Source organism: Crocodylus siamensis, chromosome 9 (genome assembly GCF_052110815.1).
Source record: "Crocodylus siamensis isolate JL-2025a chromosome 9, ASM5211081v1, whole genome shotgun sequence".
Classification (NCBI taxonomy): Eukaryota; Metazoa; Chordata; order Crocodylia; family Crocodylidae; genus Crocodylus; species Crocodylus siamensis.
In genome coordinates this window covers 28,320,532-28,564,324 of record NC_143403.1, presented here as the reverse complement: position 1 = coordinate 28,564,324, position 243,793 = coordinate 28,320,532, and the positions used below count along the sequence as shown (strand labels likewise).

At 42.7% G+C, this 243,793-nt stretch overlaps 1 protein-coding gene across 14 annotated transcripts; it reads right to left on the bottom strand.

The window, feature by feature from the left end:
* Positions 1-2,158: 2,158 nt before the first annotated feature.
* On the bottom strand, positions 2,159-207,138 carry CHD9 (chromodomain helicase DNA binding protein 9). 14 transcript variants are annotated; one of them, XM_090061866.1, is made up of 41 exons: positions 206,997-207,138; positions 197,969-198,151; positions 194,902-194,993; positions 184,065-185,666; positions 138,433-138,770; positions 124,210-124,321; positions 107,307-107,453; positions 95,515-95,583; positions 95,359-95,414; positions 87,661-87,778; positions 87,044-87,130; positions 85,648-85,785; positions 81,406-81,527; positions 77,661-77,904; positions 75,940-76,116; positions 73,023-73,166; positions 71,012-71,267; positions 67,144-67,354; positions 62,661-62,856; positions 57,661-57,828; positions 56,538-56,717; positions 50,684-50,794; positions 49,005-49,201; positions 47,553-47,752; positions 46,942-47,101; positions 44,976-45,065; positions 44,105-44,208; positions 43,911-44,028; positions 43,391-43,448; positions 43,044-43,086; positions 41,904-42,123; positions 41,540-41,742; positions 40,382-41,287; positions 33,074-33,237; positions 26,059-26,331; positions 25,132-25,300; positions 18,531-18,670; positions 17,711-17,932; positions 13,882-14,010; positions 7,551-7,655; positions 2,159-5,597 (listed from the first exon to the last, which is right to left on the bottom strand). In XM_090061866.1, exons 4-41 carry the CDS (start codon positions 185,499-185,501, stop codon positions 4,728-4,730), a joined length of 8,682 nt encoding a protein of 2,893 aa, XP_089917992.1. In that variant the 5' UTR covers positions 185,502-185,666; positions 194,902-194,993; positions 197,969-198,151; positions 206,997-207,138; the 3' UTR covers positions 2,159-4,727. The 14 variants fall into 14 exon arrangements, with proteins under 14 accessions (XP_089917992.1, XP_089917997.1, XP_089917998.1 ...); XM_090061871.1 differs by having other exon boundaries at positions 25,132-25,273; XM_090061872.1 differs by having other exon boundaries at positions 26,107-26,331.
* Between the last annotated feature and the right edge of the window lie 36,655 nt (positions 207,139-243,793).

The following is a 243,793-nucleotide window of genomic DNA, read 5'->3' as shown; positions in this document are numbered from 1 at the left end:
TCTCTGACTCCAACTCTTTCTTCCTACTCTGCCATTGTAACCCACCCAGTGAAAGGCATATACCACATAATATTTCTCCATGTGGCTTTATTTTGTCTTCTTATCCAAGTTATTATCCCTTTTGACTCAAGTATGCTAAATTCCAAGACTGTCTCAAGAAGAATGTCTTTGCAAACTTCTGTGAGGTTTTGTCCTGGTAATTCTTGCATTTCCATTGAAGACTTAACATCAGCATATCATCCTATACTTCAAAGTAGATATAAACTATACTTGTATCCATTTGTGTTTGAGGCTGGAATATACTAGTTTATGGTTCCCAAGATAAACTTTCATTGACACCTGTTTCACTAGAAACATTTGAATACCAGGAATCTCTTACTGGTATCTGAAATTTACCCAGAATAATACTTTATTTACAGTTTAAGCAAAATTAGAGAAGTTATAAAATTCTGATTGGAGAATACATTTTAATCTGATACTACTACTATTTTGAGATATCCAATATCTTTTTTATTGCCCTTTGTCTTGAAGAGTGCTATAAAGGACATCTACTTGCTATAATACTGTCACTAAGTTTGCAACAAATCTGAAGTACAAATCTGATTTTCCCACATAGCAAAATCTCACCCACAATTAGGGATTATTTTTCTGCATAGCTAACACTGTTGAAATCATCAGTGTACAAGGGTGTTTCAGAAAGTTAAGGCAATTTTGATGGAAAACCATTTTGTGTGTGATGATCATTTACTGCATCACATCACTTCTCTAGAGACATAAATGATGGGTATATATTTAGCAATGCTGCCATCAGCATTCCCTGCTACTGTTTAGTTTCCTCATTCAACGCACACAAAACAGTTATTTTAAAAAAAATGCCATTACTTTATGAAACACCCTCGCACATACTGAGTAAAAAATGAGATAGTCAGTAAAGAGCGCACTTTATCTATACTGTGGTCTACTATTGGCATAGCCTTACCAGTTCAAATATTCCTAATGTAGACAAACGTTTAATACTCACCATCATCTTTACAGTACAAAAACTTGTATCATGCATTACATTTCACAATTCTAAACAGAGTTAAAAGCTGTATACAGATAGTGTTTCATCTTTTAAGTGCAACCAACAGCAAGGTCTTTTTTTGACAAGTGTACAATGCTGCTGCTACATGATAGTTTAGAGCAAAATATGAAGAGTACTGTAACCAATACTACAGGAGAAACTTAGCTAGGTAGAATAGAACATCTTATGTTGAAAGCAGAATTCAGGGCAGTAGGTTTAGAACCTCATCTTTTATTAAGAAAGTACTATTGAATCTTTAATGCCACTAATATTAATGTCATCTTACTCACATTACTTCTTAGAAATTAACACCATACCTAGATATTGGTTCAGTTCAGGTCTCAAACACTAACACTATTCCCTATAGCACCTCTATTTTTTTAATTATTATTATTTTTTTTAGAAATAATCTCGTTTTCTTTACTTTGTGAGATGTAATAGGATTATATCCCAAGATGCTAAGGCTAAAATCATGTAAGATTTTCCTTTTTTTTTGGTCTACCTTTTAAATATCTGTTTTCTAACAAGAACCTTTGAAACAAACATAAAACTATTAGAACTGCAGTGAGATCTCCACGATGAAAACATGACAAGGAGAAGTTAAGTAAATTTGGTATGTACAGATGCATTTACAAGAGAAGAAACTGAAAATGCACTATCAAGTTCTGAAGACAGAATTCAAATGCGGAGGGCTAAGAGGAATGCTACTGATCTATACAAGTGATTAACAGACTCAAACAAGGCAGCACCAAGCAACTAGGGATGTTCAGAAGAACAGACTTAAATAAGCATTTAAAAGGTTATGTAGTATTTGAAAAGGAAACAGTTTGGCAAACACATAGATGTATCCCAGTCACGTAAATCTTCTGTCCTAATATCTTACTATGAAACAATATTATAAGTAGTTTTATTAACAATTTAAATGTCAAAGCGAGTCAATTTTCCAGTCACACTAGAAAAATTGTTATCCTGACTTCTTAACAACTTCAGTCTTCCTATGTATTGGTAATTTCGTTATAGCTTTACTTACCCTGATCAAAGGTTTAAATTTAATCTGTGTACAAATAAAATTATTTTCATACATCAAGGCTGACATCGTGGGTAGTCAAAGAATATGTTTAATAAAAAATAATTAAACTTCCATTTGCTCTATAGAACATCATAGAAAGTAATTCAATAAATTACAAATGACTTTTTAAGACGCTTGTTCAACTACAGAAAGCAAATTCAGACTACACAGAAAACAACTGGCAAATATTGCAAATGTCCAAAAGAAAACCTGGACTGAGACTTGGATCATGAAGCGTGAAACAAGGGATAGAAATACAAGGCAATAACAGCTAAAGTTCTTTTAATAACTACCAACACACACTTTATCATCACCTTGGATATCCTTTCAACTGTAACTTCAGTATTAGTGTAGTTCTACTGAGGTTTCCTTATAACCCTTAACTTTATACAACCATATTCCCATATTGTTTAGTTCACTGTGGGATGTATTTTCCTCTTCCAATTGATATTGATTAAAAATAAACCCGATATATTATGTTCAAGTCTATACCAGCCTTATTTGGAACTGTAATTGCCTTATTACATAGAAAGAGCATCACTAGAATGGTAACCAAACGCACTTGACCATGATTAGGAAAATACTTTATTTCATAAATCTGATATAAATTAGGTTTTAGCCACAAGATTAAGGATTTATTTTGTGGGGTAAGGGTGGGAAATGATGGTGTTGCTGAAATGCTCCATCAACAAACTAAGTTAATAATTGTGTTTGCAAAACTTTGGCTATCTTGTATATGCATTCTAGTTAAACAAAAGTGCTATATTACAAAAGGGCAAAAATATTAAATATGCAATACATCCTTCCATGATGAAGAACTGCTACCCCCTTCTCTTGGCAGGTTTTAATTTTCACTATTGCTAAGACACTGTATGAAGGGCCAAAAAAATCAAAATAGTATTTGTGGGAAAATACAGTAACCAGCACAATTCAAATGGTATTTGTATAATTGTAATACTGCTTCTATTCATGGGGTTATTTATTTTGCACACAGAAACTTATATTTTATTGGTAAAGTTCTTGGTAAAAAAACAACACAGTTTTGTTTACTGTACAAGCAAGCAACAGAACTATATCAAAATATACAGTTTTTTAAAATTCATCCCTTTGAAAAGCTTCTTCCATTATTCTAGTACCTGTATCTATTCTCTCTGAACACTTGTCTGTCCTTGACTACAAATGAAATAAACTAGAGTAAACTGAAATCTCAGTCAGTTTAAAACATACATAAGAAAGAATCTAGGCGTCTACCATGTCAGAGTAATAGCAGCTTCAGAAGAAGGAGGAATTGTATCACACATCAAATATTACATAGATTTGATATAGTAAAGTGTTCTAAGGATTTGGATTTAAACAGACGTCTTATGCGCCGTTATTATGGTTTCCATGAATAACTTGTCTTTCTTTACTATTCAAAGTGCTTTTTCTTAGTGGGCAACTCAGCATAATATATGAACTGATACCCTACCAATGATTTTGGGTTATATTTTATATTTAGTCAGATTTTAATCTGTAAAGATGTTAAAACTCAAAAAGAGTTAAAAACCATCTATATTTTTCTTTACCATTATCATCTGGTAATTTGAGGAGGTTTTATGACATAAAACACAAATAGAAATCTACAAAAACAAAGCAAACAAACAATTTTTACATGAATTATGCAGTGTTGAAAGGTCTTTTCAGTGGCACTTTACAATAGTTTGCCTTTTCTGAGTCTTGGGGATACTACTCCTCAACTGGGACATTTTGTTTCTGTGGAGGGAGCCCAAAACTTTGCAAGGTATAAACTAAATAGATCTATATGGTGCCAAGTAGGAAGAGATAGGACCATTTTTGTGTTAACTTCCCTTTACTGTTATCAAGAGAACACTAGTAATGAACAAAAATGGTCATCTCTCTCACCAGATTAACATGATCTCTTACAGGATGTGTTTAAAAACGAAACAAAACCTGAAAACAAGTATAGAAACCAATGTAAACTTCCTAAACTAACTCAGCTGAGGTAACAGGTAGCCAGTTTAATTGGCTGATTGGGAAAAAATTTCTCTCTTTTTTTTTTTTAAAAACACACTTGTACCTGAATTTGAAACAGCAGTGCATCACAACACTAGAGCATTTTCATGTAATTAAAGCAATGGATGGTGATGTAGATTCTACAGCTTTCATGACATTCATTAGCTGCCCAAATTATTGCTGAGTTTTGATCTGTAAATTATAAGTGTCAAGGAGGCTGTAAAACTATATTCAAATTAAATCAATAATATGCATAAAGTATTCTGTGTTCACTGCAAATATATTAAATATACAGCTCTTACTGAGCATTATTTTCATAAAATTAACCCCCCAACAAAATTATAATGCCTTTTGTTGTAATTTTACACCATTGTGTATTTGATAGTACATACAAGTTCAGAAACTTATGAACTTCAAGAAATATTACATGCAAAATGTCTCTGAAAGCAATTTGCACTTCTAAACAAATACTGAAATGTTCGGTCAGCAAATCATTGATGCACTCAACACTGGGTTATTTACAATGAAATAATTAAAGAATAAATTCAAAATCAGTTCATAATTTAAGTGCAGAGTCTGGGGTCAGTCTTCATCACTAGAATCCGAATCCTCAGATGAAGACGATGTACTATCAGATCCAGATGAAGCATCTGCTTTCTCTGAACCCTCATCTGTGCTGTTTTCATTATGAGAGTTTGGCTCTGTTCCCCCTTTGTCTTCCTGATCTCTAATCCTAGAATTTTCCTCCTTTTCCTCTGTAGGCTTGGCTGAGCCTGTGTCATTGTTTTCACTGTTCTGTACATCAAAAATATTAGATTGGGACAAAGCTGGGATATGGAGATTAAGGCCTGGAGTGAGAAGCATCCCTGGATAAAGTATATTGGACAAAAGTAAGGGGTTAAGAGCTAATGGGTTGGCAGCTGCAGCAGCAGAGGATGTTGAAGGAGAGCTTGATACAGAGTTTTCTCCACAATTGTCTTTGTTTTGGCTTTCTGTCCTTTCTTTCTTGCCATCTGCCTCCTTTGAGTCACTTCCCTTTTTATCCTCTGACACAGATTCTGTAGATTTAGTTAGAAGTCCTCCCATACCCAGCAAATTTGGTAATCCAGCCATCCCTGACAGTAGCATGGGGAACATAGCAGCCATATTCTTAGCTTCTCCTCCAGTAGTTAGGCCAGCAGGCATTCCCATTAATCCTGCAGTTACTTGCAGTGATTGTAAGTTTTGCAGGTTTTGTTGCAAGGCCTGAAGAGTAGGTAGATCCACTCCTGGAAGTAATCCATTGGCTAGGAAAGGGTTGACAGATATATTTGTTGCTGTTGTAGCTGCTGCTGCTGCTGTTGCTGTTGCCTTGGCAATCTCGCTTTTAGGCCGCCTTCCCCTCCTGCTTACTTCTTCTCGCACTACAGGCCCAGTGAGAATACGATCGAACATACCTTCCGGAAGAAACCCCTGAAACACAAACATTCTAAATTAATCTGAAAATTTAATGCCATAACACAAAGATAAAGATACAATGGTAAAAAAATAAAATAAATAAAAACTGTTCCAAGAACTTTTCTATTAACTGAATTTAGCACAGTAGTATAATTTATTAGGTAGATTTGCAACTGGTATGTGCTCCCAAAGTTATTCATAGCCCAAATCCTGCAATGAGACCTCACAGCCAGTCCCCTCTGCTCCCATGTAGAGCCTTACTGACTTGATGGGTACTTTCTGAAAGCACAGAGGATCATGTTTCCAGGCCTACAGGAAAATACAGAAGCCATCAAAATTCAAGATTTAATATGTAGTTTCATTCTGGAAATTTTCAATAAATGTTACTGTAATTTCCATATTACAATTATTTACTTACAAGTATACTTGTAATTGATTACAAAGATAACAGCTTGACTGACTAATGGGAAAAAATGTGAGTTGTGCGTAGAACAATAACATGTAACACTTGATTAAAACTTGTTAGTGTCTATTTTGCCTTGTTTTATCAAGCTGAATTTTATCTTGTTATATTCTCACGAGATACCAGAGACAAGCCCAAATAAACTGAAATGTTAGGGGAGGGTTTTGCTATAACTCTCTAAGTTCTGTCTAGTGATAATAAAGAACTCTAACTGCACGTTAATGTTCCCTTTAAAATTCAGTTCTACCTTGAAATTACCATAAAGACAACAAAAAATCACTTCTATTACGTCTCAGGTGATGTAAGTGAAGTGGGCTCATAGCACTGTCTTCAGAGCTTTTTGTGCAAAATAACTTCTCTCAAAACATCTAAAATGGCAGAAACGTCAGTAATATAGTAACTTTAATAATGAAAATCCAAACTTCTTGAGTCTTAAGGTAAGAACTGTATTAAGTGAGTGACACTTTCCATATCGATGTAGTGAAGAGAAGCCCTCAAATTTTGTTATTTTAATCTAAATTTTAACAGTCATTTTTTGTAAATTACAGAATTTGTGGTTTTGTTGTTGAAACAAACACATCTTAGATTATTCTTTTCTACCAGTCTGCTTACACAAATGGGCAAAGTTTAAATGGCTGCTTAAATCATTATCACGAATCTGTGTGTTTTACGTAAGAATTTGAAATATAGTCTTGAAGTTAATTAATCCTAGCCTAGAGAAAAACTATCCAATTGAGTCACTGGAAAAGGGGAATCCAGTTCCTTCCGTCACACTTTTGGCTGGTATCTCATACAGCAGAGCACCAAACAGGATTGCAATAATGATACTGAAGCAGGACAAACTTCTCCAAAACAGCACACACAGGAGACAGAAGCCATAAAAAACAGTAAAGTTTTAAAATTGGTTTATGTGATTTAGAAATCTATGATATATTTTGCAAAACATACAAGTGTCATTTTTGAAAAGCAGACTTTGGTGTTTTTGAAAACTTTGCTATCCCTACTTTTAAAGTCAGGCAGCTCTATAATAGTATTATATTCATTTAACTGAACAAGGGAAGATACCTGATCACAATTTTTCAATACATTAATGTCATCCCCCTACTGGAATCTCCCTAACAGTATAAAATTTTGGCCTAAAATATTATTAAAAATTAATCAAATAATACTATATAACTACAACACCACCACAGCTATTTTAATATTTTGTTTGCAAGTTTGACCAGTAGCCCTTAAATCAAATTTTCCATTGTTCTTGGGCAAGTAACTTTATTTTGAAAGTGCAATTAAAATCATCATTGTAGTATAAGAAGAATAAATCTGATTTTTCACTATTAGCTGATCGAGAGAAGCTTTTCTGAGAGCCTCAAAATCTGCATGAAACAGCTGCCAAACTGTAAAACTGAAACTGATATCTGTCTCTCCCACTGTATTTATATTATATTTTAAAAACCACAAGACTTCATATCATAGATCATGATAATTTGAACTCTGTAAATACTCACAGATTGTTTTACAACCTCTCCCCACTCAGGAGCTACTCCATATTCTGGATTTTCTTTTAAGAATCTGCATAAATCCTTCAATGGTGGGGCAAAAGCACCTCCCACCTAAAAGTTAAAAGGTTACATTTGTCAAGAAACGCACCTTGGGTTATGCTGGATTCTCCTGCTTTTATACCATAATTTCATTAGCATTTTTTCAAAAAAATTAAAATATCATCTAACAGCATTAAAAAGCAAAGCAGCAAGTCACATTTATCATTTCTTTCTGTCATAATATACTAAAATACATACTTTTAATTTGTACACATCAGTGGCCATCACACTTTCATACAGCAACTTCAATATCTGACAATCTGAATAATGTAAGATTTAGTATAAATGCCAGGATTCATTTTGCGTGACTGCTGAAATGGAATAGTGTTGTCCTGATAAAGAGCATATGAATAATAGCAGTCAGAGCTTTTAAAAGACAGTTCAAATTCTAGTTTTGTTTTTTTAAAATGTTTATTTTTTGCTGGGTGAATCAATGCTATTCTGTCATTCCTGCTGCTTGCTAAAGCCTGAATACTCTTTTCAGCACACACTACTTACTGTCTAAAAAGAAGTGCCATTTCTGGCAAAATGAACTTTCTCTTCTTGTATTTTCTCACAAAATAAGACTGAGTTAAGTTTGCTAGACAGCATGTACTTGAAAGATTTCCACCAATGCAAAAAGCAAAGGAATATGCATATAAGTCTCCCCAAATTCCTATCATCATCTCCCCTCCCCTGTTTTAACTCTATGCAATAGAGAGGGGTAGAAGCATCAGAACTTGGCCTTGGCCAGGCCTGAATGGAAGCAGCAGAGAGAAGAGATGTTCCATGTACCTTCCAATACAAGCCCCATTTTAAAATTCTTACTTCCCTAACCTCCACATAACTCTTAACCCTCTAACACAGGTCATCATCTCTTACTTGGCTCCCAGTTTTGCTGCTGAATGGAGACCTAAGAGAATCAGAAAGGGGATGAAGAGAAAAGCTGGAATAGTCAGGTCCCTGTCTCACTGTACCCTTGCACTCCACCTCTCTCTGGGCTCAACAATAGCTCAGGCCTTAAGCCTGCTTCTGGCAGGGCTCATGGCTATCGTGTGCCCCATAGGCGCTAATGGGATCTCCATAAACTGCTCTTTATAGTCCCAACCCAAACCACAGGCTTAAACGTAGTGTAAACATAATCCCCTGGGCTACAACATAACATAAAGGGATAACAGCCCACTGTCCCTTTCAGACTATAAACCGTCACTCATTAATATGGCATCCTAGGCTGCTGGTGAGTTCCCAGAGCCCCACTATTCCTGCAGGCAGCAAAATGGTCATATTTTTAAGGCGCTGGTCACCCTCCCCAGTGGTGCTCCCCCTCCCCCGCGGTTTTAAGCTTTTAAACTTTTAGCCTTTTAACTGCAAAGAAGACCGGTGAGTGCCAAGCATCAAGAAGACTTCTCTATCCATGTTTTATTAGTTGATGTCATCATCAGCAGCAGCAGAAGCGGCCAGCCTGGACCCGCCCCCTGCCAGGGCAGCTACTTCTGGACTGTCTCTGGAACCCCACATGGGGTCTGGAGGCCTTCATGCACTGCTGGCTGCTGTCTGATGGCGGCCCACAGCTATCAGCGGGCACCACCACGTACCTGAGGACATCAAATAGTCCCCTGCAGCTGCCAAGGGGAGACTCCCTTGCTAGCCCCAGCCTTGGGCTTGTATGTTCCCAGGGCCCTGCCTACTTCTGGTCAGCTGATTGCCTATAGGTGCCTGCTAATTATTCCATTAAGCTTGTTGCCCTGGAGACCTGCAGCTGCCCCTTAGCCTGTAGTGTTCCCTGGCTGAGCTATTATCTTAAAGAAACAACGCGCCCCAGGCTCTCTGTTGCAACATGTTTTGACATAAAATCTCTTAAAAGGTCTCCCTACAGAACTGAGGTACACAGCTGAATCTCAGATCCACAGCAATGCTCATCACTGCTCTGACCCCAAGGTCTCATTATAGTCACCTTGCATATTGTCATTTGCTTTCCCAAAAGCCCAGTTTAGTTTCTTCATACCTTTCCCAGGCTCTGATTAATCTTCTTACACAGCTACATTTTTGTTTGGCTCTCCCCAGTACAGTCTCCTGTTACTCTACTACACAGCTTTAAACACTTCACTTGTAGGGAATATAATGGTAAACCAGAAATGAATGTGGCAGTTTGAAAGCAAATCACATCCCGTTTAAGCTACTGCAGCAGTCAACGTTGTATTGGTGCACAACAACCTGTTGATTAATGAAGTTTTTTTCAAAGTGTGCCTGAAATGGAACCAGGAATTATTTACCATATCTAGAGTGTGGGGGGGACCATGGGTGCCGACTGAGAACTATTAAAAAAATGTGTGTAAAACCAGGCAAAGTTTCAAGGGGAATATTATTTTAAAGTGTTTCTTTTGCAAAACTGTGCAATCTTTTTGCTAAGACAGACTTAGAGAATGAAACCTTCTGAAAAAATGTGACAAATTAGGAGAGCAAAACAAAAGGATATGTCATGCTGTAAATTTGCATCTCACCACAGTTATAATTATAGAATCAACTGCTGACTAACACACTTCTCTATTTTGCTGAATCTTCCTCTCGGACTTAGCTGTCTTTGATTAAAGTACACACTTTATAAGAGATATTAAAAGAGCTATGATGGGTTATTCTTTTGACAGGTGACACCCAAAGGGCTAGTGAATGGTGCTCCTTGGTCTCTCCCAGGCAGCACTGAAGCAGCAACAACGTAGGGGGTCTCCTAATGCTAAACGATTACAACTTTCAGATGAAGTGATATTTAAAATTAGCATCTTGACCAGTCATGCTCTAGCAATATTTATAGAAGTAGAACTGTAAACTGGTTCTGGCCAAATTCTACTTGGGTAACCACAGTCTACCTCAAATTGATTTCAGTCAGGTAGGGCATTCTTTTTCTATCTTAAGAACAGCTGATCAATGCTTCTAGTAACTTTAGGCAGTTGTTAGACTGCAGTGTTAGGAGAAAAGGTTTCTATACATAGTCTATGATATCCTTGAGTTTCTTCTACAGGAAAAGGGCAATGTAACTGCAGTTGTACATAAATATTTTAATTTTAAAAATAGAAACCACTAATTGAAAGCACCCCAAAACTTAAAAAGCATTGGTTCTTGAGAAGGGGTCATATGATTTTACAATTTTAAAATTGCCTTGTGCCTTCTCTTTTATACCCTTCTAGAGTAAGAAGACCATTCACCAGCTAAAAGAAATCTTTAATTACTAGCAAATTGCCTGTCAAGAATGATGGGTGAGGATGTAGCCCTGTGTCCACTCCATCCTCGTCTGGGCAGGTTCCCCGCTTTCCCCCCTGCCACTTGGGGTTTGGCCCTGCTCCCCGCTTCGTTGGGCCTAGGCCTGCTCCTCCCCTCCCCCCCTGCCTGATGCGTCAGCCCTGGCTGGGCCCACTCCTCCTTGCCCCTGGCTGTTGCCATTGCTTCCAGGCAGCAGGGCCAAGGGGAAGCAAGGCCAGTAGCACTGGCCTTGCCTTGCCCCCCCCCGCTCTGCCACCACCACCCCCTGTCTGGAATGCTTATGGAGCACTCCGATTGCTTGTTTCAGATAACCAATCAGAGTGCGAATAAAGCCTTACAGACAGACAAAGGCTTTTATAATACTAGAATACTGTAAAATGTCTAGCTGGGCAAGAGGAGAACGTGTTGTGCTGGAATAGGCAGAGCTGCCCTGGGGCAGCTGCAAAAGCACCACTGACTGGAGAATGGATACTTTCACCTCTTGAGTTGGAGTGGGCTTTTTTCGCCAACCCCAGTTCTTGCAGTTGCTTGCTGCCTCATTCAGCCCATTCCAGCCCAGCATACTGCTCAAGTCTAACAGTTTCCCCTATATGCTCCTAGAAGTCTGTAACCATCTCAAATTCTACCTACATTTTTTTGTGCGAGTGACATGGCCTGTTTAATGATAGGCTGTTCAAATCACAAGGATGTTTGCATACAGACAGGAAGGAGTACTTGGATCTAGGGAGCCTACACAAAAACTATTTTCTCTTACTTTTAACCAAAGCAGGAGACAGCAGGACTAGACAAGCTTCTAAAAAATTCATTTTATGGAAATGTGCATGTTTTCCTTAAAAGTATAAGCATTAAATATTTGTGATTTGAAAACTTTTCCAACTTGACTCAATCCATTTTGAAAGCATTATATTTGTCTTTGTTAAGTCATGTGTGGCAGGGATGACATACCACCTTTCCAGAAAGGGTAATTCATTGTTCTAATATTAAAAAACCCTTACTCTGTCTGTCTGTAATACTTCACTTGCATTCTGATTGGTTGTCTGAAACAACTTATCAGAGTGCTCCAAGAGCATTCTGGACAGAAGGCGGTGATGCCGGTGTGGCAGAATGCCACCATGATGGCAGGGATGGAGCGACTACCAGTGGACTCACCCTCCCTGCAGGCAGTGGCACAGGGCGCTGGCCAAGGAAGATGGAGGGGACAGCGGGGCAAGGTGGAGGTCCCCTCCCCTCCCCCCTGGGAGACGGCAGTGGTGCAGGGTGGTGGTGCTCTGTACCCACCCACCCCTCCCCCTCATCATTTTTGACAGGCAATTGGCTAGTTCTTTAATAAAAAGGCTTTCACTGATCTGTAAAAGAACTATTGCATTAAATCATATTATTAAGAACATTCCCCTAACACATGTAAAAATATCCAGAGTATCTCCCACTTGGGACAGAATCAATCATACATACTCACTGTATTTACTCAAATATAAGACAAGGTCCCCCCAGATGGCATGGGGAAAAAAAGCCCCTTGTTTTATAGTCACATACTAGGAAACCTGTGGAGCCGTGTGGCTAGGTGGCAGGCAACCCCAGTACTTTAGCACCCCTGTACCCCAGTCAGCACCCTGTCACTGTCTCCACATACACTGTGTCACACCTAATTACTCTGCTGTAAGACAGTACTGTCCCTGATGGTACTATTTCACAGCAGAGTTAATTAATTTACTGTGCCCCAGTACCAGCGCACATGTAGACTATGACGCTTTACTGCAAAGCTAATACACCAACTCCACAGTAAAGCGCATGTTTACATGCACCCACTTTGTACTATATTTAAGTAGATGCTAAAGTGCCACTTAAAAGTGTTTAGGAATACCTGTGCTGAAACTTACAGCAGTTTAAAAAAAAAAAGTATAATGTAACAATTCTGCATGAGCTAAGTGTTTGGGTACTGTATGCAAACAGCTACAGTAACATTGAATTTCAAGGATATTATTTTCAAATTTGTTCTCACTTCCATGTGCTCAAGGAGATCATGCTCTGACAGTAAGGGGGTGGGGAAAGGCGCTACCTGACCCCCCCAGATGCATTTTTCCCTGTCATAGCAGTGGGAGGGAGACAAATTCAAGGCAAAACTTCCAATAATTATATTCTATACTTGGAAAATTATAACAAATTTATAAATTTTCCATGAATAGAATCTAATTTTTTTTTTGGGGGGTGGGAAATCATCTTGTATCAGAATCATCTTCTAATCAAGTAAATATGGTACTGCTTACAGAATACTTGGATGGTACATCCGGTAAAACAAAAAGATCCTAACAATTTGGGGGCATTAGCAGGACAAATATTTTTGGATGCCATTCATTCTATTGCACAGAACCATAACACAAGCCATGAATCATATGAATCACCTGAACCCTCAAAAAGGGACCACTTAAAGTTATTTCCAAATAATGAAAGTATAAAATGTAATGTAATTATAACACCTGCTATGCAGTAATAACCCACTAATGAAACTCATTTGACCCTTGATTCTGTTCAAGTACGTTTTCCAGTAAGTAAAACATGGCTCCAGTCTTTTTTTCTGCCTTTCCAAAATGCTTTGATCATTTAGAACACACTTGCTCAGGAATTACTACTATCTTCTGAAATCTCAGCTTAAAACTCAACTATTCATGAAATTAATCTCAGTCTAGACTGGTTGTATTTCAACTGTTTCTCCCCTTTGAACATGGAATTGAAGTAGTTAGTATTGAATAGGTCTTGTATCAGGGAGAATTTCACATAGTAGGGAACATATGATACAGTATATATGCAAGACAATTTCCACAGCATTTCTAGAATAATTCTGCAGCAACTTACTAAAATATTCCTATTATCCTTCATGCCCTATATATAAAAACTTAATATAGTAACATGCAATTGTATATGAAAGCTCTTTTAGAGAGACTAGTTCTTCGTATCACATAACTTATGTAATTGGACAACATAATGGCAGGCACAGAAAAGTGAATACCTTTCTAGCATTTCTTCTATTGATCAGCTGAACACGTTCTTCACCAGTGAGACTGTTAACATCCAATTTATTAGGGTTTCGACAACGATGTCTCTTTTGTTTGGGCCTCCCATCATGAAGCTGCATTCGCTGTCATAGAAGAATTTTTAAAAAATATTATTTTTAGACCTTTATTTAAAACTACTTCCAAAAGTAGTTTTGCAAGCACCTGCTTGTTTCTTCTTCTAAGACACCCTCTCATTTTCAGCTAATGCTTCATATTTTCAATAGTACACATAAGTTTAAGTTGCACAGCTAAACAAGATATATACTTTTTCCAAATAGTGTATAGATAAATCCTGTGGAATTTCTGTGTTCTATTTTTAGAATTTTAGTCATGTTCTTTCTAAATTAGTACAGTTAGAGTGTTATTTGGAGTAGTGATATTTATTGGGACGTAATGAGTACAAAACACTAGGTTTTAAGGGAGTTTAACTTACAGCAGACTCCAACATACCCCTACAGGCTGCACTACAATCCAGAAATTCTTTAGGGCCAAGTACTATAGATACTCGCTTGCTTTACGTGCACTTTCCTGTAGTGATTTGTAGGAGAGGTCTGTGCAGAGATACCCATATTGAGTCTATGGTACTCTTGTGGTAGAGAAATTCTTTCCCATTCCCTTCACATTAGGGGTGTTCAACCCCTGGCCAGTGGACCAGATCTCCAGTGCCTTGTCATCTGGCCTGTGAGGAGTGCCATGGACCACAGTCCTGCACACTGAATCTGGTATACAAGGCAACACAGGGTCCAATTCTGGTGTGCAGGGTCAGGCAGAGGTAGTCTGGGGGGCCTGATATCCATGTGCAGGTTCAGGTGGAGGTGGGTCAGCGTCTGATCCCAATGGAGGTGAGTTAGGGTTCTGGGGCCCCATTCCCCGTGTACAGGACCAGGCAAAGAAGGTACAAGGTCTCAGGCCCTTGATCCCCACATGCAGGGCTGCGCAAGGGTGTTGTGGTTCAGATCCAGGCAAGCAGGCCTGATTCCGGGTTGCAGGGTCCAGCCTTGCACCACTCATTTGGCCCAGAAGACCAAAAGGTTGAGTACCACTGTGTTGCAGGGCACTTCCGCGCCCCGCTCCTAGCAAGGTTATGAATTTAAGGGGGGAGGTGTGTCGCAGGGCACTGAAGTGCCTGCTTCTAAAGAAGGACAGGTGTGGGTTGCCGGGGCAACCACAGGGGTCAGCTGACCGGAAGAGGGCAGGGCATGGCCTATATAAACAGCCTAGGCTGAGGCCAAGCGGGCAGTTCCCCTCTGGCAGCTGAGAAAGAGCTCTGCGGGAGTAGAAGCTAGATGGCCTGACCAGCTTCAGTAGAGGACTCGGGGAGCAAGCTCTGGTAGGGTTTTGAAGGATGATTAGCCAGAGGGCTTAGAAATTGTGTTTTAGCCAATTTGGCGTGAAGTTTATGCGGTAGCCCAAGGGTGGGAGTTTTCTGTTTTGGTTGTTGTATAAGACTGGAGGACTAGGTGAGGTTGTAGGGGTAGGAGGAGGCCTCATGGGAGCTCCCCAGTAGCGTGGGGGTTCCTGGCGCTGGAGAGGGTGCCGCGTTTTGGGGGTTGCATAGACCCTGGCCCAGCGGGGCAGTGAAGTGTGGGGTGAGGAGCCCCAGTGCGAGTGAGCGACCCGGGAAGGCGGGTCTGGGGGCCAGGCATGGCTACGGCCACCTGAGCCTCGGTGGGGGTTGTAGACCCCGAGAAGGGTGTGCAATGACCCGAGCCCTGAGAAGGGGCACAGTGCATTGGGGGCCAGGCATGGCTATGGCCACCTGAGCCCCAAGGGTGAGAAGCCCCAGGGAGGGCGCACACAGGCCCCAGTGTGGGCGGGAATCACATGAGCAAGGCCCAGGGAGGGCGTGAGCGCAAGAATAGAAGCCCCAGGGAGGGCGATCGTATCGGGATAAGCCCCAAGGAGGGCATAACGGAAATAAGAAGCCCCGGAGAGGGCGAGAGCTCAGAGGCGAGCCCCAGAGAGGGCGAGCGTGACAAGACTACTCAACAACGTCCGGGACATCTGAGAGGCTTGGGGAGTGGTATTAGGGGTGGTAGGAGCCACACATAGCCCTGTGGCGGGAGTACACAGCATCACTGGTAGACAGGGTACCGGTGAGAGTACGCTAAGGGGTACCGTGTCCAAGGGGGTAAAAGGCAGCATCCCTTAATACTTTTGTCAACAAAGACGTGGTGGGTGAGAACGAGGGTGCAAGAGCACCCACTTGGCACGGTAGGGGGTGCCAGGAGAGATCATGGCCGCTCCTGGGACCCCGCACCGTGACACACTGCTTTACACCATCAGAGCAGTTAACGAACACAAGAAGTGGCAGACCAGCTGTTATGGGGGTTTTGCTACCTTGACACTTCTCAATTACTGACCACTTATTAATATTAGCTTGTTATACAAGTATAAAAACTGGAAGGTGTACGTGTACTGACTTCAATTTTACTACTTCTAGTTGGTTGGCCAAAATGTACATTCAGGGAAATGCTATTGAAGCAGAATGGCTGCTAAGTCACCACCACAAAAGGCCATGCATTCATGTTTACTGTAATGTAGTTAAATATTAGCATAACAGCAATTCCATAGTTAGTTAAACTGACAATTATAAAAGAGAACAACTTTCTCTGATACTACTTTCCCTATTACACAGTGTAAAGTGCAAAGTATACACAGCTTGGTACTGCAGGAAAGTGTGCAGTTAAAGAAGCTTTCTTTTCATTGTTCACCAGCCTACTGGCATGTAGTTTTTTGACAAAACTGAAAACTAAGCTAATTGACACATAGTTCAAGGACAGAACAGCTGTTGAAATAAATAGTAATTATAACATGTATTTAGCCAAGTTGAGAAGTAGAACATCCTAACCCAGAGCCCAGCAACTCTTGTTTCAAACAAACAGCATAATACCTGAAAAGTACAGATGTGGGACAAGAAAAACTATTCACAAATTCTGGTTGAATCAGCATAGCCTTGGTTAAAAAAAAAAAAAAAAGCCACAAAAAAACAACCCCACCTCCCAAACCCCTCCCAACAGATATATCTACTAAAATGTTTTGACTTTTTATTTTGAAACAAAGTTCAAATAACATATTCAGCTAAATAAGTAAAAAAGATTAAATCAAATGTGTTTAATTCAGAACAGTGTTATTTTTTCCTTGGGTGCTTCGTATTTGTTAAGAAAACTAACTTTTTTGCTATGGATCAATCGAACATTTTTTTCTTTTGGCCACCATTTCCTTTCAGAAAATTAATTATTCTAGCAGATTTGCTGTAAGTTTCTTCAACTTGTACAGGTTTATAAGCATGACAGGGTTAAAAAGGATTGGCCTGAGATAAACCAGTCATGCAAAAGAGGAACAGAACCAAGGGCTGATGGAAGTGGAATAGAGTGAAGATTAATTATTTCAAATTCTTCTGAAAATGAAATATTAGCATTTCATTGAAAGTTTACCAGATCTATAGGTGTCCATGAAGAGATAAAAGGAACAACAAAAGTCTGCTGTGATGCTTCTATTTCCTGCTTTTTTTGGATTAATAAAGCTTCAAAAAAGGGTAATGCATCTTGCCACTGATTACTTTTTCTTTTTTATAATATACTATACCTAGGAATTAGGTAAAGCATACAAATTGTATGTGAAGGGGTTGAGAGAGAAACCAGGAGATCCCACCCTTATTATTTGAGAACAAGTTGAGCAAAAGAAATTATATATAGTGTATATTACAAATTTAAAATATAACATACTAACATAGAATGAGACCTGCCATTGAATTAACCCGGAATTAAAAAGAATACTCACAGGAATAAAAGCTCCTAAATCTTCAACATAGCTAGGATGTTCCTTGAGCCATTTTTCTAAATCCTTCCTTTTTGGTGCATCATCACCTGCAAGCCTTGTCCCATCCTTCAGGTTAATAACAGGAACTGGACTTTCTTCATCAAGTAAACTTTGGGACTGGGCAAATGTAAGTGTTGGGTTTATTCCTGGAGCAATTTGAGAGGTGTTAATTCCTGGACTAACCTGTAGAAAGAAAAAGGGTTCTGAGAAATATTCAAGGTACTGCAATAAATCTCAATGAATTCATGAAGCAAGTGAAAATTAGTACTGTTTTATATGTATTACTCTGCTAAATATGAAAGTCCAGATCCTGCAAAGACTTATTATTTAGGCATGTTAAGTCAAGCATGTGAATATTTGATACCTACAGGAAATTTTTTTAAACAAAATCCACAAGCCTTAAACTGTGCCACTGTGTAATACACAGTATGATCAGATTCAGTAACTAATGTGTGCAGTAAATAAGTGGAAGGAAATGCTATTTTTAAGAGTTGCTAAGAAGTTTTTAGTTTGTTAAAACATACTACTAATTCAATTTTGAAAAAGAACCACATGCATTTTGTTTCTTTAGGGATATTACAAATATAAATTTTGCATTTATTTTCAAATTTTACCAGTTATATTTAAATTATTATCATCTTAGAGTGACCAATTTCAGCTGAATCACTTATAAAATAAAATATAACAAACGTTTGGCCATACTGAACAACAACTATACTGAACTAAGACATTCACAGTTAAATGGAGCTTATATTTTGGATATAGAATGAGATTTACTTACGTGATTAGGTTGTTTATTTCTGTTTATAAAGAGGATATCAACGCCCTCCACATTCTTCCTCCTTCCTCTCCTCTTTTTCACTACAGGCTGGCTGTCAGCTATTACTCCATTAGCACTAGCTGTTAACAGATTGGAAGTACCTAATCAAATATAAGATGCAATAAAATTAACAAGTCAAAAGCTTGTTTTTCTATATATAATCAGAAACACATTCAGTTAAATAAAAGTTCATAAAAACTTTGGAATTCAGGCTAGTTTATAGATTTTTATATGTAGAAATTATCCAATGGACAGAGGAAAAGTCTAACAAGTACTGAAAAATAAGAGAAATCCATTCACTATAGTAGCAACTAAAACAGCAAAACATAATATTTAATATAACTTCCCCCCACACTGTTACATGGAAAGAAATTTAATTTGAATGGATTTATTTTTGTTTTTAGAACAGAACCAACCAAAGTGGCCCGGATCTGTGAAAATTATCATTCAGCTCGTAGCAGGATCATGATTAGCTAACAGCAGTTTTTAATTTTCATGAAAAAAATACAGTAAAACCTGTGCTAACCAGCATGTTAGTAACTGCCATTTCTATTAACTGGAATTTCTGGCCAGCCAGCTGGATGTGGTGGCGGGGGGACGACGACATGACAGGGGACGGGGAGGAAGCTTGCACGCTGTTGCCACCCACCACTGCTACCAATCCATGTCCGGCTGCCCCCACCTGCACCACATCCAGCTGAAAACCCTTGCCTCAGGTAACCAGGATTTTTATATAACCAGCGTGCCACGTTCCCCACTTATGCTGGTTAACACATCTTTTACTGTATTTTCATTTTTTTGCCCTTTGATATTTTTTTCCTTTTTAATATCCTTAGGGGAACAACCTGCCTCCCCATAGTTTGAGAGAGAGATCAACACATGGTAAAATGTTACCTTTTATGCACACAGAAATGCAGTCTCCTTGTTCTATGATCGGAGACAACACCATTCATCTGACACTGGTGTAGAGGCAGGTTGTTAGCCTCTTGTTCTTTGTCAGGCCCTCACAGATTGACTATGGGGACACTGGGCAATTTTACACGTGTTCCCAGGTGCTTTAATTAGCAAGCTGTGCTAATTAAAAGCACCTGTGCACCACATGCATCAGTGTTGCTGTGCATCCCTGCACTGAAAAGGGTGGCAGGGCACCTTGAACTGAAGTTAATCAGATGTGTTTTATTTCAAAGCACCCCGCCACGATTTTGTCAGCACAGAGACACACGGTGACACTGATACACATGACATGCAAGGTTGCCAATGGGCCATTTTTCCAGCATGGGTATTCCCCTGAAACAAGTAGTAGTGGCACAACTGTGTGCCGCTGCTATTTGTCCTCAGGGAAAGGTATGTGCACACTCATCTGGATGCTCTCTAAGGATGCGTCCAGACGAGCACACACGTGCCTCTAGCAACAGCTCAAAGCCCTGAGACACTGCAAGAGGCACGTGCGGGAACAAAAAAGTGTTCCTCATGCTGCAAAATTAGACGCTTGGATATCCAGGGGTCAGAAAATACCCCGGGCAAAAAAAGTGGGGCAGGGCATGATCCAGGACTGTGCCCTGAGCCAACCAGAGGCTCGGGTCTTCTACAGCCAGCCAGAGCATCTCTGTGGCTGGTCCTCACCCTGGTCCTGAAGCACACTGGCTGCCCATGCAGCATGCCAGCTACAGGGAGCTGGACCCAGGCTTCATGGTAAATAGGGGAGTCTGGAGGGGGGGAGGGGACCACAGGGGGACTCCCAAGCCCCCTCGACTGCTGCTCCGCTCAGCCCCAGCTCCAGCTGATTCCTGCAGTGCCCCCGATCACTGTCTTGCCCAGCCCTAGCATCCCTGCAATTAAAAAAAAAAAAGCCCCATACTCACCAGCAGTAGCAGCTGCCATAGGGGTCACCGGGGCGTCCTGGCAGAGCCCTCCCCACCCCCCCCCAGCACAGGGCAGCAGGGACTGGCCCTGGCCACCTGGCACCCACACTGCCACATTGCATGAGTGCAGCCCAGGTTGGCAGGGGGCTGTGTGGCTCCATGCACTGTCAGGCAGCTGGGGCCACTCAGGATGAGCGGTGCCGGGCCCTGGGTGACAGCCAGTGGCCCCAGCTCCCTGACAGTGTGCAGATCCATGGGACAGCGATTTGGCGGGCTTGGGGAACAAGTGGAGCCACAACTGGGGGGCCCACCCCGCTCCTCCAGTGACTGCTACTGCCAATGAGTGCAGGTTCTTTTGTTTGTTTTAAGTGCCAGGAGGCTGAGACTGGGTGGGGCAGCCATCAGGAGCCTGGGGGTGCAAGCAGGGGGTGGGGCTAGGCAGGGCAGCAATCGAGGGGGCTGGAGGAAGAAGTGGGGGTGGGGTATGTCAGCCCTGCAGGGGGGATAGCCCCTCTGGGGGCCATGTGGCCCCTGTTGGGGGGGCTGTAGCCCGTTGGGGGGGCAGCCCGTTAGCTGTGTGGGGGACAGGGGATCCATCCCTCCTGAGCAGCTCCCCTCACAGTCCCCTTATGATCCACCCATACCTACTCATGCACCCCAAGGCCCCCCATAGCCACCTACATTCCTCCACCCCTCTTCCTACCCCGCTCATGCAAACCCCATATCCCCCCAGCACACACCCTGTATGCCCAGGTGCCAGACAGGATGAGACCTGCTGGCAGGAGCTGTGGCTGCAGGGACAGCTGTCCCCACATCCTGGTTAGTGAAGGGGTTCTGAGAGAGCTCTAACTGCTCTACGGTAAGAAAAGCAAAAGGCAAACAGCAAAATATATACATATTTAGAAGTCATTTTATTATGATGATAGAGACACTAGTAGGTTTCCAAATTGTTTTAACACTGTAGATATATCAATAAAACACTGCCCAACTGATCGCTGTCTCTCTCTATATAGTGTTCTTTTGTTTTAATTGTGGAGGAACATGGATTTCGGGGTATTTTACAGTGTGACTTTGGGATTTTTTTTATTACAGATTTTTCAGTTTTCAAACAGGGAAGACCAGAATTCCTGCCAGGGAGGCAAGTGGCAGGACTCAAGCAGAGGAGCCTGCTCAGAGCTGGCACCTTGGACCCAGCTGGAGGTGGCTGACCTCCTGGCCAACTGGAGCCCGGAGGACATGCTTTGACAGTTCAAAGCAAGCCACCACACTGGGAATATCTTCCAAGCGACAGCTGCCCAGATGGCCAGGCAGGGGAACACATGGCAGTAGTGCCACACAAAGGCCAACTCTGCAACCACAGTCCACTGGCAGCTGACCCAGGGGGGCAAATGTCTCTACTGGCTATGCAGTCCCCATCTGGCAGATGCATATGCCTGCATATATAGATGCACCTTACGTGTTTATTTCAGTGATTCTCAAACAGGGTGTGGCAATATTGGCACTGTTATGAGCGTAAACACCTAGGCTGGAGCAGACATTACACAAACTGGTTTAAGTAATCAGAAACTGGTTTAAATCTGTAACAGAACAGAACTTCACTGCACATAAACCAGTCTGAAAGTGGCTGAAACCAGTTCAGATAAACCTGGTTGAATGCAGTATCAGACTTAATTGATTTGGCTCAAGCTGGTTTATGCAATGTCTGTCCTAGAACTTTTCCTGGTTTGACTTAAACCAGAGTCCCCCAGCACCCTGGCATGCTTTCTGGGCCGGGCAGCGCCCTCTTCCAGAGAGCTGGGCTGGCCCCTCCCCTGTGCTCCCTGGCTGCAGCTCTGGCAGAGACTGCACGTACAGCGGGGTCTGCCTGGCTTCCTTCTGCTCCCCCTCTTCTCCCTTACCACCGCCTGCTGAAGCAGGGACTCCCTCTCCCCTCTGGCTTACATAGACACCTCACAGCATTGGCTAGCATACCACATGCTGTCTACAGTCTGTGCTGTAGGAAATGGGACAAAGGCAAATAGCAGTGCCTGCTTAGGGCTTTTTGGAGCTTTTAGGGCTGGTAATGTCCCTCTGTTCCTTCCTTGGAAAAGCTGTTTAAGAAGAGCTTGAACTAATGAAGAGAGGCTGCTGTTTTCTAAATGAGCTGACAAACACTGGATTAGGGGTGATAAACACCGTGTTAGCAACTCCCTCCTGGGCTGTTGGGGGAAGGGGAGGAAGGAAACCCTTCCCTAATCAGAGCATTTTGCTGGGGCCTGGCCACACCCCACCTCTGCTCAGCACTGTGAAAGGGTGGGAGGGCTGCTCTAGCACCCCCGGGCTTCTAGCCTGAGCCACTACTGGCATGTGCCTGCACTTTTTCAATCCAGGGGGGATGCTCATGCAGTTACAAACCGGTTTAGCCTAGCCAGGTTAGATTAACCTGCAAAGATTGAAACAATTCAGGCTTAGCCTTTTTGAATGTCTGTCCCTAGCCCTAAACATGATTCAGAAGATAAACTCAGAGATTTCAAGTAGGAATCCAGAGTGTCAAAGCCATTCTGACCTACTGTGCTTCCCAGTTTTTTGCAACTAAGAACTGCTCTATTATTTTTTGTAATCAAGAACTGAGTAAATGCCTAAAGTTGGCATTTTCTGAGTGCCTTAAGTCCAATAAAGGTGAGAACTACTTGTCTATTTTATGCTTACTTTTCATAAGGACTACTGCCTAATAGATTACAAAGTCTCCATAAAACCCATTAATAACTGAAACACAGGAGACTATAAACACAGTTTTAGTAGGTTTTTAAACAAATTATAATGTGGGGGGTAAATCGTATCATTTTAGAAATAACCAAATGAATACATATTCAGAGCAAATATCTCCATTCTTGATGCATCTATTAATAAGTATATTTCAGAACATTCAATTTACAATTAATATTTCAATTTATTAATAAACCTTTTAAAGACTGCACAGATGCACGCGGATCTCAAAATGCATTTATGATCATGAGATCATAGTGATGCCAAAACAGTTGTGACAACTGAGCAAGAAGAACAAGATGACAATAGAATATAAATGTATAAAAATGTTTTTACTCTAGCACAGAATCGTAGTATAATAGGGCTGGCAGGGACCATAGGTCATTTAATCCACCACCCCCTTTTCAAATTAGGATCATTAGTGGGTAAAATATCCCAGACAAAAGTTCATCCACTTGCAGTGGAAGAAAAGTTCATCCACTGCCACAAAAGATTTCACAACCTTTGTATGTAATCAGTACCAGTGCTTAATCACCCTCATTGTTAGAAATTTTTTCATAACAGCTCATCAGAATTTATTTATTGTAATTTATTCTTATTAAGTCCCTTTGAAAAATGAATCAGTCTCCCCCATCATCTTTTTAATAACCTTTTTTGTACTGGAAGACTGTTATCAAAGACTCCCTCCCTCAGTCTTGCCTTCTCTTAAATTTTCTAGAACTCTAATAATTTTTGTTGTTCTGCTCTAGACTCTGACTTTTCCATATCTTTCCTGAAGTGCAGAGCCTGCAAATGGACACAATACTTCATGAGGTGTGACTTGTGCTGAACAGCATGGAAGAATCGTTTCTTGTGACTTACATGTAACACTCCTGTTAACACATTCTAGCATGCTGTTTGAGTTTTGGTTTTTATTTTTAATAAACTGTATATTAAGTAACAGTCTGATTATGGCCCACTATGACCCCCATTCCCTACAGTCCTGCCATCTAGTTAGCTGTTCCCCAATTTATATTTGTGCATTTGTTCTCCTTTAAGTATATTACTTCATATTTTCCTTTATTGAATTTCATCCTATTTACGACTTTTTCCAAATGATTGGTCATTTTAATAGAATCCTAATCCTGTCCAAAAAAGTTCTGGCTACCACACGCAGCTTTGTCATCTGCAAATTTAAAGGTACATTTAATTCTATCTTCCATATTATTAATGAAGATATTGAAGTGTAGTGGACTCAGAACAAATCCCCTTGTTTGTCCTCCCCATTTGACAATTAGATGCTGTTGAGGTCTGTTTGAGCACCAGTATACAATCGGCTATGCATCCATCTTAACATGATTATGTCTAGATTGTATTTCTTTATCTTACCAATGAATGTTGTGGGAGACAGCATCAAAAGACTTACTAAAATTGCAGTATATCACATATATGGTTCTCCACACATCCACAAAACTTATCAACCTAATTTGCTTCTGTGACAAGGTAAGGCATGACTTGGACTTGACAAAACAATGTTTGTCATTACATACCTCCTTGTTATTTTCTAGATGCTACCTAATTGATTGATTATGCATGTACTCCGCAGAATGTACAAATAACCTTTGATATTAAATGGCTTTCAAAACTATCATTAAAAACAGGCCCCTAAACAAATATCTGAATCTAAATTTCAAATATTTGGATTAAAATCTGAAATGTTAATCTAAAATTAATCTCTATAATTATTATATGCATACTCTGTGTGACGCATACGATTTTGTTCATTAAGTTTGTTATTAAAATTAAACTATCAAAGCATAAATCTTTCTAGGCTACCATCCTTTATAATAGATCACAAAGATAGTACATGGTAGACAAAAGTATAATAGTTTTTGGTTTGCGTTGACTTGCAACATACAATGTCTTTTGATCAGTGATCATTAAAGTAAACTATTACTTTTATAAATTACATTTACCTGAATCTGGCAAGGATTTAGGGAAATTGACAAGGCTGGTCTCTGACGCATTCTGGAGTTCACGAAGCCGAGCCAGGTATTGCTGCTGTCCTAACGTGCCTTCTTCGCTCTCAAATGGCCTTTTCTGAGAAAGCCCCTGCTTCTGAAAAGTCAATTTCAAACCACCTTCCTGTTAAATAAATCCCAGGGTTAGAAGATCCGCTTCTGAAACAGATAAGGCCACTTCATAATTCAGGATTCTCTCACTCACAGTTACTCCAGAAGGGTTGAGACAGAATAAGACCACACAAGACCTTAATCAAGCCTTGCTTTTCTTTCAAGATACCAATCTAGCTGAAAATTGTATGGGACCACTTCTATTAATATAGATTTTTCAACAAATGTGACATCTTAACTGAAAAATCTAGGCATTGAACAATATGCCTGTTTCCCTAAACTCATTCTTTGTGAATCCAAGATCCATTTAGTAGAGTTTTCATCCATTTGTATGTGTTACCAATATGTTTTAAATGTCACATATACTTTGAAGTTTCTGTTTTGTATGTGAAACTGGGAAACTAGTTTTTTTTATGCCTCATGATTTTATACAGTGCTAATTAGAGTTGGGAATGTTCTAATGTTCAAAAAAGCCAACCATAATGGAGATAACCATTGCTGTTACCCAGTTAGAAACTGCACACAACAGTGTTGGAGGAAGCATCTGAACAGCAAAATTTCAGCAGGGCAGAGGGAAAAAAAAAAAGTAATGGTGGTCCCCCTAGTAGGATAGGCAAATTTAGAGTAATAAATGCCCAAAAGAAACAGATCCAAATACCCACAAACAAGTGTGTAAAGGAAGTAAGAGTGAGAGCAGGCAGCCACTTGCAGATAAAGCATGCTGCACCCCGCAATCGCAATCAGGTCCTAGGGCAATAAAAATAAACATACGTCATTGATTTTCACTGTAAACTCCTTTTCTCGTACATGCTTCTTCACCTTTGACATCTGTGGTGACTGATCACGTTCTTCTTTAACACCTGCACTTGGAGGTGTAGGTACACTGGGTTCACTGTAGTCTGCAGCTGCACCCGGGCTGTCCAGAAGTTTGGTTGTATAGAAAGATGCCACCGTATTGTTGTCATAACTTCTTCTTGCTGAAGGCCATTTACCTTTCAATACTGTTTGACAAATACTGTCTAGCCGGTTAATCATAACTCGATCCTAAAAAAACAAGGAAAAGATTTTACAAGGGTATTGCTTATGACATGCGAATATGCTGCCATTCAAAATGAAAAGAAATCTTATTTTTCTCAAAATCTGAGAAGGGACAATGTCAATATTATTGGCACTGTACTTGGATTCAAGGAGGTGAGGATTCCATTCTTGGCTGACCACAGACCTATTGTTTTGATTTAAAGTAAGCCACCTAATCTGTATGTCCCACTCAGACATTTAACAAAACACATTTCTCGCACATACAAGCCCTCACACCCTGTAAATACATAAGACACATACTCCCATTGATTTTACTGGGCCTACACAGAATTGTAAACAATGCAGAACTGTTCGTAGGGTTTGGCCGTAATTCTTTAAAACTGTTGCTCGCTATATATTTTCAGAATACCTAGCATAATATGCCTCTGACATGGGCTGAGGTGTTCTAGGTTCTATTTGTAACACATTCAAAAATAAGGATGCTTTTCACAATTTTTTAAGTGACTGAATCTTTAATATTTCTGATTCAGATATTTCAGGAGCCAACCCAGCAAAGCACCAAGCACATCCTTAACTTTACACACCATTGATCCTACTGAAGTCAAGCTAATACATAAACACTGTATACTGAATCACTCTGATAACATGTCTGGGAATCTTTTAAATCTTCATCATTTAAAAAAACAATAACATTTACTAATAAAGTTTAGGAAAAAAAGCAAAACTGCCCAATAGGTAATGTACATTTCATACATTTTACAGTTTTCCTTTATCTTACGCAATTCCATCTTATAAAATGCTTAGAAATGTTGTTTCTGTTGCTATCTTCTGGCTGTCTAATTTGACACTATGAATGAGGCTGATTTTTCAATCTTCCAAGCAACTTCCTATGAAAGTTAGTTTTAAGATGTCTCTAGTTGAGCTCTCAAAAACTAAACACTGTGAAAATAAATTCCTGATTTTAATGTACTGCAAATTAAAAGACCCTGAACTTCAGATACTAAGTTCTTCTTTTCCTGTGCTCTCCCAACCTTGTCTCCTTTCAGAAGTTCCCTGTCAGGCTCTCCTAAGCTGCTTAACTTCTGAAATCTCTGCCTTCATTAGGAGCTTCCAATCTGGTCTCAGCCCAATCCTTGCCTGCTTCCAGTTAATCAGATCCTTACCACTGCAAATTTGGGATGTAAATATTCTTTTAAAAAAAGGTATCCGTTTAACTTCCACTAATTATACTGGTTAAACAGTTAAGTGATAACACATACCTAGTCCCGGCTTGGAGGTGTGGAGCTGTAGGCTGGCACCTGCATACCCCACCCACACCACCACAGGGGAGGGGCCACAGCCACCTGCCCAGAGCAATCTGGGGAGCCAGGAGCTGCACACACACCTGTTCGGACATAGCTGCTCCCCAGAGCCGTTGATGGAGGGCAAGGTGGTGGCAGCAAACTCTGTCAGACAATACAGCTTACCTGAAGTGGCAGCTGGGAGGGAAGAAGCAGACTAGCTATGAGTACTAGTCCTCCCCCTCACTCTTCCCTGCTCCCTCCTGCCTGCCCTGCCACCTTCCTGTTCTTGGAGTACTGTGCCATGCCCTGTGCTAAACATTAACTGGTAATACATTACCAGTAATTACACTTATTGTTTAAATGTTTAACCTTTCACATCCCTACTGCAAATTAAGACATTAAGTAGCTATTTTTTCTTTGACACATAGCATGTCTCAGAATCTTTATAAATAAACTAAAAGGGATATTGAGACACTATTTTCTCCACACCCCTAAATGCAAGGTGAGCTATATTTAAATCATTCCTTACAGATATTTGCAGACAGTTCTTAAAAACTTCCATGGAAAATGCTTTTAATAAGTTATTTCAAAGCTAAACTCTTTTTATGGTTAGAAAGTTTTTCTGAATGTCAAAATAAAAAACCCTTGTCACAGTTTAAGCCTGTTACTTCTTATCCCATTTATAATACACAGGGGAGGAAATGTACTGCCTTCTTCTTTACAGCAACCTTTTGTAGAGACTTATCCTGCTGCCACTCTGTCTTTTCCAGCCTAAATGAACCCAATTCTTCAAATCTTTCCATGTTTTCTGAGAACTAATACATTCTCAGCCTTTTTTGATCTCAAAGCCCATTTGCCTACCTCCTCCCAGCCTATATATACCCGAAATCCTCCTGCCATGCATAGATCTGCTTGTACTAACTCTAAAAAGAGGGTAGTATGGCTATATTTGTGAGATACTGAACTCAAGGGTCTGGGACAGACACTGTATGAACTGGTTTGACCTAAATCAATTAAGTCTGATGCTACATTCAACCAGGTTTATCTTAAACAAGTTTCAGCCATTTTGAACTTATGTACTGTTACAGGTTTAAACCAGTTTCTGATCACTTAAACCAATTTGCGTGTAATATAATAAAAGTCAATCTGTTCTTGATTGTTAGTCCCTCGCTCGGGCGCTTTGTATTTCCATCTCAGCTTTGTCATCTTTTTTCTGGATTCCCCATCCAAAACATCTACTAATAAAAGTCAATCTGTTCCTAGCCAAGGAGAACTAATCAGCCTGTCGCTTCAGAATGAGGGTGAGTGGTTCTGCATGAACGTTTTGGGGGAAAAGAAAGAGAAGTTAGATGACCAAGCCTTCACATGTATATCTTCATAGCCTACCAGTTGAGAACTGTAGTTCTCGACTACAGTTCTAGACTAGTGATCATTTTATTGCTCTCCTTTGAAATCTTTCCAATCAATTTGCATCTTTTCTGAAGGCTAGGAAAAGATGTTGCAATTGTCCCTGTGTGTTGTCCCAGAAAGAAAATATCCTAAGATCAGCATATGCACATAACACCTTCTAATTAGGATGTAGTGAGCAGCTGAATGCACTGCTACTTCTCTGCCAATGATTTGATGATACAGTTGTGAGATAATCACTCAGACATTTTGCAATATCCAGGGATAAACTGTTAGTACTTCTTAACCTGTGAACCTGGGCATCTGAATGATTGTATAAACTCTACCACCTAAAGGTGGGTACACATGTATTCCAGCTGAGCCCTTACCCATACCAGAGTGGAAGAATTGCTTTACATCTTACATACATCACTCCCAGTATGCTTTACTTTGCAACACACACACACACACGCACACACAGTGGCTTCATGTTTAGTTTTGAAATTCACTATAATATTCTATATCCCTGTTGTGAAACACTGTTGCCTAGCTAGTTGTTATACTTTTTTGTATTGAAGCACACATTTGTTCCACTTATCTGTATTGCACTGTATCCTATTATAGGCCATAACTCAAATATGTCATGATTATTTTGAATTCAAACTCTACCCTCTAAACACTCCTGACTTGGTAGTTTCTGTAAACTTAAATATATTCTCTTTTCTATCACCCAAATGACGACTAGGAAAATACCACATAAGTAATAAACTAAGGACAGACCTCTGCAGAACCCCACTTCATATACTTTTCCATTTTAACAGTGAACCACCAGTAATCACTCTGAGTAGTTTTTCCAACAATAAGGCTCCATCAGTTAGGCACCTTACAGCAGCTTCATCTAGATGAGTGGTACCCAACCTCCCCCCCCCCCCCACAGCCAAATTGGCTGTACAGTGGAAGGCTGGGGGGCAGGCTAGCCCCAACAGCCCTGCAGGGGAGAGGAGCTTGATCTGGCTCTGAGGATGGGAGGGTGCATTGCCCAGCACAACCCACCCTGCAGAGAGGAACGGGGGAGAGTCAGGCTTCACTGGCCATGCAGGGAGGGAAGGAAGGGGACATGGCTACCATCCAGAAGGAGGGAAATGGGTGGTGCATGGCCTGACCCCACGGGGAAAGGCGTGTTAGCTTGGCTCTGGCAGGCCGCACAGGGACTGGAGTTTGGTGATTTGGCAGGAGGGAAGATGACCATTATTAATGACCACCAGTCACTTTTTGCCAAATTTCTGGGCCCATGGGAAACCCTGTGGGCCAGATGCAATGGCTTTGTGGGCTGCATTGGCCTGCAGGTTAGAAGTTGAGCACCCCTGATCTAGATCATACCTCCCTAGCTTGTTTATGACAATGTCATGTAAACCAGTGTCAAAATACTTACTAGATCATAATATATCAAGTCTAACTACAAGGTTGGTTACCTTGCCATAGAAGGAAATTTGGTTGGTTTGACATGTTCTTCTAACAATGAAAATGTATTCTTAGACTATTTCACGTACATATCTATCTAATTTTAAAACCTATTATAACAATGACATGAGTATAAAAACAAAACTAGTTTTGGGAGCCCATAAAAATGAATCAGAACTCCTATCCCTTTCCTTGTGAAGGCAGCTGTCGCAAACAAATCAATCACTGGGGTTATAGTTTATATTTTAAGCTTGTACTTTAATAAATTGCAAATTTGTTTCTTAATCTTCTACTAGTGCGGTTAGGAAGAAGCCACTGAAGCAAGAGAAAGCCATATTTATGGGATTCCAAACTGGTGAGGAATCCAGAGGATCCTCTCATTGACAATCCAAAAGCAACAAAGGCTGGTCATGGGTGAATTTCTTTTTTAACATTCTGATGTTAATATACTTTCAGTATAGTTAAATCAATTCACATAAATACAATGAGGTCTACATAAATGTCCATTATTTAAACAAATGAACGTAAAACACAGATGTAAAAAAAACCAACATGGAATGATGGAAGGGAAACCTGACAAACAATAAATTTTGAATTGTGTGTCTACGAGTTAAACTCAGATAGAAGCAGAGGCTAACATGTATATTTACTTAATAGAAGACAGTTCCTGTAACTCAAAACTATGACTCCACTTCAAAAAATTGTGGACTTTTGACTCAGATGCCCACATGCTAATAATTTTGGCCAACAAATTATACAATTCAGGAAAAGATAGCTCAATTTTGCAAGATAAAAGATTCCTACTTTTATGAAGGAAAACTTTAATCATCAGAATAAAGGAATGTTAAATTTGCAAACTAGTTATAGAGATGATAAACTAATAAGTAGGAACTAGCTACCATTTCTCCCGCAAATGTAAAATAATTTACAGGTTTCCCTTGATTTATGCTATACGTGCATTTCTGGAGAAGAGTACATAAACTGAATTAGCATAAAGCGAACCCACTTTACCACGTTATAAATAGGGATAGGTTCCCATGATGGTGAGGGTGAGAGGGAATAAGGCTGGGACTAGGGAACAGGTGGGGGGAGAGGTGCCGCTCCTGGGGCTGCGCAAAGCAGAGGAAATGGAGTGGCATTCACCCTAGCCCTGGCTCCAGTGGTCCTGGGAGTGGCCAGTACTAGCTGCTTGCAGCCGCTGGGCTGCATTGTGCTCCGCCTGTCCCCATTCACCTCTGCCCCTGGGCTGTGCTGTGCCCTGGTATAGGCAGCTAGTGTTGGCTGCTCCTGGGGCCACTGCAGCCACGACTAAGGTGTGCTGCACCCCACATCGCCTGGGGCTCCTCTTGTCCACACTCACCCCAGCTTGGACAGCCGACACCAGCTTCCTGCACCAAGGCATGGCACAGCTCAGAAGCTGGGGTGAGCCCAAGTGCAGGGGAACAGGTGGAGCACGGTACAGTCCAGTAACTACAGGCAGCTGGTACCGGCTGCTCCTGAGGCCGCTGCAGCCAGGGCTGGGGTGAGTGGGGCCATGGCCTTTTCCCCTCCTTCCACAGACTTACCTGCCTGGGCAGAGGAGCATCTATGCTAATCACATAAGACTGAATTTACCTTGCATATAATGAATATTATGAATTTACCTTGCATATTATGCATCTAAATATGCTCATTGCATAAGAGCGAATTTGGATATGAAGAACCTGCATAAATGGAGGGAAACCTGTACTACAGTATGAGATTGTCAGTTTGAAGGAACCTTGCTTAAAATAATTTTTTTCTGATATTTAGCCTAAATTTTCCTTTGCTTACCTTCACTATAATTATTCTAGTTAAATCCTCTTGGACTCACCCGTTTCTGGTTTTGATCAAAATACTGTTGTAAATTTATCGTCTATCTACCTTGTCCAATATCTCTTAATTATTGTGGCTTTCATAAGAATCCTCTTTTTATGGGCATCTTTTTGAAGCCCAAGAAAATGTCTAAAAAAAGTATTCAGGTGTGATTTCATTGCAATTTTCAGTATAACTTAGATCTTTTTCAAGATCTTAGAAATGACACAGAATTTAACAAAATGAGAATGCAGATTATTCACTTGCTCCTATTACAGATGTTATGGAGGATGAAGGAATATAACCAACTTTTGGTTAATCAATCATTTTGTTTAGAAAACTAGAATTCTACTGTAGACTTTTCTCCACAACTTTCCTGGTCCCTGATCTAATCTTTTTATGTATGCAGTCCAAAAATTATTTAGTTATTTGTACTATTTATAAAGCAAATATAACCAAGCTATTTAAAAAACAAATATCTAATTTGCAGTCCAGATTATTACCCAAGGTCTCTTACAGTTACAATGAGCCAAAATACTCCCTTGGATTGAATAAATTTCATGTATAAATTTAAGATCCCAAGATTTTATTCTAAGGAAAACACTAAAATAGAGGAATTTCTCTAATCTGTCAATAATACAGATTAGAGAAATTAACTATTTTCTCAATTTTAGAGGCTCAAATTATTTTATGGTACTTAACAAGTTTAATAAAATATTAATGTTGCAAGAAAAAGGACTCAGATCTACATACACCTGGGCTTCAAGAAAGCATTGCAAACTTACCTTTGGCCAATAGGAGGCAGCCAACATGTATCCACCTTGCAAGAGATAAGTGGAATTTTGTGTCCCATTGTTCAACTGGAAACTGTCCTGGGTCTCATCTTGTGTAGTGCTCAGAGACGCTACACTCTCTTCATCATATGCTTTCATGTGAGGGGTTCCTTCTGCTAAATAAAAGCACTACATATAACTTGCAGTTACTTAGAAAATATGCAATATTTGCTCTGTTCCTATAGGATGCTCATACAAAGTCTATAAAGGATTAGAAAGAAACATTTAAACAGAAAGATAAAATGGAAAATGAAGTTGTCATTTTGGGTGCGTGCACAGATTTTTAATTTAAAGGGCCACATTTTACCAGGTATGTATATTCTGAACTACTCTGCTCTCTGTGCAACTATTTACTTTTTAAGAGCTTAATATGTGAAGTAGTCAAATATTTTAAAACTGCTATTTTCAGTGAAGTCAGGTATGAAAATGGTTAATAATTTTTTTTTAACATAACTTTTTCATGTAGAAGTGAAATGAAATGTAATTTGAATTTTAGGTAGAAAATTAGGCATGAAAAGAAGGGTAAGAGTTACCCAGAGGAGATGCTACTTGTGTGTGACCTGCTACATTTGTTTATGAGAGGTAAGTGGCTCCAAGCTTCTCTCGAAAAATTTAAAATGTTGTCTAAGTACCATATTTACTCCAGCAGGAGATGACCCTGATTAGAAGATGATCCCCACAAAACTAGATTCTGTACACAGAAAACTTATAAATGTGTATAATGTTCCAAGTATAGAATCTAATTATTGACAGTATGGATTTGTCCCCTTCCCACTGCTACAGCAGGGAAAATAAGTCTGGGGGTCAGGTAGCCCCTTTGCTCTTTGCTTTTCCCCAACTGTTTCCCTTGGCAGCCCCTTCCCTCTCTCCTGTCAGAGTGCTGTCTCTGAACACATGGAAGCAAGGAGCAAATTTGAAAACAATAACTCTTAAGTTAAACATAGCTATAGTAATTTGTTCATAGTATTCATACACTTAGTTCATTCAGAATTGATGCACGCTTCCTTTTTGAAACTGCTGCAAGTTTTAGCACAGGTATTCCATAAACACACTTTTGAACAGCACTTTGGCAGTTATGTATATAAAGTATAAGACTGCTCATAAAGTCAGAGGCTTATGATTTAACACATAATTCATTGGGCCGGGTCCCACCAGAGTCAACAGCATTTTAAGCCATGCTAACCCCACAGTAGAGCTGTGTGAAATTTCAACGGGTGTTTAATTCCAAAGCTGTTTCAACGCGTTTCGAGCTCGAAACAGCAAAATCAAAATGAAACTAAAGGCTTCGAAACAGCTTTGAAATGAAACAAGGGCACTTGAAACGTTTTGAAAGTTTTGAAACATTTCGAGTTTCGAAGCCAGGCTTGCTTACAGCTAAACAGAAACTAAGGAAGAGGAAGGAGAGGAAGAGGGGGGAAGGACTGCTCTGATATTGACATCTAGCTCCTGGTTCGACTCCCCAGCTTTCTGATCTTTTCCCCCAGCTCTTCCTGGGGGGGCGCTGGCCCCTGGATCTGCATGCGGGGTTTCTGCAGGCTGCTGCTGCAGGCTGGGGCCAGAGACAGCCGCTTCGGCACAGCCCACACTGAGTGACGGGCAGACTGTGGTGCTACCACTGGCCCCAGCCTGTTGAAACTCAGTGTGCAAATCCAGGGGCCGGCACCCTCCCACCCCAAAACTGCTGGGGGAATGATCAGAGAGCTGGGAAATCGAACCAGGAGCTCTGGCTGACAGGTGGCTCCACCCCAGCTCTGGGACAGTGTTTGGTGCCCTGTCGAGCCACCCTGCACCCATGCAGTGGTACAGCTGCCAATCCCTGTTGCCCTGCAGGCTCTGCCACGAGTGCCCAGAGGCCCCAGTCACCACTGCCAGAGCTGGTGAGTGTGGGACTTTTTTTTTTTTAAAGCCCTGCACTCACCAGCTGTGAAGCATGTGGATGACAGCATGCTGCCACTGCCAGCTGGGGCCAGCGCCAGCACCCAAGTCTGCCTGGTGCAGCCCACGCCAAGTGCTGGGAAGAACCCAGTGCTGGCGCTAGCCCCAGCTGACAGCGGCAGCCTGCTGGCATCCTGCATGTAGGTTCGGGGGCTTGCACCCCTTGGGAGGGCTGCAGGGCTGTGCCAGACTCCTCCTGGGGGGGAGCGGGTGCCCAGATCTTTGTGTGGGATGACACCATGCTGCTGGCAAGTGATACTAGTTTTACTTGGAACAGTTTGAGGTGCAGTTTCACAAAAACTCCTGCACCCATTTCCTTGAAACTTGGCAAGCCTCATGCACTCAGAAGAGGCTAGTAGCCTTGCACTTTTCATCCTAATCAGGCAAGAACTAACAAAGTTATAGGTATTTTCATGATTCCCCATTATAGCTTATGGGCAAAATGTCAAAATGCCTCGAAACAGCATTGAAACAATGAAAGTTTTGATGAACTGAAACAGAACAGTGCTTTGAAACAGTGAAACAAAACACTGTCCTGTCGAAACAGCAAAATGGAAGTTGAAATGAAACTATGCTGTTTCGCGCAGTTCTACCCCACAGCGCTGCACTGTTGAGTATGTGTGTGTACTTTAGACATGCCCCCACAGAGGATCCATGTGCTAATTACCCCCCCCACTCATGACTGGAAATAGGTGTTCTTTGTCATGAGTCCTGGATTGCTCCAAAAATTTATATGCAGATGAGGTGTTGGGCAACGTGGTCTTGTTCCACCTCATTGATGGGTCCAAACTAATTATATACACCAGGCTGAGAGGGAGTGACAGAGGGATTCTGGGTGAACTGTTTGGGGCCCTGTTTCATGATGTTTGCCAGGCATTTAAGATTGTTTGAATAAACGGGAATCATTGGAAATGGAAAAGAAAGGCACAGCTCAGCTGTGGGAGTAAGGAGGAAATAAAAATGTATCCAATATGATGGCTCACCAAGACTTGAAAAAGAGTTGGCAATGAGGGGGATTGTGCTTAATGGGCACTACCACATATCTTTTTCAAATAGGCTGCACTAACCTGTCCTTTTGGTAGGTTCTCATCACTTCTTTTGGCACCAGGGGAGAGTATCAGAGCTTGCTCCTGCCTTGCTGAGTACTGGCTTCTGGGCCCAGTGTGTGTTCCCTCCTGGGGAAGCACTTACCACCCCCCCCCCTTTTTTCTTTTAAGGGACATGCACATACCACACACACAGTTCCCATCAGTATTTTTGCCCAATATGAGCTAAGTGTTTTATAGTCATGCTCAGTGTTGGCTGCATTTAATCAACTTCATAGCTGATTTCGAGAGCTGAGCATGTGCTGCTTTAATGACAGACAATGTATTTGTATGCAGTAGGACAAAGGGGTCCTTTTCAACTAACATACTGATGTTTCTTTCCCTGGCTTTCATAAGTTTCTCCTCACACTCCTATTTCTATAATTTAATTTGTATCTTCCCCACTTTTAACCGTCATCAAAAGGATTAAAAATATAAATCGGCATTGTGCAAGAGTGCTTACACAACAGACATTTCCCTTCAGCAAGGAAAGAGATCATTTTAAACAAACAGTTGGAAAAAAGATCACAACTGTGTAAGAGTCCTGGTGCAAGAGCAAAGGCAGATAAACTTGTGGGGTACAAACCAGTGTAACAAAAATACCTATTAACATAGAAAATGCAAAAAAAAACAAAAACAAAAAAACAACAACAAAAAAAGCATATAATAGTATTTTTAAGTGCTATCTGTATATTCAAATATCAGTTACAGATGACTTTTTCATTGCTTTCATTACTTTTAAGTCGGGAAAATACCGTACATTTTAGCTGTGTTTTATGATTAAGTTTTTTATTTTTTCTTGTTCTCTCTTTTCCCCTCCCCTTAAGAAATATATCTTAACAGTTAAATGTCTATAAAAATGCCTCCATTTTCACTGTAATAATAAAATCCTAATAAAAACACTCCCAAGTTTTCCATATTAGAGGACCACAGAGGCCAGTGGAGGTAGCAGAAGTTGCCTTTTTCTTTTAATTCTTCTGTCCCATCCCTATCCTCCAACTGCTCCCCAGCCCAGAACAGTAATGCAGTGATTTTCAACACTTTTCATTTGCAGACCCCAAAACAAATGTGAATGGAGGTGCAGACCCCTTTAAGTTTAAGTATGGGTATTCACATAACTTCTGATTGATCATAGTTATCTTTCCTGCACCCCTTAGACATGGTCTGTGGACCCCCAGGGGTCTGAGGACCACAGGTTGAAAACCACTGGTCTAAAGGATTCGGTCTAAAGTCTAAAGAATTCTGCACATCTGTGTTGTTGACCAACAGCCCACTATAGTGCAGTTCTTGCAATTCCTCTTTTCTTTAAACGTGAAGAATCACTATGCTGGCTTTACAAGTAACAAGAGACCCACATGTATGAAGCAGGTAAGAGGAGAAAACGTTCTATAATGTCTGTATCAGCTTTGCACCTAGAATCTGTGCGGTAAAGGAAAAAGTCACTAAAATGAAGGCAAAATCAGGCCCTACAGAAGAAAGATACTCATTGAGCACATCAGAAAACCAAGCTCTACTGGACACCCTCCCACTGTTTTGCTATGGTACATAATGTTAACACTGCATCTCCTGTAACCTAGTTGTGTTCCCCTCCTCACCCCCATCCCTCTAATGTTAGTCCCTCGCTCAGGCGATATGTATTTCCCTACCGGCTCTGTCATCTTTTTTGGATTCATAATCCTAAACATCTACTAATAAAAGTCAATCTGTTCTTGTATTGGCTTGCCCCTGGATAACATTAGATAAAGTTCTTTCCTTAATATGTGCATATTAAAAAAAATATATTACCTGGTTGGAACTAAACTCATAACCCTGAAGAATAAAGACTAGGTCCATGAAACTTTAACTTTTAACATATAGAGGCTGATCCTACCAAAGATCACGGCAGACATTTTTGTCCATGTTTTATATCAACTACAGAACTGTTTTCATGGACAGCTGCAAGACAATTACTAAGCAGGGAAGTCCTGAGATTTCAATCACTATGGCTGAGCTTCTGGTGATAAACATTAATGTTTGTGTACTTTGACATTTGTTACAAATGTTTTAGAGCTTTCCCTTAAAGCACTTTGAAATAATAAAGTATCTATCAAGCATGCAATTTACAGGACAGTTGCACAAAATTTTCCGTGACTGTTGTTCAAACAAAACTTAAGCTTAATAATGACTATGCAAAATGAAGTTAAGAGAGCTTTCCAGCAGTTACTAAATTTTTCAATGCAAATTTAGAACAAGAGAGCCAAAGAAAGACAGATGGACTGATTTATACACACTACAATTTTACAACTAAATGTAGCAGACTTTGTTACTGGTATATAGTGAATATAGTCTCCACATATCTGTACTTGTCACATGTCTATACCTCACTGCACCTCATCCTAGTTTTATTCTTAACTCATTTAAGCCTCTTCTCTTTTTTTATAAATTTAATTCAGAGCCCACCTGATATCTGCTGCCTGGCAAGAAGCCTAAGCAGTATCATTACAAGTTCTTAGTCAGTCATTACCACTTTCCTCCACTACACGTTATTGCATTGCATCCTGCCTTAGCCAGTTCTTCCTTCAACAATGCTTATCTAGTGCTGAAGATGTTCTGACAGAGACAACGCGGCCAGACACTCGTTCTTTCCAACAGCCCTACTCAAATGCTACTGCCTGATTTCACTCCAGCTGTGTCCATATGATGCTGCAAGCAGTGACTAGTTGAACCAAACGAATAGTTGGCATAAATTAGTTGAACAAAAGAATTGGATGGATAATGGCAAAATGGTCTCGCCTTGAGCCAGGTATAATGTAGAAGGAGCCAGAATGTAAACCTCCAGTTTCTTTCCTACTCAGTGGATGAACAGAGAAATGCCATGTGGATAAGTGCTGGCCAAGTGAAGCAAGAGATCACTATGGACAAAAATCAACATTATTCAAATATAAAATATAGTGATATGTTTACTAGGGATGGGATTTTCAAAACTACCTAAGCCACATAGAAGTACAAGCCCTGCTGATGGTAAGACTATTACGCCTGTACATTTGATTTTTAAAATTATATACTGTGGGTGCCTGTACTTGAGCCTGGAGGCTGTTCCAATGTTGATTAATCAAGCCTGCTGGACTGCAGTAATTATCATGCTCCAGCCAGCCTCTGCATCTTGTGTACCAGCGTCCCCATGCTTCACAATGGTGGTGGGGAGACGTCAACTAAAGATCATTCCACGAGCTTTTGAAAAAGCACCACCACCACCATTGTGAAGCATAGGGACACTGATACATGAGACGCTCTGGTATAAAAATGCTATGTGTTCCCAAATTCAGAACCTCGCTTATCATTACCAAGTAATTTTGGAGTCTGAATGTCAGAGTGCTTGAAAATTTTCTGATTAACACGAGAACACTGTGTTGAATTGGCCATATATAAAACTTTAGTATATTAAACACTCAATAATAAATTGCATATTTCAACATACTTTCATAGCCAACCCTTTGACCTTGCAGCCTAAAACTTTACCTTTAGAGATATAAAATGCCCCTTTAAACTCCACAACCCAAATGCATTGCCAAAAAAGTAGTCATTACTATTTTATAGCATTCACTCTATTGATCCTTGAAAGCAGTTCAAGGCAGCTACTGAATACAATAGAATTTTTGCACAATTTTTCTTCTTTGTCACAGAAAATGGAGTAGTTAATAATAAAGAAAAAACTAAATGCAAGAAATTTGGGCTTGTACTGTGTCAGAAAAGGAATGGACTTATATAATGGTGGTGCAGCAATCTAGGTATCTGTGTTTGGTACCCAGGTTTGGTTCTTTCATGACTACAGGTGGTTTGCTCAGACAGCACCTCAGATTACTCTGTAATGATCTTTTAACTTTGGCAAACAGAAGGGTGGTGGGTTTCCTAAAAACAGTGACAGAGGAGTTAAAAAGCAGGAGGGACAGCAAAAGAACCTATATAGGGGAGCAAAAAGAATCACAGGAAGGAAGCACAACATATACCCCCATCAGAAAATGTATACTCCTCCCATGCCACAGCTGAATGCTGAGAAAAACTGGATACAGAATCAGTCAGTAAAACTATAGAACATTATAGCTTTTTAAACACTTACATATCAAATAACACTATTTTTTATTGTGTGTGCTTTTCTTTTTACTATGCACTTTCTTATTGCCCTACTGACACATTTATTGTTATTTTTCTGTTCACAGGGTGGTTCAACAGTTACAATATAGCAATAAGACTCTGCACATACCTCTCTTTTGTGCTTCTTCATCACTGTCACTCTCTTCAGAGGAAGATGATGAGGATGACGAAGAGGAAGAAGAGGATGATGATGACGACGATGATGCTGAGGAACAAGATGATGACGATGAAGAGCTGGATCCTGATCGAGAGTGTGAACAAGATGAAGACGAGGAAGAGGAGGATGAAGATGACCTGGAAGAACAGGATGATCGGTCTGAATCAGAGTCTGAATCAGAACTAGTTTCTGATCCTCTTTTGTTGAGTCTCTGTTTTTTGGAAGAAGGGTTTGGAGTTAGGGGCTCTGTCCTTGCTGCGACCATGCGCCTATCAGTTTCAGCCTTCGCACTAGGTTTATGGTTTGTAATCTGTGATGGTGTGCCATTCTTTGGGCTCAAAGATTCAGATTTCATCCCTGTCCGTGTCTCCTCTGTAGACATAGATTCCTCTTCAGAAGAGTGAGGTTCTTCTTTCAGGTTTTCATTTTTAGCTTTTGTATCCTCAAGAGCATTCCCTTTAGCATCTGGTAATCTTGCCTGAGATGCAAGAGGAGAAGCTGACAATGCCATCTGATACTGATGCAAAAGTGGAGTAGAAGTCCTCGATAATACCACTTTGTTCTGACTGTAGTTCCTCTGGGCAGACATAAATGAGAGTTCAGGATCACGAAGAATGTGATAGTCTGTCCTGCTAACCCCGTGCTTAGCAGCTCCAATAAGTAAATCCCGGTCATGAGTCCCACACTCCCACCAGACTGGTAAATCTGGATTTGGCTGGCAAAGTTTTAATCGTTCAAACAACTGTGGATGTCGGAGCGCCTGTTCTCGTACTTTCCTTAGAAGCTCAATGCGATATAAGGTTCGTGAAGCACGTTCCTCTGTAATGGGCTGGATAAAAATGCCTGGATCTACCAGTTCTATATAAAAAGAAACATTAAGTGTGAGTATTTGGCAAAGGAACAACTTGTAATGCAGATAATATACAGATTGCATCACTTAACATCTCCCTGGCTCATAGCAAAACATTAACCACATACTCCATATTTGATCTTTCCGCACTTTGGAAAGCAAGAAGCATGGCATTCAGGAAGATCAATCCTGAATGCCATTGTTAAAGGATACTTTAAACACACAGTATAATATAATTTTCTCTGATATACCATACACACCTTCTTTTGAGGGGAGACGACAGACTCTTCTGCACATAGACATAAATGCATATAAGTACTTTTCCAAACTCTCATCAGTTTTCTTATGTAGCCTAGCCATAGCTCTAAATTTTGTCCAATCGAATCGGCCTCTGTCAGGATCAAACACCACTCCAAATGTAGACACAACTCTGTAAAAATCAGCTTCTTCTCTTCTTGTCCATCTTGATGGGCAACAGAAAGGAAGGGGGAGAAAAATCATATTCAGAAGCTCAGTTATTTTATTAATATTATTTCCTGGTGCAAAGAGAACATGTTAAAAGTGTTTTCTGAATTCTTATATCATTTTGTGGTTAAAGTGAACATATTTGTACTCTATACATACCTTTGTTGTCTTTCAATCTTAGCAGCCATTTTTGGATTTAGAGCAGCTTCTTCATATGGAGGCTGCATCACACTGGCTTGAACTGGGAATGCTGGCTGGATCTGCTGTGTCTGCCTATTTTTATTAGTACGTTGATAGGCTGTTATTAGGCGACGCAGACGTGTTGTTAGGGCAGACTGAGTGGGCCAATAAATTTTGTCTCCTTCCATCATTGGACCATCTATATTAAAACAAAATCAAATTAGGAAATGAATTAATCTCTGATGGTGCCTTAGGTTTTACACCAGGGGTGAGAAATTATTTGTGTTGGAGGTCCACTTAGAGTTTCGGAAAGCTGTTGTGGGCTGGATCAGCACCCCCCTCCCACCCACAACAGTTCACCAAAACTCACTTAGTAGCAATTACTAGACTGGTCCAGGGGTGCCAGACGGAATGGGTGGGTGGGGTCTCCATGGAGACTGGCCCAAGACCCATGCAGGCAGGGTGCACTCACCTGGGCAGATGGCATGGGGCTACAGGTGGGCAGAGAACAGCGTCTAAGAGTGGGATGGGCAGGTTGGGCCAGGACATGGACTGGGGGGGCAGTGACAGTGTGCATCTGGGGTCTGAGGCAGTGTCACAATCCACTCCCAACATGGCTCCATGTTCTTACTGCTCCATGATCCTGGCTTCAGCCCCTCCCACCCACCCCACTCCCATCCCATCTACCCAGATGAACATGGCCTGCCTACAGCAGTCCAGGGCTGGTCTCCATGAAGACCCTGTTGCCCCGTTCCCAACAGTGGGTGCAGGGCAGATGGGTCAGGGTGACACTGGGAGCAGCACTCGAAGGAGCTGCAACCAGGACTGCCAGAAAGTGGAGTCTGACTGCTATGCCACTCCAGCCCTGCATTTACTGTAAAAGAAAGAAACATTAGGAAGCTGAAATTGAGCTGCACAAGAAACCTAAGCCAAGTGGAGTCAGGAACCCACTGCGTGTTGGATAAAATCTCTGACTGGTTGGATTTGGCTTGCAGGCTGTATTTTGCCCACCCCTGCTCTACACTATTTCTAAAGCAGGATATAGGCCTTAGCATGACCTAACCAAAAGGAATCTAGATACCAAAATTAGGGTCAGGCCTGAAGTTTATTTTATTTTACCTCCATCTGCTATCACAAGATCACCTGGTGATGAAACATCATCCTAAAAAAGAATTGAAATAAATCAGAAAAGTAAATCTTTCAAGTAAGTCAAAGTCAAGTAGTCAAAACATCTTGGTGTTACAAATTATAATTTACAACATTAAGAGGAATAGTAATAGATGTCATATTTGAATAATTGGATAGTAAGGCCTGTGAAAGGATTTAATAAAAATTCTTTCCATAGGTTCCTAGGGGGAAAAAAGCTGTTGTGTGTTTAGAAAATGCTAAAATAAACAGCTCTACAAAGCTAGAAATAAAGCTCTCTCATTGTAATAGAAGAAATAAGAAGCAGATGTACACAGTACCTCCATATCATCTTTAAACATTGCTGGGGCTGGTTTATATTCTGGATCTTCTACATCCCTGTTGCAAGTTCAATACAATAAAGTAATCCATTTTAATTAAGCAATAATAATGTACATATAGCAATAATATATCCCTACCTAAATATTATACTATAAATCATATCATACTAGCAAATAGGGCCCAACCCAAGGTGCTGATTTAGAGGGGTCAGAATAAAAGTCCATAAGGAGTTTGCGTTATAAGAGCAGGGCTCTCTGGTGACTGCTGCCGCCACTACATCTCACCCCTATCCCCCTGCTGCCCCAAACCCTGACCCCAGCTTTCTGGCATCTCTTCCCAGGCTGAAAAGAAAAATCACTAGTTATGCCCCTGCTATCACATAGATTAGAAAAAACAGAAGTAATGCCATTTACATAAATCACAGTAATGTAAAAAGAACTGAGAAAAGAATGTTCAGTATGCAAGTCTAGTTTACTTTAAATAGTTCATGCACTCATGACTAACTTGAAATATTCTTACCCATCAATGTAATCATTTGCTCGCTGTTCAGCAGCAACTGCTTTTTCATCTGGTTTGCCCACCCTTTCCAAGAAGCACAGGGCTGGGTCTGCTCTGATAGTGTTGTACTTCTCATAACCTGAAAGGGAAGAAACACAGTATAAACATTTTTTTCACACCCACCCCCTAACACTACCCCCATCCTTGTTGCTTACCATGCTTAAAAACTCCAATTAAGAGGGATTTATCTGCATCTGCATCCCACCATTCTGCTGGGACTTCAGAGTGGTCTGGCTCGGGGACCCAAACATCAATTTCACTGAAAAGTTCAAGAAAACAAAGGTCAATTGTCTACACAGGGAAAGAAGAAATTTAATTTGTCTGCACCGTGCCATTTTTATATCTCATTTTTTTAAAAAGCAAGCATGAATTTTTCTATATATTGAAACACATATGTACAGAACTCCATGTCCAAAAACAAGATAAATCAAGATTTGTCAAGAGTTTGCAGATTTTTAAAAAGATATTTAGGATGTAGTTATGATATTTTATAAATCTGCATCACGTGTGTATGTGTGTACACCCCCCCAACAGAGAAAAGGTTAGATACCAAAGACAGCTGTACATACCACATACAAAGGAACATAAAGGACAAGGATAATTTTTCACTAGGGGTTCACAAGTTTTGGAATCTGAGGCTAAATTAAAGCATAGAAATCCTTTAAACGTCACTGAAATCAGTGAAAATGTTGCTGTTGACTTCAATAAGATAAAATGAGACTCAACTAAACCTGCACACTTAGTAGCAGAGGAAATCTATCTGACAGAGTAAAAAATGTTATAAGTATATTTACATCCAATTTATTACATTTATTTTGTACAGTGATCTTACAAATATTTTAAATCAACAACAACTGATAATTGTTAATGATAAATAGGAGACAGGAAGTTTTTTGTGACTGTCAAACACCATATGTTATTTGTCATATGACCCTATTAAATATCTTGAAATGCTACTGAAAAGTTTACATTTAAAAAAACAAAAACAAACAAACAAACAAACAAAAACCTCTCAGTATCATTCACCTGGCATCAGCTCCATCAAAAACTTTTTGGAAATCATTTCCAATGACTTCTTGTTTTAAATAATACAGCATCCTTACTCGTAGCAAGACTCTAAATACAAACACACAAAAAAGACCCACATATTAGAACTCGCTTGAGGTCTTCTATTTAACAAGATACTTTTGTATGTAATTGGCTTGATTCAGGGATTGGAGCGTCATTGTTCATTTTTTGTGTTCACACACTTTCCTTAATTCCCATCATTCATGGAAGGAGACTAACACTTTTCGTTATATAAGATATGCTTGCAACCAGACTTCTACCCATTCCATTCTTTGATACACTTTGAAATACAGGGGGGTACCAAGATCTGCCGTTAAAAGACATGCTTTTTCCTTCCTTGCTGCCTAAAAATAATGTTCAGGCTTGGCTGAATTATAAAAGATTAAAATTGGCCATTTTCCTTTTTCCTCTCTTGTACTCTTCAGGAAAATTTTGGCCTACAGTGTTATAATATTCTAAAGTCAGGACAATAATTGAGATATAAGCACCACTATTAGCACCGTTTTATATCAGGAACTTTAAGAAAAGGAGGAGACATCTCCCAAACACTGAGAAGCCAGGGAAACCTGAAAAGTCCTTGCTCTGTGCCAACCTGCTGAGGCAAGTTGCCAAAAATTGGGTCAGTTTATAAATTAGGACTCTCAGGGCTTCCGGGTTCCCAGATAAGTTGTGGCAAGACTTGTAATTCCAGCTCCTACAATCCCAAGCTCTTCAGCAGCTTGACTACAGAATGGAAGCAACGCTATATTTGCAAAGCCTTCCAGGCTCCCAAGGAGAATATTTTGACTTGGGAAATACTGGATTTTTATTATGACTTTGAATGAAATTTCCCCAAACCCCTTTCCTTTTCTTTTAAATAGAAGTGGAATTAATTTTCTTGGCCAAAGGTAATTATTAGTTCTGTAACTCAGCTGGTATCTCTGTCATGGCGTTGAAAGTTTTGCAAACCATGCTGATGGTGCTGTACTACTAGGGCACATAATAGAACTTATATTTACTGTCTTCCTTTTCAAAATAGCCTCAGAAACTGCCTACAAAATCACCATAGTAGAAGAATATTTAAATCACCAAGTCAAGTACTCTGACCTGCAAGTCAGATTAATAGATGCTCACACACCCCTAATTCAGCCCTCTTGTACATTTATTATATTAAATGTACGTACTTCATATGCATTATTAAGTCATTAATTACATAACCACTATTTTTATACAGAAACACTTGTTCATTTACTGTACAAGAAAGAAATATTAGGAAGCTGAAATTAAGGTGCACAGGAAACTTCAAATTTGGCATTTCAAAAATTACAACTTAGATTGTTCCCCCTTTAACAAAATATTTGTTTAACATACTTTTAATTTTATATACTATTTATACATACAATAGTGGTAATTTAAATATTTTCTGTAATATTAGTGGCTTTTCAAAATTTTTTTATTACAATTTGCCTTTCAAGATGGCTTTTAGGCCCCAAAAGTTGAAATCCCCTAAAACAATTTAAAGGAGCAATAAAATCTATGATTATTTGGCAATTCATTGCATCTCTACTACAGAAAAAATATACTCACTTGTCTCCATATTTAAACACAACTCTGTCATGTAAACCTACAAAGTAACCTATATTCAGGTTAAAATCCCAATTCCATTGAAGTTGATTAATTTTTTTTCCTTTTGATATTAATGGGTGAGGACTTCAACCCTACAGATTTTTCCATGCCATGCACCCTCATGCAACTCTGAATATCAAGACATTTCCCCACCCTCTGATCCCTACAGCCCATTTACTCAAACCAGACAAATGCAACGAAAGACCCATACCTACATACCAGTAGGAAAAGTCTTATTGATAAGTGTATAAGAATGAAGAGTTAGAAGAAAATTTTAGATAAACTAAAAAATTGTGCTTGCATTTCAAGAGATATTTACTTGTTGCAGTGGTGCTTTATGTGCTTTTTATATCCTTCATCTTGAAGTAGATGCTCTGGATTATATTTTCGAAGCCATTCTGCTTTATGTATATCAAAAGTGCTGGCCTGAGTCTTTACTTTCTTTCCTTTTCGACCTCTGGGTACAGGGGCTGACAAACCTACATAAAATGAAAATACAACACAGTAGCATTAATGTACAATTGACAAATCATCTGTAGTTTTTCTAAAATGTATTATGTGCTTAAAAAAAAAAAGGGACATCCTGGTCATGGTAATCTGCACTGCTACACAGAATATCGGGTTCACTATATTTGGAGATTGGATATTGGCTCCTGGTCTGTGGGGGAAAGAATACTTGGAGGTTTATTTCACTAGTTAAGGACAGAAGGAAAAAAAATTGATCCAGCTGTCACTTAGCAAGTAGGGTACTATGTTTCAAAGAACAGGAAGCAGGGGAAACACTGATGCTGATAAAGCACATCAATCCATTTTAGCAAGTTGCCTCATAGTCGAGTATGAAGAATGGGCACATAATTCTTTTTAAATTCCTTTCCCTAAAATCCTTAATACATAACTTGAGCAACATTACAGAAGTGTGTAGTTCTTTACCTAAGTGATTCTGTAGCTCACGTGTTTGCCCATCCTCTGTTGGAGTGATGAGATCCCATATAAAACTTTTTATTTTTTCATCTCCTCTGTAGTGAACAAGGCAATATGCTAAGAGGGCTCGACAAATTATCTCCACATCTTGTTCGTTTAGCTGTCTCTTGAAGCGACCATGTGACAAAATTTCTCTCCATCGACCCCACCTGGCCCAAAGTGACACATATATCAGCACTTTTTAAATGTAATACTCAATCTGTATTCTTGCAATAGGGAACATTCACTAAGATTCTGTAGGGATTTTGTTTTGGGATTTTTTTGCTTTTTTCATTTCTTTTTTAAATTACTGTGGTAAAAAAAAAAGTTAACCACCTCAAGCTTCACACAGTATTTTGTAAAGTTAAAAGTAACGATTTCAAATTAAAGCTGGAAGACTGTCTAAAAGATATCAACTGTTGTCTAAGGTTTTAAATATGGTTGCTACAATACTGCCAAGTATATATATTACTCTCCACACACAGTACATACACTATAGCCAAGAAGAAAAGTTCCTACAGTTAAAATCATAAGTCACAGGTGTCTATATTGCTGGCCTGATTTTCAAAATGCTGAGGACCTGTAAATTCCCTATTCAAGTCATCTGGAATTACAGACTATAGAGGGGGTCCAACACTTTCCAAAACAAGTTCAGTTATTTAGACACTAATAACTAACTAATGAATCTAAACTTTAGCAGCCTCTTATTGAAAAAAAGTCCTACTTTTTCTTACAGATTTGTAGTAAATACAAATCATAAATTTCACACACCAATTGTAATTTATATCAATCCATGGAGTTTGCAACCGTCTAACACTAAGAGATTGCATCCCCCTTTTAACTGTTAAAGTTTCTCAGAGAATAAAAGATTTACAGAAAGTATATAAATTCCTAATTTCAAACAGATGCCCAAAACACTGCATGCCATACACCTTAAAACTGCTGGTTGATTTAACTGCTCTATAACTGACCTATTTGGAAGCTGCAGTTTGAGTTCCCTAAAGCACCTCCTTCTCCATATGCTTAAGGGCTGAGAATTAAAAAACACGAAAGAGGGAAAGAGTTTTGCTTTTAGTGGTTATCTATTTTAACTTAGTGAAATATATAACAATACAAAAATTATCACACGTATAAATCTATGATAGAATACAACCCCAGAATGACTAGTGGAAGCTTCTTACTACAAAAAAGGAAACTTGTAATCTTGTGAACCTATTATAACTAGCATGTGAAGATGTGGTTTATTATGCTTTTATGCACTTGGCAGCAATTAAAATGTATCCAGTATAAGGGCAAATCCAAAAAAAATTTCTACACTATGATCTACAATTCATTCCTGCCTACCAAACAAAAAGTATGTTTCTACAGAAAAACTTTGTATATGCAAAAATGTATAGTTTTGTGAGAGAAAGTGGATTGTACCCATAGACCAGTAAGTTCTTTTCCACTCGAAAGCACTCCGTTCTTCCATATCCACTGGAACGATCACAAGGTCTGCGGAGTTTTGGCTTTTCATCTCCTTCGCTCTCTGGTTCTGATAATTCAGCCAGCTCATCTTTTGTAGCACTAAATGGCCTTGTTTGCTTCCTAATTCTTGGAGTATCAATAACCAGGCTGTTCTGAAAAAAATTAACAAACTTCATTTAAGACAGCTGGTAAAACTTTCTAAAAAAGGTTAAGAAAAAACAATTTTTTATCCAAGTTCCATTAGCTCAGACTGCACAAACATCACAGAAATACTAGTTGTAATACAAATACTCTATTTGATGGTTTCTTATGCAATAAAGACAGGCATGTCCTATGTCCTTACTCTCACAGAAAGTCTAGTATATTAGTTACAAATGATATGCAATCCTTCATTTAATTTGCACCGCATACATACACAGAAATTACAGGCCAGATTCTCCTTTATGTTCTGGCAGTAAGGAGGAGTCATAAAGCCACACTGAAATAGACCACCTGGGCATTTCTTCAACAGAAAGTGAGTCTTTCTGTAGGACAGAGCTGACATTATTAATCTGTGGGCACGTCTACATGTCCATATTAATGCAAAGCAATAAACTCTGGCGCAGATTATGCTGGAGTTTATTGCTCCAAGGCACCATGTTTACATATATGCCTAGGGTCAGAGCATGTTGAAACAGGTTGGAGCAGCCCTGGCTGGCAGGGTGCCCAGGAATCAGCCTGCCAGCCTGGGGCTGCTGACTCAGCTCAATATGCTGCAGAGGGGCCAGCTGGGGCACGCAGGTGGCTTCAGTGCGGGGCTGGTCAGCAGACAGCCCCTGCACTGAAGCACCCTTGTGCCCCAGCCAGCCCCACCAGCATCTACAAGTACAGTGCTGCACCCAAAAAACTTCCACAGCAAGACAGTATTTGTATTTATAAATATTAACCTGCTGTGGAGTTTATTAGCTGCCTGCGGCTACATAGGGCTGCACGTATAGATGCCAAGACATTAACTGCGGAGCTAATTAGGCAACTCCATATTAACTGTTCTGTAATAACAGCTTTGCCCTGTATTAACTGCTTTGCAGCACCCATGGTAGGTTGTGGTTAAGGGAAACAAAGCAGAGTTTTTCTGTACTCCAGCTACTTTCAGGCACTAAAATGGTCTTGAGACAACTGGGCACTCAGACTATATCTATATGGCACAAGACAACAGAAGGTAGAGTCACTGTGTTAGCTCTGCAGTGTAGCTACATTTCCATGGCAATGTGCATTCACCAACAGAGCTTATTGCTTCTGGTTCAGGAGCCAGAATGACACTTTCTTATATCATGTAGACATTCCCTAAGGGAATACTGAGCAGTCCTGAAGGTGCTGACCCATGCACCAAGTATAACAAAAAACCAATTTAAAGCAAATATAATAATTAGTTAATGCCTAAACTGATAAAGCTCCATAAATCTAATACTGCTATACTTGAAGACTTAAGATTTTAACATCAGTTCACCACACGTGGTAACCTGATAGCCCAGTTTGCTACATATACAGTCCTCATGGACGATATTGGTGCAAGGAAGACTTAAAAATAACTCTTAGAAATCACATACACACACCTGAAAATATTTGCATGCATTATAAAAACTATATATACTTACTCTACCACTGATGGCTTCTATATCTATTTCTGCTTTTTTGGCCCATTTCTGCCAGAAGTTGGGATCATCTAAGGATATATCAGTCCTGTTTCCAGATGCAACAAAACTAGCCTGCAAAAAACAATATAATGTTCCTCTAACAGCATAAAAATATAGTATGTACACTAAATATATATACAGTGGAGTCACATCTTACGCACATTTAACTTTTGTGAATTCAGCTATACACGCTCAGCTGCTGGGGCTGGCTGCCAGGTGCCAGCCGAGGCACAGCGTGGCACTGGCATGGTTGGGGGGCGGCAGCTTACTTATGCTCCGCTGGCTGCCCTGGTGGGACGGGGCGGCGGAGGACAAGAGAGGTGAGGAGTGCGTGTGGAAGGCGCAGCTGTTGCGCTGCATGTACAGGCTGTGCGGCGCCACGCCCACCTTGTCCGGGTTCTGCGGCAGCTGCTCGGCGCCAAGCCCGGTGGGAAAGGCGATTTAAGGGATTTTCAACTATACGCAATTTTCACCTTACACGCTGATTTCAGAACGCAGCCCCCACGTAAGATGCGACTCTGCTGTACATACTTTGCACACACATAAAATTGGACCACACTTTAAATACAAAGCACCTCCCATTAAATATGTACATGACAGCACTTCAAAGTTCCCTAAATTTGTAGAAAATACAGGTGACAGCTAACAAAGAGATGCTAAAGTAAAGCTGCACTGTATATTCCATCTGTCAGTTGATTCTTGGCTATAAATCCTAACAGATTATGTCCTGACTCCCATATAGCTAAGATCTAAACTACTGAGAGGAAACATTTTTTAGATGCATCATTTATTTCTGCTGTGAAAAACAGCATATGTTCACTCTGAGATTGAAGTGTTACTGGGTTAAGCAAATAAGAAATAATCCTTCATCTTTTGAATTAATGACATAATTGTAGAACAGCAAAAGAAAAAAATTCCTGTATGTAGAAAAGTGATGGATGACATCTTAAAAACAAACAAACAATCCTGGAACTTGTATCTGGGAAAGATCAGAGAAAAGAAAATGAAGAACAGAATTTTCATTCTGAAAAGATCTCACAAACGATAATTTGATTTGCACAATAAAATGCATCTAATTACTGTTTGGTAAAAATATATATATTGAGCTCTGTGCAACTACAGCATACAGTTATCCTGAGGCTATTCTAATTGGTTGAGACAATCTAAGGCTGCTGGCAGACTTCTGTTATCTTGAGACTGAGCTCTAAGGAATGTTATTCACGATCCCAAAAGCTGCACCCCTTGCCATGCATACAGGACCTCGAATTTTTGAGATTGGGGGTAAAATTCTATGCAGCATATAACCCAGAAGATGCATGTAGTACAGGAAAAAATTACAGGCAAGCATCTTACAACAAGGAAACAGTACAGAATAAATCACTACTCAAGTGAAATCTTTAAGGCCAACTAAGGCCCTGATACTGTAGTTAGTTCTATTTGGACAAAAGGGGCGTTTGTACACATCACATTTTTTGCCCTTTCTTGTGCTGCACCCTGTTTGCACAAGCGGGTTTTTCGGATACTTTAAAAGTCTTTCTTTTAAAGACTTAAACTAAAAACTCCTTGGACATAGTTTAGTTTCGCTCACTGCAAATTATAACATTGCATCCATAGATTTGGTGCGTGCAAACAGAAAGGCACTCAAAAACATGTACTGAGAGCCTTTGTTCACCAGATAGCACTGGGATGACTTTGTAGTTCACCCCTTTGAATTGCTGAGGCTTTTTTTTTTTTGCCGTTGCCTTTTTCTTGTGCTGGCTCCCTGTTTCCATAGCTGCGGGTCAAGGCACAGGGTGGGGGCAGTGCAGGACTGTCCTGCTCTCCTGTGGGACCCGGCTTAATTCATTTGAAAACCTAGTATGTGCAAACACTAATGCAACGCTCGAAAATAAACAAGTTTAAATGTTATAAATCTATTTAATTTAATGAGGATTAAACCCTGTGACATGTATAGCCACCCAAAGTTACACCCGCATGAAGCTCGCTGCAGATCGGGACCTCCATTTTTATTTTAGTGTAAGATGAATGTATAACAAACATCTGTAACATTAATGTGAAGGCTGCAAATGATTTCATGACCATTTCTCAATATATTACCTGAACCAGAAATGAAATGCTTATAAGTCCACCTTCTTTTTAGATTTAAAAATAGCATTGGTAAATCTACAGAAAACAGCAGTTCTCAGACTCAAAGCACCCCTCACAAAATTCCAGCTCTTGTTTTTCAATCACTGTTTTATTACAGAAAAATAATAGATCAATTCTGTTGCAAAGAATTCAGAAAGACCACCATAGGTCAGAATGCTTTTAACACTATGGATTCCTGTTTGACATCTGTTGACTTCATCTCATGAATCCTGTTTGCACATTTAATAGTGCTAACATTGTGTGGCACTGTAACAGGGGGCTTTCTCGGCGACGATCAGTTTTTGGCCCACCCACCTGTTTCTGGGCCAACCTCCCGCCACCTCACCTGCCATGCTTTGATGATATATAATTATGTTGTTAATTAGACAGGACGCTGCCCATTCTTGCCCTGATGCCAGGGACGCTATCTGTGGCTTTGTTCCTCCCCTACACTGCAGCCCAAGCCTCACAGATGGCATCCACATATGTTAACCTCACTGGCCCCACACTGGACCTCAGAATCCTCCAATCTGGACCCCAACTGGATCCCTCCACTCAGGTGGACTACTCTGCCCTCATTTGGGGCTGCCTAGCTCCCTGAATTGCTCCCCCTCTCAGGTGTGGTCCCCCTCTGGGACCTTTGGCCACACAGGCCCTGGCCTCACTTCCAAGGCCAGTCAGAAACCCCAGGCCCTCAGCTCTCGGCATCCCTTGTGGTTGGCCCCTGGCCCTTTTGGTCCTGGCCCCATCACTGACCAGTCAAGAGTTTTTCCAGTCAGGTCTATGAGCCTCTAGCTCTTTCTCTAACTTGGGTCCTCCTTGGCCCTTCTATGGCGTAACCCACCTGGTTGTGGGAGTTGGGGTTATTAAGGCACCCTGACCTGCCTTCGCCAGGGTGGTAACCGGCCTGGTATTTCCTGGGGGCTCCTGTGCCGCACCAGGCCACCTGTTCCCAGCAGGGTGCAGTTTTAGGTCATGCCCAGGACCAGGAGGCTCCAAACCATCCCCTACAGCTCCTGCCCTTACCTCCAAGATTTTGCACTCAGCCTTGCAGCCAGGCAATGTTTCTGCCTGCCTGCCAGCAGCAAACTGCTGTATTTATATAGGCAGCCAGATAGCTAAAATGGCCACCACAGCCACAATCAAGCACCTGCTGGCTGCTTGGCTCAGCCCTTAAAGCCCACAGGCACCCTGCATCACCCGTGAAAGGATTTTGTGGCACCCTGCTTGAGAATCAATGATACTATGTAGAGAACTATTTAGCTGTGAAAGGAGCCTAGGAATTATTTGCTGCTTCTAATTTCTGAGACTAATTTAGTAGGATGGAAAAAATAAGAATACTTTAAAGAGGCCATAACACTACGCAGAAATTTAAATGTTAAATTTAAGTGGAATATTTTAAAGAATTATTTTAATATTTTTAATTTATCATATAAATTAAGAGATTTGGGGATATCTGAATTCCAGAAATTGACAAGAAAGAATTACTGGTGTAGGAAGAAAAGATGCATTAAATATAAAACATAATTTTTGGAACTTTTCATAAATAAAATATATTTACAGTGTTAAGTTTCCATATTCTTCTTTCATTGGGCTGACATTCAAGAGAAACTGACTCCACAATCAAGAAGAGGGGGTGACCTGGAGGAAGAGCAAGCAGGAGGAAGCAACAGGGAAAGTGTTCTCATTTATCCTGAGAAATCAGGACAACTGACTAGTTACCTTACACAAATGCACAGAGCCTGGGAAACAAGCAGGAAGGATTGGAAGTCCTCACAGTCACAGAACTATGACATGACTGGAATAACAGAGACGTGGTGGGATATCTTGCTTAACTGACACACTGTCATGGATGAGCATAAACTGCTCAGGAAGGACAGGCAGCGGAGAAGAGTTAGACTTCATGTAAAAGAGTTAAATGATTGCTCAGACCTCCAGTATGAAACTGGAGATAAGCCTGTTGAAAATCTCTCGGGGACAGCAACAAGGGTGATATGGTGAATGAGGCTTTCTACAAACAGTCAGTGGAAGTTTCCCGATCATGGGCCCTGGTTCTCATGGGCGACTTCAAAACACCCTGACATCTGCTGCAAAGGCAATACAGCAGTGCACAGGTAATCCAGGAAGTTTTTGGAGAGTGTTAGGGACACCTTCTTTGTGCATGTGCTGGAGCAGCCAACTAGGGGCCTTGCTTTTCTTGACCTGCTGCTCACAAACAGGAAAGAAATGGTAGGGAATGTAGTAGTGGATGGCTACTTGGGAAGAAGCAACCATGAAATGATTGAGTTCAGGATCCTGAGGAAAGAAAGGATGGAGAGAAGCAGAGTAAGAACCCTGGACTTCAGAAAAGCAGACTCTGACTCACTCAGGGATCTCATGGGCAGGATGCCCTGGAAACCAGTCTGAGGGGGAGAGGAGCCCAGGAGAGCGGGGTCTACTTTAAAACTTGGCTACTGTCATACTTGTAGAAACCCTTCTTGTTACCCATCACATCCCTTGCTAGCTGCAACTCCAACTGCGCTTGGCCTTCCTGACTTTATCTCTGCATGCCTGAGCAATACCAAGTTTCCCTCTTTCCAACCTCTTCTTTTGTTTTCTTCTCTCATTTCCATCTGCTTCAGTAAGTGGCTATTGTCCGGAGACCCATTTAGGTTAAAAATTTTAACTCTCTCTAATGTCACATTCAGTTTGCAATCAAGAAATTCTTCAGTTGTTTACAATGATATCACTAAAAACAAAGATTGATTATTCTATTTTTGTTCAGGCCTACCAGTGCAGTCCATGATGAAGATTCCTTGGCACTAGAATAATACCATAATGACAGTAAGAAACTAGAACTTAAGTATTTTTCCAGTTCTAGTCTTCCTCCTTCTGGAGTTTTACTGCACGTTATTTCCCTGTTTCTTCTCCTAAATAACTACACCTGCTTTGCTTTTCAAACTCTTACCAAGATAGCAGTATCTGAAGTAAATTGGATTTTGTTATTCTGTAAGTTCAATGCTTATTAGCCACGTTAATTTTTTACTTGTAGCCTCTGTGTCTTTAAATGAACGTCACATGAATATATAAAATAAAGCAAAACTACAGTATTCTCATTTACTGCTCTCTTATACATCAAGTGTATGTAGGCCCAGATTTTTTATTAAAGCAATACCCAAATATACTTAATTATGGTACTCAAATACATACTTCTGAATACTTTATATAGATAATTCACTCAATGGAACACATAACAAATAAGATTTTGCCATTTGTGTGTGTTATACAGGCATGTTAAGCAGGCAAAATGATATTAATCTATATATTCATGTCCACAAAAGATGAAATAGTCATGCAGAAGTGGCAGCATATTTTCAAAATATCAATTCTATAAAATTTTTCAACAACAGAATGTAAATGTCATTCTGATCCTAGAGTCAGAGTGACGTTGTAGTCATGATGATCCAAAAATTATGCAAGAGGCAAAGATGTCTCAGGGTGATATCTTTAATTGCACCAACTATGCAGCCAGGAGTTAGACAAGTTTTTGAATGCATGGCATTCTTCATCAATGACCAGATAAAGAATGTCTTGTATTAAAAAGCTTATCTAGCTCTGTCCCAACTATCCTGATCCTATGCAATAATAAGAGCTTTCTTAAAAGACAAAGTAGCAAGATGAAGTGGGAAAGAATGCAACGGTACTGTACTTTAGCAAATGTTGAACCCCTTCCTTCCGATTCAATTGTTATAGTTTTTGTACGACGTTGCAAAATTTGGTCAATATCTTCTTCACAGAATTTAGAGCCCTCATCTTCTTCATCCATAATAGCACCATAGGCACCTCTTCGTAGCAGATCTTCTATTTCTTTTTTGGAAAGTTGCTGAATCTGTACAGATAAAAATGACTTTTTAAAAACATGTTTTAAAAGTCTTGAAAATATACTCACATATTCAGCATTTTTATAACTAAGCTGAACTTCTAAATTGGCATTTAGAAGAGACAGAGATACAGTTCTATATTATAATTACAGAAACATTAAAATGATACATATATTTGTATTTAGATTTATCACTCTCAAGTGATAGCTTCAAACGGGCCCAAATAACTATCTTCCTGAACTATGACTTCAGTCAATACATTGATGGATAAAGGACTCTGAGAACATTAGCTCTAAGCAAGCGCTTAATCAAATCATCAAAAAATATATGTTTAATGTGAAAGCTAAACAAAAGCTAAATATTGTACTAATATGGTAGACTATAACAATTTGGAGCAAAATTTTCACCCTCTTACATTTCTCTTAAGAAAAACCCTATTCAATTTAAAAAAAAAGTCCATATTTTGGTTTATCAGAATTTGAATGTGGAGGTCTTCAATAGGTAATAATACCATGGTGTAAGGGGAATAAAGTAAGGGATTTTGTTTAATTTGTGTTTAAAATTTATAGTTAATTTTACAAGCGTCATGAAGTACGAGGAACCTAGATTCAAGATGCGGCATAATCAGTAACACAAAGGTAGCACAATACATTATTTCATAAAATAACACTTTAAGTTAAATTTTTCTTTCAGATATGCTATCAAAGAAATTCTTCTTGAAGTTTAAGAGAATAAAAGGAAGCAAGCAGTCTGTGCAAAAGGTCAAAACACACTGTGACTAAGTTGTTGATACGTTCTCAAGTTCATCTGCCTGCATCAATGAAACATCACATGGATATGCAAATAATTATAAAAAGAACGTTAAGAGTAATTTAAAAACTGCCTTATTATTACAAAAGTAGTTTAAAAAAATGGCAGTTATTTTACTCTATAAACAAAAAGTCTACATACACCACCAACGCTATTTTCTCTTCCACTCATGCTCTGTAGGACAGCTTTATCCAAACCCAACTTCAGACTTGCTCTGTCAAACATTTCCCTCTCATATGAGTTTCGAGTTATCAATCTGTAGACTTTCACTGCTTTGTTCTGACCAATCCTGTGGCAACGTGCTTGGGCCTTTGAAAGAGAGAAACAGCAAGAATAAAACTAGGCTTCTTCCTAGGAGTAAGAGATTTGGTCTAAGAAATGTGTTGAGCTGTAAAGTGCTATAAAGGGATGAAATCAACTTGAAAACAAGTCCATTCACATGTTTTTGAATGGAAACTGTAAAATGTAACAGCCCTTTGGAATGTCAAAAATAGTTTTGGAAAGATCAGTTAGCAGAGCACAGACGAGGTTGATCAAACAAAGATATCATGTATAAACTTTTGTAAATAAGTCACTGATTTTTCAATAGTCTAAATATCTCCAAAACACAAATAAAATGGTAGCCAAAAAGCAATTTACAGATTATGCTGATTCCAGAATACCTTTCTTCAGTTTGGTCTATTCTCTGGCTGATCTTCCATTTGAAATATTTTTAAGTACTTAAACTGAACAATTCTACTACTTCTGGTTTTAATAAGTTATGAAAATTCTCTATCTTTTCATTATATTTTTATCTGCTTGTATATAATAACCACCTCCAATTTTCCTATGTCATTAAATTAGAGGTGGGCAAAGTCTGGCCACCAGTGGACTCCACTTCCCAGCAGCTCCTGCCTGTGTGGCTGGGGCTGGTTTCCATGGAGACCCTAGCAGCAGCCCCACTATGACAGCACAGGACCTGGATTTCTGTGGAAAAATGGGCCCCAGCAATGCTGGCAGGCAGGCAGCAGAGGCGCCAACCTCTTCCTGGTGGGGCGGGCCGCGGCAGCACCACTGGGAGTGGTGGCTACAGGGGGCTATGGAGAATTTTGGGGTGGCTATAGTGTCCCCCTCCAAACCCTCCCCAGTGCCACCCCTACTGGTAGAGTGCAAAGCAGGGCAGGGAGCTGCTCGAGAGTCCAGCTGGGATCTTGTGATGGCAACAGCATGGTCCAGAGCTAGGACAGAACTGCAATCTGCAGCCTGCATGCTTCAGGCAGGGGCGTGCAGGGAGCGGATTGCGGCTCTGCCCCAGCTCCAGACCACGCTGTCACCACTGCAAGGAGCTGGGGCAGAGCCATGATCTGTTTCCTACACGTCACTGCCTGGGGCATGTAGGCTGATCACAGCTCTTCCTTGGCTCTGGACCACAGTGCCACCACCGCAAGATCCTAGCTGGGCTCCGGAGCAGCTCCGTGCCCCGCTACATGCTGCTGGGGCTGGTCTCCACGGAAACCTCAGCCTGTGCACTATCATAGTACAGCTTTTGCTGGGGTCTCCATGGAAGCCACCCCCAGCCACATGGGCAGGGGCTGCTGGGAAATGGAGTCTGGCTGCTGGCCAGATCCGACATTTTGCCCACCCCTGCCTTAGGCAGGGCAAAATGGCACTTTAGAGACTAAAGGTTTTTCAGAAAGGCGTTTAGTCGTTAAGATGCCACCTTGCTCTGCCTTCTGCCTGACTTGACATTAACATGGGTAACTCTCTCATTTTTTCTTTAAGTTTTACATTATTAATGTTTTTATCTTTCGGTTGTTCCTCAAAACCCCTCAGTGGTTCCCAACCTTTTAGATACCCTGGATGGACTCAAGACATCCCTCAGGTCTCAGCTTTCATTAGTTCATTAGGGCAAAAGAAAAATAATGAGCAATTGTTCTGTTGCAAAGGTCTCAAAAAGACAACAAAAGGGAAGAATATTTTTAACACTATAGATTCCTATTTGAAATCCTGGGCTTATAATGTGAATGATATTTGCATACCTGAAAGTGCTAAAATTGCATGGCACCTCTGAAAGCATCTAAAGGCACCTCATGGTGCTGCAGCACCCTGGTTGAAAGTCCCTGCCTTATATACTAACTGGACTCTTAACTGCACTCACAGTCTGTTATATGCGGTACTGTACATAAAACTATGACAAATCCTAGTTGCAGTCTTCTCACTCCTACCGAGATATGAAAAGTCTATGTCTTTCCTTTTGCCATTTTGCATTTTTTTTAATTGATCTAATTGTGGGTAGATGGGAATAACTTTCAGAAACCACTATAGCAGGGACGTCAAACATACGGCCTATGGGCTGAATCTGGCTAATGAAGCCACTCATCTGACCTGCTAGACTACCAACATGGCTGAAGGGAATGGACCTGCCACAGAATCGTGGACACAGTCCTTGTTGCTTTCTGGACTCTTCCCCCCGTATCTGCCCTACCACAACTCTACCCCCACAGCCACGGGCCCCCACTGCTTGCCCTGAGTTGGAGTCAAAGCTGGAGGTGCCACTGTGGCAGAGGGCATAGTGGCAGCAGCTTCAACTCTGGCATGGGACATGCAGTGGGGGAGTGGCTACTGTGTACTCCAGTTGAGAGCTGGAACCACTGCTGCTATCACATGCTCTGGTTTGGAGATGCCACCATGTGCTCCAGGTGGGAGCTGAAGCTGCTGCTGCATACCCTGGGTTGGATCTGGCCCAGAAAGAACCCTGCAATCCAGATCCGGCCCAGGGAACAAGGTGAGTTTGACAGCCCTGAACTTCAGGAATAATACTAGTCACAAGGATCCTGGTTTTCTCTGTTAAAAAATCCAAAATTATCTGATTTCCCCCCCAATTCTCTGATTAAAAATCCATGTTTTACCACAATTAAAATGAATGTCACTACATCTATCTATCCAGGTATCAGTTGAACACAATGTTTTATTGATATATTTGCAACTTTAAAGCAATTTGGAGCCCTACCAGTGCCTCAATCATGCTGGCTCCCTGTCCATGCCGGTGCCCCTCACTTCCAACCCACAGCCCTATATCCCCACAGGTGCCCCTCACTCTTGACCCACAGCCCTGTGAGCCCTGCCAGTGCCCCTCACTCCCGACCCAGTCTTCTGCCCTGTCCAGCCATTCCGGTGCCCCTCACTCCCAACCTGCGACCCCCTGGCCCTGCCGATGCCCTTCACTCCCAACCCAAAACTCCGCACCATGCCCTCCCAACCCCAGCCCTGTTGGTGGCCCTCACTCCTGACCTGCAGGTCTTGACCTCCCCCCCCAACCCTGCTGGAAGGGGAGATCAGCTGACCCCTGCTTTGCATAGCCCCATGCAGACTCTCAGGATGGAGGTGTGTGGGGACATGGCAGGGATGTCTTTCAGCACAAGGTGCATGCAGTGCACCTCATGAGGAAGCACAGGCAGTGGCATCACACACTGTCCCATGCCACTGGCAGGTATGGCACAGTAGGGAGGACCACAATAGGGCCTGAACCTATTCAGCCTCCACAAGAAAAGGCTAAGAGGGGATCTGATGGCCATTTACAAACTTACGAGGGGGAACCAGCGGCAACTGGGTGAGGCTCTGGTCTCCCAGGCACCGCTAGGGGTTACTGCGATTAACAGTCACAAATTGTTAGAGAGAAGGTTCAGGCTGGTTCAGGAGCCATTACTTTACAGTTAGGGCTGTCAGGCTCTGGAATGGACTCCCAAGGGAGGTGGTGCTCTCTCCTACCTTGGGGGTCTTCAAGAGAAGGCTGGACAGATATTTGGCTGAGGTGATATGATCCCGGCACCCATTCCTGCCCGGGGCAGGGGGTTGGACTTGATGATCTGTTTAGGTCCCTTCCGACCCTAAGTACTATGATACCAGTGCTGCTAGGTTCCACAGCAGCATCATAAAGCTGAGTGCGTCTCTGGACTAGGCCATATTGCAGGTAGCAGGAGGAGGGCAAGGGGCTTCAGGCAGTCTCCATCATGCCCAGGCTGGAGCACAGCACCTGTGGCTCACACTGCCAGTCATGGAGTGAGTCTGGCCCCAGCATAGGCTGGAAAAAAGGAGAAGAGAACACCTGCAGCACCCCCCACCTCTGACCTCTCTGCCCCACCAAAGTCCTAGTGTCCAGACACTTTCACCCAGCACCAGCAGGAACCTACCCCACCATCCTCACCCTACACACATACACACACCTGCCCTGATGGTTCCCAAGCCCTGGCCCTCCAACCACCCTGCCCATGGACTTGCCTGTATCCAGCTGCCAGGGCTGCTCCCACCACCCTGCTTGGCTCTGTGTGTGTGTGTGCATATGCATGTGGCATCCCCTGCCTCCAATCACCCACCCCCCACTCCCCCCAACCCAAGCAGCTCCTTGAAGACTAGAATGCTGCCAGCCTGGAAGGGGAAACCTGTGGTATCCTGCATTTTTCTCCACTTAAAGGGGAAAATCCATGTTTTCCCCTCAGGAAACAGAAAACCCAGATTCCTGCTTATTACTAAACACGGGACCAAATTTTCCTCTTACTCTGCTATTGCCAACCCAGAGTTTAAGTAATTAATGTATAAAAAACTATAACCTGAATTTTGTGATACCTTCACAACTCTGAGTGAGCATTTTGTAATCTCTTGTACAGCATTTACCTTTGCAGCACCTTATATGCTTCTATATTATGATTTAAGCAAGAGACAACTTTAATTAAAACAACTTGGGGAAGAATGGACAAACATTTTTGAGAAGTGACAGGAAAATGTAAAAAGAAACTTTTAGAATATTTCAAATTCTCTAGGTTTTTAAGGCAACTTTGAAAAGCATAATGAAAAAGTATAGTTGTGATAGTGAAAGGGAAAGCCCAGCTTATTTACTTATTACTGCATTTTTTTTTTAGCTGTATTCTTCATTATTAGTGAAATGTACAGTAAGTTTTCATTTGGTGATAAGTGCTCTCTAATATACCTATATATGGGCATCTATAATAAATATATAGATACATATATGAAAACTTCACAAAAATTGCAAAATGTAAGTTAAAAAAGATTCAGTATTTCAGAACTATATATAATAAAATGTCCAAGTTTATTCTGATTATCTCTGCTTTCTTATGTTTTATACATTTTATCTCAAATTAATTTACCTGCAGATCATTCTGAGGATTCCAGTCAGAATCAAAAATAATACATGTATCAGCTGCAGTCAAATTAATGCCCAGTCCACCAGCTCTGGTACACAGAAGGAACACGAACCGATCAGAGTCTGGTTTGCTAAATCGATCGATAGCAGCTTGCCTCAGATTCCCTCTTACTCTTCCATCTATTCGTTCATATAAGTATCTAGAAAGCATAAAACAAAAACAAACAAATAAAAAGCCTATTACAAAAAATCTATATTTAGAAAAATAAGAATGATACAAGCAATGCTGCTTAAGTATTTATTATTTAATATGAAAAAACCCCTTTGTTTTCTGTTTACTCTTGATGAATATAACCAGCAACTGGGATGAAGTTTACATTTTGAAAAGTACTTAAAAGCAGCTCTGACATTTCCCACAATCTGGCCACCAGTGTTGCTCTATCAACCCATACACTATGCTGGCCTGGCTCTGCACCATATATGATGCTCCCTCAAACCTGCCTGAGTTGTGCCACCTGTGGTGCTTTCTGTGACTGGTCCTGGGCTGCACCACACACTGGTGTAGTCTGAGGCTGTGCTGCACGAGGCGTTCACTTGGGCCACTGGCCTGGCATGGCCCGAGTGGGTGCCATATGCTTTGGATCATGCATGAAAGTAGGGGTCTGTGGGCCTGATTCAGCCTATGGGCTGATCCTGCACCACTCATCCAGCTTGTAGGGCCAGATGAGTTTGACAACTCTACTTTATACTAAGTTGCTTTAAACTTTAAAAGTTGAGAAGAAATCATAATATATGATCACGTATAACAGGAATATGAATTACTGTGGTGTTTCATTGTGTCAAAAAGTCCATAAAAGATTTAGTTAAAAATTACAAATTTAAGAACATAAGAGATATCATACTAGGTTAAATTACAGGGCCACGTAGTCCAGTATCCTGTCTCTCAGATGGTATAGAGAAGATACTAAAGGGAAAATACTGGATGCTAACAAGAAAATCTGCCCTTTCCCCCTCCAGTTTCCAGCATTTAGGGCAGCAGTTCCCAAACTGTGGGCTGCAACCCCACATGGGTTGCAACATCAGTGGATGGGGCCGCAGGGGTGCAGGGGTGGGGGCTGTGGGTTTGGAGTCAGGGGCCATTCTGAAGGAAATAGGGCCATAAATGGGGTCATGCTGAGGAAAAGTTCGGGAAGCACTGATTTAGAGGCCTAAGGAGCCCTGAATTGGAGGTTGTAGACCTACTGTTGTGTTTAATACACGGATCTACTCTGAATGAATTTGCCTATTCTCTTTAGAATCTGGGTAAAGAGCTGTCCTTTACAAGCATGTTGTGGTAATGACTTCTGTAAGTTAAATTACACAGACCTGCTTCCTAATTCTCAGGTATGTGAGAGCTGGTAAACAGTAAATCCTTATTTACTTTCCATAACAATTCCCTGTTTTACAGACCTATAATTGTATCTCCTCCCACTTGCTTTCTTCTCTAAGATGAAAAGTCCTAGTCTATTTAATCCTTCCTTATTTGGAAATCTCTCCACATCCCTGATCATCTTTGCTTACCCCTTCTATATAGCTTTTCTAAATTCTAGTAAGGTGGAGGTGGGACAACTAGAATTATACACAGGATTCAAGATGTGGGAGGACCAATGATTCACATGGTGGCATAAAGACATTTTCTATTTTGTTTTCAGTTCCCTTCTTAATTCCTAACATTCTATTTGCTTTTTGAGTCTTCCCAAACACTGATTTTTCAAAGAACTATGCACAAAAATTCCAAGATGATATGCTATTCTTTGATCATTTATTGTGTACACAGAGAAAGTATAGAATGCTTTGGTTTCTTATTGTATGCCAATTACATTAGGGGTAGTGACTAATCAGTAAACGCAATATTTAATTAGCTGCCAGAGGACAAGCCACATAAGCATCGTCAAGCCAAACCAAAATTGAAGAAAAATGAATAATTGTGGCTACCATTCAAATATTTGTAGGAAAAGCTGACAAACCTAAAAATCTGTAAGTCAACTGTCATTCCTTTCCTAACTTAACATTAAAACCAAATCTTGTGCAAATGTTGGAACAGCTAAACCTAAAACAAGATGATTCCTTCCCCTACCTCCAAACAAGAGCAAAACCCCCTACATGTGGCAAAAAGGGGTAAGATGTAAAATTTGTATTTGTTAGCTGAAAGCTTCCCAAGCTTGTTTTTCCTTCTAATCAAGCATAAAATGGCACACAAGATAATTCACAGGTCCACAGGCATTTTGGCAGGCAGCCACGTATGCGTTGTCATGTACTAACAATCCTAATCAAAGAGTAATATCAAGCAAGTTTATACTTTGTGGCTTTCAGCAGAAGATTCTACATATTCATAAAGTTTCATTAGTTTATGTATTATTTGCATCTGGGAAAACAAATAAACAGTCAAACATTTTCTTTAGATAGGATTTTAAACAATACCAAAAAACTAAAACTGTCAGTGTCTAATACTAAATTCTTCAAGACTTGTAAAAAATGAGCCATTTAAGTGTTTTTATATGTTTACATGACAGTTTTTATTAGTTTAATTCAAGTCCCATCAGAATTGATAGAAAACCTCCTAATGACTTCAGCTGACTCTGGATCAGGCCGGCAATTTCATGCCTTGATTCAGAACAGTACTTAATCAGATAATTTTAAATATGTGAGGAGCTGCACTAGAGTCAATGGGATTATTTAGGGACTTAAAATTAAAAGTTAAGCAGATGAGATCTGCTGAACTGGGGCCATACAGCATAATTCTGACCTTATACTAACATGAATCAGGAGTAACTCTACTTATAACAAAAGGATTATGATCTTTAAACCTGGTAAATGATGAGAACCAGGCTCTTTTAATATGCTGTGCAACTGAAATTAAAACTATTTCTGCCTGATCCGAAGTGTCAATGCTGAGTGTCCTAATGAAACTTAATTTAGTAATATTTCTTTCACAAAGGAAAAAATACTACTGACTATTGCATTCTATTTTGTTCACATTCAATCTTGACTCAGCAGGCATATATCCCACAGAAGTCTAGAGTCTAGACCAAATTCAGGAGTGAAGAATATAGAAGGCAATTTATATGCTTGGTGTTCTTTGAATGAAAATTGTGCATCTTGTACTGGTTTGGCTTTCAGTGGGGGTAATCTATAAGGATTAATATACATGAAAAGGATGTCGCAGGAAAAGTAACTAAGAGAAGGGTATACAATAATAAAGAATGTTTTCAGTTGCATTCCCTAGAGTATCCTTTCCAATGCTTTTAGAATAGAAGTTAAAAAAAAATAAAAATCAGTAAAAGTACCATGTTTGCATTTGTACTATTACTGATGTCCAACATACAGTCACTGTTGCACTATTTTTATTTTAAATATTTCTTTGCTACAATTTTACATGAACATAATTCCCAACTTATATAATACTTCTGACTTTAAACCTATTAAAATATTCTGGTTAAACTGAAGTACAGGAGAAAAGCCATGTTTCTGGCAAACAAAGAGTGTTCCATGCTACCCTAATAATAATTTTTAAAAAAACCCTCCAAAACCCCCACACTCCTAAATACACAAATGATCTAGTCCATATTACTGTTTCCCAGTTTATACATTTTTTAAATGTTGCTACAGCAGAGATAAACATCTCACATTGAAATATTTATATATGTGCCAACATTTATTTCCTTGACTTTTGCACAGTATGTTAGAAAAAACAACATACAAAATGCAAGCAATTTGAAAAATGTCATTGTTCAATTTACCTATATATTAGCAACTATTTCACTGCTAAGTAATAGGCAACATCCATGTCTTATTTTTCTTTGAGTGTAATAATGCATAAATAATTATTAAAAAACAGAGATGAAACATGATCTTAGTATAAGCACTTGATAATAATTGTATTCTTTCAGCATTAGATATGAAAAACCTACCTTGAATTACTACTACTGGAGTCTCCCTTAATCACTTAATTTTCCCCCCCCCGGTTTTTCCCCCTCCCTTCCCTGCTCTACCTTTTTATTTTCCCAATTTACACCTATTTACACTCTCACTGACAACCTGTTACACTTTTAGCTTCTTTCACTCCTTGGAGTCTCAGAACATCAGAGACTTCCTATGCCTGAAGAAGGGTGATTGCGCACAAAAGCTTGCAAAGAACTTTCCAGCTACTCAGTTGCTCTAATAAAAGATATCAAAACTACCCAAAGAATCTTGCCTGCCTACGTCCTTAGACCAACATGGCTACAGCCAAAAACCTAGCACAATATTATGAAGTTTACTCATTTAAAATGCATATTAATACATTAAAGAATGATGCATTTGCCAAAGTTGAAAAAAAGATATATACTGCAGAATATGGAAAAAACTACCAAATTCACTATTTTTATCCCTAGTATATTATGATAAGGTATCCTGGGTACTATTCAAAAGAACAACATATTGTAATCGTAACTTATGTAACCTCCTACCTCTTATGTATAAGATAGTCCTCCAGAATGTCAAGGCAGCGAACCATCTGAGAGAAGATAAGCACCTTATGGCCTCCTGCTTTCATTTTTGGAAGAAGTTTATCAATGAGAACCAATTTACCAGCAGAGTGGATCATTGCTTGTAGGTGGAAGTCAGGTGCAGTTGGACTATATGTCTCTCTAAACTCTCCAAGGATTTTCTCTTCAGCACCTGTCACAAAATATATACCGTATTAGTCTCAAAGATTTTTATTATTATTTTTTAACTGTAGGTATGCTTTTAATTCAATCTCTCCCTTCCCCCCTCCAATACAAAATACTGAATAATAGGGCTGTGCGAAGCTTTGGTCCCTGATTTGATTCAACGGAGTTTCAGCCCGATTTGGTGGCCAAAACCGAATTAAAACAGAGGACCCTTTAATCTCTCCGAATCGAACTGGAACCCTTCGACTCAACTTGGAGAGATTCGGACATAGACACAGCTTTAAATGCTTTTTTCTACCTACCTGTAGGTAGCAGGTGGCTCATGAGTGCTGTGATGCATGGAGTGTCCCACAGAAGCTTGGGGGGCTCCCAAGTGTGCTCAGCAACAGACCCAGAAATGGACCAGAAGCACTTCCGGTCCGCTTCCAGGTCCACCGGGGTGTGCGCTAGGGCCCCTCGCCCCATGTCTCCCTAGCTTGGTGACTGGTGCCTCCTGGGTCTCGGGGGCACCCAGGGTACCCCCGTGTCCTATCGCCAAGCCAGGTGGGCATGGGGGGGCCCAGCTCACTCCCTGGCAGACCCAGAAGTGTCCCCCCACTCCTGTGGGACACAGCTATGCCTAGTACTTCGAGACATGCTGAAAAAACATTTAAAGCTTTGTCTATGTCCGAACCGCTGATTTTCTGAATCAGTATTGAATCTTCAGATTCGGATTTGGCCAAACTGAATCAGGGACAATAATCCAAATCAATTAATCGAATCACTGTCCCTGATTCAGGCCAAATCTGAATCCAAATCGAATAGGGCCCATTTCACCCCTATAACAGAGTCAGGCTAGCTATTCAACTCTATTTCACCCATGAATTGTTTTTTCTTTTTATAGCCAGGTTCTTTTTTTCACAATTACTGATCATGTTGCGCAGCTATGAATAAAAGCAGAATTTGGCCCTCAGAAGAAATTTTATAGAGACCTTGGGAAGCACTGATGTGCCCAGGTGGGCTCTATATGCTGTTATGGTGCATCAGGCATGGAACAACATCTTTAACAATACAGAAATCTAGGTGAGGCTGATGATACTTAGGCCTTCTACACGTTATAGATATTATGCAGTTAACTGGTTAATTGCAAAATACCCTGAGACCTGCTACATACACAAAGTAGCTAATCATACCCTAAACATCTCCAACCAGCTATAAAGTTGACCATGAAAAATTTGTACTAACTTGATAGCTGGTTGCTACTGAGCTTTAGTTTGCCTGTGTAGCTGGGAGACCCATCAGCTGACAAGGCTCCCAGCTGCAGGGGTGCACCAACCCCCACTGGGACTGGGAGTCCCACAGCTAAGGGGACTCAGCTTTAGCAGATGCTGACTCTGGGTCCCAGCAGCAACCCCCAGCTGCCAGGATCCAGCTCACAGGTGTGGAGGCTGGGTCCCCACAATGTGCTTCCTAGTGCTGGACCTACCTGTAGAGCACGGCTGCAATCTCCCCCACACTCTCAAGGCTCAGGGGATCATGGCAGTTGCAATCCCCTAGCTCTGGGGAGTGCATGGGGTGCCCCCACGGTTGGGAGTCCCTCAACTGAGAGGGTTCCCAAACAGGAGCCTGTTTCTTGCTGGTGCAAGGGGAGCCTGGGATCTAATGCACAATCCAACAAATCATATGTCCTGCTATGCACACGACTGTGTAGCTCCTGCATTAGATCCCATTGTGCCTTTACCTGCACATGTAGAGGAACCCATATAGGCACTCAAGGAGGCACAAAGCTATGTGAAGGGCCACATGAACCTCCAGAATAGCCCAGAATTGCAAAGGTGGCCTGAAAAGCCACACACACACACACACACACACACACACACACACACGTAACATTTAAAATACCACTTTCCTTAGTCTTGCTGTAAAATAGGCCTAAATCCTATTTTACTAAATGCTTACACCTATATGGTTGCTTGCTCAAACATATAAACATTTGGTCTCAAGAAGTATATTCCATTTAAGGCTCTGAGGAGGGGTCTCAGTGGGCAACATTATGGGCCTCCAGGGCACACAGCACTGAGAAGGCAGTGGCCAACAGTGGCAGTTTATGGGAACAAATACCTGCCTCTCAGATGTCTCAATCACTGATGCCCATTATGCACCATTATCATCTCAGAATCCAAATCAGTTGGAAAGAAGCTGAACTGAGCAGTAGGAGCCACCCACCTATTATCTACTAATTTAGTGTTTAAGGTACTTGCCAGCAAGAGGGAAACCTAGGTTCCAGACCACACAGTCTGAGGCACTTTGATCCCATACACCCGATTACCCAGGAAAGTGTCCTAACCATGCTTTGGATCCAGAAAGGCTGAGAGCACCTTCTATCCTGTCCGGTGAAGGAATGGAAAAGTCACGGAACTATGACAACAAGCAACTGGTTACCTGATTCTGCAGTTTCCAATGTTGCAACATACTGTTGCAATATACTGTTGCAATATGCATGCTGCAGTGACTGTTCACTGCAAATGCATACACAGCATTAGAAACAGGGACCAGAACCTAGGGTATCCTCCCCACTGGAATACGAAGTAAGGCAACCCTCTTGCTTGTTTGCTTTTTGCCCCCAGGACTCTCAATTCCTTTCCAACTAGCAGTCCAGCTTCAGTAGGGATGAAGGATTTCATAGACATCAGGGGCTGGAAGGGACCTTGCGAGATCATCAGGTCCAGCTCCCTGCCCAAGGGGCAGGAAGTCCGTGGAGGTCAGATCACCCCAGCAAGATGCTCTGAGCCCTGCTTAAGCATATAACCTGGTGGTAATGCCACTTTCTTAATGAGTGAGACCAATTCAAACCTCTGCTTAGGCTGAGCAAGCCTAGAACCCAGATCTCTCTCTTCCTTGGTGAGTGCCACAATCAACATCCTATTCAAGCGAAAGGTGAATGAATTCTCCTCCTCCTCCTCACTGCTTTTTTGTGATTTACATGTTTATGGCTAAGATGAAGACATGTTACAAAAGTAGATGCCTTAAAAGTGTTTCAGGGACTTGATATTCCTGACAAGTTAACTCTCTAAACAGCTTGGAGACTTAGATGTTTAACAACCACCCCTTTGTCATTTAGATATCTAGTCTGTAGAAGAGGATCTGGCTCCAAGTGTATTTTTCTTACAAGTAGAGAAAAATAATGAATTCAAGGGATCTATGAACAGAAGAAAATAAATTAATATTAAGCTACACTACATATTTGTTTTCAATAGCTACAGGGATTTCACAGTTAAAGATCCAGACTTCTTGATTATGGAGAGATTGAAAGAGATGTAACATTTTCAAATCAGAATCCTACTCTGGAAAAAAAAAATTACTCTAACACCGCCCCCCTTGAGAAAATGATTTTTCATTTAACATGGTCTGAAATATGAACAAGCATACACACACACACGCTTGTTCATATTTCAGACCTTGTTAAACGGAATTTTCTCGAATCATTTTCTCTATGCATACATATATACACATACATATAGATACAGAAAACTGACATAAGTTTGTTTTAAAACTTAATCAGGATACTTTTCAAGAAATACCAAACCCTACAATTCTGAACAAAACGGGAAAGATTTGAAATAAAATAGGACTGAGATTTTCAATTTTGTTTTAAGAGGCTTTGAGTATTTTATAATCGTATTACCTTTGATGAGATAAGGATGATTGCAGCACTTTCTGAGTTCCATCATAGTGTTAACTAGATTAGGTACGTTAGCTTGGCCTGCTCCTTTAGACAAAAAAGCAAAATTCTTCTCCAAAATTGCACGATAATATTTCTTCTGGATATTAGTTAGTTCTACTTCAATTATAGTTTCTTCCTTGGGTGCCAACTTTTTCTCTACATCTTCTTTTAAACGTCTCAGCATCATTGGTTTCAGAATAGCTTGTAGTTTCTGCACCTGAATAAAATTTAATGATCAATAGGAATACATAAAAAGGTAGCAAAGTAGCTTAATTTAATGTTTTAGCTTCTATATCACCGCTTTGCCATATTTACATGAAATATATCCCTGGAAGGGATATATTCTTGCTTTTTGACACAAATTACCACAATTATTTTTAAGGTGCACTGAAAAAAAAGGAAGCTTTTTGGTAGTGAAGAACCCAGCTTTAGGAAAAGAGAACTTTGATCACTCTTTTACTTGTCATATATATAAAGCTTGTTATGTAATAAGGAAAAAAAAAATTATCTAAGATCAATTACAATTCTGAGAATTTAATAATTAAAAGCATATAATTACCATGTACACTATAATACTAATTAAAATATAAAGGATTTGAAACAAAAATACTGGAGAGATTTTCTTCGACAGGTTATATTTCATTTCAAATACTGTATGTTTGGAATGCCAAGCAGAGTTTCTCACCTTAATCATTTGAAAGAATGATTTCATATTAGGAGGTGCACCAATACATTGGTCCATATCGTATTGGCACCAATAAAAGGAAAATTGACATTATCAGCAATTGGCTTTTTTTGCCTGAAGTGGCCAATAATGTTGCCAATAAATGCTGTGGGCACGGGCACAGCTACAGCATGCACATGGCCAGGAGTGCAGCCTGGTAGCTTGGAAAGGAGCATCAGGCCAGTAAGTCTGTGGGAGAGAAAGGGCATGGGGAGGCAGATCAAGGCTCCCATGGTGAGGGAGGGAGTGGGACTGGTGCTGCCCAGCCGCAGCAACTCATGGGAGGGAGCTGTAAGTGGTTCATCTGGGGGGCACGGGAAGGGCAGGATGGCTCTCATCACTGTGCACATGCCTGGGAGAGGCATGGCCCCTCAGTTCTGCGTGAAGGGTAAGGATGGGCGGCTGCTGTGGGCTGGGGCCAAAGGCGGCACCCGGCTCTTTCCAGCAGGGAGGTTGGGCTAGGGCTGCACTAAGGGCAGGTGGCAGCAGCGCTGGGAGGGGGGCTACAGAAAATTTTGAGATGGCTCTAGGCCCCCTGTGATCCTCCCTCCCAGCACCACTGCTGCCCACCCCAAGCACAGCCCCAGGCCAACCCCTATGCTGGGAACAGCTGGGTGCTGCCCCTAGCCCCAGCACACATCAGCAGCCCACCCTTACCCCAAACAGGTCCGGGGGGCACATACCCCCGATGCCTCCCCCAGAGGTGTGTGCAGTGGTGGGAGCCTCCCATCCTCCCCAGACGACCTGCTCACAGCTCCATCCCTCCCTGCCCTGGCCCCACTCCCTCCCTCACTGTGGGGGCCTCGACCTGCACCCCCCCACCTCCTCCCTCCCTCTAACAGATTTACCAGCCGGACATTGCTCTCCAAGATGCCAGGCTTCCATATCAGCAATCAGCTCAGTACCAGCTGACATGGCTCATTAATAATTGGCCAGTGGCATGGGCCCAAAAAATCTTTAGCAGTGCACCACTATTTCATATACACAACACCGTATCATCATTATGCTTTAGAAAAATTACACCTACCCTGAAGGGTAGGTATGTGATTGCCAAAAGAAAAGAACATACAGTACAAAGGATTAGTCACCCACATTATTTTGAAAATAATTGAAAGAACAGTGACACCCAAAAAGGAATTAAATATGACCCACTCACAGCAGTAACAAAAAGAACAAAAATAACCTCCCAAACTGTTCATTCTTATTATTTTACAACTGAGAAGCTAAGTAACAATTCATATATAGTACCTGCTCCTCTGTTTTAAGATCCCCAAATTCCTGCATGAATGTAGATTCAGCAGGAAAACGCAAAGGTTCAAGAAAATGAAGGAGACTAAATAATTCTTCAACTGTGTTCTGCAGCGGTGTGCCTGTCAGCAGCACTTTGTGCTCCTACATAAAGACACAGATGTCACATGAAATTGCACACACACGTTTCACAAAAAAAGTTGTTTTTCTGGCTTGTTTATTTTTTAAGTACTAATATCTAATCAGTTCAGTATGTAGGCACTATAGATACAGTGGTTTACAAACAAAATAAAGGCCATCAATAAACACAATTTAAGTCAGAATTTCTCTAAATGTAACATGTCTTGCTATTTCTTGGCTATACAGGAGTATACAATTTATTTCTCTCTTTTGCTGTATAATATTTTCATATCCCACTCTCAAATGTTATGGATAAATGTAAAACAGAAATTGGAATACCAGGTTACAAAACTGAAACATTTATTTTGGCATTCTGCTTCCAACAGCAGGCAATTCCCAATATTTCAAGGCAAAGCATGACTATGAGACTCAAAAAACCAACAATGTATCTAATGTTGGACTGAAGTTGTAGCTATGATGATGCAGGAATTATATGAAAGACAAGGTAGGTTTTCTGTGGGTGATACCTTTCATTGGACCAATTGCATAGTTAGGATTAAATTAGATAAGCTTTAGAATGCAAAGCATTTTTCAGAACGCAGACTTCCTGCTTGATTCTTCATCAGAATGCCTTGTATTTGAAAGCTCGTCTAACAATCTCAACCATGCAGGGCTCCAATAAAAGATATCACCCACAAAAACCTTCTTTTTCACAATATCTCTATTCATTTGGGTAAGGTAGTAGTAGTAAATTCCTGTCAGCATCTTGCAGTCTTAAATCCTGCCCATCTTTAACATTATCCAGCTTCTGTTATAAAAAGCAACTACCATTTACCTGAATATAAAACAACCCTGAATATAAGACAACCCCCACAATAACCAGATTCTATATATGGAAATTTTATCAATTCATTATAATTTTCCAGGTATAGAATCTAATTACTGGAAGGCTGTCTTGAATTTGTCCCCCTCCCACTGCTACAGTACGGAAAATAAATCTGGGGGTCAGGTAGCCCCCTTGCCATCTGCCACCCAATGTCTTCCCCCCTATACCCTCTTCCCTCCTCCTTACTGTCAGACCCTACTTTCTTTGAGCACATGGCAAATCTGAAAACACTAACCTCAAAATAAACAAACCTGTAATAATTTGCATATAGGCAAATTGCTACAGCTACCCTTAAACTTTGTTCAGTGAGAATTGATTAATTTGCCTTTTTTAAAAGGCTGCAAATTTTAGTACTGTTACTTCATAAACATACCTTTAAGCAGCACTTTTGTACCTACATTTTGGGTTTGGGGTTTTTTTTTTTTAAAATCTATTTTGTGTTCCAGGTCAAATAAGCCAGATCTGTTCTAAATCATATCCCTTAAGCAGAACTGAATTATTCCAAAAACCTTACTGACTGAGCAGGCAGAACTCAATTGTTCTAAACACCATGTACGGCACTACAACTGGCGAGCATCCTTTATCCCGGACCTATCACTCTGGGACTTCAGATATTCCCAAATTCATTGGCAGGCATTGTAATTGCAGGCCCGAGTCTGGAGGTCTTGGGGTTCGGATGCCCCCAGATACTACAAGCAAGCACCCTCCATCCTAGACTTTTTAGTCTGGGATTACTATGCTTATTACAAAGTATGCGTGATATTAACCCAAAGTCAAAAGGCTCATGATTTACCATTGGGCTGGGCCTCAGTAGCATAAAGAGCATTTCATGCCATGGTGATCCCACAGCTCAACACTGCTCAGTATGTATATATTCCAGATACTCCCCCACAAAGAAGACTAACTAGCCCCTACTCATGACTAGAACTGGGTGTTCTTGTCACAAGTCTCTGAATCCTTTAAAAATGTATACCCAGATGAGGCACAGGACAATAAGGCATCTGGCCAGACAGATGAGGTACTACTGGTCTGGCTCTACCTCATGGAGGGCAGGGGCCACACTAATCACATGCAACAGGCTAAGGGAGGGGGTGACACAGGTATTCTGGATAAATTGTTTGGGACCTCATTTGGTGATGTTTGCCAGACATTTAAGGCTGGTGAAGAAACAGGAATCATTGTTAATGGGAAAGAAAGGTGCAGCTCAGCTGTGGGCATGAAGAACAAGTCAAAATGCATTCAATGTAATGGCTCACCATGACTTGAAAAAGTTCAGCACTGAGGGGGACTACATGCAATGGGCACTAGAATATATATTATTCAGATAGGCTGCACTAAATTATCCCTACAGTAGATTCCCATCAGTTTGTCCAATATGGGCCCTGTGTTTTACAGTCACATAGTGTTTGCTGCATTTAATCAACTTCATAGTTGGTTTCTAATACTGAGCACACCCTGCTTTTCACAGCAGTTAATGACAGACTATGTATTTAATGGCATTTCCTTATATGTAAATATAAGGCAAGGGTTCTCCCCCTCCCCCCCATACTGAATGGAGGGGAACGGGATGTCGTCTTGTGTTTGGGTAAATATGGTATTTGCAAATACTTCGTTGGAAATATTTTATAGATGGGAAATACCACTGTAATGAAATTCTTGACTATACAAAATAGCCTTGTAGAAAAGGTAGTTTAAGTTGAATTTCAGTCTTAAAAACATACTGAAAATATTTCTGAAAATGGCATACCTTCAACTGAGAAAATCATCAGAATTTTCATAGGACTGAACATTTATAGAAACATTCTAAATTTAACAATTATACATTATTACAATTTACTGTAGTAGTCTTTTAAATTGTTTTAACAGAAAAGAAATCTTATTAAACCAAGTAAATAAAATGTAATCACTCACAAGATTCATGAGTTTTAGTCCTTCCAAGAGTTTGCAATTTTTGTTCTTTAGCCTGTGTGCTTCATCAATAATAACACAACGCCATTCAATTGCATTGAGTTCTGGACAGCCACCAAGAATCATTTCAAAAGTGGTGATAATGGCTTGGAATCTGTATGTACCTCGAATGATACGCCCCTAGAGATTGATCAACAAATAAGGCAATGTGTCACCTTTGTTGAAACCACTCATTTTTCATACTCAAATTCCTGGTTTTGCTACTGAAATATTAATCAGTTGTACCTTAATATCTTGAAATATAAATGACTTCATCTTACCAAAGATGCTAAGTCCTTGACACACTATAATTAACACCAAATCAGTAATTTTCCATTTTTAAGAATGCTATCCTGTTAAACAAATATATTTCCAATTGATTCTACTTTGCCTTCCAACTATCAGAAACTAACCTATAAAAACTATAGCAATAGAAGTGTCACAGTATGCCACATTTTTAACTATGTGAAAAAAATCTTATTATTAAAAATTCGCTGTCATAAAAAAAAGTAATAAAACTAGATGAGATATCATTCTACATTAGCAAATTATGAAAACAGGACTTGTCTGTCAGCAATTTCTTTATTAAAATAACAATAAAAACACGTATATGTTGTCAATGTGCTAGACTCCACTGAACTGACATACAATAGGCCAGCTCTTCAGCAAAACAACTAGCATGCAATAATTCAGGGATGTCAGATACAGCCTGCAGAGCCCTATTGTATGTTCCCCAGTGCTCCCATAGGTCTCGGACTGAACCTACATGCTACATGAGGTACATATTAGATCAGTCCCACTCACTACGCATGATATGTGGGTCTGGGCTGGGACAGGCGCTTCATGTGGTACCTGCATGTGGTACCCGTGTCTGCCCCAAACCAGCCCCAAGTGCTGGATCAGGTCCATGGACTGGCTTCACATCATTTATCCGGCCCATGAAACAACCCCATGCCATTCATCGAGCCCATGAGGCCTTATAAGTTTGACACGTCTGCAATAAATTAATAGTAAAATGAACTACTATCGGTATTGCTTTATCACATAAAATTTCATTAGATGTTTTATATCATTAGATATAATCATATCAGGTATTTCTATAAGATAGCAGACAAGGACATCTAGCACAAAGCAAGTCGTATGTTAAATAATATAATTGTTGAAAACAAAGCAAATTGTTTCAATTTTCAATAAACATTAGTAGCAGAAGTAAAAATCTTGGCAGTGTTCCTTTAAGCTCATTAATGCCCTAAAGAAAATAAATAGCAGCATACATGGCAAGTAAATTCACTTTTTAGACTATACAGAGCTTAAAGAACTTAACTTCTGTTGCCCTCTACTGAGAGAATTCAGGCCTAAATGCTGCAATTGGCTGTGTCTGACATTTACCTAACCCACAAAACCACATTGATGTCAGCTTTGTATTCTGCACATCAATAAAAATGTTGAAGCCAAATAATCTAGTGGAAATGAAATCTTACCACAACCAATTTACAGCACCCATCTATTTAATACATTAAATACTCTGACCAGTGTTAATAAAAAAAACGAAAAGAAAAACAAACCATAATACCTTTTGATAAGAAATGGCTTTTACTATGACATATATCTCTGTTATGTACAGCACGTTTCCTACCTGTTATAGGTTTTAGATAAGTTAGTGAACAAAAGCATCACTACAATACCTGCGAGTCTCTGAAGTACATTTCGTACTGCTGTATCATCTGCCGGCTAACCATGCTCCCATGATACACCACAACATTAATATCAGTCCACGTACGAAATTCTCTTTCCCAATTAGTTATAGTGGAAAGTGGAGCTATGATTAAGAAAGGCCCACGCATACCAGTCAGGAGGATTTCATAGAGGAATGTAATTGACTGAATGGTTTTGCCAAGGCCCATTTCATCTGCTAAAATGCAGTTTCTCCTGAAAATATAAATATATTCGTTATTTAGCTTGAGAGGACTACAAACATTAAACTTTTACTCAAAGCACAGTATCTGAAAATAATTAAAGCTCATTAAAACAGTCTAAAATAAATCATAAAAAGAAAAAAAGTCAGGCGATGCAGAAGATGCTCAAGGGAATCCCATCCTCTGTAATGAATGAATGAAATTGGGTATGTACACCCCCTTGTCTTCAGTCTGCCACAACTATACACTGCATTGAGATTAGGAAGTTAGGAAAGGAAGGAACATACTAACAGACTCTCCTGGCAGCTTCCCTAAAATATTTCTTTCAGACTTAGCTGCCACCAAAGACTTAGAGCACTGATCTACAAGACACGGATTCCCTGTTATGTGTGTGGAATAAAGATCTGTTGGAGGTCCTGTGACACTTTGGAGGACCTAGTGCAAACACCAAGGTGTTAGGGGAGGAAGGAAAAGAACCATGCTATATTCAATGGCACTCAAACATGGTCATTACTATATCACCACCATTTTTTCCCCTACACCTCTAAGCCCTTGTCTATATTACGTAGGTTAAATAACCCTAATTCTTGCAGCCTTTTCTCAGTCTCGTCTCCTAGGCCCCTAATCATTTTGGCTGCCCTGTGCTAGACTCTTTGCAAACTTATTGAAATGTGGGGTCCAAAACTGGACACAGTACTCCATACGAGGCCTCACCAGTGCTGAATAGAGTGGAAAAATCACTTCCCTTAATTTGAAAGCGGCATTCCTGTTAATACAATCCAGGATGCTGTTGGATTTTTTTAGCACCAAAAAGCACACTGTTGGCTTATATTCAGTTTACTGTCCACTGTAACCCTCAGGTCCTTCTCTAGTACTCCAGTCTAGCCAGTCAGTCCCCAGCCTGCATTTGTGCATGTAGTTATTCCATCCCAAGTGCAGGATTTTGTGCCTGTCCTAGCTGAATCTCATCTCACTTGATTGTGGACCATTTCTCCAGTCTATCCAGGTCATTCTGGATCCTAGCCCTGCTACTAGGTGTGTCTGCCATTCCACCTAACTTAGTGTCATCCACAAATTTGCTAAGCAGGCACTCAACCTCATGATCCCAATCATTAATGAAGACGTTGAACAATACTGGACCCAGGGCAGATCCCTGGGGAACCCAAATTAATACTTTCTCTCAACTAGATATTGAGCTATTAAGGACTACTCACTGAGTACCATGATACAACCAGATATGTATCAACCCTACAGTACTTTGGTCAAGTCTATTTCCTTAGCTTGGTAATGAGAATATCATGTCACCAGTGTCAAAAGCCTTGCTAAATTCACAGAATACCACATCCACTGCTCTCCACTCATACACAGAGCCTGTCACTATCATAGAAGGAAATCAGATTGGTTAGGCAAGACTTGCTTTTGGTGAATCCATGCTAACTGTTCCTGATCACCTTGTTCTCCTCTAGGTGCTTCACAATTGATTCCTTGAAAAACTGCTTCATGCTCTTCCTAGGTATAGAGATCAGGCCGACTGGTCTGTAGTTCCCCAGATCTTCCTTCTTCCCCTTCTTAAAGATGGACACTATATTTGTCCTTTTACAGTCATCCAGAACCTCACCCAAGCTCCATGAATTCTCAAAAAAGATAATCAATGGCTCCAAAATTACCTCAGCCAATTCCTTTAGTAGCCTCCCATCTGGTCCTGCTGACCTGAAATCATCAAGCTTCTCCAAGTAATCCCTAACCTGTTCTACCATTAGTCAAGACTGTTTGTCTCCTTCCCTATTTCTCCTGCCAACTATATTTGTCATCTGGTAGCTACCCTTTTTGTGAAAGTTAAAGCAAAAAAGACATTAAATACTTCAGTCTGCTCTGGATTATCTGCAGATTGTCATTCACATTCTGTAAGGGACCTATGGAAATACTGGTTTCCCTCTTATTTTGACATACTGTATTTCACAGTGAACAAGTTCAGGTTTGAAGCCAGAATCTTTACTTTAAATTTCCACCTTGACTTATACACAGTATCAATACTTTTGACCCTCCTCCCATGCCAAGCCAACCTTATTAACCTATCATGAGATGGCATTCCTGTGGGCCTTGCCATCGCCATGGAGATGCCCCTTGGCCAGGCACAAAATGCAGCCGCATTCCCTGACAGCCAAGCACAGAGACTGGCCCCATCCCCTGCGAGCGGTACTACTTGGGCTGAAGCAGCTGAACGCCAGCCTCATCTGGTATAACTCAACCCCATATTTCTGAGCCAGAAAGTTAGATCAATTTATACTATGAAAATCCTAACTTTTTGGATCAGAAAAGTGGGGTTGACGTCTACACCATGTCAACCTGTACACTGTGAAATACAGTACCTAAATCTCTTTTTATTACCATTTACGTCCCTTGACACCTCAAACTGCATCTCAAATTGTGCCTTGGCCTTCCTAATTTTTCCCCTCCATGCCCATGTGACATTCTTATACTCTTTCCTTGTACTATGGCCAAGTTTCTACATTTTATAGGACTCATTTTTGAGTTTCAACTCCTTGAAGAGATCACCATTTATCCAGGCTGATTTCCTACTGCACTTCCCATTACTTTCTATCTGGATGAGACAAATGATTCTTTGTGGCAAGTATTCAATGGTGACTGATTGGTGCTGTTAACTTTTATAGTAATTCAGTTGTTAAATATTCAAAGCTATCTCTGTGGTTCAAAAGTAGACAGTTGACAGAGTGAAAAGGTCAAATCTCACAGTTGATGCAACTGCCATCAGATATTCTGTCATTTAGGGGAATACCTATGCTCTGGTGACAGAAAGCCTCCTACTGCCAAAACTGTTTTCACACCAGGGGGTCCAACTGCCTTAAGGTGTTAAGGCAGTGGCCTAGCTAACAACAGTGGCCCCTGTTGTTTAAACATAGCCTTGATGGTACAGGAGATTTAAACCCTCACAGCCAGCCTGCCATTACTGGTAATCACCCCATGGTAAGCTCCTGTAATAGCATAGGTATGAGTAAATATATGCATTTCTTTATGTACTCTCTTTTTTGCTTTGTTATTTTGAAGGGAAGCAGAGGGCACTTCAGTTCTCCAACGTTTTCCTCTACACTTTTCTTGCATTTAAAATCCTGTTGATGCTTTCATTTTGAATTGCTTTCTTACCTCCTCCTCTGAAGGAATAAAGGAAAGCCTACATAAGTAAGTGGTGACTTGTTTCCACTGGTAAGTGTCAAGTTTGGTTTAACCCCCTCCCTGTGGGTTTTGGGTTTTTTTTGGTGTTGCTAAAACCAATACCTCAGGAATCAAAAGGACAGAGATATCCAAAACAAAAAATTATATACCAAATTCCAAACACAACAATTTCTATTCTTTTTCTTTAAGGTCTTAACTGTTTAGTTAAACACAGATAAATCCACACAAATGTAACTAACAATGCTAATCTATCATTTTAAACCAGGAACCCATTTTAAAATCCATTATGAATAAAATTTACAAAAACCTTCAGAGTGCATACCTATTGTACCAGTTGAACAGGAGCCAATTGAGTCCTTCCAGTTGGTATTCCCTGAGCTGATTGCCATTTTTATATTCCCTAGAATGTTCTATCTTCTTCCAAGAGTTCGGAGGAGGTCGGTCCTTCAGAAAAACACAATATATATTGAGTTAAAAAAAAAAAATCAATATTTTCCTGTTTTCAAAATGCCTCTTTACATAATATTTCAGAACAAGCGACTCAAAGGATTTTGAATTGGATTGCTCACCCTTTGATTGAAAAGGTATTGCAGTGGTCACTTACTATTGGTTCAATAAAGCAAGACTATTAATTTGTTTTTATTATTCATATGCAAAAATAAATGGCCTCTTAATTTTAAAGTAAATATAACTAACTTCTCGGACTAAGAGATAACAACAGTAAATGACTGCCTTGAATTGTACAAGATGAAAAAAAAAAAAGCAAAACCACTCAGAATGAGAGAGTTTAATAAATGCCTGTTAAGATTCTATTTTCTACAGCTAGCTGTTAAATCACATTTTAATTCTCTAAAAAAATGATGAGTTTAAAAAAAATATTTATATCCCTAATTGGAATGAAAATGCAAAAATTCAAATAGCCACAGGACCCAAACCCATAATATATCATTTTGGAAGCACAGAGTGTGGCCTTTCTGAAATGAAACACGTTCCCTGGAATCTCTGCCAGCCCATCTGGTAGGCTACAGTGGAGTTGGGAACCCTGAAAACCCTGGCAGCAGCTGAATGACTGTCTGTTATAAAATCATAAAAAGTTAGGGTTGGAAGGGACCTTAGGAGGTCATCTAGTCCAACACCCTGCTCTAAAGCAGGGACCATCTCCAATTAGATCATTCCAACCAGGGATTTGTTGAGCTGGGCCTTAAAAGCCTCCGAAGATGGAGATTCCACAACATCTCTAGGTAATCCTAATATTCAACCTAAACTTCCCTTGTTGCAACTTGAGACCATTGCTCCTTGTTCTGTCATTTGTCACCACAGAGAACAGTCTAGCTCCATCTTGTTTGTAACTACCCTTCAGGTAGTTAAAGGCTGCTATCAAATCCTCCCTCAGTCTTCTCTTCTGCAAACTAAGTAAGCCCAGTTCCCCCAGCCCCTCCTCATAAATCATGGGCTTCAGCCCCCTAACCATTTTTGTTGCCCTCCACTGGACTCTCTCCAACTTGTCCACATCTTTTCTATAGTGGGGGGTTCAAAATTCAACACAGTACTCCAGATATGGCTTCACTACTGCATAATAGAGGGGAATTATTACTTCCCTTGATATTATGGCAATCCTCCTACTAATGCAATCCAGTATACTAGCAGGGCACACTGCTGATTCATATCCAGCTTACTGTCCACTGTAACCCCCCAGTATTTCTCTGCAGAGCTGCTACTTAACTACTTAGTCCCAAGTCTGTAGCAGAGCATGGGAGTCTTCCATTTTAAGTGCAGGACTTTGCAGTGGTCCTTGCTGAACCTCATGAAATTTCTTTTGGCCCAATCCTCCAATTTGTCTAGTTCACTCTGAATCCTAGCCCTACTCTCTAGTGTATCTACTACCCTCCCTTTGAGCCTGGCATCATTCGTGAACTTGTTTAGCGTGCATTCCATCCCATCTTCCAGATCGTTAATGAAGATACTGAACTAAACTGGCCCTAACCGACCCCTGGGCACTCCACTTGATACTAGCTGCCAACTAGACGTTGAGCCATTGACCACCACCCATTGAGCCTGACGATCCAGTAAGCTTTCTATGCACCTTACAGTCCATGCATCCAACTCATACTTCCTTAGCTTGTTTGCAAGAATGCTCTGGGACGCTGTATCAAAAGCCTTGCTAAACTCAAGGTATATCATATCCACTGCTTTCCCTACATCCACAAAACCAGTTATTTCATCAGGTTGGTCAGGCATGACTTGCCCTTGGTGAATCCGTGCTGACTGTTCCCGATTACCTTCTTCTCCAGTACATAGAAATGGATTCATTGAGGAACTGCTCCATGATTTTCCAGGGACTGAGCTGAGGCTGACTGGTCCGTAGGTCCTCAGATCCTCCTTCTTCACTTTCTTAATGATAGGCACTATATTTGCTCTTTTCCAATAGTCGGACCTCCCTGATCACTATGAGTTTTTCAAAGATAATGGCAAGTGGCTCTGCAATCACATCAGCCAACTCCCTCAGCACACTCAGGTGCATTGCATCTGGCCCCATGGATTTGTACATATTCAGCTTTTCTAAATAGTCCTTAACCTGTTCTTTCATCACTGAGGGCTCCTCACCTTCTCCCAAAACTCTGCTGTTTGGTGCAGTATCTGGGAGCTGACCTTGACTGTGAAAAATCTAGGTAAAAAGGGCATTCAGTACTTTAGCCTTTTCCTCATCATCTGTCACTAGGTTGGCTCCCCTGTTCAGTAAGGGACCCAACTGTTCCAAATGTTTCATTGCTGCCTATCACTGAATAGCAACAGTGAATCTAATCAGAGCCTTGACAACTTGATACAGGCCATTTAATGTCACTATCACCATTTAGTGGTAAGCAGCAGTAAAATGGACAAGAATCTATTCAGTTTCACTCAGCAGTTTCCATTGTCCTTGAGTCCATTAAACAAGGCTAATGGGCTTCCAGTACCAGGAAGCTTAGTTCTCAGTAATCTGCTGAGTGGGCTAAAGGGAGTTGGGAGCCTGGAATATCAGCAGACAAACTCTGGGACTCCAGGTTTCACAGCCTACTACGGAATTGGGCAAAAATTTTTTGCAGGAAACCAGAAAGGCCGCTGATAGAAACCAGGCAGAGTAGCACTGAAATTCTGCCCAGTATCCGTCTGTCTGTTGAAACTGAACCATTTCCACAAAACATTTCTATTTCAATTAATTGGTATTTTCCAACGATAAATGTTTAGTCACAAGTTTTGCCAATCAGCTGCACCATTTATATCATTTGATATTTAGAAGAAATCAAGTTTTTTACTCTACACCTAGGCTATGGGTCAGATCTGCCCCCCAGTCCCTTGTCATTCGGCTTCTGGCAAGCCCTGTGGGCCATGGCTCTGCACACGAGATAAGTTGTACAGGACAGTACAAAGCCCAGTCTTGGTGCACAGGGTCTTGGTGGGGCCTATGGAGCCTGATTCCAGCTGGGCAGTGTTGGCATGGGGCCCCAGGGCCCAACCTCAACATACAGCATGGAGCCTTATCTGGCCTGTGGACTGACCTCATACCATTCATTTGACCTGAGGCTAAAAAACTGTGGGCATCACTGCTCTAAATCACTATCCCTCCCCGCCACACACACACGCACACACCATTATGCAACCAATATCTAAAAAACCCTTCTTCTTATATAGTGACATTTCAAACAAGCAAGCAAGACACAGGGGAACTGAACTGAACTCATTCAAAAGGAAGCTAAAGTGGTCTGTAAGTCTCAATTTTTAAAAAGTATAGCATCAAAAAACAAAGAAATAAAATGCTACAAGAAATCATACAGGATTACATAATTATACAGAAATATTCTCCCTAGCCATTTATTTTTACAATAAACAAAAATCCGTGTTTTAGTATGAAAAATGTAGGTCTTTCACACTGACAATCAAGAGAGATTCTTCAATAAAAATAACTACCACTCTTTTCTCTTCATTTAGTGCTATTAAATCCAATATAATAAGCCAACCTTTTGTCTCAAAAGTTATATATTTCTTTCCATGAGACTGCCACTTACGAAGAGAAAAAAAATCCCAACAGTTAGTAGCTAAGGAATCTCTGTTTGTGGATCTTCTGCGGAGAGGAAGCAAGATCTGCTTAACATCCTTGTTGTTTCTAGCTGTGGGCATATATAGTAGTGTGTTTTCTACTTAGCATTAGGATTTATGTGAATTCTGCAGTTGTCTCTCTCTGTACAACTCATCTCCCACATTTAAAGTTCAGCAAGATGTCAGAATTTTTTTTATTTTTGATAAATACATTTCATCATCTTATTAATAATTATCCATCTAGGTATGCAGGGAATAAAATTAGGAACATTTTTTCCTGCTTATTGGAAAACGTCCGTTTCTCTGGCTAGTAAGGCTCAAAACCTGTTACCGAGTCATCAGCCTATATGCAACTTTGGAGGCAGAACCAGACCTGTTTATCACTGGCAAAAATGGGGAAAATGTTTTCTAACACAAAAGTTCAAAGTTGAAAGAAACAAATCATATTCACCATACATACTGACTACAAACAAAGTAGGTATATTTTTACCAGTCGCCTTGAGTCAGGCCTGGAAGCTTGCAATTGTTCAAACTCTTCTATTTTTGCTTGATCTACATCTTCTTTCAGCTCCCATGTGCTATCTTCATATGGTAATGAACACCACTTTACTAAATAGTAAACAACAGGCTGCAGAAAAAAAATGTAATCAACTTTTTATTTAGTACACAGATTACTAACATAACCCAATATCTAGGCAGAACATTTAAATAAGACCTGATTAATCCTGATTTTAAAAAATGAAAGGACTTTGCATTACCTCAAGTAATCATGGGTAAGTAGGGCTGGAAGAGATCTCACAGAGTTATCTAGCTAGGCCCCTGCTCAAGGCAGGATGATCCCTGACTAATCATCCTAAAAAGGGTCAGTCTAATTTCCAGGGATGGAGATTCTACAACTCCTTTCAGTAGCCTGTTCCAATGCTTGACCACCCTCACACTCAGAAAGTTCTTTCTAATCCTCAACCTAAGTTTCTTCTATTGCAGTTGAGGCCATTCCTCCCAGACCTGTTCCCTATAGCCACAGAGAAAAGTCTTCCTCCATCCTCTATATAATCACCCTTCAGGTATTTGAACGACGTTATCAAATAAATCCTAACTCAGTCTTTTCTTCTCCAGACTAAGTGATACTATTCCTTTCAACCCATCCTCATAAATCATGCCACTAATCGTTTTTGTCAATGTACATTTCCCTTTGTCATTTTATATCAAAATTACTAACTTTGGAAAAACTTCAAAGAATTTCAGAGACTAAAATGTCATATTATAAGCACACTGAGTGTAGCGATGTCTGACTACTGCTCCCTTGTCATCCAGGCCCTTGTTGACAGAGAAACAGTAGAGTACTACAAGGTTTCACTTGGCCATAGCTTGAAGTGAGAAGATGTGGGATCAAACTGTGTATGACCACAAAGCATCCCCAATGTGTCCCAACAGGACTACTCCTGAGCAGTCCCTAACTATCCACTCCCATATACCAAATACAAAAACATACTGGTGAAGGGGTGACCTCTGACTGGTTGCTGTCAAGACCCTGGTCTCTAGGCATCGACGGCCCTAGAGCAGCTTCAAAAGTGCAACTGTGCATTTGGCATGCATGAGCAGGGCCCAATCAGGAGCATCTCTTTTGCGATATGCTGCAGACACAGCATAGACACACCCTGTAGTTAGGCCATAAGCTGACTCCTCATGGCCTCAGAGAACTGAACTGAAGAAATAGTCACAAGCTTACAGACTTCAGTAAAATTACTAATAAGGCTCACATAGTTTTTCTTCTCAAGTTCACTAAAATAATGATAAATGTTAGAATCACAAAAGACTGTTTGAGAGTATATCTTTTGGTTTATTTCAGGTTATATATATTTTTAATTTATTTAGTATTTACTTACTTCCCCAGTATCCTTATCTTCACAAAAGGAGACTTCTAATACCCGGTCTACTTCAACATAATCAGGATTAAAAGGTTCTTCCTCCATCTGCAATTCAAGAGTAATATAATGAGTAACGTGGGAATGCCAAGGAGAACTAGACAAATGTTGCAATTTAATATGTTACCTTTCCCTCTACCCAAAGTCTGATTTAGATAGAAATATAAAATGCAACTATTGGTTCCATGTATACCACAAAACTATCACATTCTTTTAGAAACAACTGGCATCAGAGAGAGCTGTAACTCTAGACTAGAAAGCCGCTATCATTTAAGAATGAAGTGCGGTGACGTAGCTGTTGCAGTATAGTACCTACCCCTATTCAGTCTATCTGTCTACAATAACATGCGTCTCAAATGATCACAACTGAAGCTACCCAATGAATCCTGTTTTTAAAATCTGAAAGAACTTTTATTATCACAAATATTATAATTTTCATCAAATTATCTTAAGAAATTTTAGGAAAAACTACAAATGATTCTAAAAAACACAGACTTATTAGCACTAAATTCAACTATTCAAATTAAAAATAAAGTTTTGGCAAGCAACAAAACCTAGCATATCCATTTCTTACTCACATCTGCAAAAAAGTGAGCTCTTTGTGCCTGCCTCAGCTTGAACCGTTTGATTTTTTGCTGGATTCTTTTATCCTTCAAAAGCTGTTGTTCTGTGGCCCATTCACAATGGAGGTAAGAGCTAAAATTATATAAGAACACGTCAATATTTTAAGAAAATCAACTTTTTAAAATGTTTTTATCACTGTTTCAACAATATGCAATATTACATAAATATATTAATCCAAACAGAACAGAAATGCATCTTTTAAAGTTTGTATGCACAAAATATGTTCCATCTTTATACAACCATTATCTCTCTATCATACCACAATGTTGGATTTCTTAAATATTATCTTTTCTCCCTCCAGCATGCAAGGAACAACACTGGTCTTGACTCTACAATGTTGCAGGCAGGCAAATCACTCAAAGTGGGTGTAACCACAGCTAAATTAATGGGGCTCTATACAGATGAATGGTTCCACCTGCACATACCATCATACAAGATTGGGACCTTTGTTATTACCCTGAGGTAAACTATTTAATCTATGCAGAAATAGATTTTAGAAAACTTCTCTCTGAATAAAGTTTTGATTATACTGTTCTTGTGTGAAATGAAAACTAACATTATCTGAGTATACTTTCGTATTTTTAATTACTGTTTTTCAAGCATCCAATTAAACGCTAGATGTATAGAACAATTTCTACACAGTATAGCTGACTCTAAGAATAGGATAAAAGAGAAAAATCTACATCCATCCAGGAAACAAGACCTAGGTAGTTGGTTTTTTTGTCTTTTTAAATAAAAAAAACAAAAAATGCAAACCCCACCCCCCGCAAAACAAAAAAGCCCACCCCCCCGAAAACACTCAAGCCTTTTAATCCTGCAATTGTTTAAACTCCCGAACAAGAATGCAATGAAATTACTCACAAGCATGTTTTTGTCTTGGCAATTTTAATGGCTTGGTGGGGAGAGGAAGCATAAATGAGAAAATACCAAAAATGGCTCTTTCCTTATCATCCCTTACTATATTTTTACTTTGGACCAGTGAAATCAGAGGAAAGGTCATCTTGATTGGCTGCTTATTAATAGGAACTGGCTCAGAATCTGAAGGTGGAAGGCAAGTTTGGTGACAGTGGAAGAGAAATGGTAAGAGCCTGTGATCCTGAGGAAATGAAGGGAAAGCAGCAAATAAAAGCACTAGACTTCAGAAAAGCAGACTTTATTAAACTCAGGTGAACAGGATCCTATGGGAGATGAATCTAAAGGAAAAAAGTCCAAGATAACTAACTGCATGTTAAAGAGACAATATTATGGGCACAAATGTATGCTATCCTTACTGAAAAGAAAGAAAAAAAATGCAGTAAGACAGTGGTTTTCAACCTGTGGTTCACAGACTCCTAGGGTTCCAGGGACTATGTCTAAGGGATTCATGAAAAACGACTATGATCAATCAAAAGCATGTGAATACCCACACTTACAATTCAAAAGGGTCCATGCCTCCATTCAAAATTTTTTAGGGGTCTGTAAATAAAAAAAGGTTGAAAACCACTGGTGTAAGACACCTACCTGTCTGGCTAAACTGTGAACTTATCAATTATTTTACTTAAAAAGAAATTACACAAAAAGTGGAAATTGTGATGTGTTGCTAATGCTGAGTATAAAAGTATAGTGTAGGCACGTAGGGAAAAAAAATCAGCAAGGCTAAGGCCCAAATTGCAATGTAACTAGGAAAGACATAAAAAGTAATAAAAACCATTCCGGAAGTGTACTGGAAGGAAGAGGAAGTCCAAGGAAGTTCAGGTCCTGTACTGGATGGGGAAAGGAATTTATTAATAGAGGATGCAGAAAAGGCTGAAGTGTTTAATGTCTTCTTTTACTTCAGTCATCACCAAAAAAAGACTGAAAGAAAAGACAAAATAACTCAAAAAACATCTATCAGGTGACTGGCACAGTTTGCAGCAAGGAAAGAGAAGGAGAAACCTCAGTCTAGAATAAGGAAAGAACAAGTTGGATGCTAACCTAGATCAGGTGACTGTTTTTAAGTCAGCAGGGTGAGATGAGATTCATTCTGTTTAAGTAATCGCAGAAGCACTGGCTATTATCTTTAAGAACTCATGGAGGTAAGGCAAGATCCCAGAAGACTGGAAAAGGGCAAACTGGTTCCCATCTTAACAAAACTGGACCAAGAAAGCCCCAGGGAATTACAGACTGGTCAGTCTATCCTAAATACTTAAAAAGACACTGGAAACACATCAGTAAGAAATCTATACCCCTACTGGGGTCTCTGGCACGCCAGCTGGAGGAGCTCCAGGCCACAGTCCAGAGACTGCATCCCATCAGGGACTGCGAGCAGGAGATAGACTCCTACTGCCAGGCCCTTCTCCCCCAGGACCTCCGTCTCTCCCCAGGACTAAGGAGGACTCTGGGACCTCCCGCTCTGCCCAGTCAGGGGCATGGACCAAGGTGGTCAAGGACCCCAAGGCCCGCCGCACCAAGGCCCCTCCCTCGCCGAAGCTTAGCAACAGGTTCGCACCTCTTGCAGCCCCGGCAGAGCCTGCTCAGTTACCAGCTCCTGCAGGCAACCCAGGCTCGACCGCAGCTACTGCCCCCGCTCTCCCCAAGACAAAGCAAAAGGTGTTTGTTGTGGGAGACTCCATCCTGCAGGGGACCGAGGGGGCAATCTGCCGCCCCGACCCCTTAGCCCGCATCCAAGACATTGAGGAGAGGATCCCGCAGCTCCTTCGGCCCACAGACCACTACCCCATGCTCCTTATTCACGTGGGCACCAATGACACGGCTCGGAGCACCCCCAGCCAGGTTATGAGGCGCTACAGGGAGTTGGGAGCGGGGCTTAGGGGTCTGGGAGCTCAGGTGGTGTTTTTGTCCATCCTCCCAGTCTCGGGCTATGGGTTGAGGAGGGAGAGGAGGAACCACGCAGTCAACCAAAGACTGCGGCACTGGTGTCATCGGGAAGGCTTTGGCTTCCATTACCACAGCCCGCTCTTTAGCGAGAGAGGCAGCGAGCTGCTGGGAAGAGATGGCCTCCACCTCTTCCCCCGGGGGAGGAGGCTCTTCTCAGCCAGGCTGGCTGACCTGCTCCACCGGGCTTTAAACTAAGCCCGCTGGGGGATGGGGGGACTACTGCCACTGCTGGCCTGCAGAGCGACCCTTGCAAAGCCAGCAGACCAAGGCACTTAAGGAAGACCACCCCTGCCCCAGCCCTGGCACAATCTGTGGGCAAGGCAAGAGCCCCCAAGGGCACACTTGCCTGCCTGTACACTAATGCCAGGAGCCTGGGCAACAAGCAGGACGAGCTCGTCCTCCTGCTCAGTGCAAAGAAATATGATGTCATTGGGATAATGGAGACCTGGTGGGACTCCACCCATGATTGGACCACGGGTATAGAGGGCTATACCCTGTACAGGAGGGATCGTGTTGACAAAAGGGGCGGGGGTGTAGCTCTCTATGTGAAGGAAAGCTACATGTCCCTGCAGGCTGATGCTGGCGACCGGCATGGACAGCTAGAGACCCTCTGGGTAAAAATTCGTGGGGAATACGGCACAGAGGACACAATGGTGGGAGTCTACTACAGACCTCCCACTCAAAGTCCTGAGCTTGACCAGGAGTTCGCCCGGGAACTGACTGAGGCTGCTTGTTCCAGGACCTTGGTTGTCATGGGTGTCCGGGTAATTGAAGTCATCTAGTGGGAAGATCACTCAGCAAAATCCGAGCGGTCGCAAAGCTTTCTCTTGTGCGTGGATGACCTCTACCTGACTCAAGAAGTCTATGGGCCAACGAGAGGCAAAGCGCTGCTTGACCTGGTACTGGCTACAGGGGACGACCTAATCGGCGACCTAGTGATCGATGGGAAGCTGGGTGACAGCAACCACAAGCTGATCACCTTCACCATCCGCCGTAAAGCTGGCAAGTCAGTCCGCAACACAGAAGTCCTTGACTTCAGAAAAGCCGACTTTGACAAGCTCAAGAGGCTAGTCAGTCAGGCCGTCTGGGACCATGACCCCAGGGAGATGGGAGTTCAAGAAGAGTGGTTGCTTCTCAAGGAAGCGATCCTCAGTGCACAAGCTAAATCTATTCCAACACGGAGGAAAGGCAGCAAGAAGGCACAGCAGCCCCTCTGGCTCTCCAGAGACCTAGCGGACCTCCTGCAGCTAAAAAGGAAAGCCTACAAAGGATGGAGGATGGGATTCACCTCCAAGGAGGATTACTCCGCGCTGGTCTGGTCTTGCAGGGACCAAACCAGGAAAGCCAAGGCTGCAACTGAACTCCAACTAGCTTCAGGCATCAAAGACAACAAAAAGTCCTTTTTCAGATATGTGGGGAGCCGGAGGAAAAGCAAGGGCAATGTTGGACCCCTGCTAAACCAGATGGGGCAACTGACAACTGACGCCCAGGAAAAAGCCAACCTATTAAATAGGTACTTTGCGTCAGTCTTTCATCAATCACATGGGATGCCCATGCCTGCTATGGGACAGGGAGATCCGGGTGATGGGGATCCCCTACCCTCCATCAATGCTGACCTCGTGAAGGAACACCTTGAGAAGCTGGATACCTTCAAGTCAGCTGGCCCTGACAATCTGCACCCCGGGGTACTCAAGGAGCTGGCGAGCGTCATAGACCAGCCGCTGGCACAGATCTTTGAAAACTCCTGGCGCTCTGGTATAGTGCCCGAAGACTGGAAGAAGGCCAATGTGGTGCCGATCTTCAAGAAAGGGAGGAGAGTGGATCCGGCTAACTACAGGCCCATTAGCCTGACTTCTATCCTGGGGAAGATCTTAGAAAAGTTTATTAAGGAGGCCATCCTTGAGGGACTGGCCCAGGCTAACATTCTAAGGGATAGCCAGCACGGGTTTGTTGCGGGTAGGTCTTGTTTGACCAATCTCATTTCCTTCTATGACCAGGTGACCTATCACCTGGACAAGGGAGAAGAGGTTGATGTCATATATCTTGACTTCAAAAAAGCTTTTGATCTGGTATCCCATGATCACCTCTTGGCCAAACTGCCCAGTCGTGGCCTTGGCTCCACCATGATCCGCTGGCTGGGAAATTGGCTCCGTGGTCGGACCCAGAGGGTTGTGATTGATGGCAGTCACTCATTGTGGTGCCCTGTGACCTGTGGGGTCCCTCAAGGCTCTGTCCTGGGACCCATACTGTTCAACATCTTCATTAATGATGTGGACATTGGAGTCAGGAGTGGACTGGCCAAGTTCGCCGATGACACCAGACTTTGGGGCAAAGCATCCACGCCAGAGGACAGGCGGGTGATCCAGGCTGACCTGGACAAGCTCAGCAAATGGGCAGACGAGAACCTCATGGTGTTTAACACCGAAAAATGCAAGGTTCTCCACCTTGGGAGGAAAAACCTGCAGCACCCTTATAGGCTCGGCAGTGCTACTTTGGTTAGCAATACAGAAGAAAGAGACTTGGGGGTCATCATTGACCACAAGATGAACATGAACCTGCCATGCGATGCTGCGGCTAGTAAAGCAACCAAAATGCTGGCGTGCATCCATAGATGCTTCTCGAGCAAATCCCAGGACATCATTCTCCCCTTGTACTCGGCCTTGGTGAGGCCGCAGCTGGAGTACTGCGTCCAGTTTTGGGCTCCACAATTCAAAAAGGATGTGGAGAAGCTTGAGAGAGTCCAGAGGAGAGCCACGCGCATGATCAGAGGTCAGGAAAACAGATCTTACGATGACAGGCTGAGAGCCATGGGACTCTTTAGCCTGGAAAAGCGTAGGCTCAGGGGTGATCTGATGGCCACCTATAAATTTATGAAGGGTGACCACCAGGATCTGAGGGAACGTTTGTTCACCAGAGCGCCCCAAGGGATGATGAGGTCGAACGGTCACAAACTCCTGCAAGACCGTTTCAGGCTGGACATAAGGAAGAATTTCTTTACTGTCCGAGCCCCCAAGGTCTGGAACAGTCTGCCAGTGGAGGTGGTTCAAGCACCTACATTGAACACCTTCAAGAGTAAATTGGATGCTTATCTTGCTGGGAGCCTATGACCCCAGCTGACTTCCTGCCCTTTGGGCAGGGGGCTGGACTCGATGATCTCCCAAGGTCCCTTCCAGCCCTAATGTCTATGAAATAACAAGGTGATAAGGAACAGCTAACACAGACAAGTCATGTTTATAACTGATTTACTTCTATGACAAGGTGACAGGCTTTGAGGATAGGGGAGAGCAGTGGCTGCGATACAGTTTGACTATATTAAGGATTCTAATTGTGTTTTTCATGATATTGTCATAAATCTAAGGGAATAGTTTAGATGAAACTATGATAAGGTGGGTGCATAACTAACTGAATCATTTGGTTGCCCCCAAAATAATACACTGATGGCTCAGTGTCTAGCTGGGAGGAGGCCTTAAGTGGAGCTCCTCAGGGGTCTGTCCTGGGTCCTGTTTATAGCCCATCGTAACCTAGGGGATGAAATCGAGTGAGTACTTAGTAAATGACACCAAGCTGGGTGGGTCAGCAGGCACACTGAAAGAGAGGACTAGCATTCAAAATTACTTTGACAAGTTCAAGACGTACTATAAAATTGTATGAAACTGAATAAGGACAAGTACAAAGTACTGCACTTAGGATGGAACAATCAAATGAACAAATACAAATTGGGACATAATTGGCTAAGTTGCAGTACAGCCAAATAGGCATGGAGAAATTGTAAGTGGTCCAGAAAAGAGCAACACAAAATACTTCAGAGTTCTAGAAAATGTAATTTATATGAAAAGGCTATAGGAAGCTTTTTTTCTGGAGAAGAGAATTTTGGAGAAGGGAAGACTTAAGACTACAATCAAATGCAAAACGGGCTGTTATAAAAAGGACAGTGAATGGCTGCTCCCTGTGTTCGCAGAGGATAGGACCAGAAGAAATGGGCTTTAATTGCAACAAGGGAAATTTAGGTTGGATACGAAGAACCTCCCAGCAATAACTGTGGTTAAACCCTGGGACAAGTTACTTAGAGAGGCTGTGGAATTTCCATCACTGGTGATTTTTATGCGAGAGTTAGATAAAACACTTGCTGGGATGGTTTACACGAGAAAGGATGATTCAACTAGGAGGGGACTGGCTGGATTATGTGATCCCAGGTGGCTCTATATTCTTTTACGATTCAAAATTTATCTTACTAAATAAACTTTTGACACATTATGGTTTGGTTTCCATCGGACAAAACCCACTGTACTATGCATTAGAGTGGAACTACAGTCCATAGGAAACTGCCCTAGGTTCTGTGATAATATTAATGTATTCTACATTCACTTGATGTAAGCCAAGGAAATTAAATTTAATCTTAGGCAGCTATCTCCTGCTGAATTTGGCTAATATACAAGACACAAGGTGATAAAAATGTATTTTTTAAAAATACAACATTACAACTACTTTACACTGATTATATATTGTGGGCATTAGTGCTATAAATGTTATAAATCTTAATAAATTTGTATTTTAAAAATAATGAATGGGGCTACTCATGAAGAAAACAACTGTATATGAAAACGACATCTGACCTTAAGTGGTTTAAAAAAAAATACTTATGGCCAATGCAAAACTGTGTGTGTGTGTGTGTGTGTGTGTGTGTGTGTGTGTGTGTGTGTGTGTGTGTGTGTAAGTAAAACACACCTCTTCAAATCAGGAGACTTGTTTGCCTTTTAAATATTCAACTTGCACAATCAAACAATTCTAATACTTACTAATTCTTGTATTTCACAAAGAATTCTTCTGCTTCCACAGTCACTCCAGCTGATACCTAAGAAAGCATATTGAGGATTTGTTTAGGCTTTCAGACTTTTAAAGTGCATTTTGGAATAAACCTTTTTATACCATCAAACAAATAGACAATTACTTACTTCTTTCTTTACTATCCTTGAAGATAAAATTTTGTCTACAATTGCTGCATCCTCTTCACTTGGATTCTCCTATAAACATGGAAATAATGAAATTATTGTGGCTAGCATAAGATGTGTTCTTTATAATGCCTGAGGTTTAAAAACCTTCATAATATCTTAATTTTCTTGTTAAAGGTAAAGAAAACCCCACTATTTTCAATAACGTTTTTTCTTTTGGATATCAGCTTGTCAATTCCGTTAAATTAAAAAAAAAAATCCAGATGAACAATATTTTCATTTTGCTGTACTGAGCTGTCATTACTATTAATTCATCTAAAGACATGTTATAATACATCAATATATTTATCTTAAGTGGTAGATTGTAGAATGTTCAAGTTATGAAGACTTTCAGAACTCCATATAATTGAGAGGCAAGTAGAGATAAGAAATTAAATTAGGAATTTAATTCTACAAGAAGAATAACTATCTAGTACCGAACAGAGTAAATTAATCTTTTTTTAATTAATCATTGTATGACCATGCACTGCACTCATTGAGACTCACTCCATCCACTTTCTGCCAAGTGCAATTAGAGTGAGGATTCCTTGATGTTCACATTTAAGGCTATAATACCAAAGTTCCTTTGTGGACTAAAAACTTACTGATCCATCATTATAAATCAGCTTCCATATTTCAATTAAATACTCCTTTCCACGACATTTATCGGCCTAGATTCACAAAAAGATTTGAATGCCGAGGTGCCAAGTTTTGCAACACTTAAAACCTGGGCCCCACCATGGAATCCACAATCCTGTATTTGGCACCCTACACAATGTATCAGCAGCGGAAGCTGAGTCTGGATGGTACCCACAAAAAAAAATCATGCTAAGCAGTAGTTGTCAAAAGATAACAAGTATAGAAACAAGAAGCTAGAACCCCTCTCATGCTTAAGGCTTAGTATCACCTAAGCGGTGCCCTCCTTTGACCTATGGGTCAGAGGCCAGAATCCTTTCCTGGGGTCATTCTTTCCAAACAGAACAAAGTTACTACTTCCTTTTAAAACATAGCTGGAAGAAGAGGAAGGGAAAAAAAAAAAAAGCTGATGATGTTACTGCCTCCTCTGAATAACCGTTAAAAGCACTTACTTAGGACATAGGCAAAGCTGACCATGAAAACTTGGCTGGATCTAGACATGAAATTTAAATGACCGGTTTACAACAACAGTGCATCTTGCATAAGAATGCAAGATCATGACTGGGAACCAGGCAAAATGAAGCAATCCCAGCTGATTTAATCTCCTGTGCTAGTTACAAATGCACCCAATGTTTTATTATGCTAAACCATTCATAAATAACTGAATCTCCTTACGTGATTGTTGACACATCCTCCCTTATTTCTCACTGAATGTCTGTTTGGGGTTTTGTAATGTCTTGATAGACCATCACTGGTTCAGAATATCTTGGGTTCTGCCCCACTGTTAAAACAACTACCCAAACCAGCATCTTGTGATCAGAACCCCAGCGTGTCCCATTCTGTCAATCAAGACCAGGGGCAGGCAATTATTTTGGGCGGAAGGCCGCTTACCTAGTTTTGGCAGGCTGTCCAGGGCCACATGGGCAGCCCTGCCCTTTGACAGGTGGCCCGCCCCCTGGTTACCATCTTGGGACCGGTGTCCCAGGGCCAGCAGCAGTGGGGGACAGGCTGGCAGGGGCCTGTGGAGCCAGGCTGGGCTGCACCAGCAGGGAGAGGGGGAGCTGGCTCAGCTCCATAGAGCCCTGGCGGGCTGGGACCCTGTGCTCCTGCCACCCTGCTTTGGTCCCCACCAGCACTGGCCCTGGGGCACCGGTGCGGGCCCTGTGCTCCCACACCTTCTCACTCCCAATGCCCCCCAGCCCTGCAGTACAGACAGGGGGCAGCGCACAGCCCTGATCCCCTGCTTGCTGGCAGGGAAGAAGGTGGTACTGAGCATGGGGAACAGCGGCTCCTTGCCTGCCCCATGGACGGTGCTCCCTGCTCCAGGCACTAGTAGCCCATGTGGGGCTGTCTGGATCAGGCACAAGCAGCCCCATGTGAGCTGTAAGCAGCTACAGCATGGGGCACTGGCCATGGGGTGAACAAGGGACCGGTTTTCCCTGCGCTCAGCACCAACTTGTAACCTGCCCCGCTGCCAGCCTGGGCTCCAAGCTGGCTCTGGGCTTGCCCGTCGGCAGCAGCAGCTGCAGCACCCCCATGTGCCACGTCGGGCAGTGCTGGCTGCTGTTGCCTGCCCGGAGAGTGCGCCGGACAGCCCAGAGGCGATGGTGGCAAACGCTGCCTGGCACGGCAAGGTGGGGGGGGTCCGCAGCTGCTGACACTGTGTGCAGCCCTGACATGCGAGGCCAGACCCAGCATGGGGTCCAGGCTGGCAGCAGGGCCAGGTTACAAGGTGGTGCTGAGCACAGGAGGTAGTGGGGGGGAGGGGAAGCGGCCCCTCACCTGCCCCGTGGCCAGCACCCTGCACTGCAGCCGCTTGCAGCCCACGAGGCTGCCTGTGCCTGCTCCAGACAGCCCTATGTGGGCTGCGAGTGGCTGCAGTGTGGGGTACCAGCCACAGGGCAGGGGAGGGGCCGCTTTCCTCTGGACCAAGAAGGAGTCGAGGGAAAAGCGGCTACTCCCCTGCCCCGTGGCCGGCACTCTCTGCTGCAGCTGTGAGTGGCTGCAGTGTGGGGTGCTGGGCACAGGGTGGGTGAGGGGCTGCTTTTCCCCCACCCATGCTCAGCTTTTCTCCGGGCCACTTTTCCCCGGGCTTCTTCCCTGCCTGGAGTCCTCCCCTGGCCTTTCCCCTTACCTGCAGTTCCAGTGCTACTGGAGCAGCCATGTGCTCCCAGGCCAGAAGCCCCAGCTCAGGCTTATGGCTGGGGGGCAGGCCCTGCTGTTGTGGGAGCCTGCCAGGCTCCCCCTGGGTCCTACTGCCTTTGGTTCCTGTCATTTTTTTTTTTTTTTTTTTTTTTTTATAGGAACCAAGGGCAGAGAAATATTAATTTTTTAAAATTTTTAGGGGCTCTGCGGGCTGGGTAGAATGGCCTCACAGACCAGATCCAGCCCATGGGCCATAGTTTGCCCACTCCTGATCAAGACCCATCCCATTTGATTGAAATGTAACCTTCTGAACTAATCAAAAGCTTGCAAAACAAGGTTCACAACTGAATGACCCAAAACAGGATCCAAGCAGCTAGCAATTGTAATATGATGATCCCTTCCTACCTGCTTTGTTTGGACTTCAATCGCCCAGTGATCAAGGAGAAATTCTTTGAAGCTATACAAGTGAAATGTATAAGAAACAGAGTTGCTGGCAAAAAGAACTTCAGGAGAGAGAAAGAAAAATCACTGCAACATTGCAAACTGCATCCAAACTGATCACTGTCAGAAACAAATCCCCGCCTGGTGAAGGCTATAAAAGACTGAAACCACTTCCTGCCTATATTGGTGAGAGAAACTTGTGGATAATATATAATGGAATTTTGTGACAGCTCATTTATTGAATAGCGGGAAGGAGTCTTTTCCGTCATTTTGTTCTATAGCTCATTTGTGGTATAGTTATTAAAGCCTTTCTGTCCTTCACTGAACGAGGTGTCATGTCAATCCTTAACTGCACTGGATTCAAATTCTGCTCCTGACTGTAAGAGAAAGGCAAAGGAATTCATAGTTTGTTTAGAGCTTAGACAAGATAGGCACTGAGCTCTTCATCTATCAAGGCTGAGGTATTTCCAGGCATTTTCAAGGCACCTCCCAGGTTAAGTAGTAGCTAAGCAGTAGTTTTGGTAGTCACAACTTAGATACTTCAATGTTACCTTTAATCCAACTTCAGCACCTACATTCTTTCACAGGATCTCAGCATATGCTGCTTTAATATGCAAGCACACTGCAGCTTCAAACCCATCTTTCTATTAAGATAAAAAGTAAATATAATTATCAGAAAAGTATGGAAAGGTCTTAAAATTGCAATTTGTATTCTATGGGATACATATAAATTATGTAGTATGTATTATGTTGAATAAAGCCACATCTGACCTATGATAAGTAACATAGTAAATAAGGATCTACCTAAATTGCAGCAAGACAAAATGTTTTTTTCTGGCATGCAGAGCTGATTTTATGAGTATTTTGCAGTGGCCTTGCCCCTTGGTGCTGATTGGTGGAGAAGCCTGCGAGGGAGGAGGGGAGAGGGGCAGCTGCCATGTTGACTGCTGGCTGCCCTTTGTGCCAGCCATTGGTGGCGATTAGCAGAGAGGCCCTGGTGGAGGGAGGAGGAGGCTGCCCTGTGTGCCATCCGTCCGCCGTCACCTTCCCCTCTCAGCTGCAAGGACCACTGGCTCCCACTGGAGAGCCAGCACTTTATTTTTATTAAAGTTTTTTTCTTTGCCAATTTTTCAGACAGTCCTGGATTTTGTTGTTTCCGCAAAATCCATGAATTAAGTAGGGCTCTAATTATAAGCCATATTAACCTTTCACAGGTCCATGTCATAATAAGGGTTACAAGACCATTCAGGTTCTTTTCTATCTAAATACTAAACACTCATACTAAATTTTATATTTTTCAGTTCAATCAATAAACCGTTCTTATATTTAACTGAATATAATTATTTTTCAGTTCAATCAATAAACCGTTCTTATATTTAACTGAATATAATCTTTATATAATTTTTTTTTTCTGTACTTTATGTAATAAAGTACAGCAAAAGCCGTGTTATCCAGAACTTCACCATCCAGAATGCTCTGCTGACTGACATCTGTCAATACAAATCTTCCTTCCGAGAGGCATGGCAAAAGTGAAACCAGAAGTCCCACTTCCAGGTTCGCCGCCACAAGCTGAGTCCCTCTTTTTCCTTGTGGACCATGACCCGGGGCAAAGCAGCCTGTGTGAGGCCCCTCTCCCTGTACCCCCCACACTGACACCAGAGAGAGTGAAAGCCCTGGTGCAGTGGATGCAGCATATTTAATTAATCAGCATATTTGATTAACCAGCATCCCCCATTCCTCATGGATGCTGGATAACAGAGCTTTGGCCATATTATCTTTAATATATAATTTAATAGATGTTTCAATTAATTTGTTTTTGTTTTGTTTTTTTAAAATCAAAAGGAGGAAGAATGTTATTAGGCTACTTAGGTGACAGCATCCTTGAGATCTTAGCAAGTCAACACTTGCATTAATATTATCTTAATAACAATGTATTAGTTTCTAATTTTGTTTGCAAGTTAAGATGGATTATAATGTTACTATATCATAGGTCAGTCGTGGCTTTATTTAATTTGAGTTACATAATTTATTCTTATCCCATAACACTATTTTAAAACCTCTCCATACTTCTTTGGATGACTATAATGACTTTTTATCTTAATAGAAAGATCAGTGTGAAGCTGCAATATGCTTGTGTATTAAAGTAGCATATGTTGAGGTCTCATGAAAACTGAAAAATCATGACAGTAATGAATGTAGCATTATCTTAATAAATAAAACACATTCTAATGTTTTAAAGGTTCAAACTGAATACAGGACATGTGTTGCTTTTTGCTACTTTCTCTTCCAAAACTATAAATCTCTCTTTGGAATCTTTTCATAATTACATAAGTTTCATGTCAAACTGTGATATAAGGATTATATATGTTCTGGCGCTGAATAAAATCAGTAGGTATATAAAATCTTTATAAATAAAAGATCCTATCTCACACGTTCTTCAAAATGAGAAACATTAGTCTTTTAAACAAAAATAAAAAAATTTTCTCAAATGATATGATATGGACATAAAAGGAGGACTATCCTATAATAAATACATATTCCTAACTAGATACTTTAATCAAACAGAAGTATGGACTCTCTCAGGAAATTTTAAATAATAAAAAAATAAGATACATTACAGGCCTATATGCAGTGTTCACACTTTCAAAGTAGAACTTTTCCTTTAATTGGTTAGATCAATATTATCATAGATGAAACTCTTCTTCATGTAATGTCAAACTGGGGAGACGACATGAATTGTTTTTATTCCTTAACTTGATAGCCTTATCTACATTTTTGCTTACAAATTAATTTCTACCAGGTTTAATTTTAATATTCCAAATCATTTTGGAAGCTTTTGTAAAACTGTCATTAAAAGAAACTGTTCCTCCCCCCCCTTACACCCTCCCCCCCCACACACCCTTGTCCCAATAGTTAAACTGGTTTCAAGCGTTAGATATGCAAATAAAGTCATGATTAGGGATCCTAGTTTTTGTTTAAATAAGTAAATAAATAAAAATTGCAAATTCTCCCATTAAAAACCCCAAAATCCACAATTAAAATAAAACCACCATATATATAGGTACTGGTTGAACACAATGCTTTATTGATATATTTACAATTTTAAAGCAATTTGGAAGCCTACCAGTGCCTCAATCACTATAATACATTCTATATACAGCAAAAGCTTTATTATCTGGCACCCATGGGGAACGGCGGGGTGCTGGATAACAAAATATGCTGGTTAATTGAGAGGCTCAAACAGGGGACTTTGCCTGTTCAGGCCGCTGCTTCTCCTGCTGTGTCCAGGGCATTGCTGCCCCTCCTGCCAGATAGCTGCCCCTCCCAGGGGCCCCATGGGCCCCCGAGGGACAAGGAGGCAGGCCCTTCACAGGCTGCTATGCACCAGGCCATGGGAGCTTGACAGCTCAGGCTGCTTTGCTCCAGGCTGTGGGGACTCTGTGAAACCGGAAGTGCCACAGTGGGCACTTCCGGTTTCCCTTTTACCTTACAAGCCAGTATGCCAGTTAATAGAGCATGCTGGCTTGTAAGGTGCTGGTTAAGGCAGCTTTTACTGTACCTACACATTTTGGCACTTGATTTTGGGTTTTTGTATCCCTCTCCACCCACAGGCCCCTGGCCCTGCTGGTACCCCTAACTCCTCACTCATAGCCTCCCCCCTACTCAGCCCTGCCAGAGGGGGCCCCAAGCTGCCAGGGCTGCAGGGCCAGGGACCCAGGTCTGCAGCCCCCAGCAGCAGCACTAGAGCCCCACCTGCTGCCTGTGGGAGGTGGCAGCTGCTGTGGCAGAGCAAAGCATGGAGGCCAGCTCCTCCTCCCCCATAGGTGGTATGGCCAGAGCAGAGCCAGGGTGGGGGGGACAAGCTGCCCCCTGTAGGCTTGGAGCTGCCTGCTCTGCTTCCCTCCCCAGGGCCTCTGCAGCAAGGTAACATGGGGCTTGTGGCAGCAGTATTGAACTTCCCTGCCCTGCTGTGCTGGGTCCTGCCCACTGGGCTGTGGAGGCCCCAGGGGGAAGGCAGGAGGACAGGGAGCCTGAGGCTGGTTATGGATGAATATATTTCTATTGCTACCCAGAAAGTTTGTAATAAATGCTAACAAAACTAACAGGAAGACTGAAACATGTATAGTATTGTAAGTATTTTCAAGCAGTGGAATATAGGTGTTATGTCTGAGTTTTACCTGTCGGTTAGAGTGCCGATGCCAGCAAAGCAAAAGACCATAATAACTTAGTAAGGACACAGGCCATAAAGACCCCTCAGCACTAGTAGCCTTTATTTCTTTGCTAAAAGACGCATTGCAGTTGGAGTTTGTTAAAAGTTTGTTCCCCACACTTAAGGAGCTTGTTATCTGCAGTGATAAGTATCGCAGATGCCAATCACAAGGTTGACCTTTTGAACCCACTGAGGGCAGCCAGATGAATAATGTATCTGGGTCAAATGAATAGGTATCTAGGTCAGATGAATATGTATCTAGGTCACTGTGTAAGAACGTAATTGGCGGTCAGTAAATATTCACAACTGGCATGAAGTGATTGGTCACTGCTGACTATAACTAAGAGCAGATTCCGCCATTAAGTGGAGAACTCCAAGCACACCAAGGAGACACAGTCAGCAGAATGGCCACCTGTAGACATCTCCCCGCCAGCCGTTCTTCATTTGGCGTATCTCGTTCACCAGTTCGTCTGATCTTCTCGTCAAAGAGCTCTCGGAAGTTTACTGATCGAAAGTGCATTATAGTTTTTCCCTGTGCATGAGCTGTCGACCAGTTCTGGGACTAATGAGTCGGGCAGCTGCACCTAGCCTCTGGGTGAGAAAGCAAGGGCTCAGCTCAGGAACCCCGTGAACCAACAGACCCCTTTAGTTTAAGTTCATGCGCTGTAACTGAACAAGTCAGGTATCCTGCCTACGCTGCGACCATCGGTAGCCTAAGTACAATAAACCTTTCATACAACCAATACGCTTCAAGCTGCCTGACTCCTACTCGCCGCTACTCCCCACCTGTCCGGTCATCTATCCCTTCTGCGCCAAGCCGGTCGTGCCGACCCAGGCTCACAGGTCAAGGGTACACCGGGTACGTGTGCAACAATAGGTAGTCAGATATAAAAAAATAACTGTAAATACTTAAAATCAGGGCTGTCCATGAGTAAACCAGTGGAGGTCACAGGTTGCGCAGGCTGCAGCAGCATGAGCCACATGCCCCCTGGACTACATCCTCACCCTGTTCCCTAGCTGTGGTCTCCTTCAGCCTCATGGGCTGTACCATACCACAATTCTCTGAGCCAGAGGCAGGAAGCAGAAGCTGGAGGAGGCAGAATGAGCACACAGACCCTGGCTACTGCTACAGTCAGAGTGATGGAGGAAAAGCAGTGGCTGCATGAGAGCCCAGGAGTAGTAAGTTAACACCTCTACTTGGAGAGCACTGACTTAAATCATTTCCTATACAACCTATTCTTGGTTACATACAAAGGGCCCCCCATTAGAGCTGCAGCAGGACTTGATACCTGAAGGTAATGAAAGCAAAATCTGACTGGCATCCTAGCCTGTTTCCCTGCCAGCTACTGTATGCAAATGTAGCTGTTCTGATGACCCTGCAAAAATCTGAAAATATGAAACTGGTAAAACTGGAAAGCAAGAAGAAACAAAAGTGGAAAACAAAGAAGACTGCAAAAAAGTGCCAATGTTTTGGAAAGGAAAAAACTCAAAAAAATATGAAAAGGACACAAAAAGGAAGATCCAGCACACTGATCACTAAAAAGCAAGAAAAGAGTCTATAAAGGGAATATATAAAAAGGGATTTTTTACACTGATGTTCTCAATTTCAAAAAAGCAACTGCAAACATTTAGATTTGATTTACTACATAAACAGTAAGTTACAAGAAAGTTACACTTGCAAAGTCTAGCACATACTAGTTCATGGAAATCACATTAGACGTATGCATTATACTGCAAGCTTTAGTAACATGTTTACATGGTATTTTCCACACGGATTCCAGAAAATATTTTTAAAGATAAAAAACCATGGAATTTTACAGATCCAGCATGGATCATCCAAAAATTTGGGACTTTTACCTGTACCAAGACCTGTATACCACTTGTTCTAGTAGAAAAAAGGTTGCTATATTCTGTGGGCCTGCTGCTGGAAGAGGATGAGGTGTAATTTCACCAGTGAGTTTTGTGAATATCTGCTGACAGCAGCAGAAGGTTCGGAGCCTCAAATCCTGTGTTCTATTCCAAATCTCAGGAAAAGAACGCATTATTGTTTATAGATTTTCCAACTGCAGTGCCTCAAACTTCTCTTCCTCTCTTCTTATAACACATTTACATCTATATTATCTTTCCAATCTATCTCCTTCTTTCATCTGCTTCATAGGCCTGTGCAAAGTATTTGCTTCAGATTTGGCCAATTCAGAAGGACAGGGATTCAAATAACTGTTCCAATTTGATTTGGCCAATTCGGATTCAGATTCAGTGCCGACTCACATATTGAAACCCAGCAGGAGGTTCGCCTTCAGGAACATCAGCTGCTCCACCAACTCAGGATCCAAGGAGGTGTGGTGGGGTGTTACAACATCCGCAGCAATGGTGAACACCCTCTCCTTTGGAACACTGGCTAGTGGACAGATGTCGCCGGGCAACTGTGGCCAAATCCTGCCCCACATGGCTGTGGGTTGCCCAATAGGACAAGAGGTCACAGTGCAGCAGCTCCACGTCCTCCGCAAGGCCTCGGCACTACCTGCCTGACAGTGGGGTCTGGTGCCTCTGGACCCCACCATTAAAGCCATGCCCTTGGCCCATACTGGCAGCACCTGTAGCGGAGGAGATTGGCTCATGGTTGGAGTGCTGGCATGGGAATGTGGATGCCCCTCTTCCACATCCTTCAGCTTCTACCATTCTGCCTCCCTGACACTGTTCACCAGCACCTCCGTCTAGTGACCCAGGGTTTTGCTGCTGCAGACAGACACTCTCCTTCACCCTTGGGTTGCACATGCCCACCAGCATGTGGACCGTACTGGACTGGAACAGATCCAGCTGTTTTTTTATGCCCTCCTTCAGCTGCTTCACCAGTGCCTGCATCTCTGGTGAAAGTGGCTTGCCCCAGCGAGGAACATCAACCCCCTGGAACTTCTCCATTTCATTCTCAAGCTCCTTCACTATGGCAATCACCTGGTTATGGAGGGCATTGCCAGCGCTGAGGCTCTCGGTGGCTTTGAGGAATGGTTTGAGGACCACTAAGATCTGGGAGATGGTATTCCACTCCGTTTTAAGGGGGTTGCTGAGCCCAATCTCCACGACCAGATGGCCTTCTGTTGCTCAACCAGTCTTTCCAAAATGAGGTATATGGAGTCCTACCGAGTCTCCACATCCTGCATGATTTTGAATAAATTTGGAGGCTTCTGATTTGATTCTGACCTTTTAATGGGTCTCCCAATTTGATTCGGATTTGGAGATTCAGTCGCTGAATCAGATCAAATCTCCTCCAAATCAAAAATCGGCTACCGAAGGTTTGCACAGCCCTACTACTTAACTGTGTTCTACCATGTTCTCCTCTTTTCCTTCTCTTCTGTGCTTCCATTGCCCATCACTAGACTATTTGTGCCCCTACTTTATTCCAGAACCATAAAATCCAAGAAAGTTGGCTTCTACCTGTTCCTCCTTTCTTCCTAGACAGAAGACCAGTTAGAACACAGGAAAAAGTCTCTCCATTCTGTGTTCTGCTACCCAACATCTCTGCCCAACAGCCATGAAAGCACCTGAAAGAACATCCTGCTAACTCTAAGCTAGCCCATGGAAACTACACAGATGTGAAACATCAGGAATAGAAAAGAACTAGTCACCAAATCTCACTGGCATTTACTAACAAAACTAAGCATTTGCAAATGGTAATTTTTAGAACCTTCCATCAGCCAGATATAGGTCATTTTTCACAGGAACAGAGAAAGACATCTCTGAACTGCATGCAAGCTGTTGGTTTTTTTGGTTTTTTTTAAAGCTGCAAGGATTAGGCATGTCCTTTCTACAATTATGGTTAATGCAGAACATGCTGTGCAGCCATTAAGTAGTTTACTGTAGCTTTTTAATATTGAGCCTAAAAGTATATGTGTTCCTATAGCTTGCTGGTTAATACTGACTGCTCATATGGCTGATGGGCCAAATCCAGATAGTGTCATTTAGCTTCTCAATGAACGGGTTTAAATAGTTTTATAATACAGACATTATAATACAGACAAAAGTGCATTTCCCCCTCTAGTCTCATTCTTACGAGCTGGCTGAACAGATTTTTAATCAGGATTCCCAGTGAAGTGCTTGTGCTGTAGACACCAGCTGAACTGAGGAAGTAGGAAATGGATGATGGCTGACTGGACCTCAATGCACCAAGGCAAGTGGCTTTACATCCAGAACCCGGGCAATAGCAACTGTGCATTGTAATCATTGTGTAACTGATATAAGTCAATCATATAATACTAAACACAGCAACTTTTGTTAACAGAAGTATTGGAGAAAGTTTACATAACTTAGTATTTTGAATTATACTTGCCACAAATAATTGTAAGGGTTGTTCAGCAGGCAAAGGAGCAGAATTCTTTTTGATTTTCACAGAAACTTTAGCTTCTTCCTCTGACTGTTTTCCTTCTCCTTCTTCAGCATACTTTTTCCTTTTAACTTGACGATTCGATCTTCTTTTCTGCAAAGCAGTAACAAAAATCATACTTTTACTAAACCTTTCTAGAAGGAATTGCAAATATAAAACAGAGGCTTAAAAATATAGCAAGTCAGCTATAATACAATTATTGAAAAATGTAGCCGCTAGTAGTTTTTGAGTACCCAAATTAAAAAAAAAAAAATTAAATGAATGAACCAGGAGAGAAAGCAGGTTCTAGAATACACTTTTGACCTACAAATCCTGTTAATATTTTTTTGTTATATTATAATAAAAAAGACATTTGGAGCTTCATGTTTATTTACAGCTTGGAAACTAATAAAGAGTATAAATTTCTGGGTATTTACAAACAAAAAGTGATAGCTATTTCATTTCATGAATGCACTGTAATTCTAAGTGATAGTCTCCTAATAATAAATACCAGAAACCAGTGTGATTAGTCCATATAAATCAATACAAATTGAATACAAAATTCAATACAAAATTCAAACAAACTGAAAATTCAGACAATATGCAAAAGTGACTCTTCTATTAAACAAGAAATCCCCCTGTATAAACAGAATATAAGACTAAAGAGACTCAGAAATTAGTTATGGAAAAGACCTATTAGACCAGGCTGATTAGACAACTGCTGATGCGTTTTAATTTGTTTAGTGTATTTTATTTGTTTTAAAATGGTACATTGTCCATTCTATTTTTCTCATTCTGAGACTTCCATCATTCCCTCTGGAAGGCTATTCTAGCCGGATAAGCTCCAGTTCTGGGAAATAATGATCAATATTACATTACTCTTAATTTTTTTTAAGCCTCAATCCTCCAGTGCATCTCCTTGCCTAAGCTTTCATTCACTGTTTAACCATTTTATCTTTACTCATAAAATCACCTGAACAGCCCCTTAATTATTTTAGTGAGCTGATGACTGATAGGAAATTGGATAAACAAAGGCAACAGCAATCAATTTAACTGATTAACACAAAGAGTCTGACAACCAGCTGGAATTTGAAAATACTGACCTACCTCAAAAAATCATTTATTTTGGGCAATGAACTAGCACAGAGATAGAAATAAAACATCTGTTATTAATGAAATATGCTGGACTGAGCTTAATAGCGAAGTAACTGAATTACATTTATTTACTGTTGGTGAAGTAATTATTTGCAGTAAATGCAAACAGCAAGCCTGGGTAGGAGGAGGAGAAAATAGAGAAAGAAACAATTGTCCTTCACTGAGTGTGGCAAGATCCATCAGCTTCTACAGAACATAGGCTACTATTCTTCATGAAATATGGCCTATGTCTAGCCAGTTCACCCATAGGTAAGAGGGAAAGAAGGAAAATGTTAAACAAACAAGAATTGGGTCAAATTCTTGCTGTTGTATTCCTAGTTTTGTGCATAACAATAGATGCAGGTGTAGAGGAAATTCACTAGGCAGGTGATATCAGATAACAGAGGTAGGGACAGGTGTAGAACAGACCCTCTGGCCACCTCTGCAGTTTGCTAAGGGGCACCAAATAACCTTGGTGTTTCATACCGTGCCCATATGTAACAAAACTAAAGTAAATTCTGTTGAATTATCCTATGTAATCCATGGAAGCTCCTATAACTAAAAGAAGAAAATCAGAAGACTTTGCTTTCATATAATTATATTTGTGGATAGAAAGAATCTATCTTATTGCCTCATATATGACATGCCCTTGACATAACAAGCACACTATTTTCGGAAGGACCCGAGAGGGGTAGGAAAAAAAAGTTATCTTGGAGTATGGGGACTGTCCCAGGGAGCAAAGCAGTAAACAGGACTCACTTGCAGCTCTGGACGAGATTCGCACGAGGCGGAGGGAGGAGTCCGCATGGCTCAGTAGCCGCCTTTTTATTCAATTACAACCAGCTGGTGACGTCACGGAGGGACGTCAGCCGGCAGGGATAAAAATGGCAGCTGCAGCTGCAGAGGGGGCGGATAGCCCAGGCGAGGAACAGCAACTGGCACCATCGGCGAAAAGGACGGCGGCAGAAGAAAAGCGGAGCCAGGAGAGCCAGCAGGTGTGGGCTGAGCGGAATCAGCCCTCCCGGCTGGAGACTGCCCTGGACAATGCAGGAGCTAGAGGCACGGCCCTGCAGGATGCGGCGGGAAGGAGACCAGAGAGTGAAGCGACCCACAGGTGGGGTGCCAGAACAATGGGGTGTGGAGACAACCTCAAGAGGAAGGAGAGACCACGGGAGAGCCCCAAGGGGGTACAGTCGGGGCGGACATCGCTGCCAGGCCACTGGGGTATTGAGCAGGAGGAGCAACCATCAGGTGCGATTGGGCCGAGACGAGCCAGAGGGGAGCCGGGGAGGGCGCAGAATAGACTGCTTATCGGATAGCGAGACGTTAGTAGACAGCATTCCTTTAGGTTGTCGTGTTCAGTTAACCCTGGCTAGGGGAGAGAGAGTTAGGGGAAGTGTGCCCGTACATTGAGGCTGAAGGGGAACCTCTGTGAGGCCCCAGTTTTCTTTGATTCACCATTCCCTGAAGGGAGGGGACCAGGCGAGGAGGGCTGTGGGGCCGAGCTTACCGGTGATCACCACAACAGGGGGTAGTGGTCACTTAGAGGCAGGCCAAGTGGTGTCACCCCATGGCTGGGGAACAAGACCAGCAGATGAGGGACTCACTGAAGGTGGCATTAGGCCAGGGCATAGGGGTGGTGGAGCCAAGTGACCGCCGAGGGATCCTGGGCCACGGGGTGTCCCACGAACCGACCCCTTACACTGAGGAACATCAAGTCATGGCAGGAAAGAACAGGGTTGGGGACATGGAGAAAAGAAAGCTACTCCGACACCGACACCGACAAGATCCCAACAGGTGTTTGACATCTACCTGTAAGGCTAAAACCGCCCGAGAACAGTTAATCGAAGCCCGGCGGTCACAGGAACATACTAGAAATCTGAGGTTTACAGGCCAGTCTAATGCAGCAAATCAACTCCTTGGCTACAGAGTAAGTCCCAATCCAGGACACTGGTGTTAGGACTGCATGGTGCAACATAATCCAGCACACCAACTTCAGGGCTGCACCCCAGATCTGACCCTGTGCACTAGCTTCACAGCTGGCAATTCGTTCTAAAGCGGGGGGGGGTGCAAAATATTGCCTGTGGGCTGCATCTTGCCCACCAGGCTATTCCATGGGGCCCATGGGGCCCCTAAAAAAAATCTAGAAAATTAATGTTTATCTGCCCCTGACTCCTGTCAAAGATGACAGGAGCCAGGGGCAGTAGGAACCAGGGGAAACCACAGCAGGCTCCTACAACAGCAAGGCCTGCCCAGCCCCACACCCCCAGCCAGAAACCCCTGCCTAGGAGGGGTTTCTGACCTGGGACAGTGGTGTTGTTCGTGCCTGTGCTGGCACAAGAAATTCAGGTAAGAGTGGAGGGGCAGGGAAGCAGGGGAAGACTGCTCCTTGGGGCTGGGCTGGCTCCTGCTGGAGTCTCAGTCTGGCCATGCAGCCAGGATCTACATCGTGCAGAGGGGCTGGCGGGTGGGCAGGAAATTAGGGAAAGAGGTGCCTGGGAGCAGGGACAGTGGAAGTGAGTAGAACGTGGGGCCTGTGCCAGTGTCCTGGGGCCAGCACTGGCAGGACCCTAAGTGACGCAGCAGGAACATGGGGCATGGCCTGCAAGGGGTCCATGGAGCCAGCCTGGGCTGCCAGGAGGGAGTGAGGGAAGCAGACCGACTGCTTGGTGGGTTAGGGCCAGCTCTAGCGTGCCTTGGCCTTCCGCTCCTTCCTGCTGCGCAAGGCAGAGCGGCCCTTGCAGTACCCCTTAGGGCCACTGTCACTGCTGTGGTGACTACAGAGCTTGGCGGTGGCAGCCGCAGTGGAGAAGGAGAAAGAGGCAGGCTCAGCCGTTGCTGCCTTCTGCTTGTCGCTGCGTGCACAGTGGTGTTGCAGTGCTGCTGACAGGAGTAGCCACTGCCACTGTGGTGCTCCCGCTGCACCTGGCTGCCATGCTCCACTGCTGGCCCTACACCCACTCCTGCAGCCGTTGTTCCTACTGTTCCTGGCTGCCACGGGTGCCTTGGCCTGCTATGAGGACAGCAGCGAGTGCAAGTGGCTGTGGTCCTCGGGCTCACAGCAGGTTCATGGCACTGGTGGGAGAAACCTGGCTTCGTTGCCCAGCGGCAGCCACCTGCAGCCGCAGAAGTGAGGCAGAGAGGCCGCTGCGGCGCAACTTGGGGCTGCCAGTGTGGTTATGGCGGCCATGGCGGAGGATAAGGATGAGGCGGGCTCGGCCCTCGCTGCCTTCTCATCTCTGTGCTCATGGTGCCACTCGTGAGAATGGCCATTGCTGCCATTGTACTCCTGCCATGCCTGGTGGCCATGCTTCACCTCCCCACACAGCTGCAGCTGAAGTAGTGGGTGGCTGCCGCTGAGCAGCCTCAGCTGTGCCCATGAACACCACCTGCCCTGCGGCTGCTTGCACGCCACACCATCCCCACAGCAGACTGAGGCGCCTGTGGTGGGCAGCCAGGAACAGCAGTGACAGCTGCTGTGAGAGTGGCAGCGGCAGGGCAAGGTGCAGGGTCGGCAGCGGCAGCCACGCGGAGAGGCAGACCACGGCAGCTGGGTGCAGTGGGAGCACCATGCCGGCAGCCGGCACTCCTGCGAGCAGCACTGTGAGCGTGGTGACAAGGAGGTGGCGGTGGCTGAGCCGCCGCCTCCTCCTCATATACCACGGCCACCACCACCAAGCCCTGTGGCCACCACGATCACGCCAGCAGCCCCAAGGGGTGCCGCAAGGGCCGCTCCTAAGCCGCCAAGCCGTGGGCCAGCTCCCCTTTCCCCCTGCTAGAAACCTAGCCTGGCTCCATGGACTCCTGCCAGCCCACATCCCGCCCTCCAATTGCCTCGCTATGGGCTCCGCTGGCACTGGCCCTGGGACACCAGCACAGGCCATGATCCGCTCACTTCCACTCCCCCTGCTCTCCTGCCCACCTGCTCTGCACAACATGGCTTCAATTCCCCACAATACCATACCTACACACACACACATCCACGCATCCCTACAAACCCCCATTCCCACCCACCCACAGCTCCCCACAAGCCCCACACCTGCCCACCCATACCAATCCCCCCCCCCCGGAACACCCCACACAGTATATGAGTAAGACTGCATTTTGAGTTATTATGCAATCACTTACCTGTGGAAATGTGGGTCCACCCTGGCCCCTGCTCCCTCATAAAATGCATATTTGTTCATGTGGTGGGCCAGTAGGTGGTGCTCTTGCACTGAGCCACCCACCTGACTGCACCCGACAACTTTCCAGGCTCTGAGTGCCTCCCTGGGGGCGCCTCATGACTGGCCAACCCCTTCCTGGAGCACTCAATAGCCTGGGTGTAACGCTGCCACCACCTAGGGTCTGGAGTTATCCTTGCGCTGTATTCCCTGAGAAACGCAGGCTTAGTAGCCCTTGAGTGTACTCAACCCACTTCAAGCACTTGGGGTGCTTCCCTTATTTTGAAGCACAAATAGTGGTCTCCTTTAGTCAGTTGAACCAAGGGAACACCAAAGAATAATCTAGACCCATTTCTAATAAGTCTCCCACACTAGATACAAAGGAGAACTTTATTGTTTACAATAAGAACTTTATTGTTTACAAGAAGCAGGTTTGGAATAGGGTAAAGGGTAGAACAATATCAGAGAAATCCCATAGAGCAAAGTGGCATGGCTGGGTAGCCTTTGATCATTCATCTGAGTTGTTACTGCAAGCTATATATCTAGTTAGATCTCAGGTAGTTTATCCACACATATCATCCAGAGGCAGGTGGAGATTCCCCCTGGAGGCAGGCAGTTCATTGATCATGAGTTTCAAGAGCGAGAGCAAGTTTCAGATGGTCCAGCTCTTCTCTCTCTGAGTTTTCTCAACATGCTACTGCTCCTGCTCCTGAACTTTTATAGACCGTATGACCTCATTTACCTGGTCCAATGGAGGCCAGCACCTGTTGGCTGCCAGCCACCCAATTTGAAATGTATCACTGGTTGCTAGGTAGAGTACCAGGGTCTCTAGCCCCCTCCCAGTCAGGTTGGCATTGCTTAGAACAATAGGGAGCGTAAGCCCCTCACCCAGGTATGTGATGCCAGTCACGTAGGCAAAGGGAGCAGATTTCCCCCCTCCCTCAGGAATGTATCCAGCTCAGGGTACAACTCAGGGTTACCTAAAGAGCCCATGGGATGTCTGCCCCTTTGCAGTGACCATGTAAACCAAACTGTCACATAGCAGAGTTTTTGGGAAGAGATGATAAAAAGGCATTCCGCTACAGTTCATATCTTGAGATATCAGTCCCAAGAGATCTCTGACTTCTTGGGAAGCAGCAGGTGGTTACATAACAGGCAAGGCATTTTTCCAACAGCTTGGTGGCTTCAGGCAGACAGCGGTGCACCTTGGCCTCCCATGTGAGGTGAAGCGGCCCTTGTGATACCCCTTGGGGCTGCTGACATGGTTGTGGCAGCCGTGGGGCTTGGCAGCAGTGGAGAAGGATGAGGCTCGCTTGGCCGTCGCTGACTTCTCCTTGTTGCCGCACTTGTGGTGTCACTGCTGCTGCCACGGTGCTCTCGCCACACCTGGCTGCCGCACTCCACTTCCCTGCACAACTGCCACTGTCAGCCCCACACCCACTCCTGCGGCCACTGTCGCTGCTGCTCCTGGCCGCACAAGTGGCCGCAGGGCAAGCGGAGCTCAAACTCATGGCAGGGTATGGTAGTGGCAGCTGCCCACCACAGCAGCCACTGCACGGGGAGGTGCAGTGCAGCAGCCAGGTGCAGCGGGAGCACCGTGGTGGCAGCAGCTGCTCCTGCAAGCAGCACCGTGAGTGCAGCAAAAAGGAGAAGGCAGCGGTAGCTGAGCCCACCTCATCCTCCTCCTCTGCCGCAGCTGCCACAGCCATGCTGGTACACCCCGAGGTGCACAAAGGCCGTTCCACCTCGCCGCTGTGGTGGTGGGTGGCTGCCTCCAGGTGCAGAGGCCAAGCTGCTCCCACCCTGCAGACACCTCAGTGTCATCTCCACAGCAGGCTGAGGTGCTTGTGGTTGCCAGGAACAGCAGCGATGGCTGCTGCAGGAGCGGTTGTGGGGCCAGTGGTGGCAGCCACGTGGGGAGGTGGACTTGGTCACTGCTGCCTTCTCCTTGTCTCTGCGCTCACGGTGCTGCTCGCGGGAGTGGCCACTGACACTGTGGTGCTTCTGCCATGCCCAGCTAACAAGCTCCGCCTCCCTGTGCACCTGCCACTGCCAACCCCACACCCACAGCTGCCACTCCTGCAACCACTGTTGCTGCTGTTCCAGGCCGCCATGGGTGCCTTGGCCTGCTGCAGGGACAGCGCTGAGCACAAGCGGTGCTCAGGCTCACAGCAAGGGTGTGGCAGGAACACCATGGTGGCAGCAATCACTCCAGCAAGTGGCACCACAGGTGCAGCAACAAGGAGAAGGCAGCAGCAGCCAAGCCCGGGTGCTGCGCTCCACTTCCCTGCGCAGCAGCTGCTGTGGCAGCGGGCAGCTGATGCTGCCGCAACCCTGCTGTGAGCCTGAGCACCACTTGGCCAACAACCACTTGTGCTCAGCTCCATCCCCTTAGCAGGCCAAGGCACCCATGGTGGCCAGGAACAGCAGTGGCAGCAGCTGCAGAAGTGGGTGTGGAGCCAGCAGCAAAGTGCAGCAGCTGGGCGCAGTAGCAGTTACTCCCACAAGTGGCACCATGAGCACCACCACAAGTGTGGTGACAAGGAGAAGGCAGTGGTGACTGAGCCTGCCTCTTCCTCCTCCTCTGTGGCCGCCGCTGCCAAGCTCTGCAGCTGCCAGACACGCTGGAGACCCTGAAGGGCACTCCAAGGGCCACTATGCCTCACACAGCAGGAAGGAGCGGGAGGCCAAGGCACAGCACAGCCGACCCTAAGCTGCCAAGCTCCCCTCACTCCCTGCTGGCAGTCTAGCTTGGCTCCATGGACCCCTGCCAGCTCACATCTTGTGCTCCTGCCACCCCACACTGGGCCCCACTGGCACTGACCCCAGGATACTGGTACTGGCCCCGCAACACTGGCGCAGGCCCCACACTCAGCTCATTTCCACTGGCCCCACTCCCAACCACCTCCTTCCCCACTTTCCTGCCCACCCACCAGCTGCTCTGCACCACGTAGATCCTGGCTGCATGGCCCGGACTATGAGACTCAGCAAGAGCCGGCCCAGCCCCAAGGACCAAGGTGATTTCCCACAGTCCTTCCCTGCCTCTCTGCCCCCCTGGTCTTACCTGGGGCAGGACTGGGTGGGCCTTGCTGTTGCAGAAGCCTGCTGTGGCTTCCCCTGGTTCCTACTGTTCCTGGCTCCTGTCATCTTTGACAGGAGTCAGGGGCAGATAAATATTCATTTTCTATATTCTTTAGGGGCCCCATGGACTGAACAGAATGGCCTGGCAGGCTGGATGCAGTCCACAGGCCATACTTTGCCCACCTCTGGTTTATAAGAAGATTAAGACAGAAAAAGGTAACTGCAACAAAGAAAGGAAAACTCCAACAGGAGTTTTATGAACTATAATTTCTAAAATGATTTGATCAGCAATGTTGCAATTAAATAAATGCAGAGGCTGGCAACCTTTTATTAAGGGAAGGCTGCCCTTGTAATTGGCTGCAACTACAGGCAGCTGATTCCCAGCTGATGCTCCAAGCCATCCAGTTGCACTCTCTTCTGCACTGTTGCAGCCTTTGTTTACTGTCACTGCTGGCAGCATTGTGAGCAAGAATTTACATTGGCGATGGTGAACAGAAGCTGCAGCAGGGGGTTATATTAATAATTTAAATGTATACTGGGACACACCACACATTTAATATACAGCTACTCCTCACTTAACGTTGTAGTTATAATTTTGAAAATGCGACTAAGCAAACCAATGTTAAGCAAATCCAATTTCCCCACTACAATTAATGTAGAGGCGGAGGGGGGGGAACAGGGGTTAGTTTCAAGGGATTAATGCAAACCAAATAGGGAGGGACAGATTGCTTGCAGGCAAGGAGGGGTAAATGGATTCGCATAGCCCCAGTACCACACTGGATTCCTGTCCAAACTACTGTATAAACAATGGTTTAAGTGGCAGAAACAGGAGATCACAATCGGAAGAAAAAGCAGGGAGAGAATGAGGGGGCTCTTGTCACACAGTATAGCATACATTTAATGCCCGATTGTCCCAAGTAGTTTAACCCCTTTCTAGCTTATTGTCTTCAGAGAAAAGTCTGAAATTACCTGATTCTCATGCAGTATTACCTGGAGCTCTGAGCCCAAGTAGGTACTATTTTTGACTGAAAGAAGTCTTCCCTTTAATGGCTTACCTGCCATTCTTATACAACTTCTGGCCTCGAAGCATTTCAATGAAAAGAGGCAAATCCCAGCTGGGAAGTCTTCAGAAGAAAAAAACCTCAGCCTAGTCACACAGCTCAGCAACTTTCAATTATCTGAAGCAGGAAGATCTGGAAAGAGTCTGTCTATAGATGAGGAAAAACTAAACTGGCAGACAATTTACAAGTAGAGAAAAGAATAACGACCTCTTTGCATCTGACAAATTTATTCTGGTTCTGCCACAAGTCTTCAAGCAAGCAGAGGACCATTCTTGAAAACTAACGATCTTCTCTCAGAATTTTTGAGGTTACTTCATCTATACGCATAATCATTGAACATTCTGTCTGTGACATTTACTGTATTACAATACACTGACAAAAATATAATTTAAAGCAATTAAAGAGCTGTCCACTTAAAAACTGTTAACAGCACTGCTTGGAATATTAAAACATCTGAAGTTAGCAACGAATTAACAATACACACAATAGCAATATTTGTTTGAACATAAAATAAACTATCAAACAATTAACTGCATGCCATACTGTATAAAAAGGTGGCTATTTTTCTTTTTAGTAACATTAGTCTGTGAGAATTGCTATCAAGCTAAGGATCAATCACCCTAATATTAGGGATGTACTGATAGAGATTTTGGGTGCCAATACCAACAGCTGGTATTTAAGGAGGCATATCAGCTGATACCAATCCGATACAGCTGACGGCAGCTGTAAGTCCATTGTGGTAGAAGGGAGAAGGGAGGGATGTGGGGGGTCAGATCCTCATCCCCCACGGTGAGGAAGGGGGCAGGAGCCGGCACTGCCAAGCCAGGGCGAGGAGAGGGCACAGGATAGAGGTATGGCTAGTGGGTGGAGGGGGTGGCTCCCACCACTGCTTGCACCCCAAGAGGGTGGGGAGGGGAGGGGCGGGGCATGTGCCCCCGGATCTGTGGGGGGCAGGATGGGCTGCAGTTGCAGGGTGGAACCAGAGCCAGGCTGCATGGGGCACTTCTCACCAGGGGCTGGGCTTGAAGTGGATTCCGGCAGCACTGGGAGATGGCTGCAGCCACCCTAAATTTTGCTGCAGCTCTGCTTTCAGCTCCATGCTGCTGCACACCTGTAGCTTTTCCTGGCACTTGGGTGGAGGTGGGGCATTCAGCTGTGGCTATGCCGGATGGTAGCACAGGGCTGGGAGCAGAGCTGTGGCAAAATCTGGAGTGGCTGCAGCCTCCTCCCAGCACCACTGGAGCCTGCTCTGAGCCCAGCCCCAGTGAGAAGGGCCCCGCACAGCCCAGCTCTGGCTCCACCCCATGCCACACAGATCTGGGGGGCACATGCCCTTCCCCTCCCCAGGTGCAAACAGCAGTGAGAGCCAATCCTACCCCATGAGCCGTGCCTCCGTCCCATGCCCTCACCCACCCAGTCTGGGCAGCGCCTGCCCCTGCTCCCTCCCTTACTGTGGGAGGCATTGATCTCCTCCCCCCACATGCCTTTCCTCCCCTCTCCCCTTCCGACTTATCAGTTCGAGGCAGCTCTCCACACTGCCGGCTCTGCTCCGTGCTGCTCTGAGGCTGTGCACAACATGGGCATTTATCAGCCAAATTATCAGCCACCTTGGGCCGATATCCCATATAGACACTTTTCTTTATATCAGTATCAAGCCGATATCAGACTGATGTATTGGTGCACCTCTACCTAATATTGCTACATTTGTTGTTTCAAGCAAAGTTATATTGTTTTTAACATCCCTGTTTTTTTAATTAGAGTTTTAAAAATCTTGCCTTTAATCTGATTTAAATTAAAACTTCTATAACTTCTTGTGTGGACACACTTAATTAAGACTGGTTATTTCCGTTTAGCTTAAACCCAGTCCAAGCTACTATGAAATCTGGCTTATTTACAATCAAGAGGAAGTTCACAAGAAAATTTGTACCAGTTTTATTCATACAATCATAGGGCTGGAAGGGACCCTGAAGGATCACCGGGTCCAGCCCCCTTCATGAGCAGGAAAGACATCTGGGGTCAGATGACCCCAACCAGGTGACTATGCAGTCTTCTCTTGAAGACCCCTAGGGTAAATGATTGCACCACCTCTGGGGGGAGCTTGTTCCATAGTTCAAACATCCTAGCCGTGAAGAAGTTTTTTCTAATGTTCAGCCTGAAACTATCTCCCAGGAGTTTGTGGCCGTTGTTTCTAGTTGTTCACTGAGCCCCTGATGTACGCCTCTGATATTAAGCCACAATCAGGTCCCCTCTCAGCCTTTTCTTTAGGCTGAAGAGTTTGAGATCCCTCAGCCTCTCCTCGTATGGCTTCCCATGCAAGTTTCCGATCATACGGGTGGCCCTTCTCTGGACCCTCTTGAGCTTTAGGATGTCCTTGTTGAAATGCGGCACTCAGAACTGGATGCAATACTCCAGCTACGGCTGCACCAATGTTGAGTAAGCGAGAAAATCACTACTTTGGTTTTACTGGAAATGCATGCCAGAGTTTTATTGGCCCTAAGGGCTACTGTGTCACACTGACGGCTCATATTCATGCTGGGGTCTATTGTTACCCCTAGATTGCTTTCATTTGTAGTGCTGGTCAGGTTAGCAAGGCCCAGCCTGTAGGTGTTCTGGGGGTTCTTCCTTCCCAGATTCATCGCTTTGCATTTCTCTATGTTGAATCTCATCTGGTTCTGTTCTGCCCAACATGCCAGCCTATCTAGGTCTGCTTGCATCTGCAGCCTCTGTGGGTGCGTCTGCACAACCCCGTATCTTGATGTCGTCCGCAAGCTTGGCCAATGGGCTTTTTACCCCTAATCCAGGTCGTTGATGAAGATATTGAACAGCACTGGGTCAAGTACTGATCCCTGGGGATATGCCGCTGCCCACATCTCACCAGGTCAACACCGATCCATTTAACTGGACTCTCTGCATCCTACCCCACAACCAGTTTCGCACCCACTTGATGGTCCCACAGTTGAGCCCGCCTGATATCTTCCAGTTTTCTGATCACTACCTCATGGGATACCAGGTCAAAGGCTTTCTGGAAGTCAAGGTATATGATGTCAACTGCGTGTCTTTTGTCCAGGTGACAAGTCACCTGATCACAGAAAGAAATTAGGTTTGTCAGACAAGGCCTGCCCATGACGAAACCACGCTGGCTGTCATTCAGTATCATGCCTTCTGTAAGTTTGTCACTTATGGCCTGTTTGATTGTTTCTAGGATTTTCCCTGGAATAGAAGTTAAGATAATTGGCCTGTAGTTTCCTGGGTTTTCATGCTTCTCCTTCTTGAAGATGGGCATAACACTGGCCCTCTTCCAGTCCTTTGGGATTTCTCCAGAGGCCCAAGATTTTTGAAAGACCTTTGCCAGGGGCTTTATGATCACTTCAGCCAACCCCTGCAGTGCTCTTGGGTGGAGTTCATCCGGTCCTGCTGATTTATATATGTCCAATTTCTTGAACTGATCATACACCAGTTCTATGGTAATGGTGGGAATGATATCAATCCCGTCCTGCTCATTTTGTGCCCTACCTAGCATGTTGCTCTCCTTGGTCCTGTGAAAGACTGAGGCAAAGTAGTCGTTTAGGAGTTCCGTTTTTTCCTGGGTGGTAGTGACCAGCTATCCTGAGGCATTGAGCTAGATGATGCAGATGATTATTAAGTGGGTTAAAAAAAACCCAACACAGCTGCAATTAAACTGGCAAAACTGTCTTTTGTAGACAAAATCTCTGGGATCAGTACCTTAACATGAGCAAATACTATGTTCAGATTTGAACAATTTGGGGCACAATTATTTATTTTTGTATGATTTTTCCCTCCTGTCAAGCTGTCACTCACAGCTGCGTGATTTAGAATTCTGAGGATTTGTCTCAACCTGACTTCCAAGAGACCCTTGATTAGCGGCCAGCAGCATCTTGTGGGTGGCACAATGAAACAACCCTAAGCCCAAGCAGGAAGGTGCTTCTGACCCAGCTGCTGATGCCAATTTTCTCCACTGTGTGGTCATGACAAAGAATGTTGCAAAAGCTGCCCCAGCTCTGGTGGGCCAGATAACATGGCTCTGTGGGCCATAGGTGGTTGACCCTGCCCTAGATCACTCATTTCCAAACTTTTTTTTTCCAGTCACAACTCTATTTACAGTGAGGAAATGTAGTGTAACACAGGCACTGTTAATCATGAGCCTGCAATTAACAGGGAGCAGGATCTTACCATGCTTCAACTGCTCCATGGTAATTATCCCCACATTAGCAAAGTAAAAAGTTAACCAACACAATTTAGCCTCGTTTCAAACTGCTTTGGTTCAGCTCACAGCGGGGCAACTATGGACATAAGTAGATTTACCAAACAGCAGCTAAAGTATCTTCCCCTACTAAGTGATTTCTGCCCTTAACGTAGGGAACAGGTTACCGGCAAATGTAATTAAACAGAGGACAAGGCTTTACTGAACTTACAGCATCACTGCCCCTTTGTGCACTTTTACAGTGCAAATAAGAGCTAACCTGTGGTGAAGTTGGAAAAGGGACAGTGATCACTGAACAGCTGAGATGCAGTAGAGTCCAGCCTCTGTAATAAGTGCTCACAATCCTCACTGTACCTGTTGCTTTCTACAGTTTGGAAATATCTAACCTAGATCATACCCACAAGGCTTCAATAAACACTATGTTTCCCTTTACAGCCATCTTACAAGAGCAAAGCAAGAAGCAGTTTTCCTGCCTGATAAAGTTTTTTGAGATTTTGGAACCTCTTCCCCATCTGCCTTTGAACAAACTGAAGAGTGGAAAAGCAGACATGCACATGCTCCGGAGTAGCCAATAGTCTTGTGGTTAGATTGCTCATCTGGGATATGGAAGACCCATTTTCAAATCATCCCTCTTCAGCCAGCTTGGAGTAGAAAACTGAACCAGACACTCTCAGGTGAGCATCCTAACTAGTTAGTTATGCATGGCCATATAGGTGAACGGAGGTCTTTGGAAAAAAAAAAAAGGGAGAAGAGCAGGGAGAGAGCAGAAGCTGCAATCAAGACTGCAGGGGTGGCTGCAGATCCTTCACCCCAGCTTGCAGTGCATCTTCCCTCTCCTCAGGGCAGGAAGACTGCATTGTGGCAGCAGCCAGGGACATTTTTGAGTCCCAAAAGCAACTAAGAATATCTCTCTTTTCCCTCCTCTTGGCACACCCTTCCTTCTGGCACTCACTGGTACTTCCTCTTCCCTCTCATCCGAATACACCCTCTGGCAGGGTTTGCCTAGGGCACAAATTATACCTTTGAGCACAGAATGGGGGGAGAGGAGAAGAGGCAGGGGGACAGGACACACTTGTCTGCTCTTACCACTGTCGCTGGCTAACTTGCAAGTACAGGGAGCAACTGCAAGGAATGCTAGGCTTGGGGTTAGCTGGAGACAGTGGCCTATTGAAGGCTGCATACCCCCTTCCTGCACCTATTCCCAGTGAGCAGGAGACATCTAGGAGGACTGGGCAAGGAACAGGTGCAGGAAGTGGGGGGAGCCACCCATCACTGTCCCAGCTGAGCTCAGCACTCTGGCAGTGGCCACTCAGAGGCATAATTAGTTGAGAGGGAATGCTGGAGATGAGGAATGTGGGGTGAGGTTCTGCTGAATGCCACGAGTGGGGAAAGGATTTGAGTTCCTTTTTGGGAACTCAAAAGAAGTCCCTGGGTTCTGTTGCTGTGGTACAGTCTGAGCTTAGTTCCCATCTGGATTCCACAGGGAATTCAGGTGTCTGGGGCACTGGGCAATCAGGAGCTGGGATGTAAACTATACACTAGAAGGGGAGTGTGATTGTACAACTACACCCCCCCTGGATGCACCCTTGCATAGCCATGTCTACTTGGCAAGCTTTCCATCCCCACCATGGGTACCCTTCAATCATGTTGTGCAACTCCTGGCAGGATGCCTCCTAAACTGGAAGTAATGCAGCTGATTCTATGTAGCACCCTGGGTGACCTAACTGGCCCTGCAATTCACCAGTGCTAAACAACCTGCCTAAAATGCTGTGCAGTTGCAGCTGCACTGCTTCGAGTTAAGACGACAGCCTCTCTGGAGCATCATAGCATATTTGAAAGGTGCTGATGTCAGGGATGTTAAGTTTCCCATGCAGGTATGGCCTAATTAATATTTTTAAAATACACCCACACACACAAATCAGCACAATGAAGGACAAATCAGACAGAAAGACAAGAAAAAAGATGGACTCTATGCCCAGTGGTTACAGTATTCACCAATTATATTCATATTCCTGCTCCAATGAAAGTTACTTATACAAAGTGGAACAGCTTCATTAGGAGAGACTGAAAGAGACCCCAGTTCAGAATAGTCTGTAGTATGGCGATTAAGAGCACTCACCAGTGATAGAGGGATATGGTACAAGTCGGTTTACCTCTCAATGCCATATTCAACAATAGACTTAAGAAACTCCTCTTGACAACTTAATTGAATTCAGCATATTCCCATATACAGCTAGGCATTTACTAAGGATATAAGATTTCATCTGACAATTCTCTAACTGGGAAAAGGTACTGCTATTAAAACATCACGCATGACATCCCCAAAACTGAGCATTTCATCTTCAAAAGTATTCCTAGCCTTACTAACAATGAAACTATAGTTGTGTTCCTCAAAACAATCTTATACAAATCAACTGATTTGCCTAGAAATTGCAAGCCAATGTCAATTAGGAGTGAAGCCTCCAGAAATCCTGACTTTCATTCCTCAAAGCATTAAATTATGCACGCTTGGGTTTTAAATTCAAGTATTATGCTTCTCGAGGAAGGTTACTTTGCATCTTTGTAAGTTTTAAGATGAAACATTGTTTGCAAAATGAGTAATTTCATGGTGATTTTAACAATTATCCTATTCTAGAATGATATTATTGGGTAAGTACAAAATAAAAAATATGTTCAACAGTCAAATTAGTAAATAAAAAGGGTATATTTGTTTTACTATAATTATAATATAATATAAATATAATCAGCACCGGAATTCAGATTAATTACAGCACTTTCTGCTGTAATCACCAACTTTTCTCTTCTTTGGGCAAAGAAAAGCATCTGAATGTGCTTTCCAGGCATTTGTCTGGAGATACTAGATGTAAAAACAGAAACCACAAGCCACCATCACAAGTAAACAGTTTGTTCAACAACATCCAGAGATGGGGTGCGAGGCCCAAGGGCAAATCAGCCTGTGTGAGGCCCCTTTAACGCTGAGAGGGGCGGGACTGCAGTCGATCCGTCTGGCTCCCACCCAGATACACAGCACCCCCAAAACGCAGGGCCCAGCATGGTCGCCCTGATTTGCGCCCTCCCAAAGGACAGCCCTGACAACATCAAACAATTCTACCTTCACTAATATCAAAAAGGAATACAATTCTTGAGGCCAACTCTAAAGCACAGAAGAAAAGCCTTCAAAAGTAAAAAGGAAAATTTTGGATTCTCACCTGTGAGTCCTCATCTTTGAATGACCTCTGTGGAGTCTGCTTGGCATCGGACAGTTCATCTGAAGACTCATTTTTTCTCTTTTGTTTTTTACCCAATGTGATAATAAGTTTGCTGTTGCAAAACAAAAATAAGAACAAAATCAATGCCATGCATATAAGTTCATGCAGTTAAGATAAAAATCATCTAAATAAAAAGGACTTATTTTTCACTTTATGACAAATATCATACTAGCAGACATGAAAGCAAGGATTTAGGTCTCATCTTAGAAATTTTGCAGTCAGCTTCAATGGAACATAACTGGGCCCTTAGTAAGGCAGATGACTTGAAACATTTCCACAGCTAGTATTTGCTATTTAATCTGCAATGATTAAATACAACAAATCTTATTGAGAACCTCTGTATTTCTTCCTATGGGCAAATGTCTACCAACTTTCACAAACACCTCACTATGTCAACCAGGAAATTAAAAACTAAACACTTAAAAGCAGCTGACTATGTACAGAGCAACAATTGAATGCATGTCACCTCCAAATCACCTCCAACACAGAAATTCTGATTTCCCTTTATCTGAAGCATGAAACTTCAAATACAGAAGCTGTAGGTCTGAGTAAAAGTATAACAGTAAACACAAAATATATATCATAAAACCAATTTCTATAATGTGTAAATTCACAGCTTCAAATAAATTACTGTTTGCTAAAAATTAGAAAACTGCAAAATGTGATTTTCTGGAATTAAAAACAACCAAACCAAACCAAACCAAACCAAGAACTAGAGAGGTCTGTATTAACTCAACAATGGCAGAATCCATAAACAAAGCTGAAGACTCGAATTGTGGGTAAATTACAATTCTAATGGAAAAAAAGAACTAATTAGTTCTTAGTTTACATTCAAAGGTTACGTAGAGTGGCAATATCAATAATATCATTCATTTGTTGTTAACCAGAGGATGTCAAAATATCTATATATTTTTCATTTCTGAAATCTGACAAGTGCTACTCTTCAAATGTATCCTCATTGGAATAATCACAGAGTGATTACAATCAATCCAACACAATCATGGATAAAGAGCTGTCCTTAAATATATACTTTACATAATACAGATTTGATAATTACATGCTATGTCAGCAGTGAGATAATTGTTTTAGCATACAAATATCTTCTGCTATTTCACAGCTTTAACTAAAGATAGGACCTTAGTCTTTATTCACTGCTAGTACCATTATTTTACATCAAAACAAGATAGGACACATTAGATATGTGAAGAGTAAAAATAAATGTGGGAAACTGACTGGATCTTCCCCCCCCCCCCGCAATTTGATTGCGTTTTCTAAGGTAAAGGAACAAGTAAAACAGGTGGATCATACAAAACCATTATGCCTCCAACCATCCACAGAATTATGAAATCAATAAAATCCTAAACCACCAACCTGAGCAAATTAGAAGAAATAGCCCCAGCACAAGACTGGTTGGTGTGAACAGATCTCTTCCTCATGCATCTGTGGCTTTTGCAAATAGGTAGATTTGACTGAGTTGGATTTGCAAACCACCTTCTTGAATGATCAACTGAAATGCTCAGCTCTGCCCAACACTTAATTCAATCACAAGTTTACACATTAAAGGCAACACGCCTTGTCCATATTAAACTTTGAAAGCATGTTAGTTAAACATGTGTCAATGAAATCCTAGACTGGTGATTCTCAACCTTTTCAGGTTCAACACACCCCTCTATAACTTTTCTGGCTTTAGCTGCACTTCAGTTGCCTCAGCTTACCTTGGTGGTTCTCAGTTGGTGTGCTGCAACCACCACCCGGTAAAACCAGTGGCATAACTAAAACGTTTCACTTCCCAAGCAAAATTCCTGTGTGCCAGGGGAAAAATGGATAGTCTCAATTTTAAAGAAACATTTTCAGGTTCATTTTTACAGTATATATGCCACTTATCCCAGTCTTTTTTGCAGGGAAAGCCCCTCCAGCTGCAAAAATACTATGGCTCACACCTACAAAAAATAAGCAACTATACATGCAGCTGAGGATCTAAGCTGTTTAGTCACTGTTTAAAACCTTCTAGGGTACACTGCAAAATTCACGAGGTTGCCCATTTGACCATATCTTAAAGATGTTCCTAGACCTGTCATAAATCTCAGAATCATAGTTAAGTAGGGCTGGAAGGGACCTTGGGAGGTCATCTAGTCCAATCACCTGCTCTCGGAAGGACTGATCCTGACTAAACCATCTCAGTCAAGTGACTGTCTAACTTGCTCTTAAAAACTTAAAAGGAGGGAGATTCCACAAACTCTGGATAGCTTATTCCAATGCTTAACCACCCTCCAAGTGAGAAAGTTCTTGCTAATATCCAACCTAAATATTCTGTGCTGAAATGTAATCTCATTGCTCCCTGTCCTGTCCCTTGCAGCCAGAGAGAATAACCTATCTTCATCTTCCATATAACCACCCTTCAGGTATTTGAAGACTTTATCAAATCCACAACTTCCTTTTTTTTCCTGACTAGTGCTTTCAATCCTAGTTCTTTCTGCCTTTTTTTTTTTTTTTTGTAAACCATGTTTCCCAGGCCTCTCCTTAACTGGCAATTCTAAATTATTTGAGAAAAGTTCATTCTACCTTGTCCATCTGACACCAATTTTCATCCCTTTTAATAGACAAGTCACTTTATGAGGAAGAGAAAAGATGTACAGGTTTCAGAATTCTAATATTATAAAACTCTAAGTCTATCTGTCTGTAATGCTTTACTCATGCTCTGACTGGCTGATAGAAACAGCCAGAGTGCTCCAAGCGTGGGGGAGTGCAGCCATGATTCTGAAGCTGAGCAGAGGCCAGTGCTGCAAGCAGCACTGAGGACCAGATGGGTTGGGGGACCCAGGGCCAGCAGTGCTGGCCTCTGCTTCCCCCCACCCACTCCCTGCAAGAGGCAGAACAGCAGCAGCATGGGGCATTAGGTGGTGGCATTCCATCCCAGCTCCCCCCCGCACCTCGGTCATTCTTGACAGGCAATTGTATAGACCACTACAGAAGCCGAGTCAGAAGTCTACAGACTATACCTTCCACATTCAGCTCAGGATATGGTCCTGGTTGCAATTACAGGTGCTCTGGAATACCATGTCACAATTAGCCAGATCTCAGTATTCCTAAAGGCCAAACTGCTTTACTCTTAAATTCTCAACCCCCACCTTTTGGCCAAGTAGGACTTATAGACTGATTTCCCTCATATTCTAGAAAGCAACTAATGAATTCATTTGCAGCTTGAGGGCAGGAGAGGTATTATCCTTGGGAAAGAAACCTACAAAACCAGAGCAGAGAACACATGGATAAAGAGCTCCAACTGAAGTTGGATACAAGAGGGTATAAGATAGCAAGAAAAGCTCTGGAGTGATCCAGTCCTCCCTAGAATACTGTGGACAGGAGAAACTAGGCACCATAGCAGTTTGCCATAATCCCATTCAAATGAAATCCACTTCCCTGCCAACTAACCTAAAGTTTAGCTTGCTTGTTCCCATATATTGCTGAAGTAGGACAGAGCAAGACCTATGCTAGGGAAAACAGCAATCAGTACCTGCAAAAAAGAAGCCCCCACCTATGTAAAACTGTAGAGGGTTATGATTGTCCCTGAACAATGCAACTACATAAAATCAATATGCCGTAGCAGAATCCCAGGACCTTGCTGGCTGAAAATTATCTGGAAGCCTATCAAAAAAGGAGAGAAGAGAAGAAAATAGCAAAAATTCCTGATAAGTGAACCTTCAAAGGTTGTTGCCAAGGAAAAGTTATAACTTAGCAAGGAACCATTAGGATTCAAAATATGGATCACACACTCCACACAGTAAAGGCAGAATTAAGATATATTGTCTAAGTTCAAAATGTTAACCGATACGATCAATGTTTTTAATGGCAAGCTGGACGGCTAGCATCCAACATGTCTACTGACTTTCCACATACAATTTCTGTGCTCAATCTAAATTATTATTTACTAAATATCTAAATCCATGTATTATTAGTACAGGTAAAAAGCTGTGTCAATCTGTAATTGTCACTTGTTGATCCCATCACTAAAATAATTAAACAAAAAACAAAGCCAAACAAATTAATGCATACATTTGATTTGTAACTAAGACTTTTTAAGTGAGATTATATGATTTTTTTTCTCTTTGAAGTGGTAAATGAACAGTAAAGCCAAAATCATAACCTGTCCAGAAAGGTATGATTTTAAAACATCTATATATCATTTTTGAATGGAAAATAAGTATTAAAGGAGTACTTTAATAATGGCAAAAAAAGAGAGAAAAGAGTAAATAAACTGAACAGAAATATATTTACAATATTTTTATTTTTTCAATTGCTATATTAATACAAAATATATTTCCATTAATACATGGTGCCAACCTAAGTATCCAAAATTGAAGAAAACGTCAGAGGTGGCCTTAATTTATCTACCTGTGTATCTTTTATTACACAATTGCATATATTTTTCACCCACAAAACCAGTCTCATTCCTGTCTGGCATTTTATTACACTTGAGAACTTACAGAAATGTTTAAGATTTCTTCTGCTTAAAAAGAAAAATTGCCCAGAATGCCCATGGTCTGGAAGCGAACTGAATCCCACGTAAGCTGGAAACTTTAGACCAGGGCAGGCAATTATTTCGACTGGAGAGCCGCAAGGGTAGCCCCGCCCTTTGATGGGTACCCCACTCCCTGGTTGTCATCTTGGAACAGGAAGTCCTGTCCTCTAACCCCTGACCTTTGCCACAGAAAGTCCCTCCTCTTGCCCCTGGAAGTACTCTTTTTGGCAAGGGGGTTGCCATCTTGGAACCAGAAAAAAACAAAATATTCTAAAAATCGCACATTCATTACAACATACACCATTTTGATTTTTTTTAATTGTCCTGATATATATGTGTTTGCACAGTGTACATAGTGGTGATTGCATAATAGCTTAAATATAGTTTTACTTTTGTATATTGTAGTGCGGTATGAATGGGGTATATAGAGTTTATGGCGGGCTGTAGGTGTGTGTGGGTATTTGTGTATGTGGGGTGTAGGGGAGGGTGTGGGGGTGGTTGCTTCCTGACTGAACTGCATATTTTCATAGAATGATCAAAGTAAAACTATAATATTATTTAAATAAATAAGCCCAACAACCTGGTACTTGCCACTGCACCCATTATCTCCACATACCATATTTATCTAAACACAAGATGACTTCAAATTGAAGACAAGACCCCCCCAGAATTAAATTCTATACTTGGAAAATTATAAACTCATTATAATTTTCCATGTAAAGAATCTAATTTGTGGAAGGTCACCTGAAAATTGGCCTCACTCCTACAGCTATGGCAGTGGAAAGTAACAGATGAAGGCCAGACCAACAACTTGTCCTTCTGCCCCCCATGCCTGAGCCTGCCTCCCCCTGCCATTCACCCCTTCCAGTGCCTGCCCCCTGCCACTTGCCCGCATGTTGTCCCTCTGCTACCCCATACCTATGCATGTCCCATCATCTGCCTCCCTGTGCTCCATGCCCCATGCCTCTATACCTATGCCTGACCCCTGCCACCTGTTCGCCCATGCCTGTGCCCCTTGCTGCTTGCCCCCCCCATATCTGTGGCTACCTCCCACCCGACTTCTAGCTGTCACCCAACTACTGTCCCTATCCATGCCTGCCCCCCCCACACCTTGCTTCCCTCACCTTCTGCACTCCCATGCTGCCACTTACTTTCTGCTGCTTTGCTCTTGTTCCATAGCAATCACTAGCAGCCCTGGCTCCATTCTGCCCAGCCAGGCAGAAGCAGTGGTGACAGCTCTGGGTCCAGCTGGGAGCAGAGCAGCTCAAGGCCAAAGCTAGAGATAAGCTGCTGCCTGCCTCAGGTACCTGGATCTATGACAGGGGTGGGCAAAATATGGCCCACAAGGCCATTCTATCCAGCCCACGGGGCCCCTAAAAATTTTTTGAAAATTTAAATTTATGTCCTTGGTTCCTGTAAAAAAAAAAGACAGGAACCAGGGGCAGTAGGACCCAGGGGAATCCTCAGCAGGCTCCTGCAACAGCAGGGCCCACCAGGCCCAGCCCCCCTAGCCAGAAGCCCCACCAGGGGCTTCTGGCCTGGGACCACGTGGCTACCCCAGCACGGAACGCTCAGGTAAGTGGGGGGAAGGGGAGGGGGAGGGGAGGAAACGATCTGGTGTGGAGCATGGGGAAAAACAGCTTCTCCCCTGCCCTGTGCTCCCTGCTGCAGCTGCTCGCAGCCCACACGGGGCTGTACTGAGCAAGCACAGGCAGCCCCATGTGGGCTGCGAGTGGCTGTAGCGCAGGGTGTTGGCCATGGGGTGGGCGAGGGGCCACTTTTCCCCTGCACTCAGCACCAGCTTGTGACCCAGCCCCGCACCAGCTCCAGGTATGCATGTCAGGGCTGTGCCACAACAGCAGCAGCTGCGGTCCCCCCGCTTGCTGCACCAGGCAGTGTTTGCTGCTCCTGCCCACCTGGCACAACCCCGATGGGTAAGCCCAGAGCTGGCGCGGCCCAAGCTGGCAGCAGGGGCGGGTCACAAGCTGGTGCTGAGTGCAGGGGAAAAGCAGCCTCTCGCCCGCCCCATGGCCAGCAGGGCGCTGCAGCCACTCGCAGCCCACATACAGTTGCCTGTGCCTGCTCTCGACAGTCCCGCATGGGCTGCGAGTGGCTGCAGCAGGGAGCGAGGGCCACAGGGCAGGTGAAGGCCACTTTTCCCTGTGCTCTGCACCAGCTTTTTCCCCCTACCAGGGAGCAGGGGGTCAGGGCTGCATGCTGTCTGCCCGCCTGTACTGCGGGGCTGGGGGGCACTGGGAGTGAGTGAGCGCGGGAGCATAGGGCCCACACCAGTGTCCCAGGGCCAGTGCCAACAGGGCCCTGAGCAGGGTGGCAGGAGTACAGGGTCCCAGCCAGAAGGGGCTCTATGGAACCAGGCCAGGTCCCCCCTCTCCCTGCTGGTGCAGCCCAAACTGGCTCCACAGACCCCTGCCAGCCTGCGCCCTGCTCTGGGCCCCACCAGTGCTGGCCCTGGGACATGGGTCCTAAGATGGTGACTAGCGAGTGAGGCACCTGTCAAGGTGCGGAGCTACCCATGCAGCCCTCCGCAGCTTGCCAAAGCTGGCTAAGTGGCCCTCCACCCAAAATAATTGCCTGCCCCTGATCTACGACAAGGTTACCCCCACCATGTTATTTGCAGGGGAAGGGATGGGGGATGTGGCAGACCTCATCTTGGATTTGGAAAAAATTAAGTATTACTGTTGTTAATGAGTTAATGGTTAAGTACTGAAATTTACAAGTTTTTAAAATACTGTTTAAAAATGAGTACCAGTCAAGACATCTATTCAAAAAAAATCTGGGGGGTTATTGGGCTAATAATACATAAGGTCATACAACAGCCACAGAAAAATGCAGATATAGAATTAGTCTTTTTCTATATGTAGTCTTTTGCATCCACTTCTTTCAACTCATACATTGTTCAGACTTAAGACTATTTTTGGACTTCTTTGGAAGGCTAACATTTTGCATTTAAAAGAAGAGAAAAAAGTATGGTCTCTTCCTCCTCCCGCTGCCTTTGGCTTGAGAAACTAGTGGAGGGAAAACACCACTGAAGAGACATAACTGAGTAACCATAACCATAAAAATGAAAGGTCAGCAACCAGGAGAGATCATGAGCAACTGTGATCTCATTTTTTGACACGGGCATTGCATACAAACAATTGCATTACATCAAAAGTGTTACTATCTGAACTCTGTAAATTTCAGTATTTTTTGATGCACGAAATCTTAAAATCTCTTAGAGATTGTAATGAAAATCTTTTATATCACCACAGCATCACTGCTGAGTGACTGCTTGTCATTAGATACACATTTTATTCAGATACTAACTTTGTTCGAGTTGGTAACCTGTAACTGAGAATCAAAAGTTGAGTCACTTTTAATAAAAAACTTTTAGAACCCCAAACTCCTATGACAAATCTAGTGTTTACTATAAAAACATATTTAAAATACTCATTCTGGAATAAATGTGTGTGTTAGTTCTGGAATTATTCTTTGAATTAGTCAAGGAAGTAGACAGAAGTGCTGAGCAAAACCAAAGGGGAATCAAATTCAATCCTCTGAAAGACCAGGTCAAAGTCTAGAATAAGGCAATGTCTTTGCAGTTGTGGGATTATACAGGAACATATCCATTCCAATGCATTACTAATGAATTCAAATAGGTTCCATAAATCACCTAAGAAGCACTGAAAAAAAAAATCACTTAGATCAGTCTCAGAATTCACAAAATGACTCCCAGTGAATCATTGTTACCTAGATAAAACACCAATTTTAATTATTTTGGACAAATTGTTTTTGCTGCCAATACAGGTGGAGAAGAGAGAGGAGGGTTACAAGACAACACCCTTGGATACTCTAAATGACCAGAAGGATTTCCAGTTCTACCTTGTTAACTCTATAATGTGCAAATCTACCATGCCTTTTAACTCTATACTAACCTAAAGTGAAAATCTAAATTTTGTTATTCTGTGAAAAAAGTGACATTTTTATATTCAGAGCCTGCTTGCTTTAACCACAAAAATAAATCAAGACTGTTTTTTACTTCTGTTAGCCTTGGTAAGGGAACACAGCTGGCAGTGAAAGCATAACCTGTAGCTCATTTCCTTTGTGCAAAGTCATTTACTGAATTCCAATCAGTTACACTTGGACGAACCTATTAACCATCATGACACTGTGTAAATCTCACTGAGGGCACAATTCAGCTCATAAAACCTTTTACCAGCAATTCTGCCTGAGGAGAAGTGAACCCAGTTTGATCCCAGATCACTCAGATCCCAGAATTAATTTGCACCTCTACTGGTAATAATTGAAAAAAAACCTTTCCTTCTTATAAAATGGAACATATCTGATACAGAAATAATTTAGAAACAAACAAACAAGAGCTGTATCAAGTCATACTGGCAAGAATTTTGCTTTCAAATAAAACAAAAATACATAAATGGTAAACATAAATATTCTGAACAACTTCTTAAAATGCATTTGCCTCATTACGTTCCAGGCACTGCTGTTAGCTTTACCAATATTTCTGTCATCAGTCATTTTTAAAATAAGTTGTTTATAAAGGATTCTCTAGTGCACCGCAGAATTATGGAAATTTCATTTTCACTTTGGAGAGATGATTTATTTTTGTCTCTTAATTTCCTCATTGTATTTAGTTAGCTTGGATTTAAGGAGGAAGAAAGGGGGCTCACGTTAAAAGGAAACATTTTTTGTCTCCTAAAGTTTCTCAAAAAAGCCTGAAATTGCAACAACAGAAATTTAATGTCTATTTACTCTTCCAATTTTAGATATCTAGAACTAAAAATACCATATTTTCCTCACAACGCACCCCCTTTTCTCCAAAAACCAGCTGCTGGAAATTGGAGTGCATATTATATTCAAGAAAATATGATATGGGCAGGTTTTGCTGTTTATGGGCGAAACCAAAAGTAAATGCTACAAAGATCTACAGGGAGCAGAATGGTTATCAGGTTCAACTCCTTAGCTACTGCTACTCTTACTTACTACAAGGAAATATGTCTTCTTTCTGCCTTTCAAATACAAGGTGTGCATTATATTCTAGGGCATGAGGCATGCAAAAATATATTTATTCCCAGGATAAAGGCATAAATGTTCACTATATTTTAAGTATTTTCTTCCATACAACGCCTGCAGTCCTTCAAACATATTAGTCAAGCACAGTATTTACTGTCACAACTAGTCCATTTAAGTTTAATGGATTTCAGTTTGCTTTAAAGAAGTATTCATTTATTTTATCTGTAAGATACAGTAGATTCACCAACTCTCCTGAACCTCAACTGTCTCTATGTTACCACCCAAGTAATCTTTTCCAGTAAATGCGTACTAATTCCAGGATTTAATTTTTTAAGATTAAAATAAAATTAGAAACAACAGACATTAACATTAACATGAGGCTTTATAGTCAAAACCAAATTTAATTACTTCCATTTTAAACTGTATTAAAAACTGCCCTTTAAGCCCCTTATCAAATCTTATTTAAAAAAAATATTTTAGGTAGCCCACTACAGTTCCATGTTAAATATGGTTTTTGCCATGAGAGTGGCAGTACTTCACTTTTGCCAAACGGGTCTGGCAGAACTTCACATATTAGACACGTTCTACAATGTGCAATTCTAACAGGCCCTTAGTCTGACTATCAGAATTTAGTCACTAAACCATACCATCCACCATTTGTACCAAGGGGTATCAGCTGGTGACAGGACAGAACTATTATCACAGAGGAGCCAACTGGGACCCATGTGTTGAGGCTGGTGGGACCTGCCAACTGGTTTGGAAGACCACTATCCTGAGAGAACCTGATCAGGCTTCTTTCCTACTTAAGATGGGAATTCTTGCCCCATACAGTATGTGCTGACTGGGCATGGGTCACTGAAGCCATGTGCCAGATGCAGGGAAGGACAGCCTGATGGCAATTCTCTTTCCTGTGTATCAACCATTCTGCTACAGCTTCTCCAACATCTTCCAGGTGTCCCTAGATGGGCTTCTGCTGTGGCAATGGCATCAGCCCTGGCTTAGAATTTATACATTGAGTTATTCAGGAATGCTGCCAAATTTTCCTAAGAGAAAACTGAGAAAAAGGAAATGGTATTTTTAACAGTTTATATTTCAGCAAAAGCTGCATGAAATTTCATGAGACAAAGAGGCACTTCTATAACCTAAAGGACTGTTACTATGCCAAATATCAAAACCCTATTGAAAAACTAGATTTTACTTTACATAATGGAATGAGCTAAGCAAACTAAATACTGCAGTCAGAACCAGCTCACCCTACATGAAGATATTTCAAAATGATTAACTAATTCAGGTGCCAAGCTTCAGATATTCTAAAATGACTGGATTGTTAGAAAAGTTCTAAAATCTGTACACTTTAGCTTCTGTAAACTGTCTCATTTTGGGCACCCAAAGATCACTTATTTTGGCAAATTTATGCTACATAAAATGTATGCACAATCATGTAAACTAGGTACAACAGCAATCACTAAAGTTAAGTGTGCAAAACAGTTTTCACTGTAGCCTTGGTTTCCTACTTAGTGTGTGTTTTTATACATGCCTTCAGCAAAAATGTTTAAAATGATTTCTGAATAAAATGACAGCTCAAACCAAATTATTTATGCTCCTAAGCTTACAAACAATCACATACTAAACACTAAACATGTAAACAGTCTCCCTGAAGACAACTCATCTAATTTAATAAATTTAAAAGTTAGGTGGACCTGTCTGTTTTTGCAACATATGGAAAATTATTATGCCATAAATATGGGATCCTTTTATCTGTTTTGCTGACAATTTACTGACAGAACAGGTCAGCCTGGTAGCTCTCCTGCATAAGCAGAAGGCATAACTTTCTGATAAAAAGTTGTGTGTTTGTTTAAATAATGTAACCATTTGAAATATTCATTTTTTGACTTAAATAAAAATACTCTTACTTAACTATGTATTTCTCTGATCAGCATCAAAAAAACCACCCAAATGGAATTCATACAGAACAATTAATTCATAATTGTGGTGATTTACATATTCAGCATTTCAAAATACAAAGCACTGAAAATAAAAATCCACAACTATTGTATAATATATATTTAAGTACAATAAGAAGCATTATTGATATAATTTCAGTTCAATTCTGAATATTTCACCTTTTTACATTTAGCCATATCCTGCTTCACCAAACAGATTTATTTTTTATAATTTCCTTCATTATCCAAAAGAAAAGAGCTTACCAGCAGACTACAGACAGTGAATACTTCAGACACCAGAAATTCAGCTGTCTTTCAAGAACATTGCTACTGTTTAACAGCTACCACTTATAACTACCTCTATAAAATAATGAAACTGGCAGGAAATGAATCTAAGCCCAGGCAGAAAAATCTGCTTCCCTCTCCCCTCCCCACTTCCATTCTTTAAAGGTCCCAAACCAAAATCCATTGAAGAGTAGAAATATTCCTGTTTTAATAACTTCCAATAAATTTAGATGAGGCCCAAAACAACCTGATGAAAAATGTATTTTGAGCATTCATCCGTTTAGATTTTAATATCTTATTTGACACCACGTCATGAAATCTTACTCGAAAATTAATCCAAATGGACATGGACAGGAATAGCACCATGTGAACAGAAAATGACTGTATAATTATAAACAAAAGTACAAACATTTTTTTCTACTTAAACAGATTTTCACATTAATAAGGAAAGAAGTCTTATGAAGCTTATCACAGAGACTTTAGGTACAGTCTTATTAATGATCTGGAATGGACAGAAGACTGCATATTAAATGATATTCACAGATAATTTTAAAAACTGAAACAAGTCGTTAAGGGCAGGAACAAAAATAAATGCATAAGTTTCCACAGAGATTAGAAATAAGGGTAATGCACAACAGAACATGTTTCACTTAGGATACCTGTGAGATAATACAACATAAAGAAATTATTCAAAATACAGCTAATAAGCATATGGGAGAAATCTGAAACTCATCAAAAATAAGAGACTAGAGATCTAATGGTGATCAGCAAATCAGTATGATATGCCAAATAATAAAAAAGGATTAAAGGATTAAATTAAGACCAGGAACACATAGTTTGTAGATCAGCAAAGTTTCACGAGTGACACCCATCATTCTGGGAGCAGGTGCCTAGCTTAGAAGCAATTTCTTTTTCAGTATTTGGAACATTTAATACACAAGACTGCACAAAATTCTAACAGATGTACAACAAGGAGCAATGTTATGCTTGTAGAGGGATGGCCTTGATAATCTAAAAGGGCATTTTTACATCAGCCTTTCTTCTGTACTTGATACCAAATTAAACACATGAATAAAAGGCACCAGAGTTAGTGTTACTATTTTTTTGAGAAAAATGCAAAGTGAAAATATTAAAAACATCCAAGCCTTCTATTTTATTTGAAAGCTTAATATCTCCAGATGTATATACTGCCCCTTCTGGTACTGGACCAGGCCAAAATTACAGGGAGGAATGCCACCTACAGAATTTCTAGCAACACTTTCCAAGGCATCTTAAACATCCTTTGGACATTCCTCAAAGTACCAACCTACCTCAACCCTGCTAATTTTGCCAAATGTTATCAAATGACACAGCAAACTTATGGCTGCAGAATACATAGTGAATTTAAAATACAACTTGACTGCAAGTGGTCTCACCACCTTGCCAATACCAGAGTTTCTCAAATACTTCTATACAACTCATTTCCTAGTGTTCATTAGACTTCCAGGTTTTTCTTAAATGTGATCAAACAGGTACTGATATAAAAATAGAATTAGAACTTAGTATAAATTTAACAAAAACCCCTCAAATTAAAAAGACATGACAAATAAAAAAGAAATGGGTTTAAGACTTTTAGGGCTTGGATACACTTGAAAGTTAATAGACTGACATACAGCATGAAGCCTCAAATCAAGTTCAGGCGGTCCACAGAGGGGGCCACCTGAACCCCCTTTGCACCAGATGGACTTCACTTCGAGAGGATTCTTCAGCAATGGACAACCCCACTCCACCTGAAGAGAACTCCTGCAATGAGACTATATGGACCAAGACACTTTCTTCAACTTACTTCCTCCACCATTGCGGACCATTGTATGGGTTTTGTGTGCATCTATCTTCTTTCTCTCTCAGTGTCACAAACCCCCTCCTTCCCCTTCCCCCACCTCCCTCTCCCTGCCCCCAGGCTTAGTTGGCTAACACTGTATCTTCTGTAACCTAGTCATGTTCCCCTCTTCACCCCCATCCCTCTAATGTCAGTCCCTCGCTCAGGTGATTTGTATTTCCCTACTGGCTTTGGCATTTTTTGGATTCACAATCATAAACACCTACTAATAAAATTCAATCCGTTCCTGAATAACTCCATGTACGGACACTTAACCCTGGAACAAAGTGACTTCTTCCTGTTTAGCTTAACCCACTTTGGAAATGGGTTAAGTTAACAGGAACAGGGCACTCCTGCTCCAAAGTAAGTATGTTAATACATACAGTTAATCCAGAACAACTCTATGTACAGGCAAGCCCTAAGGAGGCAAATATCCATTATTAATACACACTTTCTACTTCAAATCAAAAGCTGAACAGAAATCAAATCAAATTTGAACAGAATTAGAAATAAATAAATAACTCACTTACCCTATTTTTGTTTTCTCTTTAATTTTGGATGAGGAGCCAGTTCTAGGTTTTTTGCTCTCCTTGTCCTTTGGTTTGGATTTAATTTTTCTACCTTTCTTTTCTTCTTTTCCTTCAGCTGAAACACTGGGGAAATTCTCAGGACTCATCACTCGTGGAATATTTCTCTCCCCTCTCTCTTTTGCTTTTGCAATTGCCTCTGATATTATGCGATTAGCCTTCTCTTGCTTACTTTCAGACTCCACTTTTTTCTTCTGTTTCTTTTCAGACATTGCCCTCACCTGGGTATTCTGCAATTTATTATAAGCTCCTGAACCATCGGTTTTCTTCGAGGAAGGAGGCTGTAAGAATAAAAGCATTAAATGTATAATGTTCCTAAAATCATTTGCCAAACCTTTTCATTTGGAATTGCACAAAAAATTTAACAAAAAAAGTAGACCAATGCAAGTCAACAAACAAGAAAAAAATGTACCATTTCACAAGACAAAGGGATAGGTTTCAGTATACACACACACATACCAATTGCTGCTTTTAAAATGGTTCCACGAACAGAAAACCAATAAGAAAGATTTTCCTAATGTTTTCATAGCATTCTTAGCCACCTCTGTAATTAGATATACCAGTTCTTAACCTTTTAAATATTTCTGAACGTTTGGACTGTATTTCCACTAATTATTTATCGTCTCAGACAATTTGAAAGAGTAGAGAGAATCAGTAATGGGTACATCATCTGAAAGTACCATAAAAACAGGATACACCTTACAGTTAGATAAGAGAAATGGTATTAAATGTACTGCTACACAAAACTGATATTTGAACTTAACTAAGATTTACAAAATAAAGAAAGTAATAAAGCAAACAACAAATAGAAATAATGTACAAAGTGAGTTTTTACAATGGTAATGTGCTTGGAAAAAGTATTTATTTTATTTAAAATTAGATGACGTTCAAGTCATTACTTGAAAGAGTTAATTTGTGCGCTTTTACTGTCACTTATATCTAGACAGAATTGTTTATGCTAGAGAGAAATTCAAAATTCAAATCAGCAATCTCTCTGAAATAGACTAGAAGACATGTCATTGTTTTTCTTTTTCACCCTTAAGGAATGGAAAGAATTTCCTATTCAAACAGACAAAAAAAACAGCAGATAACAATTCTGTTATGTTCTCACCCGTAAATGTGCCTCTGACTACAGCACGAAGAAAAGCCACCAGGAATTTCCAAACACATTTTCAGGCCAAATCCAGTGCGCTTCACTGGATACATTTTCTATACGTGCCTCATCAAACGCTTAATAGCAGTGCTGCAGCACTGGGAAGGAGGCAGAGTTTAGGATCACTCACTAAAATGCCACCTTAAGGCCTACAGGCTATAACAAATAACCAAGACTCGAGAAAACAGCAACAAGCTCAAGATGGCGATGCAGCACGACTCCCGCAGCAGCAGCCAGTAATAAGGAAGGTTATTCAATCCCATTAGCCTTTTAGCCCAAAGAACCCCTCCTCCTCCCACTCATTCAGGCTTTCACTTACCCTTCCTCTTGGCCTCTTCACTGAAGACATTTTTGGCGTCAGACAAAGGCTTGCCCTCTGCTTTTTCACCACCCCAGGCAGTGCTCAAGAGAAAAGCATTGAAAGAAGATTGCTAAATGGCCTATTTAGCAAGCTGCAGCCAAGATATGCACAACCCTCCACAAATACACATTGTGATTTATCAACATATTTCTTCCCTGACAAGTACACATCCACGGTTCCTCCAACTCAGGTATGACGAAGACTGTCAACCTCTCCTACAGAGCAGAATTTCAACAATAGCTGTAAGCAGATAGCCAGATTCCAACAAAGCACAGAAAGACATGAATGCACAAAGCATCAAAATGCATCAGCATGAATATTAGAGATGTCGTTAAAAATACTGACTCCTTCTGCGGAAGTAGGCCAGCAGATGGTGCTACCAGTTATTATTCCATTAGACTCTGCAATTTAACCCCCAATGGACTGTTCTTCCCTACATGTAGTACAGCGGTTAACTCTTACTTTTCCACCTCCTGCAGTAATAGTAAGAATTTTTTTTTATTTAAGCAGCAGCAGTCTCAAAAACTATCACTTCCATGCATTAGATTCTGCTGCAGTTTTACATTTATCATCTATACCTAAACAGCCAAAATCCTAAACAACTCTGGAGACTGAATCTACAGTCATAACAGCTAAACACAGTATACTAACATATTTAGCACACAGGATAAAAGGTAGGAGTGACTGTGCAATGTTTTCTTTCAGAATGAATAATTTGTACAGATTTCTTTCATTAATCCACACAGTAAAGATTTTTTTTCTAGCTCTCATTTTCTTATCCTTGCTTCTCCCCCAACAAAGAAATACAGGATGCTTTGCAGAAGAATCTCCTCAATTCTAATAGACTTCTGTACATTCATTTTTTTTTTTAAATAGGGATAGAGTATTTAAAATTTTAGCATTTAAGATTAAAATACTATGTGATGACATGCTGCACCTCCTTAATATGACTATTTAGGCAAATCAGGCCAGCAGATGCATTTTAGTTTTAGTTTTTTTAAAGACTTAAGAACAAAACAAAAACAAAACAAAAGAAAATACACAGGAGAATTAAGTATTTCCTAACTATACTAATCATTCTTATCACTTCCCCTCCCTTCAAAAAAAATCTGGAAAAAAAATCATTGTTTCTGAACACTGTTTAAAACAAAAACAAACAGGGCAAAATGTTTAATGTGTTCTTTCCATTTAGTAAAATATTACAATGATATTAAGATTTTAAACTATCCTATGAAATAGCCTTTACATTGTTCAGGATTTCATTTATACTAAATAATAATAAGAATGAATTAAAGTGTTTTTACTTCAGGACTAAGTTTTCTGTTCTATATAACATAGCCATTGAGTAAAAATAAAAATAATTCTGGATGCAGGTATTTTAAATCTAGCAGTTTCCCTGGAGTCATAATTGCAAGTCTAGTTTGGTTTCTTTAAAAATCAGAGGCTCCCAAAAATTACTGATGCACCGTTATACTATTTATAGTAATACCAAATATAAAAGTATTTATTGTTAACAAGTTGTTATTTTACAGTGAAAACAACCAACCTCTCATGTTTTCCAGTTCTCTAAAACTGACTATGAACAAAAGTCTTGCCACTGGATTCTCACTACAGTTTACGGTCTACTCTGGAAGATACTGAAATTAAGACCTGATTCGTCCTTTTAAGTCGGTATCAATCTTCATACGAATGGATGATTTTTTAAAATAAAATTAAACCAAGAACCAAGACCCCCAAGAATATACACAAATATCCTAAAAATCAGTAGTGTTCAAACTTGTGGCCCTTCAGGCCAAATGAGTGGCACTGGCCTGGTCTACAGGCTAGACTGAGCCCTGTGCTCCATGATTAGGCCCTGGCACCCAGCATTTCCCCCTCCTTGCCCCATATTCCAAGATTGAGCCTCAGAAGCTCAATACTGCCCCTTCCCACCTGTGCTGGGATTGAGCCCGGGGGGGCTAGCTTGACTCTTCCCGGCTCCCACCCCGGTGTGCTGTAATTGGGCTCTAGGGGCTTGACACTGGCCCCATGTACCTAGGGCTGCCTCCACCTGACCCTATGTACTGGGATCAGGTAGCCTAAATCAAGCATGCAGGGTCCTGGACCTCCCCATGGGTTTGGAAATTTGACAGTAGGGAAACTGTGCCACTGTCTCCCGGAGCCAAAATTTCCAGACCCGTGTGGAACCCCATGGGCCAGACTTCATGGTGCTATAGGCCAGATTTGGCCTGTGACCCACGGCTTGAGCAGTCCTGTCCTAGATCAAAAGGCAAAAAAAATTCCCTATGCCAACAAACTGAGAAATATTCAAATAGTCAACCTGTATTTTTATAAACAATCTTTTTAAGGAGATTCTCAAAACATTTGTTACTTGAAAACTAAGAATTCCCACTCTTCGTACCTTTTTAAGCTCAAAAATAAAAGCCACTAGAATGCCTATCTAGAATTTTACCAATGACCTGCATATTATATCTTACTTTAGAGTTGCTCATAAATGCTGGTCTGGACTTCTGCATGTTTTGGCACACTGCTTGTTGTTTTATTCTATCCATTCTAGTTCTAAGCATTTTTTCTGCACCTCAAGCTTGTAAAGTGCACTCCACAAAAATGATCTTATTTACAACCAACGAGAGGGTACACTTTATTGTTCCTTGGTAACATCTTCAAGCAACCTGAAAAGGGCATTTAGAAGAAAAAATGGTGGGACCGGTCACCTCTCTTCAGATAACACAAAACATAAAACTGCACCAAGAAAGTCATTGCTGTGATGGACACCAATGTTAAAACAGGTGAACAAAGAATTAAGTTCTTAGGAGTAAAATTACAGGGGATGGTTCAGGCACACCCCTACTCTCCACATCCACCACAGAAATTTATATGGCCTTTGCAACTAGATTATGATTCTCTGCCCCCACCACCCCCCCGCAAGTTATTGTACCATTATTATTATTCTGTAATTTTAATACTGTAGCTTTTAAAATAATTGTAGTTCAGTCTATTGAACCTGATCATGCAGGATTAAAAAAAAACTACTGAGCACCCAGAACTCCCAAAGATTAAGCCAATTGGCAAGCCAAAAATATATTCCCCCCTCCCCCTGGCTGATGATGAGCATCAAGAATTCAGTATGGGAATATCCTTTTCCCCATGTCTTACAAAGCTACTCACTCTCCTGCTTATCAGTGGTAAGCAAGAAAATGTTTTCTAGGAAATGTGAGAGAAAGGTGGAAGAGGAACCCTTAAGCTATTTGTGGATTTAGAATTTAAGATTTTATTTGAAAAATATGTTTCTAGCATTCATGGTTGCAAAGATAATCTTCCAAATTTAACTGGATATAAACCAATGCAGTGTTGTCATCTTGAGTCTGCAAAAAGACAGCTCCAGGGTATCTGCTGCTGCTAACAGCTTTGCCAAGCAGCAGAAGAGTGAAATTAACAAGACTCCAGTCAGTTCCCCTGCTGCTATTCAAAATCCTGTGGGCAGCAATGAAATTGTCAAGAATCATGTCAATTTCATGCTGCTGCTGTTGCTGCTTGGGAAAGCCATTAGCAGCAGCAGGTACAGCCAGTATAACTAATCACAGGGGAGAACCACAAAAAAGAGTGAATGTCAGAAAACAGCAGTGGAGACTTCCTTAAACATGCCCTGCCTCACAACAGGCAAGGGAATGATAACATAGGAGACATCCAGCCCTTAGTAGCAGCCAGGAGACTCTGGCATTCTGTTCTTCTAGTAACTATAGCTCATATCTGTATTAGTGAAACTAATACAAAAGCAACCAAATCCCCAAGCAAGGGCCACAGATAAAATTTCAATAGAAACTTTAACATTTTCATCCTTCCCAGCATCTGTGGCCATTTTGCTGACTGGGCTTCTAGCCCTTATTAGCACTAAGGCTAAGTAGACAGTCAAAAAGCACAAGGTTGAATCAATTCAATCTTCACAGGTTAGTCTAAGATGCATAGATTGACTGATAAGCAAGTGAACAAACATTCACCTTTGCTTCAGGAAATGCAGCCACATGTTGCAGTGGCCCAGGCCAGAAGCTGGGGAGGGCACTAGAGCACACCTTCCTGATAGGCTGGAGCAGACAGCTTGGGCCAAGGCTAGCACATGTACCCTGCAGGGGAGGGGTGGGGTTGTGAGGGAGGTGCAAAGCATCCTGGGAAGCTGGGAGACTGAGTTAACCTGAATCTGGAGAATATCTGAGACAAAGGTTCGATAGATCAATTTAACCTAAATCAGTTAAGTTTGATACTATATCCATCCAAGTTTAACTTAAACCAGTTTCAGCCATTTTGAAAGCAGTTTATGTTGGGGGTGTGCCAATAAACATTTTTTGGGCCAATACTGATGGCCAATTATTAACGAGACCTATCAGTCAATACTGATCCGATTGCCAGTATACAGCCTGGCAGCTTGGAGAGCAGAGTCCAGCTGATAAGTCTGTTTAGGGAAGGGAAGGAGGAGGGAATAGGCATGTGAGGTACCAATCAAGGCCCCTGTGGTGAGGGAGGCAGTGGGGCTGGGGCAGGGGTTGGCAGGGCATGGGACAGAGCCACGAGTGACTCATTTAGGGAGTGCAGAGGGGGTGGACCCCGCAGCTGTGCACACCCCCTGGGAGAGTCATGGGGGGCATGTGCCCCCTGGATCTGTGCATGGGTCAAAGGTTGTGCCAGCCTCTTCTCAATGAGGAGGCTGGGCTGGGGCTGCACTCAGGCCGAGCGGGGAGGTGGGGGAAGAAGGAAGCTACACTAGAGCTACCCCAAAATTCGCTGTATCCACCCCTCCAAGCACTGCTGCCACCTGGCCCAAGCACAGCCCTGGCCAAACCCCCCATGCCAGGAAAAAACCAGCACCACCCCAGCCTGTCTGCAGCAGCAGCCCACCCTCGCCCCACACAGATCTGGGGGAACATGTCCCCCATGGCTCCCCCAGGGGTGCATGCAGTTACAGATCTGAACTGGTTTCTGATCACTTATACCAGTTTGTGTAATTTCTGTCCCTAGCCTAAGTGCCTGGTAAATGAAGACCTTCCTTAACAAGCTTTGTGACCAAGTCTATATGACACCACTTCCTTACCACAAGGAATCAATCCTGTCTGAATGGACTGTTAGGACCATTAGCTAAACTGAAATCCATCTTAACAACATTTTCCCTTGAATACCACAACTTACTTTAAAAACAGCTGTGCTCCCATGGCAGCTAGAAAGATCTATTACCATGCAAGAAAAATGTAGTAGCAAGCTTGGCATCATCTAATTTTGAAGGTTAGTACTAAGGTTAAGGTTCAAATTAAATTCATAATCTTACACACACTTAACTTTAAATAGATGAGTTCAAGGAATCTGAAGGCATTCAGGAAACCAACCAAACAAATGCAAAAAAATCTGCCCAAGTCCCAAACACAGGCCCAAGTACACTGCCTGAAATGGAAGGCTTGCTTGGGTTTGAGATAGGAATAATTCCCCCCTCTACAGCCCATAGAAGAGAAAATTCTTAATGGCCTCTATTGCCAGACATGTCTTTGCATTACTGGCTAATGAAATCATGTAGCTATAGATCTGTTAACCTCAATTCCAAATTCCTAATGCAGAGGTATTCATGGGTGGGTTTACTACAGTAATAATGCATATACCCCTGAACATACCCTTCCCAAATATCACCCTTCCTGCTCCACCAGCAGAACACTAGTTTTACTATAAAAAAAATTCTTCTATGCCTTTTATACAAGGATTTCTTCTGTGCTTTTTAGGGATGGGAAGGACTTGATACATACAAACTGCTTCTGTAAGCATGAAACATCAGGGCTTTAAGTATCCAATTTCTGCCATACCAGACAGTTTGAATCTTACATATTAACATGCCCAGGAACCAATTACCACCACTCACTTTATTTACAATTCTATGTATTTTAAAGAAAAAGTAGTAAGAAGCACATTCTTAGTGCCTTGTTCACATCTTTATACTTACTACTAGTGGGAGTAAATCATGTATAATTTTTGAGATGAGGGATTGCTAAGAAGTTTACTAAAAATTCTTGATGGAGAAGGTAACAATTTTTTTTGTTGTTTAAAAAAAAAAAAATCAGAATACTCTCTGTATCTACTACATCCTTAGGAAATAATACTGGGGGGAGAAAGGGGTATTTATTTATTTGTAATCATGTCAGCCAACTGTTGAAAGTAAACGTGGCTTTTTGGTGATATTCTAATATTTTAATATTAACTAAAGTATAATTCATGCAACTCCAGCTAATATATTAGGAGACCTTAACAGAGTATGTAAATATTTATAATCTACATTACAAGATTCTAGTAAAGAACATATGTTCTTCAGAATTTTAGATCTAAAACTAAGTATGCAGTTTCTGAATTTTGCCAAGTTCAGAAACCACATACTTAGTTTCCAGTGCTCCTTTTTTCTCCCCATCTAGGAGATACTTTTATTAAAAAAGGAGACGGTTTGCACCATTAACATTTTTCATGATCTGTTACCTTAAAAAAAAAAAAAAAAAAAAAAGAGGTTGATGCTTTATTGAACGTTTTTCTAGAATGACAAAATCTAGACCAGTGATTCTCAACCAGGGTGCCATGACAGCCTTCCAAGGGTGATGTACCACCCAGACTGTTCTAAAAGGAAAGCGACTGCTCTTGATCTTGCATGGCCATAGATGCCCCAGCATATTCTGGACAAGTATTACCCACAGCCGCTCCCCACCCCAGCCATACCTTTGCATGCATGGAAAAGTAGATGCAGGGTTGTACTTCTCAGCCCAGCTCATCCCCCTGCTACTCCCATGCTCCGTGAGCAGCTTCCCCTTCAAGTACCTTCCAGCACTGATGAGGGGATACACTATAGAAAAAGCAGGCCGTGGTGGGATAACGTCATGTTTCTGCTACCTTTACATGGGACTAGCTAAGTTGTAGCTCAGTGTATCTTCATTGGGTGGCCCAAAATTCCAAAAACTTGGAGGGGTGATATGAGGTTAAAAAAAAGCCTGAGAAGCACTGGTTTATGCTCAAGCTACTTTGATAGATTATACATACGAAAAAAAAAAGATCTAAATTCTGGTTCTGTCCAGACACACACACTTCTTTTTCATGACTCACTCAGCCAAAATATATATGACTTGCCTCCCTGTCCTGCAGTGATGCATGAAAATGAGGTTTCCATACCTCTATTTTTTAGCTGCTTTCACTACAATTGAGGGAAAAATCTTTTTTTTACTTAATGAGGACTTCAGCAGGTGTGAAAAAGTTTGCTTTTGGATAACATCATTCTTTTCTTGTTGAACTCCCAGGGGGTGCTGTGGGGCAATTGTCACTAAGAGTGCTGTTAAGTGGAACCTTGTGGATTATCCATCACCAGCTCCTGTTCAGCATGTAGATAGAAGCATTTGGACAATAAGAAACAAAGTTTAGCTTGGCATACTCAAGCTCTCTACCTCATCCCAGTGCTGTTGAATACCTAGCTCAGTATTTAAGGGACACCAAGATATTAATGAGATGGGCCAGCTAAAACTCAATCCGATTAAAAATTGAAATGATATGGTTAGCCTGGGGGGTTGCAACCAGAAGATATGGACTGTTATCTCTTCCATCTGTGTGTTACTACTTGCATGTACAACCAGGTGAAATTGCTGAAACTTGCACTTCAATTAAAACTCAAAACTTCAGTGCTGTCCAGCACCACCTTTTACTACATGTTTCTGGCTACAAGATTGTAACTACTTTTGTTCACAGTACAAGCTTGATAAATTTGTTACTGCACAACTTGGTAAGTAATGCAATATACTCTGAATAGTATTTGATGTTTAACCGGAAACAGATTCTAAAAGAAGAGAGCAATTTTAGTTACAAGTGTTTCTCATTCTGAGCATACGACATCTGCTATCCATGATTCATACATACCAACTAAGCAACTGCTTTTGAGGATGTTGGTTCTTATCTGTAAAACTCGGAAACTGGCTTGAGAAACTGGCCACTTGCAAGACCCCTTTTCTTCTTGTGCATTAATTCTATAGTTATGATCAGCAGTAACATTTTTTAACTAACGCTTTCAATTTACCAGATCTGTTTTTGGCAGTACTTCACGCCTTTGAAAGCTACTCCTAACTATTCTCCAAAGTAGCAAAGGTCTCTTGGATTTCTACAAAGCAAAAACCATCTCAACCAGGTTTTTAAGAGCCTCTTCTGGCCACTGTGGATACTGGTGTTTAGTATTACTAGGAAGGAAGTATTCGGTCGCAGATAAAGAGGGGTTGCTGTCTCCAGTGACCAACAGTAAGTGGTCTGTTTTTTCTAAAGATGCTCAGTGTTAAGCACCTTCTGTACATTTTAATTTCCCTACCTTAACCAGTCCCCTCTCCCCCTACACTCCTCACTCAGTAGCATCATACTGTTGACATGTATTTAGTTTGAAGTTCACTATAACTGTCCATGTCTCTTTCTCTCTTGTACTACCGAAAAGTGAGATCTGTTGCCTGAACAGAGCTATCAAACAGGTCCTTTTCATAAGCAGACACTTTTTAAACATTTATTATACAAATATTAAAAACAAATGGCAAAACCACAAATGGCATGTGGCATGCCTAGGGGACAACCATGAAACACTTGTTAGCAACAAAAAAAGAAAATACACCATGACATTGGAGATTGAAACCCTCTCCCCCATACCCCTCATGGGGTTCCATAGATAGGATCAGTTGTCCATCTTTGAGAAAAAGGTTTAACAAATCAAACAGTCTATTTAAAAAACCATTAATAAGAGAATGGCACAAGTAATGTAACGTGGGGCCCCTGCAGGATATGCTTGGCAATCTGGTGGTTGCACCAGAGGAGAAAACAGACCTCGTCAACAATTTCTTCACCTCTATTTTCTTGTGCAGAGACTCCCCTACCGAGATTCAGGACGGACTTGGGAGAAACTCCGCCAAGCCTAGGTCAGGGAGGACCGGGTTAGAGAACTTCTGGAGGGGCTGGACGTATTCAAATCAGCAGGCCCAGATCCTCTCCACCCCAGGGTGTTGAAGGAATTGGCAGGGGTTATTGTGGGGCCCCTGGCACAGCTTTACAAGCACTTGTGGTGCTCTGGCCAGGTGCCGGATGACTGGAAGAGGGCCAATGTGGTCCCCATCTTTAAAAAAAAAGGGAAGAGGAAGGACTCAGACAACTATAGGCCCGTTAGTCCTGCTTCAATCCGGGGGAAGCTCTTTGAGAAGATTATCAAGGAGCACATCTATGATGAGCCAGCAGCAGGGATGATGCTCAAGGGCAACCAGCATAGTTTCATTAGGGGCAGGTCCTATCAGACCAACCTAACTGCCTTCTACAAGTAGGTGACAAAAATCACTGGACGCAGGTATTGTGGTGGATGTAGTCTTTCTGGACTTCAGGAAGGTCTTTGACACTGTCTCCCACCCCATTCTCATTAAAAAGCTAGGCGACTGTGGCACTGATACCTACACAGTCAGATGGGCTGCAAACTGGCTGAGGGGTCATACTCAGAGAGTGGTGGTGGATGGATCATTTTCGACCTGGAAGGAAGTGGGCGGTGGGGTCCCCCAGGGCTCGGTCCTGTTCAGTTTCTTAATTAGCGACTTGGACGATGGGGTAAAGAGCAGCCTGTTTAAAATCACAGACAACACCAAGATTTGGGGCGAGGTGAGCACGCTAGAAGGGAAGGACACATTACAGGGGGACCTGGACAGGTTACAGGGGTGGACAAATGAAAACAGGATGGGATTTAATACTGACAAGAGCAGGGTGCTGCACTTGGGCAGTAGGAACCAGCAACATACCTATGGGTTGGGGAACTCCCTTTTCGAAAGCACAGTGGCAGAAAGAGATTTTGGAGTCATTACTGACTCCAAGATGAACATGGGCCAACAATGCAAGAACATGGTCAGTAAGGCTAACTGTACCTTGTCCTGCATCCACAGATACATCACAAGCAGGGCCAAGGAAGTGATCCTCCCCCTCTATGCAACACTGGTCAGGCTGCAGCTAGAGTGCCGTGTCCAGTTCTGGGTGCCACATTTCAGGAGGGATGTGGACAGCATTGTGAGCGTCCAAAGGAGGGCCACTCGCATGATCCGGGGACAGCAGGGCAGACCCTTGAGGAGAGGCTACAGGACCTTAACCTGTTCAGCCTTCACAAGAGAAGGCTGAGGGGGGACCTGGTGGCCATCTATAAAACTTACTGGGGGGACCAGCAGGGTTTGGGAGAGACTTTGTTCCCCCAAGCGCCTCCCAGAGTAACAAGGAATAATGATCATAAGCTGCTAGAGAGTAGGTTTAGACTAGACATTAGAAGGCACTACTTCACAGTCAAGGTGGCGAGGATCTGGAACTTCTTCCAAGGGAAGTGGTGATGGCTCCTACCCTGGGGGTCTTTAAGAGGAGGCTTGATGATTACCTGGCTGGGGTCAGTTCTCTCTCCTGCCCAGGGCAGGGAGTCAGACTAGAAGATCTACAAGGTCCTTTCCGACCCTACATGTATGAATCAGCCACTGGCACCTTGAGAGGAAAGGGACAAGATACAGGGAAGGAAGAGCCCTGCAAAACAACTACTCTGGGTTGAAGGTATTCTACCATCCTCTGTATAATATTCGCTCCCCTTTTTTAAATTTATAACACGTAGTGGCAGGTGAGACTGGAGGAAAATGTGGAAATAAGACCTTTGACCAGAGAAGCAAATACAATCTAACAGCACCCTCCCACACAATATATTTTATAAAGGGGGAAACTGCCATAGACATTACTATGCCATAGCTTTTAACAGTATTATATGTACACTGTCTTGCAGGGATGTACATTTACTATGTTTAAATACCTTTTAGACCCTTGCGATATCAAAAAAAATACCAAAACAAAAATTACCTACCCAGGAAATCTTCAAGAGGAGACTGGATGGTCACCTTACTGGGGTCACCTGACCCCAGTTGTCTTTCCTGCCTGGTTCAGGGGGCTGGACCAAATGATTTTCTAAGGTCCCTTCCAGCCTCGCAATCTATGAATGTAGACCAACATGGCTACAAGCAACAGCCCTAAAAAGTCCAATGGCAATTACTGAAGTTTGTAGATTAGTATGTGGAAAAAATACAACAAAATAACAATAATAATACATCCCCCGATGCATTATATCCACTCACTAGCAAACTGCCCATCATGAAGACGGGGACAAGTGGGGAAAAAGCACCGCCACCCAGAGCCCTGTGGTGCCGCCACTCCACCTCCAGCCCCATGCATGCCTCCCGCCTGGCCACCCCCACGTCTGCCCCATGGTTCCCCCCCAGCCCTGCTGCTCCTGGTGTGGCCCTGTGCGTCCCTCCACCCTGCGCTGCCACAAGCTCTCAGGAACGAGGGGGGGGGTGTGGAGTTTGCACGCGGCAGCAGCCAATGACACCTGGCAGCAGGCAACATCTCCCGCCCCCCGCTGACTGTTGTCAGGGCTGGGGCCCTGTAGTGGCAGGGGAAACACTGCCACTGGAAACCCCACCGTCCTTCCTGCTCCCCTCCCTCCCCTCTTCCCTGCTGCCACCACCTTCCCCTCCCTGCCGGCTTGTTGTGGGGTGGGGAGGAAAGTGGCACAGCAACTCCCTCACCCCATAATGCTCTGGGCCCTCGCAGCCAGTCGGTGTGCAGCCTCTCAGCAGCACATGTACAGTTGCACTACAGACAGACAGACAGACTACGGCTTTTATTATATTAGATTCTGACAAGTGAATTTATTTTTATAATAACACTTCAGTAAGTAGACTAGCTAGAAAACAGAGGAAATTAGATCATTGGCATGTTCAGAAAGTGCTGAGAAATACTTAGACTATCTGCAAATTAGCAGACACGGGGCTCATCTGCATGTGCAATTAGCACACCAGAATAAACTCCAGCACAGCTCATGCTGAAGTTTATCGCTCCCAGGCACGCCGTTTTCACATGTGCCCATGACCTCAGCACTTTGATCCAGGGTGGAGAAGCCCCAGTTGGCAAGGGAACCTGGGCTGCTTCAGCCCAGTTCAAAATGCTGTGGAGGGGCTGGCTGGGGCACAAGATAGCCCCTGCACTGAAACAGCCTTGTGACTCGGCTCGCCCCATTCAGCATCTACATGTGCATTGCAGCAAAGTAAACATCTCTGCTATAGGATAGTACTTGCACCTGGCAGTACTCTTATCGTGGGGTTAATTAGTTTATTCCATCTTAATTAGTTTATTCCACCACACATGTAGATGTTAACGTTTTACTGGGGAGCAAATTAGGCACCTTCCAGCTATGCCTCATGAGCAGTCTAGTAAGTGTCTCATGTAGACGCACTTACAGGTAATGAAAATATTTTAATTAAATTGAGTTCTTACAAAAATATTGCTTTGTCTACCACCTTTTTAGTTTTGATGTTTCTTAAGGTTTAATACCTGCACCTACTTTAAGTTAACTGAATATTATGGAAAGCTCCAGATGTGGAGATATTTTGATTTCTCTTGAGGGTTTCCTCTGGCAGGGATTACATTCTGAAGGCCCTATGGAAAGCTTAGGCGCTCAGACAAAAACATGGCTCCAATGCAATGGGGAACACTTGTAAGTTTGGGATGTCAAATTGCCACAACATGGTTTGAACTGCCATGATATGGTTGCTGGCCCATCTTAAAACTCCACACACATCTGAAGAATTAAAAATTGTTGACATAAATCTTTGTTTTGTCATCACATTGAAGTGCCCATTCCAGAAATTACTGCTTTAAAGTAAGGTCAAAAAGGTTCTCAGGCTCTGATCCTACGAAAAAAATTATATAACTGTTGTTGATTACTTACTTGTACTCAACAAGACAATGCAAGCTAAATGTTAAATACATCACCAAGGGTTTGTAATATGAGAGCCCAAATCAAAGTCATAAAGTTTCTGGAAAGTAATACTTCTTTTATTCAAACAAGAGTAGTCTGATTCTAATAGCAAGGGTTTTCTGTATGACCAACTAGAAAAGGAACGAGCTGTTTTGTAGCAGCAGTTTACCTTTAGGTATTATGAGTCAAAAGGAAGCCAAGTATTAGTGCTTAGACCACCTCTACACATTAAAGGTATGTAATTAACTGGTTAATTGCACAGTTACCTGGAAACCAGCTACATGTAGCTATCACATGGTGAAAAGCTCCAACTATAAAGTTAGACCTTGAAAACATGTATTAACTTTATAGCTGGTTGCTATCAAGCTTTAATTTGCAGGTGTAGCACTCCTGCAGCTGGGAGTCCTGTCAGCTGACAGGGCTCCCAACCACAGGCTTGGTAGCTGACAGGGCTGCTGTATATCCCCAAAGCTCAGGGGTGCGTGAAACCCTTGGGCTCACATGGAGGCACAGCTGGGCCAAAGAGCTTATGTGCAGTCCAGAATCTGAGCCCATCAACTGCAGGACTCTGGGTCCTAGCTGCATGTGCCTGCTTCTTGCCATTGCAGAGGGAGTCCAGGGATTGGGCTCTCTCTATACTGGCAATAATGCAGGATTAGATTTAAATGTACACATTTAAATCCCACAATCATGCCTCCTGTCAGGCACGTGTGACATGGCAGGAGATATGATTGTATGGCTCATGTATTACATTCAAGGGTGACTTTACCTGCATGGGTAGAGGGGGGGCCACAAAAGGAAAAAAAACCCCAGGAAGATCACAGAAAAAAGACAAAGGGCCAAACAGAACCCAAAGCCTGTACTGGCTCCAAGCCAAGAAGGCCAGCCTTACCTTATAATCTAGTTGTTAAACAATTTTATTCATAACCTGAACTAACAACTATGACAAAAACAAAGAATTCTGATTTAGAACATAATAGACATACAAGCAGAGAGAGGACAACATGCTCATGAATTAAAAGCAAAGAAAGGATGTTCATTAAAAGAGCCTGTGTGTGTATACACTGATGCTTTTAAATCTTCTCTTAGTCACTTGATAACTTTGTGATTATGCTTTTTTACATATCTGATTGTTTTAATAGCTCAAAGCAGTTGTCATTAATTCATTAGAACTTTGCCATTAGTTTCAGCTCAAGAATGAACTGTATCAATATTAAATATTCATATGTATAAATATTCAAAATTATGATTTTGAATATAACATCTGATTTCTCTGTTATGTACATAAGCTACCATTCATAACCTGAGCTCCCATAGACAGGCATGTCAAATCATTTAATCCAATCAACTGATAGCCCCATATGCACAGATTTGCATGTAGGCAGAAAACTGCACACCATACCAAATTTTAATCAGTAAGGCACAAATATCTGTACACTAAAGGGAGTATACATAGACATTTTTAAGGTATGTAACTAGGCTTCATCATAATATTTGGCAATTTAACACAGTAAAATGAATGCTAGTTTTGTACAAGCACTACACAATTTTCAGACTTAATTTCCAGTGATATTTTTCAGCTCTAGGCAATTGTCCAAGTAAAAATTTTGAAAGGTGCTGGCAACAAGAGTTAAGTTGTGACCATGCGCAGAGAACCCAGGCTTATGGAAAATTTCACCTTGTGCCCAGCATGTGCCCCCTGGGCGACCCCAGGAGCTGTCAATCACCTGTGACCTACTTTTCAGCCCTGCGCATGCCTGGTTTCCACACAGAGCTTGATCAGACGCATGCTCAGTTAACAAGAGCATGATGTAATTGTACCAGAAAATTCTGATCGCCAAGCACCCTGATTGGCCAAGGGGTTGCTTTAAAAGCTAGTGAGCCCCAACCTGGGCACGGGTGGTTTTGGAGTTGGTGAGTTTTTCGGCGTTGCTGGTGAGAGAGTTGTGAGAGACCATGCTGTATCTGTAAGCGGAGGCTCTTTCAGCAGGGACCGTGAGGCAGAGAGAGATATTGGGATTTGATCCCCCGGTTCTCTTCATAACCTCACACAGTGATTTACCCTTCGATTTTGTCTCTCCTCGTGTTGATTCTTTCGATCACCGGACTGTTTTGGCCTTGACCTCGACCTCGATTTTGATTACGTCTCTGCGGCTTCGATACTGATTCTGGCTTTCACTTACCTGGCTTTTTGACTGACCTCGGCATCCATCATCGACTACGACTCGGCTCATCCTTACTCATCCCGATCATATCTCCGCTGCATCACATCCCGGCTCTCGACCTCGGCTTTTTCTACGACCATTCGTTGTCCACCACTGGACTGGCGTCACGACCATGTCGCTCTTCCCGATGCATTACAGTTTTGTCTATTGTTCGTGTTATTCGTTCAACCCTTTATGAGCTGTTGACCAGCCCTGAGACTAACCAACAGGCAGCCACACCTAGCTCCGGCTAGAAAGCAAGGGCTTGTTGGGGAACCTCGTGGGCCAACAGACCCCTTTGTTCTTGTTCGTTTTGTTTTTGCAACTTTAAACTGTAACTGAAGCAAGCATCACAACCTATGCCGTCAAAAGCATAAGTCAAATAAATCTCCATCTGTTTTGAAACCACTACGCTTCCATGCCTCAGATCTCCACGCCAGTAATCCCACCTGTATCATATCTGATCTGCCACCCCGACCAACCGTGACACCGGGGCCTGGCTCATCCCCACTCCGGAACAATAATTATGCACTTTTTATTAGAGAGGAAAAAACCTGAGAGGTTTGTTTTTTTAAAATGGAATACATTTCTAAGTTGTCTAAACAATTTTGTTAAAAGTGTAAAAACATCTTCCCCACACTCAGAAGATTAAAAATCAGGCTAGTATTTTCTTTGAAACATTTTCAACAATAAATATATTCAACTCAAGACTTCAAAACTGAGTAATTTTTTCCAGAATGTGATATATATTGAAGGGACTCAGAATAAAAACAGTTCTGCAACTTTTAAAAGAAAGTTAACAATTGTTCTATGGATCTGAATCTTATAAAGTCTTGTTGCAAAAAAATTTGGTGTCAGTGTCCCTCTGCTCATGGTCAGACCAATCATAGTATTTGGGGTCATTAACCCCATTGACAAATTGGTACTAACTGGTTTTTGCCTTCTTCTGCAGCCAGGGGCATGGCTTCTACCTGTGATTTCTTGAGCATATATTGACAACATTTTATACAAGCAGGAAGGATACTGTCTACTTTACCTCTGGAAGATTAGGGTGTTATGTCTGTTATGTCAGGGTTGTCAGTAGTCTTGAATAGAGTTTAGATTATGGATTGTATAGGATGGTTTGGATAGGGATGATCCTGCTTCAGGCCGGGGGTTGGACCTCTGGAGGTCCCTTCCAGCCCTACTTCTCTATGATTCTGAGATTTGAGAATGGAAAAACTATCTTGAAATTCAGACCTCCAGCAGTATTTGCAGGATGTACATTAAGAAAAACAGCTAACTGAGTCCGATAGAAAAAAATCAGTGAGAGACAAATATGGAATCTATATTTTGTTTTGTAAAGTTTAATTTTTAGAACATTCTGGGCTAGTGAATCAAGCTGTGTAGGAAGGTAAAACCTCCAACAGTAGCTTCCTACAATAGGGGAAGTCATGGAAAGTGGACATTAAACAGGTATAAATGTCTGTGTCTGACATACGGTGCAACCAGCTTACCTACCTTGGGTCAGAACAATTCAATACAATATTAACTGTGTAAGAAGTCATGAGTTTTTTATCTTGGAAGAGAGGAGACGGAACATAATTTGTTCTGAAGCTTATAAAGAAAAACTCATCAATAAAGTTAAAATTCAGCAGAACACACAGACCTTTTGAGTCCTACGGGCTAGGGCAAAATTAATCATCAAATTGCCACCATATAGCTATATTAATATAAACACTTTATCTTTGACAAACTAGAGTAGTCTTCTCATTTAAATCCTTGATGCCAAATGGTAAAAGCAGAACTTCACAATGATTTTAGATTTCAGCAAGTGCAATTTCCCTCTCCATGAATACAAAAATGTAATTTATAAAAAAGGGGAAAAGCAACTTACATTTACTTACTTTACTTAAAAGAGGCTTCATTTTCCCCCAAAGAAATAAGTAAATTTTAATAAAAAGGAAGTATCCCAGGCACCTCAATTCAACAGGCTTTTGCCCGTTTTCAAAAAATTAGTCTATAATGTGATCTGAAAGCTATCTACAGGTATTGCTGAAATTTCCATTTTAGAACTGAAAGTACTTCTATCAAAATGACTTAACACTGGAATTTCTCACTTATAATATATGTACTCTAGAGAGAGTGTGTGTGCATGCATGTTTTACTGGGGAATACCAATATGAGAAGTAGGTGATGGTATTGGAACAAGCAAAACAAAGATCATGATATCTGGTAAAGTAAGCAAAAATGGACTACTTCTGGCACTAGAGATAGCAACCCGGTGGGGCGGGGGAAAACAAAGAAGAGTACTATTAAACAAGATATCCATTAAAATCAATTTTAAGGCAGAGTAGAGGCCTAGGGGAAGCAGGAACAGAGGAAGGAGAAAGTATAGCAAGAGGGATAAAGATGCTTTGAGAGGGAATCAATAGAAATAAGGGTCTAAGGTAAAGCATAAATCCTCCATCAAGCTGCACTCAGTCTCTGCCATATTAAGCTGAAAAGGAGAAGCAGAACTAGAGCTCTTGTGAACATAACGGAGTAAAACAAGCAGAGCTGATTTTATCATGTTTGCTTTGGAGTCCTAGTCAACAGATTCTACTACCAACGGGTGGCAAGATGACAAGATAATCAGAGATACGGTGTAGACGGCCAAGATCTTCAGCAAAGAGCCAAAGGCACATCTCTATCCACTAAAACCACAGTTTAACCACTGTTTCCAAAACTTTACAGAATTTAGTTTAGCCTGTTTACATTTACATTCAAACCATTTTCAGCATAAGTGAGCAATGCCCATTGCTGACACCTGCTATCATGCAACAGGTAAGTTTCTTAGCTAAGATTTTACTGTACAAAATGCGTATGGTTTACTGGATTCACAGGTGAACAAGTTATTTGCCTTATTCTATAACAGAGGTGGTCACATCTAAAAAAATTCTATGGAATGCATGCTTTAAAATAATAAACAAAGGAACTTCACAAAAGCATTTTGTATTTTTTTCAGTAACAATTTTCAAAGATTATTTTTACTAGAATAAAAACAAGGTCTATTTTCACTTCTAGCTGCTGTACAAAGAAACTTCAAACTAGTGCATTTCCTCCTTAAACTAAATTTTCCTATCCATTTTTGATGAAATCTACACAATGATTTTGTGCAAGTTATCGACTCTGTTCTTAAGAGTCAAAAGGATTTTAACTGAAATGACTTTACTATTAACAACATAATATAAAACTTTCTCACTATGCTGAATTCAAAATGGGACCAACTACATGGCCATCTTGGATGTAGGCAAGTTTTCAAATCCAATGCATTCTTCTTCAGGACTGTTTTGGGACCTGAAGTTACTTGCTGTTCAGAACACAAACAAGAATAGATTGCATTCAAAACATTGTCTAAGGCTATCCTTGCCTCTTGCATATTTTGTGGACCATCACGGCTACATCACTTCAATACTACTAACCAGCAATTTATTTTCTTTTGCATATAAAAATAGGCCATCACAGTTTATTTACAAAATGCAGAAAAACTTAGGAGTAATACAGATGAAGAGAAAGACACTTCACTACAATCACCAGCTGAGACAAAAGCTAGAAACAAATACAACATTTTTACTGGTCTAATATTTACTCTAATTCAAGATGAGAACCAAGAATACACTGCTACACAATGGAACCACTGGTGATTTCAGAAATCACATCTTTCAGGAGCATCAAAATATAAATTCTTACATACCTATAAAAGCCCAGGAATTTCCAAAATACATTTTTTTCCTTATTTGTTGAAGGTCAGGTTATAGCATTGTACAAAAGTAGGGGAACAAGGGACCTCAGGAGGTCATCTACACCAACTCCTCTGTCTATGGCAGGATCATACCTGTCTCAACAGGCTTTGACAAGCACTTGTTTAACCTGCTCTTTAAAATTTCCAGGCACGGAGATTCCACAACCTCTGGGTAGCCTGTTACGATGCTAAACCGATACATTATGGGACAGCCAGGGCAAGGGATAACTATTACCCCACATCAGTGTTGACCATGTTAAAGAACATCTTGAGAGGTTGGACACCTTCAAGTCAGCTGACCCAGACAGCTTACACCCCAGGGTACTTTAGGAGCTGGCAAGTATCATAGCTCAGCCACTGGCACGAATCTTTGATAACTCGTGGCACTCAGAAGAAGCGCCCGAGGATTGGAAGAAGGCCAATGTAGCACCTATCTTCAAGAAAGGGAGGAAACTAGATCTGGCAAACTACAGGTCCATGAGCCTGACCACCATCCCTGGGAAGATCTTGGAGAAAATCAAAGAGACCATTCTTGACAAGCTGACTGAAGGCAACTTTTTGAGGGATAGCCAGTATGGGTTTGTTGCGGATAGGTCTTGCCTGACTAATCTCATCTCCTCCTACGACCAGGTGACATATCACCTGGACAAGGGTGAAGAGATTGATATTATATACCTCAACTTTAAAAAAAGCTTTCAATCTGGTATCCCACGATCGTCTTATAGAAAAAATGGCCAACTGCAGCCTCGGCTACATCACAGTCCCCTGGCTGAGGAATTGGCTTCAAGGTCAGATCCAGAGAGTGGTAGTTGATGGAAGTCACTCATTGTGGTGAGCTGTGACAAGTGGGGTCCCCCAAGGCTCCATCCTTGTGTCTTTTCTTTTCAAGATCTTCATTAATGATGTGGACATTGGTGTCAGAAGCGGACTGGTCAAGTTCGCTCATGACACCAAAACTTTGAGGTAAAGTGTCCACACCCAAGGACAGGATGCTGATCCAGGCCAAGCTTGACAGGCTCAGAAAATGGGCGGACGAAAACCTGATGGCCTTCAACTCCGAAAAATGCAAGGTACTCCACCTTGGGAAGAAAAACCCGCAGCATGCTTATAGGCTCGACAGTGCTACACTTCCTAGCACCAAGGCTGAAAGGGACTTGGGGGTCATGATTGACCACAAGCTGAATATGAACCAATGTGATGTTGCAGCCAGCAAAGCAAGCAAAACACTGGCTTGCTTCTCCAGCAAATGCCAGGATGTCATCCTCCCGCTGTCCTTGGCTTTGGTGAGGTCGCAGCTGGAGTACTGTACCCAATTCTGGGCTCCACAATTCAAAAAGGATGCGGAGAAGCTTCAGACAGTCCAGAGGAGAGCCATGTGCATGATCAGAGAGCAGGAAAACAGGCCTTATGATGAGAGGCTGAGAGCTACAAGACTCTTCAGCCTGGAAAAGTGCAGGCTCAGGGGGGACCTGGTGGCTGCCTATAAGTATATAAGGGGTGTACATCAGGACCTGGGGGAACATCTGTTCACCAGAGTGCCCAATGGGACGACAAGGTAAAATGGTCAAAAACTTCTCCAAGACTGTATCAGGCTGGACACAAGAAAAAACTTCTTTACAGTCTGAACCCCCAAGACCTGGAACAGGCAGAGGTGGTCACCCAACTTAGTTACCTATTGTGGCAAAGTGGGGCTCCCCGACAAGCCACGGTGCTAGTTTCCCCACTTGCCTTTCGACATACCACCCACCTGACTCGCCTGCTATGCTATTATCTTAATTAATTACAATGTTAATTAAAGCAGGAGGCTGCCCATTCTTGCCCTGATGCCAGGGGCTGCCATCTGCAGTCCCTACACCGCAGCCCAAGCCTCACAGATGGCATCCAGGTGACAGTGCTCCCAGCCTACAGCCAGACCAAGATTAAGCCTCATTGTCAGGCCTCATTCACTCACATTCACACCGCCCACCACCCCCTCTCACAGGGTCTTTTTCACGCAACTGATGCTACCTTAGTCCCTCTTGGAGCAAGCCCCTTAGGCCATAGGTTTAGCTTCATATCTTGGGTGGCAGACATACCATCTTCCAGGGGCATCTCTTTCTCCCATTATGTATATAAAAACAAACAAACATACTGGGCTCTCAGCCCTCTGGTTTTCCCCCTCACTGGGGTCATTTCCATCCCCTTGCTGGAGCGCCACACCACCCCCCCACGAGGGCTACTTATTGCTGCCCCCCTCACTTAGGGCTCCACACCACCCCCTTGCTTCCTTCCCCGGTGGGCTCAGGTGGCCAAAGCCATGCCTGGCCCCAACTACCTTCCCCTCGGGGTCTTGCACCCCACAAGGCTCAGGTAGCCGCAGCCATGCCTGGCCACCACTACCTCCTATGTTACCAGACCCACCCAAAGGTCAGGGCTAGGGTTAAAGCACCCCTACCTGCCTTTCACCAGGGTGATAACTGGCCTGGCATTTCCTGTGCCACAGAGACCTACCAGACCACCCACTCCTGGCAGGGTGCAGTTTTAGGTCATGCCCAGGACCAGGAGCCTCTAAACCATACCCTACAGCTCCTGCCCTTACCTCCAGGATGTTATGGAGCCTTGCAGCCAGGTGATGCAACTGCCTGGCTTGCCAGCAGTGAACTGCCCTGTTTACATGGCCGCCAGAGATCTAAAATGGCCACCGCAATCAAGCACCTGGCTGCTTGGCTCTGGTCTTAAAGTGGCAGGCACTAACAGTACCCTGCCACACACCTTCCCCTGTAAAATGGTACCTGGGGGAGGTTTCTCCTGCTGCTCCTCCAAAGCAGCCTGTGAGAGCCCTCAAGTAGCAAGCACCCCCAAAGGTGTTCTGCCACACACCTCCCCCCTTAGAATGACACTTGGGGGAGGGGACTTCACTTGCTGTCTTCCCTGCTAGCTATGTCCTAGCCTACTGCAGCCCCAGCCATGTGGCGGGCCCCTCAAAGGTGCTCCGCTACACCTATAAGTCTGCTAAGTGAGGACTCCACCCCATCTTTCAAATCATCAATGAAGACTTTAAGCAATACTGGACCCAGAAGAGTCCCTTGGGGAACCCCCACTCAATCTCACCTTGTCCCAACAAGCCCTTGATTACTACCATTGAGCATGATGATCCAACCAGTTTTGTATGCATGCTACAGTACTTTCATGCAAACTGTATTTCCATAGCTTACAAATGAAAATGTCATGGGAGACTGTATCAAAAGCCTTCCTAAAAATTAAGATATCACATCTACTGCTCTCTCCATCCACAGACTGACATCATCATAGAAGGAAATAAGACCAATTAGGCATGATCTGCTTTTGGTGAATCAATGTTGGTTATTCTTGATTACTGTCCTGTCCTTTGGGTGCCTAAAAATGGATTTCTTAATGACCTGTTCCATGAGCTCTCTAGATACCAAGAACAGTTTCTTAAAGATGGGCACTATATTTGCCCTTTTCCAGTCAATGGAGGTCCCAGTTGACCTCCATGAGTTCTCAGAGGGTAACCACCAATGGTTTTGAAATTACCTGCCTGTTACGTGGTGCTTGCCCTCCCCGCTTCTGTCTTGCTCAGTGACTCGCTTGCCATGCCTTCGATGGGAAAAAAATAAAGATTAATCCCGAATGAGATAAAGCAGATGTACAACAGGTGCTGAGTTTAGATAACTAATTTATTTATTAGACCTCCTAACTTGCGGCAGTCAGCCTGGATTCGAAATTCCTCCCTCCCAGAGGTCCCAGGTTTGCAAGGCGAGAATATGGATAAGAGTAACTTCACTCCGTCTTGATAGTTCACCTTTTTCTACCTAGGTGGGGCTATTCCCTCTTGCCAGACTGTCTTCAGCATCTCTAGTGATCCTGGTATTTTAACCCTCTCTCACCTCTCGGTCCTTCTCATGTTCTGGTGGGGTACCATCTGGCTCAGTGTTCTTTCTTCCCCTCACACTGGGTAGCTTTGTGGAAGCGTAGCCAGGCTTCTTCTTCGCGTCTTTATCTCACCAGTCAGGATGGCTCACGGCCATTCAGCATCTTCCATGCTGGGTGCCTCTCAGGTCCCTAGCTGGCTCCTTGCTCTCCCTCTTCTCTGTTGCCCCTGAAGAGCAACCTTCCACTTTTGGCTGTGGTCTCTATCTCCAGTGCCCTCCACCCCTGCGTTGGTCTCCTTAATGTTTTTCAGGTGGGTGTTCTCTCCCCAGCTGGGATAGTTCTAGTTGGAGTTGTTTTCTCACATTTACACTTCTGAACCCTGGGGCCACTGCTCCAAGTAACAGGGCTTGCTGCACTGCCAATTCCTCGAGTACTCTATGATGTATGCTGTCCAGCTCTACAAATCTGAAAATATCCAGCTTCTCCAAGTAATCCCTTACCCTATTCTTCCACTTTTCTACATTGCTTATCTCCTCCCCTTTTCAGGCTGCCTGATAGGTGATTTTATTTAGGAAATCTGAAGTAAAAAAGACATCAAATACTTCTGCCTGCTCCTTATCTTACTAAGGAATCTACAGTTTCCTTTGTATTCCTCTTACTTCTGGCAGACCTGCAAAATCCCCTTTTTGTTGCCCAAGATATAACATTAAATTTAAATTTATAAATTTAAATGACATATTTCAAGTCATTAATTATAAATTATAGACTATATGCAACATAAAATATTAAAATAAATTTTAAGTTACTATCTGTATCCTTTTAAGTGCCTGAGTTTCTAAGGAGCCCAATGCTGCAACATTTTTGATAAAAAGTTGCTAGAATGGGTTTGAAATTTCTAAACAGATAAGTCAGCCAAATTAGAAAGTGATGATCCAAGTATGCCACTTCCCCGGCAAAGCAAAAAGCATAAATCTCAATGCTAATAATTCCTTCTAAAAAGCATACCAGAACTAAAATGCAAAACAAAAGAACAAAGATACAACTTTAAGACTTCATACCCTATAATCTATCAATGCTAGAAACACTTTCAGGAACAGTAACATTTTTAAACACAGAACTTAAGACAACAGCAAAAAAAAAAAAAAAAAAAAAAAAACAACAACAAAGTCAGTTCTTCACAATGCTCTCAAGTCAGCAGACACGGATCCTGCGAAACATTTGCTTTTCTTGCTGTTCTAAGTCAAGGATGCTTAGGGCATCCTTTCCTCCAAACCCACGGTAAGAGTCACTGGCCACAAGTGATCCATCTACCCCTGAACACAATGACATGACTCAGAAAACAGCATTAGGATATATGGATCATATGGTAAATACAGTTCTTACAGACACAAGCAGTAAACAAATGTCTTTGTTTTGAGTTTCCGGTGAAAATTGTTTTATCTCTATAGCCTTAATGGCTAGGTTTATTGCTAACGTAAGTCATGAAATTAAAGTGATTAGCACTACGTGAAATACTGGATGCCAAATTTGTGGCCCGTTTTAGGTGGACACATGCTCATCTGATAAAATGTATGGTCAAACTGTATACACAAACACCACTGTGGGCAAGTCACAGAAGTATTTGCAAATATCTGCATAGCAGTTACTTGAATTGGGTTATTGATTCCATTCAGCCTGTGTTTGGGTTTGGCCCTTTTAGTGCTCCCCACATCCTTCCTGCCCAATAATCCTCTCTTTTACCTTAATTCTATTCACATGATGTTCATATATTATTCCAAATGAGTTTACCTGCCTCTTCTTGAAAGCAGATTTCTATACCTGCAACAGTTTGCAGCTGCTTTCAAGGCTCATAAGAGCCAAGACTCCTCTTTGCCAGGTACTTTAGCATTTCAACAGAATTTCCACAGCATGCTGTGCAGAGTTGAGTCGTACTAGCAGCTGCTGCCACTAGGCAATGAAAAAGGAACCTAACTCTTAAGACAAGGTTAAAGGTTTTAGAACAATTTTCTTATCCTTGAGAGGCAATGGGTGCTATACAAGTCAAAGAATGAGCAAGTCATGGAAAGCATGATAGCTAGCCTCTCTACAGAGATTACTTACAATAATTTTAGGGAGCTTTCTTCTTATGTATACAGTATTCCAGTAGGACCCGATGAAGTAATTACTGCCACTACCTAAAGCAATTCTTAAAATTATTTGCAAATTATAAAACTAGTATTCCCTGTTCTACAGCATGCTTTTTTAAATACAGTCATAAAAACAGATAAAATGCTCAAATGCAAAATAGTTGAGTTGCCCCCTATATAAATCCTACCCTAGTTTGTTTTTTCTTCTATCCAAACTAAAAAAACACCCTAATGTACCAAGTTAATGTTAATTTTAATGTGTTCAACTTCAAGAGATATTCATACATAAAATAATCTCTGGTTTGTTTGGTCTAGAGGTGCACTAATATAACCAGTCGCATATCGGATCGGCACTGATAACAGGAAAATGAACATTATTGGCAATCAGCTTTTTTTGGCCAATAATGTTACTGATGTCATGTGCATGTGCAAGGCCACAGCATATGTATGGCCACAAATGCAGACCAGCAGCTTGGAGAACAGTGTCCTGCTGGTAAATCGGGGGAGCGATGGGAGATTGAGGCCCCCCACACTGAAGGAGGGAGTGAGGCAGGGGTACGTACTGCTCAGTCAGGGCAGTGAATGTGACCCCAGGGCCGGATGAGGGATGGACCCACGAGTGGCTTGTCCAGTAAGAATGAAGGAGGGGTGGTTCCCTGCTGCTGCGTGCACCCTCAGGGGAGGCATGAGGGTCATGTTCCCCCCACCCCCAGATTTGTGCATGGGAAAGGGGGTGGGTGGGCTGTCCGCTGTGGGCTTGGTACCAGGGGCTGCACTGGCCTCTTCCAAGGGGTGGAGGGAGGCTGCGCTCAGAGCGGTCAGGGCAGGGCACACAGTGGTGACACCAGGAGAGGTGGCTACAGAGAAGAGTTGGGGAAATTCTGGGGTGGCCATAGTCCACCAAACCCCCTCCCCCAGTGCTTCCCCTGCTCAGGGTACCAGGGCTCCCAAGGAAAAAACGCAGCAGGGGGAGTGCTAGGGAGGGGCTTCAGGGCCTATGGGTACCCCAAAATTCCCTCTAGCCACTCCTCCCACAAGGCAACAGCTTTGCCCCATGCCTCCCCCAGAATGCATGTAGCGGTGGGGAGCCACCCTCCTCCTCACCCCCATGCTTCCTGGACAAGTTGCCCATGCGTCGGTCCCACTCCCAGCCCAAGGGTTGTATTCACCGCCCTGGCTGGATAGTGCCTGCCCTACTCCCTCCCTTACCATAGGGGCCTTGATCTACCCCCCCATGCCCCTCCTCCCCACCCCCAACTTACTGGCAGAAGGATGTTCTCCAAGCTCCCGGGCTGAAGTCAGATATCAAATCCATATTGGCCATTATGGCTGGTTAGTAATCAGGCACTGATATCAGCCAAGAAAATCTTTATTGGTACACCCCTAGTTTGATCAACAACCTTATGCTTCTTCCTTCACTGTAGGCTGCATGAAGAAACTGGCCTAAATTTTCTCTTTATTTTTAAAAGACTGACATTTTAATCTGTCGTATGTCAAGAACTAAATAATATGAACAAATGGAAAATTCACAACACAAGGCTTGTCACATTTTAAAAAAAAGAAAACAACCAATTTCTATTACAAATCTATATACTGCAACTTTCAAGAAAGAAAATACACACTGATCGGTTCCAAGAAATATGGAAACACTGTTTCCAAGAAACATGACAAATGAATGTAATTTATTAAAAATCAACAGCATTCTCAAACCTACCGTCATGGTAAAGAATACAGTGTAATATCATCCTATTCAGTAATAGGATATCATTGAGTCACCCAGTCAAATCTGACTTAACAACTTGAAGATAGAGCCTACCCTACTTTGAAATCTACACAGTAGAGTCCGATTAAAAGACAATACCAAGTTGCATGTTAAAATCTGCACCAAAATCGGCAAGAGCTTTAAAAAAAAAAAAAAAAAGCATTGTGTGTAACAAAAAAGACTACAGTTCAGTTTTAAAATAAATTGGTTGGACTGTGTGCTGACTAAAGATGTATAGAATTAGCACTAGTGGTCATTTCAACCCCCCCCCCCGAAGAACTTGAGCACCTTAAGTAAACAATATTGTCCACTGAACTAGCCATACAAGTATCCTGATTTTCAAAGTCATCCACGCTCTTCAGCTTCCAAAAGCTACAGTTACTCAGCATCTTTAGAAGTTAGTTGACTTTCCCTAGAGTGGTAACATATGAATTATTAACTTTAGACCAAGCTGAAAACACTCAGAAGGTTCTTTAAGCTCAGGTGCTGAATCAGCACTCCAAAAAACTTGGGTCTATTCTGAGTGCTGCCTCAAGTTTCCATATGACCCTGGGCAAGTCACTAAATAGCTATGCCTCAGTTCCTCATAATTAAATTATATTAATTCTAATTATTTGGCTTCATTTAAGTAACTGTAGCGTGAAATTGGATAGCTTGCTTTTGTATTTTGTACTTACGTAAACTAATTCAAACTAGCATAGACTTTATGTATGTAAACAACTACAGGCTTGCTACTCCTGACAGAATAGTTTGGTTCCAAAGTATTGCAATTAGTCACTGTTGAATTTAAGGTCCTGTGCAAATTCCTCAGCTTATTAAAATGCTGGCTAAGTCATGCTTGTCTAAATAATAGTTCTAGACAGTCCGTTTTATGTACAAGACAAAACAATGATAGTGATGTGATATTACTATGTATAACAATTCAGTATTTTTTTAGATAAATGTGTTTGGCTTCTGCAAGACCGCACATATTTACAAAGTAAAAAGTACAAAATTCCTAGACTTATGCAAAAAGTAAACAAAACACCCTAAAACAGGACTATTAAGTTACAATTATTGACACATACTTGGAAGAACCATTTGACTTGCATCTTACAGAATCATAAGTGCAAGTTAGTCAAAAAATTTTCAAGAAATAGTCAGGTAATTTGAAAATCATTGCTTTGACAGAAAGCTTATTTTAAAGCCTGAAATTGTTGGTGTGTTTTTCATGCATCTCCACCAGAAAAGGATAGTTTCTTAACAATCATGAGTAACTCTACTAGAGAGACAGAGAGCGTTGTAATAAACGTATTTAGAATCCTGCCAAAATGATTGCAAATAGCTTTTCTGTATGTGAAGATATGCAACTTTTATATCATGGAAATCTTTGTGGCAAGAATTATTACTATAAATCTTTAGAAGATTAAACCTTCCCCTCCATCCAATGATTAAATGATCTAGTTCCTATCCTTTTTGCTTGCATTGAATTATCATACTTTACTCATTTTGATGCAAATTTGTAATGTCCACCTGACCCTTGACATTTCAAGAATAAAAGCATTTCCCTAGAAAATTCTTAGTTTTGTTTTCTTTTTGTATCAAGTGGAAGCTGTCTGTGGGAGTTTAGAAATTTGGAGTCTTTTTAGAGATTTGAACTTATTTTGGAGAAAAGAAAGGGCACCAGACTTACCTTACTTCAGCCCTTTTTGTATCTGCATGAACTGGTATACAAAGGGCCAAGCAGTTGCCCATAGAATGAGATATCCTATTAAGATAAAAATTCAAGATATGCTGGTCTTTATTTCCTCCAACTAGACAGCACTTCTAGCTAGTGAACCTGCATAATTAGCACAGTTTCATCACTAAGTTAGCACTTTTCAGATCACTGAATTACTTCATAGTTCTCCCAATATTGTTACCCAGACATCTGTTTGCATATAATAAATATTTAGATATTCAGTTTGTACCTTTTCTGCTATACCAATTTGAAAATTATTTTAATTTGGCAACTAGTTTAATTGTATTGGCATTTGCAATGTAGCTGCTGTAGATCTGTCTAGCCAGAAAACTCCTTCCTATGCTTGCCATCTGCTAATTATTTTTTGAATCTGTATCACTATTATATTTGGCATAGTATTTATCACAGGAATTCTAAAGACATTTATTACCATCATTTGCTGGATCCTGTAATTAACACAGAAAAAGATATTGAAAATAAAAGCTAAACCACACAATAATCTTTTAAAGAACAGGAAAACAAACAAATTTGCTAAAAACAAATAGGATCACCTAATTATGCCTGATAACTGAAACAGGCTCAACATGTTTTGAGATTAAAACTCAGGATTCTTAAAAAGTATTACAACTGGTTAGAGTAAGCTCAACAATAGCAACAAAAAACAAAACAAACAAGCAAACAAACAAAAAAGAAACACCTTAGTTGTGTACACAAAGATGAATCAATAGTAACAGTAACTAGTATCAATTTAATAAATCCTGTAAGTTGAGGGCTATGAAGAGTGATTTTCTGTGAAGCTAGCAAACACTGTAAAATAATATTTTCCAGAAAAATACTACTAAGGCAAGGGAAAGGGGAAAGAGGTGTATTAGCAGAACACATTTAATTACATGGTACCATGCATCTGACTTGACTATTATGGTGTTAGTGTGATGTAGCCATGTTGGTCCAGGAATTCTGCAAGAGGCAAAGATTTCATGAGGGCGGGGAGGTGGGGAGTGGTAATAACTTTTATTATCCGAAATGTGGAGGTAGGTCAGAGTTAGACAAGCTATCAAATGCAAAATATTCTGTGTCAGGAAAAATGACCTGATGAACAACACCTTGTATTTGAAACCCTAACTGTATCCCAACTATACAGTTGGTCCAAAAAAGATATCACCTCAAGGCATCCTTGCCTCTCGAATATTATTTATACTTTTCTTTCTGGGCAATTTCTGATTTCAAAATGTTTCTTAACTCTATGATGTCTGCAGAATTATTATAGTTTCATAAATAAAAGTAATAGAAATACTTCATTTGCACTTAACTATTTCTGAATTTCAAAGATGGAGACAGTATGTACATTTGGATTAAGTTTAGAAACTATATGTGATAGACTTTTGTTAAACTAAAAAGCATAACACCAGTTTAGAAAGTCATCTTATGTCTAAGTGTTTAATCATAGGACAAAAACTATAACAAGCTTCACTTTCACTTCATGTCTTTATTTTGTATATTTAATTGCACTTAGTATATACTAACTTTTACTGATTACTCTCTACTTTGTATGGGTCTTTTAACAAAGCAACAGGGGAGAGAAAAATATTTTGAAAAATAGAAAAGAAATGATAAAACACAAATAATGAAAAGGGAACTATTGGGTCTGATTTTATTATGTATTTGTAAACTACATAACAAACTTTCATATGCTATACGAACAATAAAGGGCCAAATTCTAAAATCACTGCAAATGTTGCTTAGTAAAAACAATGAGGCCAAATGTAATACTGGACCATATGGTGCCAGAAGCTGGATAAAAGATGACCCACGCAAAAAAGATTGTAATATACTTGTTCCCAGTAAAGCAGGAAAAAAATTCAAAATCATGGGTTTTCCTTTCCTGCTTAAAATATATGAAAGAGAGAGAGAAACTGAACTTTTAATTGTGACAAATGTATAAACCAAGAAAGTACAACTTTCCTTTCTGACTTTGCTCACTGGGTATACCTTAGGTATTGGAGGAAATGCATCATTGTTTATTATGTACTTTTCTAAAACATGGGTTTTACCCCAGGTTTAGAAAACTGAGCTCCAAAACCTCATCTATGGACTGGCACTAGTTTAAGAACAAAGTAAGTTTACAGAGATATCTATGCACCATGGACAAAGAGACAGTAACCAGATGCTAATCTGCATGGATCCAGTGGCTCCAGAATTCTAAGTACCTGGGTGCTGTAAATCAAAGGAGATGTAGCTACTAATCCAGCCAAAGGCTAAAGAAGGCTGTGTTTCTCTCTCTTATGTAGCCATGTTGTATATTACCATCAGAGGGGGATATCCAGACTTATATATGAAGATATGTGATCATCAACACACACAACATACAATCTATATCCCACCAAAAATGTTATCTACAAACTTTACACATTTTTCAAGAACAGCATGACAATTTGCAATTGTAGCATCATCTGTTCCTTAGAAACAAGACAGCCAGTAAAGCAAAGAGCTCATGCTCATAACCATAAAAGCACATTTTGTTTTTCAGGTAGTATAAAAATGTGTAGGCATCTGTATAAATCTAAAATCTATGACTATATTAAATATTAATTCTAAAGTTAAGGATCTGACTTGTACCTAGAAAAGAAAATTGAAAAATTAAGATAACTTCCACTGCGACCCATTTCACTGACATGTATTGATACTGTGTAGCTTATATAAATAAAAACTTCCTTAAAAGATTTTTACTCTGAGTTACCCTCTATTAATACCCATGACCAGGCCATTAACAATAGCATTATATTCCATGAAAAATGTTTATTACAGAGAAAAAGTATTGAAAGAATCTTTTTAAAATGCTAAACACAATTAAAACACTGAAAACCTCTCTTTCTGTAGTTTGACTGTGTTTATTAAAGTGTTAAGAAATGTAAATATATTGCCCATCAGAAAATCTAGTAAAACACTCATTGACCCAAAATAGTTTTGAATGGAATTGAAGCTCAAAATCTGCGGATTAGAATCCTTGTTTTAGGCAAAAGTATGAAAGCAAAGCAAAGCCTACCACCTTTATTTTTTCCAAATAATTTCATTTTGCACTCTATTATATGGATCTATAATGAAAGAAATGCATGATAACAAATCACTAAATTTGATAAAAGATTTTATTGCATTACTCTACTTGCTGCACACTCAAAAAAGTGCACCCCAAATATCCTAAATTATATGTTTTAATTACACTTATTTTATACTGCAAGGAAAGCTACAGAAACAAAACTGCTCTAAACCATACTTTATTCTTATGTTGAACCATATGAAGGACTTTTTTCCCCTAATATGAATTAAACTATGCAGTTTTATTCAGAAACTTACAGCAAGGGATTTATTTACTTATTTATATTTTAAAATAAGTCTCCATCTAAGCTACAGTTAATAACATAACTTGCAAAACAAAGACATCAAGTGAAAAGAAATCATAGCATGCCCCCCAAAAGTATGCTATCCGCCACCAACAAATGATTAAGTCAGCTTAAAGTAATTAAGATTACTGATAGTTTTCTCAATACTCAAAGCAAGACAGTTCTGTGAAAAACAGGCGATGCACATGGGCATATCATCTAAACACTATTTAAGCATGAAACAGAAGCCTTGCTCCAAATCCCATCAGCCCCTAGTCCAGGATCTCAAGTATATCATAAAATAAGCTTTCCTAGGACCTTACATTTTACAAAATAGTAAAAAAAAAGAAAACATGAATCTTTTTTAGGACTGCATGGTCTCTCAAAAACTTGAAAACACTTAAAATGTCACAAAATAATGTATTTTTACTATTAAGTTGGTAAGAAAACATTTAACATGCTTCTTTAAAAAAATCTGAATAATTATTTTCTCTCAAAGTTTTTTTCCAGTTATTTTGAGGTAAACATTACATTAACCCATTTATTTAATAATGCAGACTATATTTCCTTCAAAAATTAACTAAAACCCATATTATATACGAATGGCCATATAGTATACATACACTGTATATTGTGCAAAAATAGTTGATTTTATGTTTCTTTCCAGGGTTCCAAAGAGTGCACACAAAGCTGACAGGGTTCAAGTGCTTTAATACAACTTTGTCTTCACTGTAAAAAAGCTAAATGGTATGCAGGTCTCAGAAACTTCACTCCAAGTACATCAAAATTTAAAAAAGTTACATTGCAACTGCTGTGTCTGTGAAAGACTGGAGTACTGAAGAAGATCCTAAGTGCACAAGGGTAATAAGCCTCAGCACCAGGAGGGAAAAGTGTTAAACCTACTGTTCATTCTGGCCTGGATCCCACATGCTCCTTGCACACTGCACCAATCTATGAATTTCTCACCATACCACCCCCACGTTTCCTAGAATCCACTTCCTGTTCACCCTTCACCCTTAAGTATGCTCACAGGAGGCCAATAGCCTGAAAGCTACTGTTAGCAACTCTGGTTTCTGTTACTTGGTTTCCTGACAGGGAACTCAGAACTTTGTTCCCTTCGCAGTACAGTACACAGAGTAGTAGGTAGGATTATATTTCACCACTGGCTGCCATTCCACATGTCTCCAGATTAGGGGGGTCTTTCTGCTAAAAGAGAGCTGATGGAAGTGACAAAAATCAGCAGTTGTAGGCTGTCGTCTGTGACCTTAGGCTTCATTTGTTACTAAAAACGAACATAAAAATATTCATCTACTTCATTGTTTTAGCTGATCAAGCCACTATGAAATCTACAAATGCATGCATGCTTCTTTATAACAGCATTAACAGCATTTTTCTCCTTTACAGATGTTGTTACAAAAGGAATGCAAAATTAAATCTTAGTACGAACATAAGCAGAGCCTGAAATAATGAAGTAGCAAATATCAAGCAACTAACCCAAAAACAAATGATAAAGTGTGCTACAAAAGGGAGTATTTTTATCGACTTGATTGGTGTCAAAAATGGTAAGGTGAACTGCAATTTTGGAAAGCATCTACATTCCACATCCCCCTTACGTAGAAAGCTATTATTCTCCCTTTGATCTCAGACACTGTGCGCCTTTCCATCTCAAATTAGAGCAAGAACTAAATAAGAACAAGTAAGCAATTATATTGCCACTTTACTCCATCTTACTGACAGTACCAACTGTTCAGAATTATTTAAAATTTTTCTCTGTCCTTGTATTTTATGGAGTATTCGCTTATACATCACAAACCTGCAAATAAAACACACACCTTGTTTTTGGGAGACAGAATGTAGAAATAAGATTTTTCAGTCATGGCCAACTGTGTAAGAGTACCCCCCTGGAAACAGAGCATCCAGGAAGGCTGACATACCAGGAGACCATTTGGGTGAAGCAGCAAGAACTTCCCGGTATAGCAGGACGGCAACAAAGCCAGGCCACAGACCCTTGCAAGGGCAGTAGCAAGACTATTACTTTTTTACTGTATGACAGTGCTCAACCCTCAACCTGTGTATAGGGCTGTCATGAGCCCACAGGGCTCTTCAAGAGTCTGGAAATTTGGCAGCAGGGAAGCAGTGACGGCCACACTCCAGCTGCCAATTTTCCAGACCCATGGGAGAGCCCCACGGGTCAGATAATGGGTTCTGTATGCCAACTCACAGCCAGATCCAGACACACAGGTTCCGTGTACATGGCACAGAGCCCATCGACTGACATGCTGACCTTGTGTGGAATCTGGCCTGTGGATTGTCCTCACACTACTCATCTGGCCTGTGGGGACAGAAGTTTGGGCACCATTGCTGGAAATACTTCTTTATTACAAGTACAAGCATTGTTTCTACACCAAAAGCCTCATCAAGATACTACAGACTGCACCATTCAGCAGCAGCTCATTCACCCTCAATCATCAGCTCTCCAGCCAAAAGCTGTTTATTTATTAGTGGCTGTGAACGGGTTAACTTCAATACATTCATGCTGTTTGTAGCACCAGGGAGAACTGGCAGCCATGAATTACTGTCCATTTGCCCCATTTCATTGACATTAGCCTGGAAGGGACCCCGAAAGATCACTGGGTCCAGCCCCCTGCTCAAAGGGCAGGAAGTCAGCTGGGGGCAGATCACCCCAGCAAGATAAGCTCCCAGGCATTTCTTGAAGATATACAAAGTAGGTGCTTGCACCACTTCTAAGGGGGAGTCTATTCCAGACGCTGGAGACTCAGACAGTAAAGAAGTTTTTCCTTGTGTCCAGTTTAAAACAGTCTTCCAGCAGTTTGTGACCATTAAGACCTTGTCTTCTCTTGGGATGCCCTGGTGAACCGATGTTCTTCTAGTTCCTGATGCACACCCTTGATATACTTATAGGCTGCCACCAAGTCAACCCTGAGCCTTCGCTCTTCCAGGCTGAAAAGTCCCATGCTGCTCAGCCTCTCCTCATAAGGCCTGCTCTCTAGACCTCTAATCATGCACATGGCTTTTCTCTGGACTCTCTCAAGCTTCTCCATGTCCTTTCTAAAGTGTAGACCCCAGAACTGGATGCAGTACTCCAGCTGCGGCCTCACCAAGGCCAAGTAAAGCAGGAGGATGACTTCTTGGGTCTTGCTTGAGATGTATGTAAGGCAGAGTTTCATATGCTTTGGCAGCTGCAGTATCACACTGGTGGCTCATGTTCATCTTGTGATCAATCATGACCCCCAAGTCTCTTTCAGTCATGGTGCTAGTGAGTGTAATGCTGCCAAGCCTATAAGTTGTGTGTTCTTTCACCCAAGGTGGAGCACCTTGCATTTCTCTGTGTTGAATGTCATCAGGTTTTGATCTGCCCACCTTGTGAACCTGCCCTGGTCAGCCTGATATCGCCAGCCTATCCTCTAGCATGACTGCATGCACTTCCCCATAATTTGGTGTCATCTGTGAACTTAGCTAGTCTACTTCCAACACCCGAATACAGATAATTTATGAATATATTAAAGAGTACTGAGCCCTGGGAGATGCCACTGGTCACCATGCGCCATGTTGACTCTGTTCCGTCAACTATTACTCTCTGGGTCCGACCATGGAGCCAGTTGCCCAGCCATCAGACCGTGAGGTTGTTGAGGCCACAGTTCCCCAGTTTTACCATGAGAACTTCATGGGAGGCCAAGTCAAAGGCTTTTTTGAAATCTAAATATATGACAAACTCTTCTCCTTTGTCCAAGTAATCCATCACCTGGTCATAGAAGGAAATGAGGTTGGTCAGGCAAGACCTACCTGCAACAAAGCCACGTTGGCTATCTCTGAGAATGCTGCACTCCATTAGCCTGTTGGTAATAGTTCCTTGTTCTGCTGGCAACACTTCTACCGGTGCAGCCCAGCATGCAGTTAGCCTTCTTGGCAATAAGGGCAGATAGTTGTCTCAGATTCAGCTTTATGTCCACTGTAATAGCCAGGCCCTTTTTTGCAGAGCTGCTGCCCAGTCAGTCCCCAGCCTGTACCAGTGCATGGGATCATTCCATCTTCAGTGCAGGACTTTGCACTTGTCCTTGTTGAACCTCATGAGATCTCTTTTGGGCCAATCCTCAAATTTGTCTAGGTCACTCTGAATCCTAGCCCTCCCCTCCAATGCATCTACTACATACCCCCAACTTGGTGCCATCTGCAAACTTCCAGAAGTTGTACTCTATGCCATCTTCCAGGTAGTTGTTGAAGACATTGAACAAAACCAGCCCCAGGACTGACCCCAGTTTCCAACTAGAGATCAAGCCATTGATTACTACCTTGCGAGTCCAATGATCTAGCTAGTTCTCTATCTACCTTACACAGTGCATTTATCCAGCCCATACTTCCTTAGCTTACCTGCAAGAATGCTGTGGGAGACCATATCAAAAGCCTTGCTATAATCAAAGTATACTACATCCACTGTACTCCCTGTATCCACAGAGCCAGACATCTCATCATAGAAGGTAGAGGTGCACCAATATATCAGTCCATATCATAGTGGCACTGATAAAAGTAAAATTGACATTACTGGCAATCGGCTTTTCTGGCCCAGGTGGCCAATAAATGTCACTGATAAACGCACATGCATGCAGGCAGCTGCAACACACACGCAGCCAGGAATGCACCCTGGCAGCTTGGAAAGCAGCATCTGGCAAGTAAGTCTATGGGAGTGGAAAGAGGCATGGGACATGCCACCTGGATTTGTCCATGGGGCAATGGCAGGCTGGGGCCAGGGGCTGCTCCAGCCTCTTCCTGGCAGGGTGGCTGCGCCAGAGTGGGCAGCAGCCCTACCCTCTCCCTCACCATGGAGACTTCAATCTGCACCCCACACACCCCTTCCTTCCCACACACTTAAGAACTGGATGCTGCTTTCCAAGCTGCTGGGCTGTATATCTGCAATCGGATAGATATCAGCCAGTAAGACTGGTTAGTAAGTGGCCATCGGTCTCAGCCAAAAAAAAAAAAAAATCTTTAATCAGTGCACCCCTAATAGAAGGTAATCAGGTTCATCAGGCATAACTTGCCCTTGGTCAATACATGCCGACTGTTCCTAATCACCTTCTTCTCCAAGTGCTTAGAAATAGATTCCTTGAGGATTTGCTCCATGATTTTTCTAGGGACTGAGCAGAGGCTGACTAGTCTATAGTTCTCTGAATACTCCTTTTTCCCCTTTCTTAAATATGGGCACTATACTTTCCTGGGTGCAATCATCCAGGACCTCTTCTGATTGCCAAGAATTTTCAAAGATTATAGCCAGCGGCTCTGCAATCACAGCAGCCAACTCCCTCAGCACCCTCAGATGCATCCCGTCTGGACCCATGGACTTGTATAAGTCCAGTTTTTCTGAATAGTCCCTTACCTATTATTTTACCACCACTGGCTGCTCTCTTCTTCTCCAAACTGTGCTGCCAGGTGCAGTAGTCTGGGAGCTGACCTTGCCTATAAAGATTGAGGTGAAAAGGTCATTGAGCACTTCAGCCTTTTTTGCATCCTCTGTCACTAGGTTGCCTCCCTCATTCAGAAAGGGATCCACACTTTCCCTGATCTTTCTCTTATTACTGACATACCTGTAGAAACTCTTGTTACCCTTCACATCTCTTGCTAGCTGCAACTCCAACTGCACTTTGGCCTTCTCTGCATGACCAAGCAATACTCTTATGCTTCACCTAAATGTTTGTCCAAGTTTCCACTTCTTATAAGCTTCCTTTTTGTGATTTAGTTTACTGAAGAGTTCCCCGCTAAGCCAAGTTGGTCTTCCGCCATACCAAGATGGTTTATTCCTGCCCTCAGTAACGTTTCTTTAAAGTACAGCCAGCTTTCCTGGACTCCTTGCCCCCTCAGAATGGCTTCCCAGGGGATCCTGCCCAAGAGTTCCCCCGAGTGACTCAAAGTCTGCTTTTCTGAAGTCCAGGGTCCTTACTCTGCTGCTTTACATCTTTCCTTTCCTCAGGATTGTGAACTCAATCATCTCATGGTTCAGGGGCTCCTGGAGCAGCAGAAACCATGAGATGATTGAGTTCAGGGGTTTACAAACCTCAACCCCTTAATTTTTCTTTTAACTAAGTACATTTTGTCATGCTAAGAAAAATAATTATTAGGAAGTTTGTTTAGTCTAATCTAAGAAACACTCTAAGCAGCATTCTGACTGTTGCCTGTCATTACTGAACTTTATCACTGTATCAGCATGTAAACCTTACATCTTCCTCTGCAGAGCAGGATAAAAAAAGCTAAAGAACCAATAACTTCAATTTTTCTTTGGCCTGACTCTCCCAAAAGTCTTCCACACACTGAAGTGTAGAGAGGCTATAGCTCAGGGGTTAACAATTATTTTGGCTGAAGGGCCACTTAAGTTTTGGTGAGCTGTTGAGGGCCACACACACACACACACACACACACTCGTTAAAATATATTTTTTTTAAAAATTAAAAAGTTAAAAAAAAAACACTAAAAAAATATTAAACATTTACAATGACACCTTCATTTTATTTAAAAAATAATTTTTGTTCAGGTCTATTTTTTTTTTTGAGTAGTGTACATAGAGATGATTGCATAATAGCTCAAAATAAAGTCTTACTCTTGTATATTGTGTGTGGGGGAAGTGAGGTGGTGTTTTGGGGGAGTGCATGTAGGTGGGGAGCTGCCTGCGCTCTAGGCTCCAGGAGCTGGCCAGAGGTTGGGGGACGGACAGCCAGAGGCATGTACTGCAGAGCTTGCCCAGGAGGTACAGGTGTAGTCTATCTCCTCATCCAGCCCATGGCTGCCTCCACAGCATTCTGCATGGAGGCAAGCCTGCTTCCACCTGCAACTGACAGCCCCAGCCCGCACACACACCAGGGGCTGCTCCTGGTGCAGCTGTAGCCACCCCAGTACCACTCAGCTTCCCCCACTTCCAGAGGTTCCTCCTTCTGTCTGCGATGCACTGATCTGTGTGGGAGGGAAGCCACAACTGGGAGACTCCTGCCCCAACGCATGGGGCTCCAGCTCCAGTTCCAGGTTGCTTTCCACCCACTTGGCTGTTCACAGGTGGCTGCTCATTGCCTTGAGCGGGTAGAGTGGGTGAAAGGCGGCCAGGAGCTGGAACTGAAACCCTGAGCACTGGGGCAGGAGCTGCCCAGCTGCAGCTTCCCCCTTACACAGAGGCACAGCAGGGGCAGGAGGAATTGCTGGAGACAGGGGGAGCAAAGCAGTACCTTGGCAGCTGAGAAGCCACACTTGCTGGCCAGAGTCAGGGTGAGCTGGGCTCAGCCCTACACAAAGCACAGTGGGGCATGCCAGCAATTGGCATCCTAAATCTGGCCCGTAGGCAGTATTTTGCCTACCCCTACCCTAGTTAGGCTCACTGGCATACCTGGAACCAACTATCTATATGGGTCACTCATATTCGCCCCTATATGTAAAGAGGAACCTCAGGCCCCACATTACATATTACACAATTAACTCATTAATAAACTGTACAATACCTGTGATCTCTTTAATCGTGCATCCAGGATCTCAATGCTGGTTAGGATTTCAGAAGAAAATGCAGGTATGTACAGTATTACCATACAGTAGGCAGGTATGCACTAACATGCCCATAAAAGAAAAGTGGTTGTTTGTTTTTGTTTGCTTTTGGGTTGTTTTGGTTTTTTTGTAATTTGAGGATCTAATGAACAGTTGAAATCTGGAGGCATGAGCTTACCCTGAGGTATCGGGCACTTTTGAGGCTTTTCTCAGTAGGATTAAAATAAGAATGTTGAAAACATAAGTGTGATGTACTTACAGGGTACCTATTTTCTTGGTATCTGGTTACATTTTGTACATGTTTAAGGCGCCTGATGAGCTGAATTCTTTAGTTACAGGGACCATTTTTAGGTACAGGTAAAGAAGATGCTTTTATTTTTTCAGATAATCAAAACCAGGTTAATAGCTCATTGTTATCAGCTGTTAGGAAATAGCTTTTTCAAAGATAATCCTAAATATTCATTTATTTTCTTTGTATGGCTACTGATTCACCAATATAGCCCATGGTTCTATATTCCCAGCGGTGTGCTTCTATTTGTGTTTCTTCCTGTTAACTATGTTCCAAGTGTTAGAAATTAGGGATGGACTAAAGTAATATCACTGGGGAGCTGCTTCCTTATGTATAACACCTTGCATTTATCCTTGTTGAACTGCATCCTATTCTGATCTGCCCATTTCCTCAGTCTGTCCAAATCTGCCTGAATTTGCTCCCTGCCCTCCAATGTGCCCTCCAATGTGTTTATTATTCCCCATAGTTTAGTGTCACCTGCAAATTTGGACAAGATGCTTTCAACACCTCCATTGCTGATGAAGATATTAAACAGTACTACATTATATGACTTTTCACACATTTTTTGTGTTTAAATATATAAAAAAAAAAAAAAGCTATAAAAAGGTACTCCTGACACAGTTTAACTTTCTCTACTAAAAAAAGATGACGCTAGTTATGTTGACAAAGATTTTCAGATACCAGCATCCAAGGCTGATATGGACATGTAATAAGCCAAAAAATTAATGACTAGCTTAAAAATGCCAATAAACATGTTTTCATAAAAGACGGGTCTTTGTACGGTTTCCCTTGCTTTATGCTGTACATGCTTTCCTAGAAGACGATGCACAACTCGAATTTGCATAAATGGAACCCACTTCACAATGTAAGAAATAGGGATATGTTCCAAGACCTCGACTGTACTGACCCCCAGACCCATTTCTACCACTTTTACAAGACAATTTTGGTACCCACCAACAGCAGACAATACACACGAGCACAGGGTGGTGGTGAATGTTACCATAATGGGGATGGCAACTACAGAAACACATGGTGGAGAAAATGAGTAAGGAGCACAGATTCACACAGACTATATTTTGGTGCACATCACTCCCAGAACGCACTGCACAAAGCAGCTGACTGCGGGCTTCCACCACACCAATCGCATAAGAGTGAATATACCTCACATACAATGAATTTTTGGTATTAAAAGGGTCCTCAGATAAGAGCAAATTCACACATACAAAACCCACATAAAGCAAGGGAAACCTGTAACTACAAACCAGTCCTGTAAGTTTGGGTGATAAATGTCTATGAACGGCACTTGTACACAGACATGACATTGAAAAAAATAAGCAATATGCACACAACAAACTTAAGAATTAAGAACTGATTAACAGATAGGTTGATAATTCAGCACTTATAAAAATTACTTTTTACAATCTATGTGGGTTCTTCTAGTGGAGATCCACAGGTGTTTATTTTTGTCTGGATACTACTCAGTATCTTTCTCAACTATCGTACAGAAAATACAAAATCACAACTGGTAAAATATGCAGGAAAATAAAACTGAGTGCTAAATAAGGGGGCAATTCAACTACAGTGACTAATCTGCCTCACTTAATAAAGTGAGTTCACTTGACAACATGCATTTTACTGTATTTACTCAATTCCAAGACAAGCTCTTTTCCCCCCATTCAACATGGAGAAAACAAAGCCACATTTTAGAATTGGATATCAAGTGAAAATGCAGTCACAAGAGGTGGCAGGAGTCCGTGTAGCATGGAGGCACATGGTAGCATGGGACCTGGCACAGTTGAGGGGACAGGCCACCTGCCCCCACTGCTGTTTGGTCCGTTCCACCACTTGCCTTCCCCTTGCCACTGCTTTTCCTGCAGCAGCAGCTGGGGTGGGGAACAAGTTTAAGATAACCCCCCCCCAATAATTAGATTTTATACAAAGAAAATTGCTAAATGTGTTATAATTATCCGTGTATAGAATCTGATTATTGAAGGGGTCATCTTAAATTCAAAGCCATCTTGAATTCAGGTAAATATAGTAATAGTGTCAAATGAAATCATACATCTAAAAACAATGTACGTCACACATAGAAGATGCAGGGCTGTATCCTGAAAAGCATCAACTTTAAGCCAGAAGAATAACTATGATCCTTGAAAATAAGCAGGGAAGTATCAAATAGGAACAAGAAAGCTGTATTACCTCTATATATGACATCAGTGAGACCATTAATAGAATACTAAGAGTATATCTGATGTCTAGACTTCAAAAAGGATGCTGAAAAATTGGAAGAAGTTTAGAAACCACAATTTAACTCCAGGAAATGCGGCATATATTGAGCCATAATCTCATACCTATTTTAAATATTTAAGAAAGGAAAGATTGTGTTTAAAGGCACAAGTTCCTATCAAGGAAACATATTTCTGATAGTGGAAAGGCAGGCATAAAGAGATTCAATTGTTGGAACCTGAAGTCAGATAAAAATCAGATGGGGGGGGGGAAATGGAACAATTTACCTAACAATATAGCTATTCATCTTTTCTCAATGATCACATACCTCTCCAGAAGACATGCTATTAATTCAAACAAAAGCAGTAAGCCTGATGAAGTAATTACTGGATGCGATACAAATCTGTGTTTTAGAAGACTCAGATACTATCAGGAGCCAAGTTGGTCCCAAACGTACTGGCACCTGCCTTTCCTCTGGATTAAACCAGCAATGCTCAGAGGTAGATAGATACAGGTGTGTAGGCAGTTCAGTGTCTCCATACACACTGCTCAGGTTTTTGCACCCTGGAAGAAACATTCCAGCTTTGCTTTGTCTTTCAAGCAGGGATTATTTTCAGCAAACATATGGTTGACTCAGCATAAATTTATTGTCTCATGAGACAGACAGATGCCTACTACTACTACTACTACTAGCCCATGTCAAGATCTGTAGCTGCAAAGGTGTATACTCACTTCTACCAACTGACCTCAGTGTGAACTATTTAAATTAGTACACTTTAAGGCAGAGAGCACCCATACGATGCTCTAGAGTGAGTAGAAGTGAGTGTACACATCTGCTGGTACACAACAACTGAGACAGATTTCTAGTAAATTGGGTTACCAAACAGAACTATGATGGTTTACATACATTTAAGTCTTGTTTATCCCGTTTCTACCAGAAAAAAGAACTAAAGAACCTGTAAGAACACTGTTCAGAGCCTGATATCAAAAAGTACAAGGAAACTGACTAAAAAAACCAAAAAAACAAACCACCAGACAGGAAATAATATTACCCAGTTGTTTTCATTACCTTAAGGTAAATATACATTTGACAAACAGTTGGCTATGAAAAGCACTTCCATGTGGACTCAATATACCCATTCAATCAGTAACTAAGAAACCTCATGTTCCTCTCTGAATCCACTGGAGAGGATCAGTAGAAAGCGCCAAAATAACTGAATTTAGTGTTTCTGATAATTAAACGTAACCAAGTCAAGGATTTTTTCCCTAGCTTCTTCAATGCTAAAGACACTTAAGAAATTACCATTCCCCACCCCCACAGAATAGTTGCACCAGGAGTTTTGCTCAAGATAGAACTGAGAACATTTTAAAGTGGACATATTTTTAAAGCAAAAATAACTTTAGGTTACAAGTATTTGAAGAGAGGAAGATAGGATACAAGCTTGATCATGTAAAAAGGTGAAGATAAGGTCACTGGATATAATGCAAGGCAGATCCTGGTCTTTCTAGTCAATAAAAACAACCCCCCCCCAAAAAAAAAAAATCACAAAACTACCCAGTGTGACATTTGTCACACTGACCACACAAGATGCACCAAAATAAGTATTAGCTTATGCTATGCTAAATGAAAAACACCACATTAAAAAAAAAGTCAAAGTTGTGCTTATTTTAAAGACTAATGACATTAAGGAAAGTTATACATTATTTTTTCACAGATTATATATAATGACTTCTCACTGAAGCAAAAGATACAGCATTTAGATGCGGTCTGCTCCAGATGAAAACTGTAGCCAATAAAATGAATTCTCTCTGGTATTTACATTAATATGTAAATGTTTAAATAGCCAATAAAAGCCAAATATAGCTATTTGATACAGTAGAACTCATATCACCCATAACTCGGTGGTTCAGCAGCCTACCAACAAATTAAGACAAGCTGTTTGGCTGACTGCTGCAGCTTTTACTTCAAAGGACACTGCTTTGATCAGCTGCATTTCATCAGCACTTCTGCACAACTGATCTTCACGGTGGGATAAAGAACATAACCCTATGAAGTATCTTGGTTTTACAGTACCAATTTAGAGAGGCGTAGGAACTGTAAACATTCAGTGTTAAGAGCCAATATTTATATTTAAGTGTTGAGTTTTACTGGGGGAGGGTGGAACTTGTGGTACTTAAAGTCTCTTTTCAAAGCTAGAGGAATTACTTATTCTTTTATTCTTTCATACACCAGGACCAGAAATGGCTCAGAAACACTGAGTTACCTATGGGTTGGCATGAATACCTACCAGTATGATTAAAGTCACTGAAACAATTAAACTAAAACCTCTCAAAAAGTGCTACATACCTGTCCTTGCAAGGTTACACGATTTCTGCAGTGAACATGCTGATTAGAAACTGAAGAATGCCAAGGATGCATATGACTTTGTTGTGACTGTGTCCGAGCAATATCAGATGACTGTGTTACTTGCTGTGGAGTAACGTGGTGTTCTAGGTCACGTTCTAATACGTGGCTTGCACTGTCCTGAACAAATGCTGAATCATCAAACTGGGGAAGGAGATCTTCCTGGAGGAGGTCCTCTGGATCAAGCCCTGTAAATGGTTCGCCTTGAGATTCAACTTGATGAAGTAAATTCTCATCCAAAGATGAAAAACCATTGCTTTCTATAGGATCACTGAAATGGTTTATTTGAGAAGAACCAGTAGAAGCTGGAAAACTAATGTTCACAGGAGAGAGTTTTGAACTACTGAAGTTGCCCTGAGGATGCGCTGAATGCAACATTTGGAAACTATTTGAATTTAAGGTTGTGTTAGGATTCAACAAGTGCTCGGTGGTTTCTTGTTTGGTCCCTGTTCGAGATGTAAAGGCATCACTTCCAGTAAAATCAGATAAAGGATGTGTTCGTTGGCTACTAGAAAGAGTTGTAGAAGACTGCAGAAGGCCGGTAGAAGAAATGTGGTTGTTAGAGTAGGAATAAGAAAACTGCTGGGTATTATTGACCGGACAAGAAGTCATGGATGGGGACTGTCCATCAAAATTTCCCTCTTGATTTCCACAGAAATGTATTGAAGCAGTTGCAGTCTGAGAAAATGGTTTAACAGAAACAGGCTGTTGTGAAGCTGATGGATTAGCAACTGGAGGTGGGTGGGTAACATTGACCCTGTGTGAAGCAGACACATTAACCTCCATGAAGTTTTTTGGCTGACTCAGAGTGTCTTGCCCTGCGTTAGCATTGTTTCTGCTTTGTTGCGAACGTAGTGAGGCACACTGATGCTGCTGTTCATTGGCCTGAAATAAGGCAAAATCATGGTGTGCTACAAAGCTTTTATTTTGCTGCATAGTCTGAGAATGTCCTGGGTGAAAAGGGGATCCATTTTGATTTGGAATAGCTGTGGCAGTTTGATGACCCCACATAGGACTACCATCTGCAACATCAGGAAACATCCCATTGGATTGGTTTGGTGGATGGATTGGTGAGCAACTGAATTGAGAGTGTGGTGATAAGACACTGTCAGCTGGGCTGTTGAATGACTGATTTACTTGGTGAAGTTTCAGTGAATCGTACTGATTTAGCTGCTCAAATTCACTCATCTTCTGTTGAGCTTGAGTATCTTGCACATGATTCAATGTGTCTATGTGCAAAGGCTCAAATTCTGCACCCAAATTCAGTTCATCAACCAGTGAAACAGGCCCAGGTTGTACAAAGGCATCATCTGACAAACCTTCTAAGGTCTCACTAAAAAGGTTGGCATCATCAAAAAAATCCATCATAGGATCAGTCATCTTGATATACCTGCACTGCTTTAGCTTTTAACTCCGAGTGGAGTTAATTTAGCCCCTCTGCAGCAAACAGCAAATATTGCGTCCTGCGGTCACCACTTTATCCAAGGCATGTCAATATCCATTAGTGCTTCTGATGAAATGCAAGTCTTAAACTGTTAAAATATCCTAAAAAGAGAAAAAGGATAAAAATAAGGGCAATGACTTATACCAAAATTACTGGAGCTTATTTTTAAACTTTTTATAACCTTCCCTCGGCCCTCCCTAATATTTGTGAACTTTCTATTTGTCGCTCACGAATGCAGCATTTAGACTGCAAAACTCTTTAGGACTAGGACTTGCTATTTATCTTTCTGAAAAGTATCAAATGCAATTTGCTGAATGGCACTTTAAAAACATCTAATTAAAACAACATTTGATGTTTTAAATGCAACAATTTAATAGTTTTTTGTTCTATATTAATGAATGCACTGAAAAATTACATCCACAGCTTTTAAGCAAAAACCTATCAAATTCTAATAATAGAACGGCTGCTTTTTTGTATATTTAGAGTCCCATAATGAATATGAAATTAATCAATTTCCTTGCAAAGATTATTCTTCAAAAGCTGCAAACAGTATATGTAGCTTACTTGTAACAATTCCTGTACTTGTAAAACATGCAAGCAAATTCTGAGACAATATACAAAATACAGCTCAAGGCACCTGAGATATAGATAACCAGAAAACAACTTATGTGGCAAAGCCTGGATAACTTATTTCTTTCAATTAAACTGAATGACTGTTCTGTCATGTTAATGAAAATCTTAATTCAGAATTCCTTCTTGTAATTTTTAGCCTAATTGTCCTGGCAATTACAATTGGACATTAATAAAATGGATAAAAGTCAGACCATTCATGTTGTTTCTCATGCACTAGCAACTAGGAAATATGTAGTTAATATATTACTGTAATGCCACTATATTTTGATTGTGTGAAAAACTGCAAGCCAGATTTAAACTGTAATTTTTAAAATGCATGCTTCCATAATATGTACAATAACTGCACGTATACATGCAAATTATGTGCAATTAATTGTAAAAACTGTTGCATTATATACAAAGAGAAACGTAAATGGTAATTACATTTAAACCATGTAGAATAAATTACAGGAACGTGTGGCCATAACATTAAATATTTAGCTTAACTTCATTTAATAGCACTTAACCAAGATGCACAAAAGCATTCATATTAAGCAGCTTCTTATCTTTTTTGGGGATCAACTTTTCCTTCTCATGGGATCACATCCCAATTTAAATCAATTAAACAAGGGTAATCATCACTAGCAGAATGAGACCTCGAAATAAAGTCATACCTACACTATGAAGGGCTCTGTGTTAGCTGTTACCACATAGAAAAGATCCAGGAGTCATTATGGACAGTCTGTTAAAAACATTGGCTTAGTAGCCATCAAAAATGCAAACAAAATATTAGGGATTAAGAATGGAATTATAAGCAAAACTAAGTATCATTATACCCCTTCATAAATCCATGGTGCATCTACACCTTGAATACTGTGTCCAGTTCTGGTCCACACACCTCAGAAGGAATAAACAAGAACTAGAGAAGGTACAGAGAAGGGCAACAAGGATGATTAGCAACATGAAGGTGCTTCCATGTCAGGAGAGACTAAAGAGCCTAGGCCTATTCAGTTTAGAAAAAAGATGCTGGGGGGTGGGGGGGGGAGGTCCTGATAAGGGTTTACAAAACACTAAATGGTGAAGAGAAAGTAAAAACGGATTTCTTTTTTACACTGTCTCAACACAAGAACTAGGGGTCACAAAACGAAACTAGTAGGTTTTATTTTAAAACTAACAAAAGGGTTTTTTTTCCCCCCATGCAGCATGTAATTAAAGTGTGGAATTCACTGCCACTAGATACTGTAAAAGCGGACAGTTTAGCCAGAGTCAATAAGGGATTAGCCAAATTCTACTGGCAGCAGCAGTAGTTAGTGAGCATAGGAGTTAGAGATACAGTCTCTGAATCAGAACTTCCTAGACCTTAAATGTTGGAGGCTGCAAACGAGAGGAACAGTAGGAAAACCACCCCGGTCATACGCACACTCTGCCTTTCAACATCCACTCTCTGTCTCTCCGACACAGGATGCTGGGCAAAATGGATCTATGGCCTGACTCAATAAATGGCAATTCTTATATTCACGTGGAAAGAGTGCTTGAAAACATCAAAGAAAAAATTAACCAAGCCCATGCATAGAACTGGCTAGTGTTCACTGATAAATACAACAACACTCACAAGGCTCATGAAAAGAGTATAGATTTGTGTGTGACACTTTAGATCAAGAGTATCAAATTTACCTGGCCTTCGGGCTTGGATCCACACCAGAGGGGCCAGATCCAGACCCAGGGTCAGGGTGCCACAAGGGTTAACGCAGCTATTGCTCACCCCGACTGCCAACACATTCCCCAATGGGGCACTGTACCTGGGGATTTGGTTGTGCCACTACTTACCCTGCCCCCAAATTCCTAGCCCCTCTAGAAGGCCCACGTGTAAAATGACATTCCTTCTACAGGCTATGTTTGAAACCCTTGCTCTAAAATAGGGCTGTCCAATTGATGGACCGCAAAGGTATAAGTTGTGGTTCCTAGGTTCCTGTCCAGCTGCTAGACTCCCCCACCAAATCAGGCTGCAACAACAACCAGAGTCTCCAGGTTCCTCCTTCCACTTTCACATTCTTTCTGCTTTTGTGGGGCATAGTGGTGCAGCATCAGGCCCTGAGAGCCAAAAGCAAGACCAGAATTGTGCAGGTCATCTGTCAGGAGGAATGCGCAGACACGTGATGCAGTGGTAGACAGGGAGTGGGGTACAACACCCAGGCCTGTGGCCCCCGGCCCCCACTGATGTGGCCCCCACAGCATGGAGCCGAAGTTGTATGGCCAGCACAGCATGAGCCTCCCAGCTGCTTAGAAGTTGTATAGCCTTGCTCTAAATGATCTGAAAACTTACAGTCCTCATAAGCACAGCAGCAATAATTTTCAAACAGCAATTTTGTGTTCCAGCTCTTAATAAAATATAACCTTCAGAGGAAAGGAAAAAAACCTATAAAGCACCATTACTAAAACTCAGCCATGTTCCCCCTCAAAGGGCATTCTTTTGATGGTCGATTCCCCTGCACACGACCCCTGGACACCATGCTTTATAACTCTATCCTAAAGACGGACATTCTAAAGCTGAAAACATTTTCTTCTGGATAGCATTGTATGCCTGGATAGCAGTCTATCTATCTATCTAGGTATCAGAGAAGTCTGAATAGTGATTTGTACCAAACATGCAGTATATTAAAATAGCCATAGAAAAAAAGAGAGAGGAATAAGGAGATTCCCCCCATCAATTCCAAACTGTCCAAGTGCTGCTTGTCATTAAAGTTAGACTTTTTCAAAGGTGCTAAACTACTAGAAATAATATAACTGTTCTCTAACTTAATCTAATGCTAGTTAATGGGCTTGACCCTTCAATTTATGATGAAACGTAAGAAAGGTATCATTATTGTACAAACCCCTTATACAAAGATAGCAGACTAAACAACAGGATGCAGAAGAAGCAGGTATTCTGCAATTTAGTTTTTAAATAATTTTACACATTACTTTTTTTTTTTGTCATGGGAATTAATCCAGAAAGACTATTTCAATTTACTGGGATGTGTATTGTTCTTCTTGTAAATTTTCAAATACATCATCACTATTTTCTAGCAATTGAATCAATATTAAGACTGACCCACATTTTGCTACTTAAAACATGATTAAAACAAAACAAAACACACAGCTTGTATGTCTCAGATATTTCTTTATTTTTAGTTGGTCCATCACTTTAGGCCAGGGACTAGGAGTTGCCAGTCAATAAGCCAAACTGGACCAGCAGACTGGTCCCGTTTGCACTGTGTGCAGTGCACATACCAGATCTGGCCTAATCCAACACACAGGGCCAGTCCAGGCATGTGCTGGATGCACCATACCAGGTCCAGTCCAAGACCTATGGGAAATACCATGGGCCCAAAAATAAGGCTCTACAGGTCAGATGTGGCTTGCAGGTCATATCTCTGACAACCCTTCTTTAGGCTATGCCATACACATATAAACCCTGTAATTGCACGGCCCCAAAACAGAAGTTAAACAAGATAAATGGATTACAAAGATTATCATATCTTCAGAATACAATTAAATGTGAAGGGAAAGGGAAGCAGAAGTAGAAATATTTGTGCCTCCAAAGACCTGCTTAGCCGTGTACTCTTATTTACCATTTTAATGAGTTTTGCTGTTGAAGAAAACATCGAACGAACTTTCCTTTATTAAGTTTTTAAATCAATTATGCTTATAACAGAAAGGCAGCTTGCATTCTTTTACACTGACTTGTATAAAGACTCACATTTCTCTTAACTTGTGATAAAAAGTCTAAAGAGAATTTGGGTCAGATGTCCCATACCATGCATTTATTTATTGTAGTATGTCTGCAATATTCCTAAGGGAGAAATTTCAGCAGAACATATAGTCAAGTTGGAATAAATACTGAAGGGGAAGGGAAACAGACCTATTTTGCTCCACTTTAATTAAGCAGGTACCCATCACAAGTGGGACAGATTTACACAACAGTATATTCATCACATTTCTGATTATCATTGGAAAAAATTAAGGGAAAAAAATGAACAGGGGTGGGGGGAGTGAAAAAGTGAAGCCCACTGCTTACAGATGAGCATCATGCATACAAGAGATAAGAACAAAGTACAAAATGGTGTAATAAGTGGTACCCATAGCAGGGGTGTGCGAAACGAGCCATATTCAATTTGGATTCAGCCCAAATTGGAGGACAGTGATTCAAATCACTATCCCATAGGCTCATAGATGTAGGGTCGGAAGGGACCTGAGCAAATCAAGTCCGACCCCTTCCCCTGGCAAGAATGAATACTGGGCTCATATGATCCCTAGAAAGTTTAAGCTCACATGACCCCCAGGTAGGTAATTATCAAGCCTCCTTTTAAGACTCCTAAGGTAGGAGCCAGCACCACTTCCCTTGGACACTGAATTGGCTGAATCCGAATCTGAAGATTCAATGCTGATTCAGCCATTGACACAGCTTTAAATGTTTTTTCTATATACCTTGAGGCACCAGACGCGACTTGTGAACGCTGAATTGATGGGGTGCATGGAGCATCCCACAGGAGCATGGGGGGACAGAGAGCGTGCTCAGTGGCAGACTTGGAAGTGGATCACAAGTACTTCTGGAGCACTTCTGAGCGCATGGGGGCCCTGAATTGGCAACCGGCAGTGGGGGGACCTCAGGTACCCCCCAGACCCAGGAGGCACCAGTTGCTGAGCCTGGGGGAGGGTCCGCAGCAGACCAGAAGTGCTTTTGGTCCCCTTCTAGGCCCACCACTGAGTGCCCTGGGGACCCCCCGCTCTTGTGGGACGCTCCATCCGCCCCACCATCTCAGCATTCATGAGCCACCTAGGACCTTGAGATATGCAGAAAAAGCATTTAAGCTGTGTCTATGTCCAACTCATCAACTCAATCCGAATCGATTCAGAGGGTTCCGATTCTATTCAGAGAATTAAAGGGTCTTCTGATTTGATTCAGAGATTAGGCCGCCAAACCAGGCGGAATCTCTGACAAATTGAATCAATGACTGAAGCTTCACACAGCCCTAGTATAAAGCTCTTATAAATACCTTTGGATTTCAAAGCACTGACTTGCATAAATACATTAAATACAATTATTTCCAAAGTTGATGTTTTCTACCTCTATTGATAACTACCTGAATGCTTAAAACAATATGCCCCCTTCAAGGCAGAGTTTGCATACAACTCCCTGGTAGTGCCCATGCCAAATATGAAAATGTAATTTGCCCCTGTCCCTCACTAATGACTGGATGAAAGGGCTGTTCATCAAGTGGTCCCACCCCTCCAATCAGCAGCAAGGGGAGGGGCCACATGACAGACAACCCTCACCCTATTAGTGGTGAAGGATGGGGGTGGCAGACATCTTTCACAAGCTCACAAAAATGGGGCAGGGCCCACAGGGGCCCCTCAGCCACAGGCATGGGGAGCCCCCACTGCAATATGCTAGCAAAAATAGTGGCCAGCCCTGTCAAACTGGCTGCCAAATCTGCCTGTCAAATTGGCCAGCTGCCTCCTTGAGTTGGGTCGATACCAACAGCTAACTGTTAAGCTACAGGAGTATATCAATATGAACATCTACAGAATAATTATTGTTTTTTCCTAAAAATAAGATTAAGACTATCTGCAGTTAACTTTGTCTTTCCTTAACTAAAACACACCATGCCATCTGCAATCTTCAGTCATGCTGTTGCAGCTAAAATGTAATAAATACAATTTTCTGGGACAAGGACTTAGTTGCTTGATTTCTGTCCTGTGAAGCATCCTGAATAATTTGCAGCAGAATAAAATAATTGCTGTAGTCATGACTGAATCAGAAATAGGGACAATTCCTTCACATTTCAATCGCTGGTCATTCAACAAAGTACCTAAACTTTAATCAGGTCAAGTCCCTGTAAAGCAGTGATCTCCAACCTTTTTAAGAAGATTGCCTTTGGCATTTAAAAGCAACCTACGATCTACTGTGCACTACCGCCACCCCTCTCCTCCCTTCCCACCCAGCAGGCAAGTCTGTGAAGAGGGAAAGGTGGGGCAGATCAAGGCAAAGGGAGAAAAATTATTTGGAGGCATCCCTCCCCAGCAAGTAAGTCTCGGAGGAAGGGGTTGACTCAGAGAGATCCCAGGGTCACAAAAATCTATGTGGGGAAAAACACTGGGGTGGTGCACGTGGCCTAGCCACAGCCTAGCCTGCCAGAGCCACACTCTGGCAGCTGGCCAGGCTCCCAGCTGCAGGGAGCACCTGGCACAATTTACCTCTGCTCCTGTCTCTGTGGCACTCTCCCTTACCGTGGAGGCCTTGATCTAACCCCCACTCCCTCCCTCCCCCACCAACTGACCTGCTGGGCTGAGGTGAGTGCATGCATACACGTGGGCACTCAGCCCACCTACCCCAGCCTTAGATCGACTCCAAGAGGCTCCAACATCTACCAGTGGATCGAGATCCACTGGTTGATGACCACTACTGTAAAGCATAACAAAATCTATTTAAAACCCCTAGTTACTAGTATTACTAGATACAGTAAAACAGAATTGCCTGGCTAGCTACAGAACTAGTTATAAATCAGGTCAATTTCCCTCTGCTTATGACCATTGTGACCAAAAGGCAGTAAATATCAAAATTAAGCCCCCCGCCAAAAAGGCTGAGAGAAAATAAGGTAGAATACAATACAAGAAAATAGTTACCTATAAAAGACACAGATAGAAAAGACAAAGTAGACACTGAAAAGGAAAAAAAAAATCCGATTTATATATAACAACAAAAAACATGCCAATTTCTGGTTTTGAAAGTGAAATAGAAAGTTAATTGACAATATCACACAAATACAAATTATAACACAGAATACAGAATAAGTTTTAATGTCTTTGACTCCTGAGGTAAGTTCTGGAGACATGATAATAGAATTTTTTTTTGATCTTATCAAGGTGGCTTATTATTTGAGCAAGCTCACATTAAACATTCAACCCAATATTCTGATAATGACATCACTTTCAGATACTGTATATGAACAACAGCTCCATGTCAGAAGAAGCAGATTAAAAAAAAATATTAGAGTTCCTTCCTGATCTCAATGATCACTTTTACAACAAAATTTGAGATAATAATATCCATGTTATACGAATAAAACTAGATAGCCAGAGCAAAGAAAGTTAATTATTCAGACAGCCAACAAAGCAGGTACGTAGACAGAAAGACACAGTTACAAAGCAACAAAATTCAAAACACAGGTAAGAGTTAGAATATGCACTGGGCAAGATACTATTAAAACATTTTCATTAATTTGAACTTGTATACCATTAGCATTCTAGCAGGTAATTCCCAATGTATTATGATGAGCAAAATAATCTTCAACTCATTCAATTCTTGAAAAGTGTTATGAAACATTTAAATTGAGAAAAAATAACTATTACAAAGAACTAAGATGACAGTAATGAAAGCTAGCATAACAGTGGCAGTACCAGATTTAAAGGATTGCTATCAATAGTCACGAAGAGAACTTTTGAGAGTTTCAGAGAGGTGTGTTTTGGGTGGGCAATAGGTAATTGTATTACCTTAGGCTTAAGACCTGCCACACAACAAGTTGTGTTTCTTCTAGTTCTCACTGGGCAGATATACACAAAAATGGACATTTAGGGGAAAAGTCTATTTTCTACAGTTGTCATCTGTAGCAAATGACAACTTAGCAACAAAGATGATAGCTTCCAAAAAGGCATTATCCATTATCTTTTCTATTAAGAACATTGTGGCTTCGTTCCACTGAAAAAACAAATTATTTTCAGAGGACATTTCCTCATGGGAAGATACTAGCATTTACAATCAGAGCTTTATGACTGTTAGCTGTATTTCTTAAAATGCCATTTAAAAATGAATTTCAATTCAAGCTATGGCCTGGTAAATTCTCAGAAAATTACATCTGTTCACAGAGTGCAGAAATTTTGGGAAGGATGCACTACATTTCATACATCAATATAAAGAGTCATGCACTGTTTAAGTGCAAAGCTGCATTCAACTTTATAAAGTTGCCAAAAATGTCTTTATATTATACTAAAATTATTTTAGATTTTAATTCACAGTAGCACAATCATTTCCTTATGCATGAAAACAGAGGATAAACAGAACTTGAACACTTATCTAGATGAATACAACATTCAAGTAGTGTTGCCAGCCTCTTGGAAAGTCTCAATTTCTCAAAACAGTTTCGTTTTTTTTAAATGGCAGTTGGCATGTATTGCTTAAACAGCTAATAAAAGCGTATGTAGTATGTTTCAGATGCCGATGTATTCAATGCCAGATCTCTTATAATTGTAAAAGAAAAATTAAAAACAAGCTTATAGTATTCACAAACTTTCCCAAAAAGGCGTCTCAAAGATGCAGAGAACCTTTCCCCGGAAAGCACTACACTGTAACCTCAAACTGGAGAAAAAAAAGTTAGATAATTACATAAATGCAATCAATCATTCTCCTCCTTTTCCTCTAAGATCACCAAGAATAAAGCAGGAGAATGACGACATTAGTTTTGCTTCTTTAGATTACAATAATCCTAAAGTGTACAAGCATTAGTTGTCAACAACTGAAATTATTAACACTTAATATACGCTCTCAGATGACAATGACCAACGGTCTAGAGAATCAAAGGGTATCTTAAAAATCCCTTATGGAAAGACAGAAGTATTCTTTTACAGTGAAAATATTCCCTGAAATATTTGAATAAAAAAACCAATCAAAAACAAAGGCATCCTTACCCATGAATGGAGAGTACATATTCTTCATGAAGCACTGAGTAACTTAAGGAGATATTTTGTCCCCACTAAGGTACTTTATAATGACTAGAGATCTGAAAGGTAAAGCACAGTGACAAAAACGACATCACACCACACTTCAACGCAATTTCTTCACCTAAGATAAGTCAACCTCCAAGTAAATTCTATGACAGTACTACTTTCCAACACTGGAAACTAACATTTACACTGAAAGAAGCAACTACATATTTATAAACTACTCACTAATCTTAAATGAGTAAAATGGAATTTTTTAATTAGCAGAAGGGGAAAAGTAAAGGGGAGAAGGACCATGATGTTGTGCCAAAGTTTTTAAAATGGCCAAATATACAGACTAAGACCTTTGATAAAGTTTGTTCTTTAGCATCAAGGTTTAAACTTGCCAACACTTATACACTGAAAAGCAGTACTACTGTTTTGCAGAAAATAAGAGCCACTGCTGAAAAACTACTGTGATTCCACACCAATGCTTGACAGATCTACTTACAAATATTAAAGCAATATGGTTTATTGAGGGGGGAGAAAAGGGGACAGAGGGAGTGTTTACATTTAGTTGGATGGCACGTTCCCAGCCTCCACTGTACACAGTGGGGAGCCCATAGAACCTAAAAAGGCAGCAAGTATGCAAACATATATACTGAGAGAAAGGGAAGATATAAAAACTTCTAGGAACATTGTACTAGAAAAAGATACATAAAAAAGCCAAAAACGAAAAAAAAGCAGATCATTTCCCAACCTCAACATAGAAGGAAAGAAGAAAAAAAGAAAAATGGGTAACACACATGTACTGTATTTTTCACATACGGCATGTCCCTCTGTATAGTACACACCTTGATTTTGAAGGGGAGCCTGAAGGGGGGTGGGGGGAAAAAAATCTCTGATAAAGGTAAATGCTGAATCCAGTCCTGAACACTGGCTCTAGAGCCACAGGCCAGGTCAGACCTAGCGCACAGAGTCCAAGACCACAGGCCAGGTCTGAAGCTGCGTACTGGCTGTGGAGCCACGTGCCACGTCTAGGTTCATGTGCTCTCCCCACAGCCATGCACTGAGCCTGGTAATGCAAGTTATGTCCAGGTCAGATCCAGACCACAGCTCCGAAGCCAGCACATGGGGTAAGGTCTGGCACACCAAATCCAGGGATCTGTGCCGGGTGGGATTCAGCATGCCAAGTCTGGCTGCATACCAACTCTACATGCCAGACCAATCCAGAGTGCGGTCAGGGAGAAGCTCCCCATGGGTTCACAAATTTTGTGGCAGGGGCAAGGAAGGAAGTGGTGACAGTCTTAAGTTGCCATGGCTCCAAGAGCTGTAGTAATTAACTTTGCCACTTGTCCACCAAAATTTCTGGATGCCTGGGGATGCCTTTGTCCTCAGATACAACAACAGGCATTCTGATTTCTTCCAGCTGGCTCTGGAGTAAAGGGCGCAGGTTGTGTGTGAGAAAATACAGTACATTCCAATTCTATATGCTTTCATAGACAACTCTACCCATGTCACTTCTCCCTAAAAAAAAAATAATAATAATAATTTAAAATACACGCCCTCAGTTTCCTGGAGAACTGTTTTTCATGACCTTCTTTAAGTTGGTCTTGTAAGCACATTGCTACAAGTTTTACCCCTAACCTTCCAACCTCTTACTTTTTCAAATTTCACAATATTGAGATACCTTTTTTTTAAAGCCAAACACAACTCATTCTCTACATACTTTCAAACAGTACCCTAACAGGTAAGGGGGGGGAAAATGTTCCCTGTACTGCCTATTTGCAGCACAGACTCTAAATTTGATACTGGGAAATCGCAATATCGAAAGAAAACACGCTGGAAAAAAAGCAGCACAAGACATGCTCATGGAGTGTTCCTGGAGGTAACTGGAGGCTGGGTCCTCCAAGGAGATGCTCTAGCTCCTGGCCAGAGTGCGTCTCAACACCTGCTATGCACCCTGCTGCTCCAGCACACTGCCTCAGTGTACTAGAGCAAACCGAAGAAGGGCAAAGCTGGCAGCAGTGGCTCAGACCCAGGCTCTGTCCCCTGTAAACAGGGACAGAGAAGAAGTTGTGGAGGGGCTGTCACATGCCTGCTCCCCCAGCCCCCATGGTGCACAGCCCTGGTCCATCAAGTCATAACCCGCTGCAGGCACAGCCCTGCAGTGATGTGGCATCATCTGAGACCCAGGGGCTGCACATGGCATATGGGGCTGGCCCAGACCACTGGCAGGAGCCTTCAAATAGGACCAGAACAGCTCCTGCCACCACCCATGGCTCTTAGCACTACATGTAGGAGCCACACACCATCAAGCCAGGCATGTGGAAAGCTGGCTCAGCTGATGGCGTGAGGCTCCTGCGGTCCCCATCCAGGTCTGGCAGATGTACAGACATGGAGCTGCAGACAAGGGCCTGGATGTTGTCACAGGTGGCAGCAGGTCACAGCCAGGCAGCATCTCCCATTGCCAGACTGCTGAAATGGGTAGAGGGTGCAGAGGCCACTCTAGAGGCCACTACTGCAGCAGTCCAGCTAGCACAGAGGCTCTCTGAAAGAGGCAGAACAGCGACAACATGGGGTGCTGGGTGGCAGCACTCCATCTCAGCCCCCTCCCTCCGTCATTCTGGACGGACAATTGGCTAGTGGAAAAATACTGTCCTTCCTGTCCACTACCAGCAGCAAGCAAAAGTCCTGCAGCATGAGGTTAACAGATATTTTACCCGCTACAAGTTCTCTCATCTTCCAGCAATGAACTCAAGAACCCATGCGTTACAGTTAACTATCAAGTATTACTAAATAGATAAGGTTATCAAATGTGTAACTTTGAAATAATTAATGCATCAACAGCCTATTCCTAATATTTATGAACCAATTTCTAGATTTAAGGTTTTACAACACAGAAATTAACAGAATACTAGCAGTTACTTTAAAGATTAATGAATTTACCTTTGGAAAAAAATGAACCGTAACTCTGAAATCAAATATTATCCTCATCTCCAAAAGTCTACAAATAGACATCCACAATTCAGAAAACTGATTTAACTGAACTTACCATCTGGTGCATGTATTAGCTTAAGTGTTTGGCTTTCTGAAACATAGCTGGCAATCAAACTCTTCCTCAAAGGGATACTGTCTCAATACTTCAGATGAATCTATTCCTCAGGCCACAGAGAACACTTGTTTGATCAGCCTCAGTTATGAAGACAACTGTGGAGTACTTGTCCTTTTGAAGAATCTTGTAAAAAAAAGCCAACAAACATACTAGGTATCAGGAAGTGTAAATCAACTAGATACAATGCATTATTTTTTAAAGTTTGGCCAATTAAAAGTGTTCCAGGTATAAACAAGGTCAATGACAATTATGTCACCAGGTTCAGAAAAATCAAACACTTAAGCAAGGCCATAGAAAACACGGGTTCCAAGCCAGTTTCATAGTTTAAGACAGACAGCTTTAACTGTACATTGTGTTTTAGTTACTTTGCCACAGTTCTAATCAGCTTAAAGTTATAATCAATTTAGGAATTTCAGTAAGGACATTGCGGCTTAGCAGAAAGCAATGTTTTTTTTCTGAAATTCTGAATGGAAACAGCAAGTTATATAAATATTATGGACTATATTTTACCACAACAAACTAAAAGAGACCTGAAAAAAAGTCAGTCAAATTTGGACTAGTTTACCCCAGGCAGAACATATTCCAGGAATGACCTACCATGAGCCAAGCAAGCCTAATATTACTTTGCAACATAGCAACTCTAAAAAAAGATAGAGATACCTTCCTCTGTGTGTAACACGTGGACGTGTGTATGCGTGCACACACTATTATTCTCAGGATCCTCAACATGCTGTTTCTAGCATTCTAAAGCATCACTATTTAAAAACTCTTTAACATCTATATGCAGTCTGGAATAGACTGTTTCAGTTTGGTTGCACTGCCTACTTTGCTCCAGATACAGGTAAGTAGGACATCACCCCAAATTCATGAAGAGACAAAACTAAATGAGATATATATTATTTAGTTCCACAGATTTATGACCAAGTGTCTTGTACGCAACACAATTTTGACATGCAGTCAACTTTAATTAAACTAATCTGAACTGGGTACAAAGCTTCAGTATTTCTTTGTAACCACTAGTATTAGAGCAAGTATGTTTTGTGCCTATCCAAAAAAAAAAAAAAAATTTTAATATACTGAGATTAGAAAAAACTAGTTAAACAGTTCTACATATTGCGCGCTTGGAAAAAGAATATACAGTAACCCAAATGTTTTGCATGGCAGAAAAAAATTTAGAGGTTTCAAAATTCTCTTGCAAAAGTACTAGTACAGATGTAATCTTGTTAGCTTCTTTTGCTCAAGGTAAATTTGGAGCAGTCAAAAGTAATCTATGATTTTTATAAGGAATTCTGACAAGATTCAGACTCTCTGGAGTGAATTCTGGCTCACTTTTGTTGCTGGTTAACCAAGTATCTATTTCCTTGCCTCAATATGACATTATGAAGAGCATGCTCTTCCCTTGGTAGAGCAGAATGATTACAGCCGCATGAAAACCTGTATCCTTTATAAAATTAGGAACATAGTTTGAGTTGGGAAAGGAGGCAAAATATACATTTGCTCTTACCCTTCCCCAGTATTTAGAAAGGAATATTGGGTGGTTCGAAGTATGCTTTTGGTGCTTATAAAAATAGGTCCGATTGCGGAGATGGAGCTTCACAAGATTCCCTAAACACCTTTAAATTAAAAAGGCCTTTATAGGGCTCTTGAAAAATTAAAGACTTTACTTCAGATATATTGCAATCATCATTCATATTTACTTCAAATATGACCTGCAATACCCCCCTTTCTGCAGCCTAGGACCTTTCCTGAGCATGTACATTATAATCTGTGATGTGGACAAATATTCACCAAAACCTCCCAAAATGAAACACTTATTTTCACTAACATCTCTAAATTGGATGATGTCATACATCTCCCAAGATTAAGATTAATGTACTAATCCCTCTCCATGACATAACTATACCAATACACTTTAACTTTGACTTTTAAGAACTCTTATTCCCATCTTATGAGTGTCCTGGTGAACTGCTCTGGGCTCCAAGCAGCACGCTGGATTTTGTGAGCAATGATAATTTTATGATTTGAAGATACAAATGAAGGACAAGGCAGAGGCCATATTTATTTTGCTGGTGAGTAAGGGCAATCTGAACACAGACTGACAGTACCAAAAACTATCAACACTTAAGAATAGTCTTCCTGCGCAGGGAAGGAAGGATAATTTCCTGTGTACACTCAAGAAAACAAACAAACAGAATTTAAATTTTTGATAATATCTTGAAAGCCATGGTCAGATTACAATGCCACAGACACTCTCTCCAAACAACGCTCCCTAAGTAGTTCAGAACAAGTACATAGTGACAGGCCATCCCTTCTTCAATGTATTTACTCATATACAGTTTCATCTATAAACTTACAAAGAGCATATAAAATAAGTTTTAGAGATGACATACTTAGATCTCAAACAACAGATTTCAGAAAAGTGGAGTGTGATACTTCCTAACATGTTATCCTGTCCTAAATTAAAGATGAAACCAGTTCGAAGTGATGGTCTCTTAAAATACTACGAACTTCAAGATGTTTGGCAATTATTTCTCCAAAGAGATTCAGAATTCTGAATTCTCTATTAGTGGTGCTCTGAAGACAACAGTGGAGAGCCAGTGCATATTCTTATCCCATATTAACACCAACACCCTTTGTCAGAACCTCTGTCTCACAACCACCTATCAGTAAAATGAGGGCAACACTTAACTAGTTCACAAGGGTTTACGAGAATCAAAAATTGTTACACACAAGGCTTTAAACATCTAGTTTACAGACTGAATTTTATTATAACTTCTGAAAAATGGTAACAAATATTTTGACAAGATACAAATGCTAATAAATTAACGTTACAGGTTTCCCTAGCTTTATGTGGTATATGTGTTCCCACAAAACTGTGCATAAATCAAATTTGCATAAAGGGAACCCAGTTTATAAAGTAATAAATAGGGATCCATTCCCACCGCAGCGAGGGATGGAGGAAGACTGGGACTAGAAAAGGGACGGGGGGAGGGGTGCAGCACAGCCCATCAGCTGCTCCTGGGGCTGCAGCAGGGAGCAAAGCAGAGGGAACTGTCAGTAGATACGGGGCATGAACAGGGGGGTGCAGCTCTTGCTGCTACACACACCCGATGAGGGCTGTAGGCTGGGGCTGTGCTGGGCCCAGGGGGCGCATGCCCCCGGAGCTGCACATAGGATGAGAACAGGCTGCCGCTGCAGGCTGGGGCTGGCAGCAGCACTGGGCTCTTCCCAGTGCTTGGGGCAGGCTGCAGCAATGCAAGGGGGGCTGCTGCCACCCCAAAATTCACCATAGCCTGCCCCCCCGCAACCTGCTCTCCTAGCACCACCGAGTGCCAGGAAGAGCCCGGTGCCACCACACATCTCAGCCTGCAGTGGCAGCCTGCCCTAATCCTATGCGAAGATCCAGGGGCAGGCACCCCCCAGGAACGGCCCGATGCAGCCCCTCAGCCTGCAACCCTCCCAGGGTGCTTGTAGCAGCAAGAGCCACACCCCGCACCCATTGACAGTTCCCTCTGATGTACTCCCTGTAGAAGTCCTGGGAGTGGCCGACAGGCTGCACCATACTCTTCCCCCTGTCCCTTCCCCTACAGGCATACAGTATCTCGCATAAAGCAAATTTACCTTGCATACAGTACTGACCCCCAGAAAAGTGAAGACAAGCTGTGCTGCGCCCTGGACCTCAACTTCCCCACACTCACCCCAGCCCCTGCTGCACCAGACCTGGGAACAGCCAATACCACCTGCCTGTACCACGGCACAGTGTAGCCCAGGGGCTGGGATGAGTGGGGCCAAGGGGAGCCTAGGGGGGTTCGGGGCACAGTGCAGTCCAGCAGCTGCTGACATCGGCCGCTCCCAGAGCAGCTGCAGCAGGGGCTGGGGTGAGTGAGGCGTTGGCCCAAAAGCCCTTTCCCCTCCCCCCAGACTTACCTGCTAGGAGCACCTACGCTGATCACATAGGAGTGAATTTACCTCGCATATAAAGAATTTTATACCCAAATATAACGGGTATAAAAAGAGTCATCACATAAGAGTGAATTCAAACATACAGAACCCACATAAATCGAGGAAAACCTGTATGTGGATTTAAACCCCAATTAAATTATCATTTTCACTGGTTTCATTACCAGAACAATTCCATTGTTTTTAATATTGACTCGATTTACTAGAGTGAAAGCGAAAGAAAACCCAGTCTCAGTTCATATTAAGAATGGACTACAACTTTGGGTTATTCACATTATTAAAACGGTATTTTCATATTACTGTTTAAAGAAAAACAGTTGGAGTACTGCACCCAGTTCTGGGCACCGCACTTCAAGAGGGATGTGGCTAGCATCTAGAGGGTCAATGGGCAGCGGGTCAGGTCCTACAAAGAGAGGCTGAAGGGCATGAATCTATTCAGCCTCCACAACAGAAGACTGAAAGGGGATCTGGTGGCCGTTTACAAACTCACCAGGGGGCACCAGCAGGAATTGGGTGAGTCTCTGTTCCCCCGGACACCATCAGGGATTACTGGGAATAACGGCCACATATTGTCCAGCCTGAACCTTCTGTCTAACATCAGGAGACACTACTTTACGGTTAGAGCTGCCAACCTCTGGAATGGACTCCCAAGGGAGGTGGTGCTCTCTCCTACCTTGGGGGTCTTCAAGAGGAGGCTGGACAGATATTTGGCTGGGGTGTTATGACCCCGCACTCATTCCTGCCCGGGGTAGGGGGTCGGATCTGATGATCAGTTTAGGTCCCTTCAGACCCTAAGCACTATAAACTATGAAAAAGTTTTCAGAGATATTTAAAAGTTCATTAAATTTTCAGTAAATGTCAAAATTACAAGATGCTATTATATGTTGTTTACTAGTAAAGTTCATTTCTATTCTTAAACTTCTAGTATATTAGACAAAAATTGTTCATGTTTTTATATTCTTTGTGTAACACAAGTGAAAATAGCCAACATGACATTGCAAAAAGAAGCCAATTTGGTAATCAGAGGTATTATTCTGATGTTTATCTAAGAAAAAAATTGTTCTTTTACTTGAGATAACTAAATATAAGGTAACTACAGGTTTTAAAACAGCTTAATTAATATACGAACTGCCCCCCAAATGTCAGTTTATCAAGACTTTGTTTTAAAAGTTTAGACAAATCTTAAATTTACACGAATAATTAAAAATGTTAATATTTGATATCTTCTTGGTGGCCAGTTTGAACTGAGTTGGAGGACTCAGCAACTGTTGAAAGTATTTTTATCACAAGGTCTCTTTCCTGACAAATTCTTTAAGGATGACAAGAACGGAGTGAAAAACTGATTTTGAACCACATTTTCCTCCACTTCTAGACTTACAGACTAACTACAGTGGCAAAGCAGCATTAAAAAAAGGGGGGAGGGGGAAACACTCCTGAATGCCTCATTTGACATGAGAACAATACTCAAATTAAAACATAGCTGCATATCAAACCAAACACATATCCGTATAATTGAATACTTAGAAGGCTTGATATGAATATATTGCATATATGTCTTACGTTAGTATATCTAGAGTATTTTCATTTGACACTGTTCTTCAAGTTGCACTAATTTTACAGCTTAATCTTCTGAACATCTCCCAGTATTGAAGTTCCTCCAAGACATGATCTCACAAGATTGCAATACAGCTTTATGTTTTATTTATTTTTGGCAAAATTTATAAAATACATAGCATTTACAATAAAATGAGGGTTGCTATGTTCAGCCATTCATCATTTCTCCCTTATCTATATGAGCTAGCCACTGAAAAAAAGGATTAGTAGCCCTTCCAAGTCATATCTGAATTAAGAGCTAGCTAATTATTTTGGGAGTTAGTGTATCCCCACAGAAATTAAATCCCAGAGCTCTGCTGGCTAAGAAACAGTCTTCATTACTTTCTCTGGCTGAAGGAGAAAGTGTATGTGAGAATGGAACAGCTGTCAGGTTGTAGAACCATGGTCTAATGAACAATGGCCAATTCATTCTTCATCCATTTATGCAAGTTCTGAACCTTCATGCTATTCAGTGCCTCCTCTCCAACCTGAAAAAGTAGGAGATTGGTAGAAAGGGAAAAATTATGCTAGCCAAATCTGTGAGAGTAAAGAGAAAAAGGAAAACCAACTGTAACAATACCTACTAGAAACAGGTGAGAAAGAAGACCTTATCCAGAAAGTCTAACTAGATCACATGAGAGAGGAAGGATTAGTATTACGATTACAAGGAAACTAAGCTGAATAAGAATACTTATACATTTTAAAAAAGGGCAGGAAACATTTACCGGGAATTGTTTGTGGGCAGTGTTAGAATGATGTCTGCTCACGTCTGATCTACGGTGATAGATCAGGCAAGAACAGGAGTGGGCAGTTATTTCGGTTGGAGGGCCACTTAACTTTTACTGAGCTGTCAAGGCCCACAAGGGTAGCCCTGCCCTTGGATGGGTGCCCCACTCCCTGGTTGCCACCTTGCGACTGGAAGTCCCACCTCTAACCTTTGCCACCAGAAGTCCCTCCCCGTGCCCCGGAAGTACTCCTTTTAGGAGGGAGCCAACTTGAAACTGGAAAAAAACCTCGAATCATACACTAAAATAATCAAAGATCCACTATAACTTATTTTAATTTTATTTAAAAAATTAATTGTGTCCTGATATGTGTGCTTGCATAGTGTATCTAGACACAATTGCATGATAACTCAAAATACAGTCGTACTCCTGTATGTTGTGCGGGGGCAGTAAGTGGGTTACATGGGGGCGTGGTTAGGGAGTGAGTGTGTGTATATGTGGTGTGGGTATGGTGGGTGGGGTGTGTTGGGGAGGAGAGGAATCGAAAGGTGTGGGGGCTAAGCCCCTGCCAGGGCTCAACCAATCAGGTTGTTCAATTCCCTGCTTTGGTGGGCAGTTTAAAAGCCCTGCCTAGAGCAGAGCAGGAAAGTACTCCTGCCCCAGGGGCAGCGGGCATAGGCAACAGCCTGTGTGCTGCTGGTCAATGGCAATCAACCCCATAACGGGCTCCCTCAACCAGAAGCATGGGAGAGCACGCCCTGAAAAATACCTGAAATAGGCTCTAGCAAGCCTACAGGGCCCCCGTTAGAGCCTTAATTACAGTAACTATTTAAAAAATATATTTCTATGGATGGTTTATCATGCAGTAATAAAATCTTTTTTTGTTGTTGTTCCTCACATTTTTCACTTAAAATCACTTAAGTTAGTGGTATTCTAAAGCCGTATTGGGCAGGTATGCAGCAACCGCCAAAATATCAGCAACATGCCTACAAGCAGAAACACCACATCAGCACCTCTTTTTGGGTAGGAACCATATGGCTATCTGAAAAAGGGAAGGATATTATGTCACCCACTATCCTAAGAAGTTATCACTATTTGACTTAGATTAAATAATTTAACATTCTAAAGGAACCTTGAAGAAAATGGCACCAAAGGCCTTTTTATCTACAAATAAAAGCTGAACAGAAATCCTACAATTGTTCAAAGATGCTAAAGTAGAAGATATTCCACATATGAAATACAAACATATTCTTATTAACTCAGTGTAACTATAAGTAAAATTAACTGAATGGAGGTGGGATAATGCTTGTGTCTAACAACAAGCAAACCTGAACTGGCTGTTTCTGGACTGACCTAGAACTGAAAAAAGATACAGAAACTAAACGGAAGGGGGCTCTGAAGAAACCTTTTATGATGGATAGCCCTACTTTTATTAAGAGGAAGACGCACCCTTAACAACTACTTCCCAAAGTAAAACCACAAACCTTCAGAAAAATGGGGCAAGTGAGGTAATGACCTCGCTCTCACTGATACAGTTTCTGACACTATATTTAAGACCCCTTCATGTCTTTTTCTGCTTGACTCCTATTTTGTCTCCAGCAGCCTGGCCTACTAATTCAAGAGGCTTGGTTTTCTCTTGCGGATGAGGACTGATGTGTCTATATCTGAAGACTGTCTGGTTGCTATGAATTTGGTAAAGTCTTTGGTGTGGCAAAATTGGTGAGGAAGGTGGAAACTTTAAATGAAGCCTGAAGGCCTTCATTTCACCTTTCGCGCCAGGGGTATGTACCTCACTCACCTCCCTGATCCCTGGCCCTCAAATATTTAATTGGGAAAAAGGGATTTCCCTTCCACATCACCCTGCTCACAGCAGCCCTTTCTGCCTCAGCAGGAAGTGGGCGCAAAGCTTCCATGTCAGAATAGCCACCAGCACCTTGACATCCAATCTTTCCAGTCAGGGAAGTCAGGCTAAAAATACCAACCCTACCACTGCACCAGCAGCCAGGCTTCAGGTCCCCAAGGGTGCAGCCCAGTAAGAAGAGAGGTCTCCAGCCCCCCACCAGGAACATGCCAGCCCCACAGCCAGTCCCAAACCCTCTCCACCTTCTGTATGCCCTGGGCCAGGCCCCACCCCACCTGGTACACGTGTGCCAGCCAGGCCTCAACTCCAAGCCCTCATTTGCCCCGATCCCCCACAATCAGCCTCTTCGCCCCCGCCCACCCCGGAGCCAATCCTCCATTCTGCTCGCCTCATCGCCGACACCCCCAAGGCCTGTCCGCGGCCTCCCTGCCCTGCCCTGCCCCGCCCCGCCCCGCTGGCGAGGACCCACGTCCACCCCTCCCCCCCGCCGCCGCCGCCGCCGCCCGGGGCCCTTGGGGAAGCACCTCCCGCCGCCCGCTGCGGCGGCGCAGGGCGGAAGCAGGCCCTGGTGGGAGGGAGCCAGGGCCGGCCGGTGCCTCGGGCCCAGAGCGCGGCCTGCGCCGGGAGCTGCCCTTCCCCGCGCACGTACTCACCGCCGGCCTCGCCATTACCGCGCCGGCAGGAGGAGCCGCGTGGGGAGCGCGCCCGCCCCCCCGCACTGACAGCTCCCGGCAGCCGGCGGCCTCAGTAGACGTGGGCGGTGGCGGCTTCCCCTCCCCCCGGGGAATCCCCCGCCCGGCGCGGAGCCGCCGCCGAGGGTGGCACTTACCGGGTGGCGGAACAGGCCTGCGGAGGGGCGGGGGAGGGGAGGGGAGGGGCGCTCACTCCCGCCCCGCCCGCCGGAGCCCGTGGGCCGATTGGCGAAGTTTTACCCGCTCCGCGCCGCCGCCGCCGCGACCCCAGCGGCCCCCGCCAGCCCGAGGGGACGGGCCGGGGGGCAGATTTGCATATTTGTCACCCCCGCGCTGATTGGCCGCGCGGCCGGGGCGCTGACGGGGCGATTCTCCGGGGACGGTAGGAGCTAGGGGGGCGGGCGCTGAGGAGCCAAGCACTGCCCCGGGGGGGGGGGCGGGGCCGGGCCGGGGGCAGCGGCCGAGCGGCTGCTAAAATGGTGCGTGAGGGGAGGGAGGAGCGCATCCAATATGGCCCCTCGGCGGGCAGAAGCCAATCCCGACCGCGGTTACTCTGGAGGCTGCAGCCGGGGCCGGGCTGTGGTGCGCTGGGCAGGCCCAGCCGCGCGGGGGCGGGAGGCCGGGTCGCTTGCCTTGCAGTGGCGCCATCTGGCGCGGCCGCTTGACCCGGCTGCGCTCCGCTGCCGCGCGGGGTTTACCCCGGCTGGGGAAGGAGCTCGCAGCTCACGCCGTTTCCCTGTGCCCGTTGCAGGGCGGGCGGCCCGAGCCTCGTCGCGCCAGGGACGAGGACAGAGCGACGCGGACCCACGCCCGAGCGACCCCGTGTCAGAGCTGCAAGTGCGGAGCCCGGGCAAAGGTGGCCACTCCTTGCCTGGCCCAGCCTCGGCCCGCATAGCGGAGGGGTCGTGGGCGCGGCGGCGGGAAGGAGGCAGATCTTATGTGCCCTCTTGGCTGGAAAACCCCCGTTGAAGGACTGTTGGATGAGGCTGTAAGGGCCACTGCTCCTGTTGGCCACACCCCGCCTTGGCCCCCATACTAGTGTGGGGTGGCACCTGCCATGGTGCCAAGGCCGCCTTATCTACAAATATAAGCTAAACAGAAATCCTACAATTGTTCGAAAATGCTAAAGTCTGGACAAGTCAGACACCTGTAGAAGATCCTGGAGGGGCGAGGGGAGAAATGATAGCTCCTGGAAGTGCTGGAAATGTGGCAGATGGCAGAGCCTGAGCTGGGCGGTCAGGACCAGAGAAAACTGAAGCTAGAAAAAAAGCAGTGGATGGACTGACTGACTGTCTTATGCTACAGAACTAGAAACTTTGGGGACAAAAGAGTGGCAGCAGCAAATTTGGCTGCTTCTAGGCCACAAAGCTGAGATGAGGCTTCAGTGGAGGGTCTTACTGACTTCTCCAACTGTAGAGCTAGGACACGAGAGAGTGGAAAGTGTACTCCTGCACAGAGAGCTGAGGAGTTGCTAGGTGAGGCTGGGGTAGCTGGTTGACACAAGATCCTGGAGCAGAAGAGAGCATCCCTATGTCCCACGAACTGTGTTGTGATGAAACTCCCAAAGCAAGAAATAAAGGGTACAATTTAAACTCTTCTGCAATAATGGGTAGGCAGAATTAAGCCCATGACCCAGATCTGGCCCACAGCGGGACTCCAGCCTCAGCCTCATGGAAACTGGCTGGGAGCTGCAAGCATGGTCCTAGCCCGGCCTGTCCTGTGCCTACACTGGGCCCTGTAGGTACTGGACCATGTACCTGGCCGGAGTAGACCAGCCAGGACATGTCCGGGCCTGTCTGCCTTCAGTGAGTGGCGACAACCAGGTGAAGCTGCTGCTGGGCACAAGGGAAAAGAGGCCTCTCCCCCTCGCTGCTGCTGGGCCCTTCTTGCGGTGCCTAGCAGGGCAGCAGTAGCAGTGGAGAGGTCCCACAGGGCAGCCTGGGTGAGGGTTTCTGGCAGCTGCCACAAGAAGGGCCCGGCAGCAGCAGTGGGGAGGAGCCAGTTTTCTCCCACACCCAGCAGCAGCTCGTGCCTGGCTGGCACTGCTGCTCAGCATGGGTTTGAGGTTGTGCACATGGGTCCTGGCTGGTCCAGGTGGGTTGGGGCAGGGCTGCTGGGCACTGGTGGCAGTGAGGAGCCGCAGGGTGGGCTCCATGGTTTTGTGAGGAGTGGTGCAGACTAGCCCATGACAGCTGAAACTGTCCAGCTGGCTTGCAGGTCCAAATAATTGCCCACCCTATGCTATAACAATTCTCTTGCCTCAGGTGCCTTTCATTGTGAGCCTTTTTATCATTACAACGTCTATCAAACTTGTGTACACTTCAAAATTATTAAGTGCTACATAGTAGAATACAATACAAGCTCTTAGAATTTCTCAAAAGGTACTACCGACTAAATGTAGTGTTTGGATACCTCTTAGCAACCCTCACTCCAGCCCCATCTCAGGCCCCAAGGTTAGTCCAAAAAGATGCTACTAGTGTTTGAAAAATTTCAGACTTACTAATTTTCCTCCAGTGATGGTGACTTGCAAGCACTCATTTTCTAAAAGGTTTTAGAAAGCATACATACCTAATATTTTAGCTGACATGAATCACCCCATTGTCTTATTTCCTTAATGTGGCTGTCAGTAGTATTCTACTTTTGATAAATATTCTCAAAACTGCAAATAGGGTGAGTGGTAGAGCCTGATGCTACTCTAGAATGGCAAAGAACATGAATCACAGATGGAACTGAAAAATGGGAACAAGAAATGGTTTTATTGGTCCACAGAACACAAGTTGTCTGCCATTGCCTCCTTCATGTGTTTTCACAGAAGTTACACATACATGGACTTGAATAAAATCTAGAGATTTATTTTGGGATCCTTTCCCTTCAGTGTTAGCATCTAGACAGTTTCATCTTCTGGTAGATGTTATAATTTCAAAAATTCCTTCTACCTATGTAAACTCTGCTACCACATTATACTGAACATTGAAACTCAGCCACCAGTTCATACTATCAGGCTCGCTATGAGAGCTCTTCAGTTTCACAGCACTGACGTCCTCCTTAACTGAAACAGTCTTGATGTATAGCAGGCCATGCAACCCTCAACATTCTGTGATAGTGGTGGATGGTGAAGGGTGGGATTTCTCTCAGTCTCCTTTTTTTTCTTCATGGTCTCTGTTTCTCCTTAAAAGCCTGGAAGATCTCATAGCTCAAAGTCATCAGCATATACCTTGAGCTGGTGCATGGAAATGGAACAATTCAGCTTAGGATCAGTATTTGTATGCCCAGCAAGGGCTCTACTCCTGATTGTACTATAGGTTACAGTGGTAGCACTCTTCTTCGTCAAACAGGGTCTTTTACCCTTTCCTTTTGGAGGTAGGGAAAAATTGTTCCCAAGAGGGAAGAGAAAAAAATGGGGACAGGAGGGAAAGGCTGTTGTACTTGTCTGGCTTCGGGTACCTTGACTAGCTTGAGAAATTAATGCAAAAATAGTAGGGTCAGAACTGAATTGAAGTTGCCATGTCCAAATTGCTGAGATTCCAGACTTGCCCCAGGAGCTCCTTTGATCTCTCTCATAGCCACTCTCTGGGACCTGGTAGGGAAAAGGGAACTGATGTCCTCAAGTACCACTGGTTCTTCATAGACTATTCTTTAAAGCTGTGGTACTTCCAGCATGCTGGGAGAAACCCCTAAATTATTGCAACTATATGCTGAACTACTGCCTTTGCTCTTTTTTTTAACCCCTTAAACTGGATTGAAGAAAAACAGCATGTTCCAAGATACGCAAGGTGCTGATTACTGCATCTCACTGGGTGTTCTTTTTACACGGTTCGAGCTGAAGGAGGTTGCAATATTTTGTAGTGCTGTTGTTTGGCAGTATATACATTAGCTAGTCCTGGGCTCCCCTTCCCACCGCCCTCCCCCCATAGATCATGCTGTTCACCCATAGATATGAAACAGCATGCTGAAGTTAGTAACTGGAAACAGATGGTTTTGCAGAGGCAGATGTATGGAGACATATGCCACAGCATGATTAGAAACTCCTTAGCTTACAACTTACCTGTTGTAAGTTGTGTACCCAGCACAAAAAATGATCTAACTGAATATAAACCCAGCTTGTCAGTAATAAACAATACTATGCATCTGATTACAGCTCAAGCAACTATTTTGGCCAGAAGGGTACTTATTGGAAAGTGAGAATGCTGCATGCTGCCTGAAAGTGACTTTGAACTCATGACCAGAAAAAAAAATGAACTGGAGTATCCTGCACTCAGCTTGTGAAAATTAGAATATCTGGGCAGCTGTAGAGATAAAGTGTTAGATAGGTATAACTCACCAGTTTTGATAGTGCTATTATAGTTATTTAACTGCTTTTACCATCACAGGTACAAATGCAGTGTTAATTGCTTTAGACAAAGTAGGGGGAAGTAAAAAGAATCCAGGGACAGCTCTGAAATGAAAGCAGCTGCTATTAAATAAGAGCTGATAAAATATTTATAAAAATTACTTACTGAATAAATGGAATATTCACCCAAAAATAATGAATTAGAAGTTTGTCAAAAAAGAGAGGCCTATATTTTTAGTTTGGCAACTGACAAGTTTCCTCAGTGTTTTGAGGGGCTGAGGCATTTGCTTGTTTCTGGTAATCGAGGGGAGCATATCTTGATCCGAACTGGCCAGAGGAAAGTGCAGATTTGGGGAGGCTAAGGGTTGGGGCCCAGCTTTAGAAACTGGATTTGTGAACCTGGGCTTTGGGTACAATCCACACTGTTTTGCTAAGTTTCAAGAAGGAAATGCAACAGGAATGGTTTTAGACATGTGACTCAAGGTTCTTGTCACAAGGATGAAGCCCTCTAAGGCCAGATGGAGTGCATAACTAAGTGGCCACGTGATTGTCTATGAACCGCATAAGGCAAAATTCCAAACAAAACTATTGCCATGTTACATTATTTGTATACGATTCAGGTAGAGGACTTGGACTGAAGAAGTTATCACTTTCTACAGCCACAGGAATAGTGCAATTCAGCTGAAGAGTGATGGTAAACTTATTATACAAGGATAACTGTGATGTCAGGGAAAAGCACCAGGGAAAGTCAAGAGAAAACCCAACCAACTTTGGGGAGCCTAGATACAAGTGTAAAAAAAAGTCCAAATCATTAACAAACCAGATCTTGGGAATGAAGGCTTTTATTTGAAACACCATTTCTGTAATGTGTATTTTGATATAAGAGAAACTGAAATATGCTGGCATTCCCAGACAGAAGATATTGAGAAGAAGATTGATCCAATAGTTTTAAGACTCTGTAGTGGAGTTAAGACAAAAGCTTAAAATAAGCGTTGGGTGGGAGCACGAAAATTAAAAATTTTCCTAGCTCTCACTCTAGACAGCAGGAGGGTTAGAGACTGTTGAAACTGTCATGAGGTGAAATTAAATTGGTATTTACCTGGAAAAATCACTTAAACCTCTCCATGACTCACTAGTAAGCTCCTGCTGCCTGGACCTGTAGTAGAGATAAAATTCCACTGAGAGAGTGAAACATAGATGTAATAAAGTATCTACTAAATATGGTAGTTAAACATCAAGGGCTAGATCCTAGGTTGTAGTAAAGAGGTGGTGTAGTTCCACTGACTTCCAGTGTATGATCTAGCTCCAAGATTTCCACAAAACGGCCGGGGCAAAATCATGTCTTGTGACTCACTGAAAATTTGACAGTAAATTCAAACATGATATATTAGGACTTCTTTGGGCTCCTTTGGAAAGTTCAACCATTGGCAACACGTAGGGGGTGCATGTGCACATCCTGAGTGTGGTGGTGCACCCCCTACAAAAAGGCGCTGCCAGCAGTATCACCACCCCCCACCCCCGTCACTGATACTGCGGGTGGCATCTGCGGGTGATTTGCAATCACCGCTGGCCACTGCAGACACTGCCGGTGGCAAATGCAGGTGGTCACTACCCTTCCCCCCACCCCACCACCGACAGTGCTGCGACCACCTGTGGGTCTTCCCCACTTGCTACCACCATGCTCCCACCACCAACAGTGCCACCACTGCCTGCGGGAGCTTGCTGTGTCCTCCCAGCCTCTGGGGGCATGTGGCGTTCATGAGGTTGACCCTCCATCCTTTTTAAAAAGTAGCATAAAGCCACCTAGATCAAGTCCAGTCCCTTACAATTTCAGGCAATTAAATAACAAATCTTATGATCCCAGAGGGGAATACAAGAACACCCGGTCTTACCCCAATCACAACAGGGCCTTAAGTACAAAAACTGAAGATGTTAAAACCTACATTGTGATAAAGGAGGGGAGATGAAGGGTATTGTCAATGCCCTCAGCCTCTGATATGGCCTCTTAATTTGTCCTTTTTTAATTCAGACCACAAGTATCTGTACAATCCTCCAGCCTTGCCATGTGCTGTCACCCTGGAAATTCATAGGACTAATAATAAGGATGTAACTGTTGATTTCTTATTCCTAAGTGAAAATGTAATGAACAGAAATGAGAGGGAGGGCAAATCTTAAATGTTCATTTAACATTATTTCTCCTACAAATTAGGAGTAGACTGACAGAGCAAGGAAATTATATACACCATAGAGGGTGCATCTACACATGCATATTAATGTGAAGCAATACACTCCAGAGCTTATTACTTTGGGCACGCCATTTGCACATGCACCTGGGACTGCAGTATGTTGAGCTGAGTCAGAGCAGCCCTGGCATCCAGCTGGCCAGCCCAAGGCTGCTCGTGCAGCTCAGTGTGCTGCGAAGGGTTCTGGCTGGGGCATGCCCCAGCCAGCTTGGGCAGCATCTAAAAGTACTATCCTGTTACGGAGTAAGTTAGTTTACAATGACCTAATAGGGGCACAAGTATTGATGCCAAGATGTTTACTTCACAGCTAATTAGTCTGGTGTGCAGTAAATGTGTCATGTTGACATGCTCAGAGTCAGCTTACTCAATTCTTGCTTCCCAAGGCATAAATACATTGGAATAGATTTAATTTAGTTGCGTATAGTGATCACTTAGATCACTTCTACTATAAGTCTCAAACACATGTATGTTATAGCCTTCATAATTTGACGTGCAGGAATATAAATAGTACTATTTTTAGTACTAATAATTATATTCATTTAGGTATCAGCTTTCTCTGTTCTCACTGGTGTATGTATGCAAGAATGAAGCTTTTAACATCTTGTAGGCCAGTGGTCTCCAAACTTTTTTGATCGCACACCCTTATCAGTAAAAAATTTTTGAGCACACACCCCCAATATACGTATATTTATTGAGGGCGCCACTGTCAACCCCTCCACGTTGTGAAACTCCCACTCTTCTCTCAGGGTACCTCGCGTACCATATGTGACACGTGACCATCTGACATATGGACCGAGTGAGGGTGCCAGTGTCAATCCGTATATTAAATATTAGTAAAGCTTAATTTCTTCCTTATTTTTTTAGATAAAAAATAAATATAAATACAAATTCTAATATTTTCTTCCCGCACTCCAATGAATTGCTTTACGCACCCCCTGGGGTGCACACACCCCACTTTGGAGACCACTGTTGTAGGCAATAACTTTTTTTAACATGTTCTGTCTTTAGTCAATACTAAACAATTCATACTTCTAAGTTATACAGAGATGTTCCTCTTTTGATTTAGTCACTTATTACTTAACAAGAAAACAAAATGTTTTACCTGTGTTGTTAATACCATGAAACTACAAAAGACTACTGTGTAACATCTCAGTCTATATGCCAGCTATTCATTTTCTGCATATCTTTCAGCTTGGAGAAAGAGAGCCAATCTCACTTTTGCTCAAATTCACTAAGCAATGTCTGCCTTTCAGATTTGTACATTAACACATTTCCAAGATGAATTAGGTTATTTTTATTGTTACATTTAAAAATAAACCAGATAGAACTAATAATCTTTTCCCCTTTTAAGATCCAAGTAGTCCAGTTCAGTTTTGGATCAGGTCATTGTAGAAACTGCCATATTAATGCAATATATACATAAGGGCAAATTTAATTCCTGTGCAAATTACCTCCAAAGGCACAGTCAAGCTCCTATTGACTTGAATGTGATATTGTTAACACTAAGCATTCAAAAATAATAAAACAGCTCTTACAGTCATATGACCTAAAATGAAATTCAGGGAAAAATTAAGATCTTATTTCTTTTCTGGTACTGAAGTTGTCCAGTACAACTGGGCACATCTTCAAACTTTTTTTTCTGTAACCATAAGGAGCGTTTTTGCCTTTTTTCAGAATCAAGTGAAAGCTGTCACAGAATTTCAGTCATGGAATCACAGTCACAGAATTCCAGAGTTGAGAGGCTCCCCCCTGCTCCCACGAGAGTCGACAAAATTATTAGGCCTGTGTGAAGTGGCTAGTATTTGCTTTCGATTTGGATTTGGCCGATTTGGGAAACGTTGATTCAATTTGGTGATTCGAATCACTGTCCTAAATTAATTCGGCCAAATCTGATTCGGTAATCTCCAAATAACACAGGCCCCATTCCCCACCTGCTCTCAATGGCTGCCCCACCTGCCCCAGCTCTTGGCTCTTTGGAAAAAAAAAGCCCCCCACTTAACAGCTGCTGCCAGGCAGAGGGGCAATCTCTGCTGCCCCATGCCACGTGGGGGGGCTCTACCACAAATCCCCTGACCCCTGCCCATTCTCCCAGTCCCCTCGTGGCTGCTGCACCTGCCCCAGCTCCCGGCCCTTCAAAAACAAAAAAGTCCTGCACTCACTGGCTCCTGCCCAGTGTGGGGGGGACCCCTGCTGCCCCACACTGTGTGTGGGACTCTTCCACGAACGCCCAAGGCCACAGCAGCAGCCAGGGAGTCCAGGATTTTTTTGCGGGGGGGTTCTTAAAGAGCCAAAGCTGGGGAAGGTGGGGCAGCCATGGGGGTGGCTGGGGGAGCAGGCGGGGGTCAGGAGACTCATAGCAGAGACCCCTACATGGTTGGGGGCAGTGGGGATTGCTGCCCCACTGAACAGTAGCCAGTGAGTTCGGGGTTTTTGTTAAAGGATCGGGAGTTGGGGTCAGGCATTGGAGGGGCTGGGGGAATGGGTGGGGGTCGAAGGGTGCTATGGGGGGCTGGGGGAACAGGAAAGAGATGGGGCCTCCCATGGTCCCTTCCCCCCTCCTCCAGCCTCCCCTCCCCCACCCCCTACATACTAGCTCAGAGTCCAGGTCCAGCTAGTTCAGTGCCTGGTTCAGTGGGCAGGGAATGCCTGAATCACCAAAGCTCTCCTAATCTTTCCTGAATCATTTTGGAGAGCTTTGGATTTGGAGATTCAGCCACCGAATTGGGCCGAATCTCTTCTGAATCAAATCAGCATCCGAACCTTCGCACAGCCCTTAAAAATTATCATGTGACCTATAGAAATGCTTACTGCATTTACAGAAAGACTGAAGACTGGAGTTCCCTGTTGAGATGACTATAGATCCAAATCATCTGAATAAAGTTACTTAATATTAATTAGTATTATCAGTTTCTCCAGCATGCTTGCTTGCTTTCCCATAAAATTAAGTAAGTACTGTTTGCTTTAAGGTGGGACTTCACTGCGATGGAGTGTTACTGCAGCACCCATAAACTAATCTAACTAGTTTAGGTAGTAAAAGCAGTTAAGACTTAACAAAGGCTTCAAAATAGGCTGTATCAGCAGGCCAGAGACCAAAAGTGTCTAGCCTACACTGAAGTCTTCTGTCATACATTGCCTGAGCTACCTAAATTAAAGCTAGCATGAGTAGGCCTATAGGTGTTGCAACACATTACCTCCGATTACAATGTAAAAAAATATAATTAGAACAAAGAATTTTCTTAGGGAGGGGAAACATGTTTAAAAACTCTATTCTCCTTTAGAGCAGTGATGCAATCAAGAACTCACATGTGCAGATATTTGCTTTCCTGTGAAATGCTTGGGAGTTTTTGGAAGGAAAATTGTCAATCTACATGCTTCAAAGTCTAATAGTCTTCACACATCTCTCAGGTTCTACTGGTTGCTTATTTACATATTTATACACTCTTGTACTTTGAGTACAAGCACAACAGTATCAGTTAAAATAGTTTTGCAGAGCAAAACTTTCTTTCCTTGGGTCCAGATATACTACTAAAAACATGCCTTAAATCAGTTGTAAGCAGACAAGGTTCTTTGGGTAAATGTGATTATCTTTTATTAGAACAACTAAATAGTTGGAAAAAAATGTTATTTACAAGCTTTCAATCACAAAGACTCTTCTTCAGGCATAGGGAGAGTCTGCTGATGTTTGTGTACTCTTGCCTGAAGAAGGGTGTTTGTGCCTGAAAGCTTGTAAAGAACATTTTTTCCAATTATTTAGTTGGTCTAATAAAAGATATTGCATTTACCCAAAGAACCTTGTCTGCCTATGTCCTTAGGCTAACACGGCTATAACCCCCAAAACATTAAATTGGTTGTAAAATGCTTCTCTGTCACCTTCTAAGCTGTAGCACTTAAACAATGAAATTAGATTTCCAAAAATTGTTCACTCAGTGCAACATCATATTCTAGTACAACAAGCTGTAGTGTTAAATCAGAAGAGGCCTGTCATTAGAAGTGTTTATATTTGGGACTTGACACTTGTTTCTGCGTGAAGTAGAGTACTACTTATATGCTGGTCTGTTCTGTCAAGTCACATAGAGTAGCAGTAATTATGAATGGTTCCTCAATGTGAAGCATGCAGGGCTCCTATTACTGTAACTTTGTTACAGAAAATTCTGAGTATGAAAAGCTCCTGATGCCCTCTTGTGGTATTGAAGTAAATAAGAAAAGTTATTGCTGTTTCATGAAAGTTTCTATATCAGTTAATTAACAGTGTGGACTGATTAAATGCTGATGAAATTTATGTTAAATATTTTTGTGACTGAATTTTTACTACCAAGGGCCCTACTTTTCTAGCTGTATGACTAATTTTATAAAAGCTGGTGCTTATTCATGTGGCTTCTTGTTGCCTATCAAATGGTCCAGTTTGTGAGGATTTGGTCAAAGACTTCTGAGACTGTCCATGGAGGGACTCTGAGTGCCCCCCAAACAGAAAATACCAGTCACAGAGCTGGGGGAGATGCGAGGGGGGGGGCCTCGTGTGCTCTCTGGAGGACCCAGAAGTGAACTGGAAGTGCTTCTGGTCCACTTCTGGGTTGACTGCCGAGCGCGCTGGTGAACCCCCCATGCTCCTGTGGGACACTCCATCTTCCCCACCATCACAGCATTCATGAGCTGCCTGGTACCGAGAGGTATGTGGAAAAAACATTTAAAGCTGTGTCTATATCCGAATTGCCGAATCTCTTTGAATCTCCAAATCAAATTTGAACCCTCTGAATTGATTCCAGTTTGATTCGGAGAGATTAAAGGGTCTCTTGATTCGTTTCGGATTCAGATTCGGCCACGGAATTGGGCTGAATCTGTGCTGAATCAAATCAAGGACCGAAGCTTCGCACAGCCCTACTGTAATGTTAGAAGGTGAGAGCTTGACCTGGCTAAGGTCAGTGATAAAACTACCAATGAGTTCTTTGGGGTCAGGGTTTCATTTAATTTTATTATGTTGAAGGTAATATAGAAAATTACGATTTCCTCAAACAAATTAGTTATGTCCTAAATACATTTAAATCTCTTTTGAACCTTAACTCCTTAAGCTAGTATCTAATATTTGGTATTTGTTTACAAGTAATTGCTTAGAAGTCACTAGATTAATATGATAGAAACTTCTAGTTGAAATAGTTTCATTTGGGGCAATTACTATGTCAAGCCTTAAATTGAAGAAGCTAACAACTTTGCAGTTGTTGAAAACGTATGACCTAGATTTGCTTACCTACATCAGATTGCAACCAAAGTACAATCAAAAGTCTTAGATTCTGTATTTTTTCCTTCTTAAAATATAATATTTTGAATTCTTCATTAACATAACATATACATTTAGGAAAAAATATTGCATATTAAAGGGGCATGACATGACAAAACACACTAAGAATAGTCTAGCTATAGAATTCACTCTGCTGTAGAAAGTGGTTGCTAGAATCATAAATGACTCCTTGGTTTCTTTTTCTTGAAAACAGTACCTTGCAAACATTCAGTGTATGAAATCAAATAGGGCAGTGTTTTATCATGTAGACTAATCTTGCATTTTTGTCAACATTTATGCCAGTGAAGTTGGGTTACATGGAGATCCACAGAAATCTAAGAATCTTCATCATTGTCCTGTAGACTCCCACCTCTAAACTTGAATATTTTTCAACTACCTATTCTCTCAGCCTCTATCTTCCTTGTTGATGTTTGGCCATCTGTTTAACATAACAAAACCCTAAGGCTAGGGACAGACATTCAAAAAGCCTGAGCCTGAATTGATTCAGTCTTTGCAGGTTAGTCTAACATGGCTAAGATAAATCAGTTTGTAACCCAGACAGACACCCCAGAAATGCAGGCATGTGCCTGCAGTGGCTCAGGCTAGAAGCTGGGGGTGCTAGAGCAGCCCTCTCTTTGCTTCCACTGGGCAGAGCTGAGGGGGTGTGGCCAGGCCACAACAAGACATTCTTATTATTCCCCACCCCTCCAGAGCTGCCCACCAGGGAATGTTTATCACCCCTAACTCAGTGTTATCAACCCATTAAGAAAACAAAGCCTCTCTCCATTAACTAATGGAGCTCTTCTTAAACAGCTCTTCCAAGGAAGGGCATTAAGCTACCTGTTGATTAGCTCTGACAAGCCTGTCTGCCTGTCATCTCCCACAGCATGGACCATAGCCAGCATGTGGTCTGCTAGCTAATGCTGATGTGTCTGTGTAAGGCAGAAGGGAGGGGAGAATAATCCCTGCTTAGTAAGGAGAAGCAAGGCAGATGCTCTGTGCCTGCAATTCTGTGCCAAGCTCCAGCCAGGAAACAGAGGTGAGGGGCCAGCCCTGCAGTGGAGCAGAGAGCCCCACCCAGCCCAGAGAGCATGCCTGAATGCTGGGGGTCTCTGATTTAACTTAAACCAGGAAGGGGTCTGTGGCACGACGCAATGTAGGGGTGCCGTGAACTCCCCTAGCGCCCCTACCTACCATGCCAAATTGGGTCCAAATGCACCCTCTTTATCTCGCCCGCCACGTCTTTGATGGTAATATGTTAAAGGGAGCCTGCCTTTCTAACCCTCCTTGGCACAGCGCCTTGATGTATCTTGGCTCTGTCTAGTTGCCCGGTGCACTCCAACCTCTGGGGCTGCACGTGAGTCCCACAGTCACCTGTGCCCTCCTGGGCGCCTCTTGGCTTCTCCTGCGGCTCTCACCCTCCTGCCCCCACTGGGGCCTGTCTCCCCGCAGCTCTCGTAGCCCGCACCGGGGCCTGTCTCCCCGCAGCTCTCGTAGCCCGCACCGGGGCCTTGCCTCAATCGAGGCTCAGGTGGCCGCAGCCGTGCCTGGCCTCCAGACCCCCTTTCTGGGTCTTGCGCCCCAATGGGGCTTCTCACCTGCGCTCACACTGGGCTCCTCCCGATACTGCCCACACTGGGGCTGGGGTTGGGACATCCCAAAACGCAGCACCCTCTCCGGTGCCAGGAACCCCCACACTACTGGGGAGCTCCTATGAGGCCTCCTCCACCCCTACAGCCTCACCCGGTCCTCCAGTGTAATACAACGACAAAACAGAAAACTCACACTCCTGTGTTCCAACACAAATTCCAAGCTGCCTGGCTAACCATATACATCCCTACTAGGGCTTCCTCCACCCAGTATCCTCATGCAGACACTGCTCAAGCCGTCAGGCTTCTCTGCTATGCCTGCCCTGCTTGCTCCAGCAGAGCTCCACCTTCCTTGGCTGCCAGAGAGGACCTGGCCTCCGGCCTCAGCCTGGCTTGTTTATATAGGCCAGGCCCTGCCCCCTTCCGGTCAGCTGACCAGACTGGTTGTCTCGGCAACCCATAGCTGTGCTGCCCTGGTGACTGGCAGCTGAGCCCATATTACTGTTTGTCAGTAGCAGGCACCTTAGTGCCCTGCTACAGGGTCTAAGACAGACATTGCATAAACTGGTTTGAGCCAAATCTGTTAAATCTGATTGAATTTTAGTAGTGGATGTTAAGAGTCATGAACCAAAAAGATGACAAAGCCAGTAGGGAAATACAGAGCGCCCAAGCAAGGGACTAACAAAAGAGGGATGGAGGTGAGGGGAACGCAACTAGTTTACAGAAAATACAATGTTAGCCAACTAAGCCCGGGAGGTGGGGGAAGAGGAGGGAGGGGGGTTGTGACACTGAGAGAGAAAGAAGATAGGTGCACACAAACTGGTACAATGGTCCACAATGGTGGAGGGAGTAGGTTGGAGAAAGTTCCTCAGTCTATATACAGGCTTATCGCAGGGGTCCTCTTCAGGTGGAGTGGGGTGGTCCGTTGTTGAAGTTTCCTCTCAGTCCATCAGGTGCAAAGGGGGGGTTCAAGCAGGTTCAACCAGGTTTATCTCAAACTGGTTTTAGCCATTTTCAAACTGGTTTATGTGCACTGAGCATCTGTTCTGTTACAGGTTTAAACCAGTTTCTGATCACTTAAACCGGTTTATGTGTAATGTCTGTCCCCAGCCTAAAGGTCTTAAGTTTCATGGTTTACCCCAAGCCCTCTCCCATTTCTTCACTGTGGACAACATCACTGCCCATCACTGACTTTACACCCTGGATGGCTTCAACTTGGACCTTTCTCCATATCCTGGCTACATCTAGATGTAGGGAATCTATCTAACCCCTCTAAAACAGAGTGTGTCCTATCCATGTACACAGCTCAAACCATCTGTGAGCTGATCATTAGGCCTGGGTGACTAGGGATGTATTTGATTCAGTTTTGGCAGATTCAGAGGGCAGTGATTCAATTCGGAGACTCAGGTCACTGTCCCAAATTGATTCGGCTGAATTGGCTTCAGAAGGTATGACACCAATTTGGAGAGATTCTGTGATTCAGATTGTCCAGGGAGAGACAGCCACAGCTGGGTGGCTGCAGGTTCTCCCATGGATCCTCTGGCTGTGCCTGTCTCTCCCCGGGTGGGGGAAGCCATGGGAGAAGCCCCCATGGATGCTCTGCCTGGCCCATCCCCTGCCCAACCCCAGCCTACTCCCGGCACTTAAAAAAAAGCCCTGCATTCATTGGCTACAGCTGTGGCAACTGGGGCCTCTGGGCGCTTGTGGCAGATGTTCCCCTGATGCAGTGGAGGGCAGAAGGGATCGCCCCCTGCGTGGCATCCACGCAGCAGCTGCCCCGTGGCACAGGTGGGGTATGGCTCAGCATGGCACCGTGTGCTACCTGGGAGCTGGGGCCACTGGGACTGAGCGGTTCCTGGCTCCTGCTGACACATGGACAGACAGTGTGCAGCACCCTGCCACCCAGATGCCAGGCAGGGGGGAATCCCTGCTGCCTCCCACTGCCCCATGCTGTGTGAGGGGGCTCTGCCACGAGCCCTCAGAGGCCCCAGTCACTGCTGGCAGAGCCGGTGAGTATGGAGCTTTTTTTCTTTTTTAAGTGCTGAGAGGGTGAGCTGGGCAAGGCAGCCATGGGGACTTCTTCCACAGCTCCTCTGGCTGTGCCTGCCTCTGCCTCAGTAGAGGGAGCCACAGAGGCTATGCCCTGCTGCTGCTTGCCAAGCTGACACAGGGCGTGGGGGTGTGATGCAGGCTCAGCTCACTCAGGGCAGCAGCAGGGCATAGCCCCTGCACATGCGCATCAGTGCTGGGTTTGGGGGCTATGCCCTGCTGCTGTTTGCCAGTTGTCATGGAGGGTGTAGGATGCAGGTTCCATAGCCCTGGGAGCAGGGGCTATGCCCTGCTGCTGCTTGTCCTCTTCTGCCTGGACAGTCAGAGGAGCCGCACCCGCTTCCCACCCACCCCTGCCCTGGCTGAGCAGGTGGCAGCAGGGCAGAGAGCCCGCTCCCAGCATTGCCATACCCACATCCCACACCTCCCCGCCCACCTCCCTGAGTAACGTGTCCCCCTCACCTCGGCTGGGCAGTTTGTCCCAGCCCCAATCCCTCCCTTCCCCACACCCCTTCCCTCTCCCAACCCCAACAGACTTACCAGCTTTAGGCAACTGTGTCAGGTGCCTGTTAAGTCTATGGCCGAATCTCCAAAGCTTTTCCAAATCAATTTGAATGTTTTAAATTGATTGGAGCTTTTACTTGGTCTCCTGATTTGACTCGGATTCAGAGATTCGATCCCTGAATCAGACCAAATCTCCTCCGAATCAAATCAGCTACTGAAGCTTCACACAGCCCTACTGATCATGCGTTCTAGTACCCAGTTTACTGCAAATCACAGACCCACCTTTTTCAGGATTAACAAACAAAAACAACAAAACAGGCCCTTCATTTGAAGCATTCCTTTAATACAAAAAAAAAAAATCAGGCCTTTCTGCCTGTTACTCTTGACAAAAGAAGTTAAAAGATTTCTTGCGTCTTTCAGTTTACCCTCTTTTCCAAGTTCCTATTCACTTGCTCCTCTGTTATGGTAACATCTTTCTTTCTAGCCTTCAAAATGTAATCATACCCTGCTCACATGTATTTGGAATGCTATGCTGCAGAAACCATTTTCTATTCCACCTTTCTTTCTGCACCCATCTTCTGACTCCTTTCTCATCAAAAGTGTCAAGGTCCTTTATAACCTATCCCTAACCTACCAGTACTCCCTCATTTACTAGCAGAATGTTGATTCTGGCTCCCAATCATAGCTCTGTTGTCCATTGTTAAATTTTCCTTGCTCCTCATACTTGGGACTAGTTCATAAATACCTGCAAACTAATACTAATTTCTGCAAGTTCTTCCTTAATCTCCTTTGCTGTGTTCTTCTTAAAACAAACTTCTCCCCCACCTACCCACACGCTTGAACATAGTTAAGCTGCCGCTATGGTGAGATGACAGTTTATCAGGCTGATTAGTACCAATGTACTGTACCATTCCAACTCTCTGTCCATAACCATCAATTTTCTTCCATCCAACAATTTGTCCATAAGAACTTTTAGTGTGGTGTCATATTGTTTGCTTTTTATACACCATCTAATACAAATGAACCTTTGTCCACAACTGTGGCTCCTAGATATTATAGGAATAGAAAATAAACTCCAATAATATAAGCAGGCCAACACGGCTACAACCAAAAACCTACCAACAATATAGAAAGCTTATATATTCAAAAAGAAGAACAATTTGCTAATAGTTCTTCATTAAATGTATCTCTTCAGGCTCTTTATTTTATAGTTTTAATGGTTTTAATTAATCAATCAAAAATGGAAAATTTAAACTATCTTGTTTTCTGATACATGGTAGAAATAATTTAACTACAATATGTTCTCACAGAAAATAAGGTTAGAGTGGTCACAAGAGGGCACTGTAATTTTACTTATTTGCTTGTTTTTCAGACCCACACCAATCTCAGTAAGATCTCACAAAAGAACTAAGTAGTATTGCCATTATCAAGCCTCATCCTCACCAACAATAAAGATAAAACAATAATTTGATTATGAAGAAGTTACATTGTTCAAAAATCATGTAAGAATTTTATTGCAGAACCTTCTGGGGTAGTGATGGTCAGCCTCAGGATTCAGGATAGCATGGCTGATGATAAAGATTGTGAGAGTAGGAAAAGGCATATAAAGAAAATTCAGACTGAAAATGAGAAAGAAGGCTGTCTGACTTCAGAAAACCAACTTATGTTTTCATCAAAGCCTTAAGTGTCACTTGACAGCTCAACAGACAAGCCATCACAGAAGGAGTATTGATTTAGTAGAGATTAATTGTAGCCTCAAGCATGCCAAGTTTATTATGTTGAATAAGCACAACAAACAGCTGGAGGAACATGTTTGTCTTTACACTTGATGGCATTCTTTTTTCTCAAGGTCTGACTCATGAAAAAATAATTAGGCATTTAGGTTGAATTGTTTATACTTTTTTGTAATCTGGCTGTTGGGGTAGATCTATTTTTAAGGTGCAGGAGGTCCACATGTTTGTAAAGTGTGTGCATGTATGGGGGAGTGTGCATGCATGTGTGTTTTCTTTTTTTAATTGCACATATTTGAATGAGCCTTATCCTGAAGTTGTCATTTAACAATACTCTCATTAAAATCATAACTACATTCATGGTCTGTTCATGTTATTTTGAAGATGGTATTTCCTGTCAGACTATACAGTAACCAGTGTGTTATAAGTAGATCTAGTTTTAAAAACAAATTTCCAGCTTTCCTAGTGAAATGTAGACTCATCAAGAGAAATTTAAGAAAAAGATGAACATTTCTTTGAAATCAGTGGGAATAATATAGTTCAGCAGGCAGCAGCAGGTGGGGAGCCAGGCTCTGCTCTGCTGCAGCAGCTGACGCCTCCTGCTGGGGGAAAGGGGCTGCAGGCCCAGGTCCCTGGCCCCATAGCCCTGGCAGATGGGGGCCCCCTCCAGCAGGACTGGGGGGTCGGGACTGTGGGTGGGGGCCTGTGGGCACCAGCAGAGCTGGAGGGGCTGTGGGGGGAAAGGTGGGGAGTGAGGGGCAGAATCATAGAATCAAAAGACTGGAAGAGACCTATAAGATCATCAAATCCGGTCCCCTGCCATGGGCAGGAGGTTATTGGGCTCAAATGAGCTTAATGAGGTGCTTGTCCAGCCTCCTCTTGAACTTGTCCAAGGATGGTGACTGCACCACCTCTGCTGAGAGCATGTTCCAGAATCTAGATACCCTTATGGAAAATAAGTTTTTCCTAGTGTCCAACCTAAATTTTTCCTCAATTAGCTTGGGCCAATTGGTCCTTGTCCTTCCTGGGGATGCCCTTCTGAAGAGTTACTCCCCTAGATCTCAGTATTCACCCTTGACAGACTTGTAGGTGGCTATCAAGTCATTTCTCAGTCTTCTCTTGCTTAGACTGTACAAACCCAGTTCCCATAGTCTCCCCTCATAGGGCCTATCCTCCAGGCCCCATATCATATGGGTGGCCCTTCTCTGTACCCTTTCTAGCTTATCCACATCCTGCCCAAAGTTCAGTCAGAGTACTCCAGCTGTGGCCTCACCAACACTAAATAGAGGGAGAAGAGCATCTCTCTGGATCTGTTGACAACACATTGGCTGGTACACTCCAGAGTTCTATTTGCCCTGCTGGTGACTTCATTGCACTGTTGGCTCATGATCATCTTCTGGTTGATGGTTGCCTCCAGATCCCTTTCAGATGCAGTGCCAGCCAGTGGACCACCACCCATCATATGGTTGTGGCAAAGGACCCGGCAGTTGTCCCTATTGAACCCCATCTGATTGCATTTATCCCATAGGACCAGTCTGTCAAGGTCATCCTGGATCCTTACGCTACCCCCAGATGTGCCCACATTTCCCCACAGCTTGTTGCCATCTGCATACTTGATCATTGCACTTTCCACCCCCTCATCCAAGTAATTGATAAAAATATTAAAGAGCATGGGCCCAAGCACTGGTCCCTGGGGGACACCACTGGAGATGGCCCTCCAGGATAACCTCTCATCGATTACAACTCTCTGGGATTGGCCTCTGAGCCAATTGCCAACCCACCTCACTGTAGACTGGTCTTGATCCTTAATTGAAAGGATCTCATGGGAGACAGTATCAAAGCCTAAGTAAATGATATCAACCTCATGTCCCTTGTCTAGCTGGTTAGTTACCTGGTCATAAAAGGACACCAGGTTTGTTAGGCATGACCTACCCTTGATAAAGCCATGCTGGTTGCTTCTTAATACCCCACCAGTTATGAGCTTGTGGTTGATGGCCTCCTTGACAATTTTTTCAAAGATTTTTCCCAGGACCAAGGTTAGACTGTAGTTTGCAGGGCCATTCCTCTAACCTTTCTTAAAAATGGATACCACATTAACCCTCTTCCAGTCATTCAGGACCACTCCTGAGTTCTGTGACTCTTTGAACAGCTTTGCCAGAGGCCCTGCTATGAGCTCAGCCAGTTCTTTCAGGACTCTCAGATGTAGGTCATCTGGGCCAGCAGACTTGAATATGTCCAAATGTACTACCCTCACCTGTTTGGGACTGATTTCATGTGGACTGTTGTCTTCCCCATATTCCCTGGGCCTCTGGACAGGTGAACAGCTCCCATCTGATTTCAGGAACACAGATGTGAAGTAAGTATTTAGGAGCTCTGCCTTTTCACAGGGATATACTGTGGGCTGTCACCCCAAATTCAGTAGGGGTCTGTGAGGGAGCAGGCGCTAAGGGCGGCCGTGAAACTCCCTAGCGCCACTCACCGTCACGTTAGGGTGAACGTAGCACCCTCAGAATCTAGCCCGCCATGACTTTGATGTCTAATATATATAGTATGGAGGCTGCCTGTTTCCCTGGTGGACGGTATCGTTGTTCCTGTCTCTGCTCCCCAATGGGGTGTCTATCTGTGCCCTGCCTTAAGGGCTACGCGTGCCTCCAAACCTCCCCTTCAGCACGCCCCAAGCCTCGCAGCTGTTCCGGGGGGACGTTTGTCTTGTCCCTCGCCCATCGGGTGCCTCTCGGCCACCTGGTACCCCACAGGGTCTATAGCGCCACCGCTGCCCAACTCTCGGCGCCCTCGGGCCGGCCTTACCGCCGCCCTTGTCTCGGCGCCATTGGGCCGGCGCTATCACTGCGGGTGCCTCTCAGCCACCTGGCGCCCCACGGGGCCTATAGCGCCACCGCCACCCAACTCTCGGCGCCCTTGGGCCGGCCTTACCGCCGCCCTAGTCTCGGTGCCATTGGGCCGGCGCTATCGCCTCTGTACCTCGCCCCCTCTGGGGCCTCGCCCCCTCTGGGGCCCAATACCGCGCACCCTGCGCCTCGCCCCCTCTGGGGCCTCGCCCCCTCTGGGGCCCAATACCGCGCACCTTGCGCCTCGCCCCCTCTGGGGCTTCGCCCCCTCTGGGGCCTGTGCCTCCCTGGCACGATCTTCCGGAACCCCCCAAGCTGTTGGGGGGGGGGCCCTGCTGAGGCCTCCTCGCTCCCCTATAGCCTCACCCGGTCCTCCGAATCTACCTGCCCTTGAAGGTGATCTTGTTCCCTGCATCATCGCAGCCGGTAAGTTTGGTAAGGCTGCCCCACTTGCCTCGGGCTGCTCAGCTCAGCTGCAGAGCTCCTGCTCCTGCGGCAGCCAGAAGGGAACTGTGAGGCAGGCTCCGGCCTAAGCTGTTTATAAAGGCCGGGTCCTGCCCCCTTCTGGCCACGTGACCCAGCTGGTCACCCTGGCAACTGGCACCTGAGCTGCCTGGGTGATTGGCAGCTCTGCCAATCACCCTCACAGTCACGGGGCACCTGCGTGACTCCGTGACAGGGTCCCACAGTGTAGCTTGATTTTTTTCTTGCTCCCTATGAACCTATAGAAGGACTTTTTGTTGTCCTTTATTTCAGTTGCCAGCTTGATCTCCATGCCTGCCTTGACTTTCCATGTCTCATACCTTCATACCCTGGCCATATGATTGTACTCCTCTCTGGATGCTGAACCATTTTTCCATTGCTTATATACTTCTTTTTCAAGAGTTCCCTGATATCCCTGTTGAGCCAAGTGGGTCTCTTGGTCCCTTTCCCACTTTTTGACCGTGTGAGGATGGCCTCTTTATGAGCAGTGAGTATTGTCCTCCTAAGGACTCCCAAATCATCCAATTGCTTGTTGTGGAGGACCCTTCCAACTAGACTCCTGAGTTTACCAAAGTCTGCCCTTCTGAAGTCTAGGACTTCTATTCTGCTGGCTGAATTCCCAGCCTTTTAGTGGATGGTGAACCTAATCCGGTCACTGCCGCCCAGAGTACCTCCAACCTTCAGGTTGCCTACCATGTCTTCCCCTTTGGTCAGCGATAAGTCCAGAGTGGCTTTACCTCTAGTTGGTCCTTCCTCAGCCTGTGTCAAGAACAGGTCATCAATAGCTGCCAGGAATTCGGTTGATCTTCTGGAGCGGGGTGAATGGTCTTTCCAACAGATGTCAGCGTAGTTGAAGTCACCCATAACAATCAGGTCTTTAGTGCTGGCTGTCTCAGTCAGTTCCCTGGAGAATGCCTGATTGACCTCCTCTTCTTGGTATGGAGGCCTATAGTATCATCCTACCATCAGGTCCCCCTCCTCTGAGCCCCTTTGTATCTTGACCCAGATCATCTCAAGGGACTTCTTCCTGCAAACGTGACCTGCAAGGAGGGGAGCAGGATACCGCTCTTTCACATAGAGGGCCACACCTCCTCCCTTCTTCCCAACCTGAACCTTCTTATAGAACCTATAGCCCTCTGTATCCACTGCCCAGTCATATGTATCACCCACCAGGTCTCCATCAGCCCAATAAGGTCAAATTCCTTGTCTGCCAGGAGTGCCAGTTTGTCCTGTTTGTTGCCCATGCTTCTGATGTTCCCATGAAGACACAACTAGGTTACAGAAAATACAATGTTAGCCAACTGAGCTCAGGGGGTGGGGGAAGGGGAGGGAGGGAGATGAGTTCACCCCTAGTAGCCTCAGGTTTACTGTCCTACTTCAAGTGCCTCAGGGTGTTGGTACTCATCTGGATGTCCCCTACTTGAAAGTCCTCCCTTGGGTCATCTTGGCTAGAGGATTTGTGTACAGCAGTGGAATCCACCCTCTCTTCCCCAGACATGCCTAGTTTAAAGCCTTCTTCAGCAAGTCGGTGATTCCCATAGAGAAGAGCTTCTTTCCTTTGCCTGTGAGGTGAATACCCTCTCTAGCATGTAGACCAGTGCCATTGAACTGCATGCCAAGGTTTCTTGTTGGACAGGATTCAGGATAGCATGGCTGATGATCAAGAACAAATTGCTTAAAAAACAGACCTGGTTTCAAAACAAAAGTTTTCCAGATATATTTATTATCTCAAAATTCAGTTATTGTTGTTGAAATAATTTGCAATGTTTTTCTCCATTCTTGTTCACCAGAGGAAGGAATAACTACTATTTTTAATAAATAATCATATATGCACAAATAGAATTCCTTTTTTGAAAAACGAGACAAAATAGTTTGAAATGTTTCAAGAATCATCTGTATTTTGATTTACTGTAATAAAAATGTGTAATGGACATGAAGCCTCTTACCTCACTGCATAAGACAATAATTGACAATTGGTACTGAGGAAACTTCTTGTAACAGCTAGCTATTTTATATCCTCCATTACAGAGTTTCTTTCATCTTTTTTGGCTGTGTACAGGCATGCTGTTTGATGTACTCCAGACAGCAAGGATACAGAACTGTAAAGTGCTTCTAAAATTACCCTTAAAAAAAGAAACCCCTTTGAAGTGCTCCCTGAGCTGTCTGTCTCATCTAATAGTCCTCCAGCCTCCCACAATGCTCTGCTTCCCACCCCATCCTAATGGGGTGGGAGAAGGAAAGGGACAGACAACCAATTAGCACTGTTTTGTGTGCTCTGCTGTCTTTGGGAAACTCCAGAGACTGGAGCTGTTGCATGCCTTTGCAGCTTTTTTAAAGTGCCTGTATGGGGTCTGAACATCAGCACAGTGTTGAAGCATGTCTGTCTAGGGCCTGTTGGTCAAAATCCAGTAGGATATTGGACTAGCTGAATCATTGGTCTTAGCTGGTATGGAACCCATTATGGGCCCCACATCATGAAATGCTTCCTTCAGTGAGATACATAGGTTCATAACCAAAGTATGTGAATAACTGAACTGGAAGTAAAATGATACAAAGGTGGCTGTGTACTGTATATATATAGAAGGATAAAAATGATTATAAATCAAAGTAGAAAAGGTATAAAACATAATCAAGAAATCCAAAATATATAATGAGAAAAGGAAGTGAACAAAACCAGTAAAAGTTTATTTAAAGAAATAGACTGAGGAGACCCATCCAGCCACTAAGAGATAGTGGAAGGAATTTAGTATTATAGGAATAGGATTTAGCTAAAGAATTTAAATCTATTCTTTTAGGCAGTGTTCTGAAAGTACACCAAAGATGAGATGTCAAAAAGGGAAACAATGTGTCTGTGAGTAGATACTGGAAAAACAATCAGAGCAGTAAAAATCTTTCTCAAACTGCCATAAGAGAAAAGAGAATGAGCTATAGGGCTGGACTGATTATACAACAACCTAGAAAAGAGGCTAAGGAAATTACTAGCTTAGTAACAGATTGAAAATAATTTCTTGGACTCTGGAAAAAAGACACGTAATCACCGAATCTGAAATGTGACTCTGCAGTCAATTTTGTGCTATCTGCTAATTATTCATTCTAATACTATATGTTCAGTTACAATAATCAACTGCATGATCTGGTTAATTATATATGTGCTTTAAACTCAATTACTTAAATAGTGGCTGTGTGTTTATCTTGTTTGCAAGTTTATATAGGAGTCCATATGAAAACACTGGGGTTTACATAGGCAGATTCACTGATCAGAGAAGAGTTAATCCAGCACAAGAACTGGAGTAATAGAAATATGTGCTCATTGATATGGTTAGTGAATACTTTTTTATACTACTTTTTGGTTAGTACACTACTTTTTGGTTAGTGAATACTTTTTTATACTACTTATACTACTTCTTATAATACTTTTTTATATCAGACAAGTAAAGTAGAGTTGTTGGTGCCTGCTTGCAGATCTTGGCTACACTGGCCATTTGGAGAGTGCCCAAGTATGTTGGTAGGTGTCTCAGGGCACTTCAGTGTCCTGCTTCTATAAAGAGGTACAGGTGCCGGTTGCCGGGGCAACCACAGTTGGTCAGCTGACCGGAAGCAGGCAGGGCCTGACCTATATAAATGTAATCCGGGCTGAGGTCAGGGAGGCAGTTCCCCGCTGGCAGCCAAGGAAGAGGGAGCTCTGCTGGAGTGGGCAGAGGTAGGAGGCTTGATGGCCTGAGCAGCTTCTGTTTGAGGATACCGGGTGGAGGAAGCCCTGGTAGGGATTTGAATGATGGTTAGCCAGATGGCTTAGACTTTACATTGTAGCCCAGGGGCTTGAGTTTTCTGTTTGTAGTTTTATAAGACCGGAGGACCGGATGAGGCTATTAGGGGTTGGAGGAGGCCTCATAGGGGCTCCACGGTAGTGTGGGGACCCCGGTGCCAGAGAGGGCACAAAGTTCAGGAGTGGACTAACCCCAGCCCTGAGAAGGGGCGCAGAGGATTGGAGGCCAGGTAAGGCTGAGGCTGCCTTAGCCCCACAAGAACTTTTAGACCCAAGGAGGGGATTTGGGAACCAGACACGGCTATGGCCACCTGAGCCCCAATTGTGAAAGGCCCCAGTGCAGGCATGGACGTGAGGGAAGGCCCCAGTGCGGGCACAGTAGTGAGGGAAGGCCCCAGTGCGCATCAGTGAGGGCGCGGGCAACTGCAGGAGAAAAGAGAGGCCAGGGAGAGCCCACGAGGGCGCAGGTCATTGTGAGACAAGCCAGAGAGCCGCAAGGGCACGGGTCATTGTGAGACAAGCCACGGAGCATCCATGAGGGCCTGGGCCATTGTGAGACAAGCCCAGGGAACCCATGAGGGCACAGGCACGGTGTCAAGACAAAAAGGCAGCTTCCTGTAAACACTAATAACATCAAAGACGTGGCAGGCCAGATGGTAAGGGTGCGTTGACACCAATTTGGCACGGTAGGGGGCGCTAGGGGAGTTCACGGCACTCCTAGGGTGCGCCACTGTGACAGTATGTTACAAGGCAAGTGTAGCTTCCAACTGGGTGAGAGAATCACTACAGTTGGGTAAAAGATGTTTTTCCTGTCCTAAATGTTTTTGAATTTCAAAATTTTCCTCTTCCAAATTAAATTAAATCAGTCTTGAATTTTTGAATCACTGAAATTCCTCTTAATTTTGATATTTTAAAACATTTAATTCGTTTTGGGATAAATGAACAACTCTCAAAATGATAAGACTGACAAATGAAAATCTTTATTTTAGAAATGTTTAAACAGGGGAATGTTGGAGTGGTGTTGTAGCCATGACAGTCTAGGAAATATGCAAGAGGCAAAAATGTATGTGAGTGATATCATTTATTGGATCGGCTCTATGGTGAGATAAACTTAGATGGGCTTTCAAATGCTAGTCATTCAGTTGTTCCAACAAAAGATATCGCCCAAAAAATTCCTTGCATCTCTTTTAAAATAAATCATTGGATATTTCATTAAAAAAAAAATCCTTGGGAAGATTCATCATAATCAACTGCATGCTTAGGGGACTGCATGCTTAGGGGCAACCAACACGGGTTCATCAGTGGCAGGTCCTGTCAGACCAACCTGGTGGCCTTTTACGATCAGATCACCAAATCATTAGATGCAGGGGTAGCAGTGGACATAGTCTTCCTGGACTTCCTGAAGGCTTTTGACACTATCTCTCACCCCGTTTTCATTAAGAAACTGGGGGGCTGTGGTGTAGACACCCACACAGTCAAATGGGTCGCCAACTGTCTGAAGGGCTGCACCCAGAGGGTGGTAGTGGATGGGTCCTTCTCAACCTGCAAGGATGTGGGCAGTGGGGTACCACAGGGCTTGGTCCTTGGGCCCGCACAGTTCAACATCTTCATCAGTGACTTGGACGAGGGGGTAAAAAGCACCCTGTTTAAATTTGCTGATGACACTAAGATGTGGGGGGATGTGGGCACACTAGAAGGAAGCAACAGGCTACAATCGGACCTAGACAGGTTACAAGGGTGGGCAGATGAGAATAGGAAGGGATTCAACACAGACAAGTGCAAAGTGATGCGCCTGGGGAGGAACAACCGGCACCATACCAACAGGTTAGGGAACTCCCCTCTTGTCAGCACGGAGGCAGAAAAGGATCTTGGAGTCATGCATCTCGAGCTGGTCAGGCCGCAGTTGGAGTACTGCATCCAGTTCTGGGCACTGCACTTCAGGAGGGATGTGGACAACATGGAGAGGGTCCAGAGGAGGGCCACCGGCATGATCCGGGGACAGCAGGGCAGGCCCTACGAGGAGAGGCTATGGGACCTGAACCTGTTCAGCCTCCAAAAGAGAAGGCTGAGGGGGGATCTAGTGGCCTGTTATAAACTAGTCAGGGGGGATCAGCAGGCATTGGGGGAGTCCCTGTTCCCCCAAGCACTCCCAGGAGTGACCAGGAGTAACGGCCACAAGCTGGCAGAGGGTAGATTTAGGGTAGATATCAGGAGGCGCTACTTCATGGTCAGGGCGGCTAGGATCTGGCACCAACTTCCAAGAGAAGTGATGCAGGCTCCTACCCTGGGGGTTTTTAAGAGGAGGTTGGATGAACACCTTGCTGGGGTTGTTTGACCCCAGTACTCTTTCCTGCCATGGCAGGGGGTCGGACTAGATGATCTACTCAGGTCCCTGCCGACCCTAGAAACTATGAAACTATGAAAGTCATAGGCTTGTCCGTCTGTCCATAATGCTTTATTCGCACTCTGATTGGCTGACAGAAACAACCAATCAGAGTGAGAATAGAGAATAGAGCATTCGGACAGGAGGTGGCAGCGTGGTGGAGCACCGTCATGATGGTGGGGACACAGGGGATGGAGTGGAGGGGCAAGGCCAGCCCCCTGCCCTGCTCCCTGGTGGCAATGGAGCAGATGCAGATGGAACACAGGAAACCCCACCCTGCCCCTTGCTCCTTGTAGGTGGCAGAGGTGGGAATGGTGGGTGGGGCATGCCGAGCTTGGCCTGGCCCCAAAAATGGAGGGTATGGGGGGACGCACCAGGCCCTGCAACAGCAGTAGGGAGGGTGGGGGGGTGGGCCCAGCCCTGCGGTGGAGTAGGAGGATGGGGGAGCACCCCCCTGGGAACACCCCCCCACTCCATGGAGGAGACAGCAGTGTGAGAGGGGAGAATGGGGTCAGGGCAACCACGGTGAAGCGGGGAACAAGGGGAGCGGTTCCAAACCCAAACTGCTGGGGGTGGAATGGGGTCAGGCTCAAAGTGACTGGAGGGCAGACAGGGGAACAGGGTCAGGTCTGAATTGGGGGGGGGGCCAGACAAGGGGAATGGGGGTGCAGGGCTGGACATTGGGTTCTGTCTCTGCTAGCTCCCTGAGTGGGGTTGGGGAAGTGGCCTCAGCCCTGAAGTGGCCAGGGCGAGGGTGGGGGGAGTGAGCCTGACCCTTGGCCTGTGTCCCCACTCCCCCGGCAGGCAACAGAGTAGACAGGCCAGCGGTGCTGGGCCCACCCCCACCTTTGGCAAGGCCAATGCCTCTGGCCTTGGCCCCCTGACCCTGCAGGTGGTGGCAATGGAGTGGACAGAGGGCAGGGGGAGGGGCCCTTCCCCCTGTGCTCCCTGCAGGCCAAAAAAATGGAGAGGACAGGGGGGCAAGGCCTGTGCCAGTGGCCACACCCCCCCGGCCCTGCAGATGGTGGCAACGGAATGGATGGGGGGCAGGGCCAGCAGATGGGGGGGCCGTCTGGCCCTGGCCCCCAAAGCAGCAGGGGGGAGGAGGGAGGGGAGTGGTCCCAGCCCCAAAGGGGGGGAGCAGGGCCGGATTCAGGCTGCTGTCCCCAGCTGCCCCACCCCCTGACATTTTTGACAGGCAATTGGCAAGTAGTAAAATAAAAGCTTAGATGGGATAACATATCACAATGTATTCTAAAAAGCCTGAAGAATCATTTAAATGTGACTTATTGCGATATCCAATCTTCACAATTCTGTGTTTTATAGTCAACGTGTAGATTTGTTGGGTGGGAAGAGCAGCCAAAACCTTGAACTGTTATACCCACTGTAAAAGCAAAACTGAGCCTCTAAATCAAGATTTTAGCAAAATTCTTATATGATAATACCTACCAGACATTATATCAAACCTTGGGCAATCCCATTAACATGAAGCTTTCTGTCCCAGTCTAGCAGTTTAACTGTACTTGAAGTTTGGTTCTGTTAGTGGTTTCTTATTAATAGGTCTAGTCCAGGGGTGGGCACCTATTTTGGCTGGCCAGACGCTTAACAAATTCTGGTGAGCTGTCAAGGGCTGCAAGGGTAGCCTCGTTCCTTGACATGTGCCCCAGCTCCTGGTCACCATCTTGGGACCATGTGGGTGTGGGAGTGTGAGTGGGGGCTGTGGGAGTGTGTAGAGTTATGGTGGGAGAGTGTGGGGCTGTGTGAGAGGGGGGGCCCATGAAGTCCCTGGATTGTGCAGTCCCTGGAACTGCATGTGGTGGCAGGGAGCCAGGCCAGCCCCACTCCACCCAGCCACATAGCGTGCAGCTCCCCATGCTCCAACCCAGTCCCCAGCTACACATGGTGGTAGAATGGGGGGGCAGCCCCACGCATAACACATAGCCCCTGCCCAAGTCCCTGGCTGCACATGGCATCAGTGTGCAGGGCCAGCCCCACCTGGCCCAATAGCAGTCCCACTTGAGTCCCTGGCTGTATATAGCAGCAGGGTGCAGGGCCAGCCCCACCTGGCCCCATAACAAGCAGCCCTTGTGCCCCCGCTTGAGTCCCTGGCTGCAGGTGGTGGCAGCGTACAGGGTAAGCCCTACCGGCCCCATAACATGCAGCTCCCCATGCTCCTGACCAAGTTCCTGGCTGCATATGGTGGTAGTGTGCAGGGCCAGTCCAACTTGGACCCATAATATGCAGCTCCCACCCGAGTCTCTGGTCACACATTCTGGTAGTGTGTGGGGCCAGCCTGACTCAGCCCCATAACACATGAGCTCCTGTGCTCCTGCAGCATGCAGGGCTAGCCCAGTCCAGCCCCATAGCACATGTTCCTTGTGCTCCTGTCCCTGTTCCCCACAGCGGGAGTTCCTAGCCCCAGCTCAGTGAGACTCTTACCTGAATTCCCAGTCTCGTAGGTAGGGAGGCTGGAAACAGCCACAGGGTGCTCAGGCACAAGCCTCTACCAGGCAGAGGTTCTTTGTCTCCAGCACCCCCTGGCTTGGGGCAGGTCATTGGGGGTCAGGCCAGTATGGCATGGGGGTGCTTGCTTAGCAACCAGGGTTGCACCTTCTGCAGGGATGCACTGGCTTGCAGAGGGGCCGCTCAGGGCCAGGGCTTACACAGAGGACTTATGGAGGGGCCTGTGGGCTTGATGGAATTGCTTGGTGGACTGGATCCAGCCCATAGGCTGTATTTTGCCTGCCCCTGGCCTAGACCCTAAACTCAGGGAGTAGAGGCTTATACTTCCAATTCCAGAGGTCCCAGGTACAATCACCAGCTGGCTTGTCTGGGGATCCTGTCAAGCCTGACTAATCACAAACTTGTATGTTTATGTTTAGACAGTCTATATTCCTGTACTGTAATAAGAAATTAAGACATTACTTGGAAGGTGAATGCTTTACACTGGCACTGAAAAAAATCACCTTTAAACAGTCTCTGTTGAAAAAGGTTTATATTCTCCTGGCTATGAACTGTGTTTCAAATACATATTGTTTTATCTTTAGATTTGTTAGCACTGTTTTAAAGAGCAGGCTCTGTTAGCTTCAGACTAGTGAATACTTTATAAACTAGAGGCTCACTTACACAACAGTTAAACAGTTTTATATTTGTCTTTTATATATCTCTAACCTAGGTGGATAGAAACAGTTCTGTTTGTAATAGCTGAAGTGCCTCCCTTTTCTAGTACAGGCAGTCCCCAGACTTATGACACAATTGGCTCCTGAAAACAGCGTCTTAAGTCAAAACATTGTAACTCAGAACCAATTTTCCCATAGGAAACAATGTCATAAATGGGGGATTGGTTCCTGAACCAAGGCCCAATACCCCGTTTTCACCAAAAGATAACCCAGAATTTTGTACTCAGTCAATTATAGATGAGTAATATAGCTACATTAATGTATTTATATTTCAAATAGCAATCACATTGATTTGGAAGGACTTCTTTGAGGTGACTTTGCTGAACGTTTTGAAGGGCTCTTAGTTGGACTTTTTGAAGGGTTCTTGGCTGGATTTTTCTCAGGAGTCTTGGCTGCAGGTTTTTCTGGAGTTCTGTCTGCTTTCTTATAGAAGGTGTCCAAGGAAGTTTGAACAGATGCTCTCCAGGGAGACAGGTGACACAGCAACTTGTTCACTGGCATGGCATCACATCGGGTCAAGCGTTGTAAAGTCGAAACTGGCTTCAGAAAGTTGAAATGGGGTGTCAATTTAGAAACGTTGTAAGTGTGATGTGTTGTAACTCGAAACGTTGTAAGTCGAGGACTGCCTGCACTGAAAATTTTCTTAAATTGAAGCTGAAATATCTTAATATAATTCCAGATGTTCTGTATGTATTGAACACTGGTTTAGCAGACTTACTGGGGAGACTGATCAATATTAGGGGAAAAAACTTGTGGATCAGTATGATTTAGACAATAAAAAACAAAAGAAAAAGCATAAGAGATGTTGTGCAATTTGACACAGTGAAAGTTATTTGTATGCTACAACTACATCAGCAAGTTTAACAATTTGGCCAGGGGAGGTCCTTCACCCTTGATTCATCATATCTCTGGGAATGAATTGTCTATCTCACAGAAGCTTTACATAAAGCAGGCCTAGTGAAGACAAGCAAAGATACAGTAACAAACATTTCATACTAAAAGAAATATGAAACTTTAGTACAGCAAAATAATACAACATTTGCAAAGGAAAAATCCCTGTGGTCTCCCATTTATGTAGATTTGCAACCATGCACACCTGCAAACTGATGGCTTGTTTGCCATACTCTCAACCACTTCATACATTTTCTCCATGCACCTTAATCTCCTATTCCTCACCTGCTTTTGCTCTAGCCACTTATTCTGCCATGGTGAGAACAGAACAAACTGAGTTTTTCTCCTTTCTTCTTTTTCTTACCCACTTAATACCCATTGGGTTCCATCTCCAGTTTCAAACTTGCTTTTAATTAAAAATATCTAGTTTCTTTCCATTTTCTGTTTTCTTTCCAAAATGCTTTCTTTTGCAGATGTGTTAATACTCTGTATATATGGAAGCAGAGTCGGTGTAAAATTAAAGCCTGTAGAGTGACATCGATTTCAATGATCAATTTAAATGATGTATGATTAGCAAACCATATGCACACATTTCATAGGTTTCACACATTTCATAAATATGAAATCTATGAAATGTGTGCATATGGTTTGCTAAATTTGTAATAGATCTTAAGATTCAGTTTAAAAAATACTTGTTATACTGATGTTCTGATTTTCATATACTGACCCCGTGTCAGTTTTGTCTTTGTCATCATACATCTTCATCTTCATTTTCTGTTAGCACTAATAGATGTATTGGAACCTGCAGAACAATCATAAGCAAATTTGCATTGTTTCTAATAGTTGAATATCTCACAATCTCTCTCTCTCAAACAGGGAAAGAGAATGCCATAGTTTCTCACATTCAGTATGCCCCCAAATATATGCACCTTTTTTTGGAAGGCAGAATGTAAAATAAAAGATTTTTCCAGACTCGTGGCTGACTATGTGGCATAGAGTAAGTCCTCCTGAAAACATAGATTGTCCAGGAAGCATGGCATTGCAGGAAGTAGTCTACCACACCTGTGTTCTGTACTCTGGAAAGGCTTGCTATGTGACCTTACCTAAATTGCGTCACTTTTCTGCCTTGGTTTCCCCACATGAAAGATCACATTTATCAAAAAATCAGTGAGATGGGTAGGACTTGTTAATATCTATTCATAGCTAGGATCATCAGAATGTTATGCAAAGGAGTATACATTATTTTTTTCAACAACAGCTAAGAGAAAAATTCTTAAACTTAATAGGGAAAAACACATTTGTCAAGCACCATAATATATTTACTAGTTTGACAGATTTATTTTTTCAGCCAGACAAACACAGCTTGTGTTTCTAAAGACACAACAGATTGTTGTGGTTCCTTTTCCTTAGTGTATAGAAACACAGACATATTTGACAGGAATTGAATAGCACACTGAGGTGTAGAGAAAAAGATTGGCTTCAATGAATGAATGCTTCCTATTTGGCTATTCACCTCCTTTTTCTTTTAGGTTAATAAATTTCAGCATATTCTGAAAGGAATATCTGCCTTGCTAAAATATCGTGAACATAAATTACCCCTAAATTAATTTTAAAAAATAAGCTTTCCTTTTCAGTCTCCTACTAGGATCATGAACAGGAATAGATTAAATAATGCACATCTAAAGCCATGAAATTTCACACAACAAAACAATTCAAGGAAAGAACAGCTATTTATCTTGAATGTGACTTTTGACATATTTTGTCCATGCAGATCAATTCACTGTTGGTACTCATGCACCCAAGTTTAGAACTCCCTGGCTTCTGTTGGTAGTGAGGGGTGATACATAGGTCTTATAAACCCTGACACTATTCTCTCAAAAAGCACAGGGATATGCAATCTCAGTGCCATTCATTTGCTTTATTGATTTAGATTCATAAGGGAGATAAGAACTCTGAAGTAGTGAGAAAGAAATTCTAATGATAGGATCTACATAGCCAACCATTTCTTTCTTGGTATTTGTCCTTCTGGATTCCTTTGTGGAAGACTGATTACTCAAGAGAGCAGTGGATGGCCAAACTAAGGGACTATCAAGGGAATATTACTGTGTAAACATTTGGATGGTGTGTCACATAGCAGCTCTGCCTACACATAATTCTGGAAATTTTTTCAGCATGCTGAGGAAACAGTTTTTCAGCTCAGTTTCATGCAACCTAATTTCTATTAAATGTTATATCCATGCCTCATGTCTTAAAAAAGGTGGGGATGGGGTAGGGAGAAGCTAGTGCGGGAGACTTTTTTCGTGTGGAGACTGACTGGTAGCAGGTAGTTTTGCCATGAGTTAGGAATTGTTTGGGTAAGGCCTAAAGCGACAGTTTCCAAACTGTGGTATGCATACACCCTGTGAGTGGTACATGAAGGGCTGGGAGGAAGGGCAGGGAGTGAGCATACAGACACCAGCCCAGCCTGCTGCAGTCACTCAGGAACACAACCTGGCCGCAGCAGTGCCCAGCAGGTAAGTGTGTTGGGGAGAAGGGGTGGGGCCATATTGATGCCCCCCCATGGCAGAAGCAGGGATGAGTGGGGTGGGAGAGAATGGTGGGAGCCCCAGGCAGCTCATCCAGGGGTATGGGGGGGTGCTCCCACCCCTGTGTATACCCCAGGGTAGGCATGGGGGGGCATCTGCCCCACCCCCCGGTTTGTGCATGGGGTGGGGGCAGACTGCCGTTGCCTCATGGCCATGCCTTCTGTGCCTTCTGTGCACTGGCTGCCCGGTGGTAGAAGGCACATGGTGTTGCGTGCAGCTTCCCATGTGCAGAGCCCAGTGGCAGTGCCTCTGCCCTGTTTTGGCCAGGGTACTGAAAAAACCACAATGTGTATCCCATAAGGTCCCAAAGTGTGGGTACACCAGAAAAACAACACTGGGGTGGAGGGTACATGGCAGGATGCCCTGCGTATTAATATAGTTAATAATCATAAATGTTGCTTCTTGTTTTCATTTACAGTAAATACCGGGTTTTCTAAAAATTATAAACCTGGTGGTAATAAATAAAATGCTATTATTATTAGCATTCAAAGGACAGGTGTAGAATTAGCATTCTACAAAAAAGTTTAGTAATACTAAATAATGCTAAACTTAATGGAAACAATTCATGTTAGTTGTTAAATGCTAGCATGCAGCATCCAGCAGCAGTTGCAGTTGACATAGTTCCCTGTGTCAACTGCAATGGTAGGAAGCATTTTGTCAAGTTGTAGAGATGTGTAAATCAATCAGAAACAGACTCCTAAAACACAATCATACTCAAAGGCATCTGTCACTCTTTGACAACATTCATGTAAGCAGCACTTTTCTTGTCATGCTCTTCCTGCTATCCAAGGATTGATTTTAGTAGCAGAGGGCCAAAACTCAGAAAAGACACCTGATTGGGGTAAAAAATGTGAACAGCACTAAAAAGCAAGGCAGCTGGTTGTTTAAATCATGGTGGTAGTGACTGATCATACTGTTAGAAATATTATTAAAAATGCATTATCAATAGCAGATTTAGAAAAAAAAAAAGAAAAACACAGCTGCTATCCATCCTTGTCTCCTTAATGGGAGAGGGAAGGGGGGGGGGTGGAAATTGAAGGGAAAAGCCACCAAAAGGCCCTTTGTACTAAGGCATCACCCCCTCTCTGTCCTGCAAATTTACTATCTCTTTGTCACACTAAATCACACTTTCTTTATGGCCCCAAATTCCTAAGGCTAAGATAAGAGCAAATGCCATTTTTTGCCTTCAGGTTGAACTTTGAGTAATCCTGAATCCATCCACGCACGCGTGATAGCCTAATGCATATTAAGCCTACCCGCCCCGCATACTTAAGTAGTTAATTATAATGCACATGGGACGTATGAAGCGACATGTTTACATATATGTTTGTATGAACCGGAAATGAGTTGTAAAAATTCCTTCTTCTGCACACGTGGTCAGGAGAGAGGGGATAAAAGCCTGCTAATGATTATGCTCGGGGGCAGAGGGACTTGATCTTTTGTCTTCTCCCTCTGACCCTATTTGCAAATATATACCTTTTGTATTGTTAATAAAGTGTGTCTGAAGCTGAAAGTTTTTTTTTTCCACCTCCCGAGAAACGAACCACGATCTTTTTAATTCAACAATTGGCGCCCAACGTGGGGCTTCTCGAGGACTACCCCGGAATTCAGTGACAGAGCACCTCCAGTACCAGGGATTTGTGCACACCGAGCCGACTTTGGACTCACCCTGGTATTTGAGGTTTAAGTCTAGATATCCGGGAAGTTAAAGGAAGTATCCTATGTAAATTCTGAGTTTCTGGAGAGGCAGACACACTTTGGAATCTGGATTGAGATCTCTGGGTATCTGAGTGAGTATACAAATTCCCTTTGCCTAATTTGGTGTACGGATCTAAAACAAAGGATGTGTAAGTTTGCTGAGAAATTCTAGGCTTAGCTCTCATTGTAAATCATCTGTTGTTGAGATCTTTTTGGTATTTGGTGTGCATTGGGTGCATTTTTGTGGGCAAATGGGTACGAGTAGCTCTCGTGTAGAAAACAATATTGATACCCCTCTAAAAGTCTTATTATGTCATTTTAATAAATTTGCAAGGCCGGCCGATTATGGAATAAAAATGAAAAAAGATTATTTAATTAAGTTTTGTCAACTCGAGTGGCCAACATTTGGGGTCCACTGGACCCCGAAAGGATCCTTTGTGCTGAAAGAAGTGATAGCTATCCATGAAATTGTTATGCAAAATGGGTATTGGAATCAGTTTCCTTATATTGATTGTTGGTTGTGGGTGGTTCAAAATCAGCCACCTTGGATTAAGAATTACTTAGCAAAGTCTCATGTGATGCTTGTTAAGAAAAAGGCTCGGGGGGGGCCGCCTGTACTACCTGAGTCTAATGAGGGGGGAGATTCTGAATTGGCTGAGTACCGGACCCGTGCTCCGGTTGCCCTGTCGGGTAGCGAAGATGAGTCAGACGCCTCCTCGGCATCCAGTCCTTCTGCACCACCGCCCCCTCCCTTAGAGAGACCACCACCGACGTACCAATGCATACCTAATGAGTTAGAGCGTGAGCCTCAGCCAAGTGCCTCATCTGAATCAGGAAATAAGGGTTATTATTTGCGCAAGCCTGTAGAGTCACAGCCGGTGTTGAACTGTCCGATGCGAGAGGTTATTGGGGAAGGAGGCACTGCAACTTTCGTCTACACCCCATTTAGCACTTCAGATTTATTTAACTGGAAAAATCAGAGCCCCTCTTTTCGTGAAGACCCTGAAAAGATGAGGGATTTGTTTCGATCTATTGGGCAGACTCATCGACCCACTTGGGCTGATGTCCAGATGATGCTCCAGACTCTCCTAACCCCGGAGGAGAGGAGATTAGTGTTAGGTACAGCAGAGCGTATTGCGGCAGCCAGAGTTGAGTCAGAGGGTGCTGCTGGTCGTACTCTGCGTGATACCTACCCTGTAGAAGAGCCAGGATGGGACAATCATACTGCAGAGGGCAGAGAGCTGAGTGCACGGTATTTGGGAATTATAGTGGAAGCAATGGGAAAGGCAGTGCCTCGGATTACCAATCTGTCTAAATTGTATGAGGTGAGACAGGGAAGAGAGGAGGATCCCTCAGCTTTCCTTGGGAGGCTGTATGAGGCGT

Coding starts and splice junctions, on each gene's coding strand:
- CHD9 (XM_090061866.1), bottom strand. CDS start 185,501: ATGACTGATCCTATGATGGATTTTTTTGATGATGCCAACCTTTTTAGT. Junction 71,268..73,022: donor ATCTTAAAACAGAGGAGCAG/GTACTATATATG, acceptor AATTTTATTCAG/GTGCAGAAACTACAAGCTAT. Junction 62,857..67,143: donor GACTATCTTATACATAAGAG/GTAGGAGGTTAC, acceptor TATGCTTTCTAG/ATACTTATATGAACGAATAG.